Genomic DNA, 288,358 nt, shown 5'->3' with positions numbered 1-288,358 from the left:
CTGGTAGTCCATATTATGACTGATATACTGCATTTCAAAAATGAAGTAAAAGGAAAAAAACACAAAATCTTATTTTTTTTCTGTTTAATCCTTTACCAGTTCAGCTCTTTTGGAGCTGTGATTAAGAGAAACACACCTACTGGAACTTATTTTTTTGGCTTTACAGTGTTTCAGTGGAAATGTGTCAGTTCTATTTACTTTTTGTATTATATACAGTTTAAAGTGAGAAGGTGCTAAGAGTCAGAAATGCATTAAATCAATTTGAGCCACAAGAGGTTAAATCACCTAAAAGGAAAAAGGAAAGCATATGTTAGAGTGTTTGTGGTATCATCAACATATCAGACTGGTAATACTAGAAAAACAACTGTGCTACCCTGTTTATTGAAAACAATTGTTGAAAACTTAAAAAATAAACCACAGTCTCAGTTTTCACAAACATCCTGGCTTCACAGATTCGACTGCTTTGTGTCAGTTCCAGACGGGTTAAGGCTGGAGTAGTAGTGACTATGCCCTAAACTTTAGCCACTACTGGGTGGTAATGGCCCTGCTTGTTCAGGCTATTCAGTCTTTTCCAGTTGATGAAATGATGTATTCAATTTCTTACCAAATGTCACAGTGTGCACTTTCTGCACACTTTGTAATCCTTTTACATAAATTACACAATAAAACTAAATCAAAATCAAATCACAATCACAAAAAAACTTTCAGCCTCTCACTGTCAGCACATCTGTGATGACTGGCATGATCTTAAATAAATCTGTGCTCAGCCAGCCTTTACTATGTCCCCCCTAGTGTTTGGGAGGAACACTACCACTAAACCAAATCAAAATATATGGTTCCTGCGAAAACATATCATCTAAAGGTCAAAGTGTTTATAGCTGCTCTGAACTGAGTGTAAAGCCTGGTGTTATAGAGAGGGGTGAGACGTGATCATCCTTTAAATGGTGATAACAGCACACACTTTCATACCGTCTCCCCTTCAAGACATCCATGATGTTAAAATCAGGAGTTTGAGAGACAAGTTTCTCTTTCTTACCTCCACACACCTGAACAATCACTGCATGAAGCTGGACGTATTTGATATTGATAGGTTTTGGATCGTATCAGATGCAGTGACACAATCTGCAATGTGTCACAAATATCCAGCATGTTTGATAAAGAGGGAATCACTCCATACATGGTTGCAGCGCTGTGGGGATGAGGCCCTGCCAGATGTGTTTCTGACTATTTGACTTGAGTCCATCTGGGACTCTTAAACCAGTCACATCAGTAAATAAGTGCTATATCAAAGTACTCACCAAAAACACGAAGCTCAATGTGGAATATTTGTCTTGACTGAAGATCTGGAAATTCACAGGTGTATTTTCCAGTGTCAGCCACCTTCGTATCTCTGATGGTTATGGAGGCGTTGCCTGATTTCAGTTTATCTGGAAAATGTGAGATTCGTCTTATGAACTGCTGATCTTGATCTGGAATAAAGTCGTGATGAAGGCCTCCATCATACAGATACACTCTCCTCTGATCATCTTTCTCCCACTCAAACCGCTTTAATGTAATGTCCTCCTTTGTGCTGAGTGAACAGGGTAAAATGACATCACTTCCTTCTTCTACTCTGATGACTTTTGGCTCTAGAAGACATAAACACGTATTAATCAGTATGTTTACATGCAGAATAATCAGGTTAAGACAGACATATGGAAGTTTATTGTCATAGCAACGTACCAACTTTTGTTATAACAAGAAACTTTTCTTGTTTCTTATCATCTGGCACATTGTCTTCAGCAAATCATTTGTCCTGCACATATCATACTTACACTTGTTCATAGTTCACTGTGCATACCATACTCATTAATAAATTATAACACTTTACTATTTCTCAAAAATGATTATCATTAGCAGTGTCTCCCTCCACTAAAAATATATTTTTTCCGTTGGATGTTTGAGCTTCTCTGAGCAGAATAATGATGTATGTACAGAGTTTGTTTCACTTTTATCTGCTGAAGACAGAAAGTTTCTCTGAGCTAACTAAAAATCTGATTTGTGACATTACAACTAGTCTTGAAGCCAATACTGGTCCAATATTCAAGGTTTTGTTCAGCTCAGTTATCACGGCCTCCTTGACTAATTGTACGTCCACCAGGTGGCGTATTTTTACTGCAAGGTTATATCATTAAACTTCTTTCTCTTGCCAGGTGAATCTTTAACATATTCTTGTGTCCTATCATTAAAGAGCAGATATTGCATCATGATGCAGCTTTATATCAACATCATATCTACTCTACTCTAAACTACACTAGCTGGTCTAACTGGTTTGAAACATGATCTGAATGTTGTGTTGTAATATTTGTGGGAGTGTTTACAACTACAACTAAGAACCATCTCCATAATCAGGCATTTCCTCTCAGTCTTACCCTCTAACCTAGAAAGAATCATTATCATCCAGACTGGATTACTGTAACTCGCTCTACCAACACATCTCTCAAGCTTCCATTTCCTGCTTTACAACTGATCCTGAACAATGCAAGAAATAAGATCACATCATCAGTATCTGTACATCTTTACACTATCTCCCCGTTCATTACAGGATAACATTCAAAATTCTTCTAATTCTTCAACACTGCCAGACCTCTCAGATCCTCTCACTTTAGTATATTCGCAGTGCCTCGTTCATGGAAAGAAACTGGCACTTCTAATTGCAGATCAATAACATAAACCACAGTGTTTGTGGAAAGTAACATGAGTTCAAAACATTAGTGTGAACATTGAAGGAACACAATGAATTCTGACTATTTGGTGCTACTTCTGCTCATGTGGTGTTATTTTTTATTTACACCTGGTGGACATTGTGTGAATATTCTTTGTATTTATAGACGATGATGTTACGATATTACAACTAGTTTGAAACCAATCATCGTCCAGTATTCATCTGAAACAAGAGTGACATTGAAACTTGAAGCCTGAGAATAGACTCTACAGTAAAGAAGGAGACATCTTGAGTCCATTAATTAAACTTCTGAAATATAAAATACTTTAAGACTTTTTAACATCAAACAATATTTGTATTTGTATTAAACAAACTTGGAATTGATCTTTAAGGTAAATTGATCAATTAATGATGATTTATGTTGTTTTTTAGCCGCAAGGCTGAAACATCTCCACAACTATGGGGTGGTGTCTGGAAATTTCTTCAGACGCCCAGAAAGATGAAAACTTCTAAAGGGGATCAATACTTTTTATCGTGACTTATTTTTATTATTAATTGATTACTGTGCTGTCTTCATAAGGTGAAGCAGGAGGTTCATTTAACAGGTATTTCTCTGCATGTGTGACTGCTGCAGTCTTTGGTGCCACATTCACCTCAAACCTGATCGGTTGGAAGTGTTACAGAAATGCTTCCTCATATTTACAGTAAGTTTACTGAAACTGTTTCTGAATGTCTGCTGGATGTGTAAATATGCAGCTAATTATTAACATGTCTGTGATAAAGTGAACATGTGTTTTCAGCTTGTTCAACTGTCCCCAAGTGTTAAAAATGAAATAAACTATAATAACCCAAAGATCACTTGTAGATAAAACAGCTCCCACATTATGTTGAGAATGAAAACACTGATCAGGTTTATGAGACATTCTTCATCTCCACACCCAGATAAGTAAACCCACACAAACAGGTGTTTCTAACTGAAAACACAAGAGCAGGTAAGACAGAGAGAGGAAAAGAGGGAGACTAAACAAAACAAAACTTATTTAAGCTTATTTTAAAAGTCACTGAAGCTAGTAAATAAAAATAAATCATAATAAACGTGTAAACCAGCAGTGAGTAGTTCTGCTAAAGTGAAAAAACTGAAATTGTGATTAGGTGAAAGAAAATCTGAACATTTGCTGAAATAAATAATCAATAAACTGTGAGCTACATTAAGTAGGCCTACCTCTCACCTACCTGAGTCACTTATAACACCTGAACACCTGCTGCCATCACAACTTTATTTAAAACCTACTCAGAAAGCTAACAGAGAAGATTAAATGCTGATTTTTCTGTTGTTGTGTCTTAAAAATACAATAAAGAAACAGAGAACGTTATTGACAATGATTTGAATAGAGCTGCAACGATTAACTGATTAGTTGATTGTAAATTTCATCTCAGACTATTTTGATGGATCCTCATGACAGGATGGAGACAACACCCTGCAGCCGTCATGACGTCACATCTAAAGGTATTAACCCCTCTTATAACAGTATGACATCCTAAATGATGATAAACATCTAAACTCTGAGTAGGTCTATTATAAGACTGTATGCAGCTGATGACGTCATTTAAAAATACAATGAATAAAAGTCATTCAGTGTGATTATCAGTGGAAGTGATTGGTTTTCTCACCGTTTTCAGCAGTAAACGTTGTTCCAGACCAAGTCAGGAGAGAGACACACACGAGAGGAAGAAGCTCCATAGCTGTCTGCGTCACCTGGAGATCAAACATCACTTTAACATAAATCGGCACAAGAACAGCACAAATTACATGTAAAAATATTCCCTGTGATCAGAGCTTTATCTTAACACTAACATTTCATCTGTACTTGTGCAAGAAATACAACTACGGGTCCTTAAATCCAACTGGTGGCTTCTTCATTTACTGTGATCACAGAAATCTCTACTCATGATGACGTGAGAAACAAAACCTTTTCAGTGTGTTTCCTTCAGCAGAGCAGCATCATTTCCACAAATTAACTCAACACGAAAGTGATATTACAGCAAAATCATTCATTTTGGGGCCATAAGTTCATGTGTCACTGTTTAGAAATGACCTCTGAACAATAGTCTTCCAGTAAGATGTATAATAAAGAACAAAAGGCTTTCAAATCCAACCACAGACTTGCTCTTTACTGTTATTACACAAACATCTGAAGGGTGCTCATCCTGACCTGCACTTCAGCAACCGACCTTTTGACTTAGTGGTGGGTTTAGCTTCTCATGACAAGATGGAGACAATACCCCAGAAAATGCCAAGAAAAGTCCAGCCTAGAACTCAAAGGCAAGAAAGAGAGAAGAGAGAATTTAGCTGAAAGGAAGTCTAAAGACACAAGCACAGGGTTTTTGTTACAGGTATGAGGAGAAGTCATATTACCTTGCTAACTGCAGAACACCTGTGAATGCTGAGATCCTGGAACAGAAGTGAGAGCAGAGATTTAAAAAGATTGGTGGCTCCACCCCAGTCTAAACTTTAAGCAGGAAGGAGCTGCTGTTATGAACAAATATGGCAGAGAGACACTGATGAGAGACAACAGGAAACAGACAGTTCAGGTAAATATGCAGATATGAGGAGACTGTCATACTCCAGATCTAATGATTGAGCCTTGGGGAGCAGTAGCAGTGCCAATACCCGTGCCTGGGTCACAGTTTTACAGTATATCTGGGAGATAAGATAAGATGAGATGAGATGAGATGAGATGAGATAAGATAAGGTCAACTTTAATGTCCAGAGGGAAATGTGTCTTTGGTATCATACAGTTTATATCAGTCTTCAAGCAGAGGAATGTGGCATGACGCAACCATATAAACTCTAGCCCCAGTCTGCCCTGATCAAAGATGGGACTGCTTGAATCACAGAAAGAGAGAAGAAAAAGACAGGAAAATCAGCAAAGTTGAATAAACGTGCGATCATCGGACTACTGCCTGTCGAAAACCAGACAGCACATAATCTTATCAACAATGCCAGAGTGAGAGACTTTCAGTGGAAGTGAACTGAAGTGAAATGAAACGCGAAATCACTCGAATTCAAGCAGAGAGTTGAGATACTCGTTACTTTAGCGGCAGACTTTAAACAGGTGAGAAGTGCTGCTGTTTACTGTCTACTAAAGGTTGTCATGCCATGACAGGAAGTTGTGTGTGTGTGTGAGTGAGTGTAGTAGTAAACACTATTGTGTCTGGTGGGAGGGGTTTAGGACAGAGCGGAGGATGGAGAGCTGCAAGAGGAGAGCTTTATTTTGAAATTCTGTTTTTTTGTTTGTTTTTTTAACAGTTTGATTTAGCAGAGGCACACACATCCTGCACCTGGCAGGCTTGAGGTGTCTCTGTGAGGCGTGTGTGTGTGTGTGTGTGTGTGCGTGTGTGTGCGTTCTCCTGCCATCTTGTGTGCAGAGGAATATGTGTGTGTGTTTGCATGTGTAATTATCTCAATTCATCCTGCATGCCACTACTCTTCCACATTGATATAAGCTGTATTTAATGTAAAAAGAGTTAGGCATACAGATAAAATAGAAAGTATGAGCTCTCCCATGACTCCTGCTGTTTCCTCAGAGGCAATCTAGAAAGGAAACAAGATGAACTGTGTCCTCATTCCTCTGCTTCATCTGCTGTAAACAGTTTATGCATCATGAAATGTTGTGAATATGTACTTTTGTTAAAATGTTTATATTTTCATTTAGAAATTTAATATATCTGTGTTTACAGGCCTGTTGCCTTGTAAATATACATTTAAAAATGTAACGCAAGCATTTTGTTATTCATACGTTTCAGTGCTCTGTATATCTTACAGAGACATGTAGTTAGTTCTTATATTTAATGCTCTACTTTTATTTAAAGAGACTGTTTATTGATATAAATTGTAAAGAATATTTGTGTCTGTCAATAAATATTTCACATTAGAAATACATATCTACTGAAGTTTCTGAAGTGACAAACTCAAGATTTCTATAACAATATTAATGTGATAAAAGAAGGCTGAATGTATTCATGTTAGATAACCTGCTGTCTGACCCTGTAATGTTTCTGTAGTTATACACCAGGAGAACAACAACTTATTGAACACTAACATGTTTTATTAACTGAGAGATTTGTACAGAACAGTTATCGCTGTCTCCCTGACAGACTGCATATATACGCACCGCCACCAAGTGGCGTAGTTTTACTGCAAAGTTATACCAGAAAACGTCTCTCTTACCAAGTGCACTTTTGAAATATCATTGCGTCCTATCAGTAAAAAGCAGATAAATTCAACTTCAACCAATAAAAGTGTGTTTAAGAGTAAATGAAGCCTTACCTAATTTAATTAAACCACTTTTAAAAGGTGTGTTTTTATCTTCCTGTAGGATGATGACATTATTTTATCAGTCAGCTGACTCACTGCTGGGGAAAAATAGCTGAGGACATACATGAATGTGCCATCTCTACTTCTCTATATAGTTTTGGTTTTGGTTGAGGAGGAGCAATAAAACAAATATGAGAAATTGGTGTGATCATTACCATTTTTTTTGTCAAAATCAATAAATTACGAGCTATACCACCTCAGTGTTTATAACATCTAAACACCTGCTGCCATGTGTTTAAAGACTACTTAACAAGCTAACAAAGAAGATGCAAATGAAAAAAATCTATTTATGAAGCCGTATAGGCATAATCTATATATTGACAATTTAATTTGAATAGAGCTGCAACGATGAACTGAGTAGTTGATTGTAGATTTCATCTCAGACTATTTTGATGGATCCTCATGACAGGATGGAGACAACACCCTGCAGCTGTCATGACGTCACATATAAAGGTATTAACCCCTCTTATAACAGTATGACATCCTAAATGATGATAAACATCTAAACTCTGAGTAGGTCTATTATAAGACTGTATGCAGCTGATGTACAATGAATAAATGTCATTCAGTGTGATTATCAGTGGAAGTGATTGGTTTTCTCACCGTTTTCAGCAGCAAACGTTGTTCCAGACCAAGTCAGGAGAGAGACACACACGAGAGGAAGAAGCTCCATAGCTGTCTGCGTCACCTGGAGATCAAACATCACTTTAACATCTCTATATAACGAAGCTTTAGCCGCTCCTCACAGCCTCACTGCTTCATCCAACAACACTTTCGGTTCCTCGGATTCAACACCAGCAGCACATCCGGCACAGCCCTGTCACAATAAAAGCGTCAGTGGTTGGTAAACAGCGGCCCGCAGGGCAAATCTGGTCCTCCAATACTAATATTTGGCCCCTAATGAAAGCTGAAGTTTGTCCTTTTATAGACTGCATCAAATGTTTGACAGGACTCGTCATAAATGTGCAGTAGATAACAATATAAACACAAGGCTCACCTACATCCCAATAAATAAGAGCTTGTAACCTCTTCTACACTCATACAGGTACATCCCATAATGTGTCCTATCTGACCACAACACATCTGTGTCAATAACAGCACTTCAGCTTCAACCATAAATGAAGCAGGCCACTGTTTATTGTGTGTGGGTTACTGATGAGAATGATGACACCTCAGATACAACCATAAAACTGTTTTATACAAACTAAAACATGTAAAAACAGGTTTTCACCGTGTCTGTACAACATCAGCCCCCAAAAAACACAGCTGGAAACATCTGGACCATGGTTGAACTTCATTGTCCTGCTGTATATTAACTACTATGACTCATGAATTGTGCACAAGAACAGCACAAATGACATGTGAACATCCTCCCTCTGATCAGAGCTTTATCTTCACACACTTCATCACTTTTGTTTCTCTTATCAAAGTTTGAACAGACAGAAACATTCAAATCAGTCACAACATACAGTTTGACATTTTTCATGTTTTATTCAAATGATTGAATAGAAAAGAAGAGCCTGAAATGACATGAAACCCTGCAAGTGCAACATAAACAACATAAACATACATGAACTTTCAGCTCAATTCAAATATCGCAGTCAACAACAGTTTATAGTTCAGTATGAAACTGTACCTGACTGATTCTGGCTGAGCACATTAACAAATACGAAGAAATAACACATGATTATTCTAAATATAGAAAAGTCACATTTGATTGATTTTAGCTGCAAAATATTGACATTATTCAAAGCTTAACAGCAGGTTTTATTTCAGTGCAGCCTGACTCAGTGAGGATCTTTAAGAGCAGTATGATAATATTTGATAAATGGATGCATTTATATGCTGCTTTTATCCAGCGTGCTTTAAAATGTTCCTCTCATTCACTCATTAACACTCACAAACACACTGATGGCAGCCAGCTAGCATGCAGGCTGCAGGTCTGAACATCAGGAGTCATTTGGGGTTCAGTGTTTAGTTCAAGGACACTTTGACATGATGACAGGAGCAGCAGGGATCCAACCGGACCACCGCTGGCACACATTTCTACTTTCTCTTTTAAAGTGTGACTGACTACGATGGTTGTTTATTTCAGCTGAGGATCAGAGATCAAATGTAGTCCATCACAACTACAACAGTTCTCATTATTCATTGATATTTATTAATAATGTTAGAATGGTCAAGCTACAAGTCACATTATAAAGGTTTTAATCTCTTTGAGGTTCAGGCAGCTGAAACTGTTCTGTTCTCTGTTTTTTGGGTATTTCAGTGTTTTCTATTTGATATCATGTTGTGAGCTACACTGCCCCCTCCTGGTCCTTCTGCAGTAAGACAGGAAGCTTCATCTTAAAGTTAACAGGTTTATACAGTCGTCTGTTTCTATCTTTAACTCTAAAACCAGACCTCAACTTAAAAACCAGCCTTTGGATCAATGAGGACAAAATGCTCCAAAAATGTTTTCACTGTTTTGGTTTAAAACTCAAACTGATCCTCACAAAAATCAAAAGATACAAGAGCACACACACTTCAGCAGCAAAGTTCAAGGCATCTAATCAAGCGGGAAAGTCTCAAGTTGATTATGTTGATTGGTTTGTTAAACAACAGCACTCCTTCCTGCAGGAGAGAAAACACAATTATGTTAAAGATTTAAAGATGATTCATTTGGTTAATAAACACATGAACTGCATTTCATGTATTTGTGACATTTGAATTAAATATTAAGACATAATTAACTTCTCATAGCGTTCGAGTCCTCCATTTAAAATATATATGAACTGATACAATCAGAAAAACAAAATATTTATTCATAAAAGCACTCAAATCTTGTTGACTGATTTTGTACGTGTGCCAACAGAAAGCTTAAAGTCCAAGAAGATCAGAACAAATGTGACAGATATAAACAGTTCAGCGTTTTCTGCTTGTTATTAATATGTTATAAAAATCCACATTAAATGAAATTATTTTAACAAAATTATTAAAAACATTATTCAAAACTTCATTACCTCGTAGTTTCATGATTCCAAACACCAGTAGACCAATCACAACAGCACCAACAATAACACCACCAACAAATGCTCCAGTGGGGAACCCTGAAACAGATAAGAAGGTAAAGTAACAGTGAGAATCAAAGTGTCCATCATGTTCAGACATCATAACCTACACAAAGAGAACAACTAAAGGTGTGCATGCTCCTAAAATCTCCAATGATTGACAGATTCAAACAGCAGTGAGATGACTCTCAGCAGCCACAGTGATATTAGCATCCATCTTCTGAGCAGTTTCCTCCTGCTGGGCTCCACAGCTCAGAGGTTGCTTTTGGTCACAGTAGTGAGGAGGCTCATGTTGTTGTAGCATCCTGCTGTTTCTGACACGTGTTGATCCTCAGTAGGAATTGTCCTGTCACTCCACTTTAGGCTTTTTACAGCTGACTTTTGCTACACTCCTGCCGTACCTGAGATCTGCACATGTGGAAATCTGTCCACAGTCCAGGTTTTCTACATCCTGAGCCGAGGCTCACAAGTACAAGTCTGTGATGGACTCTGGATCTTTCTTAAAACAGTTGAAACAAAAAGCTGAACATTCAAACCTTCATCAAAGTGGGATTCATTGTAAGACTGTTGTATCACACTGCATTAGTTTTAGAGAGGTGGACTTCATAAAGTCACTGAGTTTATGTCACTTGCTTTTCATTGGGATGGACAGCTTAGGTCTGTGTCTGTATCTGTGTCTGTGTATCATGAGAGATACACTGATCCAATATATAGTGGATTGATATCAGCTCTGATCACTTATTAAAGTATTGATTATTGCACAGATAAACTGTCCTGTCATATGCACATTAAATATCATTTGTAGACACTTGTGTTATGAAATGGTAACAATAACATTTTATAAGCCTCCACAACTATGGAGCACTTTACCTTTGGACAAATATAAAAACATGTATATGTATATTAGTCTGAGCGTACATGAGGAAGAATGATCCCAGTCAGCTCAACACACTGAGCTTTACTCATTCAACATTTTTATCATCATATTCACAACTTACAGCACAAACATGCACATGTAGAGATCACTGACCAAAATCACAACTCACCTGCTTTGACTTCAGCTGGTTTTTGTTTTCAGATGAAACCCAAAAGAGAAAAAAGAAAACATAATGAAGTTAGAGAGTTGATGTGATATCAACATGGCAGACAGGTAAAAGTGTAAAAACTCAACTTTGTTTCTCTGTTTATTGAACACAACTGATTGGAGGAAAAATAAAGCACAGTGTCAGATTTCACAAACATCCTGTCTTAAGCTGCTGCACATTCACATTACTCCACTCTGCTACTTGAAATAACTTTACAGTAAACAGATGAAAAGCTGATGGTCACAGTCTCTGACTTCTCTATGACGAGTATTTAACGAGCTACCGGGACCTTAAAGAGAAAAAAAAGCTGTGTGGAAACAAATGGCCCACACTGTTGGTTCACACTGGCTACGTCACTAAACACTGTTGAGTAGGAGCAGAGTCTGTAAATTACATGTTACACACACACACACACACACACACACACATTCTCATGATGCTCAGATCTCATATTCAGGTTTGACTAACACTCAGATCAGATGAAACTCTGCTGTGTTAGAAAATAAATCTTATAAACAATCACACTGGAATTTATTTGAACCCTTATAAAGGTATTCTGGTCTGTGGGACCCGTTTTCAGTTTTTAGTTTAAGAAAAATGATACAAATAATAATTTTTTCAAACTAAAATTCATTGGCCTTGGCCCGGGTCTAGTGAAAGTGTGTAAAAGATCCTGGGCACCCTCATTTTCCCTTCCTCCTCTCTGGGCCTGTGAGTGTGAGTGTGAGTGAGAGAGAGAGAGAGAGAGAGAGAGAGAGAGAGAGAGAGAGAGAGAGAGAGAGAGAGAGAGACCAGGTGCACCTGTTCCCACACAAGGTTGTAAAGTTGTTGCAAAATTGGAGTACCCAACACTATCTGCACCCACATTCCCACATTTCACCCTCTGTCTTACGGGAACCAATCTTGGGGACCTGACACTATAAATAAATGTCAGCACATTTATTTTAATGTTAGAAAATGTTTAAGGAGTATGATCATTTAGTTTCAGTGTTGAATATGTAAACTTTAATAAATGTCTGCTCATTCATTAATAAAGCTAGCAGTGTGATTACTGTGCTGAGAGAAACACAAAGAGACAGCTTGTTGTTTTATTTGCTGAGAAGAATATTTACACATTAATTGTGCTGTGAGGAAGCTGCCAGACAGCACTTAGAAATATACACACAGCTGACTGGAAATCACTGCTGTATAATCCCACTATAATGTCATTTAGTGTCCTCTGTGCTGCAGTCTGCTGGTTACAACATCATACAGCACCTATCATCCAGAAACCTTTTTTAAAAAAAAACATACATCATGAAAATGTAAATTATTCTTAAGTTTTCTAACTTTAAATCTCTCTGAGTGGAGTTCTTGTTCCTTTCCTCAGGATCAGGTTGTCAACAAACATGTAAATTCAGCATCACATTTGATACCTAAGAGGTTTATTTAATCAGCTCCTGAGCAACAAAAACAGGTTTTTCAAAAAGGATGATACTGATGATTGACTAACTTTGTACTTCCATCAGGAAGGAAAGTTCACTTACTTCATGTACATCAGTGATGTGTCTGCAGAGATCAGTCTGAATCATTGTTCACATGAGCAGACTTATCTTTATGCCAGTTAACATGCACACAAAAAACAGATTAAATATGATTTCTAAAAGCCAGAATCTACTCCACTGTTAGTGATGCCTGTAACAGATGCAAATAATCCCCTTCTAATCACACTCATATGTTTGGGTCTTACCCTAAATTGACCTTATGAGAGAGTGTTTCTGAAACCATAAGCAGAGTCTACAGCCAGACCATTCCCCCAACTATCAGCCATCTTTAGCACTCCTGCTCACACTAACCTCTCTGTTGTAGTGAGGCGGGCTCTGGCTTTTACAACCTTGCTGGCCTGGGACTCGCTTGTCCACAATCACTATTGGGTCAAGGAAGTTCTTTATAATCTAAAACTTGAAAAACGTATATTTTCACTAATTGGCTTTACCAAGAAATCCCAAAGTACATGGAACCCTTTCCCCTAACCTGTCTCTGGATTTGGAAGAAGACTAAACTCTCATCTCTGCACGTCTGTCTTACAGCAGCAGCTAGCCACTCAACCAATTATGCCTTATTTTCTACTGTAAGTCAACACTGTATATGTCACTTTGTGGTAAAATCCAAATAAGAAGAGTTGGAAAAAAAGAATCTCACCATTTATAGTCACATGGGTCGTATCATTAATCTGATGGCGAATCTCCTCCTGAGTAGCAACACAGCGGTAGTCACCAGTCTTATACACAGTTATTTGGAGGGTGACGTAGAATTGGTCTCCTTGTTTTGAAACCAGAGGCTCCTCAGCTGGAAGGTTGTTTCCATCACTGTCCTGCCAGAGTAACTCAGGCTGAGGATTACCATGAGTCTTACACTGCAACAGTGCCTCCCCGTCCCTTGTTGATGTAAGGTGTTTGATATATGGCATAGGAGCTGCACCTGTGATCAAGGTATAAACAGTTTTAGCAATAAGAACATTATCATGTTATATTTAGATGTTCTTGTGTTTATCTCTTCTCTGCTTGTTTCTGTGAAATACAGTGTGAAGAGAACAACACAGAACATGTCACCACTGCAAACACTGGTGAGATTATAAGTAATAGGTTATATAGGTAAAATTGTCTTTATAAAAATGTGACTTCTTGTCATAATGTAAAATTGTATAATGTCTGCACTCATGATGTGAAATTAGACTCATATAAAATCAGAAGAATGATCCCAATCAGTTGTAATCAGTGTGTTATACCTATTTTCTAGTTAGTGAATGATTGAGGTCTGTAGGAGTCAAAGTTACAGCAGGTGTAAAATGTGGAGACCGTGACGTCATCATAATCAGGACTCACCTGGGATGTTTTCACCTGTTCTGTCTTTTAAATCACCTAAAAGGAAAAAGGAAAGCATATGTTAGAGTGTTTGTGATATCATCAACATATCAGACAGGTAATACTAGAAAAACAACTGTGCTACCCTGTTTATTGAAAACAATTGTTGAAAACTTAAAAAATAAACCACAGTCTCAGTTTTGACAAACATCTTGGCTTCACAGACACGGCTGCTTTGTGTCAGTCCCAGACGGGTTAAGGCTGGAGTACGCTGGAGTAGAAGTGACTATGCCCTAAACTTTAGCCACTACTGGCTGCTAATGGCCCTGCTTGTTCAGGCTATTCAGTCTTTTCCAGTTGATGAAATGATGTATTAAATTTCTTATCAAATGTCACAGTGTGCACTTTCTGCACACTTTGTAATCCTTTTACATAAATTACACAATAAAACAAATCAAAATCAAATCACAATCACAAAAAAACTTTTAGCCTCTCACCATCAGCACATCTGTGATGACTGGCATAATCTTAAATAAATCTGTGCTCAGCCAGCCTTTACTATGTCCCCCTAGTGTTTGGGAGGAACACTACAATTAAACCAAATCAAAATCAAATACACGGTTCCTACGAAACATATCATCTAAAAGGTCAAAGTGTTTATATCTGCTCTGAACTGAGTGTAAAGCCTGGTGTTATAGAGAGGGGCGAGACATGATCATCCTTAAATGGTGATAACAGCGCACACTTTCATACCGTCTCCCCTTCAAGACATCCATGATGTTAAAATCAGGAGTTTGAGAGAGAAGTTTCTCTTTCTTACCTCCACACACCTGAACAATCACTGCATGAAGCTGGACGTATTTAACAGGTTTTGGAAAGTGACTAAATGTATCAGACACAGTGACACAATCTGCAATGTGTCACAAATATCCAGCATGTTTGATAAAGAGGGAATCACTCCATACATGGTTGCAGCGCTGTGGGGACGAGGCCCTGCCAGATGTGTTTCTGACTATTTGACTTGAGTTCATCTGGGACTCTGAAACCAGTCACATCACTAAATTAGTGTTTTATGAACGTACTCACCAAAAACACGAAGCTCAATGTGGAATATTTGTCTTGGCTGAAGATCTGTAAATTCACAGGTGTATTCTCCTCTGTCAGACACCTTCATATTTCTGATGGTTATGGAGGCGTTGCCTGCCTTCAGTTTATCTAGAAAATGTGAGACTCGTCCTATGAACTGTGGATCTTGACCTGGAATTTCGTCGTGATGAAGGCCTCCATCATACAGATACACTCTCCTCTGATCATCTTTTCTCCACTCAAACCGCTTTAATGTAATGTCCTCCTTTGTGTTGAGTGAACAGGGTAAAATTACATCTTTTCCTTCTTCCACTCTGATGACTTTTGGCTCTGGAAGACATAAACATGTATTAATCAGGATGTTTACATGCAGAATAATCAGGTAAAGACAGACATATGGAAGTTTGTTGTCATAGCAACATATCAACTTATTTTATAACAAGAAACTTTTCTTGTTTCTTGTCATCTGGCACATTGTCTTCAACAAATCCTTTGCTCTGTCCTGCACATATCATACTTACACTGATACTGGTTTCTTTCTTATTGGGAATGGTGTGTAACTGACCAGCATGAAGTACTAAAACATTTACTTACTCTTTTATAATACATGTTATCTGCTTGTTGGCTGCCTGACAATTATTCCAAATGAAGGACGGTACATAACTTTATGTTTGGTTCAGTCACTCAATGACAATGCGTCTGCAATCGGCTCTTTCTCCTTCCATGGACTTGGTAACGTACTGGGCATAGCATAGAAAGCACATGGCTAAAGCACAAGGCTGTACAGTTAAATCAGTTTCAATGTACAAGTACTGATTTGTTCAGCTCAGTGATCGCAGCCTCCCTGACTAATTGTATGTCCACCAGGTGGCGTATTTTTACTGCGATGTTATATCATTAAACTTCTTTCTCTTACCAGGTGAATCTTTAACATGTCCTTGTGTCCTATCATTAAAGAGCAGATATTGCATCATGATGTAGTTTTATGTTTACATTATATCTGCTCTACTCTAAACTACACTAGCTGGTCTAACGGGTTTGAAACATGATCTGAATGTTGTGTTGTAGTAATATTTGTGGGAGTGTTTACAACTACAACTCAGAAGCATCTCCATAATCAGGCATTTCCTCTCAGTCTTACCCTCTAACCTAGAAAGACTCATCTATGCATTGATATCATCCAGACTGGATTACTGTAACTCGCTCTACCAACGCATCTCTCAAGCTTCCATTTCCTGCTTTACAACTGATCCTGAACACCAAGAAACAAGATCACATCATCACTATCTGTACATCTTTACACTGTCTACCGTTCATTACAGGATAACATTCAAAATTCTTCTAATTCTTCAACACTGCCAGACCTCTCAGATCCTCTCACTTTAGTATACTGGCAGTGCCTTGTTCATGAAAAGAAACTGGCACTTCTAATTGCAGATAAATGACATAAACCACAGTGGATGTGAGAAGTAACATGAGTTCAAAACATTAGTGTGAACATTGAAGGAACACAATTAATTCTGACTATTTGGTGCTACTTCTGCTCATGTGGTGTTATTTTTTATCTACACCTGGTGAATATTGTGTAAATATTCTTTGTGTTTATAGAAGATGATGTTACGATATTACAACTAGTTTGAAACCAATCATCGTCCAGTATTCATCTTAAACAAGAAACTTGAAGCCTGAGAATTGACTCTACAGTGAAGAAGGAGACATCTTGAGTCCAGTAATTAAACTTCTGAAATATATAATACTTTTAAGACTTTTTAACAGCAAACAATATTTGTATTTGTATTAAACAAACTTGTATTTGATCTTTAAGGTAAATTGATCAATTAATGATTCATGTTGTTTTTAGCCACAAGGCTGAAACATCTCCACAACTATGGGTTGGTGTCTGGAAATTTTGTAAAAACACTGCAGGTGCCCATGAATCCTTGTTATCCTTCCTCTGACATCAAATAAACAGCATATGGATAAAAATGGATAAAAGGGGATGAATACTTTTTAAGTGACAGCCTTTGGTGCCACATTCACCTCAAACCTGATCGGTTGGAAGAGTTACAGAAATGCTTCCTCATGTTTACAGTAAGATTACTGTCATTAAACTTCAAACTGTTGCTGCATGTCTGCTGGATGTGTAAATATGCAGCTGTTTATTAACATGTTTGTGATAAAGTGAAAATGTGTTTTCAGCTTGTTCAACTGTCCCCAAGTGTTAAAAATGAAATAAACTATAATAACCCAAAGATCACTTGTAGAAATAACAGCTCCTACAATTATGTTGAGAATGAAAACACTGATCAGGAGACATTCTTCATCTCCACACCCAGATAAGTAAACCCACACAAACAGGTATTTCTAACTGAAAAAACAAGAGTAGGCAAGACAGAGAGAGGAAAAGAGGGAGACTAAACACAACAAAACATATTTAAGCCTATTTTAAAAGTCATTAAATAAAAAAAAAATCATAATAAACGTGTAAACCAGCTGTGAGTAGTTCTGCTAAAGTGAAAAAACTGAAATTGTGATTAGGTGAAAGAAAATCTGGACAGTTGCTGAAATAAATAATCAATAAACTGTGAGCTACATTAAGTAGGTCTACCTCTCACCTACCTGAGTCACTTATAACACCTGTACACCTGCTGCCATCACAACTTTATTTAAAACCTACTCAGAAAGCTAACAGAGAAGATTAAATGCTGATTTTTCTGTTGTTGTGTCTTAAAAGTACAATAAAGAAACAGAGAACGTTATTGACAATGATTTGAATAGAGCTGCAACGATTATCTGATTAGTTGATTGTAAATTTCATCTCAGACTATTTTGATGGATCCTCATGACAGGATGGAGACGACACCCTGCAGCCGTCATGACGTCACATCTAAAGGTATTAAACCCTCTTATAACAGACATCCTAAATGATGATAAACATCTAAACTCTGAGTAGGTCTATTATAAGACTGTATGCAGCTGATGACGTCATTTAAACTATCCACTCATTTTTATTCTGCTTTCAGACTCCTGCATGAATTTACACATTTTAAATCAAATACAATGAATAAATGTCATTCAATGTGATTATCAGTGGAAGTGATTGGTTTTCTCACCGTTTTCAGCAGCAAACGTTGTTCCAGACCAAGTCAGGAGAGAGACACACACGAGAGGAAGAAGCTCCATAGTTGTCAGCGTCACCTGGAGATTAAACATCACTTTAACGTAAATCGGCACAAGAACAGCACAAATTACATGTAAAAATATTCCCTCTGATCAGAGCTTTATCTTCACACTAACATTTCATCTGTAGTTGTGCAAGAAATACAACTACAGGTCCTTAAATCCAACTGGTGGCTTCTTCATTTACTGTGATCACAGAAATCTCTACTCATCATGACGTGAGAAACAAAAATGTTTCAGTGTGTTTCCTTCAGCAAAGCAGCATCATTTCCACAAATTAACTCAACACGAAAGTGATATTACAGCAAAATGATTCATTTTGGGGCCATAAGTTCATGTGTCACTGTTTAGAAATGACCTCTGAACAATAGTCTTCCAGTAAGATGTATAACAAAGAACAAAAGGCTTTCAAATCCAACCACAGACTTGCTCTTTACTGTTATCACACAAACATCTGAAGGGTGCTCATCCTGACCTGCACTTCAGCAACCGACCTTTTGACTTAGTGGTGGGTTTAGCTTCTCATGACAAGATGGAGACAATACCCCAGAAAATGCCAAGAAAAGCCCAGCCTAGAACTCAAAGGCAAGAAAGAGAGAAGAGAGAATTTAACTGAAAGGAAGTCTAAAGAAACTTTAAAAAAAGACACAAGCGCAGAGTTTTTGTTATAGGTATGAGGAGTCACATTACCTTGCTAACTGCAGAACACCTGTGAATGCTGAGATCCTGCAACAGAAGTGAGAGCAGAGATTTAAAAAGATTGGTGGCTCCACCCCAGTCTAAACTTTAAGCAGGAAGGAGCTGCTGTTATGAACAAATATGGCAGAGAGACACTGATGAGAGACAACAGGAAACAGACAGTTCAGGTTAATATATGAGGAGACTGTCATACTCCAGATCTAATGAGTGAGCTTTGGGGAGCAGTAGCAGTGCTAGAAGGGGTACAATGCCTGTACCCGGGTCACAGTTTTACAGTATATCTGGGAGATAAGATAAGATGAGATGAGATGAGATAAGATAAGGTCAACTTTAATGTCCAGAGGGAAATGTGTCTTTGGTATCATACAGTTTATGTCAGTCTTCAAGCAGAGGAATGTGGCACAACGCAACCATATAAACTCTAGCCCCAGTCTGCCCTGATCAAAGATGGGACTGCTTGAATAGCAGAAAGAGAGAAAAAAATGACAGGAAAATCAGCAAAGATGAATGAACGTGCAATCATCGGACTACTGCCTGTCGAAAACCAGACAGCACATAATCTTATCAACAATGCCAGAGTGAGAGACTTTCAGTGGAAGTGAACTGAAGTGAAATGAAACGCAATATCACTCGAATTCAAGCAGAGAGTTGAGATACTCGTTACTTTAGCGGCAGACTTTAAACAGGTGAGAAGTGCTGCTGTTTACTGTCTACTAAAGGTTGTCATGCCATGACAGGAAGTTGTGTGTGTGTGTGAGTGGGTGTAGTAGTAAACACTATTGTGTCGGGTGGGAGGGGTTTAGGACAGAGCGGAGGATGGAGAGCTGCAGGAGGAGAGCTTTATTTTGAAATTCTGTTTTTTGGGGGTTTTTTTAACAGTTTGATTTAGCAGAGGCTCACACATCCTGCACCTGGCAGGCTTGAGGTGTCTCTGTGAGGCGTGCGTGTGTGTGTGTGTGTGTGTGTGTGTGTGTAAATGCTGAAGTAATGTTCCTTTTTTGAGTGTGTCAACTCCAGAGGGAGGTTTAAGCCACCTGCTAACTCCTCAATCAATGACCACTGTCACACTTTCAGCTTATATAAATATATATATATGTGTGTGTGTGTGTGTGTTTGCATGCCATCTTGGGTGCAGAGGAATATGTGTGTGTTTGCATGTATAATTATCTCAATTCATCCTGCATGCCACTACTCTTCTACATTGATATAAGCTGTATTTAATTAAAAAGAGTTAGGCATAAAGATAAAATAGAAAGTATGACTCCTGCTGTTTCCTCAGAGGCAATCTAGAAAGGAAATAAGATGAACTATGTCCTCATTCCTCTGCTTCATCTGCTGTAAACAGTTAATGCATCATGAAATGTTGTCAATATGTACTTTTGTTGTTGTAAATATACATTTAAAAATGTAACGCAAGCATTTTGTTATTCATACATTTCTGTACTTTGCTTTTATAATTAGTGTGTGTGTGTGTGTGTGTGTGTGTGTGTGTGTGTGTGGGGGGGGGTTAATTGTATGTTTTAATGTTTCTCAAATTGCATGTTTTTCTGTTTTATATAAAGCACATTGAGTTGCCATTGTGTATGAAATGCGCTATATAAATAAAACTGCCTTGCCTATTGTACACTGTAAAAGTGTGTTGTGAACCAGTTTATACTGTGAAAAAAAGGAGTATTTAAAGAGACTGTTTATTGATATAAATTGTAAAGAATATTTGTGTTTGTCAATAAATATTTCGCATTAGAAATCCATATCTACTGAAGTTTCTGAAGTGACGAACTCAAGATTTCTATAACAATATTAATGTGAAAAAAGAAGGCAGAATGTATTCATGTTAGATAACCTGCTGTCTGAACCTGTAATGTTTCTGTAGTTATACACCAGGAGAACAACAACTTATTGAACACTAACATGTTTTATTAACTGACAGGTTTATATAGAACAGTTATCGCTGTCTCCCTGACTGACTGTATATATACGTACCGCCACCAGGTGGCGTAGTTTTACTGTAAAATTAAATCAGATCTCTTAGCAGGTGCACTATTGAAGTATCATTGCGTCCTATCAGTAAAAAGCGTATACATTCAATTTCAACCAATAAAAGTGTGTTTAAGAGTAAATGAAGCCTTACCTAATTTAATTAAACCACTTTTTAAAATGTGTGTTTTTATCTTCCTGTAGGATGATGACATTATTTTATCAGTCAGCTGACTCACTGCTGGGGAAAAATAGCTGAAGACATACATCAATGTGCCATCTCCACTTCTCCATATAGTTTTGGTTTTGGTTGAGGAGGAGCAATAAAACAAATATAATAAATTGGTGTGATCATTACCATCAATAAATTAGGAGCTATACCACCTCAGTGTTTATAACATCTAAACACCTGCTGCCATTTGTTTAAATACTACTTAACAAGCTAAGAGAGAAGATGCAAATGAAAAAAATCTATTTATGAAGCCATATAGGCCTAATCTAGGCCTATATGGCTTCTCTCTTATAAGATATTGACAATGATTTGAATAGAGCTGCAAAGATTAACTGATTAGTTGATTGTAAATCTAATCTCAGACTATTTTGATGGATCCTCATGACAGGATGGAGACAACACCCTGCAGCCATCATGACGTCACATCTAAAGGTATTAAACCCTCTTATAACAGTATGACATCCTAAATGATGATAAACATCTAAACTCTGAGTAGGTCCCATTATAAGACTGTATGCAGCTGATGACGTCATTTAAACTATCCACTCATTTTTATTCTGCGTGCTTTCAGACTCCTGCATGAATTTACACATTTTAAATCAAATACAATGAATAAATGTCATTCAGTGTGATTATCAGTGGAAGTGATTGGTTTTCTCACCGTTTTCAGCAGCAAACGTTGTTCCAGACCAAGTCAGGAGAGAGACACACACGAGAGGAAGAAGCTCCATAGCTGTCTGCGTCACCTGGAGATCAAACATCACTTTAACATCTCTATATAACGAAGCTTTAGCCGCTCCTCACAGCCTCACTGCTTCATCCAAAAACACTTTCGATTCCTCGACTTAAACGCCAACAGCACACCCGGCACAGCCCTGTCACAATAAAAGCGTCAGTGATGGGTAAACAGCGGCCTGCGGGACAAATCTGGTCTAATATCATCATCATCATCATCATAAATGTGCAGTAGATAACAATATAAATACAAGGCTCACCTACATCCCAATAAAAAAAACACAGCTGGAAACATCTGGACCATGGTTGAACTTCATTGTCCTGCTGTATATTAACTATTATGACTCATGAATTGTGCACAAGAACAGCACAAATGACATGTGAACATCCTCCCTCTGATCAGAGCTTTATCTTCACACACTTCATCACTTTTGTTTCTCTTATCAAAGTTTGAACAGACAGAAACATTCAAATCAGTCACAACATACAGTTTGACATTTTTCATGTTTTATTCAAATGATTGAATAGAAAAGAAGAGCCTGAAATGACATGAAACCCTGCAAGTGCAACATAAACAACATAAACATACATGAACTTTCAGCTCAATTCAAATATCACAGTCAACAACAGTTTATAGTTCAGTATGAAACTGTACCTGACTGATTCTGGCTGAGCACACTATATAATATATAAATATAATATTGACATTATTCAAAGCTTAACAGCAGGTTTTATTTCAGTACAGTCTGACTCAGTGAGGATCTTTAAGAGCAGTATGATAATATTTGATAAATGGATGCATTTATATGCTGCTTTTATCCAGCGTGCTTTAAAATGTTCCTCTCATTCACTCATTAACACTCACAAACACACTGATGGCAGCCAGCTAGCATGCAGGCTGCAGGTCTGAACATCACGAGTCATTTGGGGTTCAGTGTTTAGTTCAAGGACACTTTGACATGATGACAGGAGCAGCAGGGATCCAACCGGACCACCGCTGGCACACATTTCTACTTTATCTTTTAAAGTGTGACTGACTACGATGGTTGTTTATTTCAGCTGAGGATCAGAGATCAAATGTAGTCCATCACAACTACAACAGTTCTCATTATTCATTGATATTTATTAATAATGTTAGAATGGTCAAGCTACAAGTCACATTATAAAGGTTTTAATCTCTTTGAGGTTCAGGCAGCTGAAACTGTTCTGTTCTCTGGTTTTTGGGTATTTCAGTGTTTTCTATTTGATATCATGTTGTGAGCTACACTGCCCCCTCCTGGTCCTGCTGCAGTAAGACAGGAAGCTTCATCTTAAAGTTAACAGGTTTATACAGTCGTCTGTTTCTATCTTTAACTCTAAAACCAGACCTCAACTTAAAAACCAGCCTTTGGATAAATGAGGACAAAATGCTCCAAAAATGTTTTCACTGTTTTGGTTTAAAACTCAAACTGATCCTCACAAACATCAAAAGATACAAGAGCACACACACTTCAGCAGCAGAGTTCAAGGCACATTGTTGAGCAGGAAAGCCTCAAGTTGATTATGTTGACTGGTTTGTTGAATCACAATATATCTGCCTGCAGGAGAGAAAACACAATTACATTAAAGAAAATCCTAATGTTGGAAACAAAAGTCCTTCAGTTAATAAACACATTAACTACATTGTGTCCTTTTAGATATGTTTGAATTACAACACGTGTAAGACATAATTATCTAATCACAGTGTGTCACTGTTTGTTTTGTGTGTTCAACTTTTAAAAAAGTTAAAACTTGCAAAATTAACTGTCTTGAAATGTAAAATTCAAGCCCTTCACTTTAAAGTATATGAACTGAGTTAATCAGAAAACATGGACAGAACTGAATGATATTCAAAATGTTGTATAAATGAACAACTACTTATTATATTTGCTATTAATTTCAAACTTATAGATTAATGTAGACTTGTGGATTGGAAGCCAAATAATCTGTTGTCTGCTCATTATGATTATATGGATAAAATATATTATTTAAACTCACCTTTCCTAAAACCCTTTTTTACAAGCACAGCTAGAACAGTAACACCAAGAACACCATCAACAAAAAGAGTTTGAGAACTGAACCAGCAACCAGTCCACTGGCAGAACCTGAAACAGATAAGAAGGTAAAGTAAGAGTCAGAATCAAAGAGTCCATCATGTTCAGACATCATAACCTACACAAAGAGAACAACTAAAGGTGTGCATGCTCCTAAAATCTCCAATGATTGACAGATTAGATTGACAGTAAAATGATCCATTTTTAGTCACAAAAGCTCACAGAAGAATCTTTTTCATTTTAGTAAACTGTGAAACAACAGATAAGGTCATGATTCCTGAACCTGAAATTGTTGAAATTGTTTCCTTCCTGTCCGGTTTATGTGTTACACGCTATAAAGCCAGCTAATATTATATTCCTAATGTGTATCACTGAATGATAAGTAAGTTATGTTAATTGTCTGTGTCACAACCATTTATTGATTTATATACATTTTACTGTATTTATAGAAGCTACAGTAAATGGCAGTTATGTCACTCGTTAGCATTATGCTAACATTTCCCATAACGGTTATGGTTTTCCGTTTTTAGTGCTACAACAAAGTTATTTTATCATCAGCAGCCACAGTGATATTCGCATCCATCTTCTGAGCAGTTTCCTCCTGCTGGGCTCCACAGCTCAGAGGTTGCTTTTGGTCACAGTAGTGAGGAGGCTCATGTTGTTGTAGCATCCTGCTGTTTCTGACACGTGTTGATCCTCAGTAGGAAGGATGTTTCAATCACTGTCCTGTCACTCCACTTTAGGCTCCAGGTTTTCTACATCCTGAGCTGAGGCTCACAAGTACAAGTCTGTGATGGACTCTGGATCTTTCTTAAAACAGTTAGTGTTAGAAAATGTTTAAGGAGTATGATCATTTAGTTTCAGTGTTGAATATGTAAACTTTAATAAATGTCTGCTCATTCATTAATAAAGCTAGCAGTGTGATTACTGTGCTGAGAGAAACACAAAGAGAGAGCTTGTTGTTTTATTTGCTGAGAAGAATATTATTTGAAGTTAGTTCTGCTTGTAATGAACCAACAGCCAGCTGCTTCACAAGCAGCGAATGAAACGTCAAGAAATCACATGATCAAACATGTTGGTCATCTACGACCCTCACTGATGAGTAATGGATGAAGATCAAGTTTAAGGTTAATTTATGGTTCTTTGACCTTTTGACCTCATGGGTGGTGTGACAGGTTAAACTATTTTTGTGTAAGTAAAAAAAAAGAAAATACTAATAAGAACCATCTCACCGTGAATATACTTGTGGGTCTCTGCATAAATCTGATGGCGAATCTCGTCCTGAGTAGCTACACAGCGGTAGAGATCGGTCTTGTTCACAGTTATTTGGAGGGTGACGTTGAATTGGTCTCCTTGTGTTGAAACCTGAGGCTCCTCAGCTTTAAGGTTGTTTCCATCACTGTCCTGCCAGAGTAACTCAGGCTGAGGATTACCATGAGCCTCACACTGCAGCCGTGCCCAGTCCTTTGTTTCTTTAAGTGATATGATGTATGGTTTTAGAGCTGAACCTGTAATAGAAGTATAAACAGTTTTTTTTACATCATAAAATTTTATTTAGAGGTTTTTGTGTTTATCTCTTCTCTGTTTGTTTATGTGGATTACAGTCCAAAACAGTCATTACATAAAATTATAAAATATATAAATGTCTGCACTCATGACGTGAAATTACACATATGCAAAACTAGAAAAATGATCCCAATCAGTTTCACACAGTGTGTTATGCAGATGTTCTAGTTAGTGAATGATTGAGGTCTGTAGGAGTCAAAATTACAGCAGGTGTAAAACGTAGAGACAGTGACGTCATCATAATCAGGACTCACCTGGGATGTTTTCACCTGTTCTGTCTTTTAAATCACCTAAAAGGAAAAAGGAAATCATAATTATGTTATAATGTTTGTGACATCATCAACATAGCAGACAGATAATACTAGAAAAAAATAACTTTGTTAATCTGTTTATTGAACTAAACAAAGAAAAATGAAACTAGAGTCTCAGTTTTCATAAACATCTTGGCTTCAGGGAAATTAACTACTGTAGGTCTTACAACGTGTCATCTAAAGGTCAAAGTGTTTATATCTGCTCTGAACTGAGTGTAAAGCCTGGTGTTATAGAGAGGGGTGAGACATGATCATCCTTTAAATGGTGATAAGACATCAAGACATCCATGATGTTAAAATCAGGAGTTTGAGAGAGAAGTTTCTCTTTCTTACCTCCACACACCTGAACAATCACTGCATGAAGCTGGACGTATTTAACAGGTTTTGGAAAGTGACTAAATGTATCAGACGCAGTGACACAATCTGCAATGTGTCACAAATATCCAGCATGTTTGATAAAGAGGGAATCACTCCATACATGGTTGCAGCGCTGTGGGGACGAGGCCCTGCCAGATGTGTTTCTGGCTACTTGACTTGAGTCCATCTGGGACTCTGAAACCAGTCACATCACTAAATTAGTGTTTTATCAAAGTACTCACCAACAATAAGCTTCATGTGGAATATTTGTTCTGGATTAAGATCTGGAAATATACAGGTGTAGACCCCACTGTCAGCCACCTTCGTGTTTCTGATCGTTATGGAGGCGTCGCCTGACTTCAGTTTATCTGGAAAATGTGAGACTCGTTTATCTTTATTTGTAATGATGATATTGGAAGGATCACGTCCATTATACTGGAACACCTGCTTCTCATCAGCTTTGCGATGATCTTTCCTCCAGTCAAAGAGCTGTGAAGAAATGTCCTGCTTGCTGCTGAGTGAACAGGGTAGAATGATAGTACCATTCTCTTTCACTCTGATGACTTTTGGCTCTGGAAAACAAAAACACATATTAATCATTATGTTTACATGCAGAATAATCAGGTTAAGACAGACATATGGAAGTTTGTTGTCATAGCAACATATCAACTTATGTTATAACAAGAAACTTTTCTTGTTTCTTGTCATCTGGCACATTGTCTTCAACAAATCCTTTGCTCTGCTCTGCACATATCATATTTACACTTGTTCATATTTCACTTTTTTACATCTATTTATGTTTTATCTGTTTTTGTCTTTTACATTTAGTTTTCTCTTATTCTTATTTTTCACGTTATTATATTATTCTAGTGTTTTATCACAACCTGAGGAGAACAACACACACATTAATAAATATGAACATTTAACTCTTTAACTTTTTTCCAAAATGATGATGATCTTCAGCAGTGACTAAGTCATCAGACTATCTCTGTCTGCACATCCAACACACTAATAAATATTACACCTGGTTGAACAAATGAGTGAGAGAAAGAAAGAGAAGCAGGAGAGAGCGCTGCAGATGGAAGAGGAAAACTCAACTAAACAAAGTCAAACTTCATTTCCCAGAATTCATCCTGATTACTAGGAGCTAAATAAAAAGACAGTAAGGACGAAGCTCTGAACTCCACTCAGACAGCGAGCACACCCAGAGTTCATCTACTATACTGCAGAAATATCACTGTCCACTAATATAAAGCATGTTTGATACAGAAGATGGAGTTTCCACAGACACAGCTGCTCCACCATGAGGACCACGCCCCCACCTGTTTCTAGCTATGACGGATCATTAGAGATACTGTAGAAAAGGCTCCATGTGAACTCTATCCCAGTAACAATGTATGGCTTCATTATAGTGGTAAACATTTCACTGCTTTTATCAGAGGACACTTTACACTAAACTGCTGTCTCATTAGAGCTCTGAGTCCTGATTGGCTGAGGCACACAGACCTGCCAGAGGTTAGTTGGACTGCAGCTTATCAGCAGGACAAAAGCAGCATTAGACCTCAGCAGAGCCTCAGTCCATCACCAGCACACTCATACTGGTTTCTGTCTGGTTGGGACTAGTGAGGAACTGACCAGCATGAAGTGCTAAAACACTAAAACCACACAGCTTGATGCTCATGTGTTTGTCTGTTGGACAAACAAACAGAATGATAGAGTTCATTCAGAAAGTTTTATCCTCATTATTGTCAGCAGACTTTGACTCGTGTACATCAACTACTCTGAGTTTTTTTTAGTTCTGAAGGTTTGTGTTTGGTTGAACATTAAACATTAAAATATGGAAATGTTTCAGATGCTGAATCAGGATGAGCTGACTGCTAAAGAGTGTATTAAAGAGTGGAGTGTGGCGCCATCTGCAGGCTCAATGTGGAGGCTCACTGACATTAAACAATATCGACAGGAGCGTCCTGACCAAGACAACAGCACCATATAACATATACTGTAGGTTAGATTATATAACACAGACCTGGATTGGTCACATTCTTTATATATGTAAAATATAATTTTGTTTTTCATATTGTATTTATGTAATTGACACATATTTCATATCTTCCATTTTTTAGGGAGTCAAATAAATGCAATGGAGTAGAAAGTACAATATTTCCCTCTGAAATGTAGTGGAGTGAAAATATAAAGTAGCATCAAATAAAAATACTCAAGTAAAGTACAAGTATCTCAAACTTGTTCTCAAGTGCATCACTTGAGTAAATGTATTTGGTTACTTTCCACCACTGTGTATTTCTGTACAGATTGTAAAGCTCTCTGAGGCATTGAGCACCAGCACTTTAATATATAACTGTTTTCTCCTTGAACAATCAAGTTTGTATTTGTCAGTAAATTATGTTGCATAAGAAATCCATATTTAATGAAGTTTCTGAAGTGATGAGCTCAAGATTTCTATAACAATATTAATGTGATAAAAGAAGGCTGAATGTTTCTGTGAAGCCCAGTATTCATGTTAGATAACTGCTTCCACTTTTCTAATATGCACTAATTAGAAACCCCTCTGGTATGAAAAAGTGTGTGAATGTGATTTTTGGGACAGAAAACCATCAGATATACAGTAGTTCACTACATGTAGCTGAACTACAGTGGACAACAGAGTATGTTGAAATACAGTTATGTGAATGAGATCATATCCTGTAAAAGTCTACAATAGTCAAAATGAAAACTCTCTATTATTGGCAAACAGGTCTATTGATGGAAATTACTAATTGGTTCTGTTAATAATGACATTAAAGCTAATTGAATATGTTTTCTGTTCCACTATCACAATCTAACAGTAGATGTCTTGGCTCCTGGGCTTTTATTGAACATTATGTGAAGGGGTTAAGAAACACTTCCTGTGTCCACTATGCGGCGCTAGAGAACACACACCAATTATATGTCATGTTGTAGTATGAATTTCATGTAAGTCAGATGATGTTTGTCATATAAGGTTGACTTCCTGTGTCCAGTAAGTAGTGCTATGAATATGAGTCAGTATTGACACATAAACATGTTCAGGGTGGAATTTAGTGCACGATAAATATTGGGGTTATAAGGACTTCCTGTTTTATGGTGAAACACCAAAATACCGCCCACCAGGTATAACAGAGGGGAAATATTTTGATTTGAAGTTTTCTCTCTTTGTTTTTAGATTTATTTAGGTTTCTTTGCCTTTATTCATATAGTAACTGGCAGAGATGCTGATAGGAAACAAGGAGAGAGAGAGGAGAATGACCTGACAGACAGTTTGGTCCCCCTAACTTTTTTTTGCATGTGGACACGATACATCTGCATACCAAATTTCGTTCTCCTACATCAATCTGGACATTTATGCCACAGATGCATTTTGCTGCCCATTTCTGGGACCCATAAAATATAAACGTTTCCACCACGTCTGACGTGTATGCAAGTTTTCGTGCATGTTTAGGCTGCCGTTGTTTTCAAAGCAAAGAACGCAGAGCTTTTTCTACAGATATGATAGAGCTCAGGCCCTGTGTAACACCTCAGTGGTACGAGCACAGCATCACGTGGGCAAGCTTTTTTGTGAACGTGCACTTCCTTTGCTGTTTGGGGGGGGGGGGGGGGGGGGTCTGTTAGATGGGAAACTGAGCTCGATGTAACACTGTCTGTGATGCACCCGCAAAGCAACAGCAAGAGTGATGTGTCCCTCCATGGATTTAGATTCTTTATAAGAATTAACTTTCCACTGAAAAAATTAAGTTTATTTTGGCAACTTATCTCACTTCAGAGAACATCAGATATGTAAGCAATGTTTTAATTCACATTGGTTGTTCATTACAACAGCACAAAGAATGACAGGAATGAAAGGTAATGCCTCCCACATCGTAGAAGAATGATATTTTTGCGGCGTACCACTTTTTGCCGCTCTTCAGTGTGTTCATGGCGTTATAACAGTATGACATCCTAAATGATGATAAACATCTAAACTCTGGGTAGGTCTATTATAAGACTGTATGCAGCTGATGACGTCATTTAAACTATCCACTCATTTTTATTCTGCGTGCTTTCAGACTCCTGCATGAATTTACACATTTGAAATCAAATACAATGAATAAATGTCATTCAGTGTGATTATCAGTGGAAGTGATTGGTTTTCTCACCGTTTTCAGCAGCAAACGTTGTTCCAGACCAAGTCAGGAGAGAGACACACACGAGAGGAAGAAGCTCCATAGCTGTCTGCGTCACCTGGAGATCAAACATCACTTTAACATCTCTACTATGACTCATGAATTCTGCACAAGAACAGCACAAATTACATGTGAAAATATTCCCTGTGATCAGAGCTTTATCTTCACACTAACATTTCATCTGTAGTTGTGCAAGAAATACAACTACATGTCCTTAAATCCAACTGATGGCTTCTTCATTTACTGTGATCACAGAAATCTCTACTCATCATGACGTGAGAAACAAAAACGTTTCAGTGTGTTTCCTTCAGCAGAGCAACATCATTTCCACAAATTAACTCAATTTGAACTCAAAACGAAAGTGATATGCCAATAAAATGATTCATTTTAGGGCCATAACCTGTGTCACGGTTTAGAAATGACCTCTAAACAATAGCCTTCTGTATCCAGAAAGATGTATAACAAAGAACCACAGACTTGTTCTTTCCTGTTATTACACAAACACCTGGATGCTGCTCATCCTGACCTGCACTTCAGCAACAGAAACAAAAGCTTTTGAGGCTGATTTCTTCAAAATAACAGGGTACCACTTTCTGATAACACACTGTTTATAAGCAGTAATTAATTAACTAGAGAATAATTTATTTATACTTTACAACCCATTACTATGCATACTGTCATTTTGGATTAGGGTTGTGAAAAATCACTCTTTTTATGCTTAATTGTTCAGGAAGACATCACCCATGTTCAACTACTGCAGAATTTAATTATTTGCATTAAATATAAATATGATTAAATATGATTAAATATGATTAAATATGACGGCAGATCGTAGAAACACTAAAACTCTATTAATGACTTATAACCATTTATAAGTGTAAATGTTTCACACTTTTGACAAGTCATCAGGTCTTAAAAATCATTAATAAATAGTCGTAGTATTCATTCACCATGTATTAATGTCTTTACAAAGAGTTCCTTATCAGAAAGTGATACCAGTGAGAAGAGAGAGGAGCAAGATTCAAAAAAACAAAACCATTTAACTTTCTCAGTTTTGTGGTTACTATATTTTAAGTTGTGGTAAGCAGTTTCTCAGAATTAGTGGTGTGTTTATCTTGTCATGACAGGATGGAGACAACACCCTGCACCCCCCCCCCCCCTCCCCCGCCCCCTTTCCAGCAGTTATGATGCCCTCTAAAATGATTAACCCCCTCCAGGTAATACATCATGGCAGCTCCTAAAAATTATTCTGGACATTGAAACACTGAGTAGATCTATGATAAGACCTCTGACATGGAGGATACTCAGACTTATTGTTTAAAGTTACTTCGTTTGAACATGATTGTCAGTTTAAGGAGAACAGAAAGAGTAGATGTCTGTGCCACATCTCAGTAAACATCTGTAGTCATGTCCAATTTAGCATTAAATTCCAATCAGTCACATCATGTGATGAAAACATCAGACTGGTTGAGAAAGTAAACAGTTAGGGGAGAAAATGAAGCGGATAAAAAGTTGTTGGAGAGTACGCAGAGACCCCCTAAAAAAAGGGAAAATGCCAGGAAAAGCCCAGCCTCGAACTAAAGGGAAAGAAAGAGAGAAGAGAGAATTTAGCTAAAAGGAAGTCTAAGAAAACTTAAACAAAAGACACAAGTGCAGGGTTTTTGTTACAGATATGAAGAAAAGTCACATTACCTTGCTAACTTCAGAAAACCTGTGAATGCTGAGATCCTGCAACAGAAATGCAGCAGAGATATAATTTGTGACGCATTTAAAAATATTGGTGGCTCCACCTCAGTCTAAACTTTAAGCAGGAAGGAACTGCTGTTGTGAACAAATATGGCAGAGAGACGCTGATGAGAGACAACAGAAAACAGACAGTTCAGGTAAATATGCGGATATGAGGAGACTGTCATACTCCAGATCTAATGAGTGAGCCTTGGGGAGCAGTAGCAGTGCTAGAAGGGGTACAATGCCTGTGCCTGGGTCACAGTTTTACCAACAGCATCTTTCTCACAGGAAGCTTCATTTGATTAGTAAACCTCTAGTTCCAGTCTGCCCTGATCAAAGGAATAACACCAAAACATCTCTTTTGGTGGGGATGAATAAACTCAGGCGTCCACAATGAGAGATTGTAAAAAGCAGGGTGTTGATGGATACTTTGGTAAATTACCAATCCATGCTAACGTCATTTTGATGAACAACAAAATATCGATTCAAACCAAGCGAACAAGCCAGAAACAATGTCCCATTCACCAGCACGGTTTAGAAGTCTGTTGCCCCCCTGGATTACAACCAATAATTTATAGTCATCTTATACAGGATGGCAGCAGGAATGGCAACCCTGCAAGCAAAGATAAGTGACTTCCTTTCTGCCTCTCAGGAAGCCGTTGAGCCGTTTATAGGTGGAGAGATGCAATGCTTTACCTCACACAGCATGAAAAGGGTGTGAGCACATTATATGAAAAGGAATAACTGTAATAAGAAATAAGTGTAATACAACTCAAATAAAACAATTCCCCCACACAAACAACAATAAAAGTTGACTTATTGATTCATCAACATCAAAGAACATTCAAAATGTTGTTACACACAGACAGTGGCTCTTCTTTGTATTAAAACACTTGACAATTGCTACATATTTAAAATTATTCCAAGTATTAACATTTATGTAATAAAACTGAGAAATAACCACTATGAACACAAAAACTGATGAGGTATAAAAGCAGAAACTGTGAAATATAAAATCTTCCAGTTTAACTTTAAATGCTGTAGTTAAAATCAGTAACAACAGCTTTAAAAAGTCTGCAGGTTTTCTTCTGTGACTTTAACATGCAAGTTTTCGTCCTCTGTAGCACCTCAGTGGTACGAGCACAGCATCACGTGGGCAAGCTTTTTTGTGAATGTGCACTTCCTTTGCTTCCTTTTTTTTTTTACAGTGTATTAAAAAGATCAGTAGAGAGGCAACAAATAAATGTGCCCAGTATTGCTATTTACTCAGTGTGACAATAATTGTCTACAGCCTATAAAAATAAAGATAATTAAAAAAGGGGAAAGAACAATGCTTAAAATAGCTACTGTGATTTGAACCAGGGCATTACTACTGAGATCATAGTTATATGTCTTAGACATTGACATTGTTTTGTTTTTGTTTGTATTTGGTGAAGAGTTGTTTACATGTTTATGCCTTAAAGAATATGATGTGGACACAGTCCTTCCACAAATGACAAAACTCCTTGAAACATATGTTGCAACCAAACTTAGTGACCACATCTCACATCTAAAGTTATCAACCCTGTCTATGTATAACAGTACAGTAGGTAGCTGTATTTATGAGATGACATTGATTTTGCTGTTTATTAATGCTTATAAACCCTTTATAAAAGGTTTCTTATCAGATAATCATATAGTGGTACTAATAACAGTATCATCTCCACAGATAAACTTAAACCCTGTGAGTCTGAAATGTGAGAACCAGTGAACACAGAGAGGAGAGGAAGCAAAAAGCAGAAGTGGGTAAGGCAGTTTCTGGGTAATTATGTGGTTTTACCTTTTCAAAAAATGAGGCAGTTGACACCAGCACATGCACCACTCACATCTTCAGCATGTTTCCATATGTTAAGTTATTAACCCTTTCTTATAACAAAAGGACATACTTAAATTATGATAAATATCTGAACTTTGAGTAAAGAGCCACATGACATCTCCTGTGTTGTGATGTTTATTAGGACACATATTTCTGTACTGATTATGTTTCATTAAGATGTTGCTATTTGCTGATGTCACTGTTACAACTGCTGATCTTATCTACTAAATCCACTAAACTTTTATGCTTAAACTGAGAAAAAAAGTTCGGCCTATTGTACTTTAATTTTTTTCATGACTGTTAAAATAAACAGAAAATGTAATGACTTAGAAACACTAAATCTTTATTACTGACTTATACCATTACCCTAAGTCATCAGATCTTAAAAGTCATTTATAAACAGTATTATTAATCAACCATTTTTTAAGCCTATTAAGCATTTACAAAGGGTTCCTTATTGGAAAATGGTATCATTAACAGAATCATTTCCTCAAAGGAATTTACAATTTGAAACTAGTGAGCTCGTGAGAACAGAGAGGAGGGGAAGCAAAAAACAGAAGTGACAACCATGGCACAAGTTTTGTGGTTACTATACTTTAAGATATATAAAAAAGTTTAAAGTAGCGGTGGCAGAACTTTCACCATCCAAAGTTATATTATCAGTAATAGTTACTTGACGCCACATCTAAAGTAATCAAGCCTCTCTAGGTATAACAGTACAGTAGGTAGCTGTATTTATGACACATATTGTGTAAAGGACCGAAAAAAAAAAATTTGGCACGCACATGCTGCCCTTTTCTGACTTTGAGCTCCTGCCTCTCTATAATCATGTGCACGTCCCTGCCTAGACACATTTGGTATATGTACAGTACTATCCCACATGACCTTTGATCTGCCCTTCTGCTTATACCAACTAATTGTATCTCCTTATTACAGTTTTTCTCTATTGCCAAAACACAAAACCCAGTACTCTAAACCAAATGACCAGTTGCCTAAACACATTTAGTAAAACTACCCCCCTTTTGCCACAACCACAAACACAATTCACCTGTAGACACTGTTCACAAAACCCATCCCCTTTTTCTCAAAACTCTAAACACATTTTGCCATGCTAAAACACATTTTGCATATAACTCTGCTCCAATATGCATTGTGAAGCTCATGTGATGCAAAATGCTACCCACAATCAGCAAAACTTGAACACAATGAACATACCTGGTGTCAGGGCCGTTTCAAGGAATTTGGGGGCCCCAAGCAAAATGGACTTGGAGGCCCCCCCACCACCACCGCCCGCCGACGCCGACGCCCCTGGACCACAGCAAAAAAACCTACGCCTCACCATCACACCCCGCCCAACCAAAGCCTACAGGAACCACAGCATGGACACACTGTTGAAGTTCAGCCACACATTGTTTACAAGTGAAAAGACACCAAAAAACAAAATGTACAAAAACTTGGCGATGCATCAAGAGTGAGAGTTCACACCAGCATTTCTCACCTCACCCTTACAAGTTGAACAGGGTGTTGTTATGCTGGCCTTTAGATTAAAATGCGGTACTGTGGCTGTCTGTGGCTCTACAAACTTGTTGCACATCTTACCATCTGTTGATAGAAAAACATCTGTGGGAATTCACAAATTGCAGGATGCCAGTGTGCAGTAATGGGTGGTGCTGGTCACACGTACAAATTGCAAATAGCTGATGAGGGCAAGTGAGTCCAACTGATGATAACCGCAGCTTGATGAAAAAAAAAAAAGTATTTTTTTTTTCAAAAGCAAAAACAGTCGAATTGAAAACACATCTCTACAAATGGATCTGAAACGAATTGTATTCAATTTATTAATCTGAATCTTCTTTTTGGCTCATGGTGGACCTCATGTATGTCTTAATCAGCTTCAAAGCTGAAAAGCTCCTCTCACCTGAGGCCACAGTCACAGGGAGAGTCAGGAGTAGCCGCAAGGCAATGCTTAAATTACTGTAAAGAGACGCCGAGTTAGTAAATGAGTTAGCCGCCGAACTAGCAACCGAGTTAGCCGCCGAATTAGCCGCCGAGCTAGCCACCGAATTAGCCTCCGAGCCAGCAGCCGAGTTAGCAGCCGAGTTAGCCGCCGAGCTAACACCTACTGAGGGGGGCCCCCTTGAGGGGGATTCCGATAACAGTGTCGCTGCACTTTCCTGCATTGACCATCACAGCATATAAAGGGACACGCACACAGTTTGTCGTTGCATTCAATTCATAACTAGTAGTTGTCTGGGGGCCCCCGGCCAGCTCGGGGCCCAAGGCAATTGCTTGGTTTGCCTGTCCTGTTGCGACGGGCCTGCCTGGTGTCAATCAGTAAACACAACGACTCATAATTGAAAACACCTATTGCAAATGATGTGACCACACCTATATAAGTCAGTGCAGTTTGCTGAAGGTTCAAAAACAACAATGGATGATCAAGACAGAAGAAGAGGAGTTCGTGTCAGAGGAGGGAGAGGAGTTCGTGTCAGAGGAGGGAGAGGAGCAGGTCAAGGAGGGAGAGGAGCAGGCCGAGGAGGGAGAGGAGCGGGCCGAGGAGTGGGCCAAAGAGAGCGAGAAGCAGTCCAAAGAGGAGCAGGCCAAGGAGGGAGAGGAGAAGGAGGGCAAGCAAGACAACGCATTTTCATTACAGATGAAATGAGAGCAACAGTCATTGACCACGTCATTGTCCACGGCATGTAATGACTCATTTTTGCATTGAGTTGTGATATTACTGCATTTTCTGCATTATGTAACTATTCCCATGAAATGCACAAATCTATAGTAAATGCCCAAAACATATTTGAGAATAAATAAGGGTTGCTCAAATGCATCCTGGCAGTTGTGAAACTGTAAAAAGAACAGTCTCACACTGTGAAAATTGTGTTTTCAATTTTTTTGGTAATGTGGTTAATGATGCTCAGTAGTGTTTACATCTTTGCAGGCCTTGAGTGGTATTTTGGTGTCAGAGTTTGCTTTTGAGCATATGAGCATCTGTTTTGGTGTGATGAGTTTGCTTTTGAGCATATGAGCATCTGTTTTGGTGTGATGAGTTTGCTTTTGAGCATATGAGCATCTGTTTTGGTGTGATGAGTTGGTTTTGAAAAGAAACTGAGGTTTAGTGTACGTAGCTTTAGAAAAGTGTTTTGTGTTTAGAGTTTTGTGAAAAGTGAGGGCAGTATCGTGAAATGTGTTTAAGCAATAGAGGAAAAACTGTAGTCTTAAAGATGCTTCCTCTGGTACTGTAGTATGCAGACATCTGAGGCTGAACAAGATGATGCAACTCTACTTTGTCTATAGTACTTTGTATATTTCAACTGTTTGTCTAAAGGGCAAAAATAACTCAGAGGTTCACTGTGGAGTGTCAGTTTTTACTGTATGAACCTTGTTTTTGGTTCCTGAGTTCATAGTGGAACCACTTCCTCATGAGGGGGGTGGCAGCCAGTCACGTGCCTCTCTCCTCTGGCTTCTACCTTATTTGTTTGTTGTTTTTTTCTTCTTCTGTTTAGTTTCATCTATCTTTTAGTTATGTAAAATAAATATATTTAAAAAGGAGTTTCTCTGTAATAGTGCTGTGTTTACCTTCTCATGACAGGACGTAGACGGAGGTCTGAAACTAATTCATTCACTAACTTAAACGTCTTCTTTGCAGTTCTCTGTGCCGAAATGTACGATTCACGTCCTGCTGCTATTATTTTCAATGTCGATGGACACTCTCTCTTAAACGGGAGTTTTTCTGGGAGACTGTCACCAAGTGCTGCTCATGGAGGAAATTAAAGAGTACAGTCTAGACCAGCTCTATGTGAAAAGTGCCTTGAGACGATTTGGCATTATGTGAATAAAGATTGACTGAGTGAATCTTAAACTTATAAAGTCCAAATAAGTGACTGGTATCTCTTATGTTCTCAAAATTAACCATTTAATACATTTTTATTTTAAAATAAGCAGTGGAAAAAAAAGAAGAAAAGTATCAAACAAAGGGGGTTGGAGATCTCAACCGAAATAAACAAAAGAAGTCACTGGTCCAGCCACGCAGTGGGCCGTAGCACCCAGCTATTCCCCCTAAACTATATAAAAAAAGATATTGTTTCCTTTCTTTACAGTTAATCATAATTAAATCAAACCAAACAGAAAACTAGACTATTGGTAATCTTCACCCTAAAATAAAATAAAAAAACTAACAAAACTCCAGTAGCTACTCAAAAACATACCGGGCAAAACAAGTGGAAGAAATAAAACAAGAAAAAGTTCCTCAGTTCAGTGTAGCGGGTAGTGGTACAGAGAGAGAAAGAGGATTCCTCTCTATCCTCCTCAAATCCTCACACAGAGGATTGCCAATTTCTTTCAGCTGCTTCTTCCTAAAAAAAGAGAAGAGACAGGTAGAGATAGAGGGAGGGCGCCAGAGAGCGAGAGAGATAAAAGAGACGAAGAAAGACCAAGAAGCAAGCAGGGCGCAACACCGCCCCCACATGGCCATAAGTAGCAGTATCATCCAGTCAGTGTGTGCTGCCGCAGCTGTGATGACAGTGAGCATCGTAAGTGGTTCAGTAAAACCTTTAATGAAACCAGCCTCAGCCTGCAGGGAGAAGCAAAGAGATTATATTAGTGATATAACATTATATGATGATGTTTCAGAGAAAATTTAGATAATCAGGTGAATATTGGGACTGATCAGTTATCAACAGTTAAGTGATGGATTCATACAAGGACCATTTCTATCTTCTACTTTAAAATCATATCAACACATTTTAAACCCTCAAAACACTTTTACTGAAACTTTTCACTTTTCACTTTCATGAATAACAAGTTAGATCTTATCTGGGAAACAGATCAGAAGAGTGTTTTAAGTTTTAGGACAGCAGAGGGAGCCACAAGGTTGAGAATCGAGACTAAAACAAACTTCTCACTCCAAAAACAACTTTTCACAGAACACAGTCACATATCAGAGGGGAAAACATTTGTCAGCACACTAATTTATTTTTTTTACATTGTGCATTTTTATGTGTTGAATGCCCGACATAAATAAGAACCAATTTTGGGAAGCAGTGTGGTTTCAGCTCCTGAACTTGGGTCCAGGGACACCCAAGGGTCCTTGAGGGGTGACCAAGAGGTTTCCAGAAAAATAACAAAATAACTACTAAATCTGACTGCTGTCTTACATACTCTGTTAAAACAGTGAGGTAACATTCAGGAAAGAGTGATTATCACTCAGAGTTCACACAAACATCACAGTGGCAATCCTCAACTGTTTTGGCCTGTTGGTCCTGGAGAGTAAAGACCCCCAACACTGCTGCAAATTCAGTGAGATGAACAGTTTCACAAAATAATGATCAAACTTTTCATTTCATAAGTGTTCACTGGAGCAGGTTAAAAGGCTGACGAGATTCAGTATTTCAATACAAATCAATGATTGTGGAGAAATGTAATAATAATTATACTATGATACTAAGGTGTTGTTACTAATGGTGTTGTGATCCTCAACATGACAGTGAAATCTCCTGGAAGGTTGATAACTTCTGTCTGAATCTGATGACTTTAACATAAAAACCTTGGTTTGATTTTACAGACTTTGCAGTTTTATATTTCTCTGAGAAACCATGTCTGATGGTGTCATGGAGATCCAGTAAAAAAACTGACTTTACAAAACACATGAAGCAAAACAGTGGAGTATAACTCTATTGTGTGAAAGCGATACGTAAATGCAGTCTGCAACAGATTTAGAAGTTTGTGTTCAAACTGAAGTCCACAGCAATGAATGATCAAATTAAACATTGTAAGTTAAACATCACCTAAACTACTTCATATGTCTTCAGCCTGTGATATTGGTCAGGATTGTAAAAAGCCAAGACTAAATGTGTTGATAGATTATAGAGCAGGTCTGGTCATGAACTGTGTTCATGTTTAGGATTGTGTCACAGGTTTGTCTACATTAGTGAAGTTTGTTAGGAGAGAACTATAACAGGTCAGAATTTCCATTATGATCTTTTGTGACTGAAGAAAAAAAATAATTATGTCTAAAACTCTTTAATTGTGTCAGTGAATATGTCAAAACTTGAATGGGCCTTTAACCTGAACTTTCAGACTTTGCTAGCTGACCTGCCAGCATATAAATGAAATCTATATGGTCAGTCAGTATATGATCTGCTCATGTGCGATGGCGTTTGTACGTGTGTGTGTTACATAACATCCTCTGGTCCTGCTCGTCAGTCGGGGACACTTGGTGCATTGTCAGCAGCTCCGTCTCCCAGAGTTTCTACCATATCTGCAGGGAGAGCAGTGGCGAAGCCAAAGAAAGCAAACTGGAGCTCCAGAGAGCTTACTACATTTATCGAGACAGAAAGACTGCTAACAGTCTGTCAGGTTCTTAACTCCTGCTTTACCTTTCCTGGCATGCAGTAAGAAATTCTCAAAACTCTATTTGTATCTTCTTGATTAGTTTTACACGTTAAATAATGAGAGAACTGACCCCTAAATCATCAATTTGTCTTGTGTGTGTGAGCTGTGATTTATGCTCTGCTGAGCGGCTGCTGCTGGCATTCATGCAAAGGTGAGAAAATGATTTGTAGCCGCTTCACAGCTAATAACTAAGTCTGGCATGTGGCTAACAAAGCCTGACAGTTTTATGTAGCAGATTTACACATGATTCAAAAATCACAAACGTTTTTTAAACTGCCAGGTACTCATGTTACTTGTTTCTATAGAAAATGGACATAGTGTGCTGCACAGCGAAAAACCATCAGCAGTGGATGTCTTATCTAAAATCTACAAACACACCTACATCAGTTATACACAGCAGATTAAATATGCTGCAGCTGATTATATTCAATGTTTAACGTCTATGAATCAACAGGCCCATATAACAACATCATTTTAATAATTCTTCTTACTACTTCTTACTAAATCTGTATTTGTGTGACTCAAACCTTTAAATTAGTTTCTCACAAAGTTTCATTTTAAAGGCAGTCCAGATGAATTTTATGAGCTTACATGTCATTTTTCTTCAGCTCCGAGGCATTTGGTTGTAATTTCCTTAATGATCCCAGAGTCCTGACGCCTGATCTCTGATGGAGAACATTATAATTAATTATACTTATTGAGTTGGAATGAACAACCTGTACATGATTTTGCTAAATTCATTATTAAACTTGCATTTAAACGGATCCTCTGTTGATCCCAAATGGGGAAATAATAGTAAAATGATAATATCATACAAACAGGTTTTTCCATTGCCCTTGTCCCTATAATTGGGTCCAAGGTAGCGGTCGTGTTCCCAGTGCGTGAAATCAGAACCCTGCATATGTTATCGGTTCTGGCTCCAATTGGAAAAGATGGCAGCAACCGTAAACTGCAACTCTGGGCTTCAAACCGGCTCCAATGAAACCAACGGGTGATGTCACACTTCTGTATATAGCCTACAGCAGGCATGTCCAAACTCTTCCATAAGGGGCCATGTGCCTGCAGGTTTTTGTTCCAACCAATCAGGAGCACATGATTTGACCAATCAGCTGTCTAAAGACTGAGATCAAGTGATTAAATGAGTCAAGCCATGTGCTCCTGCTTGGTTGGAATGAAAACCTGCAGCCACATGAAACCTTTATGGATAGCTTTGACATCCCTGACCTACAGCCTATCTATGGGCTTATCTTTTAAAGGGTCAATTAAGCCAAATTACGAAGTCTTATTTTCCTCTTTTATCTACTGAGGTTTAACAAAATCTGTCTCTGGGGTTTCTGCTCCCTCCTTAGTATAACAAGGGACTTTACTGTCAATTAGCATTAATAAAGGACTTCATGCCTCATGCAATAAGCATCCATACGAGCGGATTCATTCTCAAGAGACGCATATAAGAAAATGTGTGGTGTTCATCAGTTTTCTTGCACTTTAGATCTGTCGTACGAGTCATGAACAGTCATATCTCCACATCAGTAGTTAACAACTTTATTGGGCTGTTTCTGTAGCTCTCTGTCCAGCATCATGTTGGGATGCAGCTGGCAGTCAAACATAATCTACTGGCTGTTATATTCTCTCCTCTAATATCTCTGTGACTGTCACATGATGCCTCTTTGCTTTAGAAAGACATTTTTTGCTCTGTTGACATATCATTGGCAGCTGGATTCACATTTTCTTTTTTAATTGTTTTAGCTCCTCTGATACGACTATTTGGTTCATAACAGCAGGACTTGAAAACAGTGTGAAATTGTTGTTTTTTAAATATTTTTGTGAATTGAAACTTTCCCATAACGGGAGCAGAACAGGTTTCCATGAATAGACACAATAGATGAAACTTGTGAAAATGTTCTTGCATGAGGCCCAAAGTGTCCTTTACAGAGGCCGTTTTCACTTAATTGTTAAATCTTTCTCACATAAAACGATCCAAATGAAAACAGCCCAAACTTTCCACAAAAACCAGTTGTTTAATTGCTGAAGTTGTTGAATCATGTTTGATTTCATATCGACAAATCTATTTTTATTAGTTGCTTGTGTTTTCTCTTGGGAGTCTTCATCTAAACTCTTGTCTTGACTGGTCTGAATCGATTCTTGACTCAGTGGTATCCAGACTTTAACCTTCAATCACTTCAATCCAAATCTTACCTTGAAGGACAGAACACTGTGTGCTGAGAGTCAGTCAGCTGTATCAGTGTTGACATGATCAGTTCCAAGACACAAACAGCACAAAAATGATCCATGTCTGCACGGTTTCGTAGAGGAGGAAATTAGAAGAGAAAGAACAGGTGCTGTTTTATCATCTGCAGCTGAGCAGAGAGACTCTCGAACATTTGCACGCTCATGTGCACACACGCTCAATCTGTTGGCCCTTTAGCTCGGTCACAGAAATTTATTTGGCCCTTTAGTTCGGTCAGATCGAGCAGCATCAGGCGGTCATGTGAGCTAAGTCTCCCACAGAGAGCCAGCGAGTGTGTGAGCGTGAGAGAAAGTGTGTGAGTGTGAGCGTGTGTCATGGGAAAGGACAGAGTTTAAGGTTTATTCAGGAGCAGGTTCACCACACAGCATCTCACATCACTTCCACATTAACTCATCCGTGTTTTCTTTCTGTTGTTTTTGAGCAGCTCACCTTCTGCCTGTGTCGTATCTTTGATTTCAATCTGTGTTCGTCTGTTATATCTGTTATGTACTAATGTATTTCACGGTGTAACCTACAAGATAAAGCAATGAGCAGGTGATCAAACATCTGCTTATTTAATCAGCGTTCATGCAAAGTCAACCTTTACAGAATACAATAGATGGAAAATATCTGTTCTCTGTCTTCATTTTGCTTATTTAAAAATGTTCTGGTCTTAAAACATGATTGCCCGTGGTAATTCACGCTAAATTAACCAATCAACAACTTTTAAAACAAACTGTCCCATAAAATCCCTGCTTTTCTTTCCATAACAGCAACTTTAGTCAACACTTAAGACTGTCAGATATTGATGAATTCAAAAGCAGGTACGTCACATTAGAGACGTAATTATATATGATGATACTGCAGATCAGAAAAAATCAGATGACAGGACAACATAATCTGGTATTTTCTTCCTTCTTTTCATTTAAAGATGTTTTTGTGGAGTTTATTGTTATCTGCATTGATGGTTTCAGGATCGGATGTCATATGTTGTCCTGTGACGCAAATTTGTGATTTTTTAATGTGAGGCATTATGAATAAAACTGACTTGACTTGATTAAACATTTAATCACTCTATACATGAGAATTAGATTCAAATCTTTTCTGTCAAATTTGACAATATACATACAGATCATAGTGTCATTTCCTCTGATTGGCTTCAGAACCAAAATCACACCTGAATCCTTATTTCATACCTAAATAACTGATTGACTTTAATTTAAAAAAAAGGAACTTGTGCATATTTACACAGGATTTAATCACAATTTAAACATCAACAGATTAGAGCTGCAACAATTAGTCAATTAGTTAATTGGTCAGAAAAGTTCCCAGCTACAGCTTCCCAATGTGGATATTTAGTTTTCATTCTTGTCTGTAATAAACTGATCGTTTCACTGTTGATTAGAAAAAACAAAACATTTTGAAGAGAACTTGAGATGAACATTTTAAACAATGATCGTTTGCAATGGTAAAATAATCGTTAGTTGCAGTCCTACACCATATTTCATGAAAACAAAGGTTCAGTAGTAAGGATACAGTATTGCTCTAAATTAGTCGATGAAACAAAATATTGAAGAGTGAACTGATGTCTGAACTCAAACTGGAGTACAAGGAAGTATTTCTGACACTTAAAACCAATATCTACATGTATTTTGCTCTATTGATTTTTCTCATCTCACATATCTCATACCACTGGGGACTTTTAAGTGTCTGCAATCATTGAATAAGTCAAGCCCCCCTCAGGTAGGTTAAATATTTGCAACTGAATACAGCAGGCCTTTGCCTGGCGGCCACCACCACACAGACCTCCTCAAACTCTGTCAGAGCCAGGACAACACTTACCTGCACTCAGTTTTATTTACCCAGTACTTCAACAGCCTCCAGCATTTAATCACTGGTGCAATCTAACACCAGTCAGAATGTGAAAAGTCCTCTTATATAACAACATCAGTCACCGAGCTCACGAGTCATGATACTGGATACTGGAGGACTTTCTTTGGATTGAAGCTGATGTTATCTGTATACAATGATTGGTTTTAACTACTTTAATAAGCACTAAGTGACGATTGTTTGGCTCAACCCATGTGCTGTCTTCTAGCCAAATTCACTCATCATTAAATATGACCACAGTAGTTCAATTTGTCAATTCTTGTCAAAAATGATGACAGAAAGTTAAGAAATCCTCCTAAACAGTCAGGGAAGCTCTGAATGATCACTATTAAATGAGGATATACATATAAAAATAGACTTTCTTTAACTGTTAAGTAATTTAAACCTGCACAAACTATGTACATATAAACATAACTTTGACATATCATCTCCTTAAATGGTGAACTAGTTATTAAACAGCTACTTATTTCCACATCCAGCAACATTATCATTAGGAGTCGTGTTTCTGACCACTTGCTGAATGGAAGTCAAATATTCACTCAGCTCTTTACCATCTCCTGGGAAAGAGATCTACTTTTTTAGTAATTGAATGCTCCATTAAGTTCACCGGCTAGTTTCTACGATTCTCTGCTTAGTGAACGGAAAACAGCAAAGAGCAGAGTGTGAAGCGGTCTCAGACACCTTCCTGATGGAGGCCAGATAGCCCAAAATATGTGGTGAATAAAGCGTGGAGTACTGAAGAAGAGCTGTGTGATGTGTTTCCATGTTTATCAGATGAAGCAGCTAGTTGTTAACATTGTCTGTCTGCTGTTTGGTGCTGAGTAGGAAGTGTGCAGTGAGTTAATTTGAGCTTTGGTAAGACTTGAAGACCGAAACTATGAGCTTAGAGGAGGAACTGCAGACTCTTTTTTGTCACTTTGAGCAACCCCCCTTCACATTATTCACATTATCTGATCAATTGTTGATAAATAAAAATATAAGTTTATGAAGCTTCAATGAAAAAAAACCCTTAAAATTCTAATTTATTGCAGGTTTATGTAGTTATGGTCAGTGAGGAACCCCCTTTGTGTTATTTAAAGATCAGCTCAGTGTGTTGGCAGATCAACATAATGATCTTGTCTTAGTTTCACATTATTTACAAAACAGCTGATAACAACATACAAGAAATATAAGAAGTAAAGCAACCAGCAGTGGATGGATATATTGTATAATGCTGGTCTGTGCTGAGTTCATGGCTCCGCAGTAATAAACTGGTATGAGGTCGTACCCTCCACACAGGCACCTCCTGGCAGTCCTCTCTCACTCCTCCGAGCCCTCAGCCCTCCCACTCTGCTCAGTATCGCTCACCTCTCCTCCACAGTCGAGCCAACTCTGCCTTTAACTCCTCCCCTCCTGTTCAGCACCGCCTCCAACCCAACAGTCAGGCTCCCGTCAGTCCATCTCCTCCTTCTTCATCATGATCAAACCCACATAAGCTCACCTGTGGTAATTAACACAATTAAGCTTATGCATGCTCACTGCTCATTAGACTGAAACTATGAATGATTTAACTGGAAAGCACTCAGTGATGGAGAAAGTTTGTTAAGAAAAAGCAGAAAAAATTAAGCCTGTATTACTCCAATAAATCAATTTGGTACCTTCATTTTTAAGGATGGTATTTCCACCGAGCTGGAGCTGGTGCTGGTTCGGAGCCAGAGCCTGACTAAGCACCGGTTCTTTGCTTTTCCACCTACTGGGGACAGGGCTAACGCTTATTAGTTGGCTAGCGGGGCTAACGTTTATTAGCTGGCTAGCGGGGCTAATGTTTATTAGCAGACTAGCGGGGCATTTACAGAGGGTTAAAGATTTGTTGATGAAAAGTACTATTTTTATCATTTTTTTGCCAGAGCTGTCGTCGTCTTCTTCGTCTGAGCATCAGGAGGTTGCTCACTGACTGCAGGGTTGGTGGTTTGGTCCCCGGTTCTTCCTGTCCATGTGTCAAAGTGTCCTTAAGCAAGACACTGAACCCCAATACTGTAAAGATTGTAAAGTGTTTTGTCTGTTAAGGTTGAACATTGTGCAGTCCATTTATCATTTAACATTTATCATGTGGTCAGTAAAATAAAGACTGTTTGTGTCTTGATGAAGCACTGTGCCTTAACTCTTTCCCCATCTTGTGATTGCCTGCTTGTGCTTTGAGAGTATCTGCCTAGTGTCACGTTGTTGTCGGACCAAGTTGAGTTGAGTTGAATATTTTGTCTTGCATGTATTTAGTTAACTAACACAGCAGCATTGTGTTGGTTACATAAGAAGTAGCGTGTTTGACTGTTGAAGTCCGTGAAGTATCTATGACTGTACATGTGACTCTGTGTGTGTGTGTGTGTGTGCGCATACTGTCCTATCACTAAACTTCCTGGGCAGTATTCCTGCAAGTAAATGCTTCCTGGCAGGAAATAGATTCACTTTCAGAGTCAACACACACACACACACACACACACACACACACACACACACACACACACACACACACACACACACACACACACAGTTAAAGCAGTATTGTGGCACTTTTTTGATCTTTGAGAATCATTTAAACTCAAGTGTCACAAAAAGTTAAAACATAACTCATCCCAACTGTACTTATTGTTTTTAGAGTTAGATTACCCCAATTAATGTATGACGTAGCAGAAGTGGAACAAATATCCATGTTTCAGTTCTCATATATTGTATTTGTGACAGTTTGACACGTTTATGTTGCGTGTTAAACAGGCTTAAACATTTAATTGACCTTCTAAGGGATAAATATTGTGTACATGATAAACTGCTAATAGTGAAATGTACACCAAGACATATATGCTCATACACATGTAATTAATACTGTCAATGACATCATGAGCCAACATCAAATATAACTTTTTATTTTATGAAGTTAAAATAACCTTTTGGTTCACGAGCAATACTCAGATGTGCACGTTTACTGAGCCAAAAAAAAAGAAGCAGAAATTCATAGATCAATCTTGGTATTAGATTATTCAAATAAAAATTATGATTAATCTGTAAATGTATTCTTGTGACCAGCCCTACTGCTCACCCAGCAAACCAACCAACCAACCAACCAGCCAAGTCTCTTCAGCTTCCTTCTGTCTCTAACGTCACCAGCGAACATCATCATCTGCCTGATTTTCACTTCTTGTTTTAGCCTCCGCTCTTATACCAAGTTCAGTTAACGTGGGGAAAACCACAACAGTCAGCCTCCTCAGTATCTGCTGCTGGCTCTGTACAGTACATGCAGGCTTCTTCCTCACATAGGCCACTCTTCTCACTTGCTATTGTGACTTTCTGCAGAACCCTAACCTTCGTGGACGACGGATAGAAATCTGTCAATAAAACAGATCAGTGGGACAAACAGATATTTTAACTTGATTGTATTCTTTACAATCTTACACAAGTACTATCTATTTATTCAATCAATCTGTTATGGATCCAATCAGTTTTGGAACAGACTGAAATAGTTTGACAAAATCCTTTGACCTGAACACTGTTTGCTATCAGATCACACTGGATCGTTACTTTCCAGCTGCCAAACCGGACACACACAGTTCTTCGGTGTGTGTGTGTGTGTGTGTGTGTCCATGTTTAAATAAGTTAGTAGATTAATGCTCATACATACATCTGTCTTCTGTGAATCCACTTGTGGTTGTGTGTGGTTGTATCTGTTAACATGTATTTACAGTATGTGTGTTTGTGTTTTTCTTTTGTGTGTGTGTGTGTGTGTGTGTGTGTGTGTGTGTGCGCGTGTGTGTGTTTGTGTGTCCGTCCTCCCAGGGGTCCTATGGCATCCAGTTCACAGGTTAGCAGGAGGATGTGAAGGTCAGTAAGCTCTGCTGCAGGTCAAGAGTCATTAAAACACAGACACACACAATGACACACAATGACACTGACACACACACACACACACACACACACACACACACACACACACACACACACACACACACACACACACACACACACACACACACACACACACACACACACACACACACACACACACACACACACACACACACACACTTGATTTTTTTCCTTGTGGGGTCTGTCAATTTTTGCCCAGTTGTGGGGCCCACCCTTTCCAGGAAACTTATGTCTCCACACCAGTTTTTTAGTCACTGGTGTGTATGTGTGTGTGTGTGTGTGTGTGTCATTTAAACATTAAAACACACACATCCAATAAATAACCTCAAACACCTTAACTTTAAACAAGTCTTCACCCTGAAATGAATTATCTACATTAAGGGAAGTAGCTTTTTGTCCCTAAAAGGCCTCACAACATGAGGAATACCTGGTGCACACACACACACACACACACACACACACACACACACACACACACACACACACACACACACACACACACACACACACACACACACACACAAACACACACACACACAGAGAGAGAGTTTCATATCATACTGTCAATATCTTAAAATGACAATGAATGATGACTTTTATTCTATTTGAAAACAGAATTTGATCTAACATGAGATACGATCTGCTATTATTTCCCTTTCTGACACACACAGTATGACCACAATGTGGCGACTCATCATGTTTTACAGATGTTGCAACCACTCAAATAGTGTCAAGTAGCGCTTAGGTTCATATTAATATAATAAAAACCAACTCCTCTGAAACATCTGTGCACCAGATGACACGCCTGCTGAGAGGAAACGCTAAACTGGAAGTTTTCAACAACAACAACAACAGTCATTGCAGTAAAAACATTAGACTGTGACTGTGACTGTGACGTTAGACTGCTGAATCAGTAATCAATATAAGATTTAAATCAATGCAAGGGTTATTGTGGGTGTTTAACCCTCCTGTTGCCCTCGAGGAAAGGAAGGAAAGGAGGGAGGAAGGATGGAAGGAAGGAAGGGAGGAAGAAAGAAGGACAGGAGAATGGGAAGGGAGGAAAGGAAGGAGGGAGGGAGGAAGGAAAGAAAGGAAGGCAGGAAGAAGGAAGGAAAGGAGGGAGGAAGGAAGGATGGAAGGGAGGAAGGAAAGGAGGGAGGAAGGAAGGGAGGAAGAAGGAAGGATGGAAGGGAGGAAGAAGGAAGGAAAGGAGGGAAGAAGGAAGGACGGAAGGGAGGAAGAAGGAAGGAAAGGAGGAAAGAAAGAAGGAAAGGAGGCAGGAAGGAAGGATGGAAGGAAGGAAGGTAGGAGGGAGGGAGGAAAGAAGGAAGGAGGGAGGGAGGGAGGGAGAAAGAAGGGAGGAAAGACAGAAAGAATAGTCAAAACAGACGGGTCAATTTGACCCGGGAGGACGACACGAAGGTTAAAATAAGAACAATTAAATTTAAAAGGTGTTTTTTAGACAATGGATGTTCCAACATTCTGCACACAAACTCAAGACTAATTTCCTTGTGGATGTTGTAACTCTAACATACCGTAACGTTTCCTTCAAACCTTTATAGCTGACCTAAAAACCCCATTACGCAACATTACAGCTCCTCCGCATCCTATCATTAACTGGCCTGTTGACCAAGTTGTATGCTTGGGTAACACACCTCGGCGGTATTTCCTCATACAGGTGATTTTCAGAATGTAGGCTGTTTCAGACTTGTTTGAGTATTTGATGATGATGGACGATATTCGCTGTGAGCTCGTAAAACACTTTTCACACGACGGTACGAGGTGTTTCATGTCTGCAGAGGCTCGTAAATTCTTTCTGCTCACAATCTTGCTCTACATATGACCCTGGACTGTCTGGGTATCTGGGGTAACTTCCTCTGATGTACATGGTTATTACCCCAACACATAAACACACAGACGACATACTGTATGTACACACACACACACACACACACACACACTACAATGTGTTGGATTACCCGGCTAACATCAGATGACACACACACACATTAGATGTTATCTTGCAGCTATTAGACAAACACACACAGACCACCGCAACTAAATGATTAGAAAGTCTTTGAAAAACAAATAAAGCCTTTATGTAACAAAGACACAAAGACAACACACACACACACCCACACACACACACACACACACACACACACAGTGCTTCTCCGTGTGGTGGTGAACAGGAGGAATGTACATCTGTATTTGTTCTTGTCAGGACTGGACTGAAGGCTTGTTTGTATGCTGGATGCACATTGACCCAGATGAACAGAAACTGTCTGGAGGAGAGCTGACATGATACATGACCTGGTTACTGTTGCTGCAGCCACAAACACATTTTTACAATCTTTTACAGTTGCTAACAAACACTTCTCACTACTGAGTTCACTTTTACAAACCTCTTCACACAGTCAGAACAACAGCATTAAATGTGGACTAAACTGTGGAATCGCTGTTCATCGACCAAATCTTTCAAATTTCAACACCAAAACTATGAAATTAGAGTCCATTTTGCGCATTTCTGCAGGTACACCCATTTAAAACGGTTGAATTCACCAAACATTAGACTGTTGCAAATTGAAGACATCACTTAATTGATGAATAGATGAATCACTAATGACAATAATCATTATTTGCAGCCTTACCAAACATAATTCAAATAACTATAAAGTAAACTGCAGTTTGATACATTCTTATAAACTTACATTAAGAAAAGGAAAAATAAAAATGTACAACTTAAGTTTGATTATCTACACAGGTTAATTTCATTGCAGGCAACCACACCAAACAATGAACAGTACACAGTTTGTTAGCTTTAGAGTTAGTTTAGTTTAGTTAAGGTTTAGTTAGTTTGTCTTGTATTGAGTTGTAGTTGTAGTATTAGTCTGTGTCCATTTTGTTATCCTAACCCTAACGGCTGATTTATGCTTCTATGTAACCTCCACTCCATAACTACGCCACCGTGCACCTTTCAAAGTTCTGCGTCTCTCCATCGCGTCATGTTTTGTCGCGGTGCAATTCACCGCCACAGCGCTAGGGGGATGTGCTCCTTTCCTGAATGGTTATCGGTGTCTCTAGTCCGTCACGTCCAGGCCTAATGTCTGTGATACTTTTTGATATGTTTGCCATCTGGCAGTCCTTGTAATGGGGCAATGACGGATTGTACAAGTGCTCATACTTCCTGACGCTCTTCGACTTGGGTTTGTGTCCGTTGTGTTTGTGTCTACCAAGATAAAAATGGCGGGACAGAGGCAGGCGACCAGAATTAATTTCATGATACTGGAAATACGTTGCTAACAAGCAAACTAATCACAGCCCTTGCGGTATGCGTTGCGTCGATGTGTAGTTACATTTTTGGGGAGGTGCACGTCAGGGGACGGCGTAGGGGCAGAGAGCTCTGCGCAGGTACGCCATCAGTTTGACGTCGACCCAACATAGAAATATAAATCAGCCTTAACCCTTGTGTGTCATTTGGTTTATATATGTGTTCCCTTATGTCATGTAGGGTCAGTTCTTTTCGGTTGAGTTTGTTATATTATTGTTGTTATCTTTTACTCTATTTTCTAATTTACATCCCTATCTCCTTGTTGCCTCACTGCTTGGTCCCCAACAAAGACCAAACACAGAATGATCAGTTACTCAGGTAAATATGGATGTGATGAATACTGAAATCCTGCCCATACCTGCAGGGCTGGATTAGGTAGGACCAGGTGCACGTAAGTTGTGATGTTGATGAGAACTTGTGGCCAAATGCAGAAGATGAGGATGACCAGCACTCATTGGATTCCTCCTCTGTGGCTCCTCCTGAGGTTTTTTGAGGAAAGGGTCCTTATTGGAATCAAGGTCTTCATGATAGATGATGCTGCATTGCTGTACAGATTGTAAAGCTCCCTGAGGAAATGTGTGATTTGTGATATTGAAGCTATTTGATTAACAAACTGAAATAGTGCAGCATCAACAGTATGTGTGTTATACTGGACCATTGTGGTGAAGAAGGAGCTGAGCCTGGAGGCGAAGCTCTCAGTTAATTAGTCAGTCCAACCTTAACCTAAGGTCATGACTTTTGGGTAATGACCGAAAGAATGAAAACAAGCATCTAAAATGAGTTTCCTCTGTTTGTTGTCTGGGCTCAGCTTTAGAGATATGGTGAGGAGCTCAGGGTAAAGCTGCTGATCCTTCACATCAAAAGGAGTCAGTTCAGGTGGTTTGGGTATCTGGTTAGGACGCTTCAGGTCAGACCCAGAATGCTCTAGAGGGAATACTCATATGTTCTGGCCTGGGAACAATTTGGGATCCTTCAGGAGGAGCTGGAGGATGCCTGAGTTATCTCACCACCACAACCTGGTCCTGGATAAGCAGCAGTTAATGAATGGATGGGTGGATGTACAGATAACAATTTACTTGGCACTATTGTATTTCTGCAGCTATACAAAACATGTTTCATATTGGACAACTGGAAAACCATTTAGTTTTGGAAAATTAAGCATATTGAAGAATTTCATCAACATACACTCTAAGATATCAAAATCCAAGATTTGCCAGAATTGTTTAAGATACTTCAACGACAGTAGAGATACGCAGTTGTTAGTCTTTTTTTTTTTAAAGGTTATTTTTTTATGAGTTTGTTTTTCAGGTCATTTATTATTAGTGACACTTTTCTTGTTTGAGGTCACATGATGTCCCTGATGGTACTTGAGTAAATCCTGAGATGTGTTTTGGTTACATTTGTGTATTTGACTCTGAAATTAACAGTTGTGCTAAATATAGAGTTGGAAAGCACTTCCAAAACATTTAGCCTTCATTCAAACCGTTTTATCTTCATGGCACACGTGTGTAAGCAAAGACGGACAAACTTCCACTACTGTAGCAGCTTAAGTTCAATTATGCAGAAATTTGTGAGATACCAAAGGAGTCACAGCTTTCACCTGTCCTCACTGCAACATTTTATCACAGAAACATTTCATGGAAAAAGCAGGTTGGTTGAATAGTTCTTCCACTCACTGCTTTCCCATCATCATCCCTGACTCCAACTTTATTTCTCAGCATGACTACTGCTACCACTTGGGTATAATCTCTATTAACCATCATTAGCATTCCTCCCATATTTCCCATGCTCCATTAGCTTGACAATTAGCATTCTGCTCATATTTCTCCAATTGCTCTGACAGGAGGATTCCTCGCTGACAGCTCCTGTCGCCACCGGCAGCCGAACAGCTGTGAGCAATAGGAGCTGTTGTCCAGTGATGAGCTCTGTCCTTTTCTCTGAGGACACACACACAAGCTGATAGTGTCTCACTGTTGGACCGATCTACAGCTGGACAAAGAGTGTCTGTCTTCACTTTTCCTTTATCTAACCTTGTCCTTTCTAATGAACATAATGTATCTTCTTAGACTTATTCTTATTAACCTTTTTTTCTCCTCTTGTCATTTCTCTCTTTCTGATATTCTCCTTTTATTCCACCAACATACAGCGTCTTTATCATCTTTGCGAACCTCTCTTATCAAAATAATTTTCTTACTCTAGACTAAACCTCTGTCCTCCTTTTTTATTTCTTCTCATTTCTGTCGACTTCTTTTCTTATCCTCTGTGTCCTCTACTTTTTTGCCTCTCTGCATTTTCTCATGTTTTCTCTCTTTCTTGGCCGCGCTGCCTGTCCATCACAGTGATGTTGAGGTGATGATTTACAGGAAGAGGATTGTGGTGAAGCAGAGCAGGGTTGGACAGTAGGCTCCTTTATCCCACTGTAATACACAAAGAGAAGCCAGAGAGACAGGGGCCCCTCGACCACACTGTGAAGGATATGAGTGCTGAAACTGCAGGGAGAAGGTGGAGGGCCCCTGTATAATACTGCTGCTGTATGTACACACACACACACACACACACACACGTCTTCACATGTGTTTTCTTTTTGAGGATTTAAAACTTTACCCTTTCTCCCCTGACTTTACACCCCAAAATGAAACAGAAGTGTAACCTTTTCTTGTACATTAAACACAAAATTAACCTTAATTTAACCCTGATGTTATTCATCTTAAACCTAATCTGAACCTTAATCCACATCCTGTAACCTGGCAACCTCAGGTGATTAAATTGTGAATACATGTTAAAGAAACCAAGCAAACACACAGAAGAAAATGCCTTAAAAATATAATTAAACCCTCACAGTCATAGGGCTTGTTGTTTCAGATACTTGATGAAACATTGCAAATACAACCCAGGAGGTCCATATTGAGTTACAGATCTGTGAGTTTGAAGGCAGGAAAAAAGGGAATAAAAAGAGGTATGGCATGCAACAAAGGTCTTTAACAAGAAACAAGAGTCTAACCAGGGATGTTGCAATTCTGCGGCGAGCACTGAGTGAAATACTGAAATATATCGTTGGTTCCTGAACCCAGAACAACACTCACAGGTTTTCTTATCTCTTATCAGCAGGACGACTATTTATGGCGAGATGGTTGAAGTCTGGTTAGGTTGAAGTAAAGATGGTGGTATGGATTAAAATGACTACTTCCTTAAGGTTAGAAGACTTGTTGTCATGGTTACAATAATAAACACATGGTTAAAGTTTGGGGATGATCGTTGTTAATGTGTGTTAGCAAACAGTAGATGAAGAGTGAACTCCTGTGTTGTGAAGTCTGATGGTTTTCTGACCCATCCATCCACGCTGACTCACTTTATTGCTCTATAATATCATCAACGGTTTTCCTCCTTTGTTCCTGTCATAACTCTAAAAAACAATGGCAATCATTTTATCTCCCATTATCACAAACGTGATTGCCGATTACGATATTTGATTGCATGATGCAGACCAGATGACGGCAAATTACATTGCAGCCAAAGTAAAACGATTGACCGTGCACTTTGTCACTGGAGCCCTCTGCTCTGTTGCAGACCAAGAGAGAGAGAGTGAAGAGGTTGTGACTGCTACAGACGAGCTGATTAGTCCATTTGTCCCATCAATCAACAACAGCACTTCAGTAAGGAAACCTTTTGAAGCCCTAAAAGCATTTTCTCCAAAAACTAACAAAAAGTCTGTAAAACTGCTAACAGTACATCCAAAAACAACACACCACTTTCTACTGAAAATGTTCAAACAGTGAAGAATGAAACAATACAAAATGATGTAATCTCAGTCAAAGCAGTCAGAGACACTGAGCATGAGTAGACCATAGACTGTATATAAGAAATGGACGCAACATCCGTGACGTCACCCATTGGTTTTTGGACTGCTGCTCGGAAGCCAATAGTATCGAATCTGGACAGCGCCATCTTGAAAATTTCAGGTGCATGCTGGGAAAAATAAAAACACGGATTCTACTTATATGGGCCATGGACGGAAATATGGGTGGGACCAACGGCGGAGCGGGGAGGCTGCGATTGGTTGCGATGGCTGGATCTCGAGGACATTGGTCAATCAACCTGTCAATCACAATGTAGCCACGTAGCTTGCTTTATCGTCACATATAAAATCAGGCAGGTCAAAATGTCCCAAATGAACATCATACTGCATTGAAGAAGGCTTTAAACTAGCGATTGAGACCATAAACACATTTTGAAAACGTTTACTGAGGTTAGAAATCAAGTGAGAAATTGGTGAATTCTCCATTGACTTGTATAGAGACGGTCGCCCCCTGGTGGCCTTTTGATAGAATGCAGCTTAGTTACTTCCGCATTGGCTTCTTTTCAGAGGACTGGAACTCCCCGCCTGGTGTAGACAGCTGTATGGTTTTGAGTGTAGTTTGTCCAGGAACTGTCACTGGAATGAATAGGTGCCTTCGAGTCTAGTATCCAATCTACAATTTACACTCATTTAATCTGCACTCAGAGGAGAAATGGCTGTTCTAAGTCAATTACCAACCTTCTTGTCTAATGTAAAGGACTTTAGAGAGACCTGAACTCTTAAGTGCTGCTGCTACAAATGATAAAAGTATCATATTTCATTGAAGGGCAATTGTAATAGATCATGAACCCAAATGTCAAATGTGAGGATTTTAATCTCTCCATCAGCATCACACTGAAGTCTGAAAATTGAAAAATTGAAAAGATGTCTATTTAAATATCTTGTAGCAGTCAGAGCAGCTGTCTCTCATCTTATTATTTGGTAAAAACCAACACTAAACCTTTGACAGCTTGTGATGACAGACTGTCGTTTCATGATGAAGAAAGGATTCATTCAACGTGAAGCCAAACAGCAGAAATGACCTTACACAGAAAGTTTAAAGTCATTGGACTCTTTTCTTTATGTAACAGAGTGCAGGAGGTTAAGGGTTTGAATGAAGAATGAAGGTGTGTTCCTATAGATGAGAGTTTAAGAATGGGCCCTTTCATATAGCTCCTCATTCATCAGGAGGAAAGGAGGGATGGAGGGATGGAGGGAAACGTGGCGGGCGTCGGTGTTTTGGGCACGTGAATCTCTCAGTTTGAAGTTTCTCCCACATGATAGAGATTAGGAGCCCGGAGATCGCATGGTCTTGTGTTTCTGCCCGTCTCCTTCCTTCTCGCTCACACATGTTTGTCTTGCTAATGATGAGGAAGAGGAGAAAGAGGAAGGGAGAAGGAGCGCAGGAAAGAGAGACACATGCCGTTCTGTTCTCCTCAGAATATCAGACACGTGAGGTATGAAGGGAAGGTGAAGGTCTCCCTGCGCTGCCTCACGCCCGCCTGCAGTCTGGGCGGACGGTTGGCTCGATGAAGCTACTGTATATGTTTCGCAACATTTACTGCTTTTAGTCTGGGCCCAGAGCCAAAAGCACTCCTGAATTTTGTTTTGTTGCCTTTTTTTTTTGCTTGTTTGAGTCCCAACTTACAAAGAACCCTTGCAGATACTCTTACAATTATTAAAAGTCAACGAGGTATATTGAGGTTTTATCGTCCTCATATCACATGTTGTATTAACAGGTGCTGAGATTGTTGGCAGAACTTCATGTATCTTGGGTACATCAGAAAGCTGTCAGGTAGGTAGGTAGATAGATAGATGGATAGGTGGATAGATAGATAGATAGTCTATCAGCTCTATCTATCTATAGATAGTTGATAGAGTGAGTTGATAGACAGATAGATAGACAGATGGATAGATAGATAGATAGATAGATAGATATATAGATAGAGGTTTGTTTTACAGAAGTTACTTCAGTTCTGTTTTAATCTCGTCTCAAACTGGGATTATGTTTCAGGTTTTCAGGCATTGCTCAGAGATGTTCTCGTGGCTGTTTCTTTTATACTCGAAAGCACGAAGTTTAAATTTGTTTTTCGACTCCATTTTGGACCTGCCTCGGCTCACAGGTTCAGTGTTTTGATGTGATAGTTGGTGGTGAGTTGTTAAACTTGGACGTAAAGCTCTGTGGTGGTTCTTCACTCTCTCTAGTTAAAGTTTCACGCACAAGCACATACATTACTTTTTTTGCATTTTCTACGTACGTTGTTCTCTCTACATTTTTGGTTTTATTTCTCTATGTTTGCTGTTTTTTGTGAAGCACATTGTAACTTTGGTTTTGAAAGACGCTGGATCAGTAAAGTTTATTAATATTATTCTTATTACTACTGCTACTACTGCTGCTACTACTACTACTTTGAAATACAGAAGTTCTTTAGGCTTCATATAGTCGCACACACACACAAACACATACAGACAGACACACACACACAGAGTTGTGTTGCTGAGTTCATGTCAGGTCATCAGATTAATGTCTGCCTGCTGTTCTCCCGGACAGGTGGACTGAGCTCACAGTTTGCTCCGATTAAAAATGGCAGAGAAAACTTGATGCAGACACTGTCATGTTGGCAAGTAGCCTGTAGTAATCTGTAGTCTGTAATGATGCACCTTCATGAACCCAAACTGAGACGTAATCTACAGTACGTGTCCCAAGAAGCCAAGAAAAATATCAGAGCAGATGACTTTTTTTTTTCTCCCTTTAATCGCAGCGACACTGAACAGCTGATCTAATCGAACGAAGACAGAACTTCCTCAGAAAATGTCTGCGCTGATTAGAGGCAGCGATGTTAAGAATGGGAAGTATGTAAGAGATGAAAAGAGAATAAAAATTTGGGTTTACTTTACTACAGCCGTGCGGCCGTGTGGGAGGTCCCGTCATGCTTGTGTGATTATCTCCTGCTTCACTTGGTTGGAACAAAAGAGCTTTTTGGTTGTACGACAGACTTAATTACTTGTAAGTTAAATTACAAAGATCAAACGTACAGTAGAGACAAGGCGAGGTGGGTGATAACGGCTTTGTTGGTTTGTTGAGCTTCACTGCTGCCAGACACTTTAATTAATTGGATTAGCATAATAAGAACGAGAGCTTTAAAGGACAAAGGCACCAAATGTGAGGCAGACTCAGATGTATTGGATGTGATCTAAAGGATTTATTTTATCACTGTGTTCTGCAGCCAACTTTTTTTTTATCAAATATGTAACGTCCACAGTAGGAGATGATTAAAAAACTAAACAGAAAACACAATAAAATGAAGCTACTTAATCAGATTTTTCCATTTCTTATGAGTACAAAGCAAAGCTGCAGCAGTGATTAACTGTTAGATGCAAAGTCTGTACAGGAGGTTCTGATCAAAGCAGGTCTGACCGCTACCTCAGACAGATTTATGATGTTGGACCATATTCATTAAATGACCTGGAGCATTAACTTTCTGAACTTATGGTGAACTATTGAAATACATTTTGTGTTAATTTGAGATCTTTCAGTTAATCTGCTTAATGTCTAAACTGTAAATTCGTTTTTTGTGCATGTTACTGATTAAAACTATTGACTGCTTACACAACATTTGGTTTTTATCATTTTTTAAACAAACCTCTAAGCCGTTAATGGGTAACATTAAATAATCATTTCCAAAATTTACTCCACCACTTTAGCAATGTTTTTAAGAGCGCGTCCTCACATGAAAAACAACAGTAAAGGTCTAAAATTCAAGCGAACCCCCCCCCACACCTATAGTCTCATTAACCCCATCTAGTGGCTGAAGTAATTATTCCTCACAAGCTCAGACCTATAGTACATTACCCACAAGGCAACTGGACTGGAATCACCTGGAACTGCTAGCTCAGGGGTGTCAGACATGCAGCCCGTGGGCCAGAACCGGCCAGCCAAGAGGTCCAATCCGGCCCAGTTTTCTTCTTCCTCTTTTCCTTCCTTCCATCCTTCCTTCCTACTTTTCTTCCTTCCTTCATCCCTTCCTTCCTTGCTTCCTTCCATCTGTCCTTCTTCCCTTCCTTCCTTCCATCTTTCATTCCTTCCTTCCGATCTTCCCTTCCTTCCTTCCATCTGTCCTTCTTCCCTTCATTCCTTCCTTCCGATCTTCCCTCCCTTCCTTCCTGTATTCTCCTCCTTCTCTTCCTTCCTTGCCTCCTTCTTTTTAATGATCCGGCCCACATGAGATCAAATTGGGCTGGTTGTGGCCCTTGAATGAAAATGAGTTTGACACCTCTGTGCTAGCTGGTACCGGTCTGGTAACTTCACTTCTTACTAACTCCACAACCACAGAATATTTCATTGTTAAACTTGTTTAGTCTACTCCCAATCGACGCTGACAAATCAATTAGATATTGAATAATTTTCCTGAACTAAACTCAGCTGAACTCATTAAAGAATGTATTGAGACTTTGACATCACTCACTATAAGTCTGATGGTAAAGTAATTGAAAACATCCTCTGGGAGAAGCTAAACCCACTTGAATTATTACAGTTACAGATGAGTAACAATGTGCCATTCACACACACACACACACACACACACACACACACACACACACACACACACAGGGATCACACTCAGGTTACATTCGTCTTCCATCTTTTCACAGAATATTGAGTTTAAAGCTGCTTCTCAAAGGATTCGATGGGAAGCAGAAAGTGTTTCACTGCTGCTTTCTCTCACAACAAGCTGCCCTCGGCTCGCGTGTCCATTCTTCAGAAAAAATATCCTCCTGCTTACTGCGTTCACTCCGTCTATCACGCTACAGCTCTCTGTAGTTCACTGTTTCTTATTTGAGGCATGCACAGTTCCTTCTCCACTCCCGGCTGTTTGATTCCCTCTCACAGTGACACTGAACACGGACATTAAGTCACTCTGGGAGCCAAATGTCAGATCAAGTGTAACTCAGTTATGCTGCATTTTAACATAATTTGTTATTAATGGCAAGTTGTATAATAATGTATAAACTTCACATATGTCTGTAGGAAAAGTCTGTTTTTGCTTGCCTGGTTTAATGAAAGTTAAATGATGGAGTGCAGCTGCTGGTGGGGAGTCAGTTTAGAGAGGCAGATATTTTACACAACAGGAGTCTGTAATCCAACTCTGCTGCGTGAAAGTGACGAACCACAACTTCACCCTAAACGTGATAGATGAGAAGGCTGCTGTAGCTAAAATAAGTCACATTTGATGCTTAGGCATGACGAAATAATTTATCCTACATGAAGAATTAAAGAACAGTCACTATTTTTGCTTTCCAGCTGTGGTGTTATTGTAGTTTTTTTCGTGATTCATACAATTTCTAAAAAATGCTGCAGTGCAAACAAACCTACGAATAGAGAATTGCACACTCAAGGAAACCTGTATCCAAAAATTCACAATCACATATGGAATCATAAGAATATGACACTCTGAAAGAAAAACACCGACCACCTTGAACTGCATTATTCTACAGTGTTGTTCACATCAAACTCACAATGACACCTTTTCTCAAGCTCAAACATTTGGAGGAATTATGGCTTTGTGGTGGACATGATCCATAATTTACTATGCACAACGTCTTTATAATTATCTTGTTGGCAATGATATCGGTTATAACAGTGATTTCTTGCTTGAAACGTCCATGTGGCATTTAAAAAAAGTTAATTTGGAGCGCTGTCCTAGTCTTTCTTTTTCATTGATCACTTTCGGGATCCAGCACCCAGTTTTTGTGTTGCGTTTGTGAGTTGAGCACATTGTATCTTATTACTCATGTTATATCGGACAGAATGGACGTTTCTGGTCCAATAAACATAAACAACAATAAGAGGACAAAGAGGGAAAATGTTGATCCAGAGAAACGTCTGTGACTCGAGAGTTAAGTTAAGATTACAGGTCACTGACAGGACCAGCAGAGGTCCAACACTAAAATCTGTTTCTCGCTGTGACCTCCAGCTGATAATCAGACTCCAAACATTCACCTGAAAGCTGCGGCACACAGCGAGCTAACTCTGCATGAAGAGGTGAAAATTGGCTCTGGTGAACTCCTGATGGATGGTCTCTAACAGCGAGTCTTCCTCCTGGTCTCCCCGCATCCCTCCTTCTCTCTTGCCTCTTCCTCCGGCTGCTGCTCCTCCTCCTCGGACAGGCGGAGGCGGCAGGAGCTCAGGGGTGTAGGTGAAAGTGAAGGGCGTGCGATAGATCAGGCCGTCCAATCGGATGAGAGACAGAGGGACGGTGATGATGCGTCGCATGTTGCGCCAACCGTCACTGAAGATGGTGACGTCAGGAACGACGCAGAGCAGAGATTTGGGAGCTCTGAGAAGAAAAACAAGGAGATGGAAGTAAGGAGGAGTCTGTGCTGCTGAGACTGCCTGAAAATAAATCCTTCATCAGATGGATTAAGTGACGTTTGTTGAGTCTTATCTGATATTCTACTTCAACAAACCTGCTGGATGCAACTGACAGTACCTCAAAAATAATAAGCCAGAAAAACCTGAGTGGCCTCTGAGAAAGCGAAAATAGATCTAATTACATTTTAAATCAAGTAAATAAAGCAGCTAAATCAACAGCTTCTCACCTACAGACCTACAGAGGATTATCACCTGACTAACAGCTCTACGGAGCATTGTAGCATCTTTCAGCTCATAGTTTTGGTTTTACAGCGCAAAGTTTTTGTTCCCTCTCATCATTTTTGTCAGGATCAAATCCAGATGCAGCAGTTTTTACCAAAGAACTGTCCCAGCCCCAAACAACCGTTATATGCAATTGGAACATTTATTTCCTAGGCTGTGCGCAACACACACTTGCAGGGAAATGACACCTATTTTTTTTTTTTATTATTTATTTATTTTTTTAAACTTACTTGCTGGTGAAAACTGACATTAAACATTAACAATACAGAGAAACAATTAGTGAAGACCAAAACTATGGGAATACCACATCATTCATGGAGGTGAACTTAAAAGCAGTATTTGTACTCATTAGTTTCGTAAGTTTGCGTGAATCAGTTTGTAACTGTAATCTTAATTTTTCAGCTGCAGAAGTTGAAAAAACCCAACTAAGTTTACAGGTACAAAATCCTGTTTTCAAGCACACCATGATGAATTATACGATAGCCCAAAGGCATTACAAATATTTGACATTTGGACACATCTGCTGGATGCGTAATAAGCAACTTTATAAGGCCATAAGGTGTCATGTTGTGTTTACAGCTGCCCACAAATAACTCATTAAATATTAATTAATGCAGGTTTAGAAATGATAAACCGCACAAATCTTACGATTTAAAAATGTTTTAGTAATAGGGTGACTAAATTTTATCTATCTACCTACCTACCTACCTACCTACCTACCTACCTATCTATCTACTTATCTACCTACCTACCTACTTATCTACCTATCTACCTATCTATCTATATATATATTTTTGCTGCTTCTGTGAGTCTTTGCAGGAGGAGCAACGAAAGCAACAATAGTGGAATTACAGAAAAACAAACTATGAAAGTAGATAATCATAAGCGTGATTACATGACAGACTAAACACAAATCTGAGGTGGAAATGAAATACTAGCGAGCAGCTGACGTTTTGAATGCCCTTTTATAGAGTTTTTTGTGAAGGTATTTCATTTAAGCCCATACTGCACTTCTGGCTGCATGGCAGGGGCAGATCAGGTTTCTAATTGGCTGCAGCTTCTCATACAAACAGCACATTGTGGATGACTGTGTTATACAAACACGGCTTTCCTCCTCGCCGCCGAGCTGCTGGTGATGGGAGGAATATTTGCAGAAGCTCGTGGCGAGCCGCTCTAGGCCCTAACTTACGATGCCTCAGCACTTTAGGTGTGGGATCTGAGGTGGTTTCTGACGTCAGAGAGGTTGTTTTGATTTGGGATGCGTCATATGAGATTCTGTGGGGGGACGACTGAATGTCAAGTTTCTGCAGTGGCCTTCTGTAACTTACAGATTCCCCCATGAGAGTTAGAGAGAGGATTGTTCCCTGTGAGCCGGGCTGAGCTGCTCCCTACTAATGTGTGAATACAACATAAGCTCCTTTATATGTCTCAGGTTCAGTCTTGGCTCAGTCCCTAAAAGCAGATGAATACAAGTAAAGAGGAAAGTTGAATAAACAGGGTGTCATTAATATCAAGGGTATTTTTTACACAGACTTGAATGGTAAACCCATCATATTTTAATAGGTAATGTCCATGTCTAATGAGGAGAATTTTTTTCAAACAAATCCAGAATAAAATGAAAAAACATGAAGGAGGACTAAAGACGTGTCGATTTAAGGGAAGAAATATGCTTATTTGTTTTCTTGCTAAGAGTTTAGCTTGATGAACAAGACAGCAAACAAAAAAAAGAAAGCAAGTGTTACTTCTGACTGAGATGCTGGTTTGAACCACTGCTAACTACACACTGCTGCTCACTGACATTGGAGTTAAAGCTGCTGTCAATCAAACAGACACCAACACGACCCTCCAGTCAGCTTAGATGAAAAAGAACATTAATCATATTTCTTCCTTTTAATAAACTAAATATGTCGACTTTATTTTTGACTGCACAAAGAGTGAATGTGATTTCAGTTGGACTTTTATTTTTTAAAATTTAATGACCGGCTGCTTTTGGATTTTTCTATATTTAGATGCCTCTCTATTCAGTAGTGCCCTGAATCCAAGACAAGTTTCCCCACATCAATATATCATATCTTGCATTTTACTTATGGCATATAAAAGAAGTATATGGCATTTTGGGAAATATTCTTATTATATTACGTCCTGGAGTCTTTGCTTTTTGACGGACACATCAGCACATCAGTAACCACAAAATAATGATTTGTCATTTTTACATTTTGTGTGTGTGTTGTATAAATAAACACATGAAATACGAGGCGTTTATTAAGAGATTTAGAAGTGCTGACAGGCAGATTTTGTTCCACTGGACAGAGCCAGGAGAGCGGTTTAGTCCTGTTTCCAGTCTTCATGCTTTGCTGAGTTAGCTTGCTGCTGCCAGTAGTTTCATTTTAATGTACAGAAATGAGAGTCTGCTAGAAAGCGTATTTCCCAAAAACTTTTCTGCTTTGTGTTTTTAAAGGTTTGTGGTGGAGATTTAAATATCAAACTTCCTTCAATAGATCAGAGACATCTCAACTGAAAATGAGATGTCTTTTTTCAGCATGGCACCTCTCACCAGATATAACTGTAACTGTGAGTCTGCTGTATTTTATAGAAATTCCTCAACAAACAGCGAAATAACTGTTTTCAAAATCTGGGTCAGATGAAACATAATTTGGGTTAAACTTCTTTGGTTACACAATATTTTGAGCATGAGTGCCACTTACATATTTTAAAAGGAAATTCCATAAAAAATATTCATCTTAGAGCAAACTTTTATGAGCAGCCAGTTTTACTTGACTTGAGCAGTCTCACTTAAACATGACTAACACTTCAATTTGCCCCTTGTGCTGCTCAGCTCCACACCTGGTGCCTCTACTGTGAAGCAGCATGAGAACAAATGACATGAAACAGTCATAAATAAAAAACAGGGCCTCCCAGAGTGATTGTTAAACCTAAAAACATACGTTTCTCATCTGATGAACTTATATAACTATAAAACACCACTGTGTCTAACTTGACGTTTGGTTTTTGAATGTACAGAAATTGTAATAAAGTTCAAGCTCTTTAAAACTGATCCACTGTCAGACACCAACTTTAAAGACACTTTGAACTACACATGTTTGTAGTTAGTGTATGTTTTAGGCTCAAACTGCTTTCCTTTTGTCAGGTACGGAGCAAGATGTGCACCGCTTATTTAACGGTCTTACATTCAGTATTTTTCCCTCGTGGCCCCGGCTCTCAGCTACTAAAAGCAACCAGGCAACAGACCTGAGGGCCAATAAAAGTAAAATAACTACTGTTGGTACGTGTGTCCACAGGAACTATTGTACTGGAAGCTTGTTTGTAGACCTATGTTCATGTTTCTTCCATCTTTACGGTTTCTGGGTCGTGTTTTCTAACAAATAATTGCTAAGAAGAAAAAGATGAGGACAGTGTATCTGTTCCAAATCATTCAAATCAGGGTCTGTTTGATGTTTGCTTTTATCTCTTGCTGGCAGGCGGTGAGTTCTGGTCCTCTGAAATGAGGCCAACCAGGAAGTCACTTAGAGCTGCATTCTATCAAAAGGCCACCAGGGGGCGACCGTCTCTATACAAGTCAAGGGAGAATTCACCAACTTCTCACTTGATTTCTAACCTCAGTAAACGTTTTCAAAATGTGTTTATGGTCTCAATCACTAGTTTAAAGCCTTCTTCAATGCAGTATGATGTTCATTTGGGACATTTTGGCCTCCCTGATTTTATATGTGACGATAAAGCAGGGTATGCATTAGGGGACGTGGCTACGTCCTGATTGACAGGTTGATTGACTAATGTCCTTCAGATCCAGCCCTCGCAACCATAGCAACCTCCCTGCTCTGCGCATGGCTCCACCTCATGCCCATATAAGTAGAATCTGTGTTTTTATTTTTCCCAGCATGCACCTGAAATTTTCAAGATGGCGCTGCCTAGATTCGAAACTGTTGGCTTCCGAGCAGCAGTCCACAATCCAATGGGTGACGTCACGGATGGTACATCCATTTCTTTTATACAGTCTATGGTTGATGGCTGTACCTCATCTCATATCTGCTAATATACCCTCTCTCATCTTTTCTAGAGTCTCCTCTCCTCACCCCTTAACCTCTTTCCTTACCTCCTCTCTGCTCCTCATCCTTTCTTTTCCTCTTCTCCTTTCCCTTTCACTCCCTACATTGTACCTGTCCACAACTTTCCTGTCTGTCCTCACACACACCATCTTTCTGTCTCTTCTCAACTCACTTGAACATGGTCTCAGTCTCACTGTTCCCAAACCAGACTTTGAGATGAGGGCTGAAGTTTTCTCCTTGGATCTCCAGCATGGCAACGTGTCCTCCACCATTCACCTGCAGAAACACACATGCACAAGTTTCCTTTTAAACAAACATTAGTACTGCGTCTTCATCAAATTCAAAGGCTGTTTGCACTATTAAAGTCTGCAAATCAGTCAGTGGGCTCCAGTGTTTTCTGGCCCTGACCTGAAAGGCACCTGATTCAGCTGAATATTGCTGGGAGATGCACAGTGAACCCATTTCTACAAGTTTTCTTTCATCTTTATTGTTGCCTGTTTGCTACAGAAAGACTGTCCAGATCACAGACAGATTTATGGATTACCAATATCAAGAAAGTTTCAAGTCTTGCTGAGTTGACTTTCGTTCTGTAGTAATGAATCTGAAAGATGGAAATGTGTGGTATATTTTGAAAAATGGTCAACAATGATGTTAAAGGCCTAATTCTGAGTTGTTTTGGCCTCTAATTTTGAAATATGTTCACATAATTTCGTTCTAAATCTATATTTGTCAGTGATATCTTCTGGTTTGGCTTTGACAACAGTGATATAAAGTGCAGATGTAGTTCAGTGGCTTAAAAAAACAAACCAAACTGTGATCTTTGTATTTTGTTTTCTTGGCCATGTGTGTATGGACCAGGTATTCCTTGTGTTGTGGAGGCTCACGTTCCTGATGAAAGGGTGAGGGTTCCTGAAGGAGGTGTGACGTTAACGTAAGTCTAAGGTTATGTTAATGTTTGGATTAGGCAAGTAGTGGTTATGGTTAAGATTACTGTTGTGTGTTTTTCCATTGTGTGAAGCACGTTGGATCAACTATGTTGTGTTTAAAGTGCTATGCAAATAAAGTTGAACTTTAGAAAGTCAGTGTAATGTCCTCTCAAGTAATGGAAACACAGCTGTATATTTGCATGTGTGTGTGTGTGTGTGTGTGTGTGTAGTACCTGTCCTCTAGTCTAACCCACCTCTAATCCAGTGATAACAGGAAAAGGACTAACTGGTGTCTGGATGCTGGCCAGACTGTGATTATATGTAAATTCCACTACTTCCACGCCGATGATGGTCCAACAGGATCCATCATTCAGCACCACTCTGCCCGGGTCTCTGGGATTGGCCGTGGCCTGCAGGGAAGGAAAGGATGGAGGAGAAGTTGGAGGGAAGAACACAGGGAAGAGTGACGGCTGATTAGAGTTAACAGGCAGGATTGGATGGAGGCATTAATACAGAGAGGAGATGACAGATCGAGAAGGAGAGAAGAAGAAAAGACAGTAAAGGACAAACAGAAGGATGAGGGAGCGAGAGAAAGAGACTCACATGGTGCTGTATGATGATGTCATTGGATAAACACAGGAAGGCGTGAGGATTGTCTCTGAACTGGAAGGCACATTTGTGGAGCTGAGAAACTGGCTCGTCCACGTCTAAGATGGCGTGCTGCTTGTTGACCTTACGGATCACCTGGTGACACCAAAAACAAAAGAAAAAGCATTATCAATAAACTTCATCAGAAATGTTTTCATAACTCCAAACATAGTCTCTTATCTCTAACTTGGCTTATTCTTAGTATATAAAGGAGTGGCTTTACATAGCACTGACATGTATTTCAGTGATTTCTTAATATAAATCTGCTCTGATCAATAATTTATAATAACTATTTATGCTTAATGTGAGAGGTGAGGCTCGTAGTGATGAACCTACAGAGGATTATCAGTGAGTCTGCAGCTCTCCTTGCCTTTATGGAGCTTTACAGTGAGTTTATTATGTTATTACATTTTTTGAGGCATTTTTCACCTTTATTGGACACCAGGAAGCTTTAAGCACCTGTATAACTTTATTTGTGCCTTACAAGAGAAAAATAATTTGTCTCTGGACATGAGGACATTTTTTAAAGGCTGACAGCTTGATCTCATGAGAATAATTTATATTATGAATTATACATAATTGGGTATTATTGTATACTGAGTAGTTTCTCATAAGTGTTAAATGAGAGCTGAGCTGAGTTTGACTGACAGATTCAGTCACATTGCTTAATGCTTACTCAAATCCCTCTTTAGGGAAATAAAATTAAATAATAAACGCTTAGAAAACAAAGAAAGAATGACTTAATTGAGTGTTATCTTGTGGATCTCTGTGTTAACAAGGCTAAACACATTATACCAAGAGGTTTGTTTCAGTATTAACTGTAATCACAAAGGGTCCCAAAAACAACAAAGTTAATTTACCTTACAAATGTAAAGTGGAAAGCGAGGGAGCTTTAAACTGAACATAACGTCTGTGTCCCCCTTATTCACTCATTCACTACTCCCTATAGACACTAAATAGTTTCCCCAACAGTGAGCAAATCAAGATTTCAGATGCTAACTAATTGTTGCCATTAAAGGTCATCACTGTCAGAGTCACATGACAGTAGTTTTCACATCTTTACAAGGTGGAGCATTGCATTGTGGAATACTGAGGGCACTATATAGATAATATATTTACACACTCAGCATTCGGAACCTCAAATAAAATGGCAGAGGTAAAATGTAAAATGCACTACAAGGTAAATAGGAAGTGATTTCGGCTGACAAAGCTACCTGACAGTAAAATAAGATTTGGACACATCATGTCCATCAACCAGGTGGTCTGTGCATTGCTGGACGAGCACAATGAATTACTTCTGGTGTCTCCAGTCCTTGAGCCCCAAACCAAGCTGTTACCACACCCGAACACACCCTTAAATGCACCACACACACAGAATATTAAAACACCTAATTTCCTTATATTTAAGTCTTTTCCCAGATGCTGATGAAGGAGCTTTTTTGGTCTGTACATCCACCTTCACCTCTTCAATCCCTGAACGTCGACCACAATCAAACAACAGGACCAGGCTGCTCATCACGCAAACGAGTCAGCAGGAAAGATTTCTCTGTCTTCAAACAAACCACGCAGCAAAAGGCCTCAACTACAAAAACATATAGAGGTGTAGTGTGAATATATACCGTAACCATCCACCACCAGGCCAGCAGCTGAGGTTGTTATGACAGCAGTTTAGGAGGTACGACGAAAGGGTCTGCTCAGCGAATTGAGAGCAATTCTGCTAAGAGGTTTGGAAGACGGGCGAAACAATAACAGCGTTTTTGGGATTAGTAGGTTATGTAATACCTGCACAGACACACATCTGTAGGATGGGATCAGAGAAGTGATTATACCTTCAGTTTGTGGTTGAAAAACGGAATAATCAGTCAAGGCAGCTGCTCTCCAGTGTGAGCACCTTTTCTTCTACTTTTCTCGGGTTAGTCAGTCACACAGGAAGTTTTTTGGAAGATTTTTCTGTGTTGTATTTCTCAGACAAAAAAGCTTTTTACTCTTTAAAACATGACTCAAACCAAATGCTGATCCTATATTTCACTTTATAACAGCGGTGGAGGCGGCCTGTTTGTTCTGTTTCTCTTCAGCAGGGAGTTTACTTACAGTCACTGTGCTTTTCAAAATTGTCATTGGTATTGTTTTAATTTCCTGAACTGAGCAAAGACAGAAACTCAACTGATATGGAGACAGTCCGCCAGCTCAGGGTCATTTTATCTCAGTGTTCATCAAATCCTTCTTTTTATCTGATTTTGTTTTATGAAGAACGGTTCAGCCGAAGCAATATAGAGGCGGAGTTGATTACAGCTGCAATCAATTCATATTTTCCACAGCTCTTTCATGAGAGGCTTCAGGGATAAATATCTTTGAAACACTCAGAGAGCGCTTCATGAAGTTTATTTGAAGTCATTATGAAAGGCACAACCAAGACTGTTTGAAGCTTGTAGCTGCAGAGAAAGTATTCACATGTAATGTTTACAGCATGCAAACATTCATGTCATCAAGATGGTGATATGATTACAGAGTTGGGCATTTAAGGATTAAAGCACTGTTCATTGACAATACAACAACATATTCATTAAGTTTTGGGTTATTCTTCCTTCCAAGTCTCAATGCTGATGGAGGCTGTGTGGTTCAGGTCCTCTTTGTTTGGCAGCACCTGGAAGTTCCTCAGTTCCCTCCCAACCATATTGTTATAAATGTTTACAATCTATAATTTTGTTATTCTGTATTTCCATGGTGTAATTTTACTTTCTTGGTCTATTCTGTACACACAATGTGTATTTCCCAACTATTTGTCCTCAGAGAGGGATCAGTCCTCTGTTGCTGTTCCTGAGTGAATTCCTGAATTTTTTTATGGGGCTTTCTCCTAATTGTAATTGAAGCTAAACGGATAAAACTTCTAGGGCCTGATTTACTAAGATCCCAAATAGTGGGTACTAAATTGTGTGTGCAGTGCAATATATTGTGCTTTTTGTTTGCGTGCGTTTTGCAGGTGATCTACTAAGAATAACTGTAAATGAAAACAGGAGCAACAGGAGCAGTATTTAAATGAGGGTTTTGTGTCTTAATGGAGAGTTTGGACGAGCAGAAAGTTGCAAGATCAAAATCAAATGTGATCAGGTTCTAGTGGAAGAGGTTAACTAATATATTGAGTTATAACTTAAACTAATATTACCAGAAAATCCCACATATGGGAGATTATTAGTGACAAAGTCAATGCTATTAGTAAAACCAAAAATATTCCACTCCAAAAATATGAACACAGGTGGAAAAACTCCGTCCTGTGTGTATTCTGTCATTGTGCATCCGTAAATGAAGCTGACTTGACTTGAGAGGAACACAATGCTCAACAGATACATGCTTCCTTAACAGTGTGTACATAGGCAGTACTGTTAACACCTCCAGCAGTCTTTTCGTTGGTGATATAAGATCACTGGTGTGGTGGTTTTGACCTGCACTCCTCAGAGACCAAACAGTGTGACTGGTGCTATGATGTAACATTGTGAGTTTGAGTGGCACTCATCTTTTTCTGCCCGTCACTGCACATGCACTCATCACTTTCATTTCAAGCTTCAGAGTTAAAAGGAAATTCAAGCTTAAAGGTAGGCCTCGGAGTTTTAATTGGAAACAGTCATTGTTTTGTTTAATATTGCCCTGCAGAACACATATCCACAAGGCTTAACAAAAATATCACAATTATATCCTAGTAAAACATTTTTGGAAGTTTTCAAATCTGATTTTTTGCATCTTCTTGAGGTCTTCATTTTTTCTCTTTTAGTGGCGACACTGTTATCTCCAGGAGAAGACATACTAATGTGCTTCCTGTCTGCTCTGTGCTTTGGGGGATGACCCACTCATGATAATATTGTTTCACTATCCTCACTACCTACAGGTTACAGAGACACTTTGAAGGGTAGACTTCTACTAAACCCCGTTCATTTGTGTGTTTTGGTTGTGCCATACATTTCAGTATGGCAATGAGACTAATATTCATCCAGTCTTAATCACTGTAGCAGGGACGGTAATATTTACAGCCACATCTGGATTCAAAACAGTTTCTGAAGCTACAGCACAAGTTTGTCACAAAGTCTGAAAAACACATTGTATAAGCCAAGTCCAACAGGAAGCAATGGAAGATTTACTGAGCTCAGTGGATTCACGTGAGGCAATGGGGAAAGAACATTCTGTGAAAATGTAATGTACAGTAAACTTTTACCTTTTATGGATTTATAAGACCCACATGACAGTTTAGCATTGATCGACCTAACGCAATAGTTTATCCTATTTAGATAATCTGTTTCGACTTATACGGTCTAGTCCCGTGGTGAGTTGACAGTTAATTGAAAATCTGTTTAGTAGATCTGCTACATGCTGGACTGAAATGCCTTTTTTTATTTCAGTATAAGCCATTTGACTATAATCAAGACATCATTCATTTTCATCATAAAATGTTATTGGACAGATTTAGGTGTTTGGCATCATGTTCCAGCTCTACAGCAGTCATTGGGAGAGATCACCTTCCTGTATAACACTAAATCACACAAAATATATTTGTCTCAAACCTTTATTGTGTGTCTGTGTGTATGTTTGTTCTCACTGACCATTCAATTGATTAACATCAGGTGTGTTACGACTCTAAGTTGTCACATTATGTCACATTAACCCCTCTTGTGTGTGTGTGTGTGTGTGTGTGTGTGTGTGTGTGTGTTACCATGGGTGGTAGAGCTACTCCAGACTCGGTACACACTAGCTGGACCACACAGCCGTAACAGATGAACCCTTCGATCAGCACAAAGTCGCCTTGATCAGCACACTGGTCTTCCACTACACACACACACACGCAGACACACACACACACACACACACACACACAACTACACGTGAATACTCATAAAAATGACTGTAAAGCTCCATTCAGACAGGAACTAAAAGAGGAGTGGGATGATTTTAACATTACCCGCTCTGGTCAGTGATTTTAAAAAGGTTATATATCACCCCCTCCTCAGTAATAATCACAATAAAACAATTTAGTGTTTTAAATCCCGTCTGGAACAAAGAGTAAAATTACTAAGGAGCATAGTGAATATTTCATACTCCACCTCCCACTGTAACGCTAATCCAGTCCGAATGGAGCTTTAGTAAAAACTTTTTTCCTACTTTGGCTTACTTTCTTCCAGTTGAATAAAGACAAATAGAAAGTGTGTGTGTGTGTGTGTGTGTGTGTGTGTGTGTGTGTGTGTGTGTGTAGTGGTAGCTGTGGTGGTCGGGAGGCAGTAGAGAGGAGAGAGTGCAGATGGATGAATGACCGAGGTTTAGGTTTTGCAGGTGGGAGGTCCGTGCACACCGGGCACTGTGTTAGATAAATAACCTCACAGATCTTTAGACACGTTTTCCAGACGTGTGTGAAGGGAAACGCCGGTGATGAACTCTCGCACAGTGACTGTATTTATGCAGGGTGGCCAAAGAGGGTGAGAGAAGATGTCTTATGACTGGAAGGCAGAGGGTTTGATGCCAGTGACGGCCGCTGATCATCCCTGTATATTGTGTCTCTGACAAAGACATTGAAGTCCTGCACCAGGAGGATGTTAAAACCGATGTCTTGATAATTGTGGTTTTTCAAATGTAAAGATGTCAGATGGAGGCAGAAATGATCAACTATCATATTTATAGTTGTAGCATGGACTGCCTCCAAGTGATCAAAGCAGAGGAAACACCCAAACCTGTCTGAATTCGTCTTCGCTTCATCCATCCATTCATTTTTTCAACCTTGTTTCATGGTTGCACGGAGTTGGAGTCTATCCCAGTATGCATTGCAGGAGAGGTGGAGCAGGATCTGGACAGTTTGCCAGTTTATCACAAGGTTTATAATGTGTGACTGTAATAACATCTGCTGGTGAATTTGCCTGTAAGCGTATTAACCTTCTGCTTAATAAACAGGACATTTACTGCTGTATATTAATTTATGATTGCTTTTCATAATCATAATTATTTATAAAAGTTCAACTATTTCAAATAAAGTCAAATAATAAATAATTAAAGATTTGTAAAGGTTACCTGGATTGTATAACCACTTGTGATGTTCTGTTTATGTTGAAAGAAAAGTAAAATCATGCCCACAATATGACCTTTACAGTATATAAAGCACCTATGATGAAGAAGCTGTGAAGATACAGTTAACACACAAACACTGACACACACACACACACGCACGCACACACAGAAATACACACACACACACACACACACACTTACCCAAGGTGATGGTGAAGGCTGTCCACTGTCTGGCGCTGGCTACGAAGGCTCCTCTGTCCACTGAGAGGTAACGAGTGCTGACCGTCTGTGAGCGTAAACGATTGAACAAAGCTACTCTGGAGCACGATGAGATACACACTGAAAACACACACAGATGGAAACAGAGAGTTTGATCAGTGACTGTATTTTATTGACAGGCTACAAAGCAAACAAACTGCTGCAGCTATAAGTCATGAACAGAGAGCATGTCGCTAACAGAATGACCAAATCTGCATCTAACTGGTCTGAATGCTTTCAGTAAACAGAACTCATGAAAATCTAAATGAACCACCGCATACTGAGCTGACTTCACTGTGACTTTATTAGGAGGAAAAAACATCTTTCAACTGTAGCTTCTTTAGATTTGCTCAGCAGAATTGCACCAGCATCCCCAGGTGTGATAAATACACATAAATATCATTTACTTAATTATTATTTACTATGTGATGGTTTTGAAGGGTGTAGCTTGTATAATAGGTTATTGTTGTTGTGTCCTTTGTATAATGCTCACACTAACTGGGATGATTATTTACAATTTCTTTCTCAGAGGAGAAAACCGAACAAGTGATTTAAAGAGGAAGAGGAAATGATAAAAAGGAATCTGGGTTCGATCATGTAAAGCATGTTGGCCCCTGATCTGCTATCTCTGCTGTCAGCTTAGAGTGATGTCTGCTTTTAGTTTGTGTGTTTGTGTGTGATGAATGAATCAGACTGACCCCGACTCGACAGTACATAGAGTCATGACTCATAACCACCAGCAGTCTATCACTCAGCCAATAAAAATAAATTATTGATATCAAATGAGACTTTTTTTTGCTACAATAACAAATAGTTTCAAAATGCAAAATATATGTGGTTAATATATCTGGATTTAAAAGAGGATAAACATGGAAGGATACATAAATACTCACGGTCGGCATTTTTCATGGACTGTCTCTTCTGGGACGGTTTAGAGATGACTTTGATCATCCGACTCTGGAACGAACCCACTTCCTGTCTGTTGCCCAAGGAGAGCTGCAGCAACAAGCGGAAATGCTTCCTCTTGTCCTGGTCGGAGATGTACAGGGATTTGGCACAAGCAAACATCTGCTGCAGAGAGACAGAGAGAGACGGTGTGAGTGAAAGAGAGCAGGATGTGTGTGGAAAGTTTCTTCTGAGCTGAAACTGAAATGAAACCACTGAGTTGAAATAAAGCTTGTTCGTAATATTTAATCCATATTCAAATACACTAAAGAGTCAGAAGATGGAGACTTTTCACTGCTCTCCTGTTTGAACCTAAAGAAAGAGATTTGTCAAGTCATTTGTGATTCTAATAAAAAACAACTCAAATGAAAGTTTTGAATCATGAGCATACTGTTAGTTTTTTTCTACCTTTGTCAGTATTTGAAACATGTCTATGCTGGCAGGTACACACTCTATACGTAATGCAGATGTTCCTTACATTGTCCCTCTGCGAGTAAATAAGCAAGAGGTCAGTGGACACACAGAGTGTTTACAGCAGGGTAGTTCTTCTGTCAGACGTGACTGTTTGTTGAGCCAACAGTCGTCTGTTTTAAAGCAGGTGATTGTCTCATCTAAACACACACAGCCGTCTGTCGCTCAGACACAACAGCTTTCAGGTCTGAGTTTAGCAGCAGTTCAGGATCTCATCACTCACTCATCTACAGCTGGTGCTTCGACTTTCAGGCCACCAGCCAACATTAAAAAAGCTCCTACTCAAAGTCACATCATCAATAAAGCTCTGGTTGCAAACATGAATCCAGAAAATATGACTTCAGCATCTGGATGGTAGACCATCATATGAGTACAAAGAAAACTGTTATTATAAAGCTGAGCTGTCAGTGTTTTTGAAGTTGAATTATGTGTTTGGAGTCACTCACATGCTGCATCCCTAAATCACAGAGTCATGCACACATGTCAGCTGGTGATCACACTGCAGAAATCGACAGGGAAGATGCACTTGTAGACTACAGCCCCCACCCTGTTAGACTCTGAATATTTTGATTGGGCAGAGTGCCTAAAACTTTGTTGGATGATATGAAGTGACATTGAAGAGCATGAGTGGGCGTTTAGATCGAACACTCAGATTTTGTGATTGCCTCTGATGCTGTGCCTGGTTTTGTTTTGCTGCTGTTCTCAGGTCTCTCTTCTTAAATAGATCGTATTCTGAAGTGGGATTACCAGATTAAATAAAGGTTACATAAAACCGGTCATGCCGTTTCAGGTTCTGGCGAGACAAAGTCAGCTCATGGCTCACCCTCATAGGATCATACGACACCTCAAACATCAGTGTTTACAACAACAGCTTCCAGATGTGCTGATCAAAAATAATATAATAATATAAAGGACTCACATTAAACTCACACTAAATCCACAGCAACGAAAAAAAAAGAAAAACACAATAATGATAACAGCAACAACTGAACTTCAAAGTCTCTTTTTCAATCAACCATTTCAGTCGCTGTGAGTCAGCAGTTTGTGATTTTATGAGAAAGGGCTCTACTGCCCTGGTAAGTCACCACAGCAGTTATTTTAAAAAAATCTTTTGTTCGATTGTGAGGAAAACAGCAGAAATACACAGTGTAAAACTTACTGGATGAGGTTGTCTTGGATTCTGACAAAAGTTGATCCAGAATTAACTTCCACCTTGCATTTTTTACCTGAGCATACGTCGTTGGCTTCGCCGCTAAACCAACAAGCTCATTAAAATAAGAGACCTGAGTTTTATCAGGTTAATGTCAATCTCAATGTGGCCTCAAATGGGATCTCAACCTAGTGGACCAAATGATGTTTGTAATGTGTAAAATATCATTCCTTTGACCTTGTGTCACTTTTTGTTTTAGTAGCCATCTGCTGACTGACACGGACTGGAAGTAATTCATTTTAACGGACAGTGACTGATGAATACATTTAAAAAAACAACTGCATACTCTCTCTTCTGGCTTACAGTGTTTGCTGCTGCCTGTAGAGGAATTTAGGGAATAATTTAGCTGGGACAAAGGCCAGTTTAAACCTCCAGAATTAATTTCTCTGTCATTAAAGAAACCTGACTGCAGGGTGGGAACCATGTCGACAAAAACAGTTCAGTAAAACACAGCAGACAGGTATGTACATGGCATTAGATCAGATAACTTACTCTGGAGTTTGGCTGTTCATCGAAGACAAGTTTGAATGTGTCTGCCTGAGACTGACTGGAGCTGTCCAGACACATGTAACCACACACTCGATAGACAGAGTCTCCGTAGCCAGCCGCTGCATAGAAGCGAGAGGAAGACACAAGAGAAAGGGAAAAGGAAGAAAAAATAACAATGGAGGGATTAAAGGGAAAAGGAAAAGGGAAGAACAGACAGGGGGAAAAAATCATTGGACGAAGAACAGAGAAAGAGGATGGTAGATCAGATTCAAACTAAGATTCAAAGCACTGAATTCAGTACTTTCCTTTAATATTGACTACATTATTGTTTGTTCACCTTTCAGATTGTCCTGCATGTTTCTCCATCCATAACCGCTGATGTAAACACATGGTGGAGGGCAGAAGAACCTGCAGGCAGAGTAACAGCAGAAATTTAAAGATGTGAAATATTTATATACTCTAAGACAGCACTAAGATTTGGCACAAACACACTAAAATGACTGTTGGAAATCCCCAAAAGGCCAACTGATTATTTAAATACACCAGCTGATCACTAATACCTCCTGTATTCTGAGTTTATTCAGCTAACTGTCTTAAAAGAGAAGTACCATCAAACCTTTTCTCGTTGCCGTAGGACTTCTGAGCGACCTTGGCATGCAGGATGAAGACACTCTGGTCGGCGTGGGCTTCTCTTCCCGGTTCTTTCGTTGTTCCCAGTAACTGAAACCCCTGGTCCAGTCTCCTAATCAGACAAGAATGCTGTTAGTCATAGAAAACCAGAAAATATATTTAAGTGTGACTGGTTCATGGAGGTATTAACAGAGGTAGACACAATCAGGCAGAGCCAAAGAACAGCTGTTGGACTGCAAAATATACCCACCTTGTTTATATATCTAAATATTAAAGCCATGTGACACTGTAGGTAGGACCCCTCAAGCTGCACACAAACATATTATTCTTCATATTATAACTTTTAAAACATCATTATTTCTTATTTGTAGAACTTAGAGCCCAATTAGATTTAGATTTTTTAATGTGTTATATTGTACTGTGTATGTAGGAATCACTCATTGTGCAAGTCAACCAGACAAAAAAAAAAACTTTTGCTGCAAAATATCCAGTACTTCTACACATCCATGGTTTGTCTCTGCTGACCGACTTCTACTAAACTTAGCCAGCAACTATATCAACAAAAAAAAATCAACAAACTATCCGAATAAAAATAAAATAAACGTATGAAACAAAGTATACGGACCCATTAATTACAACAAACGGTATTAAAAATATGAATTGGAGATAGATGAACCCAAAGATTGCAACAAATTCAATAGGTATATATATATATATATATATATATAGGCTCATTAACTATTAAAATCACGCATTATGTGCTAAATACAACATATCTTACTGTATTAGTCGCTTTATCCTGCACTGTATTGGCTGTATGTGAACGTTTACTGTTGCTATGGTGACAGTTGGCGCTAGCATGCTGGCTAGTTTCGCTCAATCGTTGGACGAACAATAACCCACAAAAACACTTTAAATCGACAAATGTGAACTAAATTAACAACAGCTACCAACAGTCATAACCCTTACAACCTTAACTAATGTACCATCACAGTATAAATAGCCTAAATCAGAAAAATATCGACTTTAATCCCTGAGGAGCTAGTAACAGTGACTTTGCTTGTCTTCAGTAGCTTTACTCTGTGTAACTGCCAACTCACCTGGTTTGGATCAATGTAGAAAAGCAACGATCACAGTATTATATCAAAATCACAGACTCCCAAAATAATGATATATTTTCGAAATAATACAATTTAAAATCAACAAACTATCAGAATAAAAATAAAATAATCGTATGTAATAAACGCATTATGTGCTAAATACAACATATCTTACCGTATTAGTCGCTTTATCCTGCACTGTATTAGCTATCTGTGAACGTTTTTTTTGTTGCTATGGTGACAGTTGGCGCTAGCATGCTGGCTAGTTTAGCTCAACGAACAATAACCCACAAAAACACTTTAATTCGACAAATGTGAACTAAATTAACAACAACTACCACAGTCATAACCCTTACAACCTTAACTAATGTGCTATCACAGTATAAATAGTCTAAATCAGAATATTGGCTTTAATCCCTCAGGAGGGGAGCGTACCTATGTTCCCCGGGTCCTATGTTCCCCGATCGCGGCTAACTCGGTTGCTAGGTCGGCGGCTAACTCCGCTGTTAGCTCGGCGGCTAATTCGGCTGCTAGCTCGGCGGCTAATCTGCTAACTCGGCTGCTAACTCAGCTAACTGGCTAACTGTAGACGGGATCATCCCTATGTTCCTCGGTCACATACAAAGCGGGGAACATAGGGACGATCCCCCTGAGGAGCTAGTAGCCTATAGCCTACAGTTATCTTACATTACACTTCCCACAAACAATGAAACCAAACACAATACAAACATAAAAACAAATTAACTTTTGAAGGTACACTACTGATAAACTGTGGCATTCACTCACCTGAAAGTAGTTTTACTAATTTAATTACATTTTTTTTTACAATTAAATAGTACTAAAAACACTGTGAGGAGTATATGGAGGATCATGGTTTGGGTAAAAATTATCCATTAAAGCTAGAACACTGTCATTATCAGGTTTAGAAAAGCAACCACTTGTGGTCATGATAGAAAAAAAAACAACTCTTCCCCTTGCTGATTTGTCACTCAGTAATGATGTCAACTGATTTCCTTCGTCATCATTACTATGGCCACTAGAGGGCTCTGTCACTTTGATGTAGAAATAAATTAATCAATATACAACCCCCTTTTTTTATTGTTTTCTGCATTTCCATGTTTTATGTTTTAAATCTGTGTGCTTTTGTTTGATACTTTTCCTGGTGAACATGTGGAAAAGTGTGTTATATCTAAAATATTTTTATGACAGAATAAAACCAAACCAAAGGTAAACATACTACTTGCTGAAATTACTAATTCTGTCTCCAACTACCAACTACCAGACTGTCATCTGCAAAAAGGAAAAAAGTGGTAGAAGTCATCGGTGATGGGTATAGCTTCCTTACTTTCCCTCATCGTGACCCAAATCACCTCAGACTAAACACAATTACCATCTCCAGACACTCCATCCATCTTCATAATGGACTTAGCAGCAATGAGACATAAATAAAGACGAGCCAAAGATAGTTTCCGATGTGCCAGTAGATGCATGTACATGGAGGGAAGTGATACCACTGCATTACTGACGCATTAAATAAACAGAAGAGTTATTTTTATATCTCGACAGATTTCTTTTTCTTGAACTCCTGGTCTGACACACCACAGATATGCACACACGGATGTACTTTAGACATTAATATGCTCCTTTTAGTTAAAGTAAATAAAAAATGACGTTACTCCATTACAGTAGTTCATCTCACATATTCTATATTACAAATTCATTTTCAACAGTTCTGCCTGAGGTTTATTCCCATTAAAGGAGAGTTTTTCCTTGCTGCTGTCGCCAAGTGCTGTTCATGGGGAAAGGTTGGGTCTTAAATGAAAGAGAATGGTCTAGACCTGCTCTGTGGGAAAAGTGCCTTGAGATGACTTTTATTGTGATTTGGTGATATATAAATAAAGATTGATTGATTTAACCCTGGAGGTACAAGTCCATTGTGCTTGATTTGAAATGCAACAGTGACAATGTTGGGAATGAGAAAACGTCTCTATCCCAAAACACAGCGGAAAGAACCACAAAACTGAACCAGTTAAAGTCATAATATCAAGGCTAATTTTCAAAATTGAAACATATTGAAGAACTCAAACTGCAGCAGACTCATTAATGAACACTTACACCAGTGTCTCCACCTGACAATGAAGGTCCCAGGTGTATTAAATGGACCTCTAAGACTTGTTTTAGAATACTCATGAACTCAAACTACAAAATAAAAAAGCTGTTTCACGTATTTGTTTAATTTATCCTACCAAATTATTATTTTTCGTAGCTTAAACACAGAAGGTAGAAAAAACCACCTGACCCCAACCCTAATTTAAACCTCATGTAAGGACATTTAAATTTTGCTTCCGTTTTTTTTTTCCGTTCTTTCTCCTTTCCTTTTTATTTGCAAAATGTGTTAGTCATTTTATTCATTCACATTGATTAGATTTCATTATTCGCTTACTTCATTCAAATTTACAACAAAAAGCCTATTCAGAGTCTTGTCCCCTGTCATTAAGTTTTGGCATTTTGACAACAGTAAAGTGAACAGCAGACAGCGACGCTTTCGACAGAACAAAGCGCAGAGTAATTGGGACTAAAGACCCCTGCAGCAGCTGTAGTGACATATAATCACTAATAATATCTGCTTTAACTGCTGCTGGTTCTGTCACTGAATGTATGTGGATGTTTAATTTTGTTAAAACATTAAATAAAACATTCAATTTGATGCTATTAATGTGAAGCACTTTGTTACTTGTTTTGAAAAGTGCCATTTAAACAAATCTACTTACTTATACTGTACATATGTGTGATACAGCTTTCATGCATTTGTGCATTAGCTATCAGAGAAGTAGCAGGAGATGGACCTAAATGCAGGAAAAAGCAGGCTGTATGAACTGATACAAGCATGCAGGCACAGCAAAGCCGAAGAAACATCCAACAAAGACTGAGCGGAAAACCAGGGCTGAAATACAAACTGGACTAATGAGGGAATAGGGAACAGGTGATTGGACAGGGGAACAGGCAAAGAGTTGATTGGTTGGGGAAGACACAGCAGTGCAGGGCTAATGAGAATTGATGCAGGACAGGTGTGGAGGGAAAAAAAGGGCCGGGGATACAGGGGAAAAACATGGAAAACCGAAAACTGAAACCACAATAAACACTCCTCTTCCCAATTAACTGACACACACAGAACCATAGCAGAACACACGTGAAACATAACCTAAATATAAACACTTTAACCTCTCCCATCTGCAACAAACAAAACCAAAAACTCCAAAACACAAAAAGTCCAGAAATCACAGTATTTAGCAATTCAATTGAAATAAAAAATGATGACGATCCCTATTTTTTTCTCCAGATTTCTTATAAAGTCACTCCTGTAGAGACCGAGGACAAACCGGCAGAAAAATGTCCTTGCATGATTAGGAAACAAAATCTTAAATAGCAGCTATAACCTGACAATATCACCCATAATATCTACACATGTATACATCTACTGACTTGATCACTGTACACGTTTTTCCTGGAATGTGGGAGAGCTCAGTTATGACTCCTTCAGTTTAAGTAATTTAATATTGTTCATTTCTTATGTTGGTGATTAGAGCCTCAACGAAACTCATTGTGTGTGATTAGATGTCAAACGTTCAACTGAACAGCAGGTAAGTAACCGAAAGAACAGAAACATTAACGGGCTGAGCGGCCCCGTGTAGCTCTGCTAACAATAGCAGCTGTCACATTAGCTGTGTTTTCTCTCTGCAGTAACAATGTAATGAGGAGCGGGACACAGTTACTACCCCCGGGGCCCTGACTGTGGAATGCTACTCATAATGAAGACTGTTGACACGAGAGGAGGAGAGGACGAGTAGAAAGGGAAGGAATGAAAAGATGAATTCTGCAGCTGGTGTCAAAAAAATGCTTGTAATAAGTGTTTTACAAAACATTGGAAACAGTGTAATGAGTGCATTAAACAAGGATTAAGACAGGAATAAACATGTCAATTTGTTTTTTTTCATAGTACAATAATTCTCAGTTTGCGATAGCCTTTATAATGACTACATGAAGCAAACATCTTCAAAGCAATTCAAAACATTTTCTATGTAGAAATTGTATTTGAATTTACATGTTGAATAAAGAAGGAGAAGGAGGGTCACTCTAAGGAGACAGGAGCTAAAACGGCCGGTTTAAGGCAGAGGCTAAACTGAGGGGCTGTATAAAAGACCAGTATGAGATAAATAAAGAGTTTTTATCATAGACTGTATAAAAGAAACTAGCGATTGAGACCATAAACACATTTTGAAAATGTTTACTGAGGTTAGAAATCAAGTGAGAAGTTGGTGAATTCTCCATTGACTTGTATAGAGACGGAAGTCCTTTTGACACCAAAACGGTCGCCCCCTGGTGGCCTTTTGATAGAATGCAGTTCTAAGTTACTTCCGTAATGGCCTCGTTTCAGAGGACCGGAGCTCCCCGCCTGGTTTTTAACTGGAAATCACGCAGAGATATTCCAGTCGAGCCTCATAATATAAATATACACCAAGTCTTTTCCACCCTGCCAAGAAATAGTTTGGAGCATAACCCCAGTAAAGCCACAACTTGTTTTTACACTTTTTGTACCGATCAAACAAACAAACAATAACCTTTTCATTATTCAGTTTTAGAGCCTCTGGTAGGCGCATTTTGTTACCTTTTGATAGGGCTAAGCTAGCTGCTTCCCTGTCTCCAAAAGCAAAACAAAACCTATTTCATAAAAGTTAGTGTATATTTAGCTTCTGTACTGTGATGTATTTCCAAGTAAAACTGAATATTTGAGTGATGTACAATTACAAAAGGATTTAAATCAAATCCTTCTTATTTGATGGGACTGTTAAAAAGCGGGCACGGCTTACAGAGTTTAGCATGATACAGAGCTGCAGAGAGAAATTGGGCTCCACACACATATCCCTCACCTGTTAGATCAGGGGTTGAATGATTTAGTCCGTAGAAACTTTGTTCTGGAAATGAAAACCAAACATACATCTCTTATTATCTCTCTCCATGTGTTGCAGCTACTACAACCACAAACGGTGAAGTGCGGATTTATATGACCGGTACAGCTAGCTACTCGCCCAAAGTCACATCTGATTGATGACCTTTTATAAACGCCTCTAAATGCAGGATGAGTCATTGATGAGTTTGAGTGACATGGAGAGAAGAGCAGGGCACCTCTTTAAAGCAGCAGGGTGCCGGCTTTAACAAGACCAAATCCAGGAACAACAGTCGCACTGCTGATAGAAACATGCAGGAAGGGCTAAGTGGGTCAAAACTAAACAAAAAGGGCTCATGTTCTTCTCTGCTCATAAAACCCCAACAAACCCCACAAAAAAAACAACAGTTTTTTCAGGGTGTTGGTTAGCAGATTCAAGCTCACTAGGATTTAACTGCTGTTCTTTTGTGCGTGCATGAGACTTCTTTCTACAGTTTTGTTTAACAAGCCTGATACAATATTTATGTTGGCCTGACATAACAGTCAAACGTTTGTAGAAATGTTTATGAAGTATTTCAATTATTTCCTTCTACTCTTCCTCTTCCTTCTACAGTTCCTTTACATTCTGATTAGAACCGCCAAATATATTATTAGCCAAATACAACATCAACGATCTGTTCCTTTTATACAAAATATACACTTTCATGAAACAGAAACTTGTTAGCAGGAGATGTTGTGACATTTTATTGATTATTTCAAAAATGAAGCCAGTGATTTAAAGAATTTCTCATGTTTGGAGCCAAACCAAGTATTGTATGTGTATCCAAAGCCTGATATATCTTATTCCTCTGTTCCATAAACCATTGTTGTTGTCCAAAAACTATTAAAAACATGTCAATTAGCCACACCGCTGCACTGGGTGACATGTTCCTTCATTACAAAGAGTTGGTTCGTTTAGAAATGGCTCCGAATATCACTGTTCTCCAGAAATCCATGTTTTCCATGGTTATAACCAAAAGTGTTGAAAAAAATATTATATAATATTATAATATTCTGACCTCATGGTGACACAATACAATCATTTTCATTTTAGTACTGGCTATTTCATTGCCATTTCCAGCATCTCTCGGTGTGCATGCACCACTCAACTCTTGTGTGTGTGAATCCATCTAATAGTTTGCAAGACTTTTCATTCTGAACCAGAAATGTCAGTCTCATAGTGGGACTGAAGCAAAGGTCACAAAAGTCAATAAGAGTCATCCTCTGCAAAACAAAAATGTCTCTACAAAATGTTGTACCAATCTATCAAACACATCTTGAGATATTCCACAGAATAAACTAAACGTTTGACCTGGTGGTGGTGCTTGAGGAAAAGTCAAAGAATCCCCAAAGTCCTTAAGTTTTATACTGAACGTCTTTTCCAAATTTCATGGTAATCCACTAAATAATTGTTGTGATATTTCAGTGTAGACCAAAGTGGTCTACACCTGCACCACAATACACTGAACTGCAAACTAAATACTTTAAACACAAAAACCTCCAACAGTTACTTAGTCCCACAGACATCAGATATTCATTTCTCACATTCAAACTGAGTTTAAATAGCAATACAACAAAGGTCACTGTGCTGATGTTGGTTTTACTGGTAAATTATTTTAAGTCTTGGTGTGTTTTGTCTTGCAGAGCAACAAGTAAAGGTACACAACTCAGGATGGTTTTCATTTGAATGCATCTTGAGGAGCTTAATGTTTATCTGTTAATTCAAAAAACAATCAGCAAACCTGCAAGTTATCAATATTTCTATGCAAAACTCAAGTAAATAGCCTTTTTTAAAAGTCACCCCAGACTTTACTTTATCCCTGTGTCAACACAATGACACATGTACTCAGGGGTGGGCAGCGTGCTCCTTTTAAGGAAGGAAAGTATGCTTGGTGAGTTGGTATACTGAATGTTTTGTTCATATTCGAGGGAGATCCCACTGACCCAGTACACTCTCTACTCAGTTCACAGTTCAGGGTTCACACTTGACTGGCTGTGTGTGTGTGTGTGTGTGTGTGTGTGTGTGTGTGTGTGTGTGTGTGGTCAGTCACTAGGGTGCCAGCAGTAGTCTAAATTAGACCTTCCCTTCTTCAAAGGTCAAAGGTCATTGTGTCAGCAGCTCAGACCCTCTGGTATTTCACACTGGGAACACAGAGTGGACTGAAGAAAAAAATGGAGGAGGGGTGGAGAGGAATGCACTTTCACCTCCGAAAAAGTACATTTCCCAGTCCAGAAGCTGTTCAGGTAAAAGTGGTTGAAAGTTGTAATGACTGCAATCATCATTAGGTGTGTTTGTGAACACGACTCAACAGGTGTAAGTGTTGTAAAAATGGACGGGAGAAAAGCTGTTTAGACAAAGTGCTCTGTGACCCTGCTGGTGTCAAAATACAACCTGTCCTCAGCAGAAAAACAGCAGCAACTCTTACACCACAAACACTGTTTCATTCCTGCGTCCTACCAAAGCCCTTTTCAGACATGGAATATGTAGCATTGCTGGCTTCATCTGGCTGCTGTGATGGTGGCATGGGTTGGGGTCTACACACCACAGAGTGTTTCCAGGTGTTCTGGAGTATTGCTGCATTAATTGTATTGTATGAAGCCTTTTGTGTCTTCAGAGGGAGCTGTGTGAAATCATGGATGTGTTAAAGCAGGGGTGTCAAACATAGGGCCACTGTGTATGTGTAGAAATCTAGGTCCCTTTACAGAGCTTCACTAGCCTGTTTTGCCACGTAACACAACTTCTTGACTTTGTGCTGAACTTCTTTGAGAAATGTATAATATCGCACAAGATCTAGCAAGAATCACGGACAAATCCATCTTGTCAGGCTTCAAGTTATGCACTTCCTATGAGGATTCTCGCATCACATTGTGATTTCACAAATCCAGCTGTCTCACAAGGTAAGAGGGTGATAGATAGATGATTCATCCAATCACCTACCAAGTATTTTTTGAAAGTACCTGCCCTTTTCCAAACAGTTTCCAAAGACGACTTCTCAGATGGTTCAATGTAACATACCATCTGGTGTGTAAGGTTACTTTCCCAGAGCCTAGAAGAGCTGTTATAAAGTCCATGACATCATCCTAATGTAAAGTTTACAGGCCGAGTGGGAACTTGTGGGCGGGGCCAGTGGGACACTACTGTGCATATTGAGAGGGTCACACAACATGGAGGCATACCCAGAAGCTAGAAAATGTTGGTACCACTTTCTGTGACGCTCATGTCTATAATGCATCATAACCATACTTATAATGCAATATAATCTGCTTATAGTACTGTACAATTAGAGTTATAAGCACTCATATATATTCATAGCGCTTTAATGACTTATAAGTTCAAGTATCACATATTTCATAATTACTGGTCACTCATAGTGTATTATAATTGTTGTATAGTCATAATACATTACATGATTTCATAACGGGGATACTTTCATAATGGAGATTTCATAAAGGATTTACTTTTTTATCAAGGTTTACATAAAATTAAACTTTACACCTACAGGTAAAGTAGAAACTGTTTCAGTTATTTTCTGTCATTTGAACCAATTAAGTTTTTAGAGCACATTTTAGGGAAACATCACATTAGTGAGATATAAATGTCCATCATTCAGTTATCATCAGACATTTTTTTTTAAATTGGAGTACTCAACATAACATTTTGTGTTGTTCTTGCATAGTTATAAGGATATTTTATTGCCACTTTCTTTGATGCTCATGTCTATAATGAATTATAAAGCTACATACCAGGCACCACTTTTGAGTCTGGTACCCAGGTCCTACTGTATAATACATGCTCACACTAGTCTCCAGCAGAGATGAGCAACAGGCTAAAGAGATCTGGCAGCCTCACTTCTTCATAACACCACATCATCACTTGAGGCAGTTTATCAGGTTTCACACAGCTCCCTCTGGAGTCACAAAAGGCTTTATACTACTTTTTCTTCACATATGCAGAAATACTCACCAACACCTGGAAATACACGCTGATGTGTGGAGTTTATTTTTAATCAAATCATTAGTAACACTAACAGATGTCGTCCTGCTGGTTCTTGGACTTGCTGTTTATTACAAAAATAAACATACATTTCCTCGATTTAATAAATATACAACATGTAACACAACACCTTTGAATATCAGAGTGTTGGGTTATTACAAAACTATCTGTACTGTCTTTGTGTCTGATCATCATTTCAAGCATCTGATCTGCTGTATGAATTATAAAGGACAGATTTTGAAAACACATTAATTAACGTTAATTATCTTATCTATGGTGACTTTTCTTTATCATATAATCAAAGAACATTGAAGAAAAATTGATGAAGCAACAGTATCCCCCATGAGAAAGTGGTTTTGCTCTCAACATCTGATGTCTGACCCTCTTGTTAATATAAGATATGTGTCTTCTGTTTTTTGGCAGCAACAACATTATTATATGTATTAATATGATGAGATAATGGTGAATGCACTGTATCAGTCATCATGAATGAATAAGTTAAGAGCACCACTAAAGGAAATCCAAATCTGGGGCCGAAAACAAACACAAACCAACAGTTGTGTGGATGGCGGAGTATCAGGCCAGATGAAGTGTACAAAACTTATTAACAGCATTTAAAATCATATGCGTTTGTGTTTGTGAATAGTGAATGGTGACGCAGCGGCACCCAAGGTCAGTCTGACTCCCTAAACCCACAGATGGGTAACTGTGTGTCTTTGTTTGTAGGATAAAGAACCAATCAGCAAATCCTATATTTTGTAGATGCATTGAGTACGACCATTTATGGGCATAGAGTATTGATGGTACTTTCTGTGAAGGCTTAAAGACGATCCACAGAGGACAGAATTCCTCAGATGGGTCTTTGATTTAATTGACTTTGATTCTCCTTGGCCAAATTTAAATTAAGCATTTTCAGCATAAGACTCCAGGACACTTTCTCCACTGATGAGTTCACCACTGACAAAGTTCTCCCTAACAGTGTTCGTAGTTTACATTTAGGTTGGATTACTTAATATAGGTCTGAAGAGCAAAGGAGCATCACTTAGTAGGTATCGCTGGGAGAAGTAAAATATAAATTAAATATGTTATTTAACAATATTCAAGACCTTTACTGTTTTAAATCTAGTCAATTAAACTGAAAACAGTTGACTGTTTTCAGATCAGAGATGATGCTCTGACTCGCGCGCCATGCTGCGCTCCGTGCGCACGGTCCCGCCTCATCTCTCCAAACGTCTCCAAACTGCCTGAAGAAATTCGGTTTCTATTCTCACTCCCCGTTGTTCGGATTTCAAAGGCAGGGGGGTGGGGTCTCTGCCTTCCCAAATACTTCCCCTCCTGGTATTTTAATACCTACACACCATCCCTCCACCACCTCATTCCACTAGCCAGTAAAACTGAGGACAGGTCACGGAGCGATCCCACTGCCCTGAACGCATTTTCACGTCCAAGCGCTCATTCCTCATAGCACAAGAAGAAAATAAATTGGGGATAAACTACAGCAACCCGTGACCTCACCTCTCCTTACCAGGGACACTGTGTGTGTGTGTGTGTGTGTTACGGCACGTTTTGTTGCGGAGGTCTAGGACCCAGCTGCTTTGCCCGTCTCACCTGTCCCATCCGCCGGTCCTCGGTGCGTCGTGTCCGACCAGCAGCTTCCCCAGGTGAGTGAGCGAGCTGACCGGCTCAGGGGACACAGGAGGGGGGTATAACAGAGCGGGGTCTGTCTGGGGGTATCCTGGCTGCTGCATGGATGTGTCTGAGAACGAGATTGAATGGTTTTTAAAAAAGAGCATTAATAGAAATTGATTATTAACATAAATAAACTGAACTTGAGAACTAAGCACCTTTAATTATCTTTATTAGAAGGCAAGGAGAAACAGAAGGCTGTTGGTTAATGTGCAGTCTGCATTAAAGCTGAAAGTTGGTGGAAAGTGCCAATCATTATCTTACTCATCATTATATTCTGCTTATAGGAATGTCAAAAACCCTCTGTTTGTCTTATATGATAACAAACTGAATATGTTTGGATTCTGGAGGATAAACAAAAAGTGTCATTGGGCTCTGGGAATGTGACATTTTATAGATAAAACAATGAATTAAATATTTGAGGAAATAATCTGCGTTATTGGTGCTGAAAAAATCTTTAGATGCAGACTTACATTCCAACATAAGCTTCTTACATACATATAGGCTAAGGTCTCAAAAAGTTCTTTTTTCAGATGTTGGAGAGTTTTCAGTGTGGTATTAATTATTAATAATTGTTAAAGAGCTTCACATGAACTGATACGGATATGCTTTGGAGAATTTATTTATCTTTTTTTCTCTGAACTACACTAACTGTCTTCACGGAACACTATTTTCACTATTAATCCTCTTTAATTAAGCATCAGGTTGGAAAAATGAAAAATTAGAGGAGTTGTTGGCAACTGAGAGGAGTGAGCGAGTGAGTGAGTGGAGAGGAAGGTTCTGGGTTCACACTGGTTGCCTGGAGGTGATGCTCCGTGCAGGCGCTCAAACACCAACATGCAGGCAGAAAGACAGAGCAGTGAGCAACTGCCTGAGCAGACAGACAGGCAGATATACAGGCAGACAGACAGACAGACAGATATACAGAGAGACAGACAGATATACAGGCAGATATACAGAGAGACAGGCAGACATATATATGGACAGACAGACATAGATATACAGACAGACAGATAGACAGATATACAGTTACACAGGCATATGGACAGTCAGACTGTTAGGAATACAGCCAGTCATGCAGTCAAACAGTGAAACAGTAAGTCACTCAGACAGTTTGTCAGTGAGACAGGCAGGTAGACAGTCAGTTAGTGAAACAGTCAGGTAAATGGTCAATCAGTGAGACAGGCAGTAAAACAGTTGCAGTCAGTGAGCCTGCTAACAGTAGCAGAGTCAACATCTGGTTTCAATTTAAAGCGACTAACAAGAAGTGCTGTGTCTTCATCTCAGTGTGACTCCAGCTGTCACTCAAAACCCAAAAACCACCTACGGTACCAACCACACACCCTCTGCCTGCCTCGCTCTCTCTTTCCTGCCTGTCTCTCTCCAGCCTGTCTGTCTCTCTGCTCTCTCTCTCTCACTGCTCTCCTGTTTCTCTCTCTATATGTTGCCACAGTGTGAACATATGGTCTCCATCTCAGTCTCTCTAAACTCGAAACTACAGAATTTATATGTTTTCATCTCAGTGTGAATCCGGCTGTCAGTCAAACTTACAGAGAAAGTACATCATACACATAACCTACACTTCTACCTTCCTCTCTTTTCAGTTTTCCACTCTGTCACCTGTTGCTTTAATCTCACTGGTTTCCCTCCAACTTGATCAGAAGCTCATCTTCCATCTCACATGGTCACACAAAATTACAAATCAAGAGGAGAATATAAAGTTTCTTTCATACGTGCGCTTGACTCCTTAAAACAAAGTCTATGTGGCAGGGGTGCCAGATTCTTTTCAGAGGTGCCGGAGCCAAAACGTGTGTTAGTGTGTGTGTGTGTGTGTGTGTGTGTGTGTGTGTGTGGCAGCAGCAGTGTACTCTCTCATGCGTTGTTTGATGAACGGCTTGTCACTTTTGGCTCCAATCCGGCACTAATTCTGATAACGACTTTCCATCACTGAGACTATGCAGGAGTCTTTGAGGATCCGCATGATGTACATTTTATAAGCCTTGCGTAGACTCTCTGTGGACATCTGTGAACTTCTAATTTTTTGTAGCCACTATGCTACAATCTATTGCGGATTTGTGGAACGTTCCTCCAAGTGGACTCCAGAGAGTCGTATAAACAGAAGCACCACGTGTCTGTACTGTCCATAGCTGTCCGTGTAAGTGTTCGCCTGAGAGTTGACGAGCTCTAAAACTAAAACATAATTGATTGAATTCGCTGCTAGTTAGCAAACTACATAATTTATTTATTTTACTCACTAGGGACTATGGATGCAAATTAGCAGTTTTGCTATAATCTGGCATATTTACAGAGATGTCTAATATCGATGTTCATCAATGTGCACTGTCCCTATCCAAAAATAAAGTGTTATTATTATTATTATCATGAAGATTACCTAATGTTACGAAGCTACGAAGTATTAGCTCATCTCAACATACACAAGTACAAACAACAATGTTACCAATAAAAACAAAGTTATAAAAGGTTATAAAAGTTATACATTTTAATATTCCTCCCGTATTTAGTTTGGCATTTTATTTTACATAATGTCTTAAATGACAAAAAAATATTTTTACTGTAAGTGTTGCAATATGGGCCCAATGGCTCCTACTTCTGGCACTCTAATGTCAGTCCTAATGTTAGCCTATTGTCAGCAAGTAATGACTACTTTGCTGCAAGAAGTATAAAACATACAACAACAGATAATATCTACAGTATGTACTATGATTGTCTATTGTGGGAAAAGCTCTCAAGCTCCAAATCTGCATTCACCCCCCAAAAACACCAGATGTGTAAAGAGTACAGTAATATCCTGTTACCTGAATGAAATTGTACTTAAATAAAAGTATTTGTGTGAAAAATGACTCAGGTAAAAGTAAAAAGTTGTTCACTGAAAAAGTAATCAAAGTAAAAGTTACTTAGTTATTCGCTAAAGTTACTTTACATCTGCATCGCATGCTATGAACTGATAAAGGAGGAGAGGTGTGTTAAATCTCATATCCTGGTATACATAATTTCATATCCAGAGAACGATACCTATCCCAATATAGGAGATTTTAATAATAAATACCCCCCACCCCCACACCCTCCCTTACATACTAAAACACTTTGTGAAGTGGATCCTAAATTAAGTCGTCCTGCCTGACAAACTGAGATGGAGAAACTCTCTAACAGAACATCAGCACCAGGGTCAAATATCTGTCAGCTGTCATCGGTTCTCAACCTTGGGGTCATGACCCTGGCAGGAGGTCACGGGATGGTTATCAGGGGTCACGAGCGGAAAGACTGACAGAATGTGAAAAGAGTAAGTAAGATATATTTACATGTAGAGCGCTGTGTGTGAAATCCCTACAGTTAAGTCTGTTTTTATATTGAAGCATACATTTAAGCTTTGCTTCATAGATGTGGACGATCGTCTCCAGGTGGTGAGCAGGTGATTCTACCTATACATCTGTTTCCTGTGGATCTTTTGTCCCTGAAAATATGCATATTTTGTTAATATTAGTGAGTGTTGGTGGATGTTGCTCCATGTTACAGCTCTCACAAACATGCACATGCATTTTAAACACACATGTTGTCTTTTCTTTTCATGGATATTTTGTTTGTTTTTGGACTAAAGCAGCTCACCAACACTTTAAACTCAGGTGACCTCATTGCACATTTACGTCAGGACACTAAAGTAGAACATCTTCAACATGTTTATCCATCAAGTTTACCATTTTCCCCCCGAATGGAAAAACAGAATAATGTACCCACAATAACTGTAATGTTAAAGTGATATTTTAGAGGGTGTAATTATATTTGTACTGTTTCACTCTGGCACATTTTATATCGATAAATGCCATAAACATCATCCTTGGCTCACCTTTCCTGCCATCCTCCACAACGTCCATCTCCTCCATGACAGGCGTGGCCTCAGCTGCTCTTAGGATGCGTTGTTCCTCAGGTTCATACTCACTCTGCTTTCACAACTGTTATTAAGATAACTGCAGAAATACAAACAATGCCTTCAGTGTTCAGCTCAAAGTCTAAATCTGAATCGGTGGAGAAAAAAAACATTCAGGCTTTTTATACAGATGTTGACTTTACGTCAGATTGGCTTCACGCTGCAGTTTGATGGTCTGATGAAATCAGCCGACGCTCTGCTGTTGGCTCGACTACCTGTGTAAACCAACAGCTGTCTATTACCTGCCTGCAACCATTTCAACTGATTTCTGTTGATTTGTATGGTTGTGTTTCCCATGGTAACTATATTAACTCATTTTTGTTTGTTGATTTTATAAGTTTGTATTTTCAATGTGATGTAATCTCAGCATCATTGTAAATAAGGGTTGCCATCAATGATTTTGCCAATAATATTAAATAAAGGTTGAAGTTAAATTCAATGGAAAAAACAACATGAAAACCTGTCAATCACTATCAGCAAAATATGAAAAAAAACTCTTAAATCCACTTTACACTTGCATTGTCAAAATCAATACCCCAAAACAGCAATTAATAATCAGTGATATTGTTCTGAGCAGCTAACCTGAAACCGAGCTGTCGTTCTGTAGCTTCTTGACAAAATCCTTCTGTTGTTTCTTCTCATTCTAGTTTAGACTGAAGCTTCATGGTGCTGCAGGTTCAGTTTTTATCCATCCAGATGATCCATAAGCTGTAATGATGCAGAATTACCTCACAGACAGTCTCACCATCCTCACTTAGCTCAGCAGTAAAGGTTAGCGCTTTTAAAACCATCAGTCCATTAACTTTTCCTGAGAGCACAAAGCTTCCACTGCGCCTCATACAGTCGATCTACAGTAAGAGGCACTTCGATGGAAAATATATTGAAGTGTGTCTCTTTGTGTGTCTGCACGTGTACATGTTTGCACTCCATCCCGGATCTGTTATCTGGCCGCTGGACTTGGTGTGTGTGAGTGTGTGTGAACAGAGAGATAATCACCTGTTGCTGGACTGCAGGTTTCTCACACACACCTTCCTCTTCTGCAAACACTGCAGATACATGCTGCTTGTTTAAAGAAACATTTCTGTAACATTTTGCTATCCGATCTGGACTAGAATGATGTTATTTTTCTTTTAGGTGCTCTTTCCAAATTATTACAGATTATTTAATGATACACAGCGAAGTTACACTCTGAATAAACAGTATCCCGCCTTCATTGTGTTAGCTGCTGGATGTCTGCTAGAGAAAGACGTTGTTGAAACAAGATAACTCCACAAAGACGCCCCTCTGACATGGTTATCAGTGTATTAGTTAATGTATATTGGGTCCTTACATTTCTTTTAACTCCCTGTTTGTAGGATCTTATCTGACCTGCAGGCAGAATGAGCTGAAAACACACAGAGTGCACCAGTGTTCACCAGGATTGGCTATAATTTATCTGCACTTATACCATCATCATAATGATTATAAATATGTTATGATCACACAATTCTACACAAAGGGGCTTTAAATTAATAGTTTCTCACATTCTTGCAGAGAGTTAGATGATAAAGATATTAGGTTTAGGTTTAAAGATAAAGTCTAACTCCCAGCATCTCTTAAACTACAACATTAACAAGCTATGTCTCATTAGTTTGATCTGTACAAACCTCATGTGGTTTTATTGAGCGCAACGAACAAGACTATTTATTTTTGTACAGATTAAAGACACATGATTTAGTTAGTGAGCTTTAGAAGTGCTGATAGGTGGATAACTGTCCTCCATGTTTCCATGCTAAGGAAAACTCACTGGCTTCCAGCTTCATACTGAACAGATTGATATAATCTAAAAACATTTTCCAACCTATAATTTGCTTGCACAAAAACAGCACACAAAAAACCTTCAATCACCAAAAAGGATCATTAAAAGGAAGAAAGTTCCTGAAGAACGTCCAATCTTAACATACTTTTTGCTTGTCTAGTAACTATTGATTTCACTCGTTAACATACCAGCATTCAGAAACACACCTGCAGTCTTGTAATCAATCAGATGGAGGTCGGCTCATGTTCCACCACAAACGACCCAAATGAATTTTACCATCCAGAGTCATGTTCGACAGCTCTAATCAGTTGAAAACAACCTCAATCCCAACAATCTTCTCATCTAATGCAGAGTACGAAATCAAATGAGCATATTTTCCATAATGATGAACCATTAATACTAGACCATTTATACAAGGTGCCTCACATAGGAAGACATAGAAATTAAATGCAAAACAACAAGCAACAAGAAACAAAATCACTCAGAGTCCAAGTACAAAGTTATAAAAGAAATAATCACAGGCTGTAGCTTGAGGGCAGGAAAAGCCTGTCTGTACAAATGTGTTTTAAGAACAGACTGAAATGTTGACTGAGGCGATGCTCATAAGTTCCTCTGTTAAGGTGTTTCAGAGTCAGTTATAAACTGTTCATATTAGTTAGTCTCTACACCAATTCACATTCTTAAATTCTCCATCAGTCATTAATACATGTTTGATCAATCTTTAATGAAGCTGTCAGAGAGTTAATAGTGTATTCTGTTTATTCATGGGAAAAACTACATTCACACTCACTATTTTAAGATCTAGGAGAATTATGAAGAATACAACATGTTTGAAAGACACAAAAATGTGTATCAGCTGCACAAAAATTCAAAACAATATGCATTTTATTTCCATTTCTGTATACTGTGAGTCACATTAGGACAAGTTCAGCTAAAAGAAATGTGTGTAGGTTTTTTTTACAACTCTCATTTGTAAATATAATAAAGTATGTTAGGGTTAAGTCTTCGCCAGAGGAACCCAGATGGTGACTTGGTTCATAAGGGTTAAGCACTTCTATTCCTTTAATCTCAATATTAAAAACATTAAATAAGATTTTAATAAAAGGCTTGTAATAAAAGTAGTGGAGGAAGTAACCACCTAATAATCACCTAACCTGTGTTAATCTTGCAGGCTGTTGTGTCCTGCTGTGTTTCTGTGCGTATAGTCAGTGACCGAGGCTGCTAAGAACATTACAATCTAATGAAAACAAACAGCGGGACTCAACAACACGCCTGCGTTTGCCATCAGAGACACAAAACTGAAAAAAAACAAACTTACAGTCATGGTGACCGTTGGAGAAATAAACCCTACATCTCTCATTATTTACTGCAAACTGTGACCCAGAGTGGATGATTACTCAGAAATGATGTGAGAACTTTGTTTTGTTTGAGCCGATGTGAGATGCCAGAGGAACAGTTTGAAGTCACATCAATCAAACTCAATCGACCAGCGCTGGAAGGACTTTGGAAAGTTATGAAAAGGATTGATCCAAAAAACTAGCTGAAAAATAATCTGTTTCTTGTTTGAAATATGTCATGTCTCTACCTTTGCCTCAAACCACACGATGGCCGACCTGGATCAGACTTCAAAATGTATTATTCTTGTGTTTAATCAGATTTGTTGAATTGCATATTAAATTTTGCATAAATACGACTGTATCCAGGCAAAAGCAGCAAACACAGGAAAAACATTGCATTTTCAACTCAGTCTTTAGTAGAAATAAAGTTCACAGAAGAGGTTTTTATTTACATTGATTATTTATTCAAGAGAAACAAGAGAAACCTGTCCTGGTTTTTATTACATTCAAATAATGGACTCATAACTTGCTGCTATTTAAGAGAGTTGGCGAGGCGACACCATCATTTTATTTCAGTAAATATGACAATTATTAGTATTACAACAATATATTATAATTGTTAATCATTTGAATACATTTTCAAACATTCCCAAAATTCAAGCTTCTTAGATATGATTATTTATACCTTTGTCATAGCTGATAATAAAAATGATGATTTTGAACTGATGGTTGCATAAATTGTCATTTTTGGCATTTAAATGTATTTTCTTTTTTTTTTAAACAAAATAATCAAACAGTTAATTCAAACTAATAAATAATCAAATAATAGTTAGTTACAGTCATATTCTCCTCTAACAGACCTTTAAACTGATAAATAAGATGAATAAATTAAATAAATTGTTAAAATTCCTGTAAAGAACAATCTGTTCTGCAGAAGTCACAGAGTGATGTTGGGGTCAGTTCAGAGTAACTTCTGTCCACAATCAGCTGGAGTTCAAGTGGCCATCAGGGCGGTGCACAGGAAGTCTGGAAAATGCATTAGCATATCTTGCTCCCTAGGGGGCAGCACTAACAGGAACTCCAGACCTGATATGCACTTGTTAGGATTTGGCTTCAAGTTGCTGCTTCTTAAGTAAATGCAACCTGAACCGTAATCAGTGCAAATGAATGATAGAAAAAACCTCAGGAAGACTTCTCCCTGCTTTTTTCTTTTATGATCTTTGGGGCTTTTTTATTTAGGTTCATTTAACTTAACACTTCTAGAGAGACCACCTTTAAAACAGTGAAGCCCAAAGTGTTAAACGAGGTCTCAGGGTGAGGCAAACGACAGATGTTTTTAAAGATGTCCTGGAACTGAAACCAGGATTTTATGTTATCTTTCAGACAGTCTGGGTAGAGTTATATATTTTTTAATTTCTAGACTGTCTCCAGCTTTATACAGCTGTGGCCACATGGTAGCTGGAAATTTATGATAAGGATGATATTATTGTTTGAAGCTCTGCTGCAGCAAAAATCAGACTGAAGGAAATCCAACGGTTTATTTTCACTGCCTGGACATGAAAAGACTTTTCAAGAAACAGCCACTGTTTCATTTGTCGTTGTAATCTCACATTCATGCCAACATCAGCAACTGCTGCTGCTCTTTGACTCCTTCAACTCCTTCTTAACAAGTAGCTCTGTCAGCTGTGCGGCTGGTTAACGCTCCAGTATGTGACATAAAACTGCATTTAATCACTTTTCTTTTGTAGTTTTCAGTTGAAAGCACATTTCTCTCAGATTAGACATATGTAATAAGCTCATTAAGTTAACTACTCTTACACAATTTAATGAAGTCCCATGAATAAAATACTTGTTCAAGATTATTTACCGTGAATAAACTGTTGAGAGTAGGTAACGTCTTAATTTGTTGAAAGTGTTAATTGAAGGAAATAAGATCTCCATTTCTATATTTAACAACTAAGTAACAAAACACACAGTGTCAACAGGCTTGCAGTAGCAGCCTTCAGCACCGTCCAGTCAATGAAATGTTTAACGAGAAAATATTATTTCTGAGCTGAATGATTCTCTGTGTGGATAATTATAGAACATATGTTGGTCTGTGACCAGCGCTGTGGGGGAGCAGCAGCGTGTGTGTGTGTGTGTGAACGCTAAATAGCAGCAGCAGGATTGTAGTAGATTGTTGTTTGGTGAACGGACGGTGAAGGAGACAGGAAAGGGGTGCTGGAGGTGGAGGTGGAGGGGGTTTACTGGTATTTGGGTAGAGAAAGGCTTTCTAAGGCCTCTTTGTCCTCTACACACACACACACACACACACACACACACACACACACACACACACACACACACACACACACACACACACACACACACTTACTTTTGGGGTATTGACATAGATTTACACCCATTTCCTGAAGACTTAACCATTGACCCAAAATCAGTATTTTACCAGTAGGGGTCACCGCTTTTGTCCCCAATTACACAAACTGTCCCCAATGAACATTGAGTTTGGTGTGTGTCCATGAAAGTGATTTCAGTTGCACACACACACACACACGCACACACACACACGTGAACACACACCTTATTGTGAAACAGCCTCAGGCTTCAGGTTTGGCTCATAAGACTTGGACAGAGAACAAACTTTGAAATCAGTTATTGAAAAGCCTCAGTGTGTGTTGAGCTTCGGTGTCATTTTAATTCCCATCAGTACTTTTTGGGTACCAACCAGAGAGTGTCCAACATTTGGGTTGGAAAGCATTTTATCAAATTTGAATCCATTGTTGAATCTTTTTAGTTTTACATTTCAACATCTGCAAGTAACTAAATGCTAAAAAATACAACTCAAAGATATCTAATCACTGTTTGTTAGCTGAGAAGCTGAAACTCAACAGTTTTAATTAACGTTCACAACCTGAAATTGAGCTGAGCAGCATCATATCAGACGCATTCACTCAACAGCTGTAGTCATTTCTTCAAGAGCTGAAGTCTCCAAATCTTGAAACTCCCGATTCACAATGATGAAGCTGATTAAATTCAAATGTTGATCTGATATGAATCAAAGTTTAAATGGAACATTTTTAAAGTGAAACTACAAAAACACACTGGCAGTCGTACAGTTACAGAGTGATGCATCTTTTCACTCGCAAACAATCTTTGTCTGAATACAGCAGCTGCAGAGTCACATCAACCAGACTACAGGATACAGAATCAGTTAGCAACAGCTGAGCCAATCTGAAAATGAGAAGCAGCTACGCTACCTACAGTATACAGTGTGTTTTATTGCTCCTCTAATAAAAACAGAGTGAGAACAGATAAAAGGTTTGATAAGAGATACGTGTGTGTGTGTTAAAGTTTAACCAATTTCAACCATCCGACCAGGAACCAGGTCATTCCTTTGTCTACTTATTTTTTTAATAAAATGAATTTAAATCATAATTATGTTTATTTTAGACTGTATTTTGTTTGATTAAAGTTGTTGTTCAGTTGTTTTGTGTTCAGCACCAACACTCAGGTATCATTAGGCATCAGGATATCACATTTTTAATTGATACTCAGCCTGAATCAACCTGGTTTGGGACAGAACATTAGCATATTGATGTGGGTTTGGTTTATGCCATTTTAAAGATATTTCACTAATGTTTAGTGCAGCAATTACATTTTTTTAATGGGATCATTTTCATACCAAAATAGTTCAAATAGTCAGTGTTTTTATTTATTTTATGGCACATTGCTCATTCAGGAACTTCAATTTTCCTGCCAATGGGTTAGGGTTGTTTTTTTTGTGTGTGCATTTTTCCATTCTCTCTCTCTCTATCTATCCCCCCTTCATTCATCTTTCACTCTTCCTCCCACGTCTTCCCTTCTCTCATCCCACTCTCTCTACCATCAGACATTAGACATGTTTTGGCAGGAGAGAGTGTGTGTGGGCTTTTTGTTAATTTATCCTCGTGAGTATTTAGTTTTAGACTTGCAGAATGTGAACCTGGATGTAAAGTGTTTTTTATTCTCTACTGCAAAGAGCTAATTTTTGTGTTGACGTGTGGATTACTGCACATTACTAGCTATTGTCAAACTCTCAGACACATTAACAATCTGTGTGGAGTTAGATTTTTCTTTTATGTTTTCCCTGTTCTAAAAATGGAAATAAAAATGTTAATCTCGCCATGATCATGAGGTATGTTAAAGGATTTGGGGTTAAGGTTTATGTTAGAGATAAGAAAGAAGGTAATGAGACTGTTTCCACTGTATCATTAAATATTATAATTCCTGGATTATATAAAACTAATCACTTGTTCTTTGGCCCAGTAATTTTCCCTTTTCAAAGATTTCCTACTACAACAAACTGCACCAAGAAATAGTCCTTCCTAGGTCAATGACAAAAACATGTATACACACACACTGCAGGACAAGTTCAACATATAAAAATGATACTTAAGGTGTCTCTGATTTGATAGTAAGGAATGACAGATCCAAAGTTTTCAGGTCAAATGGGAACAGTTATCTTTTATTTCAAGTCTTTCAAGTCTGGTAAGTAAGAGTAAGAGCTTCCCTTAGCAAAAAGTAATTTATTCAAGTGTACTACAAGTATACTTATTTTATACTAAAGGCAGTATACTTGAAGTTTACTATATTTTATATACTTAAGAATAGTATAGTTAAGTATACTTGGCTTATACTGAAACGTATAAATAAAAGTCTAATTACATTAGTAGTACATTAATACTAAGACTTCCACTTCTACTTTAATACTAAAGCTTATACTTGTACTTTAGTATATTTTTTACTTCTTTCTGCCACAAAGTACTAATACTTAGTATATCTTGATCCAAGTACAGAATAAGGTCAAGTCATTGACTTGTGCTTACATTTCATTTAGCAGAATAAAAATGTTTTTCACTGCACACATTAGCTTTGAGGTATTACCCCTGTTATAAACTTCATGTATGTTCAACATCATATAGTATAGAACTAGTACAATGGCACTATATACTGTAGAAGAGTGTACTTGTGGTACTTCAATAAACTTAAATGTGGACTAGAAGTATATACCTAGCACTCTAGTAGTATATAGATGAGTGTACTTTTGTAAACTTAAAATGACCTTATAAAGTATACTTTTATAAACTTAAAAATGTTCCAATTTAGTCTGAAGAAGCATTGAATTAGTATACTTTCTAGTACATCACATTAATCATCACATTAAATGTATGTATGAATGTATTTCAGTGTTATTTGGTACCTTGGACTACAGTTTGGCGTGTGGACAATGCATTCTGCAAAGGTCAAAGCGTAGAAGGCTTTACAGCAGTCTACTCTCGATCATCTAAAGCATTAAGAATGTGCTCCAAATGTTTGTTTGACCCTCCGGTCACTGGAGAGGTGCTCCCGAACATATGTGATTGAGCGTGCAAGAGATGAGAGAAGGCGGACAGGGAGCAAGACAACGAGACAAACAGAGATGTAAACAGAGAAAAAGAACCTCTGTGCTCTTCTACATCTGTTGACTCATCAGTCAGATGTCAGACAGTGATGATGACCACAGACCCTGGCTGCCAGTCAGGCAGTGATAAGCCCCTGGCCCCTCTCTGTGGATAGAGAGGTGGCTTTCATGCTGCCTGTTTGAATTGACCGTGTGCCCTTAACATAAACACTTCCCAGGCATTATCATTATCCGCCTGCTGCTGCTGCTGGTAGACCTGATAGCCTGCAGGGACACTGACTGACACACAGGCAGATTAGTGACTGTACATGTGTGTTTGTGCACAGCCTTCTATTAGCAGGAATTGCGGTGCACTTCATCCAGGTGTTTTCAGCCGAGTGTTTTACGATGGGGCAGAACTGGAATGTCCCACTGCAACACACGCCCGCCATCGTCATTATTACCACTTCACAAACTCACACATGGCAGGAATTTACTGCAGTTTTGTTCTAATTGCTCCGAACAGATTTGTGCCGTCATGTGGTTAGCGGGGTTTGTAGATTGCGTTTAGAATATAAAAGGTAATTATGTATTCCTCATGTTTTACTGGCCACATCAGGTAGATTCTTTTCTTACATGTATGAACACTGAGTTTGGAAAGCCCCGTTGGTAATACCCTAAATGACTCAAGGGACATAAGGTTGATTTTCATAAAATTCTGAGCTACTTTTCTTTAGTCCTCCCAACAAGTCCTTTAAACTAAACATTAAAAAAATTGGGTTAAAATACTTCTGGAGAAAGACAAATGTTGTCACTAGGAAACAGGGGGCAAAATGACCTCATGTTGGTCAAATCCAATGTTTTGTTGACCCATCTATTCACCCTCATCTCCTCTCTCTAGTGACTTTGTAGTTTTACAACAATCCTTCACTGTTTCCTCCTTTGCTCCTGACAGATGGGTCATAACTGCAATGACCCACTGGAGGGTTTTGTTACCCGAACTTAAACTTAATTTGTGTTATTTGGGGGCATGTGACTGATGGCTGATGCTCCAGTTTACTGCTTCTGACTTAATATTCACAGAATCATTTTGGAGTCCAACTTCAAAACGTCAGTCAGCAAAGTTTAGTCCTTCCAAATTCAGCTGAACAAGAAATCCTGCTACAAGTACAGATAGACAGCTATGGTGAGGACCTAGCTTGTCTCCAATCACAGAAACCACTTCCAACACACAGTCACTTACTCTGTTTATCCCCACAACTGTGCAGTATTTCTGGACTCATTCATGTAGGAGAATGACTGCGGCAAAGCCATCAACTGGAATCTAAAGACAACCATTGGTGCACAAATGGTCACAGGAGTGGTTCTGAGAACAGTGTTGATTGAAACTGAGGGCAATCTTAACTCAAAGCCACTAAGCTATGCATCTTCAGACAGATGTTGGTCACCCCTAACCTTTTCATCATGGGACAACATGATGCATCACTCCCTCTAGTGTCTTACCCTGAATCTGAGCTCCTCAATCAATGACGTTGGCATCACGCACATATACTGTCTTATTATTTCTGGAAACACTTGACCAAATCCTACCTACCATCACTCCAAACACAACACAAATGGCAAAGGGACAAACCAGATCTGCAGTTAAACTCTACTATGATGATTATTGCCTATAGGAAAAGTGACCTGCCTCTTACAAAGCAATGATGGCATCAGGACTGTTGGAGTTGTAGTCAAAGAGAAGCCCCTTCTCAGACCAGTAGCCTTGGCCTACATGAAGACCCCCTTTAATTATGGTTTTGTCTTTATTGTATTTCTCACTAGAAATCGGGAGCAGCTGTAGTATAGATTTACTATTTTCCTTTATTCGTTCCACTTCCTTTTTTCTCCTTTCTTCCTCATTTAAAGGCTGTTTTGTTGACCCTCTGTCATTCCTAATTGTCTTGATTAAGTTCACCTGGTTCACTCAAGCCTTATTTAAAGACTACACTGCCTCTCTTTCACCTTCACATGAGGTGGCAGACCTGGTAGGAGGTTTTATCTTCTTTAGTTTACATCTTAACCAATATAGATTTAGTTTAATTGAAAATATAATTCACTCTCTTTAGGCATAGATAATTTAATTTGTGTAAATTTAATCAGTCAGACTTGGAAACACATCTGTTCATTTTTCCCTTTTCATTTATTGCTGCACTAATACAGTTTTATAGCCTTCCTTTCCACGCATCCTGACCAATTCCCATGACTTCCCTTTTATGAACCTCCTACTTTACAACCACCTAACCCTTTAATGGTTAACCACAACAACTTGCAAATAGTTAAAGGAAATTATACAAAAAAGATCAGCAGTAGACGATGGCTATATAAATGGGATTTGATCTGCACATAATAAGTAAAGTAATAAGAAAAATCTTTTTGGTTTCAGTTCCCATTCTAGCTTCTGATGACCACATGGCATCCTCATCCATAGTGGAGTTATTTTATCACCGCCCCTCTAAATTCTTTCCCTCAAAGCATTTGTCCATTTGTTTTACCTCAGAAGTCTTTAATACTATCATACCACTATCCATGTTTCTAAAATCCATTTCAACCAACCCCAACTATGAGGTTAAATCTCATAGTTGGCAGAAATTTATTTAATGTGGTTATGACTTGCATTACATTGCAATATATTTATTCAAATGCTGTTGAAACAACTTGTATGCAACCTAGAGATCTAAAAAATGTCACTAAATTTCTGTACAAATCAGTGCTTACCACAGTGCAGCTCTCTAAAGTCAGTCAGAGATCAGAATCAGCTTTAACAGAAGCACTAAAGTGATCCTGGGCCAGTGTCTTACTGAAGAACACATCAGCAGGAGTTAAGATAAACTCAGGTTCTCTGGTTTATGCCGTCATGCTGGCTCAGTGCTCAAACACTCATGTTACCACAAATAACCATCTACATTGCTCTCTGCTTCCCTTCTACCTCACCCTCCGCCTCTCTCCTTCACAGTGTGATCCAGTGCCAGCAGAGACCAGCTGTGTGCGACCCATCTGCTAGATCAGTATCATCAAGATGAAGATGAGACAGTTCAGTGCACTCTGTGCCTTCATTCTGCTGAGCATGGCCATCCTTGCCACCTCCAGGCCAACAGGTCAGTCTACTGATACTGTGAGAAGTTTGGAATGAGTGGCCGCTATTGTTACCTTCCTTAAAAATTGAAGTTGAAGTCGAGCAATGGCATTCAAGTTGGGAATGCTATTTTGCAAGGTGACGGACCACTGAATTGGACTTTTTACAAAAATGGTAAAAATTTGCTATTATATGCATTTTGTTATTGGAATACAAAATACTAGAAAGCTAAATATGGACAAAACAAGTTAAAAGGCAGCTTTCTTGAGTGTTTGTGTTAGAAACTGTTGGACATATCAGACCAACACATTAAGTGTAGTTTACTTTACACATGCAGCTAAAGTTGACTTGATTTATAAGTGCAGACAATGACGTGGACATATTTATAAGATGTTATAACCTCTCCATTGCTCATGTCTGTTTGAGTCCAGCCTTTGTGAATAAATGTTGGATGTAATTATAAAGCTGCTCCACAAACACAGACTCACATCATACCTCAATCATTACCGCTGTGCTTTTGTACGGAGATGATTTTACAACAAGTAAGCGCGTTCACAGTGATGCCGAAAAAATTAAAGACAAAAACAGGCGGCTGAAGTCATGGAGAAGTGAGCGCAGGTGGTAAATAATGTGAAAGTTATACCAGTGTGTGAGGAAAACCTGACTTGTCTGCTGTTGCTTTATTCCAGAAAAATGTAAAACTGAAAACCACACATACCTACGAGGACACACTGATTTTAAATCCACAACAGAAAAATGAATTAACTCCCCCATCTATGTTGTTGTATGTTAAGGAAGACATGCTTTGTTCACAAGTGGTTATTTATAGTATCCTCACAGCAATGTCATGCCCAAGGAGGACCCAAAAAGACCAAAATAAACTTATTTATGTAGCACTACAATGTCAACAAAGCGCTTCACAAGATAAGAACATAAGATTTAAACGATAAATCAACATAGAACTCAAACATTGCTTTCTGTTTCCTCTGCTGTGCTATTTTGGAAAGTGACAAATGAAATGAAATGCATAAAAATTTAAAAGCTAGATTTAAAAATATATGCATTTCAAGATATACTTTCATTTAATAAAGTAATTAATAGTGGTAGGAAATAGTGCATATGTTTGGGACAACTGTCAGTGGCATATTATTACACACAATGCTCCAATAAGTATTTCTGGCAGAAGTGATTGAGTCCAAATAAACTACCATGTGTGTTAATGGTAATGAAGGAACATGAGGATTTTGATGAGCTTTGTTGTTGGTTTCCATAATTTCAAGGGAAATATACAGTTTAATATCACCACCACAAGTAGTTAGTAGTCTATATGCTGGTATTATCACTTTAAAATGATGAACCAATAATGAAGTGTTATGTTATGCCGTATTTGGCAATCAGAAACATTGATTTAATATCAATAAGAAAAGTTTGTTGTAGAGAAACATTTACGTTTGACCTCTGACCTCTATCAGAAACCCATAAGAAATCACAGGTTTTATTTCTCCTCAACTACTCTGTGACTTTACTGTTATTCACCCATCTGATGTCGATTGTTCTGCTGTTATCTACCAGCTCCTGAGCAGAAGTGTAAGTCCGGTCCAGTGGATCTGGTCTTCCTCATTGACGGCTCCCGCAGCGTTAGGCCACATGAGTTTGAAACCATGAGGAAGTTTATGATCGACATCCTTAACACTCTGGATATTGGACTCAACGCCACCAGAGTCGGAGTGGTCCAGTACTCCAGCCAGGTACGACAGGCACAGAGCAGCCGCATCTTCATCCATATTTTCTTTATTCTTCAACATTGTGTTTTTTAACACTAATCTTCTGTACATCCTCATCATTCATTCATCATTTTGTCCCTCTTGTTGTAAACATTGTACTGTTTAACTATTTAGTTTGAAGTATAAGCTATTAAACCTCTCAGACTTAAACCACCAATAATGACATACAGCTAAATATTTAACTATTATACTTTTACTCTAAATAGTTAGTTATCTTAAGTGTTTTACTCTTTGAACAATGTCTGTTTAATCAGCGGCAGTACTTAAAGTTTTTCTTAGTTGAAAGTAAACATTATTCCCATTGCTTACTTTAATAAAGATGATGAAAGAAAGGATCCAAGTGGAAGAACAAATTTCACCTGCAAACAAAAGACTGAGCAAAACAATTCCCAAACAAGGAAACTGTTTTCTACTTGTAACATCATGGTCACAAGCTGCAATCTTCACTGGACAGTCACTTTAGGAAACTGTCTGCAATGAATAAATACAGGCAAATCACTGACTCTTCATTGGTAGAATTTTAAAATCATGTCATTTTCCTTTGCTTGCAATATTTCCCAGCTCCCTTTTAAAAGAGCACATATTGGTAATTGTGCTGCTGTAAAATCCATCTTTTTTCACTGCTATAATCACAAATAAACCCTGAAATCCTGGTGGGACTGACTGTGCTTAGATGAATACAATAAGTGAATGAAATACTGTCTCTAAGTCTCACTACTTCTCTCTTCAGGTCCGCAGTGAATTCTCTCTGAAGGCCCACAGTAAGCTGGACTCCACGGTGAAAGCAATCAATCGGATCATTCCCCTCTCTCAGGGTACCATGACCGGGCTCGCCATCAAATATGTGATGAATAATGCCTTCACCCCCGAGGAGGGAGACAGGCCAAAGGTGCAGCAGGACATACTGCATGTCTCTCAGTCTCTGGAAAAATCTTGTTTAGACCAACTCAGGCATTTGATTTCTTGTTTTAGGTCTGACAAGGTTTCTGGTTTTGATGTTTAGTTAATAAATTTCTCAGACTTGTTTGTAGTGAACACATTATTAAATTTCTTTCATTAAATTAGTGAAATACAGATCTAATAAAACATTGAATAGAATAGATGCTGATCTGACATCATCATCAGCACAGCTTAAATACCACTATCATGTAAATACACCAAAGTTTTTGTTATGGAAAACTTGATTTTTGAAGCAGGCATGTGTCATTGATATAAAATAGAAACAGTTCATATCATTTAAACCCATAATGACTTTTTTTACCACTTGGGGGCAGCAGTGAGAACAACACTGATATCACCATGTGATCAATTTATTGCCAAACAGTTGAGGAAATATCTGGCTCTTTAGCCACTAAATAATCTACTATGTTGACCAGTTAGTCTACAGCTAACTATGTCTGCTGTCTGGTGCTGAGCAGGTAGTGTACAGTGGCATTTTAGAGCTTTTTCTCTGCTGCCTGCTGTTGTAGCCCAAAATTACACTCATAACTTTGGCAGTTGAGTGTATGTGTGTCTTCCTCTGAATTTATGCTCACCTTACCACCTTCTTGCTCTCCCTCAGGTCCCAAACGTGGCTGTGATCGTGACAGATGGACGTCCTCAGGACCGTGTGGCAGAAGTGGCAGCTGAGGCCAGAGAGAAGGGCATTGAGATCTACGCAGTCGGAGTTGCCAGAGCCGATATGACATCACTGAGGGCCATGGCATCCCCACCCTTCGAAGATCACGTCTTCCTGGTGGAGTCCTTTGATCTCATTCACCAGTTTGGACTGCAGTTCCAGGACAAGCTCTGTGGTAAAAAATAATATATTGAAATCCAGATAATAGTAACACTTGTTGGGATTTTACAATGACTTGGTTTGGATATAGTATAAATTACAGTTGTAGTGCATTTTAGTTTTCTGCGAGTATACAGTATAACACAATGAAAAACTGGAAAAATTAAATAATGTTACTGGCATGTGAAAACTGAAACTGACTTTTCCAAGAGGAGTCATTCTTTATGGATTTGACAGTCATATTCTTTATAAAATCCCCATCTGAAACTAGTAAAGACATTTTATGCCACTAATAGATTATTTTTTATTTGAAGCTACCTCAACATAAGAGAAGTCAAAACTTTCAGCCAAGTCTCTGGATTTTAAATTTTATGCTACTGGGACGACATGAGATTCTATATGTAATTAAAAACACTACAAATGTCTAGCTGGAATAAAAAAAATTAAAAAAACACCATGCCCATCTAACCCCACAGAACCTAATACTTTTCCATAACAGCCTTCTCAAATCCCTTAAGTGCAAGATATTTCCTAATGCTGCTATTCTAGACTTGACTGCAGCCGTAAAAAATGTTTTTCTTTTAAAATTTGGCTTTCCTCAGTGGGAGATGGAAAAGAAGAGTAAAGGCAGGTGAACAGATGTGTATGTAAATGTGTATGAATAAGAAGGAATGAATGAAGTGACCTATCAAAACAGGCGACAATAAGAGGTGGTGGTGCAGATTTAGAAAACTGCTAATTCCTCTCTTCAAACAACTGGTTTCACTGCTCCAACCAAGACAGTCAGAAGCTGGTGAGATTACTTCTACTGGTTGGTTGATGTGATGCATGAAAAAGAAGCAGGTCCAGGAGTGAAAGCTTAAACCTTCACATGTTATAACATCCACAGAAATGAATGAGAAAAAAGTTAAGTTAGTAGTCTTGACGAGATGTTTTTTCTTGTTTTCCCTCACACCATAGTGACTGCTGCAGTTATTTTTTCCAGCTGTAAAATGTAGTTTTGAGAATGTTGAAGATCCCTCCAGAGATGTTTATTAAAAAAAGTTCAATTACCTGGATAGAAAATCTTAAAATTACACCTAACCTAATTAACAACTCTGCAACTGATACTATTTAAAGAAAAATGGCATCCAAGAGTGAACATTCTTCAATTTATTTTACCTGTTATTAATTTCCACAGCTCAGAAATTAGGGATATTAAAATTAAAATTTGTATTCTTAAACATTGATGAATGAAGAAAAAACTGGGCTCCAGCAGGGAGCTCAAGCCCTCCAGAAAGTAGTGCAGTTGGTTAAATCTGTCACAATAGCACAGTTCAGCCACTAGATGGAGACAAAAACACATGCAAAAACCGCGTGTTCGCATTGAGGCTGTCGAGGCAGGCTGTGTGCAATCCATCCTCCATGCCATGTAAATAAATGGAAACGGGCTTGAATCGACTCAAAATGATCCAGAGACATTGGTGTAGCTGTTACTAGGAATATTAAGCGACCAGACACAACTTTTAACCACAAAAACAGCGGAGGTATGATATAATTTGTAGTTGTAAATTCACAATGAGAAGTCATGGTATCATGACTATATTCGTGTTTGTTTAACTGCCCGGAGACGTTTTTAATCTATAGGGGGCGCTGTTTCCCCCACCGGCAGGGGCTCTGGGGCTTAAGAGGTTGGTTGCCGGGTTAATTTCTCTGTTGTTACTCGTATTTTGTATTTTAAATATGTAACGCAGTTACATGTAATACGTTATTCCCCAACCTTGGACTTGTCGAGTACCTAGACTCGGTGTCACTGTGAAAAAGGTCGACACCTTTTGTAGTTTTGATGAAAGCTGTTTACTTACCGCTCGCCTTCTCCTCTTCTCCGCTCCACTGAAACAACTCTGCTTCATTTTTCTCAACTCAAAACCTCTCAAAACCGCGCCAACAAGCTTTGTTTTGGTACCGTCTTCCTGAATCAAGCCTGCACATGCGCAGTAACATGGAGTAGTCCATTGCATGAGAAAGGAGGGGGGGGGGGGGGGCAGTCAAAGAAACCTTTATTAACCAGTTTTTATGAGACGTTTGGGGCCCCCTGGAAATCTGAGATTAAAAGTGAGCACAAGTAATAATGAGCATCACAACAACAGTATTGTCTGTAATATGAATTTATTTAAGACTAATAATGGACATGATTATGATCCTGTACCTAGTTATACTGGAGCTGATGGTATGGATGCTGATGTTGATCTCATATGGGTGCAGGTATGGATCTGTGCCTGGAATCGGACCACGGCTGTGAGCATATCTGTGAGAGCTCCCCTGGCTCCTACCAGTGCCTGTGCCTGCCTGGATACACTTTGAATGACGATGGGAAAACATGCGCAGGTAACAAAAACTTGTGCAATCAAAATGATACAAATTGCACTAGTGGAATGATGATCCATGATGGCAAACATATTGACAAGTGTATGATTCTTCCAGAATTGTAGTGCCATGTGTTTTAAACCATATAAAACAACCAACAACATGCAACAGATCTTAATAGATATCAATTTGGTTATTAAGCATGAGGGAACATTGAGCAGAGGTAGATTGTCTTTAGTGGTACTAGTTGCAACCCTGTCTCCTAGACATAACATTTATATACTAATCTGCAACAGCAAAAACGTTTTCGGAGGAAACTTAACGCTGACTGGATTCAATCTTCTATTAACACTTCAAAAAATGAAATGTTCACTAATAGCACCTGGTTTTTGTTTTTTTTGCCAAAATAGCCAGTCTTGCAGTACAATATCATTTTAACTAACATTAACCAAGGTGTTTTTGTTTCCTAAATCCAACAACACACAGAATCCAGGATGATAAATATAATAAACGTTGTGTTTCATTCACTCAAAGACATTGACCTTGAATATATTTTAGCCAGTGATCATGTTTTAAGGAGAGAGGGTTGCCAGTTGAGATAGTAGATAAATCTCAGCAGATGTATGATGTTTAAAAACGGATCAAGGGTTTAAGAAGTTTGGATGCAACAAATGAGATTCATTGATCCAGAGTTAATGATAATGGTAGTAGTGACTCATATCTCATCTTGTGTATGTTTGTGTCTTTCAGCCATCGATCTGTGCGCTGAGGGGAAGCACGACTGTCAACAAATCTGTGTCGCCTCCCCTGGTGCTTTCACCTGCGACTGCAACAAAGGATACAAACTGAATGACGACAAGAAGACCTGCACAAGTCAGTCTCACATGCACACAAACACATTTAAACACTTCTTTTTCTGTAACTGTAACAGAATAGTTACCTTTTTTGTATCTTAATTATGTAACGCCATTACATGTACTCAGTTACTTCCCAAGGCTGACTACAAAACACATACATACATCACATAATCATGCACAAAGCCAAGACACATCCAACAGTCACTGCTGATAGCTCATGGCTTCACATTAAGAAGAATTCATGTCATGTTCATTCATGCTGAAATGGATTCTGACCTCCACAAGCTGCTGATTTCTTTGCTGCTTCATGAGTGTTTGCATCATGTTCCTCCTGCAGACATTTATCACAAGGACTGTTTTTTGTGTGTTTTTTTTAAATCAAGAAAGATCATACTGTAGTTGTAGTTTTGGTCTAGGAAACATTTTGAAAGGTGTCATGCTATTTTGACAGCATGTAGTACCTTTTCAAACCCTTTAGTAAGTACTTCAGTGGGGATCTTTTCTTGTTTAATTTATAATTTATTGTTTGACAAGAGGAACATTAAATGCAGTCCTACACATTTTGCTGCTCTTCGCACTGCTGCTTATGGCCTCGCTGCTTTCCTCCCCTCAGTGATCGACTACTGTTCGTTTGGGAACCACAGTTGTGATCATGAGTGTGTGAGTGTGCTCAACGGCTATCACTGCCGCTGTAATGAGGGCTACAGGCTGCTGGACGATGGCAAGATCTGCCAGGGTAAGTAATGCATACATTGTAAGTAACACACAAACATACAAACATATCAACCTGTCTGCTGGTATGATGAGAATCACACTGTAACCCTAACACACATGCATGGTTTGGGTCGGACCATTTAACCTTCTCCAATTGGAATATGGTTTAACCAGTTAATGAGATTATTTGGAATAAGAATCAATCTGCTAAATGATTAATTTATTTGGTCGCTGCTCGTCTGCACTCTTACCTCTCACAACATGGCAGCAACACTCCACTGAACATTTTCACAGATGTGTCATAAACCTTTTAAAACTTTATGATTCAGCTGTTATAACTTCAGGATCAAATAACACATTCCCTGTATCCATGTGGAAACACAGCTTATCGGATCACTGACTCTGAATTTGGAATACATTTAAACTAATTTCATCTCCGAAATGATGCCAAACTGCGGAGGATGCGTTATTTAAGTGATAAAGTTGCACTTGCCCTTTTCCCTGTCCAAGTTTAGGAATAATCACATGATGGCAATAATAAGTCAAATGCTCCAGCAAATATTTTAACTATAATACTACTCAAGTTGTAAAAATGAGCAGGTAAACGGCATGCAAAGGAGAAAAATCACAAGCAACCATGTTTTTAGGTGTGTATATATGTAGATGCAAGCGGCCAACATGTTTATACATGACAGTTTTCATACATGCAGCCAGGCACAGATGTCTCATAGCTACACAGCAACACCTGCAGTACAGGATCTCGTGGACGGAAAACTGAAATGAAGACAATTTACAACCTGTGGATACAACCTAGCAATGAACTGCTATTCCCTTGAAGCCCTACAAATCTTCAAAGTACAGCTAACACACCGTGTAATTGTGTTGTCCATTTAACCCAAATACCACAACAGTGTTACAAAATAGTCTGTTGCTTCAGCTGTTTTTGACTTTTTGAAAACACCTGGTTTACGAGTTAGTTATTCATATATATATGAGCTCATTAATGGTCGTGTAGTTCCATATTTGTGAGTCATATTGATAAAAAGTCTTTTATCAAAAGACAAAAGATATTTGTTGTATTTATGATCAGCCCTATTCCTCAGATACTTTAGAGTTAATTGAGTCTACTACAGAAGCCCCGAAAACAAAGTGAGAATTTTTTTTCTTCCTGAGATCCAATTTCGAGCCAACAACAGGTGAAAAAAGGTTTTGTCGGGATAATCTAGGTTCTCTAATTTTGGTGGGAAAATTTTCCTGCCAAAACTTTTTTTCATCTATTTTCACAGATTGGGTCACACACAGATGAGAGAAAAGGTGAGCTTATAGGACTTGATGTTTCGATCCCTATGCACTTTTTTGAGATCTTAAGTGGGAGAGGGGCTAATAACTTCATCGGGGTCATCAGGTGGGCACCCTCCTTCATTGACCCATGACACCTCCAGAGGGCTCAACAGAGACACCCAGTGTCCCAGGTGCTCTCCCCTCCTCTTTCACCCCTCTTGCCAGTCATTTTAGCCTCTTGTGTTTATATGCTTCAACCGCAGACTCCCACAGCACACTTAACTCCATAATGTATAGGGACTTCTGCGAGGTTGAACATAGGATCATGTACGGTTAGGATCGAAGATTAAATTGGTTGGCCTTTGGCCTAGGTCGACCTGCATTTTCCAGTCCCAGGCAGCATCCAGGAGGGCCGACCACATCCTTGCAGATGGTTTCCCAAGAAGTTGTCAAATTTCACAAAGGGGATGGTGTTTGGCAAACCGGACGTCAGTGGAGGGGAGGGCATTGGCGTTGGATATCCTTCATTCCAAGGTAATCGCCAGTAGTTGCAGGACCCTGTTGTGCCTCCAGGTGTAGAAGCATTGGGAGAGTCTGATTTTGCAGCTGGTAAGGACAATTTGGAAGAGGTGAGATGATGGATCTTCTCCAACCCATTGGTGTAGGTTCTTGGGTGTCGGAAGACCATCATAGGTGGTTCTGATGAAGCTGATTTCGAATTTCCTTCCATCTCCCACAGATCTCTCCAGGTGAGTTTGTGATAATCCAGGTATTCCCAGCTAGTCCACTGGCCCTGTTTGGACTGTGAGAATGCCTAAGCACATCTCTTTGCCTCCTTTTGCTGCCGGCTCTCAGCCACATCCAGCTTTCCTCTTTCAATGACTTGCTCCAAGACCAAGAACACCTCTTCCCTGCCGAACCTGACCCACAATGTCTCCATGCCTGACAGCCAATATTGTCTGTTGTACAGCATCAGACGGGGTCCACTTCCTCCCAGTTGCCAGCCTGGGAACAGTTGCTCTTATAGGAGCATCTTGTGAGTCAGTCAGGGTCATCTCTTTTATGAGCCTCGAGACAGGCACTTCTAGAGCACCATGTCCATACAGGCAAATATTGCTTAGGCAACGTGGGAGTCCAAGCCACTTCTTGATGTATGAGCTGATTGCTTTAGTTAGTTTGCACATCTCAACCTTGGTGATGGACACTTTGTAGACTGTTTGTAGATTGCCACATCAGACGGGGGAGCAATCCAAACTGCAGGCACCACAGTTTCAACTTTCCAGCGAAGCCTCTTCTCTTAGTTGATTGCTCTGGTCCTAGTCTCTGAGACTGATGATGTACCAGCACCCTAAACTCTTGACAACGCCATTGGAATGGGTGTTTCACTGATATGCAATCTCTTGTCCACGAGTTTTCCTCAGACAATGGCTATGATGAAGCTTATCCAGCATGGTACATGCAATGGTCGAGTAAAGTAAGGGTGGTCATGTCATCGATATAGGTGCGAATGGGAGGTAGAAGCTGTCCAGACTGCTCTCCTGTCTCCTCCTACAACCCATTTGGATGCTCGAATGATTACTTCTATAGCCATGGTTAAGCCTAGTGGGAAGATGGGGCACCCTGCCATTATTCCCATTTCCAAAGGTTGCCTGGTTGTTGTGTATTCTGTTGTTGTAATACAGAGTTGCATTTCCAGATTTCCAGAAATTAAAAATTAAAAAAATAACTCTCACTTGCCTTTCAGGGCTTCTGTAGTCTGCTGTTGCCAAAAACAAATATTTGGCATTTACTAAATTTTATTTCTCCCATGATAAGACACTTACACAAAAATGTACACAAAAACAACTAAATCTTTTGGCTCAAATATTGATTTTCATTATTTTTTCCAGAGCAGTTAAGTGGCAATGTCTTAAACACACACACAAATCTTGATTCAGTTTGCATGTGTGTGTTATTTAGCCATTGATCTGTGCGCTGAGGGGAAACATGACTGTGAGCATATCTGTCTCAGCGAGCCGGGCATCTTCACCTGCGACTGCAAGGAAGGGTACAGACTCAATGAAGACAAGAAGACCTGCAAACGTTAGTCAGGCCCTCACACAAATACACACCCACAAACACATATTTATTGTATGCAAGCAAGAAAAAAGTCTGAACACCTCAAACCCCAATGCAAGTACATTTATTAGGATATCACCAGCGTGTCTTTTCAAGCTCAATGCTCTTCTTCAGACACTATTTTACACTAAAATTAAATGTTTGTGTTATTTAGCCATTGACCTGTGCGCTGAGGGGAAGCACGACTGTGAGCATATCTGTCTCAGCGAGCCGGGCGTCTTCACCTGCGACTGCAACGAAGGATACAGACTCAATGAAGACAAGAAGACCTGCAAACGTTAGTCAGGCCCTCAAACAAATACACACCCAGAAGCACACATTTACAGTCCTGACATATTTATCTCACAGGATCAGTGGTATTTGTCCTTCCATGTTTAGTGGGAAAGGAAGTGGCAGTCTGTAGGTTGCTGAAATTAATGGATTGATATATTTGATTATTTCGAAAAGAACTGGTTATTGGTCAGAGTAAATGAACAGTTTAAAGGCATCACTTTGGACTCATGGACAACTTTATGTTTTCATAATATGAACAGATGAATCATCAGAAAAACATGAACTGCAACCTTTCAAAATAATGCTGAAGAGAAATTTTCTCCTTGTGTGGAAAAAGTGAGCTTCTGACTTGATTGCGTTCATGCAAGCAGACATACAACCACAAACACTAAAATTAATTGTTTGTGTTATTTAGCCATTGACCTGTGTGCTGAGGGGAAACACGACTGTGAGCATATCTGTCTCAGCGAGCCGGGCGTCTTCACCTGCGACTGCAACAAAGGATACAGACTCAATGAAGACGAGAAGACCTGCAAACGTTAGTCGGGCCCTCACACAAATACACACCCAGAAACACACATTTACAGTCTTGACACATTTATCCAAGAGGGTCAGTGTTCTTCCATGTGTAGTGGAAAAGAAGTGGTACTCTGTATAGTGCTGGATTTGATTGATTGATTTGATAAGAGCTGGTAATTATTCACGGTAAATGAGCAGTTTAATGGCATCACTTTGGACTAAGGGACAACATTATGTAATCAAAATATGAGCAGATGAATCATAAATAATTAACTGCAACCCCAAACTGCAACCTTTCAAACTAATGCTTAGGAGAAATCTTCTCGTGTGGAAAATGTGAGCTTCTGACTTGCTTGCGCTTATGCATGCAGACATAGAGAACCACAAACACACAACAAATGAGGAAAACCCTTAAAATGACAAACTATTTTACACAAAAATTACCTGTGTGTTATTTAGCCATTGACCTGTGCGCTGAGGGGAAACACGACTGTGAGCACATCTGTCTCAGCGAGCCGGGCGTCTTCACCTGCGACTGCAACAAAGGATACAGACTCAATGAAGACGAGAAGACCTGCAAACGTTAGTCAGGCCCTCACACAAATACACACCCAGAAGTACACATTTACAGTCTTGACAGGGTCAGTGTTCTCTGTCCTTCCATGTTAAGAGGAAAATAAGTGGTACTCTCTATAGTACTGGATTTGATTTGATCATTTTGATAAGAATTGGTAATTATTCACAGTAAATTGGCAGTTTTAAAGGCATCACTTTGGACTAAAGGACAACATTATGTAATCAACAGATGAATCATAAAAATCATAATTAACTGAAATCCCAAACTGCAACCTTTCAAACTTACGCCTAAGAGAAATTTTCTCCTTGTGTGGAAAATGTGAGCTTCTGACTTGATTGCTCTCATGCAAGCAGACATAGAACCACAAACCCTAAAATGAATTGTTTGTGTTATTTAGCCATTGACCTGTGCGCTGAGGGGAAACACGACTGTGAGCATATCTGTCTCAGCGAGCCGGGCGTCTTCACCTGCGACTGCAACAAAGGATACAGACTCAATGAAGACGAGAAGACCTGCAAACGTTAGTCAGGCCCTCACACAAATACACACCCAGAAACACACGTTTACAGGCCTGACACATTTATCCCGTTTCCACTGCAAGAACTTCAGGGTAATTTTACAGGGCTGTGACCGTTGGCGCGTGTCTCCATAGCAGGAACCGCCCCCAAAGGACAATCTCCTGGAACTTTGACGGGGGCTAAGTGAGTCTCTGCCTCGGGGTTTGTACTTTGAGCATCCACGAAAAACTCTTGGGTGGGGCTTGAGGTTTACTCGGTGCTGATTGGATATACTCAAAGTGGGATATGCTGTAGAAGCACCTACACTGCAGGAAAAAAGTTAATGGCGTCCACCGCAATGTGCACCAACACACAAACTTGAACAGGGCAACCAGCTCAGCTCCTTCCATGTGTACCTCCTCATTGTCGTGTTCTTTGTAATGCTTTCGCCGCGTCACCTCAGTGATGTCATGATCAGAGTCCAGTGGGTCCTATCTGGCATCTACTCTGCTATGGAGACACAGAAGCTGAGAGGACAGAGTGAGTGGACGTTCCTGTAAAGGTCCCGCCTCCTAAATTTTACCAGGAACTTCTTTAGTGGAAACGAGGCTATTAATCACAGAGGGTCAGTGGTCTCTGTCTTTCCATGTGAAGTGAAAAAGAAGTGGTACTCTGTATAGTGCTCAAATGGATTAATTAATTTGATCATTTTGATTAGTATTAGTAATTGGTCAGGCTAAATGAGCAGTTTAAAGGCATCACTTTGGACTCAGGGACAACATTATGTAATCAACAGATGAATCATAAAAGTCATAATTAATTGCAATCCCAAACTGCAACCTTTCAAACTTACGCCTAAGAGAAATTTTCTCCTTGTGTGGAAAATGTGAGCTTCTGACTTGATTGCGCTCATGCAAGCAGACATAGAACCATAAACCCTAAAATTAAATGTTTGTGTTATTTAGCCATTGACCTGTGCGCTGAGGGGAAACACGACTGTGAGCATATCTGTCTCAGCGAGCCGGGCGTCTTCACCTGCGACTGCAACAAAGGATACAGACTCAATGAAGACGAGAAGACCTGCAAACGTTAGTCAGGCCTTCACACAAATACACACCCAGAAACACACATTTACAGTTCTGACACATTTATCCCAGACGGTCAGTGGTCTCTGTCCTTCCATGTTAAGTGGAAAAGAGGTGGTTCTTTGCATAGTGCTGAAATTAATGGATTGGTTTATTTGATGACTATTTTGATAATAATTGGTAAATGAGCAGTTTAAAGTCATCACTTTGGACTCAGTAACAACAATGTTATCAAAATATTAACAGATGAATCATAAAAAACATTAACTGCAACCCCAAACTGCAACTTTTCAAACTAATGCTGAAGAGAAAATGTATCCTATTGTGGAAAATGTGAGCTTCTAAATTGCTTGCACTCATACATGCAGACATATATTACCACAAATGGAGGGTAACTCTTTAAAATGACAAACTATTTTACACTAAAATGACTTGTGTGTTATTTAGCTATTGATCTGTGTGCTGAGGGGAAACACGACTGTGAGCATATCTGTCTCAGCGAGCCGGGCGTCTTCACCTGCGACTGCAACAAAGGATACACACTCAATGAAGACAAGAGGACCTGCAAACGTTAGTCAGGCCTTCACACAAATACACACCCAGAAGCACACATTTACAGTCCTGACGCATTAATCCCACAGGGTTAGAGGCCTTTGTCCTTCCATGTTAAGTGGAAAAGAAGTGGTACTCTGTGTGGTGCTGAAATTAAATGGATTAATTTATTTGATGACCATTTTGATAAGAATTAGTAATTGGTCAGGCTAAATAAGCAGTTTAAAGGCATCACTTTGGACTCAGGGACATAAGGTGATCAAAATATGAACAGATGGCTCATAAAAACATATTTACCTGCAACCCCTAACTGCAACCTTTCAAACTAGTGCTTGACAGATTTTTTCTCCTTGTGTGGAGAATGTGAGCTGCTGACTTTACTTGCTTGCGCTCATGCATGCAGACATACACAACCACAAACATACCACGACAACCCTTGAAGTGAAATAGTATTTTGCAATGTGAAATGACTTATTTGTGTTCTGTTTAGCCATTGATCTGTGCGCCGAGGGAAAACACGACTGTGAACAAATCTGTATCAGCGCTCCTGGTGTCTACACCTGTGACTGCAACAAAGGATTCAAACTCAACAAGGACAAGAAGACCTGCACAAGTCAGTGAATTAAACACACGCAAAATAATTCTCATCATCTGTACTCTCTCTACTGTATCTCTATTTCAGGTGGTGTTTTGACTCTGAGTCTTTGTGGGTTTTTCAAAAAATTCCCATTCATTTCCAATGGTGAATTCTCCCGGTCTTTTGGGAATAACCTTGGGAAAAATTGGAATTTCAACACCAAAAATCATAGTACCTCTTTCCTGATCGAGCCACACGTTTTCATGTATATATTGTAGGGGTTTTCTCAAAGCTGTGGGACTAGTTACGCACCGAAATTTGGCGGAAGAAGAAGAAGTATGGAGAAGATTAAGCCTCGGGGCATACTAAGCCCCCAAAAGTACAACAGCACTTGTATAAATATACCTAGTTAATCCCCACCTCTGGTTTGCTTGTATCTTTGTCTGCGTGGGTGTAATTTATATGTAATGTGTAAATAAACTGTTTCTGCAGACATGGACCTGTGTAACACAGTGGAGCATGGCTGTGAGCACCAGTGTGTCAGCACTCCAGGATCTTACTACTGTGTCTGTCCTGAGGGACAACTGCTGCAGGACGACGGCAAGAGCTGCGGCAGTAAGTCAACTCGGTTATTGTCTGTACAACATAAACACTTGACCTGCCCAAAAAGACACTGAGGTACAAACTCAAAACCATTCAGAGAGCAGGTTTAATCCAGACCTCATAAAAGTGCGTCTCCTCAGTTACAATCATGAAAAACACAACTTCATCAACAAAGTAAATTTGCAGAAACTCATGATTCTGCTGCAGTAAGAGCTGCAGGTGGATTAAGATCCTGTGGGTCCTTGGGGACCTGACAGCAGAAGATGCAGGATAAAGGTGCAAGACTGGAGCAGGAGGTCACTATCGATACTGCACTTGTATCAGTATAAAACGAGAAGAGACAGATAACGATCTGGCAGTCAAAACCAGAAATTAGAGACATGAGCCCAGGTCTCTGGTCTGAGGGCTGAGTGTTACCTGTGCCTGATATACAGTACATTATGAATCAGGTGTCAGGACATTTTATTGACACCATGTATCAATTATGGTAAAATCAAATGAACCAAACAAACAGTAGCTAAGATGAGATCAGAGAAAAAGAAAACAGTGGGTTATTTCTCAAGAAATGAACTTCAGATGTATAAGAGAATAAAGTAAGTCCCTCGCTGATGTTAAAAGCAGCTCAGTTATGTCCGGGAGAAACTGGCTGGACAAAGATGATGATCTTTTAAATTTTCTCATCCTCTGGGGAGGCTGAGAGAACCTGCCAGTAACCTTCACACAGTGCAGTCACTCATTTATCATCCTTTCAAGATTTATTCTAACAGAGCTCTGCTCCAACTGATGCAGACAACTGCAGGACATCCTTTGCTTCTATGACAACGCACATGGTAACCAGAAAAGCAAAATATCTAACCTTTTTCCCAGTTTTACTACAGTGGGTCTGAATATTGATGTCACCAGCCTGCTGATTTCATTGAAGGGTTATTGGACAATCATTTTTATACAGGGATGATGGCAATATTTGAGACTTTAAGAACAACATATGCACCATGATTATTTAACATACTTTTTTTATGACAATCTTTAAATTTGGTGGTTGATTTCTAAATGGACTGCATCTCAAATATACGTATCTTTAAAGTCTATTGTTACCAGCTGTCTTACTCTCCGATATATATTTATATCTCTAAGCTATGAAGTTGATGTATTCACAACTTCACAACAGAAAAAATATGTAATACCTAAGTTCTAAAGAGCAAACGTCAGCTGACTATGTTCTCAGTATATTTCCTCTTTCTCATTTGTCAGCCTGCAAGTCTGCCAACATTGACCTGGTGCTTCTGATCGACGGCTCCAAGAGTGTCCGCCCACAAAACTTTGAGCTTGTCAAAAAGTTTGTGAACCAAGTGGGTCATGTTTTCATATTAACAACTGCACAGTTTAAATATCACTGTTTCATACGTCAAATAACAACAAAAAGCTAAATATACAGTAATGTTACGATGCTAAATTTAAAATGATTCATCTACAATGACTGACTTCTACAGAGCTGTTAGTCTTACAGATTCATTTTCAAGATATTATAGTCTATTGCAAGAATACATTTTTATTTCAAACCAAAACATGTAATTAGTTATTTTATAACTCATTTTCCTGTTTTGTTGAGTGCAAAAGCAATATTTGATTCATTTTCATTTTTTATGGTTTGTGTGATATTTACAGAGCTGTCCAATTAAACATGTTTGACTGGCTTGTTTAGGAGCATAACAAGAAGACAGCTTCAATAGATTAGTAATTTATTAAATACATCAAACATCTGGTTAATGTTTAAACCAATGCCAAACTAAATACAATCAAACAAAACAAAACCAAACTGAGTGCCTGAAAAGCAGCAGCCTTCGAGGAGGGGGAGAGACAGCCATCTTGGAATAATCAAGTAATGTTAAATGTCAAATAATAAAAACCCCAAGCAGGTGACACTAATTACTTAATGGTCTGGGAGAATCTGGAAAAAGGAAAACTGAGGCAGGAGAGATGGAAGCAGGAACAGATTCTGTCATAAGGCCCAGGGCCGTCAAACTGTGTCCAAGTGGGAATCTCCTTTTTGTAAATCACTAAAAACTATATAAATTAATAAAAATGGGTGCACATTAGTAGAGTACCTTTTGTCTTGTTGTCCCTCACCTCCACCTGTGCTCCAGGTTGTGGACTCTCTGGATGTGTCCCCTCATGGTACCAGAGTTGGTCTGGTCCAATACTCTAGCCGGGTCAGGACAGAGTTCCCTCTCAACATGTACCACACTGCAGATGAGATCAAGGCTGCAGTCATGAAGGTAAAGTTTTCACACCAAGCACTTACTGTATGAATTATCCTCGGTTTAGAGTTTCTGAGATAAGGAGCGATGGAGCTGATTACAATTAAGTTTTTGCTAAAACTGACACTTGACTGTTGTGACTGGATGAGCTAGCAGTACAGGTCTGATGATACTTACTGCTTGAACTGTTGTTACTGTCCATGTCTAGGTTGACTACATGGAGAAAGGTACCATGACAGGCCTGGCCATAAAACACATGCTGGAGAACAGCTTCTCAGAGACAGAGGGAGCTCGTCCTGCCAGCCGCAACATCCCCCGAATCGGCCTGGTCTTCACAGATGGACGCTCCCAAGATGACATCACAGAGTACGCCAAGAAGGCCAAAGAAGCCGGTGAGTCACTATAGTGAGACTCAACTAGTACAACAGTCAAACCACAACCTGATTGTTTGTTTGTTTTTTAATCTTCGTGATGGTGGAGTAATAATCTGATTCCAGTCAGATTATTGACATTAAATGTCTTTGTCTGTGCAGGTATCACCATGTATGCTGTGGGTGTTGGAAAAGCTGTGGAGGACGAGCTTCGTGTGATTGCATCAGAGCCAGTGGAGAAACATTTCTATTACACCACCGACTTCACTGCCATCAGCAACATTGCTGAGAACCTTAAACTCAACATCTGCCCAGGTACAATATTATATCATTCAAAACTCAACACGTAAAAATAATCTATAATTTTTGTGTGACAGCATAATAAAAAGATGAAGTATATGGTAGTACTTAACATTTCAAAGGGCTGTAAATCTCTTTGACTGCCCATGGGTATACTTTTGTGCAAATTCTGTTCCACTACATGTGTGCAAAAATGTATTTAGATCTGAAGCTAATATGAAGCTTCCATCCAAATGAGTCAAATTAAGTCTTCTGTGTTTCAACGTTACAGTCTTTTTAGTGCCAAAGTCTCTTTTTGGTACTATACTTTCACCACAGCTCAACAGGGAAACATTAAGAGGGAATTTAATGCTAAAAAGATTGTAAATGTGTCAGATATCCACTTGATATGACTGACTCAGACTGCTGAAGCCTCATATAAGCTTCAAGTTTACTTTTAATTGCATTTTTGGACTAATAGCCCCCATCACTCACATCTTTTAGTAGTCAGTATGAACAGGAGGAATGATTGCAGAGAGGAAAACCTCTTTACTGTTCATATGGACAACTGACTATTGTTTTAAACACACTTGAACAACTGAAACTATCGGACTTCAAAAATCTATGTGTATACACTGAAGCATCATAACCATAGTCAAACAAATGTCAAAATAAATGTATGATCAAAAGATTTTGTTCCCCCAAATCAAAGGCCGAATCTCTGAAGTGGCATTTGTCCCACTGCCTAGATGGAAAAGCTGCTACAATGATTTCTTGTTGTATGGCTCCATCTAGTGACGGAAATACAGTATGACAGTTGAAAAAGCACTAACATGTCCAGAGGCAACAGTAAAACACCAGTGTACATGTAAACTCCAAATTCACAATGATGTTACTTTACTAATGCATTAACATTTTGAAGTGTTTAGACAAAAAAAAGTATAAAGTTTCAGAAAATATAAATAGTGTTAAATTCAGAGTTTGTGTAAATGTATTTTACTCTTTCCCTGTCGTCCTCTCTTATCTCTGTATCCCTGTAGAGGAAAGTCAGGGGGAGATTGAGGTGAAGGACCCCTGTGCCTGTGAGAGCCTGGTGGAGTTCCAGCAGGCCACCATGAACAGCCTGGAGCAGCTCACACAGAAACATATCCTTAAAAAAGATACCTTCAAGTTTTCCAAACTTTTTGACTTGTGACCCCTTGTATTGTGATAATGTCTACTTGTGATGGGTCATCACCAGTTGCATTTCTGTCAGTTATGACCAGTTCAACAGAGGAGTGATTTTTATTGTATAAATTGATATGTTTAAAAAGCCCTAGAAACACCTAAAATACTTCATATTTATATATTATATATTACAAATTAGAGAATGAACCAAAAACATTTTTTCCATATTTCTTAGCCACAGTGACAGGCCGGAACAACAGGAATAGGTACCCCACCCACCAAATTTGGGATATTTCTCTATAGATTCCTGCCAAATTACATGTAGTCATTGTTTCCAATGGTGATATTTTTTAAAAAGTGATTAATTCAGTTTTAAGGCCAAGATAATGTACTTCGCAGATGTGGAACTATGACTGCAGTTACATCTGTGTTTTCACTGAACTGGACTTTGAGTCTGTTGACCCAGAACCTCTGGAAAACCCAAACCCATCTGTCCCGCCACATAAAAAAAACAATCAGTGGAAATATCAGGTGATATCTCTATGATGTTTAATCCATGACATCTCAAAAGACCAAAACCTACAATGAATTGATCCACTAACAAGTATTGTGTGTATCCAAAGTGTTTGTTGTGCTGCTGCCAGAAATAATCACCAGAGCACCAAATGTAGGTTCATCCACTGCTTAAAATAGTCCTTTACAAATGCACCTTTCACTCCTGCTTGAGTATCTTTTATTACAAAAACAAACTACTGTGCCCAGCTGTTATAGCTAAAAATTAAATTAAGCTATGTATTTGACTATTTTTTAAAGACTCGTGTCTTTAGTAGGAGCAACTGGGCTAGAGACCTAAGAAGTATGAAAGACCAACAATGTTTTTTTAATGGCATGTGCATAGGAAAAGCACAGAAAAATATTAACTTTTTTCTTTTATCAATGATTATTAGATTATTGGAAAACATCTTTTCAAAACCAATACAGAATATGGTCTAGATGAAAAGTGCATTGAGATAACTTCTGTTGTGATTAAGCATTATATAAATACAATTGAAATTGATTTGACCCCCCCCAAAAAATATAGATGTCTAAATTGTGAGCTGAAAAAGGTTTGACATGTTTCGAAAGCCTGATGGATGTACATGCTGGTATGTATGTGCATATTCACAGTAAGCACCTACATGTCTGTATTATTCCTTAATCACCTGACCACTGTCTGGGATGGCGGCTCGTCTGGAACAGCTGGAGAACCAGCTTCTCTCCAGGAAGTAATCTGGGTCATCACAAGGAGTGAACAGGACGTCACACAGGAAGAATAACAGAATGAAGAAGAGGAGGGCACATTCTGGGAAGATCTTCAAGAGGCAAAATCAAAAACTCTACCACACAATGGACAAACCAAAGTGTCTTTTCACGAAGCCTTTGTAGCCTTCAGTAGGTCTGTTGCTCTTCACTCTCATAGAGAATTATCTGACAGCTTGTGACATAAAATTATACTTCTGTTAAAGTTGTAAATTACATCATTAGTAAACTTTTTGTCTTAAAAACAGCAACACCACATCCACTTTCCCTCCTATCAGCGTGCCAAGCCCAATGATGAATAACAATAAAAATGCTTTTGTAAAACAGAACTTCGTGGACAGTACATACAGTATTTTTGCATACCTGCAGTAGGTGTACATGTGTTAATGAACAGGATTGAAGATACGTTCAAGGTATTTTATAACATTTGCTATTGACCTCCATGTACAATAACGTGTTATAGCACTTCATCTGTGCAGTCAAACGCACAAAGGATTGTAGGCATGATGACTATATTTGTAAACTAGATGTAATCAGTGTACTGTAGATAGTAGATACAAGCACAAAACATTATTCAGTGGAAATATGAGTTTTCATCACGCATAGGTACACATCATTCGTCTGTTTCTCTTAGTGCCCTATTTATACTTGATTTGTTTTGTACGGTTTGTTAAATATGATGTATTTATAGTAGGGTTTTTGTTTTTTTTACCAACAGTAGTATAGCAAATAAACACAGCTGGAGAGGAGACAACAGGAGTAAGAAAAATGAAGTTATTACCACTCCCGATATTAAAATAGTTTGGGTTATTTTTGGTACAGTCAGTACTTTATCGCCCATAGAAGTGAGTTTTAATCACAGGCCGAAGTGTCTTTACAGTGGTGAGAGGAAAGTGGTTTAGATTATTTTAAAAGGGAAGTTAAGAAGTTTAAAGTGTCACTATTCACTGAAGCTGTGGTCTGTTGTTGTTGTTAGAGAAAAATGTGATGACATTAGGGGAAATAGTAGACGGTATGTTACAATGAGAGAAAAAAAAGAATCTCGTAAATACAATTTGTTCTTCACTCTGCACTTTCTACATTTTGTATTACAGTGACCTTAACGTGAACACATGAAGTGCATCATTGGCATTTATTCATGACCATCCCAGCTTAACCTTTAACACTTAGTCAACAAGTGTTTAGAAGAGGAAAAATAACAGAAAATGATTATCTGGCATTTTAATATTCAATTAAACTAATTAAAATGGTCCTTTTAAAATCTGTCAGTTATATAATCATCCCTCAGAAACTTTACAGGACACAGTATGAATAAATGAATATGACCAGCTCAACTACAGTGTGGTTGATTGTCTCACTGTTGTAGTTTTGTATAAATAAAAGACCATCAAAAATGTATTCCCCCTTATATTTGGATGCCTGTATGTTTTTGTATATTTTCTAATACTTGTACCTTTTTGTATTTTTCTGATGAATCCCTGTATTACAGCACAGAAGGCAATAAAATAGTGAACTTATCACTTCTGAGTGTGGTGTTTAGGGAAGTTTCATTTTTATTCCATATTTTTTAAGGCCTTTTATCACTTGTAGTTAGACATGAACATGTTTGATTAGTTCATAAAAGGAAGCAGCTGAGCTTCTCCTTCACTGAACTTAAGTTGGATGTTCTGTTTTAAAAAAGGCCATAAATTGTGAGCAGCAGTAAAAGCAAAATAATAAGCTCAAGAGGTTTTATGATTGGCTGTTTGACATGGAAGTGGAAGGAAGTGATTAGTTTTTGGTGGGAATGCAGGAATATTCTGTACTGTGTGACAAAAAATTGTTTTGCTCTTTAATTAATAATTTGTGCTCTCAAAGTAATACTTACATTTGTTTTACTGCAAAAAAAAAATCTGTTATGTAGACCAGAGGTTCTCAACCAGGGGTCCTTGAGAGGCTTTCAGGGGATCCCCAGAAAAATGGGAAATATTTTAATGTCACTATTATTTACCTGAATAAAACCCCAATAAGACAATGTAAATTGTTGTTTTTTGATGGTTTCACAATTTACCAGTCTACAGTTTAGACAGTTATGGAAGACGGTAACTTATCAGATGTGGATCCCCGAGACTACAGGTTATCAAATACTAGTAACTGATGTGTATACATTTGGGGGTCTTTTACGCAAAAAATGTTGAGAACCACTGCCATATAGTACATGTAAGGGATCTCAGAGATAACAGTGCTGTGCTTACAAGACAAAACCTGAAGTATATCCACATCTCTCAGTGCAATATCAAAGCTAAACCTCATTAAATCAAACCATCCATAGTGAGGATGTACAGAGGATCTGAGAATGGCGTGAGAGTGAAAGCACAAATTAATTATTTTCTTCTCCATGAACCCTCCCAAGCTCCATACAACAGTCAGAAGAGATAGGAACATTTTTGTATACTTCACTATTTTCTTGGATACAAGTATTTTTTCATGTATTTGATGATGGAAATAAGAGGAGCTGAGACATAAGAAATAATGTCCAACAGAAGGTCTCTGTTTGGCCTCCAATAAAGGATGTTGCAGTTCATGGTCGACGTCTTAATCTGTCAGCCACATACAGTGTGGTTGCTTATACATTGTGAGATATTTGTATAATTACCATCTTACGCTATATTCCATCAACACTATAAACTTAATATATAAAATCTCTTTAAAAAACACATAAAACAAGAGGACAAAACATAGTGACAAGTGACAAGCTCTACTTTAGAGAGATGTTTTCAATCTTTCATAAACTTGGTGCACAAGGGGTTAAAAAGTTACTGGATGAACTCAAAACATTTTCACTTCACTTTTCTTCACAACTCAAGTTGCATTGAAAGGGCAACAAGAACCCTGATGACTAAAGTTTGTTCTCAGTGGGCCAGCAGTCAGAACGTTTTGTTTTTGAGAGCATGCAGGTTGGTGAAAGCTAATTCCTGGAGGATTTCAATTTGCTTCGTTTAAAGAGCAGCTCCGTGGGGAACACCTACCGCTTCCAATCCAAGAGCATCATTACTGACTATGACCTTAAACACATTTTCTCAATAGACTGTGATGCAAGACATGTTTGTTCTTCAAAAAACTAATATGTCAAGGTATAACAAGAGTTGCACTTAAGTTGATGAAATTGTTTAACAACTAATGTGCAGTTCATTTTATGGTTGGACTAATCTGTCAAATCTAATCAACTTTCTTTGTCAATGTCTCTGTAAAGATTCAGTGTTCAGTTGTTTTCATTCAATCACAGCGGGCCGTGACTCAGTTTTTAGCGTCACCACAAACTCTAACTTGATGATTTCTACACAAAGAGGTTTATAGATTTTAAATTTGGGAAAAAGAAAGTGCCACTTTCTGTAATATTCACGACCCTGATTTGACGGTATCAAAATCAGAATTGGGAATGAAAAGGTTGAATTAACGCAACTTGAATAAGCGTCTCAATAAACTGTTTAGTGTGAACTTCAACTAGATACAAAATAGTGAAATGTTCATGTTGATAAATTATATTTTATATATTATATATTATAATAAATGGTTTTTTTTGTCCAAAACCCAAAGATATTCAGTTTAGTTTTGTAGATTGTAGCTTCTCTGTTATTTTTACTTGATGATATTACTAAAACAATAAATTTTCTATTGATTGATTAATTAAATAATCAATTTATTGTGACCGCCCTAATTGATATATAGGTTCACATAATGGGAATTGTAAGTTTGAGCTACTTTATAAAAGATGAAAGCGGAGAATTAAAGTTTTTTTATTGTTGCTTTGAGAGTATGAAGTGATGCAACAACTTCATCAGCAAGCAAACTTTAGATTGTTCTAAAGGAAAGTTTAGTTTAATGGTTTAGAAAGTAAAAGTTCATTAAAGAGCAAACAAGTGAGAGAGACAACACCATGGGAACGAAGCCATCCTCTTTGAGGATTACCAGTTGTTATGTTCAAAGAGCAAGTCCATAGAGATTTTTATTTTTGTTTCAGAAATGCTCGTTAAGGTCAGTGAACTGAATCACCTGTTCTCTGTTGAGTATGCTGCAACTTGTTTTTAATTTACTAAAAGATTGCCATTTAGGTGTTAAATGTCACGGCCAATAGTAGAATACTAATAACAGATTCTCTTAATGGCAATCATGAGAAACTCTCTCAGAAGACATATCTAATAAATCCCATTGATGCTGTGTGTATGTCTGTCTGTCTGTGTGTGAGTGTGTGTGTGTGTGTGTGTGTGTGTGTGTGTGTGTGTGTGTGTGTGTGTGTGTGTGTGTGTGTGTGTACTGATGCTACATAACAACCTACCCTGGTGTGTGTGTGTGACCTTTAATGTGAAGGCCTAATGAAGGTTAATGACATGGTTGCTCGTTCTGTGTCCTGCAGCATGACTCACTTCCTGAATACACTGAGGACTATTGAAAATGTCAGAAGGTCCCTGAAGCCCTTTCTGTGGAAAGTTCAACAAAGATTTGCTTAAAGTAAGTTTACCCCAGTAAATGCAAGACATTAGGAAGAGAAGAAACCACTTCTAATAGAAAAGGCCCAGAGGAACTGAGTGATGTCAAAATCAAAGTCAAAGTATTGACAATATTGATAGATCTAAGTTCAGAGGCATAATCTTCTTTTTCCTCTAGTATTACAAGGCCCAGTCATTGTAATTTGGGGTGATACTAAATTGCACATTTTAACCTGTTTAACATTCTCATAAGTAAATAAGTCACAAAATCACAAACAAATAAGAACCTAATGCAAAACTAAAATTTAGATTTTTGGGTGCGATCTCATGTGTGTTGCTCTTTTTGTACAAGAGGCCGACTAATGCCGGATTATTGAGGCCAATCCCGATGTCAGCATTTAAAAAACATTTATAAGATACGCACAGAATAAAAACATAAAAGTTATGAAAAAGGGGTATTTGTGATGCCATCATTTGTGATGCCGACATTTCTAGTTACATTCCCTAAAAATCTTATGATTATAGAATACAGACTAAGATAAATATTTAACATTTTACAGTTGAAAAATAAACTTGCCGGTGTTGTCTAGCTGACAACAAAAATAGATTTTAAATAATCTCAAACATGTTTGGCATTTCTGTACTGCAATGTGTTTTTACTTACTGCCCAACACAGAATCAATGCCAATATGTTACATCTGTAATAAGATAATGTCAGGACCAAATAAAGTCAAATGATCATCACAGAAAAACTAAAGGTAGAGGTTTTCTTTTCCCAGACAAAGTTTAGTGGAGGTTTACAGTTTAATATCTGGTTTAGGTCACATCAGCCTCAACATGACTATCAGTGAGTAACCATCAGTCAGAACACTTAAAGTCTGTGTAAAGTCAATTCATTGATTTACTTCTAAACATATTATACATGTTGGAAAATGGTTACATGTGAAAAGGCTGATAACTATGCAGTACTGAATTGTGGAGATAGAGCCTTAAACTGTTTCTCAGCCTCTCATTTTTCCTGATTTTCTGAGCCTGCAAAAAAGGGCTACCCTGTGACGTTGTAGCGACCGAGAGTCCACTCTCCTCAGTGGTTAACCTGCCTAGTGGCCAGTTATTGTTACTACATCTAACACTACTACCAATACAGTCTACAGTTAGCCGAGTTAGCCACCAAGCTAGCAGGTGAGCTAGCGTCAGAAAGCTCTCAGACGTAGCGTCCATGTTTCTGGTAGAGGTGGTGACTTTGATTGACAGGTGACACTTGGTAGGGGGCGGGGCTTCAGCATTTGGGAACAGAGAAAGACGCTGATTTTACACAATTTTGAAGCCTAATTTCATATATTTGATGATTTTTTTAATCATTCAAATTTGGCAGGGTGGTTAACAACACACTTTTCTGTGGTATGTCAAACTCATTTTAACATGACCTGGTCTACAGCCATGCTAGCGGCAGACTGCAGTGGTCTGAGCTAAAAGCTACAGTAATGTCAGAATACTAACATGCTGAGGTTCAGCTTATATAATATTTACAAAAAGTCAGAGAATTACCAAAGAAATTACAGTTCATTCTGTAGGAGACACAGTCTGCACAATCTTCCATGGCCATCCATCCAATAGTTGGTGAATCATTTCAATAAAAAAACTAAAATTTTCCATGGTGCTAAAGGAAAGGTTACCAGTCAGTAGAATTCAGCCACTGGGGGCCATGACAGTCTGCACAGAAATGCATGCAATAGGTGTTATATTTATGTTGTCACATTATATCTCTGTCTTCACCGAAGGTGTTCAAGTACAGTGTTGAGCAAAGGATTAACCATGTTCTGGAAGTGCTCAGAGCACAGTACACACTCACTTTAGTTAAAGCACATTGAGTTGCCATTGTGTATGAAATGCGCTATATAAATAAAAGTGCCTTGCCTTGCCTTTAGTTACATAAGGAAAATAAACTTGAAACCAGAAAAAGATGCCTCAGTTTGCACGGCACTGAAAACATCAGTTTAACTCCAGTTTAACATTTCTGCCAGATGCACAAGATGGATGACTGACGATGTGGCCAAAAAATGTGTAGATGCAAGGTACATACACACACTATATGTATACATGCAAAATCTAAAAATGCATATGCACACGCCCAAATCCATGAATGACTGCCAAGCAAACCACATATAAAGGTATTCTGTCACAGCTGATACATACACTGTCTATAACCATGCTGGATCCAGGTTGGTTGGTTGCATGTTGTCAGTGTCACAATACAGAATATGTATGATATGTATACACAGGCCTGTTTTTGGTGCACTTTTCACATGTGTATTTTCTCTGTAAACGTTTAATCTGATTCTTTTTCTGTTGCAGGACTTTTTTAACTTTGATATCTCACAAAACATGATTTGGATGAACCCATAAGAAGATATAAGTGTGGTCATCAACAAGCTTATTAAGGACCTTAGTTGATATAATTCTATTTGAAAGACTGATCATCTAATTAAATTATTCAGGTTTTTGCAAGAGATAGATAATATATGCTGTCTTTTTTATTCTTAAATCAAGCTTTTTTGGTGTTACATGTTAACCACTTGACTTTAAATGTGTTCACTTCCATTTCATTTAACAATTTGTTTATTGTTTTACCTTTCAAGTTGATGTGCTGATCCTGAGGTGAGCACTTCTTTTTAATGTTGGCCGTAAAAGACATGAATGTTCACAACTAACACCAACAATGTCCAACAGTGCCCATAGTTGCTTCAGATGATCATTTGTAAATAAATAAATACATAACTTATGTACTTTTTGAAGAATAATATATTTTTTAAATACATACCAACTGAAAATCCATAGATAGTGTATGTCTCAGACTTCAATGTAAATTAAGCTCTAATTGAATGTACAACTGTGAGTTTCCATTGTTTAAGCCTATAATATTTTTTTAAAAATGTATAATTCTTCATTATTTAATTGAAGGCATCCACCTAAAACAGTGGATTGTCTCATACTGTGGTCAACATTAGTCCTTGTTCTCTACAATTACTGCTGATATTTTACTACCATGTTTTCTCTTTTGTTAGACCTTTTAAGAGATGAACGTGTCATCTCCTAATGTGACTGTGGTTATAGAGTATCGAGACTCCTTTACCAAAGCAGTGACCAAGAATGTTATTGTTGTGGTTCTCGGGATCTCCATCAACTACATCAATGCAAACCTCATTCAAACGTTCAGCAAAAACCAGGTATGGCATTTCTTTATTGACATGAAACAGCTTGTTTAAAAATCTGTGGTGTAATTTTAGGTCAAATTGGTCTAGGTCATGGGATGAATTTAAACAAAATGTTAAGATAGGCCTACCGTATATGGAATGTTAAAGCAAGGCAGGTCAGCAACATAGATGTAACTCAATTGACTAAATACATTTTTAGTGTTATATAGTCACCAGCATTGCAATGATTGATTAACTACTTTTCCTACTTTTTTTTACTGTCACCAAGTAGGATTAACAGCAATTATGCATCTGTGTTGAAGTTCAACAGAGACAGCCAAGGCCTTTCAATATTTAGATTACAATTGCTATCCTGGATCCATGTAATTGGTAGATAACCTTAATGATAAATTGGCTGGGCCAATATATCAGCTGGTATTAGCTTATAAGGTGGACTGTCCACCAGAAGGCACTGAAGAAATGTTTAAATGTCTCCACATATCTATTTAAAATCTCAAATGTCAACAGTGGTGTCTGCCTCAAAAATATAGTGTTGCTCAGGCTATAGTTATGGTTGTGCAGTATTGTTACTTGTGTACTATGGTATATATCATTAATAAGATAAGAACAATATATAACGTAATATTTTTTGGAAATATATTGATGCAAAAATCCTCCCACAGTTGAGCAGCGGTGAGCAGAGCTGTAGGCAGCCACTGTGCAGCCCCCAGGGACCAACTCCAATTTTACAGGAAAATTAACCTAACATACATGTTTTTGACAGTGGGAGGAAACCTATGCAAGCACGTGGAGAACATGCTAACTGCACACAGAACGGCCCCAGCTGTGTATCAAACCCAAGAACTTCTTGCTCTGAGGCAACAGTGCTAAGCACCAAGCCATCATGCTGCAGCTTTAAAATCTCAATGATTGACAATGATTTGACAGCAGAATGTAAGAAATGGCAAAACAATTATGTTAATGAAACCATCATGCCAATACTTGCTAATAAGAACATGAGCAGAAGTGATTTAAAAGTGTTGCTATTTGTTTATAATACTGTTGTACAGTAATTAATCTGTGATGATTGATTACTGCAGAACGAACATTTACTTCCCTCCCCTGTGCTTTTCTGCCCACCCATCAGATCTTTTACTTGAATCCTCGGTATATCCTGTTTTTTCACATGGTCGTCAACGACATGATCCAAGTGACGCTGACTGTCATCCTGTTCATCGTCAGCTACACCCTCTACAAAATCAATGTCTCAATCTGCGCTGCCTTCATCCTGATTGCTCTTTTCACCACTGAAAACACTCCTCTGAACCTGGCCTGCATGGCAGTGGAGTGTTACATCGCCATCTGCCTCCCCCTTCACCATGTGCAGATCTGTACCGTCAAGAGAACTTTAATGCTGATTGGTTTAATCTGGATGACCAGCATGTTGTCTGTTCTTCCTGATCTCTTCATCACCTTAGCCACAGAGCCGCTGGACTTCTTTGATTCCCGAGTGTTCTGCCTCAGGGAAACTGCCTTTCGAAATCCCCACATTATCAAGAAGAGGGATATTACCTATGTAGTGTATCTGGTTATTGTGTGGTTTGTTATCTTTTACACTTACTTCAACATCCTGTTCACTGCAAAAACAGCTAGCAACAACGCAAAAAAAGCTAGAAATACTATACTCCTCCATGGTTTTCAGGTGCTGCTGTGTATGGCAACATACGCAGATCCCCTTTTAAAAAATGCTCTAATCCAATGGTTTCCAAAGAACTTTTCAGACTCCCTGTTTGCTTGTTATATTATAATTCAGATTCTGCCACGATCCATTAGTCCAATTATCTATGGCATACGAGACACAACTTTCAGGAAGTACCTGAAAAGGAATCTGTTGTGTAAAGTCAGCTCACAATAAGCATTAATCTGCCAATTATAATGAGAAGAGCTTTCAAAAACATTGAAAAGCTTTAAATGGAGACAGGTCCTAAAACTTATGCTTTTGATTTACTTGCGTTTCCTCTGTTGAGTTAACTAGAGGCCTTTCTCAACATGGAGTACACCAAGTTTGGACTTGTATACTCAAGAGTTTAAATTTGGCAAGCTCAACTCACAGGTACAAAATTGAGAATGGGAGTAAAACCACTGAGACCATTTGCAATTGCCGTTTTTGGCATCATCCCTCATTCAGTCAGCTCTGGAGATTACACTTAAACACAACTGTACTTTTCTGTACTGTGACATAATCATCTCAATTCAAAGATCCACTTAAGCACTTTTTAGGATGAAAAAAAGAACCCATAGTGTCGTCGTCATCTTCTACCGCTTATCCAGGGTCGGGTCGCGGGGGAAGCAGCCTAAGCAGGGAAGCCCAGACTTCCCTCTCCCCAGCCACTTCGTCCAGCTCTTCCCGGGGGGATCCCGAGGCGTTCCCAGGCCAGCCGAGAGACATAGTCTCTCCAGCGTGTCCTGGGTCTTCCTCAAGGTCTCCTACCGGTGGGATGGGCCCTGAACACCTCACCAGGGAGGAGTCCGGGAGGCATCCTGACTAGATGCCCGAGCCACCTCATCTGGCTCCTCTCAACGCGGAGGAGCAGCGGGTCTACTCCGCGCTCCCTCCGGATAACTGAGCTTCTCACCCTATCTCTAAGGGAGAGCCCAGCCACCCTACGGAGGAAACTCATTTCGGCCGCTTGTACCCACGATCTTGTTCTTACGGTCACTACCCAAAGCTCATGACCATAGGTAAGGGTAGGAACGACGATCGACTGGTAAATCGAGAGCTTCGCCAGTCGGGCTCAGCTCCTTCTTCACTTCATCGGTGCAGAGTCCGCATTACTGCAGACGCCGCACAGATCCGCCTGTCGATCTCCTGCTCCATCCTTCCCTCACTCGTGAACAAGCCCCCGAGGTACTTGAACTCCTTCACTTGGGGCAGGATCTCATCCCTGACCCGGAAAGCGCATTCCATCCTTTTGTCAATGTCAATGTCAATGCTTTCAATCACCAACACACTTTACCACAGAGATGTAAAAGTACTTCATTTGCAAATATTATTATTGTGTGTTGAAATAAAAATAAAAATTGTTGACTAAACCGATGTCTATGAATAAATTAATTCAAGTTTTTATATTGGCCTTTTTAATTCAAATATAAAACTTTGACCTCCATGTTTGTGCACGTTTTTGTTACCTTATGGGGACCGTTACTGGTATACACACTGACTTTGTTGGGACCTGTAGTCCTCATGGTCCTACAAAGTCTGGTCATAATGTGAATGAATGTCATTTATGAGGTCCTGGTTAAGGTTATGGGTAAACTGAGGTTGGGTTAAAGTTAGGGTCAGCATGAATTGGTTATGGTTAGAATTTGGGTTAGGCTATATAAAATGAATGGAGTCAAGGCAATGTCCTAACAAGGATAGCTGTGCAAACCTGTATGGACACACACACACACACACACACACACACACACACACACACACACACACACACACACACACACACACATATCTACTACTAACAAGTATGCAACACAAAAACATGCAAAAGCACCCCTATGAATCCCAGGTTGTACCAAACACATATAAAGTCAGATATTTCCTGGAGCCATGTAGTTCGTGTCCTGCTGCTCTAAACGCAGGTAAGTACAACTTACTGGACAATACACAATAGTTTATAATTGTGTTCTGATTCCATTTAGATTGTGTCACTGGGATGAAACTGTTCACTGAAATATGAAGGAGATTTGTTTCAAACTGAAAAATGAATAATTTGAAAGATATGACATAGGTTAATTCAATAAAAGTGACTGATACCAAAAACGGTGTTTAAAGAGCTACTGTGTAATTCATTTTTTATATATCTTGAAAGAATTTTGGAAAGGATACATACTGAAGATTATCCAATAAGGTCACCTTTTGTTGTTCCTTCATTATCAAACATCAATTGTTTCATTTTGAATACATTTATGTTTAAATAACAAGACGAATATTGATTTAACTTGTGAAGTCTATGCTCTGATCTTCTGGTTAAGTTCTTCTTTATCAGGTTGATGACTGGCTTAATGCAGGATTATCCCCACAAATGTTTTTTATTTTATTTTATTGTTATAATTATTTTCTTATTATAATTTATTTTTTATTTTTTACTATGTTTTTGATTTACTTTTCAGCTGGTCCTAAATATTCAGACATGTTGATTTTTTCTGTTTCATTAGTATTCAAATATAATATAATTGTCATTTTAAAAGTAAGCAATACTAATGTAAAAATTGTGCTAATTTATTACAATGCATATTGATATTGTGATATAGTGGGTTTGTATATATATCTAAACAGTGTCAGATGTGTAGTTTTCTCTGCCTTCTTTTGGTAAAAGTCTTTCTGATGTTTGGAAAGTTGCCTTATATTTACGCTATGGTTATTTCTTGCAGTATATACTGTATTTTCTGTAAATATTTAAATGTGACTGAATAATATCCACGTTCTTTCTTTTATTAGACTTCTACTTTCAAGAGATGAATGTGTCAGCTGCCAATGTGACAGTTGTTTTACAGTATCGAGACTCCTTCACTAAAGCTGTGACCAAGAATGTGATCGTTGTGGTTCTCGGGATCTCCATCAACTTCATTAGTGCCAGCCTCATTCACACCTTCCGTAAACACCAGGTCTGTTATTACTTAACATAACATAATATGAATGAATGAATGAACTTTCAACTTTGTCATCCAGCATGATAACATGACTTCTTGTTGGACTGAGTTGGGGAATTTGATGTTTTTGTTCTTGCCTCTTGCATCAATCTCATCCATGCTTGTGTCATTTTTGTAGCCATATTTTGACTATTTTTCATGGATGTAGCCAGGCCATTAACGGGTGACTGGAAGATGAGGTCTCCGTTCTTAATCCAACCTACAAAGTTCTGAATGGTTGATTGATTCATGATTCAGCAAAAACACCCATTAATGGGCTCAGATACCAGGCTAGGAGTTTAGCTGGAGGAGAAAAGTTTGCTGCACCATTAATAAGTGGTTGACAAGTGAAAATGACAGAAGGCAGATACTGAGAGGTCACCCATTTAACTTTAACTGTGTTCTGTACTTTCTTTCCACCATCCAGATATTCTACCTGAATCCCCGGTATATCCTTTTTATTCACCTGGTGGTCAACGACATTATTATGGTGACCATGACCATCACCCTGTTTGTCGTCAGCTACACCCTCTACCAAATAAATGTCTCTGTATGTTGCGTCATAATGCTGATTGTTATTTTCACCACTGAAAACACTCCTCTGAACCTGGCCTGCATGGCAGTGGAGTGCTACATCGCCATCTGTCTCCCCCTTCACCACATGCAGATCTGTACTGTCAAAAGAACTTTAATGCTGATTGGTTTAATCTGGATGACCAGCATTGTCTCAGGTATTACTGATCTCTTCATCACCTTAGCCACAGAGCCGCTGGACTTCTTTCATTCCCGAGTGTTTTGCCGCAGGGAAGTTGTCTTCCCACATCCTCTAATTATTGAGAAGAGAGATATCACATATTCACTGTTTTTAGTTATAGTCTGGATTACCATATTTTACACTTACTTCAAAATCTTGTTTACTGCAAAGACAGCCAGCAAAGATGCAAAGAAAGCCAGGAACACCATCATCCTCCATGGGTTTCAGTTACTTCTGTGTATGTCTTCATATGCAACCCCTCCATTGAAAGATGCTCTGCTGCGATGGTTTCCTAAGAATATTGCGGACTCCCTCTTTGCTATCTACATTACAGTTCAGATTCTGCCACGATCCATTAGTCCAATCATCTATGGCCTTCGAGACAATACTTTCAGGAAGTACCTGAAAAATGAACTTTTGTGTAAAATCAGCAAACCATAAGCAATCATTCTTAATGTATAATTGTATCTTTAAAGAAAGATAAACCTTTAATCATTGACAGGATTCAGTGCACCCCTCAGTCCATACAAGTTTTCCTTTTCACATCTTTTTCTACAGAATCTTGAATTCATGCAATGTAAAGTTCAGCAAGATACACAGCTGTTATGTAAATCATCCATTCATCCATCGATGCATCCATTCATCCACATGTATGGAAATGGGTCATGGTGGCATCAGAATAAACACCCTTCACCCCAGCAATTTTTGTCCATGTCCTCCTGGGGGTTCCCAAAGTGTGTCTATGCTAGTAGAGATATGTAACCTTTTCAGCATGTTCTGGGTCTGCCCCAGGGTCTTCTACCAGTTGGACATGCCTCCAGAGAGAAACATCAAGGAGACATCTTAACCATGTGCCCAAACCATCTCAGCTGGCTCCTTTAGATGTGAAGTGGCAGCAGCTCTATACCAAGCTACCCCTGAATGTCTGAGTTCCTAATTTAACAACTGGTAAATTGAGAGGTTTAATTTCTAGCTCAGCTCTTTCTTAATCACAACGGTCCGATACAATGCAAACATTACTGCTGATTCTGCACTGATCCACCTATCAACCTTATACTTCATGTTAACTTCACTTGTGAATAAGACCCTGAGATACTTCAAGTCCTTCACTTGGGCAACTCATTCCCACTCTGTAAAAGGAAAGAAGCAATCCTGAAGTCCCCAAAATGATAAAAGCTATGTAAAAAAACCCTGATGTAATCCAGATATTGAATTTTGACCAGTGTCAGAAAAATTCAAACAATACTCAACCCTTTCATTCTACAACACACTCATATCGAGATATGAAAGTACTTCATTTTTCAAATGTTATTGTTGTGTGTTGAAATACAATTTTAATTGTTGACTTAACTGGTATTTATGAATGAATTCATTCAAATTTGTATATTGCCCTTTACAATTTAATTAAAAAACTTTACCCCCCATGTTTGTGCACATTTTTGTTACCTTATGGAGACCATTTCTGGTATCTTGTTGGGACCTGTCGTCCTACAAAGCCTGGCCATAATGTGTCAAAACTTCATTTCTGAGGTTGTGGTTAACGTCCATGTAAAGTAAGAATAAATGTGTTCTGAGTTTAACATACCACAGAAAAGTGTGTTGTTAACCACCCTGCCAAATTTGAATGATTAAAAAAATCGCCAAATATATGAATTTAGGCTTCAAAGTTGGGTAAAAATCATAGACTGTATAAAAGAAATGGACGTAACATTCGTGACGTCACCCATTGGTTTGTTGACTGCTGCTCGGAAGCCAATAGTATAGAATCTAGGCAGCGCCATCTTGAAAATTTCAGGTGCATGCTGGGAAAAAAAGAACATGGATTCTACTTATATGGGCATGAGGCGGAGTCATGGACGGACGTATGGGCGGGACCAACGGCGGAGCAGGGAGGCTGCGATTGGTTGCGAGGGCTGGATCTCAAGGACATTGGTCAATCAACCTGTCAATCAGGACGTAGCCACGCCCTAATGCATACCCTGCTTTATCGTCAAATATAAAATCAGGGAGGCCAAAATGTCACAAATGAACATCATACTGCATTGAAGAAGGCTTTAAACTAGCGATTGAGACCATTAACACATTTTGAAAACGTTTACTGAGGTTAGAAATCAAGTGAGAAATTGGTGAATTCTCCATTGACTTGTATAGAGACGGTCGCCCCTTAGTGGCCTTTTGATAGAATGCAGCTCTAAGTTACTTCCGCATTGGCTTCTTTTCAGAGGATCGGAACTCCCCGCCTGGTAAAAATCAGCCTCTTTCTCTGCTGCCAAACACTGTGGGTGTGGCCTTAGAGTTCGCTGAAACCCCGCCCCCTACCAAGTGTCACCTGTCAATCAAAGTCACCACCTCTACCCGAAACACAGATGCGAAGTCTGAGAGCTTTCAGCTGCTAACTCAGCTGCTAGCTCGGCGGCTAACTTGGTGGCTAACTGTTATTCGGAAACTGTGTAGATAGACGGCAAAGATGAATCAAGTCAGAAGTTCTGTCTTAATACATGTTTTAATTACGAGCTCGGTTCACGTCTACATGCCTGAGACACTGACAAAGATTCACTCCAGAACACAGGGGTCTTATACTGTCACAGAGAGGGTCAAATATCTTCAGTATGCAGTTTGAGCAGAATGTGATATCCTTTGTGAGGCACCTTAAGTTATTTTGGACTATATCAATCATTCTTTGACATGTTTATTCAGACTTTATGGTGCCCTGCTGAGTGGGGTATGTTAAGAGAAAATACATACTAACAATTCCCCCTTTTTCTATTTGATTTCTTTTTCTTTTCTTTTCTTCTTTTATATTTTTTCTTTTCTTTATATATTTTATTATTTTTCTTTTCTTTATATATTTTACTTTATTTATTTATTTTTATGCTCACAATGCAAACAATTGAATCTACTTAATATTACCACTTCAAACTTTGTATCATAGATATATTCAATAAATATGCGGCTTGAGGCTATATCTAATCCCTTATATTGAAAAAAATTATTCTATCACAAATAATAGATCTTCGGCACAGTTTCTTCAGGACACGTCCGGTTCTCCCCCTTCTCCTCTTCTAATAGTGGCAAGCTTATCCTTCCTGCTGGGCTTCGGGGACGAGGGAACTATTGTTACTCAACCCCCCGTTCACCCAGTCTTTGCACCACCGCCGTCGAGAAGGTTGGGATCCATTCCGCGCGTGTTCCACAATATGCCGGTCCTTAAGGTGGTTCGTCCCTTAATAGTCATTGTCGTTGGAGTCCTCAGAAGAATCGGATGAGATAGAAGTGGATTCACTTTTGTCGTCTGGTGGAACGTAGATGGTCACGTTCCTAACCGGATTCTGTATCACAGTCATATTTGTAACAGAATGAAGAGATTTCATGATTAGTGCTCGAAAAATAGAAAAGCAACATCCCATCAGTACGGTTACAATGAGAATAATCCCAATGATAGGTGCAAATATGCTCAAAATCCATGCAGTGGTAGGGTGTCCTCCAAAGAATCTGAAAATGTTATCCCACGATTGTTGATTCAAATAGCCTCCTGTGGCTCGTGCATCTTTATTGGTTCGTACAATTCCTTCTTGGATTCCCTAAGATTTAGGACAATTGCGAGTGACACCCATGCTATGTTGTATAATACCCGTTATGGCATTGACACATACTTGGGGTGATGTCATTTGTGTGGCTTTGAGCACCATCGGTTGAAAATCTACATAAGCGTCTTGATCTAAGTGGACGAAAAAATTTGGAATAAGATTTTTCCATACTGCATTACAAAATTCAACAGTTGGTCTTTCAGTTACAACACTTAGTACTATAATTCGAGTAGTAATCACTTCATTTGTTACTGACTGATATTCAACTTTTACATCTACAGTGTATGATTCTATTGTAACATAGGTAACATTGTGAATGTAGTAGGATCGAGTTGCGTTAGGAGTTAATGGATAATACAAACACTGCATTTCCAATTCAGTTATTGGAACATGTTGTAGCATGCCTACTTCTAAGTATGGTTTAGGCTTAGCAATTCTTGCTGGGATTGCTCTTCTCATGCGTTTATAAGGATCATTATTCAACAATTCCTCCTTACGTGTCATTGTGTTATTTTCCGGTTTTATCTTCCAATTATCTTTACTCGTGTTGTTATTTTCACATGCAACAATGGTATCCGTGTTAGCATCACAAGCAATGAGTATGTAAGGGATAGTTACGCAACAGGCAAGTATACAACAAGCAATTATAAGATTTATGTATAGATATGCTTGAGGTAAGTTGTATTTTACACTCGCATCATGCATCTTATTAATTTTGCGTGTTTGTTGAACTTCTGTTAGTTCGCCACTTATGTTGATGCCAAGCTCGGAAGGGGTGCAGCCTTGATTCTGGTTGCATGGATCCATTGCGGTTGGCCTTTGACTTTAACCGCTGTCCGCGTTACCAACAGAACTTGTGTTGGTGGGCCGTAACGTGGTTCTCCTTCTATAGGTTTCAGACTGCGGACCAGGACGTAATCTCCTGGTTGGAAAGTATGTGTGGGTGTGTCAGCTGAGGAGGGAAGAGAATCTATCACCTGCTGAGAATATTTAGAAACAAAAGAGAATAATGTTTAACATAGTTTTGTTGCAATTCTTGTAATTGTGTTAGGTCTTCTGCTGGTCTCGCATTCATCTGAACACCTAAAGGAAAAGGACGGGCCATTAGTACTTCATGTGGTGACAAACCAGTAGTTTTGTTAGGCATTGCTCTAATGGACAAAAGTGTAAGAGGTAAAGCTTCAATCCAATTCATTTGTCTTGATTGATGAATCTTTATCAATTTGTCCTTTATGGTTCTATTTGTTCGTTCCACCTGTCCTGAACTTTGTGGATGGTATGGGATATGGAAGGTCCATTTGATTCCCAATGCTAGTGCTAATTGTTTAGTTACACGTGATGTAAAGGGTGTGCCATTATCTGAATCAATGCCTGCAGGTATCCCGTATCGTGGAATAATATGTTCCATTAAGCACTTAACTACTGTCTGTGCATTTTCTTTTCTAGTAGGAAATGCTTCTGGCCATTTTGAAAATCTATCCACTATTACCAAGAGATACGGATAACCTCTACATTTTGGCATATGTGTAAAATCAATTTGCAATGATTGGAAAGGTCCTTCTGGTTTAGGCAGGTGGTCATGTTTTGGTCGATTTACATGTGGATTACATCGGGCACAGATCAAGCATCTTTGAATAAATCTTCTAACATGTTCTTCCAGTCCTATTGTAAAAAACAATTTAGAGATGTAGTCTGTTACTGCCTTGTAATTAACATGCGTTACACCATGTACATAGGAAATAAGAGAATCATATGCTAGTTTGGGTAAAACTATACGATTATCTCTAAATTTCCATAGATTGTCAATGTCTTGGTGACATCCTTTTTTCTTCCACAATCTTACTTCAGCATCTAGGGCTTGTTTCTGAAAGGTAATCAGATCGTTAATGGTAAAAGGTGGATCCGAAATCTGTGCAGCAATCACAACAGTATTTAGCCAAGGAGGGAAGGGAGCATTTATAGCTGCATCCTTAGCATATTTATCAGCCAAATTATTACCTTTTGCTACATCTGAATCTGCTTTTGAATGTCCTGCGCATTTTACTATAGCAATTTGGGCTGGTAACATCAAGGCTGACAATAATTCTTTGACTAACTCGGCATGTTGAATTGGTTTTCCTGCAGTTGTGACAAAACCACGATTTTCCCATATTTTGCTAAAATCATGTGCCACTGAAAAAGCATATTTTGAGTCCGTATAAATAGTGACAGCTTTATTTTCTGCGATTAAACATGCTCTTGTCAAGGCTATTAGTTCTGCAGCTTGTGCTGATGATACTGGTAACCTGTATGCCTCTACACATTGATCGTTATCATTTACAATAGCATAACCTGATAAGGTGGTCTTATCGTCGGGGCGCATAGAGGATCCATCACAATATAAGATAAAGTCACAATTTTCTAAGGGCGTTTGTTGCAAATCGGCTCTTATGCTTGAAGTAGAATTAATTAATTCCATACAGTCATGAGTATAATCCTCATTTTCTTGGTCTTTACCATGCAGCAATGTTTTTTAATGTATAGCTGGATTTGTATGGGTAGTTGTGGATAAAGTGAGGTTTTGGGTTCCTGTTAAAATATGTTCGTAATTACTACGCCGTTGACTAGTCATATGTTGGGTGGTTATATTGAGAAGAATGATGTTAACCGCATGTGTTGTATGAAGCGTTAATGGATGTCCTAAAACTATGGTTTGTGATTTTTCTACCATTATAGCAGCTGCAGCGACAGCTCTCAAACATGGGACCATTCCTTGAACAATTAAAGGTAAAGTTTTCGAGTAATATGCCACCGGTCCTAACCTGTCACCATGCGTCTGAGCCAAAACAGCAGAGGCAACAAGTCCATTTTCTGCGATATACAGATGAAACGGCAGTTTGTAGTCAGGCAAGCCCAGAGCTGGAGCGGTACAGAGGAGGTATTTGATGTGACGGAAGGCTTGCTTCATTTCATCAGACCACTGAACATTGTCCGAAGAGCCTTTGATTGTTGCCTTCCGCAAGATGGAGTCATACGTTGCATATTCTGCAAGCCAGGCTCGACAATAATTTACAAGACCCAGAAAGGATAAAAGTTCTGTTTTTATCTGAGGTCTTTTAATGTCCTGGATGGCTTTCACTCTTTCCGGTGAGAGGTACCGGCATCCGTTTCTTAGTACTTATCCCAAGTAGTTGACATCTGGTTGACAGAATTGGAGCTTAGCAAGGGATGCTCTATGTCCGCCCATAGCAAGGTGTGTGAGGAGAGCAAGAGAGTCTTGAACACAATCAGACTCTGTCGGTGAGGCCACTAGGATGTCGTCAACATACTGTAATAGCGTAGACGGGCCGGGTAAGGTTAATTGAGCCAGGTGCATATTAACTGCAGCAGAATACACAGCGGCAGAATCAACAAAGCCCATTGGTAATCTGCGCCAAACATATTGTTCATTTTTGTAGGTAAAGGCAAACAAATCCTGTGTATTTTCATGTACTGGAATTGAGAAATATGCCGAACAAAGGTCCACTACTGTATAATATTTTGAGTTTGCCGGCAGTGCTGCTAGAATGGAATTCGTATCAGGTACAATTGGAGCTATAGGATATACTGCTTCATTAACCTTTCTTAAGTCTTGTGTAAATCGATATTTATTTGTTCCAGGCTTTAAGATTGGATTTATAGGAGTGTTATTTTGTGATTGTCTTTTAACAATTACACCTTGTTGTAATAAACTCTCAATGACTGGTTTAATTCCCTCTTCTTTTTCCTTTGACAATGGATATTGTTTTACGTATACCGGATACTTATTAGGATTAACTTTGGCTTGATAAGGCGCCACATTCAATAAACCCACATGATTGGCATGTAGTGCCCATAAGTCTGCGGGAACTGAAGCTAATATTGAAGGTGGTTTTAATGAAATCTCAGTGACATCTTTGATGTGAAGATGTGGTTTACTACTATTTTGTAAAATCTTAATAAAAAAATGTGATGGTTCAACTCCATACGACCAGATGATGTAGTTTTTGTTTTGATCCTCATTATCTGGGGTTTTATTAAGGTGAACTTTACACGATTCCTTTAAAAGATCAATATCAGTAAAATCTGTGCGTACAGCACACACAAAGAGTTCAACATTTTCAGAAGTATTTTTCCATAATAGCAAGAGTCCATGTGGTGATACGTAAATGCATTGTGGGATTTCTTGCATTTCACTTTGTTCAACTTTTTTATCTGAAAATGGTGGATCAACTGGTTTCATGTTTAAAATTTTGGCAGCAACAGCGGCTTGACATAAGGCCAGTTTCTTAAGTCCTTCCATTGTAAATAGTTTGGATAAAAAGTCAACATTTGTCAAAGTGGAGGCAGCCTTATAAGATATTTCTAACTTATGAGAAAATAGTTGGTACATTTTATTTGCAGGAATAAGAACTTCAATGCCATTGGGTGAGCATGAAATGGTTGCATTTAATTTGCTTAACAAATCCCGTCCCATTAAGGACATGGGAGTTGTTGCACTCACCACAAATGAATGTTGCAGTTTTATTTCATCTAGATCTACTTGTAATGGCTTAGATAAAAATTCAGTTTGTGGGACACCACTGATACCAACAGACTGGACGGATTCTTTACTCAAAGGACATTTTAAATCCTTTTGTCTCAGACAAGAAATAGTTGCTCCTGTGTCCACTAAGAATGGAATTCTTTTTCTTGATATTTGTAAACTTAATTGTGGTATTTCTGATGGTTTATTAGAAATATGAAATTGCGGAGCATTGATTATGAGTTTAAAGTTACCATCCGTGTCCCCCTGTCGGTTGTCCTATTTATTCCATAATAAATGTACTGGTCTATTTTCAGAGGATACCTGATGTTGTTGATGATTACTTGATGTAACCTGTTGTTGTGGCTGAAAGTTGGTGTTAACCTGCGGGGAAAACGAAGCTCTATGCTGGACAGGAGTATAGGGTTGTGTTTGAGATTCTCCCGTCACTTGATATTCATCCTGTCTCTTAATTCTACAATCTCTGGCCCAATGACCTGTTTTCAAACAATAATGACATGTGTTGGTGTCTGTCATGGGTCTGCGATTTCTTCTTCCCCTGTTAAAACCTCTGCCTCTTTGAAAAGAGTAGTTAAAACCTATTTTGGGTGTGGAGGGCCCCATTTGACCTGGGCCTCCATATATCGGATTTCCCCCCCTTCCTCTCGGTGGAATCTGTTGGAAAAGCACAGTGTTATTTTCATCGGATTCTGAAAGCATTTGTGATCCCTGTATCTTAGGTTTTACAGTTGTAAATAATCCCACAGCATCTAATTCTCTTATTTTCTTTAACAACTCACTCGGGCTAAGTGAATAAATGTCTGGTGTGGATAATTTCAGAGTGTAGGCAGCAGTCTGATCTAATCCGTTCAAGAACATTGATATGAAAAATGGATCTTCTTTTTCTTTCATTTCCAATTTAGCTTGCTCCTTCCAACATCTCTGAAATCTGGATGCATATTCATACATAGGTTCATTTGGTTTACGTTTACAGTTTAGAACTTGAGATACATCTCTATCATGTGCTGCATTTTTCTTTAAAAATGCAGTCAGTTCTAATAAATGCTCTTCTCGATGTTGTCTCTTTAACCATGGATATTTGTTTTCCAGTTGCGTTTCTCCATCTATTGGTCCGTCATAGTCAAAGCCTAGGGTCAAACATTCGGTCATTAATGTTTCAATTTTGATATTAGGCATTAAGGGGGTTAGAATATAACGTACATCTTTACCGGACAATGAACTATGCATCAAAGCAGTTCTCCACCAGTTTATAAACCCGTGTGGATTATTCAATGGTGAAGGAGCATCTTGTGTAATACGTGATATTTCAACAAGAGTTAATGGTTTGTCTAGTACTCTATCATCAAAAGTCACCAATGGTGTTATCACTTTCACTTCATCTTCCTTTGAATAGTCACTTTGATCCTTTTGTGTCTGTTTGCTCTTAAAGTAGTTAATCATTTCATATACCAGTTTTGCATCTTTTTCAGATATTCTTGAGATTATAGCTTGTATGTGTTTATTATCTATTGGTTTACTAAAATCCAATTTTAAGTCTGTTTCTTCTTGATAACGTTTTATTACTGAATGAAAGCAATCAAGCAAGTCTTTGGACACATCATTCAATCCAATATCATGTCCCTTTTTTATCACAGTCATTATTCTTCTGAATTCTTTTGCCATGCATTCCTTGACATATTTTATTTGTTCATCAAAAAGTTGGTATTTATCTGATGCATACTTTCTTTTCATAGATTCAAAAGCTCTCTAGCAATTGTTTAGCCATTCATCAATGCACTGTGTTTGCCAAGTCTTGATTTGCGTAGTAAGGTTATTGACAACAGGAAAGATGATTGTGGGAATAACTTTAGTACTGTCTTTACTAGATTTTGTCTTTGTATGTGATGTGCCTGACCAGGCAAATATCAGGTCATAATCATCATCTGATTCATATGCAGGAGGTTGCATGAAGTTTTGAAGATTTGGATATATCGGGACGGTATGATTGACAACAGGGTGTGTTGGATCAGATTTCTCTGAGTCTTGAGTCATAAAGGTCAATGTCTTGGGTTTCCGTTTCTTAGCTTTCTGAATATTTTCAGGCCATTGTTTACTCATCAATTCCCAAGCTTTGAATACATCAACCATGTAATCCTTATCCCACTTTGGACTCGGGACTGCCGTGTTGTCAAGTAAATGCCCCCTTATTATATCCAACTTGGATTTATCAAAACTACCATCTCTAGGGTATCGATCATCTGTCCATTCAGAGATATCTGTTAGAAATGGTTCAACATAATAAAATCCTAGTTTGGTTTGCATCCACTCTCTAGGTGTCATTTGCTCAAGTGTCTTGATAGGAATATTTTTCAAATGCGGATTTGTCTTTAGCAATTTTTTCATAGCCTTTCGCTCTTTTTTTGGTAAGTCATTCTCTGACCTATTTTTTTTATATATGTAGATTCACATTGTGAGGTTTTACTGCATTTCTTCCCCATTGTTAAATGTTATATACTTACAACATAAATACACATGCATCCATGTATTAAGCAAGAATTATTTATAGAATTGTGCCGTTTAATTTTTTTTTTTTTTTTTTTTTTTTTTATGGATTGTATTTTATTCTGCTGTGTTTCAAATGCTGCTCGATCGATCGAGACTTACACTTGCCTTTGTTTATATAATCAATAATAGTTATTCTATTAATTACCACTAGACAACCATTCTATCTTTCTCACAACATGTCAACACCTGTCACCAAAAATCGGGGCCGTCTGAGCGGTCAGTCCGTTTTTGAGAGACAGTGTCTATTTCACAAATAACACAAAACAATTGACTAACCCCTGCTTATCGAGGATCGGTGCCGTCTGAGCGATCGGTCCTTCCAAGAATAGCAGTGTTCACGCCTCACCCTCAATAGTGAGCGTTTTTAAAGTCCCTTTGTCTCCAAAGTACTTTTTCAAGACACAACATACACTAGACAACACCTGCTTACCTGGGTTCTTCCCAGCGTAACAGTGTTTTACGCCTCACTCTCAATGGTGAGCGTTTTAAGTCCCTTTGCCTGCAAAGTACTTTTCAATACAACATATATAACACCTGCTTACCTGGGTTCTTCCCAGCGTAACAGTGTTTTACGCCTCACTCTCAATAGTGAGCGTTTTAAGTCCCTTTGCCTGCAAAGTACTTTTTCAGACATATATAGCGCGTTCTTCCAACCGCTTTTTTATCATTGTCCCGCCCGTAGCGTACAATTAGGCCTTTTCATTATTTCAGACATATATTTCAGACATATATTACTTACAACATAACCAACTACATCAATCACTTCAGTACACCAACTACTACTGTCTGCCTACCAAGTGAGCATGCTCATATAGTGTGTGGCAACTTTTAAAACACAGCAGTTACAGAATGCCAAATTATTTGAACTTTAAATCAAGTTCATCAATCCATATAGAGGTCAATTGTAAAATCATACACAGTTCACCCTTTCCAGGTTCTTTCTTGTGCACCATAAGAGTAAGCAGAAAATCTATGCATCAAGATGTATAGTTAATTTGCTTACCTTGGCACATATCCTGTTCGTGACGCCATTGTTATTCGGAAACTGTGTAGATAGACGGCAAAGATGAATCAAGTCAGAAGTTCTGTCTTAATACATGTTTTAATTACGAGCTCGGTTCACGTCTACATGCCTGAGACACTGACAAAGATTCACTCCAGAACACAGGGGTCTTATACTGTCACAGAGAGGGTCAAATATCTTCAGTATGCAGTTTGAGCAGAATGTGATATCCTTTGTGAGGCACCTTAAGTTATTTTGGACTATATCAATCATTCTTTGACATGTTTATTCAGACTTTATGGTGCCCTGCTGAGTGGGGTATGTTAAGAGAAAATACATACTAACACTAACTCAGCTAACTGGCTAACTGTAGACTGTAGTAGTAGTAGTGTGTGCTGAATGTATTTATACCTCTACAGCAGCAGGGGCAGGTTTATGCTAATCACCACTAAATCCTGAACACAGAAATCTTGAAACACAGTTTGTGAAGCCTAGCTCCACAATTCAAATTTAAATGGCCGAAATGCTTTTTACACCGTTTTTAGAAATACATTTATGACCTATTTAATGTGTTTAGAAGAAAATGTCTGAATTCAATTTACACAGTCTTTAAGTTTAGGGGTAAGGTGTGAATTGAGGATAGCTTAAGGTTAGGGCTAGGCATGAATTGGTTATGGTTAGGGTTTGGGTTTGGCTGTACAAAATGAATGGAGTTAATGCAATGTCCTAACAAGAATAGCTGTGCAAACCTGTATGGACACACACACACACACACACACACACACACACACACACACACACACACACACACCTAATACCAACACTAAAACTAAACATGCAAATGCACCCCTATGAATCCCAGGTTGTACCAAACACATATAAAGTCAGATATTTCCTGGAGGCATGTAGTTCGTGTCCTGCTGCTCTAAACGCAGGTAAGTACAACTTACTGGACAATACACAATAGTTTATAATTGTGTTCTGATTCCATTTAGATTTTGACACTGGGGTGAAACTGTTCACTGAAATATGAAGGAGATTTGTTTCAAACTGAAAAATGAATAATTTGAAAGATATGACATAAGTTAATTCAATAAAAGTGACCGATACCAAAAAAGGTGTTTAAAGAGCTACTGTGTAATTCATTTTTTTATATATCTTGAAAGATTTTTGGAAAGGATACATACTGAAGATTATCCAATAAGGTCACCTTTTGTTGTTCCTTCATTATCAAACATCAATTGTTTCATTTTGAATACATTTATGTTTAAATCACAAGACGAATATTGATTTAACTTGTGAAGTCTATGCTCTGATCTTCTGGTTAAGTTCTTCTTTATCAGGTGGATGACTGGCTTTATGCAGGATTATCCCCACAAATGTTTACGTTTTTTATTGTTATAATTATTTTCTTATTATAATTTATTTTTTATTCTTACTATGTTTTTGATTTACTTTTCAGCTGGTCTTAAATATTCAGACATGTTGATTTTTTTCTATTTCATTAGTATTTAAATATAATATAATTGTCATTTTAAAAGTAAGCAATACTAATGTAAAAATTGTGCTAATTTATTACAATGCATATTGATATTGTGATATAGTGGGTTTGTATATATATCTAAACAGTGTCAGATGTGTAGTTTTCTCTGCCTTCTTTTGGTAAAAGTCTTTCTGATGTTTGGAAAGTTGCCTTATATTTACGCTATGGTTATTTCTTGCAGTATATACTGTATTTTCTGTAAATATTTAAATGTGACTGAATAATATCCATGTTTTCTTTCTTTTATTAAACTTCTACTTTCAAGAGATGAATGTGTCAGCTGCCAATGTGACAGTTGTTTTACAGTATCGAGACTCCTTCACTAAAGCTGTAACCAAGAATGTGATTGTTGTGGTTATCGGGATCTCCATCAACTTCATTAATGCCAGCCTCATTCACACCTTCCGTAAACACCAGGTCTGTTATTACTTAACATAACATAAATATGAATGAATGAATGAATGAATGAACTTTCAACTTTGTCATTCAGCATGATAACATGACTTCTTGTTGGGCTGAGTTGGGGAATTTGATGTTTTTGTCCTTGCCTCTTGCATCAATCTCATCCATGCTTGTGTCATTTTTGTGGCCATATTTCAACTATTTTTCATGGATGTAGCCAGGCCATTAACAGGTGACTGGAAGATGAGGTCTCTGTTCTTAATCCAACCTACAAAATTCTGAATGGTTGATTGATTAGTGATCTAGCAAAAACACTCATTAATGGGCTCAGATACCAGGCTAGGAGTTTAGCTGGAGGAGAAAAGTTTGCTGCACCATTAATAAGTGGTTGACAAGTGAAAGTGAAAATGACAGAAGGCAGATACTGAGAGGTCACCCATTTAACTTTAACTGTGTTCTGTACTTTCTTTCCACCATCCAGATATTCTACCTGAATCCCCGGTATATCCTTTTTATTCACCTGGTGGTCAACGACATTATTATGGTGACCGTGACCATCACCCTGTTTGTCGTCAGCTACACCCTCTACCAAATAAATGTCTCTGTATGTTGCGTCATAATGCTGATTGTTATTTTCACCACTGAAAACACTCCTCTGAACCTGGCCTGCATGGCGGTGGAATGCTACATCGCCATCTGTCTCCCCCTTCACCACATGCAGATCTGTACTGTCAAAAGAACTTTAATGCTGATTGGTTTAATCTGGATGACCAGCATTGTCTCAGGTATTACTGATCTCTTCATCACCTTAGCCACAGAGCCGCTGGACTTCTTTCATTCCCGAGTGTTTTGCCGCAGGGGAGTTGTCTTCCCACATCCTCTAATTATTGAGAAGAGGGATATCACATATTCACTGTTTTTAGTTATAGTCTGGATTACCATATTTTACACTTACTTCAAGATCCTGTTTACTGCAAAGACAGCCAGCAAAGATGCAAAGAAAGCCAGGAACACTATCATCCTCCATGGGTTTCAGTTACTTCTGTGTATGTCTACATATGCAACTCCTCCATTGAAAGATGCTCTGCTGCGATGGTTTCCTAAGAATTATGCAGACTCCCTCTTTGCTATCTACATTACAGTTCAGATTCTGCCACGATCCATTAGTCCAATCATCTATGGCTTACGAGACAATACTTTCAGGAAGTACCTGAAAAATGAACTTTTGTGTAAAATCAGTAAACCATAAGCAACCATTATTAGACTACAATTGCATCTTTAAAGAAAGATAAACCTTTAATCATTGACAGGATTCAGTGCACCCCTCAGTCCATACAACTTTTCCTTTTCGCATCTTTCCAACAGAGTCTTGAATTCATGCAATGTAAAGTTCAGCAAGATACACAGCTGTTATGTAAATCATCCGTTCATCCATTGATGCATCCATTCATCCACATATATGGAAATGGGTTGTGGTGTCATCAGTATAAACATCCTTCACCCCAGCAATTTTTCCATGTCCTCCCGGGGGTTACCAGAGTGTTTCTATGCTAGTAGAGATATGTAACCTTTTCAGCATGTTCTGGGTCTGCTCCAGGGTCTTCTACCAGTTGGACATGCCTCCAGAGAGACACATCAAGGAGACATCTTAACCATGTGCCCAAACCATCTCAGCTGGCTCCTTTAGATGTGAAGTAGCAGCAGCTCCACACCAAGCTACGCCTGAATGTCTGAGTTCCTAATTTAACAACTGATAAATTGAGAGGTTTAATTTCTAGCTCAGCTCTTTCTTAATTACAACAGTCCGATACAATGCAAACATTTCTGCTGATTCTGCAATGATCCACCTATAAACCTTATACTTCATGTTAACTTCACTTGTGAATAAGACCCTGAGATACTTCAAGTCCTTCACTTGGGCAACTCATTCCCACTCTGTAAAAGGAAAGAAGAAATCCTGAAGTCCCCAAAATCATAAAAGCTATGTAAAAAAAAAACCCTAACCTAATCCAGATATTGAATTTTGACCAGTGTCAGAAAAATTCAAACAATACTCAACCCTTTCATTCTACAACACATTCAAATCGAGATATGAAAGTACTTAATTTTTCAAATGTTATTGTTGTGTGTTGAAATACAATTTTAATTGTTGACTAAACTGGTATTTATGAATGAGTTATGAATGAATTCATTCAAATTTGTATATTGCCCTTTACAATTCAATTAAAAAACTTTGCCCATCATGTTTGTGCACATTTTTGTTACCTTATGGAGACCATTTCTGGTATCTTGTTGGGACCTGTCGTCCTACAAAGCCTGGCCATAATGTCTCAAAACTTCATTTCTGAGGTTGTGGTTAAAGTCCATGTAAAGTAAGAATAAATATGTGTTCTGAGTTTGACATACCACAAAAAAAGTGTGTTGTTAACCACCCTGCCAAATTTGAATGATTAAAAAAATCGCCAAATATATGAATTTAGGCTTCAAAGTTGGGTAAAAATCATAGACTGTATAAAAGAAATGGACGTAACATCCGTGACGTCAGAAGCCAATAGTATAGAATCTAGGCAGCGCCATCTTGAAAATTTCAGGTGCATGCTGGGAAAAAAAGAACATGGATTCTACTTATATGGGCATGAGGCGGAGTCATGGACGGACGTATGGGCGGGACCAACGGCGGAGCAGGGAGGCTGCGATTGGTTGCGAGGGCTGGATCTCAAGGACATTGGTCAATCAACCTGTCAATCAGGACGTAGCCACGCCCTAATGCATACCCTGCTTTATCGTCAAATATAAAATCAGGGAGGCCAAAATGTCACAAATGAACATCATACTGCATTGAAGAAGGCTTTAAACTAGCGATTGAGACCATAAACACATTTTGAAAACGTTTACTGAGGTTAGAAATCAAGTGAGAAATTGGTGAATTCTCCATTGACTTGTATAGAGACGGTCGCCCCCTGGTGGCCTTTTGATAGAATGCAGCTCTAAGTTACTTCCGCATTGGCTTCTTTTCAGAGGATCGGAACTCCCCGCCTGGTAAAAATCAGCCTCTTTCTCTGCTGCCAAACACTGTGGGTGTGGCCTTAGAGTTCGCTGAAACCCCGCCCCCTACCAAGTGTCACCTGTCAATCAAAGTCACCACCTCTACCCGAAACACAGATGCGAAGTCTGAGAGCTTTCAGCTGCTAACTCAGCTGCTAGCTCGGCGGCTAACTTGGTGGCTAACTCAGCTAACTGGCTAACTGTAGACTGTAGTAGTAGTAGTGTGTGCTGAATGTATTTATACCTCTACAGCAGCAGGGGCAGGTTTATGCTAATCACCACTAAATCCTGAACACAGAAATCTTGAAACACAGTTTGTGAAGCCTAGCTCCACAATTCAAATCTAAATGGTCGAAATGCTTTTTACACCTTTTTTTTAAATACATTCATGACCTATTTAATGTGTTTAGAAGAAAATGTCTGAATTCACTTTACACAGTCTTTAAGTTTAGGGGTAAGGTGTGAATTGAGGATAGCTTAAGGTTAGGGCTAGGCATGAACTGGTTATGGTTAGGATTTGGGTTTGGCTGTACAAAATGAATGGAGTTAATGCAATGTCCTAACAAGAATAACTGTGCATACCTTTGTGGCCACACACACACACACACACACACACACACAATACCAACACTAAAACTAAACATGCAAATGCACCCCTATGAATCCCAGGTTGTACCAAACACATATAAAGTCAGATATTTCCTGGAGCCATGTAGTTCGTGTCCTGCTGCTCTAAACGCAGGTAAGTACAACTTACTGGACAATACACAATAGTTTATAATTGTGTTCTGATTCCATTTAGATTTTGACACTGGGGTGAAACTGTTCACTGAAATATGAAGGAGATTTGTTTCAAACTGAAAAATGAATAATTTGAAAGATATGACATAGGTTAATTCAATTAAAGTGACAGATACCAAAAACGGTGTTTAAAGAGCTACTGTGTAATTCATTTTTTATATATCTTGAAAGATTTTTGGAAAGGATACATACTGAAGATTATCCAATAAGGTCACCTTTTGTTGTTCCTTCATTATCAAACATCAATTGTTTCATTTTGAATACATTTATGTTTAAATAACAAGACGAATATTGATTTAACTTGTGAAGTCTATGCTCTGATCTTCTGGTTAAGTTCTTCTTTATCAGGTTGCTGACTGGGTTTATGCAGGATTATCCCCACAAATGTTTACGTTTATTATAATTATTTTCTTATTATAATTTTTTTTATTATGTTTTTAATTTACTTTTCAGCTGGTCCTAAATATTCAGCCATGTTGATTTTTTTCTGTTTCATTAGTATTTAAATATAATATAATTGTCATTTTAAAAGTAAGCAATACTAATGTAAAAATTGTGCTAATTTATTACAATGCATATTGATATTGTGATATAGTTGGTTTGTATATATATCTAAACAGTGTCAGATGTGTAGTTTTCTCTACCTTCTTTTGGTAAAAGTCTTTCTGATGTTTGGAAAGTTGCCTTGTATTTACGCTATGGTTATTTCTTACAGTATATACTGTATTTTCTGTAAATATTTAAATGTAACTGAATAATATCCATGTTCTCTTTCTTTTATTAAACTTCTACTTTCAAGAGATGAATGTGTCAGCTGCCAATGTGACAGTTGTTTTACAGTATCGAGACACCTTCACTAAAGCTGTGACCAAGAATGTGATCGTTGTGTTTCTCGGGATCTCCATCAACTTCATTAATGCCAGCCTCATTCACACCTTCCGTAAACACCAGGTCTGTTATTACTTAACATAACATAATATGAATGAATGAATGAACTTTGTCATCCAGCATGATAACATGACTTCTTGTTGGGCTGAGTTGGGGAATTTGATGTTTTTGTTCTTGCCTCTTGCATCAATCTCATCTATGCTTGTGTCATTGTTGTGGCCATATTTCAACTATTTTTCATGGATGTAGCCAGGCCATTAACAGGTGACTGGAAGATGAGGTCTCCGTTCTTAATCCAAACTACAAAGTTCTGAATGGTTGATTGATTCATGATTCAGCAAAAACACCCATTAATGGGCTCAGATACCAGGCTAGGAGTTTAGCTGGAGGAGAAAAGTTTGCTGCACCATTAATAAGTGGTTGATAAGTGAAAGTGAAAATGACAGAAGGCAGATACTGAGAGGTCACCCATTTAACTTTAACTGTGTTCTGTACTTTCTTTCCACCATCCAGATATTCTACCTGAATCCCCGGTATATCCTTTTTATTCACCTGGTGGTCAACGACATTATTATGGTGACCATGACCATCACCCTGTTTGTCATCAGCTACACCATCTACAAATTAAATGTCTCCATCTGCTGCATCTTCATCCTGATTGCTCTTTTCACCACTGAAAACACTCCTCTGAACCTGGCCTGCATGGCGGTGGAATGCTACATCGCCATCTGCCTCCCCCTTCGCCACGTGCAGATCTGTACTGTGAAGAGAACTTTAATGCTGATTGGTTTAATCTGGATGACCAGCATCTTTTCTGTTCTTCCTGATCTCTTCATCACCTTAGCCACAGAGCCGCTGGACTTCTTTCATTCCCGAGTGTTTTGCCGCAGGGAACTTGTCTTCCCACAACCTCTAATTATTGAGAAGAGAGATATCACATATTCACTGTTTTTAGTTATAGTCTGGTTAACCATATTTTACACTTACTTCAAGATCTTGTTTACTGCAAAGACAGCCAGCAAAGACGCAAAGAAAGCCAGGAACACTATCATGCTCCATGGGTTTCAGCTACTTCTGTGTATGTCTTCATATGCAACCCCTCCGTTGAAAGATGCTCTGCTGAGATGGTTTCCTAAGAATATTGCAGACTCCCTCTTTGCTATCTACATTACAGTTCAGATTCTGCCACGATCCATTAGTCCAATCATCTATGGCTTTCGAGACAATACTTTCAGGAAGTACCTGAAAAATGAACTGCTGTGTAAAATCAGCAAAGCATAAGCAATCATTCTTAATCTATAATTGTATCTTTAAAGAAAGATAATCCTTTAATCATTGACAGGATTCAGTGCACCCCTCAGTCCATACAACTTTTCCTTTTCACATCTTTTTCTACAGAATCTTGAATTCATGCAATGTAAAGTTCAGCAAGATACACAGCTGTTATGTAAATCATCCGTTCATCCATTCATCCACATGTATGGAAATGGGCCGTGGTGGCATCAGAATAAACATCCTTCACCCCAGCAATTTTCTCCATGTCCTCCCGGGGGTTCTCAAAGTTTTCCCAGGCTAGATGAGATACTGTATGTAACCCTTTCAGCATGTTCTGGGTCTGCTCCAGGGTCTTCTACCAGTTGGACATGCCTCCAGAGAGAGACATCAAGGAGACATCTTAACCAGGTGCCCAAATGTCTGAGTTCCTAATTTAACAACTGGTAAATTGAGAGGTTTAATTTCTAGCTCAGCTCTTTCTTAATCACAACGGTCCGATACAATGCAAACATTACTGCTGATTCTGCACTGATCCACCTATCAACCTTATACTTCATGTTAACTTCACTTGTGAATAAGACCCTGAGATACTTCAAGTCCTTCACTTGGGCAACTCATTCCCACTCTGTAAAAGGAAAGAAGCAATCCTGAAGTCCCCAAAATGATAAAAGCTATGTAAAAAAAAAACCCTAACCTAATCCAGATATTGAATTTTGACCAGTGTCAGAAAAATTCAAACAATACTCAACCCTTTCATTCTACAACACACTCATATCGAGATATGAAAGTACTTAATTTTTCAAATGTTATTGTTGTGTGTTGAAATACAATTTTAATTGTTGACTAAACTGGTATTCATGAATGAATTCATTCAAATTTGTATATTGCCCTTTACAATTTAATTAAAAAACTTTGCCCCCCATGTTTGTGCACATTTTTGTTACCTTATAGAGACCATTTCTGGTATCTTGTTGGGACCTGTCGTCCTACAAAGCCTGGCCATAATGTGTCAAAACTTCATTTCTGAGGTCGTGGTTAAAGTCCATGTATAGTAAGAATAAATATGTATTCTGAGTTTGACATACCACAGAAAAGTGTGTTGGTCACCACCCTGCCAAATTTGAATGATTAAAAAAAAATCGCCAAATATATGAAATTAGGCTTAAAAGTTGCGTAAAAATCAGCCTCTTTCTCTGCTGCCAAACGCTGAAGCCCCGCCCCCTACCAAGTGTCACCTGTCAATCAAAGTCACCACCTCTACCCGAAACACAGATGCGAAGTCTGAGAGCTTTCAGCTGCTAACTCAGCTGCTAGCTAGGCAGCTAACTCGGTGGCTAACTCAGCTAACTGGCTAACTGTAGACTGTAGTAGTAGTAGTGTGCGCTGAATGTATTTATACCTCTACAGCAGCAGCGGCGGGTTTATGCTAATCACCACTAAATCCTGAACACAGAAATCTTGAAACACAGTTTGTGAAGCCTAGCTCCACAATTCAAATCTAAATGGTTGAAATGCTTTTTACACCTTTTTTAGAAATACATTCATGACCTATTTAATGTGTTTAGAAGAAAATGTCTGAATTCACTTTACACAGTCTTTAAGTTTAGGGGTAAGGTGTGAATTGAGGATAGCTTAAGGTTAGGGCTAGGCATGAACTGGTTATGGTTAGGATTTGGGTTTGGCTGTACAAAATGAATGGAGTTAATGCAATGTCCTAACAAGAATAACTGTGCATACCTTTGTGGCCACACACACACACACACACACACACACACACAATACCAACACTAAAACTAAACATGCAAATGCACCCCTATGAATCCCAGGTTGTACCAAACACATATAAAGTCAGATATTTCCTGGAGGCATGTAGTTCGTGTCCTGCTGCTCTAAACGCAGGTAAGTACAACTTACTGGACAATACACAATAGTTTATAATTGTGTTCTGATTCCATTTAGATTGTGTCACTGGGGTGAAACTGTTCACTGAAATATGAAGGAGATTTGTTTCAAACTGAAAATTGAATAATTTGAAAGATATGACATAGGTTAATTCAATAAAAGTGACCGATACCAAAAAAGGTGTTTAAAGAGCTACTGTGTAATTCATTTTTTATATATCTTGAAAGATTTTTGGAAAGGATACATACTGAAGATTATCCAATGAGGTCACCTTTTGTTGTTCCTTCATTATCAAACATCAATTGTCTCATTTTGAATACATTTATGTTTAAATAACAAGACGAATATTGATTTAACTTGTGAAGTCTATGCTCTGATCTTCTGGTTAAGTTCTTCTTTATCAGGTAGATGACTGGCTTTATGCAGGATTATCCCCACAAATGTTTACGTTTATTATAGTTATTTTCTTATTATAATTTTTTTTATTATGTTTTTAATTTACTTTTCAGCTGGTCCTAAATATTCAGACATGTTGATTTTTTTCTGTTTCATTAGTATTTAAATATAATATAATTGTCATTTTAAAAGTAAGCAATACTAATGTAAACATTGTGCTAATTTATTACAATGCATATTGATATTGTGATATAGTTGGTTTGTATATATATCTAAACAGTGTCAGATGTGTAGTTTTCTCTACCTTCTTTTGGTAAAAGTCTTTCTGATGTTTGGAAAGTTTACGCTATGGTTATTTCTTACAGTATATACTGTATTTTCTGTAAATATATAAATGTGACTGAATAATATCCACGTTCTCTTTCTTTTATTAAACTTCTACTTTCAAGAGATGAATGTGTCAGCTGCCAATGTGACAGTTGTTTTACAGTATCGAGACTCCTTCACCAAAGCTGTGACCAAGAATGTGATTGTTGTGGTTCTCGGGATCTCCATCAACTTCATTAATGCCAGCCTCATTCGTACCTTCCGCAAACACCAGGTCTGTTATTACTTTAATGACATGTCACCACTAATAATGAATTTACTGAATCTTTCTCTTTTCTGTCACCAACTGCTTTACAAAGGGTGTTTCCTAAATCTGGAGATTGGGTTAGCTTTGAGTTTTGAGTTTTGGGTTTTGTTCATTCTAAAATCCTACTGTGAACATAAATGAATGAATGAATGAACCTTCAACTTTGTCATCCAGCATGATAACATGACTTCTTGTTGGGCTGAGTTGCGGAATTTGATGTTTTTGTTCTTGCCTCTTGCATCAATCTCATCTATGCTTGTGTCATTTTTGTAGCCATATTTCGACTATTTTTCATGGATGTAGCCAGGCCATTAACAGGTGACTGGAAGATGAGGTCTCCGTTCTTAATCCAACCTACAAAATTCTGAATGGTTGATTGATTAGTGATCTAGCAAAAACACTCATTAATGGGCACAGATACCAGGCTAGGAGTTTAGCTGGAGGAGAAAAGTTTGCTGCACCATTAATAAATAGCTGACAAGTAAAAATTAACTTTAACTGTGTTCTGTACTTTCTTTCCACCATCCAGATATTCTACCTGAATCCCCGGTATATCCTTTTTATTCACCTGGTGGTCAACGACATTATTATGGTGACCATGACCATCACCCTGTTTGTCGTCAGCTACACCCTCTACCAAATAAATGTCTCTGTATGTTGCGTCATAATGCTGATTGTTATTTTCACCACTGAAAACACTCCTCTGAACCTGGCCTGGATGGCGGTGGAGTGCTATATCGCCATCTGCCTCCCCCTTCATCACATGCAGATCTGTACTGTCAAAAGAACTTTAATGCTGATTAGTTTAATCTGGATGACCAGCATTGTCTCAGGTATTACTGATCTCTTCATCAGCTTAGCCACAGAGCCACTGGACTTCTTTCATTCCCGAGTGTTTTGCCGCAGGGAAGTTGTCTTCCCACATCCTGTAACTATACAGAAGAGAAATATCACATTTTCAATGTTTTTAGTTATAGTCTGGATTACCATATTTTACACTTACTTCAAAATCTTGTTTACTGCAAAGACAGCCAGCAAAGACGCAAAGAAAGCCAGGAACACTATCATGCTCCATGGGTTTCAGCTACTTCTATGTATGTCTTCTTATGCAACCCCTCAGTTGAAAGTAGTTCTGCTGCGATGGTTTCCTAAGAATATTGCGGACTCCCTCTTTGCTATCTACATTACAGTACAGATTCTGCCACGATCCATTAGTCCAATCATCTATGGCATACGAGACAATACTTTCAGGAAGTACCTGAAAAATGACTTCTTGTGTAGGGTCAGCAAACCATAAGCAACCATTATTAGACTATAATTGTATATTTAAAGAAAGATAATCCTTTAATCATTGACAGGATTCAGTGCACCCCTCAGTCCATACAACTTTTCCTTTTCACATCTTTCCAACACAGTTTTGAATTCATGCAATGTAAAGTTCAGCAAGATACACAGCTGTTATGTAAATCATCCATTCATCCATCGATGCATCCATTCATCCACGCATATGGAAATGGGTTGTGGTGGCATCGGAATAAACATCCTTCACCCCAGCAATTTTCTCCATGTCCTCCTGGGGGTTCTCAAGGTTTTCCCGGGCTAGTTGAGATACTGTATGTAACCCTTTCAGCATGTTCTGGGTCTACTCTAGGGTCTTCTACCAGTTGGACATGCCTCCAGAGAGAGACATCAAGGAGACATCTTAACCAGGTGCCCAAACCATCTCAGCTGGCTCCTTTTGAGGTGAAGTAGCAGCAGCTCTATACCAAGCTACGACTGGATGTCTGAGTTCTTAATTTAACAACTGCTAAATTGAGAGGTTTACTTTCTAGCTCAGCTCTTTCTTAATCACAACGGTCCGATACAATGCAAATATTACTGCTGATTCTGCACTGATCCACCTATCAACCTTATACTTCATGTTAACCTCACTCATGAATAAGACCCTGAGATACTGAAAGTCTTTCACTTTGGACAGCAACTCACTCCCACTCTGTAAAAGGAAAGAAGCAATCCTGAGGTCCCTAAAATGGTCAAAGCTATGCAAAAAAACCCAAACAAACCCTTATGCAATCCAGATATTGAATTTACTCAACCCTTTCATTCTACAACACACTCATATCGAGATATGAAAGTACTTAATTTTTTTAATGTTATTGTTGTGCGTTGAAATACAATTTTAATTGTTGACTAAACTGGTATTTATGAATGAGTTATGAATGAGCTGCCAAAGTTTTTATGTTGCCCTTTACAATTCAATTAAAAAACTTTTTCCCCCATGTTTGTGCACATTTGTGTTACCTTATGGAGACCATTTCTGGTATCTTGTTGGGACCTTTAGGCCTACACAGCCTGGCCATAATGAGGCAAAACTTCATTTCTGAGGTCGTGGTTAAGGTTAGAGGTAAAGTGTGAATTGAAATTAGGTTGAGGTAAGGGTTAGGCATGAACTGGTTATGGTTATGGTTATGGTTTGGGTTAGGCTGTACAGAATGAATGGAGTTAATGCAATGTCCTAACAAAAATAGCTGTGCATACCCCTGTGGCCACACGCACACACACACACACACACACACACACATCTACTACTAACATGTATGAAACACAAAAACATGCAAATGCACACCTCTGAATTCCAGGTTGTACCAAACACACAACATATAAAGTCAGATATTTCCTGGAGCCATGTAGTTGGTTTCCTGCTGATCCAAACAAAGGTAAGTACCACTTATTGAACAAGATGTGATAACTTTAATTGTAAACTCCATTATAATTTGTCACTGGGGTGAAACTGAAAATAAGATATGTATTCCAAACTGAAAATAAATGATTTTGAAAGGTCTGAAACAGGTTAATTCAACAAGATTGAATGATACAAAAAAGATGTTTAAAGAGTTACTGTGCAATTAATTTTCACTTATCTTGACAGTTTTATAAATGTCTGTAAAGGATGGAGACTGTGAAACTACACTGTAGATTATCTAATGAGGTCACCCATTGTTTTTCCTTTATGATCAAACTTTAATTATTTAATTTTAAATCCATTCAGGTTTAATAACAAGAGTAATATATTGACTTTTACTTGTTATGTTGATACTGTGAGCTTCTGGTAGAGGTGTGTTCTTTATCGTATCTTTGATTGGTTTTATGCAGGATTATCCCTAAAATATTAAAGATTTTTATTATTATATTTTCAGATTACAATGTATTTTTATTATTCTTGTGTGTTTTTGATTTACTTTACAGCTGGTCTTAAAAATGTTGATTTTTTCTGTTTCACAATATTCAAATGTACAAAAATTATCATTTTAAAAGTAAGGAAAGTAATTTCAATGTAAAGTTTGTGCTAATTTAGTACAATGCATATTGATATTGTGATATAGTGGAATTGTCCTCTCAGTCTCTCTTTCACAAATGCACCATTCTGGTAAATTTTACTTTTCTTTGAATTTGACAATATATTTAAAAAAGTATCAGATGTGTAGAGTTTCTCTACTTTTTCTCGGTCAAAGTCTTTCTGATGTTTGGAAAATTATCCATAAATGAGTGTTGTAAAAAGGGTGGGGGTCCTTTTAAAATCACTGTTGCCTTATATTTACACTGATAAGGTGATTTTTTGCAGTATATACTGTATTTTCTGTAAACATTTAAATGTAACTAAAAATATCCATGTTTTCTTTCTTTTATTAGACTTCTACTTTCAAGAGATGAATGTGTCAGCTGCCAATGTGACAGTTGTTTTACAGTATCGAGACTCCTTCACTAAAGCTGTGACCAAGAATGTGATTGTTGTGGTTCTCGGGATCTCCATCAACTTCATTAATGCCAACCTCATTCACACCTTCCGTAAACACCAGGTCTGTTATTACTTACATGACATGTCACCACTAATAATGAATTTACTGAAGAAATCATCAGACGATTATGGAATCCTCTTTTCTGTCACCCACAAGTTTACAAAGAGGGTTTCCTAAATCTGGATATTGGGTTAGCTTTGAGTTTAGAATTCTGGGTTTTGTTTGGGTTCAGTTCATTCTAAAATCCTATTGTGAACATAAATGAATGAATGAACTTTCAACTTTTTCATTCGGCATGACAACATGACTTCTTGTTGGGGAGCTGGGGAATTTGATGTTTTAGTTCTTGTTCTTTTTGTTCAGTAGCAAGTGACATACCCATTCTGCAGATGTCATTTCCCATGGAAAATAAATTGGGGAAGTGACTGTTATGAGGAGTTTGCCAGTCAAGTGACTGTGCAGCTGCATCAATCTCATCCATGCATGTGACATTTTTGTGGCCATATTTGCAGTTTTTCATGAACGTAGCCAGGCCAGGAAGACCAGGTCTCCATTCTTAATCCCACCTACAAAGTTCTGATTGTCCAGAACACCAGATCTGTATTTGCACAAAGCAGAGAAGTGGATGGTGACTCAGAGGCCTGGTACCTGGCTACAAGCTTAGCTGGAGTGAAAAAAGGTCACTGCACCATTGATAAGTATTAACATGAAAAACTAATTGAAATGAAAGTATATACTGGGAAGATAGCTAAGTAGCTGACAAGTGACAATGACAGCTGGCAGATACTGAGAGGTCCCCCATTTAAACTTTTCAACATATCAAATCCCTTTTTTAAGAACAAAGCTGTATCCTCAGACTCCTAGAATTCACAAAAATCTCTGTCCTATTCTTTCTCATCATTCCAGATATTCTACATGAATCCCCGGTATATCCTTTTCATTCACCTGGTGGTCAATGACATGATCGTACTGACCCTGACCATCACCCTGTTTCTCATCAGTTACATCCTCTTCAAATTGAATGTCTCCATCTGCTGTGTCATCGTACTGCTTGTTATTTTCACCACTGAAAACACTCCTCTGAACCTGGCCTGCATGGCGGTGGAGTGTTACATTGCCATCTGCCTCCCCCTTCACCACATGCAGATCTGTACTGTCAAAAGAACATCAATGTTGATTGGTTTAATCTGGATGACCAGCATGTTGTCTGGTCTTCCTGATCTCTTCATCACATTAGCCACAGAGCCACTGGACTTCTTTCATTCCCGAGTGTTCTGCCTCAGGGAAAATGTCTTCCCACATCCTGTCAATATTAAGAAGAGGGATATCACATATTCAATGTTTTTAGTTATAGTCTGGATTACCATATTTTACACTTACTTCAAGATCCTGTTTACTGCAAAGACAGCCAGCAAAGATGCAAAGAAAGCCAGGAACACTATCATGCTCCATGGGTTACAGCTACTTCTGTGTATGTCTTCTTATGCAACCCCTCCGTTGAAAGAAGCTTTGCTGCGATGGTTTCCTAAGAATTATGCTGACTCCCTCTTTGCTATCTACATTACAGTACAGATTCTGCCACGATCCATTAGTCCAATCATCTATGGCTTTCGAGACAATACTTTCAGGAAGTACCTGAAAAATGACTTGTTGTGTAGGGTCAGAAAACCATAAGCAACCATTATTAGACTATAATTGTATATTTAAAGAAAGATAATCCTTTAATCATTGACAGGATTCAGTGCACCCCTCAGTCCATACAACTTTTCCTTTTCACATCTTTCCATCAGACTCTTGAATTCATTTGTAACACACAATGTAAAGTTCAGCCAGACCACTGTTATGTAAATCCATCCATCAGCTTAATCAGAAATGGGTCATCGTGGCATCAGACTAAGAAAAGACACCAAAACATCCTTCGCCCCAGCAATTTTCTCCATGTCCACCTGGGGGTTCCCAAGGTGTTCCTAGGCTAGTAGAGATATGTAACCCTTTCAGCGTGTCCTGGGTCTGCTCCAGGGTCTTCTACCAGTTGGACATGCCTCCAGAGAGAGACATCCAGGAGACATCTTGACCAGGTGCCCAAACCATCTCAGCTGGCTCCTTTTGATGTGAAGTAGCAGCAGCTCCACACCATCTATCCCTGGATGTCTAAGCCCCTAATTTACCAACTGTTAAATTTAGAGGTTTAATTTCACAACAGTCCGATACAATGCCAACATTACTGCTGATGCCGTACCGATCCACCTATCAACCTTACACTTAATCTTAACCTCACTTGCGAATAAGACCCTGAGATACTGAAAGTCCTTCACTGTGGTCAGTAACTCACTCCAACTCTCTGCAAAAACCTGAGAAGCAATCCTGAGGTCCCCAAAATGATCAAAGCTATGCAAAAAAAAACAAACCCTGATGAAATCCAGATATTGAATTTTCACCCGTGTCAGAAAAATTCAAACAATACTCAACCTTTTCAATTTACAACATACTCTATCACAGAGTACATTAAGTACAAAGTACTTAATTTGTAAATGTTCTCATTGTGTGTTCAAATAAAATCTAAATTGTTAACTAAATTGGTAGTTATGAATGAATTAATTCAAGTTTTTAATTCAATTCAATTAAAAAACTTTGTCCCCCATGTTTGTGCACATTTTTATTACCTTGCAGGGACCATTTCTGATATAAGCACTGACCTTGTTGGGACCTGTAGTCTTCATGGGGACCAAAGCCTGGTCATAATGTGTCAAAACTTAATTTCTGAGGTTGTGGTTAAGGTTCGGGGTATAGTGAATTGAGGTTAAGTTAAGGTTAGGGTTAGGCCTGAATTGGTTAGGGTTAGGGGTAGGGCTAGGATTCTGGTTAGGCTGTACAAAATCAATGGAGTCAGTGCAATGTCCTAACAAGAATATCTCTGAAAACCTCTGTGGCCACACACATACACACACACACACACACACACACACACACCCCAACATGTCTTGAATCACAGGTTGTACCAAACACACAACATATAAAGTCAGATATTTCCTGGAGCCATGTAGTTGGTGTCCTGTTCGTCCAAACAAAGGTAAGTACCACTTATTGGACAATATGTGATAACTTTTAATTGTGTTCTGACTCCATTTATATTTTGTCACTGGGGTGAAACTCTTCACTGAAATAAAAGATGTGTTCCAAACTGAAAAATTAACGATTTGAAAGATATAAACAGGTCAATTAAACGAAGATAACTATTGACAAAAATGGATGGTGTTTAAAGACCTACTGTGTAAATCATTTTTCACAGATCTCAATAGATTTATAAAGTGATACAGGCTGTGAAACTACACAGACTGTAAAAACTGAACTGAAGATTATCCAGTGAGGTTACCCTTTGTTGTTTCTTAAATATCATACATTAATTGTTAAATTATGAATACATTCAGATTTAATAATGAGTTATGTGTTGATTTTATATGTGAAGTTGATGCTCTGATGTTCTGTTTAAATTAGTTCTTTAATGTATTTGAGTGGCTTTATGCAGGATTATCCCTAAAACATTTAAGTTTTGTATTATTAGCATTTCCTGTTATAATTTATTCAGATTATTGTTGTATGTTTTTGATTTACTGTACAGCTAGCACTAAAGATTCAAACATGTTGATTATGTTCTTTTTTATTAGCATTCAAATGCACTGTCTGGGTGAATTTTACTTTTCTGTAAATTTGTCAATATATTCAAAAAGTATCAGATGTGTAGTTTCTCTCTACCTTATTTTGGCCAAAGTGTTTCTTATATGTGGAAAGTTATCCATGAATGGATGTTGTAAAAGGAAGGTCCTTTTTATATCGCTGTTTTCTCATATTTAGGCTTATATGGTTATTTCTTACAGTACTTACTGTATTTGCTGTAAATATTTAAATGTAACTAAATAATATCCAATTTCTTTTCTTTTATTAGACTTCTACTTTCAAGAGATGAATGTGTCAGCTGCCAACGTGACAGTTGTTTTACAGTATCGAGACTCCTTAACTAAAGCTGTGACCAAGAATGTGATCGTGGTGGTTATCGGGATCTCCATCAACTTCATTAATGCCAACCTCATTCACACCTTCCGCAAACACCAGGTCTGTTATTACTTTAATGACTTGTCACCACTAATAATGAATTTACTGAAGAAATCATCAGACGATTGTGGAACTGCTCTTTTTTCCGTCACCCATTGTTTTACAAAGGGGGTTTCCTAAATCTGGAGATTGGATTAGCATTGACTTTAGAGTTTGGGTTTTTTTTGGGGTTTAGTTCATTCTAAAATCCTAGTCATTCCCTGTTGAAAATCAGCTGGTGAAGTGATTGTCATGAGAAGTCAACTTAACACGTTTCATAACAACTAAAAACATTTCAAGAGTTTTAGAGTTTTTCCAAACAAGTAACTGCACACCTGCATTAATCTCATCCATTTTTGACTATTTTTCATGGATGTAGTCAGGACAGTAATAGGTGATAGGAATGTGACGTCTCCTTTCTTAATCCCACCTTTAGAAGTTCTGATTGGTTGATTTGTTTATTGATACAGCAAAACAACCATCAGTGGGCACAACATCAGATCTGTAGAAGTCACTACACAAAGCAGAGATGTGGGTGGCAACTCAGAGGCCTGGTACCAGGCTAGGAGCTTAGCTGGAGGAGAAAAGTTTGCGGCACCATTAATAAGTGGTTGACAAGTGAAAATGACAGAGGGCAGATACTGAGAGGTCCCCTATTTAACTTTTGAGCACATTGCATCCCCCTTTTCAATCTCAAAGCTCTGTCCGTCATAAATGTTTTCAAAGCTTTTCTCCTGTCTTCTGTACTTTCTTTCTCAACATTCAGATATTCTACATGAATCCCCGGTATATCCTTTTCATTCACCTGGTGGTCAACGACATGATCGTAGTGACAATGACCGTGACCCTGTTTATCATCAGCTACACCGTCTACAAATTTAATGTCTCCGTCTGCTGCGTCATTGTCCTGCTTATTATTTTCACCACTGAAAACACTCCTCTGAACCTGGCCTGCATGGCGGTGGAATGCTACATCGCCATCTGTCTCCCCCTTCATCATATGCAGATCTGTACTGTCAAAAGAACATCAATGCTGATTGGTTTAATCTGGATGACTTGCATCTTCTTTGGTCTTCCTGATCTCTTCATCACATTAGCCACAGAGCCACTGGACTTCTTTCATTCCAGAGTGTTCTGCCTCAGGGAAAATGTCTTCCCACATCCTCTCGCTGTTAAGAGGAGGGATATCACATTTTCACTGTTTCTAGTTATAGTCTGGTTTACCATATTTTACACTTACTTCAAGATCCTGTTTACTGCAAAGACAGCCAGCAAAGATGCAAAGAAAGCCAGGAACACTATCATGCTCCATGGGTTTCAGATACTTCTGTGTATGTCTTCATATGTAACCCCTCCGTTGAAAGAAGCTCTGCTGCGATGGTTTCCTAAGAATTATGCTGACTCCCTCTTTGCTATCTACATCATAGTTCAGATTCTGCCACGTTCCATTAGTCCAATCATCTATGGCTTTCGAGACAATACTTTCAGGAAGTACCTGAAAAATGACTTGTTGTGTAGGGTCAGAAAACCATAAGTAACCATTATTAGACTATAATTGTATCTTTAAAGAAAGATAAACCTTTAATCATTGACGGGATTCAGTGCACCCCTCAGTCCATACAACTTTTCCTTTTCACATCTTTCCATCAGACTCTTGAATTCATTTGTAACACACAATGTAAAGTTCAGCCAGACGCATAGCTGTCATGTAAATCCATCCATCGACTTATCCAGAAATGGGTCATGGTGGCATCAGACTAAGAAAGGACACCAAAACATCCATCACCCCAGCAATTTTCTCCATGTCCCCCTGGGGATTCCCAAGGTGTTCCTAGGCTAGTAGAGATATATAACCCTTTCAGCGTGTTCTGGGTCTGCTCCAGGGTCTTCTACCAGTTGGACATGCCTCCAGAGAGAGACAGCCAGGAGACATCTTGACCAGGTGCCCAAACCATCTCAGCTGGCTCATTTTGATGTGAAGTAGCAGCAGCTCCACACCACCTATCCCTGGATGTCTAAGCCCCTAATTTACCAACTGTTAAATTTAGAGGTTTACTTTCTGGCTCAGCATTCTTCATCACAACAGTCCGATACAATGCCAACATTACTGCTGATGCTGTACAGATCCACCTATCAACCTTACACTTAATCTTAACCTCACTTGTGAATAAGTTCCTGAGGTACTGAAAGTCCTTCACTGTGGGCAGCAACTCACTCCAACTCTCTGCAAAAAGCAGAGAAGCAATCCTGAGGTCCCCAAAATGATCAAAGCTATTTAGAAAAAAACAACCTAATGCAATTCAGATATTGAATTTTCACCAGTGTCAGAAAAATTCAAACAATACTCAACCCTTTCATTCTACAACAACACACTATCACAGAGATATGAAAGTACTTAATTTGTAAATGTTCTCATTGTGTGTTCAAATAAAATCTATATTGTTAACCACAATGGTAGTTATGAATGAATTATTTCAAGTTTTTAATTCAATTCAATTAAAAAACTTTGTCCCCCATGTTTGTGCACATTTTTATTACCTTATGGGGACCATTTCTGATATAAGCACTGACCTTGTTGGGACCTGTAGTCTTCATGGGGATCAAAACCTGGTCATAATGTGTCAAAACTTAATTTCTGAGGTCGTGGTTAAGGTTAGGGTTAGGCCTAAATTGGTTAGGCTGTACAAAATCAAGGGAGTCAGTGCAATGTCCTAACAAGAATAGCTGTGAAAACGTCTGTGACCACACACATACACACACACACACACACACACACACACATACACACACACACACCAACATGTCTTGAATCCCAGGTTGTACCAAACACACAACATATAAAGTCAGATATTTCCTGGAGCCATGTAGTTGGTGTTCTGCTGGTCCAAACAAAGGTAAGTGGTAAGAGATGTGTTCCGAACTGAAAAATGAACAATTTGCAAGATATAAACAGGTCAATTCAACGAAGATAACTATTGACAAAAATGGATGGTGTTTAAAGACGTACTGCGTAAATCATTTTTAACAGATCTCAATAGATTTATAAAGTTTTGGAAATGATACAGGCTGTGAAACTACACAGACTGTAAAAACTAAACTGAAGATTATCAAGTGAGGTTATCCTTTGTTGTTTCTTAAATATCATACATTAATTGTTAAATTGTAAATACATTCAGATTTAATAATGAGTTATGTGTTGATTTTACATGTGAAGTTGATGCTCTGATGTTGTGTTTAAATTAGTTATTTAATGTATTTGATTGGCTTTATGCAGGATTATCCCTAAAACATTTAAGTTTTGTATTATTAGCATTTCCTGTTATAATTTGCTCTGATTATTGTTATATGTTTTTGATTTACTGTACAGCTAGCACTAAAGATTCAAACATGTTGATTATGTTCTTTTTTATTAGCATTCAAATGCACTGTCTGGGTGAATTTTACTTTTCTGTAAATTCGGCAATATATTCAAAAAGTATCAGATGTGTAGTTTCTCTCTACCTTATTTTGGCCAAAGTGTTTCTTATATGTGGAAAGTTATCCATGAATGGATGTTGTAAAAGGAGGGTCCTTTTAAAATCACTGTTGTCTCATATTTAGGCTTATATGGTTATTTCTTACAGTACTTACTGTATTTGCTGTAAATATTTAAATGTAACTAAATTAAATCCAATTTCCTTTCCTTCATTAGACTTCTACTTTCAAGAGATGAATGTGTCAGCTGCCAATGTGTCAGTTGTTTTACAGTATCGAGACTCCTTCACTAAAGCTGTGACCAAGAATGTGATTGCTGTGGTTATCGGGATCTCCATCAACTTCATTAATGCCAGCCTCATTCACACCTTCCGTAAACACCAGGTCTGTTATTACTTTAATGACATGTCACCACTAATAATGAATTTACTGAAGAAATCATCAGACGATTGTGGGACTGTGCTCTTTTCCGTCACCCATTATTTTACAAAGGGGGTTTCCTAAATCTGGAGATTGGATTAGCATTGATTTTAGAGTTTGGGTTTTTTTTGGGTTTAGTTCATTCTAAAATCCTAGTCATTCCCTGTTGAAAATCAGCTGGTGAAGCGATTGTCATGAGAAGTCAACTTAACACGTTTCATAACAACTGAAAACATTTCAAGAGTTTTAGAGTTTTTCCAAACAAGTAACTGCACACCTGCATTAATCTCATCCATTTTTGATTATTTTTCATGGATGTAGTCAGGACAGTAATAGGTGATAGGAATGTGACGTCTCCTTTCTTAATCCCACCTTTATACAGTACATTCTGATTGGTTGATTGTTTATTGATACAGCAAAACAACCATCAGTGGGCACAACACCAGATCTGTATAATTCACTACACAAAGCAGAGATGTGGATGGCAACTCAGAGGCCTGGTACCAGGCTAGGAGCTTAGCTGGAGGAGAAATGTTTGTGGCACCATTAATAAGTGGTTGACAAGTGAAAATGACAGCAGGTAGATACTGAGAGGTCCCCTATTTAACTTTTGAGCACATTGCATCCCTTTTTCAATCTCAAAGCTCTGTCCGTCATAAATGTTTTCAACACTTTTCTCCTGTCTTCTGTACTTTCTTTCCCACCATCCAGATATTCTACATGAATCCCCGGTATATCCTTTTCATTCACCTGGTGGTCAACGACATGATCGTAGTGACAATGACCGTCACCCTGTTTATCATCAGCTACACCATCTACAAATTTAGTGTCTCCGTCTGCTGTGTCATTGTCCTGCTTCTGATTTTCACCACTGAAAACACTCCTCTGAACCTGGCCTGTATGGCGGTGGAATGCTACATCGCCATCTGCCTCCCTCTTCGCCACATGCAGATCTGTACTGTAAAGAGAACTTTAATGCTGATTGGTTTAATCTGGATGACTTGCATCTTCTCTGGTCTTCCTGATCTCTTCATCACATTAGCCACAGAGCCGTTGGACTTCTTTCATTCCCGAGTGTTTTGTGTCAGGGAAACTGTCTTCCCACATCCTCTCGCTGTTAAGAGGAGGGATATCACATATTCACTGTTTCTAGTTATAGTCTGGATTACCATATTTTACACTTACTTCAAGATCCTGTTTACTGCAAAGACAGCCAGCAAAGATGCAAAGAAAGCCAGGAAAACTATCATGCTCCATGGGTTTCAGATACTTCTGTGTATGTCTTCATATGCAACCCCTCCGTTGAAAGAAGCTTTGCTGCGATGGTTTCCTAAGAATTATGCAGACTCTCTCTATGCTATCTACATCATAGTTCAGATTCTGCCACGATCCATTAGTCCAATCATCTATGGCTTTCGAGACAATACTTTCAGGAAGTACCTGAAAAATGACTTCTTGTGTATGGTCAGAAAACCATAAGCAGCCATTCTCAGACTATAATTGAATCTTTCAAAAAAGGAAAACCTGTAATCATCGACAGGATTTCGTCAGTGCACCCCTCAGTCCATACATCTTTTCCTGTTCACATCTTTATATCAGGCTCCTGAGATCATTTGTAACACACAATGTAAATTTCAGTCAGACGCATAGCTGTTATGTAACTCCATCCATCGGCTTAATCCGAAATGGGTCATGGTGGCATCAGACTAAGAAAGGAAACCAAAACATCCTTCGCCCCAGCAATTTTCTCCATGTCCTCCTGGGGGTTCCCAAGGTGTTCCTAAGCTAGAAGAGATATGTAACCCTTTCAGCGTGTTCTGGGTCTGCTCCAGGGTCTTCTACCAGTTGGACATGCCTCCAGAGACATCCAGGAGACATCTTGACCAGGTGCCCAAACCACCTCAGCTGGCTCCTTTTGATGTGAAGTAGCAGCAGCTCCACACCATCTATCCCTGGATGTCTGAGTTCCTAATTTAATGACTGGTAAATTAAGAGGTTTAATTTCACAACAGTCTGATACAATGCCAACATTACTGCTGATTCTGCACCGATCCACCTATCAACCATATACTTCATCTTAACTTCACTTGTGAATAAAACCCTGAGATACATTAAGTCCTTCACTCTGGGCAGCAACTCACTCCAACTCTCTGCAAAAAGCTGAGAAGCAATCCTGAGGTCCCCAAAATGATCAAAGCTATTTAAAAGAAAAAACCCTGACGCAATCCAGATATTGAATTTTCACCAGTGTCAGAAAAATTCAAACAATACTCAACCCTTTCAATTTACAACACACACTATCACAGAGATATGAAATGTTGTTGTTGTGTGTTGAAATAAAATTCAAATTGTGAACTAAATTGATATTTACGAATGAATTAATTAATTCATATTGCCCTTTAAAATTCAATTATAAAACTTTGTCCCCTATGTTTGTGCACATTTCTATTACCTTGTGGGGACCATTTCTGATACAAACACTGACCTTGTTGGGACCTGTAATCCTCATGGGGACCAAAGCCTGGTCATAATGTCTCAAAACTTAATTTCTGAGATTGTGGTTAAGGTTAGAGGTAAGGTGTGAATTGATGTTAGGTTAAGGTTAGGGTTAGGCCTGAATTGGTTAGGGGTAGGGCTAGAATTCTGGTTAGGCTGTACAAAATCAATGGAGTCAGTGCAATGTCCTAACAAGAATAGCTGTGAAAGCCTCTGTGGCCACACACACACACACACGTCGAAAACATGCAAATGCACAGTCTTAAATCCCAGGCTGTACCAAACACACAACATATAAAGTCAGATATTTCCTGGAGCCATGTAGTTGGTGTCCTGTTCGTCCAAAAAAAGGTAAGTACCACTTATTGGACAATACGTGATAACTTTTAATTGTGTTCTGACTCCATTTATATTTTGTCACTGGGGTGAAACTCTTCACTGAAATAAAAGATTTGTTCCAAACTGAAAAATTAACGATTTGAAAGATAAGAAACAAGTTCATCCAACAAAAATAACTATTGACAAAAATGGATGGTGTTTAAAGACCTAATGTGTCAATCATTTTTCACAGATCTCAATAGATTTATAAAGTTTGGGAAATGATACAGGCTGTGGAACTACACAGACTGTAAAAACTAAACTGAAGATTATCAAATGAGGTTACCCATTGTTGTTTCTTAATTATCAAACTTTAATTGTTAAATTATAAATACATTCAGATTTAATAGTGAGTTATGTGTTGATTTTACATGTTAAGTTGATGTTCTGATGTTCTGGTTGAAATTAGTTCTTTATTGTATTTGAGTGGCTTTATGCAGGATTATCCCTAAAACATTTAAATTTTGTATTATTAAAATGTCCTATTATAATTCATTCTGATTATTCTTATATGATTTTTTACATTTTTTTATGAACGTGTCATGCAACAGAAGTGCCCAGCCTAAATGGGCTTACAAGACACCAAAACAAAAGAAGAAAGGAACAAATAATAACAAATGAAAACCAGATAACAGACATTACAGCAATTAAACATATAGACCGTCCTGACACTTTTTCCATGCTTCAGATACATATTTAGCCAACTTAAAGACATCAGAGTTAAACAGCCAGTTCATTCTGTCATCATCAGAGCACCAGAAAATTTCTGGGTTTTTAACATTTGAGTAAATATTGGAGTTCTCAGTTCATCATACAAGGGACAGTATAAAAGAAAATGTTCACATAATTCACATAACTTTTCATCTTCCAGAACGTTTTTAAATCTACCAACTTCAAGGTTCAAGGGAAGGATTCCTGTTCTCAGCTGTGCCACCTTTGATTTCTTGTTTATATGTCTTTGATTTACTGTACAGCTAGCACTAAAAATTCAAACGTGTTGATTATGTTCTTTTTTATGAGCACTCAAAAGCATACACTATGGTTATTTCTTGCAGTACTTACTGTAAATATTTAAATGTAACTAAATAATACCCATATTTTTTTCCTTCATTAGACTTCTACTTTCAAGAGATGAATGTGTCAGCTGCCAATGTGTCAGTTGTTTTACAGTATCGAGACTCCTTCACTAAAGCTGTGACCAAGAATGTGATTGTTGTGGTTATCGGGATCTCCATCAACTTCATTAATGCCAACCTCATTCACACCTTCCGTAAACACCAGGTCTGTTATTACTTTGATGACATGTCACCACTAATAATGCATTTACAGAAGATATCGGTTAGGAATCAAAATTTACATCATTAGGAGGATCTATAGAAACCAAAAACATAAACATAGAAAAATATGAATGTAGCATTGATGCCTTCACCCATTAAACTTCTGCTTGTCAAGACTAGACAGCATGTGTATGTGTATGTTACATTTAAATAACACCAACATTAGATTTTAGTGATGATTTTCAATAAACACATAAGATAAGGACGAGGCACAGTATGGCCAAAGTCATCACTGAGCAGAATTAAACTGTAATTTAACAAAGTACATACAACACAGATTGTTAGAAATTGTTAGAAATTACTTGATTTAAAAGCAGGTTTGTGGAGGGCAGGAGAGTTTTCACAACACCTGCTTTCCAGAATAGATTAGATAGGTGTAAATGGGGCAAAATTTACCATTAACATCAAATTGATATTTAATTTCAGTTATTTATTATAAATATAGTAACATATAATCATTTTTATTTAATGTAACACATAAAATATTGTCTTTTTGTTAAACTTTTCCTCCATTTGCATACTTTGGTTCCCACCATCCAGATATTCTACATGAATCCCCGCTATATCCTTTTTATTCACCTGGTGGTCAACGACATGATCCAAATGACGCTAACCATCATCCTGTTTGTTGTCAGCTACACCATCTACAAATTAAATGTCTCCATCTGCTGCATCTTCATCCTGATTGCTCTTTTCACCACTGAAAACACTCCTCTGAACCTGGCCTGCATGGCGGTGGAGTGCTACATCGCTATCTGTCACCCCCTTCGCCACGTGCAGATCTGTACTGTGAAGAGAACTTTAATGCTGATTGGTTTAATCTGGATGACCAGCATGTTGTCTGTTCTTCCTGATCTCTTCATCACCTTAGCCACAGAACCACTGGACTTCTTTCATTCCAGAGTGTTCTGTCTTAGACAAACTGCCTTCCCAAATCCTCTTATTGTTAAGAAGAGGGATATCACATATTCGCTGTTTCTAGTTATAGTCTGGATTACCATATTTTACACTTACTTCAAGATCCTGTTTACTGCAAAGACAGCCAACAAAGATGCAAAGAAAGCCAGGAACACTATCATGCTCCATGGGTTTCAGCTGCTTCTGTGTATGTCTTCATATGCAACCCCTCAGTTGAAAGAAGCTTTGCTGAGATGGTTTCCTAAGAATTATGCAGACTCCCTCTTTGCTATCTACATTACAGTTCAGATTCTGCCACGATCCATTAGTCCAATCATCTATGGCTTTCGAGACAATACTTTCAGGAAGTACCTGAAAAAATATCTGTTATGTAAGGTCAGCTAATGGTAAGCAACCATTCTTAGACTATAACTGAATAGTCCTAAACCTTTAGTCATCAACAGGATTTCCTGAGTGCACACCTCAGTTGGTTCAACTTTGTCTATTAACTTATTTTCATTAGGTTCTTAAATGTATTTGTAACACAATATAAAGTGAGTTGTCCATGCAGCAAGGATTCGGGTTAGGTGTCTTTGCAAGGGTGAAGCCGGTCCACTGTTCAATGACAAGGATGAAATCCCCATTGTTTGTCGTCAAACTCAGGTTCGACAGTCAGTCCGAGCATTCTCCCCAGAACCCTGGCATAAGCTTTTCCTGAGTGGTGAGAACCCATGGTCCCTTTTTTTAGATGGTGGGAACCACTACCCTGGTCTGCCATTACACACGCATTGTCCCCAATCTTCATGTGTCACTGAAGAGGCATGCTTACCATGATAGCTGAATAATGTCTAGAACCTTCAGCATCTCAGGGCAAATCTCATCCACATATTGTCTCCTTGTACATTGTCTCCTCTCTACATGGGATATGAGTGAGGCTTCTCCTGAGTTGTCCATCACTGTGTCCTCCAAAGAGGACATGTTGGTTGTGTAAATCCAAACTCATAAATGGATGTATTCATGGGACATGCAGATCGAAGCTGTCAAGTTATTCAGTGTTCAAATAATATAGTTGTACAAGACTTAAAATATAATTTTTTTTTAACACAAAAACCCAAATTGGTCTTTGTATTATGGCAAGTGTATAGTTTTATACCAATGACTGTAACTGAAATATCCAAATGTATTGCACTTTAATTGACATTGCTTTAATCATAAAGATCTTACTTGTAAAACAAAGTGTGTGACAATTTGAGTTTTGCTGATGCGCTCATATGAAACACATTCAGAGAAACATTCAAGTTGACTAACGAGTTGATTAGTTGTAATTTTACCATTTATGTTCAACTGATGTTACAAAAATTATGTCCTGTGTTTGAACTTCATTCATTCATTTTCCAAACTGCTTATCCTCTCTAGAGGGATACGGCAGGGCTGGAGCCAATCCCAGCTGTAATAAGGCGAGAAGGTACACCCTGGACAGGTCGCCAGTCCCTCGCAGTGTTTGAACTTCACTTTCAGATAATTAAAATTTATTTTTTTGTACCTTTGTCATCCATGAATGTAGTGCATACATTTGTTTTATGTCTGGTGTAGTGTCTTTTAATTTATGACGGTGGTCTGTATGACTCCAATCTGATGGTAGAAAAGGGGAGTGAGATTTCTCTGTTTTCTCTTCTGACATCCAAAGGAGACACCAGTATCTGTGTAATATTACTTTTATGTAGTTCTGTCACTATGGGTTGCTCCGTGGAATGTTAATGAGAGAGACCATGTCAGTTTCCATATCAAACATCTCCTCTCCACATATATCAGGCTGAGGTAAAAGGATCACTGTAGGGCAGTTCCTCTCGACAATGCATACTGTGGAGACATCCTCTTCATCTGTGTCCCGGACACTAAAAAGCAGATGGAACGAAATCGTGTGAGAACAGATTCAGCAGTGGACAATAGTGGACACAGCAGGTAGCACTATATACTTAGGGCAAACCATTCACAACATATTATAATAAAATAAAAGAGTTCTTACTCTATAGTAAATTTAAAATAAATAAATAATGATGATAGAAAATAAATAAATACAATTAAGAATAGCACATTTTTCACTGTAACTGTAGCTATATATTTGTGTGTAAAAAATAATACAATTAACTATATAAAATGTATCCTAATATAGCTAAATAATACATTATTATTAGACTTATGTGAACCATTATAACTCATTTTTAAGTAACCAAACATTAGGCCTACAGTTTACAGTCGAGCTAACTAGCAGGCAATGACTGAAAATTGGTCGTCTACCAAGATAAAAAAAAAATATATATATAATTACGCTGTGCACATACAAATAAAGCTAAGTATAAGCATCATAAAGGGCCTCTGATATATGATCATTCAAAAGAGGTAGCTATTTACCCCTGGACATACTTTCATAGCTGGTGAAGTCGAGCTTAAAAACTAGCTGGCAATCAGTTGTCTGGCAAGATAAAAATATACATAACAACGCTGTGTGCATACAAATAATGATCAGTGTATGGATAAAATATATACACAGCTGACAATTCAAAAGTGGTAGCTATTAAATCAACTTACCTCAGAAGTTACTCGACGGCCAGCAATGCAAATGAATGATGTGCAACGCCATAGACGTGAATTTTGGAACTATTCAAGGCTGCGTACCCCGGAAGTAGAGCGTACAACGGAGTCCTATAGGAGTGTCGCAACTCTTCTATCTCTATGGCGCTGGATCGGCGTATCGTTACACCCCTAGTTACGGGTAGGAAACAGTGTCATCTTTTAAAAAAAAAAGTTTTTCTTCAGACTTGCCCATGGAGGTGGAGGTGGGGAGGAAAAAATACTGTGAGAATCATCGACCCTGCTTTTAATTTTGAAGATCGAAACTGAATGCATGTTTTTCGATTTAGAATCAAAATCATGACACGCCTCCAAAACTAATTACAAAATGTCATGAAGTCAACTTTAGTTGTGCTAGTGTAACAACCAGAAGTAGTTTTTCTTTAAAATTATATAGCCTCTCTATAACATACGAGAAGACTCAACTAATAACTTTGGACCAGCGTGTCAAAAGTCTAAATTCGCTCAGGAGAAATGGGCATCGAACAACAAAACTGGACACAAGACAAACTGTTGTGATTAAAAAGGTAAGTAAAACTATTTCTTTCTTTCATTAATCAGTTCTTTTTCTTTCTCTTTTTTATATTCTCTCAAAATAACAACATTTACCAAATATAACAATAACACTACAACATGTATACAATAGAAATAAATAAATACAAAAATAAATTAACTTTTCCCTTTTCTTTAGATATAATCCTGAATTCGCCTGTCAGGTGAGTATCTAATTATTGTTAATTATTCATTTAATTTAGTATTAATTTAGTTTTATATTAAGTGCTAAATTTATTTCAGTATGATTAAAATGTCTTTGTTTGGCTAGAATTAAACTTTTTGTTCCTATTTTGGTCTCTACCCCATAGGTGGTTCGTTCAACCCTATTCTTCCCTTTCTAACTAAATATAAACATTTCTATTGGTTCAGGGGTTGGCTCGCCACTTCAGACCTACTGTACTGTTCACTACCGGAACCAGCCGAGCTGAAGAATCTCTGGTGCATGATGATGATGATTACGAGGATGAAGGGGATGACTAGGACGAAGAGGATGACGAGGATGAAGAGGATGGAGGGAATGAAGAGGATGATGAAGGCAAGGAGGATAATGAGGAGGATGAGGACGAGGAGGATGAGGCCTTGTAACCACAAAGCTGAAAAATAATAATAATAATCACTACACAGATCAAATACTCTTTTTTTTCACTGTTCTATATTTACAAATTATCATTTGATTGAAATTTTATTAAACTAAACAAAATTAAACTTGCAATCTTCCTTATCATGTTTGCTCTTCTCTCTTTTTTTCCTTTTCAATCATTACAACATTAAAAATCAATAACACAATTACAAACAGGTTATATAAATTTAACTTAAGATATATACAATATGATAATTATAGTACAACTAATACAACTTTAACATTGACTTATCTACAAATTGATTTCTATATACACACAACTCAAAATAGCTACTAATCAGGTAATTATCCACAATTGCTAACGTTAGCGTTGTTAGCACCAAGGGCTATAAACGGCTACCAATGCTAGCGGTTGCTAATGGTCGCTAACGCTAGTACTATTAGCACCCATGGCTATTAACATCCACCAACGGTTGTCAGCATAACCGTTGCTAACGCTAGCGCTAACGTTTTACTTTTTTTCTTCCCTATACTAAACTGTTTTGTCAGTGAATATTGCCATATTTACAACAAATTGGTTTCAATCAAAACTCACCGGGATGTTACTACAGCAAACAGAGCAGCAGTAGTGTGACTGCTCCAGGTTTAGCTGTCTTTGATCAATCACTCTGGGTTCTGCTCAACTGTCTGTGTATCTGGGTCAGCTGCTGCTTTGACAGCAGGGTGACAGGCTGAGTCTGTGTGCTGGTACAACGGTTATTTACAACGGTTATCTAAAAAATCATTCCCACATAAATTCACTTTTCTCTAATCAATTTTCTAAGTTATCCAATTTATTTTATTCCACTGTTTTGGTAACTGGGGGTTAGGCTACACAAGTTTGCACATTTAAGTTTGTGCAGGCAAATTAGATTTGTCTGCACTGCTGACATCTAAGAAACAGCTATTTTCAAAGCAGCTATAGTGAGTTTGGTATGTCATTTGATAGACCTGAGGGTGGTGGTATCACTCTGATGATACGCACACACTCACAAACAGACTCACATGCACACATGCATACTTACATAAAACCTAACACGCAAACACACATCCCTGAATACCGAGATGTCTGAACACACAGTCATTTTCTGGAGCCACTTTGTTGACATGCTTGTCTATCTGCATTAGCTGAGGTAGGTTCTACTTACTGTACATTTTACACTATTTACATATCACATGAAGTATTAGAAGTGATGTGAAATGTGAAGTGAATGAAATGTTTTCATAATCTAATTCATGTTCCTATATCTATCTTGCTCTTACTATTAATGTAAATCAAATAGTCACATAGGTCTATTTGCTGTGCATAAAATACAAAAGCAACTATTTCTAGAACACTGGGCTCTGTTGGATGACACAAAATTAACTTTACAACTGAAATGTAAATTTGTTAAGCGGTTGAGATGCAGTTTAAATAACCTTGGCTGATAAAATGACTGTAAACAGATCAACTAACTAAATGAGGATCTTCTTTTCAACAATTGACTTTTTGTGGTCATGCTGTTTTGTTTTACATCACCACACTTTTATTACATGACTGTAAGTGTTTTAATTTAAAGTCCAGTGAGTAAAATATTGATTTTTATATTTTAGGTTGATGACCTGTTTGTCTGCTTCAGGTGAGTTCTTCCTTTTCTCATGTTGTCAAATTTGGGACAAACATTAATATTGTAAAATTGTCATGCAAAAGGGATTTCTTCACATTTATCATTATTCAAAGTATTACATTCATTGATGTTACTACTAAACTACTATTATGAAATTATTCTTATTCATTGTCAGTATGTTGTCTCACCATGCAAGTTCAAACATTGCTTAGTCTGACGAGTTAGATACAAACCACAGATTTACACCTCACCCAAGCAGGTCTAAATTGTTAGAAAGATGGGTAACCAAATGAAATTTTCTTTCATTACATTGTATAATGAATAATGTGTAGAATTTTTGTAAATGCGAACATTTTTAGGATCCACTGTATGTCTTAGACTCTATAGGTCTGCACTGCTCCTGACAATCGTGAGTTAGTTAGTTATATGAAATGAAATATTTGTCAGACATAAAATCTTCCACAACAGAGTTCCCTGTTAAGGAACTCTTTGGCATTTTATAGACCAAACAACTAATCTTATGTGAGAAAATAATCATCAGATTAATTGATGATGAAAATAATTGCTAGTTGTAGACCAACATTTTACTGAAAAATGTAGTACTTAGATAATTATATAATGAGTAATAAAACATGTAGACTGACTGACTTCAGTCTTTTCTCTGCAGGGAGACCAGTAAAGCTGCCTGTTTCTATGGTTAATGGTAGTGTACCTGAACATCACAGTTTTTAAGTTAATTTTGATATTGAGTTCAATTCTGCTTTACATAACGCTCTACACTACAGTTGTTATCTGACAGTATGTTCTTAAACTGAATAAATCAACAGAGCACTTGTCTTTATACATAATGGAACAATTGCTCTTAACTTGACTTCATGTATATTGTTTTGAAAAATAAAAAATCAGTTAATCATAGAAAACAAATATTTCACCACTCTATTCCAAGAGATAACAAAAACCCAAAATGCTAAATGCATAATTTGCTTTAATCTAAATATGATGATTCACATGAATGTGTCTTATTTGTGGGTACATTAGTGACACACATTTAATTCTCTCTGTGACTTAAGAAAGTTGTTTAAAAAACAATGCTTACAGGAAAGTAAAATCTACATTTTCAATCAGTCAATTAATCAGTTTGTCTATGAAAATATAAAAAGTGTCAAATGTTGTAGATATTCAATGTACTGTCTTATATGACTTTCAAAAAACAGTCATTTTCCACATTTAAGAAACTGGAGCTATCAAATGTTTGACATAAAATCTATAATCTATAAATTGACAAATTGTTGCAGCTCTTGAAAAATGTAATACCATTTTGAAAAACTTCATCTTGAAGAGGGCTGATGACTCTTTGAGATGTTAAATGGAATTAGAAATAGCAGAAGGTTAGATGACTGCATTTTTTGGTATTCATTTTAAAAGGTGATTTTACTTAGATGATTTAATAGATATAGGTGTATTTAGGTATATTTGTAGTTGTAAGATTGTGACCTGTGTGGCATTGTATTTGGGCTGACAAGCTAAAATTGTTGAACTATATAACTATTTTAGATACTATATTTACTAATATCTGAATAACATGATGTTTTCTTTTTTGTAAGAGTTAACTTCAGCTGTCAACAGATGAACATGTCAGCTGCCAATGTGACAGTTGTTTTACAGTATCGAGACTCCTTCACTAAAGCTGTGACCAAGAATGTGATCGTTGTGGTTATCGGGATCTCCATCAACTTCATTAATGCCAACCTCATTCACACCTTCCGTAAACACCAGGTCTGTTATTACTTTAATGACATGTCACCACTAATAATGAATTTACAGAAGAAATCTGGTAGAAATCAAAATTTACATCATAAGGAGATCTATAGAAACCAAAAACCTAAACATAGAAAAATATGAATGGAGCATTAATGCCCATTAAACTTCCGCTTGTCAAGACTAGACAGCATGGAGAAAAGTCAAATTACTGCTATATCAACCCATCCTTAAGGAATGTATGTGTATGTTACATTTAAATAACACCAACATTAGATTTTAGTGATGATTTGGCCAAAGTCGTCACTGAGCACATACAACACAGATTGTTAGAAATGTTAGGACTTGATTTAAAAGCAGGTTTGTGTAAGAGAGGAAGAGGAGAAGCAAGATGATGGATGTGATCCACATAGGGGAATATGTCATGTGAGACTTCCAGTCAGAGGACGGACATTCGAGACCATCGCTAATTGCTTAGCACACTTAAGCAATCTTACATTATCAGGCCGAAGAGGTTCCTAAAGGCTTCAGTCAGGCTTTATGGCTGCATGCAGGCCTTCCTTTGTCTCATGGGGCATTTGAGGCCTAACAGAAACAGTGTGTCTAACAGCTGCTTCAGGCTCGGCAGGAGGGCAGGAGAGTTTTCACAACACCTGCTTTCCAGAATAGATTAGATAGGTGTAAATGGGGCAAAATTTACCATTAACATCAATTTGATATTTCATTTCAGTTATTTATTATAAATATAATATATAATAATTATTACTTAATGTAACATACATAAAAATATTGTCTTTTGTTAAATCTTTCCTCCATTTGCATACTTTGGTTCCCACCATCCAGATATTCAACATGAATCCCCGCTATATCCTTTTTATTCACCTGGTGGTCAACGACATGATCCAAATGACGCTAACCATCATCCTGTTTGTTGTCAGCTACACCATCTACAAATTAAATGTCTCCATCTGCTGCATCTTCATCCTGATTGCTCTTTTCACTACTGAAAACACTCCTCTGAACCTGGCCTGCATGGCGGTGGAGTGCTACATCGCCATCTGCCTCCCCCTTCGCCACGTGCAGATCTGTACTGTCAAAAGAACTTTAATGCTGATTGGTTTAATCTGGATGACCAGCATGTTGTCTGTTCTTCCTGATCTCTTCATCACCTTAGCCACAGAGCCGCTGGACTTCTTTCATTCCAGAGTGTTCTGTCTTAGACAAACTGCCTTCCCACATCCTCTTATTGTTCAGAAGAGGGATATCACATATTCACTGTTTTTAGTTATAGTCTGGATTACCATATTTTACACTTACTTCAAGATCCTGTTTACTGCAAAGACAGCCAACAAAGACGCAAAGAAAGCCAGGAACACTATCATGCTCCATGGGTTTCAGCTGCTGCTGTGTATGACCACATATGTAGCCCCGCAATTATTAAAGGTCTTGCAGCAATGGTTCCCTAAGAATTCTGCAGACTTCCTCTTTACTTATTATATTACAGTACAGGTCCTGCCACGATCCATTAGTCCAATCATCTATGGCATACGAGACAATACTTTCAGGAAGTACCTAAAAAAATATCTGTTGTGTAAGGTCAGCAAACCATAAACAACCATTCTCAGACTATATTGGAGTCTTTGAAAAATAAAATAAAAAGTCAACTCCAGGATTTCCGGAGTGCACTCCTAAGTCCCTGCACACACACAGTTGTACGTAACTATATGTCAAGTTACTCAGTCTTAGCAAGACACTGTTGCAAAGACACTGGAGTTCGTTCAAGGTTCCAACCCTCTCCTGGTCTTAAATATTGTGTGGATATTTTGACCCTATTTTCAGCAAAAAATTATTGTAACTACAAGTTTGATTCAAATTGTAATAACAACTTAAACTAATCATGTTTGTGTTACTTTATGAAAATATAGCGAAGTTATGGTTTGCATCTCCTGTAGGAGTTCGTGTACTGCATTGTGTGTCTAGAGGTCATCGTACAGGATGTAATGTGTGGAAGAAATTATGTATTTTGATATAAATAAAAAGATAATTACAAAATAAAAGAAAATATAGCAAAGAAACCGTCTAGTTTTTACATGCTTGAATAACTTACTGTCACTATTACTCATACGTATTTTATCATAATTGACATACGGTTGTCTTAATGCATGAAGATCTCCCATATGAAAGGAAGTTTTGCTGCTACACCAATAAGACAAAATCAGTTCCACACAGTAGAGAAACATTAAAGTTACCTAGGGTGGCATATTTTCAGCTGATAATACAAACATTCTTGTCCTGTGTTGCCACTTAATTTTCATTAGATTAAAATTACCTGTAAAAGTACTTTTGGTATTCATGAATGAGTTGGATAAACTGATTGTGTTGTATCTGCCAGTGTCACAGCCATAACTGTTAAATACTCTATAAAATGTAATGTTTTATGTTGGTTTGTTTTTATAGAACTTGAAATGCCATAAAGCGGTGCTTGAAGTTTACGCACTGTAAAACATTGCAAGTTGGTTGTACTTTGAAATGAAAAATTCACCTGCTGCCTTGAAAATGCAAGTTACCTCAACTTTAAGATTAACCTTGTTTCAAGCATAGACTGTATAAAAGAAATGGACATAACATCCGTGACGTCACCCATTGGTTTGTGGACTGCTGCTCGGAAGCCAATAGTTTCGAACCTTGGCAGCGCCATCTTGAAAATTTCAGGTGCATGCTGGGAAAAATAAAAACACGGATTCTACTATATTCTACTAATATGGGCATGAGGCAGGACCATGGGTGGAGCCATGGGCGGAGCGGGGAGGTTGCGATAGGTTGCAAGGGCTGGATCTCGAGGACATTGGTCAATCAACCTGTCAATCAGGACGTAGCCACGCCCTAATGCATACCCTGCTTTAGCGTCAAATATAAAATCAGGGAGGCCAACATTTCACAAATGAATATCATACTGCATTGAAGAAGGCTTTAAACTAGCGATTGAGACCATAAACACATTTTGAAAAAGTTTACTGAGGTTAGAAATCAAGTGGGAAGTTAGTGAATTCTCCATTGACTTGTATAGAGACGGTCGCCCCCTGGTGGCCTTTTGATAGAATGCAGCTCTAAGTTACTTCCGCGTTGGCCTCATTTCACAGGACCAGAACTCCCCGCTTGGTTTCAAGTCAGAAATAAGTTTATAAAGAAATGAAACATGTATCAGTTTAAACATAAAGTCTTGAAATGAACAACAGTGTTGCACATTTATACATCTCAAACATGCCTTAACACCAATACAGACCCCACATATGTTGTGTGCTAGGAAAGGAAGGACAGATGGGCAGATGTTATACAGTGAGTCAAAATCTCAGTACTGTATGAACAAAAACAATTTTGTACATCGTAAATACCAAAAATGCTAACTGGGAATGAGAGCTTTATAAAATCTTCCTTGTCTAAAAGACTTATGTTTGTTTCATTATATTTTAACATACCTTTAACAATTATACCTGACTTGCCCTGTGGCATCATAGTGATGAGAGGAGTCTTCTCTTAATAATGCCGTATTATTCCTCCAGCTGACATTTCCAATTCATGAACTGGATAGTCTTGTTGACTCTTGTGAATAAAAAGGTTTGCAATTACACATCAATCTGTTTGTGGGTGAAAAAAGTTCTCATAGAATCCTAAACCTAAAGTTATATCTACAGCCTTCTTTTTGTCACCTGTATGCTCTAATTTTACCCTATAAAAGTATTACATCATACACACACACACACACACACACAAACACACAACCACTCCCACTGTGTGACTCAGGTTGAAAGTGTGTGTGTGTTATATGAACCTGCTATAAAAATAATCTCTTGCTATAACAAAATCTGATTCATCTCAAGATCAGAATCCATTATCTGAGGTCAGTATGGGATTGTTTACACTTAACTGTCATATTAAAGATGTGAGAATGTTTGTTTATTAAATGACATTCACTGTATTATGTTGTTGTATGTTGTGTGTCTTCTGCTTTTGAAACAAGATAATCGGCTGCTGACATGAATGTCACATCTGGGAACAAAACTCTGACACCCCCTGTGAATTACCGGGACAGCTTTGTCATAGCTGTTGGCAAGAATGTGATCGTCGTTGTCCTCGGCATGACCATCAACTACATCAATGCCACCATGATCCACACATTCAACAGGCATCATGTGTGTAAACTAGTTTTATTTTTAATACAAAAGCAGTACAAAAGTTACCAATGTATTTTCTTTCAATACACTACTTAATTAGTCAACAGCTTTTAGTTGCAGCTTTAGTTGGTTTAAAGTGTCTAAATCTTATTGTGTTGAAAGTATTTTTATTTTTTATTTGTATCTTGCTTTAAATTCTCTCATTTTTGCTGCCTACTGCTGCTCATGTGTTTACTCTGGAATAACAAATACAATTGGTTGATTTCACATTTTAAATCAAAGATATTAAACATCAATTTAGAGGACAGGCAGCGAGAACAAAAGAGCATTTATTACACCTAAAGCTGCAGTATTATGTTGATTAATCGATTGTTGGTTGGACTTTTGACTTTTGGGAAATTATAGACAAAATAGCTATGCAAGGAATCCATAATGAAATGTATTATTTGACACATTGAGAAAGTTGTCTTAACATACTTCTGAACTGTTTGTACGTGTAATATTCTACAATCTAATCCCCCAATTCTGCTGTTCAATTCAGATCTTCAAGTTGAACCCTCGCTACATCCTTTTCATCCACCTGGTGTTTAACGACCTGCTCCAGCTGACAACCAGTATCACCCTCTTTGTCTTCACCTACACCTTCCACACAATCTATGTCCCCCTCTGTTGCCTCCTCATCTTACCAGCGGTCTTCACCACACAAAACACGCCCCTGAATCTCGCTTTCATGGCTGCAGAGTGCTACATTGCTGTCTGCTTTCCTCTGCGCTACAACTACATATGTACAGTCAAAAGAACATACACTGTAATTGGCATAATCTGGACAATGAGTTCACTTTCTATTCTGCCAGATATCTTCATCCTCTTGGTCTCTGAACCTCAGGATTTCTTATATGCCAGAGTGTTCTGCAGAAGGGATAATGTGTTTCGGAGCGCCTACAGCTTAAAGAAGAGGGATGCATCCCATATATTGTTTCTGGTAGTGGTTTGGATAACTCTGTTCTACACTTACTTCAGAATTTTGTTTGTGGCCAAAGCTGCTAATACAGATGCTAATAAGGCAAGAAACACAATCCTCCTTCATGGCTTTCAAGTGTTGTTGTGCATGATAACCTACGTGCAACCTATGATTGTTACATTTCTCTCATACTTGTTCCCAGGAGGGATGGCATCCATACTTTTTGCTATATTTGTTATAAACCAAATCCTTCCTCGCTTCATCAGTCCTATTGTCTATGGCTTAAGAGACAGTACTTTCAGAAAGTACTTAAAACACTATCTGCTGTGTGCAGTAAATGAAAGCAACCATGTCAAGAAAAAACTGAAGGCACTCTGTTGATACTGACATCTGACTGTCAGACTTTTGTTTTACGCAGCTTGGTAAATCTGAAGAACCTTAACCAGTTGTGAAATAAGGATACATTACACAAACAGTGAAAAAGTCCACTGATTATCAGCTCGAGAATTGGAGAGACAGCACTGAGATCAGTAATAAAAGGTAATAAGTGAGATTGAGCTGGCACAAGCCTCGTGAGACCTTTACAGATCATTACATATCAGATTATGGTCTAACTGGGTAGGGTGTTATTGTTCAGTGAGTGACAACCTGTCATGTTTAATATAGTAATCAAAGGTGCAGTATAATAAAACATGATTGTTACTGTGTTGTGACTGCAAACCATCATAGATATTTTAAGTATGTGTTTAAAATGAATTATGACATTTACTTGTCTTCTGTATATATTTAGTAAATGTTTTGGCCTGTGCAATCATCCAGATGTCAGATGTTACTGCATTGTAACTTACACAGAATAAAATTCAGAACCAATCTGGACCAATATGACAATCTGATTAATTTACTTTTTTCCACTAGTTCAACAGTTGTTACAGTAAACACCTTTACCTCTACTTCCATTAAATTAGTTTTGAATAATAACAACTGGACATTTAAAGAAGATTAGAAAAAGTATTTGTCATGTTTTCTTTTAGGAAAATAATATAATCCTGACATAACTTATAAAATTATGTTCTCATTAAGATAATACTGATAAAGTAATGTTGGATTAAAGAGGTATGGCTGTTAGTGTTGCAGTCTATGGTATTGATCATTAAAGTGAAAACTTAAAAAAAATATATATAAGTTCACTGTGCCTCATTTCAGAACCAGGGGCTATCCATTGTTTGGATTTCTTGTTAGTGTTGCCAAACACAGATATGCTGCAGAACAAATGAACACCTGAACACTAACTGTGTCCTCGGTATTCATTTTTTCTCCAAACAACAGTATCGATTCTTAGATTTAAAAAAAAATTTTCCACTTTTCATGCTAAATCTATTATTATTTGTTTTGACTGACTGTAAGCATACTGTGTTTTAATTACCAAAAGACAACTGATGTCTCCTAACTCCTCAATCAATCAATCAAACAATCTTTATTTGTATAGCACCAAATCACAACAAAGTTATCTCAAGGCACTTTACACATAGAGCAGGTTCTAACCCGAACTCTTCAGGTTTTAACTTTAAAGAGACCCAACATTCCCACATGAGCAACAGTGGCAAGAAAAAACTCCCTTTAACAGGAAGAACCCTCAGAACCAGACTCAGAATGGGAGAACATCTGCCTCGACTGGTTGGGGTAGAGAGGAGAGAGAGGAAGGATAGAGGAGAGAAAGGAAGGATAGAGGAGAGAAGCACAATGAAAATCAACAATGAAGCTAGAAGGTCCGGGACTGGAATCCGTCATCCAGACGTCTGCAGGCCCAGATTACCTGTGAGACCAGAAAGCACAGACAACTCCGGGGAAGAAGTTTAGGTTATTGAATGCATTAATAGAACATGAATGTTAATGGATATAGATGGATGGATAGAGAGAGAGAGAGGGAGGGAGGAGGAGAGAGGAGCTCAGTGCATCATGGGAGTCCCAGGGCAATCTAAGCCTATGGCAGCATAAGCTAAGAGCTCTAAGAGCCCTAACTATAAGCTTTATCAAAAAGGAAAGTTTTAAGCCTACTCTTAAATATAGGGAGGATGTCTGCCCCCTGGACCAAATCTGGAAGATGGTTCCAAAGGAGAGGAGCCTGATAACTGAAGGCTCTGCCTCCTGTTCTACTTTTAGAGATACTAGGAACCACAAGTAGACCTGCATGCTGGGAGCGCAGTGTTCTAGTAGGTACATAAGGAACTATCAGTTCTTTAAGATATGATGGAGCCTGACCATTGAGAGCTTTGAAGGTGAGGAGGAGGATTTTAAATTCTATTCTGAATTTTATGGGAAGCCAATGCAGTGAAGCCAAGATGGGAGTAATATGATCTCTCTTTCTAGTTTTTGTCAGAACACGAGCAGCTGCATTCTGGACCAGCTGGAGAGTCTTTAGAGACTTGTTAGGACAGCCTGATAATAACGAATTACAGTAGTCCAGCCTAAAAGTAACAAATGCATGGACTAGTTTTTCAGCATCATTTTGAGACAGGATATGTCTAATTCTTGCAATATTGATGAAAGAAGGCAGTCCTTGAAATATGTTTTATGTGGCAATTAAAGGACAGATCCTGATCAAATATAACTTACAGAGGTGCTGGAGGCCAGAGTAATGCCATCCAGAGTAGTTACGTCATTTGATAATGAATTTCTAAGGTGTTTAGGGCCAAGCACAATAACTTCAGCGCCTCCTGCACAGCTGATTATACGAATGACATCATTGCTGACATTCTTCTCGGGATCATGCATTATAAAGCCATCAAATTGACCTCACATTGATTTCAAAGTGGAGACTGAAGGTGTCTGAGGTGAGAATGTCTTTGATGCCATCATTGTATTAATGTTGTGTTCTGTTATTTTGTGGTTTAAAGTATTGTGAAGCTTTTCAACCGTATTTGTGTTTTTTAAACAATAATCACTTTTGGAACTCCTTAAGTGAACATATTATATCTCTAAAGAAATTCAGCAATTAGATGAAGTTTTAAACAGCAGAAAGGAGAGAAACATGTAAACTGTTCATGGTCATTCAACTTTGTGTGGTAGAGTTTCTTTCACACCTATTCACTCCATTTTATTTGGAATTTGATGAGAGGATTTTATATTATGTTTGGATACATTTACAGATGAAAACTTAGACTCTAAAAACTACATTGATTTTTGAAGCAGACATTTGCAGTGCTAACCTAAACATCACATTAAAATACCCTTTAAATATTCCTCTGTTACAGTCTTCTCAAATCCTCAAATCAGCTCCATGAATTCCCCGTCATACAGCTATAATGTGTCCAGTAGCCTAACTTATAAAGATGCTTCAAGCGCAGCGGTGGTCAAAAATGTGATTGTTGTGGCTCTTGGTCTTACCATCAACTATATCAATGGTACTCTGATTCACACCTTCAGAAAACACCAGGTCAGAATATGTTATTATTATTTTTGTTATTACTGTCATAATTATACATTATAATTATTTGAAATGAAAGAGAAATGAGATCTTTTAACTGACTGACTCTTTTTTTTCTCTCCTTCAGATACTTTATGTGAATCCTCGTTACATCTTATTCATCCACCTGGTGTTGAATGATATAATCCAGCTCACTACAACAATCAGTCTGTTTATCTTTGGTTATGCCTTCTACAGATTTAATGCTTCCTTCTGTTGCCTCATTATAACACTTGCTGTTTTCACCACCCTCAACACTCCATTAAATTTAGCAGTCATGGCAGTGGAGTGCTACATTGCTATTTGTTTACCACTGCGACATGCTGAGCTCTGTACCATCAAAAGGACATATATTCTGATTGGTTGGATCTGGGCCATGAGTGCAGCCTCAACACTGCCGGATGTGTTCATTATTCTTGCAACAGAGCCTTCAGAGTTTTTCTATTCTATCATTTTCTGTGAGAGAGATAACTTATTCCATCACCCTATAAGTATAAATAAGAGGGATGTGTCATACATGATTTACCTAATTGGTGTTTGGCTCACTCTTTTCTACACTTATTTCAAGATTTTCTTTGCTGCTAAAGCAGCTAAAGAAGCTAAATCATCTGGTGGTGATGCAAAGAAGGCCAGGAATACAATCTTGCTGCATGGCTTTCAGCTGATCTTGTGTATGCTAACCTATGTAGCTCCTCCGTTGAAAAAGGCTCTGTTTTACTGGTTCCCTAAATATTATGCACACGCACTCTTTGCTTCCTACATCATAATTCAGATGCTCCCCAGGTTTGTCAGTCCTATTGTGTACGGGCTACGAGACAAGACTTTTAGACAGCACTTGAAAAAGTATCTGCTGTGTTCAGTGTGAGCAAGCATCAGACCTCGGACTGCAGAGAAATGCTACATAACATAAACTAGATATTAAACAAAGCATTTATAGTTGTGAATGCCACTAAGAAAAAATAATGTACTTATAGTGACTTTAATTGTGAAAGTACACTAAAACATAAATGTACAACATTGTAGATTCCTGAACTTAGACAAATTAAATGTGTTGTCCTCCAACTGAGCAACACATGCATGGCAGTTTGCAAATTGACAGCCTTGTCCATGGTGAAATGCCTCCAAATTACTTATATCAACAGTGTGTCATTGTTTTGTTCAACCGATGTAAGTTGGCCGAGTTTAAAGGGTTAAAAAATGTGGATACCTGACATAAACATGCACAGTGTAAAGAACTAAAACTGGACAGGAATTTGACATGGCATAAAAACATGAAGAAGAAAAACATTGGGACTAAAATGTGTGTGTTTTTTAATTTTATTATATCATACATACTGATCAAATGCCGATTTTACTGTACTATACTTGTTACTGTGTCAGTACAATACTCAAAGTGGTCACTAGATCAGTTCAGTTCAGTTGCTTTTATTGTCCCCTAAGGGAAACTTGACTTGACAAGTCAAAAACATAACATAATCACATGTAAAAAAAACAAGACAGACAAATCAAAGACAACAATCAAGTCTGGCTGAATTAAAACCACTAAAAATAGAATTTAAGACTGTGAATCAGTATTGTCCAAATTTAGCAGGGTTATTGCTCTTGGGACAAAAGGAGTTTCTGGTCCTGCTAAAAATTTGTAAAGTGGAACTCTAAATCTCCAGCCCGAGGGGAGAGTCTCAAAGTTGCAGTGGAGGGGGTGGCTTACACAGACTAGTATAGACCTAGCTTTATTAGCTAGGTACAGGGAGACCTAGAAGGGTGTGATTGGGAGGAGCCGCCCCCCCCCCGATCTAAACCCGAGTGGTGTTTTGCTATTGGACTTCTGTGCTCGTCACGGATTGTCCATAATGAACACCATGTTCAAGCATAAGGGTGTCCATATGTGCACTTGGCACCAGGACACCCTAGGCCGCAGTTCGATGATTGACTTTGTAGTCGTGTCGTCGGACTTGCAGCTGCATGTCTTGGACACTCGGGCGAAAAGAGGGACAGAGCTGTCAACAGATCACCACCTGGTGGTGAGTTGGCTCCGATGGTGGGGAGGATGCCGGTCAGACCTAGCAGACCGAAACGTATTGTGAGGGTCTGCTGAGAACGTCTGGCAGAGTCTCCTGTCAGAGAGAGTTTCAACTCCCACCTCTGGGAGAGCTTTGACCATGTACCGGGGGAGGTGGGGGACATTGAGTCCGAGTGAGCCATGTTCCGTGCCTCCATTGTTAAGGCGGCCGACCGGAGCTGTGGCCACAAGGTGGTCGGTGCCTGCTGTGGTGGCAATCCCCGAACCCGCTGGTGGACACCGGTGGTGAGGGATGCCGTCAAGCTGAAGAAGGAGTCCAATAGGACCTTATTGACCTGTGGGACTCCGGAGGCAGCAGGCAGGTACTGGCAGGCCAAGAGGAATGCAGCTGTGGGAACAGTTTGGTGAGGCCATGGAGAACAACTTCCGGACAGCTTTGAAGAGATTCTGGACCACCATCTGGCGTTTCAGGAGGGGGAAGCAGTGCATCGGACGGTGCGCTGCTCACCTCGACTCAGGACGTTGTAAATTGGTGGAAGGAATACTTCAAAGACCTCCTCAATCCCACTGACACGCCTTCCGTTAAGGAAGCAGGGCCTGGGGACTCGGGTGTGGGCTCTCCTATCTCTGGGGCTGAGGTCACTGAGGTGGTCAAAAAGCTCCCGGGGGTGGATGAGATCCGCCCCGAGTTCCTTAAGGCCCTGGATGTTGTGGGGTTGTGGTCCCTCTTTTTAAGAAGGGGGATGGAAGGGTGTGTTCCAACTATAGGGGATCACACTCCTCAGCCTCCCTGGTAAGGTCTATGCAGAGGTACTGGAGAGGAGGGTCCGTCGGATAGTCAAACCTCGGATTAAGGAGGAGCAGTGTGGTTTTCGTCCAGGCCATGGAAATGTGGACCAGCTCTACACCCTCTGCAGGATCCTTGAGGGTGCATGGGAGTTTGCCCAACCAGTCCACATGTGTTTTGTGGACCTGGAGAAGGCATTCGACCGTGTCCCTCTGGGAATCCTGTTGGGGGTTCTCCAGGAGTACGGGGTATTGGACCCCCTGATACGGGCCTTCCATTCCCTGTATGACTGGTGTCAGAGCTTGGTCCGCATTGCCGGTAATAAGTCAGACTTGTTTCCAGTGAGGGTTGGACTCCACCAGGGCTGCCCTTTGTCAACAATCCTGTTCATAACTTTTATGGACAGGATTTCTAGGCGCAACCAGGGTGTTCCTGTTTGGTGACTTCAGGATTGGGTCACTGCTTTTTGCAGATGATGTGGTCCTGTTGGCTTCATCAGACCGTGACCTCCAACTCTGACTGGATTGGTTCGCCACTGAGTGTGAAGTGGATGAGAATCAGCACCTCCAAATCCGAGTCCATGGTCCTCAGCAGGAAAAAGGTGGAGTGCACTTTTCGGGTCGGGGATGAGATCCTGCCCCAAGTGGAAGAGTTCAAGTACCTCAGGGTGTTGTTTACGAGTGAGGGAAGGATGGAGCAGGAGATCGACAGGCGGATTGGTGCGGCAACTGCAGTAATGCAGCCTCTGCACAGATCTGTTGTGGTGAAGAGGGAGCTGAGCCGAAAGGCAAAGCTCTTGATTTGCCAGTCGATCTTCGTTCCTACCCTCACCTCTGGTCATGAGCTTTGGGTAGTGACCAAGAGAGCGAGATTGCGTGTACAAGCGGTCGAAATTAGCTTCCTCTATAGGGTGGCTGGGCTCTCCCTTAGAGATAGGGTGAGAAGCTCAGTCATCCGGAGGGAGCTCGGAGTAGACCCCCTGCTCCTCCGCGTCGAGAGGAGCCAGATGAGGTGGCTCGGGCATAGAGTCAGGATGCCTACCGGACATTCAGGGCACGTCCCTTTGGTAGGAGACCATGGGGAAGACCCAAGACACGCTGGAGAGACTATGTCTCTTGGCTGGCCTGGGAACGCCTCGGGATCCCCCGGGAAGAGGTGGACGAAGTGGCTGGGGAGAGGGAAGTCTGGGCTTCCCTGCTTAGACTGCTGCCCCCGCGACCCGACCCCTGGATAAGCGGCAAGCAGATGAATGGATGGATGGATGGATGGAAATACTGTCAGATTTACATAAATCAATAAACAGGTTATAGTCAAACAAACAATCAGTGAAACATCAATTGACATAACTTATCATTTAAGGACACACATTAGGGTTTCATAGCGTGTAACACAATAACCGGACAGGTAGGAAACCATGGCAACAACAAACTTAGGTTCCGCCTTCAGTCTTCCTAACAACATCATATGTGATAACATTATGTTTGACTGTATTTGCTGTAACATTATAGTTACAGTATCAGGTTTAGCATATTGATAATGGAGGCGTCCAGGAGGCATCCTAACTAGATGCCTGAGCCACCTCATCTGGCTCTTCTCAATGTGGAGGAGCAGCAGGTCTACTCCGAGCTCCTCCCAGATGACCGAGCTTCTCGCCCTATCTCTAAGGGAGAGCCCAGCCACCCTACGGAGGAAGTTCATTTCGGCCGCTTATACCCAAGATTTTGTTCTTTCAGTTACTACCCAAAGCTCATGACCATAGGTGAGGGTAGGAACGAAGATCGACTGGTAAATCGATAGCTTTGCCTTTCTGCTCAGCTCCCTCTTCACCACAACGGATCTGTGCAGAGTCCGCATTACTGCAGATGCCGCACCAATCCGCCTGTCGATCTCCCGCTCCATTCTTCCCTCACTCGTGAACAAGACCCGGAGGTACTTGAACTCCTCCACTTGGGGCAGGATCTCATTCCCGACCCGGAGAGTCCACCCGCCTCAAGGCCCTGGCTGCGTCTAGAAATCCCGTCCATAAAGATTATGAACAGGATCGGTGACAAAGGGCAGCCCTGGCAGAGTCCAAACCCCACCGGAAATGAGTCCAACTTACTACTCCAATTTAGGGCACTTTCACACCAACAGTAGTTTGTGCACACTAAACAGTCCATTCCGACCAAAAGCTCTTAGTTCAGTTCGTTTTATGTTGCTGTGAAAGCATCAATCGCACTCGGGTGCACAGTAAGTCAAGCGGACTGAGACCTCCAAAAAGAGGTGGTCTCTCGGTCCGCTTGACTCCGCACCAATTGCCGACCTACCAGAAGATGAGGGAACGTCAATCGGACCAACTGCAGCCTGTATGCTACATAGTCACAATTTTAATGCTTGGTGCAGACCAAATAATCGAACTAGTGGTGTGAAAATGCCCTTAGGCAGTTGGGGAATAGAGGGTACTTTTGTTAGTCCTTTATTCCAGCACTAGTGCCAGTTGCCAAGTATTGTCACAATAATTAAATAGGTTTAATGTTACTTAATAATGATATCTTCTCTGTTGGCACAGTTTAGCTAAACCATTGGGTGTCTAAATCTATTGACATGTGCAAATACTGAAGTTTTCTTCATCATATTAGTTTTTACTGATTGAAAGCATACTGTGTTTTAATTACCAAAAGACATTTAATGTCTCCTAACTCCTTCATAGCTGAATATCTAAGTGACATCATTACTGACATTTGCTTAGGACTCATGCATCATCCTACTTAATATAAAGCTATCAAACTGACTCAACACTGACTTCAAAGTGGAGACTGAAGTGTCTGAGGTGAGAACGTCTTTGATACTACCATTGTATTAGTGCTATATTCTGTGATAATGTGGTTTACAATATAGTAATTATTTTGAATTGTTTTTATTCATTATAATCACTTTTGTAACTCTTTAATTGAGCATATCTCTAAAGCAGTTCAACAACTAGATGGTGTTTTAGGCAGAGGAAAAGTGTTTGTTTCAAAGGAGAAAGGTATTAATTTGCTGTACTTCCAAATGATCATTTAACATTGTGTGATCAACTTTCTTTTATATCTGTTCACTCCAGAATGTATTGATATTATTTTTAACTTAATGAGAACAAAACAAAGCATATAATACCCATACAAGTGTTATGATCATATTTTGAACCTGATTACAAGAAAAGTCTGGATTTAAAGAAGCAAATCAGATTTTTTATGTTCATTTCTATGCACAAGAATATGTTGCTTGTAAGTGCATAAAAAGTGACTCTGCAAAGCATTTAAGACCCATGCAAGTGTTATAGTTATTGATGGATATATTTAAAGATGAAAGCTTTTACTATAAAAAGTCAGAATAGGTTGATTTGTTGTAGATGTACTTTATTCTCTGTGCATAATTGTTAAACAAGGTATTCTGCAACCGTAAAAAAACAAAAGATATATGAATACTTTTGGCAAGGAGACATGTGCAGTGTTTACCTAAATATCACATTAAAATATATTAAAATATTCCTCTGTAACAGTCTTGCAGGATCCTCAAATCAGCTCCATGAATTCCTCGTCATACAGCTATAATGTGTCCAGTGGTCTAAATTATAAAGATGCTTCAAGTGCAGCTGTGGTCAAAAATGTGATTGTTGTGGCTCTTGGTCTTACCATCAACTATATCAATAGTACTCTGATTCACACCTTCAGAAAACACCAGGTCAGAATATGTTATTGTTATTTTTGTTATTACTGTCATAATTATACATTAGAATTATTTGAAATGAAAGAGAAATGAGATCTTTTAAGTGACTGACTTTTTTTTTTCCTTCAGATACTTTATGTGAATCCTCGTTACATCTTATTCATCCACCTGGTGTTGAATGATATAATCCAGCTCACTACAACAATCAGCCTGTTTGTCCTTAGTTATGCCTTCTACAGATTTAATGCTTCTCTCTGTTGCCTCATTATTACACTTGCTGTTTTCACCACCCTCAACACCCCATTAAATTTAGCAGTCATGGCAGTGGAGTGCTACATTGCTATTTGTTTACCACTGCGACATGCTGAGCTCTGTACCATCAAAAGGACATATATTCTGATTGGTTGGATCTGGGCCATGAGTGCAGCCTCAACACTGCCGGATGTGTTCATTATTCTTGCAACAGAGCCTTCAGAGTTTTTTTATTCAATCATTTTCTGTGAGAGAGATAACTTATTCCATCACCCTATAAGTTTAAACAAGAGGGATGTGTCATACATACTTTTCCTTGTTGGTGTTTGGCTCACTCTTTTCTACACTTATTTCAAGATTTTCTTTGCTGCTAAAGCAGCTAAAGAAGCTAAAGAAGCTAAATCATCTGAGGGAGGTGCAAAGAAGGCCAGGAATACAATCTTGCTGCATGGCTTTCAGCTGATCTTGTGTATGCTAACCTATGTAGCTCCTCCGTTGAAAAAGGCTCTGTTGTACTGGTTCCCTAAATATTATGTACACGCACGCTTTGCTTCCTACATCATAATTCAGATGCTCCCCAGGTTTGTCAGTCCTATTGTGTACGGGCTACGAGACAAGACTTTTAGACAGCACTTGAAAAAGTATCTGCTGTGTTCAGTGTGAGCAAGCATCAGACCTTGGACTGCAGAGAAATGCTACATAACATAAACTAGATATTAAACAAAGCATTTATAGTTGTGAATGCCACTAAGAAAAAATAATGTGTTAATAGTGATTTTAATTGTGAAAGTACACTAAAACATTTATTGTACAACATTGTAGATTCCTGAAGTTAGACAAATTAAATCTGAGCAAGACATGCATGGCAGTTTGTCCATGGTGAAATGCCTCCAAATTACTTATATCAACAGTGTGTCATCGTTTTGTTCAACCGATGTAAGTTGGCCGAGTTTAAAGGGTTAAAAAATGTGGATACCTGACATAAACATGCACAGAGTGTAAACTGTACAGGAATAAAAAGATGAAGAAAAAAACCATTGCGACTATTGTCACTACTACTAAAAATAGACATCCCTATATGTTTTTAATTTTATCATGTCATACAAACTGATCAAATGTCAATTTTATTGTACTATTCTTGTTACTGTGTCAGTACAATACTCAAAGTGGCCACTAGATGGCACATGTTTTCAATATTCTCATTGTGTTACAGCAACAACATACAGGAGATTAATGTGAGATAGTGGCAGACACTGAATCCATAGTGGCACCTTCAGAGGTGAAAGTGCCAGTCAGGTAACTGATGTGTTAAAGTTGACAGATGTTGCGGCTTTACGGCCTCATACAGAATTTAAACAGATTTGACCGATTTCTGACTCTGTTAGCTATATCTTGCTGTGCAGGCAGATTGATGAAGGGCTGTCTGAGAATTTCACAGGGGCAGAATTAAGAACATACTGTTCTAAAGATAATCAAGCCAGGTACATTTAGACATGCTGATGACCAAAGATGGGTTGACTACAGCTGACCTCATGCGTTTATGCAAGTTATTTCAACAGTGTAGTAATACAAAATAACAGGACAGAGAAAGCCCAGTTCAACAGTTCAATCTGGGTGTTATATTCGACAGTGATCTCAACTTCAATAAACAGGTAAATTCCGTTGTCAGGTCCAGCTTTGTCCAACTCAAACCATCTCCAACATCAGATATTTCCTCACACCCTCCGACCTTCAAAGAGTAATTCATGCATTAATATATCCAGACTGGATTATTGTAACTCACGTTACCATAGCATCCCTCAATCTACCATTTCCCACCTACAACTTGTCCAGAACACTGCAGCCCAGTTACTAACAAGATCCAAAGAACAAGACCACATCACCCCCATCCTGACATCCTTACACTGGCTCCTGGTTGACTTCAGGATATCATTCAAAATTCTACTAATTGTTAACAAATCCCTCCATGGTCTCACCCAAACACACATTTCAGAACTTTTCACCCCTTACAACATCAACAGACCCCTCAGATCCTCCCACCTCAGCATGTTGACAATGCCCCGCTCATGGAAAAAAAATGTGGGAACAGGGCCTTTTCTGTAGTGGCCCCTCGGCTGTGGAACAGCCTACCAGAGGCCGTTAGACAGGCTGAGTCTGTTCACATTTTTAAAAACCATTCAAAGACTCACTTTTATTCTCTGGCTTTTAATTGTGTTTAATGTGTTTTATTTGTTATCTGAATTCTTAGGGTTTTTTAAACTTGTGTTTAAATTTAGTTCTATTTTAATTTTGATTCTTTCATGCTTATATATGCAATATATATTGTCTGTCTTTGTGAAGCACAGTGCATAGTGTTTTTGCTTTTAAAGTGCTATATAAATAAAATAAACTTGAATCTTAAAACTTGAAACAGTTCATGAACTGCTTAATGGGCTAAAACAGAGTAGTCTTTGCTGAGGTAGCTCAGTTTCAGTACTTCTCATTATCAACACAAGTGTAACTGACTATTTTATCTTAGAGATCATGACAGAGGCATTTAGTGAAGAGATTGAGACACAGTCTTCATATTCTTCCCTTTGTGTCAGAAAAAAGGACTACAATCTGCAGTTATGTGTCCTAATCAATTGAGTTTATGAACTTAAGGAGTTGAGGAAGAGGGTACTTTTGTTAGTCCTTTTTTCCAGCACTAGTGCCAGTTGACAAGTAATGTCACAATATTTAAATAAGTTTAATATTACTTAATAATGATATCTTCTCTGTTGGCACAGTTTAGCTAAACCATTGTGTGTCTAAATCTATTGAAATGTGCAAATACTGAAGTTTTCTTCATCATATTAGTTTTTACTGATTGAAAGCATACTGTGTTTTAATTATCAAAAGAATTTAATGTCTCCTAACTCCTTCATAGCTGAATATCTAAGTGGCATCATTACTGACATTTTTTTATGACTCATACGTCATCCTTTTTAATATAAAGCTATCAATCTGACTCAACACTAACTTCAAAGTGGAGACTGAAGTGTCTGAGGTGAGGATGTTTTTGAGACCATTGTATTAGTGCTATATTCTGTTATTATGTGGTTTACGTTATAGTAATTATGAACAGTTTTTATTCATTATAATCACTTTTGTAACTCTTTAATTGAGCATATCTCTAAAGCAGTTCAACAACTAGATGGTGTTTTAGGCAGAGGAAAAGTGTTTGTTTCAAAGGAGAAAGGTATTAATTTGCAATTTAACATAGTTATATCTGTTCACTCCAGAATGTATTGATATTATTTTTAACTTAATGAGAAGAAAACAAAGCATATAATACCCATACAAGTGTTATGATCATATTTTGAACCTGAATACAAGAAAAGTCTGGATTTAAAGAAGCAAATCAGATTTTTTATGTTCATTTCTATGCACAAGAATATGTTGCTTGTAAGTGCATAAAAAGCTGTTGACTCTGCAAAGCATTTAAGACCCATGCAAGTGTTATAGTTATTGATGGATATATTTAAAGATGAAAGCTTTTACTATAAAAAGTCAGAATAGGTTGATTTGTTGTAGATTTACTTTATTCTCTGTGCATAATTGTTAAAAAAGGTATTCTGCAACCGTAAAAAAACAAAAGATATATGAATACTTTTGGCAAGGAGACACGTGCAGTGTTTACCTAAATATCACATTAAAATACTTTTAAATATTCCTCTGTAACAGACTTGCAGGATCCTCAAATCAGCTCCATGAATTCCTCATCTTACAGCTATAATGTGTCCAGTGGTCTAAGTTATAAAGATGCTTCAAGTGCAGCTGTGGTCAAAAATGTGATTGTTGTGGCTCTTGGTCTTACCATCAACTTTATCAATGGTACTCTGATTCACACCTTCAGAAAACACCAGGTCAGAATATGTTATTGTTATTTTTGTTATTACTGTCATAATTATACATTATAATTATTTGAAATGAAAGAGAGATTAGCTCTTTTAACTGACTGACTCTTTTTCTCTCCTTCAGATACTTTATGTGAATCCTCGTTACATCTTATTCATCCACCTGGTGTTGAATGATATAATCCAGCTCACTACAACAATCAGTCTGTTTGTCCTTAGTTATGCCTTCTACAGATTTAATGCTTCTCTCTGTTGCCTCATTATTACATTTGCTGTTTTCACCACCCTCAACACCCCATTAAATTTAGCAGTCATGGCAGTGGAGTGCTACATTGCTATTTGTTTACCACTGCGACATGCTGAGCTCTGTACAATCAAAAGGACATATATTCTGATTGGTTGGATCTGGGCCATGAGTGCAGCCTCAACACTGCCGGATGTGTTCATTATTCTTGCAACAGAGCCTTCAGAGTTTTTCTATTCTATCATTTTCTGTGAGAGAGATAACTTATTTCATCACCCTATAAGTTTAAATAAGAGGGATGTGTCATACATACTTTTCCTTGTTGGTGTTTGGCTCACTCTTTTCTACACTTATTTCAATATTTTCTTTGCTGCTAAAGCAGCTAAAGAAGCTAAATCATCTGGTGGGGATGCAAAGAAGGCCAGGAATACAATCTTGCTGCATGGCTTTCAGCTGATCTTGTGTATGCTAACCTATGTAGCTCCTCCATTGAACAAGGCTCTGTTGTACTGGTTTCCTAAATATTATGTACACGCACGCTTTGTTTGGTACATCATAATTCAGGTGCTCCCCAGGTTTGTCAGTCCTATTGTGTACGGGCTACGAGACAAGACTTTTAGACAGCACTTGAAAAAGTATCTGCTGTGTTCAGTGTGAGCAAGCATCAGACCTTGGACTGTAGAGAAATGCTACATAACATAAACTAGATAAACTAGATTCATAGTTGTGAATGCCACACACAATTGCACAGAGTGTAAAGAACTAAAACTGTACAGGAATTTGCAGATGATAGGAACCTAAAATGCCTTTGATGCAAGTGCTGCAGAATAAATTATGCAGTCAAGCTGAACACAAGTTAGGGTTAGTTTTCTGTCTCTTTATTTCTACATACAGGTGGGTTAACATTTCCCCAAATCATATACATGTACCCCAGTGCGAGGGATAAGTGTGAATCTTTGGTGATAACATATAATGTTTGGAGTAGAGTGGTTTTGCAGTAATATCTTTAAATAAAGATGTTTAGCTATCATAAATAATGCATATGTTTCACAGTCCATCACTCTTTACCTGTATGTGTGTTTGTTACTTCCTTAAGAAGACATGTAAACAGTGTTGGAAATTAATGTTTTCTTCCATCAGCCAAGTGGCTAGTTGCTTCTAAATTTCATCAGCTACTCATATGTTTTAACAACCACCATTTTGTTATTACACTTTTGTGTCTAACTGTGTAACATGTTGAATACAAAAAGAACTAATTTAAAAACATAACATATAATAAAAGTATTATTAGTATTATTATTTCCTTTGTTAAGGAAGCAGAATAAATCCTGCAGTCAAGCCGAATACAAGTTTCAGTTTTGTGTCTCTTTTTTGAACATACAGCAACAGGGTTTATGAATAAAACCCTCCCTGACATCCAACAGGCAGGGGGAGCAACAATTTGGGGGGGCTTGTCTGGGATTAGTGCATTTTGCTGATAGAAGCTTATCCTCTATAAATAACCTGACATCAAGTTCCTGGACCAACACAGAACACTACAAACTCCTGAGGTGAAGAGATATCTGCTCCACAATAACTGTGATGGGAATTCACAGGCAGCTCCATAAGTTCTGACAAAACAGAAGTGCTCTACAAGCTGACAACCTCTATCAATGATGAAGAAGAGGATCACCTTCCAGATCATTGTAAATGAGTTGGTAAGTCAAGAGGACCAAGGCATGACCCACCTGTTTTTTTCCAACAATCTCATCATGTAACTGCAACAACATACAGGAGATCAATGTGAGTTAGTGGCAGACACTGAATCAATAGTGGAACTTTCAGAGGTGAAAATCAAGGCGCAGATCACCAGTTGTAGCCAGTCAGGTAACTGATGTGTTAAAGTTGACACATGTTGCGGCTTTACGACCTCATACAGAATTTAAAATACAGATTTGACCGATTTCTGACTCAGATTCTGATATTAGCTATAGCTTGCTGTGTAGGCAGATTGATGAAGGGCTCTCTGAAAATTTCACAGGGGTAGAATTAAGAACATACTGTTCTAAAGATAATCAAGCCAGGTACATTTAGACATGCTGATGACCAAAGATGGGTTGACTACAGCTGACCTCATGCGTTTCCTCACAGTTTCAACAGTGTAGAAATACAAAATAACAGGGCAGAGAAAGCCCAGTTCAACAGTTCAATCTGGGTGTTATATTCGACAGTGATCTCAACTTCAATAAACAGGTAAATTCCGTTGTCAGGTCCAGCTTTGTCCAACTCAGAACCATCTCCAAAATTAGGTATTTCCTCACACCCTCCAACCTCGAAAGAGTAATTCATGCATTAATATATCCAGACTGGATTATTGTAACTCACTTTACCATAGCATCCCTCAATCTACCATTTCCTGACTACAACTTGTCCAGAACACTGCAGCTCAGTTACTAACAAGATCCAAAAACCCCCATCCTGACATCCTTACACTGGCTCTTGGTTCACTTCAGGATATTGTTCAAAATTCTACTAATTGTTAACAAATCCGTCTATGGTCTCAAGCCCACACCATCCATCTATCCGTTTTCTGCCGCTTATCCGGGGCCTAAGCAGGGAAGCCCAGACATCCCTCTCCCCAGCCACTTCATCCAGCTCTTCCCGGGGGATCTCGAGGCGTTCCCAGGCCAGTCGAGTAGAAATGGTCTCTCCAGCGTGTCCTGGGTCTTCCCCGTAGTCTCCTACCGGTGGGACGTGCCATGGACACCTCACCAGGGAGGCGTCCAGGAGGCATCCTGACTCGATGCCTGAGCCACCTCATCTGGCTCTTCTCAACTCGGAGGAGCAGCGGGTCTACTCCGAGCTCCCTCCGGATAACTGAGCTTCTCACCCTATCTCTAAGGGAGAGCCCAGCCGCCCTACGGAGGAAGCTCATTTCAGCCGCTTGTACTCACAATCTTGTTCTTTCGGTCACTACCCAAAGCTCATGACCATAGGTGAGGGTAGGAACCAAGATCGACTGGTAAATCGAGAGCTTCGCCTTTTGGCTCAGCTCCCTCTTCACCACGACGCACCTGTGCAGAATCCGCATTACTGCAGACACCGCACCGATCCGCCTGTCGATCTCCCGCTCCATCCTTCCCTCACTCGTGAACAAGACCCCGAGGGTCTTGAACTACTCCACTGGGGGCAGGATCTCATCCCCGACTCCCCGACTGGAGAGTGAACTCCACCCTTTTCCGGCTGAGGACTATGGACTCAGATTTGGAGTTGCTGATTCTCATCCCGGCGAACCAATCCAGTGAGAGTTGGATGTCAGGGTCTAATGAAGCCAGCAGGACCACATCATCTGCAAAAAGCAGTGACCCCCTTAATGCCCTGGCTGCACCTAGAAATCCTGTCCATCAGGATTATGAACAGGATCGGTGACAAAGGGCAGCCCTTGCGGAGTCCAACCCCCACTGGAAATGAATCCGACTTACTACCAGCAATGCGGACCAAGCTCTGACACCGGTGGTACAGGGAACGGATGGCCTGTATCAGGGAGTCCGATACCCCGTACTTCTGGAGAACCCCCCACAGGACTCTCCGAGGGACACGGTCGAATGCCTTCTCCAAGTCCACAAAACATATGTGGACTGGTTGGGCAAACTCCCATGCACCCTCAAGGATTCTGCAGAGGGTGTAGAGCTGGTTCACAGTTCACCCCCACACATATTTCGGAACTTTTCAGTCTTTACAACATCAACAGACCCCTCAGATCCTCCCACCTCAGCATGTTGACAATGCCCCGCTCATGGAAAAAAAATGTGGGAACAGGGCCTTTTCTGTAGCGGCCCCTCGGCTGTGGAACAGCCTACCAGAGGCCGTTAGACAGGCTGAGTCTGTTGACATTTTTAAAAACCATTCAAAGACTCACTTTTATTCTCTGGCTTTTAATTGTGTTTAATGTGTTTTATTTGTTATCTGAATTCTTAGGGTTTTTTAAACTTGTGTTTAAATTTAGTTCTATTTTAATTTTGATTCTTTCATGCTTATATATGCAATATATATTGCCTGTCTTTGTGAAGCACAGTGCATAGTTTTTTTGCTTTTAAAGTGCTATATAAATAAAATAAACTTGAATCTTAAAACTTGAAACAAGAATGAACTACTTAATGGGCTAAAACATAGTAGTCTTTGCTGAGGTAGCTCAGTTTCAGTACTTCTCATTATCAACACAAGTGTAACTGACTATTTTATCTTAGAGATAATGATAAAGGCATTTAATGAAGAGATTGAGACACAGTCTTCATATTCTTCCCTTTGTGTCAGAAAAAAGGACTACAATCTGCAGTTATGTGTCCTAATCAATTGAGTTTATGAACTTAGGGAGTTGAGGAAGAGAGGGTACTTTTGTTAGTCCTTTTTTCCAGCACTAGTGCCAGTTGACAAGTAATGTCACAATATTTAAATAAGTTTAATATTACTTAATTATGATATCTTCTCTGTTGGCACAGTTTAGCTAAACCATTGGGTGTCTAAATCTATTGAAATGTGCAAATACTGAAGTTTTCTTCATCATATTAGTTTTTACTGATTGAAAGCATACTGTGTTTTAATTATCAAAAGAATTTAATGTCTCCTAACTCCTTCATAGCTGAATATCTAAGTGGCATCATTACTGACATTTTTTTATGACTCATACGTCATCCTTTTTAATATAAAGCTATCAATCTGACTCAACACTAACTTCAAAGTGGAGACTGAAGTGTCTGAGGTGAGGATGTCTTTGAGACCATTGTATTAGTGCTATATTCTGTTATTATGTGGTTTACGTTATAGTAAATATGAACAGTTTTTATTCATTAAATCACTTTTGTAACTCTTTAATTGAGCATATCTCTAAAGCAGTTCAACAACTAGATGGTGTTTTAGGCAGAGGAAAAGTGTTTGTTTCAAAGGAGAAAGGTATTAATTTGCAGTAGTTCCAAATGATCATTTAACATTGTGTGATCGAGTTTCTTTTATATCTGTTCACTCCAGAATGTATTGATATTATTTTTAACTTCATGAGAAGAAAACAAAGCATATAATACCCATACAAGTGTTATGATCATATTTTGAACCTGATTACAAGAAAAGTCTGGATTTAAAGAAGCAAATCAGATTTTGTTATGTTCATTTCTATGCACAAGAATATGTTGCTTGTAAGTGCATAAAAAGCTGTTGACTCTGCAAAGCATTTAAGACCCATGCAAGTGTTATAGTTATTGATGGATATGTTTAAAGATGAAAGCTTTTACTATAAAAAGTCAGAATAGGTTGATTTGTTGTAGATTTACTTTATTCTCTGTGCATAATTGTTAAACAAGGTATTCTGCAACTGTAAAAAAACAAAAGATATATGAATACTTTTGGCAAGGAGACATGTGCAGTGTTTACCTAAATATCACATTAAAATACCTTTAAATATTCCTCTGTAACAGTCTTGCAGGATCCTCAAATCAACTCCATGAATTCCTCATCTTACAGCTATAATGTGTCCAGTGGTCTAAGTTATCGAGACTCTACCAGCACAGCTGTCGTCAAAAATGTGATTGTTCTGGCTCTTGGATTTACCATCAACTATATCAATAGTACTCTGATTCACACCTTCAGAAAACACCAGGTCAGAATATATTGTCATTTTTGTTATTAATGGAAGAAAGAAATGGAAGACAGACTAACTGTCTTTTAACTAACTGATTTGACTTTTTTTCTCTCCTTCAGATATTTTATGTGAATCCTCGTTACATCTTATTCATCCACCTGGTGTTGAATGATATAATCCAGCTCACCACAACAATCAGTCTATTTGTCTTTAGTTACATCTTCTACAAAATTAATACTTCTATCTGTTGCCTCATTATTACACTTGCTGTTTTCACCACCCTCAACACCCCATTAAATTTAGCAGTCATGGCAGTGGAGTGCTACATTGCTATTTGTTTACCACTGCGACATGCTGAGCTCTGTACAATCAAAAGGACATATATTCTGATTGGTTGGATCTGGGCCATGAGTGCAGCCTCAACACTGCCGGATGTGTTTATTATTCTTGCAACAGAACGTTTAAAGTTATTCTATTCTACAATTTTCTGTGAGCGGGAGAATTTTTTCCGTCACCCCATAAGTTTGAAAAAGAGGGATGCGTCCTACATAATTTACCTGGTTGGTGTTTGGCTCACTCTCTTCTACACTTATTTCAAGATTTTCTTTACTGCTAAAGCAGCTAAAGAAGCTAAATCATCTGATGGGGATGCAAAGAAGGCCAGGAATACAATACTGCTGCATGGCTTTCAGCTGATCTTGTGTATGCTAACCTTTGTCGCCCATGTGTTTAAAAAGACTCTGTTTTACTGGTTCCCTAAATATTATGCACATGCGCTCTTTGCTTGTTACATCATAATTCAGATGCTCCCCAGGTTTGTCAGTCCTGTTGTGTACGGTCTACGAGACAAGACTTTTAGACAGCACTTGAAAAAGTACCTGATGTGTTCAATGTGGGCAAGCATCAGACCACGGACTCCAGAGAAAAATCACATTACATAAACTAGATATTAAACAAACCATTTACAGCTTTGAATGCCACTGAAGACAAATAGTTTATTCATAATGAGTATACAACATAACACAAGCTTGACAAATGCATTTAGCACCACAAGAATTGCAATCTGCAAAACCACGGCTCTGTCCATGCTGACATACTTCCATATTACTAAATTACTACTAAGTTATTTTAACAATTTAAACATTCACTTCAGACTGCAGCCTGGTGCATTAGCTACCACCTCTGATACAAAATACATACTTATACCTGATCCTGCCAAACTGGCATTATTTATGTTTATGTGATGTATTGATGTTGTAAGTCTAGCCTCTATTTATTCTGTGATGACTTATCATATGTTAGGTAAAATTCTATTTAATATATTCTTAGACATAAATGAACAGAAGAAAAAAGAAGAGAAGGACAACAAAAAACAGGAATATATCGACGATGTGTGAAGACTAGTTAAACTATTTTGTTCGGCTGATGTAAGTGTGCTGAGTCTTTTTAAAGGCTTAATAAATGTGCGTACCAAACATAAATATGCATATTGTGTGAAGGGTTCAAAACAGAATTAAAAATGGTATAAAAACACCATTAAAATTATCATTAGGATTATAGTGCTTTTCATTGCTAAAATCATATGTTTATTTATATTTATTATTTTATGGTGTCTTAAATATTTTTTAATAATTATTTACCAATTGTCTGTTTAATTTTCGTGCAATACTCAAACAGGTCATTAGATGGCACATAGAGTTACATACACAGTAGAATAGAAATGCTAAAGGAGTTTGTTTTGGTTAGTTAACCAATGTGAGGATAAGCATCTTGAAATGCTAATGCATATATTTCACAGTATACACTGTTAACCTGTGTAATGACAGCGCATGATGTACTGTATCATACTCCTTGAAAACCATGTCCACGGAAGGGGAAATCTATCAGCGAAATAACATGTAACCAAGGGCTGAAGCACTAACACAATGCCTGTAGCCAGGTAAAAACATTAGATTTCAGAATGTCAAATAATTATTTTGGCCCGCTGTCTACCAGAAAGGAAAAGGTACTACTTAACTTTTTCTTTTACAACCCATCATTTTGTAATCACACTTTGGTGTATAACTAACTTTTGTGTAACGTTTGTCTTGCTTTGAATAAAATTAACTGATACACATTTTCCCAACTTTACTTGTCTGATGAAAATCACCTCCTTGTGGCATTTGGAGACACAGACACAGACTATAATGTCACACACACTAAAACACAATTATGAACTGCAGCATAGACTAGATGCCAGCTGGTAATGTTACAGCATGTTGGCCACCATGGCTAGTACGTTGAGCAAATTCACCAGCCTCTTCACATATTTACCATCATTTGGCTGAATTTGCATCCCTGAATGTAAATAATATAACTTATGAATTTATGACAATAGAGTATGATTAATATATAGTAATTGATATATAGTAAGTATTTCCTATGTTGTATAGAATAAGCCCTGTAGTCAAGCCGAACACTAGCTACAGTTCTCTGCCTCTTTCTTTCAACATACAGCTGCAGGGTTTATCACAACCTTCCCTGACACCAACCAGGAGGGACAACAATTTGGGGTGCTTTTCCAGGATTACCATCTTTGCTAGTAGTAGCTAATCATCCATAAATAAACCTGACATCGTGTTCCTGTATGCACATGCCACACCACTGACCCCAGAAGTGAAGAGATATCTGCTCTACAAGAAAAGCAAAGGGGAATCCAGATGTAGCTCCATCAGCTGATCAATTCCACCAAGACTAAGCCTGCGGAAGACACAATGGGGTCACTGGAGAGGGACCACCATTGACCAAACAATATCAACAGTCTCCTCTCACAGTAACCAGCAATGACTCCAGCCAACAGCCGGACACCATAAAAACACTAAGTAAGAAAAGGATATAGTGTTCAAAAGTGCTATAGTCCATACTCAAGTTCTTAAACAAGGAGGTGAAAGAGTACAGAATCTCCAAGACAGAGGTTGCTTCTCTCGGCAGCCATCTGCCAGTCACTTTATAGCCTGTCAGATGGTCTGGCCTTGGACTCTGATCCCTTAGTAGTTTGTTGGCTGACATGGCTACAAACCCCTGCAGCCAACCTCTACAGAGAGCCCCTGTGATCTTGGGCTATATCATGTTGGTTTGATTGTTTTCTTGCCGATGACTTCTTTGGTACTTTTCCTGCTGGTACAAAGCCCATGGTGTTTTAGAATTCAGGGGTTTGGGGAGAAAGGGCACTGTTGTTAGTCCTTTTTTCAGCACTAGTGCCAATCGGACTACTGTTGCAATATTTCGTTAAGTTTAATATTACTTTATTGCGATACCTGCTCTTTTAGCATAGTTTAGCTAGTGGCGAAGATTAGCCCAAGTGTACAGGGCTTAGTGTTCACAGTGACCTAGCATTAGCTTCAGTATGATGTTTGCAGGTGTGGTTCCAGAGCATGAAAGGCAAAACCTAACACTCCTTATCTGGAATGTCCTGGCTCCAAACGGAAATGATGGTGCCACCGCCAGTACGCTGCAACTCTCAGCTTCAACCAGCTCTAATGACACCAATGGGTGACGTCACACCTCACTACGTTGAGATACACTCTATGGTTCGAACACAGCAGTACCATCTTTTGTCTGCTGTGCTGGTTTAGTTTTTTTGCTAAATTTATACAACTGACTCATCTTTTTAAATCTGAAAGATATCAGGCTGATCTACAGTGTTGGGCCTCAACCATGCAGTCAGACATAGACAGGCCTACTTGTAAACTCAGCCTGACCTCGAGGCTGCCTTTTGTCTTCCAACCCCTGAAACAAAGGAAAAAGTAGCAAGAGGAGGCTCAAATGGACTCTGACTTCCTGCTCCCAGATCCAACAATTGTCAATACAGTAGGTGGAGATGACTGAGTGCGCAGATTTTCAGTTTGTTTTATAATTTTTTTTCAGACATGCATAATTATGGCAACCTTGCAGGTGATGCAATTATTTTGTTATTCTACAGCTATTTTTATGGAAGTTACATATCGGTAAAAATCTACTGAAATGTACAAATACTATTTAATCATATTTGTTTTGATTGACTGACTGTAAGCATACTGTGTTTCAATTATCAAGACATGTGATGTCTCTGAACTCCTGCGCAGATGAATATCTAAATGACATCATGAATGACATTTTCTAGGATCATCACATTTAATATAAAGTCATCAATTCACTTCACACCAAAGTGGACTCTGAAGTGTCTGAGGTGAGAATGTCTTTGATGCTTTCATTGTATTAGTGCTATGTTCTGTTATTATGTGGTTTACAGTATAGTAATGATTTTGAACTGTATGTGTTTTATTGATGAACTTTGATGCTATCATTGTATTAGTGCAATATTGTGGTTGTGATTCCTATGTATGTATGTATGTATGTATGTATGTATGTATGTATGTGTTTTTTTAAATATGAATCAACAGTCACTTTTCTAACTCTTTAATTGAACATATCGTATCTCTAAAGCAATTCGAAATTGTTCATTTGAAAGGAGACAAAATTATAATTCAATGATCATTCAACATTGTGTGGTCAAGTTTTATATCTATTCACTCAGACATTTGTTGATGTTATTTTGAACTTAATGAGGATTTAGTTGACAAAGCTTTTAAGACCATGCAAGTGTTATGAACTCATTTTGAAGTTAATGAGAAGAATGTTCAGTATTTAAGAAGCAAATCAGATTTGTTTAAGGTTCATTTCCAATGTTGCCACAATTACCTTGAAAAACTAATCTGATTAATGAATATTGATTACTCCTTTGGGAAGTAACTTACTTTACTGATTGATTTTAAAAGTAACTTAGTTAGATTACAAGTTACTTTATTAGTTACTCCATCTCCAGGTAAGAAGAAAAAGATGTGTAAGGCAGCTCGGCATTGATAGTAGTGGGGATCTTGTTTATTATGGCACGAAACGAGGGCGAGTCAACTGTGTTTAAGGGCAGCATTTCTTCTACAACATACTGCCCGACCAACTTCTTTAACTCTCCCCCACTTACCGGTTTTGTACCGAAGTTCAGCTTTTGTTGTTTGGGTGGTGGGAGACCTCCTGCATTAGTCACAGTTCTCTCCTTCGCATCACCTGGTGGGACTTTCTCCATGAGTTTGACTGTCCAAATGTTTCTTCAAATTTGACGTTGTGTTTTTGAAGCTAGATAATACTTTGTTCTCCAGCACAGAGCGTACAGCGAACCTTTATACTGTTATCATTAACGGACAGAAACTCTAAATAATGACTGTATTTCCAAGTTGAAAACGTGCTTCTCTCTCCCCTCCTTCATTGTTATTTACGTTTGTGTCACACAAGTGAGTTGACCTCATGCTGAGAACGTGACGTCACTCTCCAAGCCGCAAGAAGAAATCAAATAATATCTGTTTACTAAGGAAAATGACAAAAAATAGTAACGCACAGTGACTTGGATTTAAGAAACTTTAACCTGACTACTGGCTAAGGAACGCGTTACCGGCATCACTGTTCATTTCCATGTACATAAGTAATGCATAAAGTATGCTATTAACTTTGAAAAAGACCCATACAAATGTTACAGTTATGTTTGTGGTTGCATACATTGAAAGATGAAAGCTTTCACTATAAAGAGTCTGGATACGATCATTTCTTGTACATTTACTTTATTCTCTTTACTTGTTAAACAGCGTATTCTGCTGCTGTGAGAAAAATACAGATATATTAATATTTTTGGCAAAAAGGAGTAATTTACAGTGCTGACACATTAAAACACCTTTAAATATTCCTCTGCAACAGTCTTGCAGGATCCGCAAATCAGCTCCATGAATTCCTCATCTTACAGCTATAATGTGTCCAGTGGTGTAAGTTATCGAGATGCTTCAAGCACAGCTGTGGTCAAAAATGTGATTGTTGTGGCTCTTGGTCTTACCATCAACTATATCAATGGTACTCTGATTCACACCTTCAGAAAACACCAGGTCAGAATATACTATTATTTTTGTTGTTACTATCATAATCTTGCGCTATAGTTCTTAGTAGAAAAAAAATGGATGAACAGATGACAGATTCAATATTTTAACTGACTGACTCTTTTTTTCTCTCCTTCAGATACTTTATGTGAATCCTCGTTACATCTTATTCATCCACCTGGTGTTGAATGATATAATCCAGCTCACTACAACAATCAGCCTGTTTGTCCTTAGTTATGTCTTCTACAGATTTAATGCTTCCCTCTGTTGCCTCATTATTACACTTGCTATTTTCACCACCCTCAACACTCCATTAAATTTAGCAGTCATGGCAGTGGAGTGCTACATTGCTATTTGTTTACCACTGCGACATGCTGAGCTCTGTACAATCAAAAGGACATATATTCTGATTGGTTGGATCTGGGCCATGAGTGCAGCCTCAACACTGCCGGATGTGTTCATTATTCTTGCAACAGAGCCTTTACGGTTATTCTATTCCAAAATTTTCTGTGAGAGAGACAACTTATTCCATCACCCTATAAGTATAAATAAGAGGGATGTGTCGTACATACTTTTCCTGGTTGGTGTTTGGCTCACTCTCTTCTACACTTATTTCAAGATTTTCTTTGCTGCTAAAGCAGCTAAAGAAGCTAAATCATCTGATGGGGATGCAAAGAAGGCCAGGAATACAATCTTGCTGCATGGCTTTCAGCTGATCTTGTGTATGCTAACCTTTGTAGCCCATGTGTTGAAAAAGGCCCTATTGCACTGGTTCCCTAAATATTATGCACATGCACTCTTTGCTTGTTACATCATAATTCAGATGCTCCCCAGGTTTATCAGTCCTATTGTGTACGGGCTACGAGACAAGACTTTTAGACATCACTTGAAAAAGTATCTGCTGTGTTCACTGTGGGCAAGCATCAGACCACGGACTCCAGAGAAAATTCACATAACATAAACTAGATATTAAACAAACCATTCACAGTTTTGTATGCCACTGAGGACAAATAATATACTTTAATGTGAATGTGCACTAGAAAACATTAAGTATGCACATTGTAGATTCCTCAAGTTAAACTAATTTGGATTGTGAATTTAGCACCACACGAATTGCAGTCTGCAAAACCACGGCTCTGTCCATGTTGACATACTTCCATATTACTAAATTACTGTTATTTTAACAATTTAAACATGCACTTCAAACTGCTGCATGTAGTCTCGTGCATTAGCTACCACCTCTGATACAAAATACATACTTATACCTGATCCTGCCAAACTGGCATTATTTATGTTTATGTGATCTATTCATATAATTATCTAACCTAATGATCTAATCTAACCTCTAGTTATTCTATTATAAGTGTTATGAATCGTTGGTGATAACATACCACTTAGAGTAAAGTGGTTTTGCAGTAATATTTTGAAATAGCGGTGTTTAGCAATACAATGTCATGCTAGCATATAGTGAACCTGTTGCTAATGGATAAGGTAACGTACATGGTACAACAGAAAGGTTAAAAGGGGTTTGTTTTAGTTTGTTAACTGATGAGAAGATAAGCCACTTGAAGTGCTAATGCATATATTCCATAGTCTGATAAACTGTTTACATGTATAATGACAGAGCGCAATGCATCAGATGAAAACCATGTCCACTGCAAGGGGAAAATAATCTGCGCCATAATATGCAACCAAGGGCTGAAACACTAACACAATGCTTGTGGCCAGGTAAAAACATTAGATTTCATTATGTCAAAATAATTATTTTGGCCCCCTGTCTACCAGAAAGGAAAAGGTACTTTACAGCATAAGTTGAAACCTGTTACTTTTTATACATGCTAAGATGCAATACATGCATGCAAGGACTGACATAATGTCTACGGTTGAGACGGCACAACTTTATAGCAAACTCCACAACATAACAGGCTGGAATGATACTTTTCACAGCTAATATGGTGACAACCGTTTGTAAACATAGTCAAGGAAATTAGACATGGGATCTTTTTACAGTTAGCATTTCAGCTGTATACATGTTAGCTATACAACTTTTGTCTTGCTTTGAATAAAAAAGAACTAATAAACATTTTCCCATAAAGAGTATTAATTTAACATCTATTCATTTAAAGACCGCCAAACTAGCAGCAGAGTTAGCCGCCGAGCTAGCAGCTGAGTTAGCAGCAGAAAGCTCTCAGACATAGCGTCCATGTTTCTAGAAGAGGTGATGACTTTGACACGTGACATTTGGTAGGGGACGGGGTTTCGGCAAACTCGGCGAGCGAAAGGGGTTGCTTTTTACACAACTTTGAAGCCTAATTTCATATATTTGGCGATTTTTTTAATCATTCAGATTTGGCAGGCTGGTTAATCGATGCATTGGAAAGTTTGTAAATACACCAGGAGTTTATTGAAATAAACACTTACCTGATGGCTTTTACTCTGCAGCTACTGCTAAAGCTGTAAACATCGTTGAAATATCGCGCGACCATACACAGATCTTTAGATGTGCTGTGCGGGTGTCTCGCGAGACCACACAGTATTTCACACATAAAACTAAATTATGAACAGCAGCAGACTAGATGTCAGTTGGTAACGTTACAGCACATTGGCCATTGTGGCAAGAATGTTGAGCAAATTCACCAGCCACTTCACAAATCTACTGACGTTCGGCTGAAGTTTTAGCCCTAGAAAGAAATATTTCCTACGTTGAGGAAGTAAAACAAATCCTGCAGTCAAGCTGAACACAAGCTACAGTTTTCTGCCTCTTTTTTTCTACATACAGTTACAGGGTTTATGAACACACCCCTCCCTGACACCCACCAGACCAGGAGGGACAACAATTACATACCCCACTTCAGACAAGTTCTCAGCTGTAAGACAGAACATGGCATTAAACTCAGACCAACCAAGTGCGAGTTGTGTAAAAGACAGGTTTGTTGTCTTAGCCAACTGGTGACGACCCGAACCTGACCCAACCCACGAACTGTCAACTGTGTTTACTAAACACTGGTTGGCCCAGTGAGCTGTGGCCAGAACCGCCAGGGATCTCTGAAGACTGCATTGTAGTAATCCAGGTTTGAGGAAATAAAGGCAATGGCGATGATGGGGTTATAACGGGGCAGAGTTTAGAGATGTTTTTGAGATGGTAAAAAGAGGTTTTGCATAGACGTCTTATCTGGTTCTCAAACATCAACAAACTTAACACCCACATTACTATAGAGGCACCCACATTATTAAAGGCTTCACTGGGGTCACCAGGTGGGCACCCTTCCTCATTAGTGGTTCTTCGATTGGCTCATGACACCTACAGAGGGCTCATTGGTGACATTTTGCATCCCTATACAACTCCCTCCACTATTACCCCTTCTGCTTGCTGATGGCTATCTTGCTACTCAGTTCTTCTCACTTATTGCCAGTTTCTACTTCTGTTGGCAGCCTCTGCCAATCACTTTATAACCTTTAAGATGGACTGTCCTTGGATTTCAATCCATTTTAGTAGCTTGGTGGTTGACATCACTGGTGGTTGACCCATGCAGCCAACATCCACAGGGAACACCTGTGTTTTCAGGCTGGTTGACATGATTATTTTCTTGTCGATGACTTCTTGCCCATGGTGTGTGAGAATTCAGGGGTTGGGGGAGAGATGGCACTGTTGTTAGTCCTCCTTTTTTACAGCACTAGTGTTGGTCGGATTATTGTCGCAATACTTCATTTGTTACTTCATTATGATCTTTACTCTGTCAGCACAGTTTAGTTAAGTTTTAGATTATATTAGAAAGTTATCAGATGATTGATTACAGTGGGTGCAGATGAGTTTTCAGTTCAGATTTTCTTTTTTTTTTTTCCTTTCTTATTTTTGAGACGTGCATTATTGTGACAATCTTGCAGGTGAGATTTATTCTGTTATTCTACAGCTATTTTACATCACACACATCTTTAAGTCAATGTAAATGTACAAATACTATAGTTTTCTTCATCATGTTTGTTTTGACTGACTGTCATCATACTGTGTTTTAATTACCAAAAGACATCTGATGTCTCCTAGCTCCTGCACAGCTGAATATACACTATATTGCCGAAAGTATTCACTCACCCATCCAAATAATTGAAATCAAGTGTTCCAATCACTTCCATGGCCACAGGTGTATTAAATCAAGCACCAAGGCATGCAGATTGTTTCTACAAACATTTGTGAAGGAATGGGTCGCTCTCAGGAGCTCACTGAATTCCAGCATGGTACTGTGATAGGATGCCACCTGTGCAACAATGTCACAGTCTGTTCTGCTCTTCTCCTGCTGCTGGTAAATTTCCATTCACCACACCCCTGCTCTACTCTTGCTAATCAGTCACACCCACCTCATCAATTGACTCTGTTCACCTGGGCATTCAGCTGCAGCTCATCAGTAATCACCTGGACTCTCAGCTGAACCCCGTCTGTAATCAAGCCTGTATATATACTCCTGTTGTCCACTCACTCTTGCTTCAAGCCAGACCTTCCAGCACTAATTCATGTACTCATTCACTCGTCATGTCTTCCCCAGTAAACACACCAGCCTTCTGTCCCCTGACCTTGAGTATTGCCTGTTCCTGTTTGCCTGTAGCTGTGTGGTGTCCTCCGCATTCGATCCTGTCAGGAGAGCCCAGAACTTCCAGCTTGGTCAACTTCATGTCCGTGAGCGCTTACCTGCTGCCAACTCTGTCATCAGTGACCCTGAGCCCTGCTTGTTGCCCTACACATTCTGTCTATACCTGTTCAGTCACTTTGTGGACTATAAAATAAAGATTTAAAAGATTTAAAACTGCTGACTGGTGTTCTGTTCTGCAATTGGGTCCTACCACTTCTACCCGTTACAAACAAGTCCTGTCGTTAAATTTCCTCACTCTTAAATATTCCACAGTCAACTGTCAGTGGCATAACAAAGTGGAAGCGATTGGGAACGACAGCAGCTAGGCCATGTAAAATGACGGTGCAGGGTCAGTGGACGCTGAGGTGCATAGTGCACAGGGGTCTCCAACTTTCTGCAGAGTCAATTACTACAGACCTCCAAACTTCATGTGGCCTTCAGATTAGCTCAAGAACAGTGTGTAGAGAGCTTCATGCAATGGGTTTCCATGTCTGAGCAGCTGCATCCAAGTCACACATCACCAAGTGCAATGCAAAGCGTTGGATGCAGTGGTGTAAAGCCCGCCGCCACTGGACTCTACCATCTGGCGATCTGATGGAGTCTGGGTTTGGTGGTTGCCAGGGGAATGGTACTTGTCTGATTGCATTCTGCCAAGTGTAAAATTTGGAGGGGGATTATGATGTGGGGTTGTTTTTTCAGGAGCTGGGCTTGGCCCCTTAGTTACAGTGAAAGGAACTCATACCAAGAGATTTTGGACAATTTCATGCTCCCAACTTTATGGGAACAGTTTGGGGATGGCCTCTTCCTGTTCCAACATGACTGCGCACAAGTACACAAAGCAAGGCCCATAAAGACATGGATGAGAAAGTTTGGTGTGGATTAACTTAAGTGGCCTGCACAGACTCCTGACCTCAACCTGATAGAACACCTTTGGGATGAATTAGAGCGGAGACTGTGAGCCAGGTCTTCTCGTCCAACATCAGCGTGTAACCTCACAAATGCGCTTCTGGAAGAATGGTCAAAAATTCCCATAAACACACTTCTAAACCTTGTGGAAAGCCTTCCCAGAAGAGTTGAAGCTGTTATAGCTACAAAGGGTGGATCAACGTCATATTAAACCCTATGGATTAAGAATGGGATGTCACTTAAATTCATATGGGAGTCAAGGAGGGTGAGCCAATACTTTTGGCAATATAGTGTACAAATGACATCATCTCGGATATTTTCTTGGACTCGCACATCATCCAACTTAATATAAAGCCATCTAATTCACTTGACACTGAAGTTAGGACTGAAGTGTCAGAGGTGAGAATGTCTTTGCTGCTTTCATTGTATTAGTGCTATGTTCTGTTATGTGGTTTACATTATTTCGAGCTTGATGTGTTTTATTAATTAACTTTGATGCTCTCATTGTATTCGTGCAATATTGTGGTTGTGATTCTTATGTATGTAACTATGTGTTTTGTAAATAATCACTTATGTAACTCTCTTTAATTGAGCACATCATATCTCTAATACAGATGAACATGTAGATAGTGTTTTAGGCAGTGGAAAAGTGTTCCTTTGAAAGGAGAAGAAAGTATAAAGGTTCTGTAATTCTAAATGATCTTTCAACATTGTGTGGTAGAGTTTCTTTTATATCTATTCACTCCAGCATTTGTTTTACAAGGCATTTAAGTGCTATAACTGATTTTAGTTGGATACAATTGAAGATAAAAATTCTCACTATAAAATGTCATGATAGAAAGGTTTGTTGTAGATTTACTGCTGTATTCTGCTACTGTGAGAAAAAAATAGACAGTATATGAATATTTTTGTCATGAAGCAGACATTTGCAGTGCTAACTTAAACATCACATTAAAATATATTTAAATATTCCTCTGCAACAGTCTTGCAGGATCCTCAAATCAGCTCCATGAATTCCTCGTCTTACAGCTATAATGTGTCCAGTGGTCTAAATTATCGAGATGCTTCAAGCACAGCTGTCGTCAAAAATGTGATTGTTCTGGCTCTTGGTCTTACCATCAACTATATCAATGGTACTCTGATTCACACCTTCAGAAAACACCAGGTCAGGATATGTTATTGTTATTTTTGTTATTACTATTATAATTATGTTATAATTTTTAGTAGAAGAAAAATTGATGAAATGGAAGAGAGATTAGATCTTTTAACTGACTGACTCTTTTTTTCTCTCCTTCAGATACTTTATGTGAACCCTCGTTACATTTTATTCATCCACCTGGTGTTGAATGATATAATCCAGCTCACTACAACAATCAGCCTCTTTATCATTAGTTATGTCTTCTACACAATTAATGCTTCCCTCTGTTGCCTCATTATTACACTTGCTGTTTTCACCACCCTCAACACCCCATTAAATTTAGCAGTCATGGCAGTGGAGTGCTACATTGCTATTTGTTTACCACTGCGACATGCTGAGCTCTGTACAATCAAAAGGACATATATTCTGATTGGTTGGATCTGGGCCATGAGTGCAGCCTCAACACTGCCGGATGTGTTCATTATTCTTGCAACAGAGCCTTTACGGTTATTCTATTCCAAAATTTTCTGTGAGAGAGATAACTTATTCCATCACCCTATAAGTATAAATAAGAGGGATGTGTCGTACATACTTTTCCTGGTTGGTGTTTGGCTCACTCTCTTCTACACTTATTTCAAGATTTTCTTTGCTGCTAAAGCAGCTAAAGAAGCTAAATCATCTGATGGAGGTGCAAAGAAGGCCAGGAATACAATACTGCTGCATGGCTTTCAGCTAATCTTGTGTATGCTAACTTATATAGCCCATGTGTTGATAAAGGCGTTGTTGTACTGGTTCCCTAAATATTATGTACATATAATCTTTGCTTGCTATATCTTCATTCAGGTGCTCCCCAGGTTTATCAGTCCTATTGTGTACGGGCTTCGAGACAAGACTTTTAGACATCACTTGAAAAAATACCTCCTGTGTTCAGTGATCTGCAATGGACTGCAGAAAAGTACTACATAACATGAACTAGATATTAAACAAAGCCTGTACGAGTGGGAATGCCACTGAAGACAAATAATGTTTTTATGATGATATTTTAGTGTGAAAGTACACTAGAAAACATTGAGTGTACAAGTTTGACACATTCAGCATGTGTTCTCCTGAGCAACATGAGCATGGCAGTCTGCAATTTCACAGCCTCATCCATGATGAAGTCATTTCAATTTTCCAAAATATTATTTTAACAATTTAGACTGCAGCCTGTAGTGTGTTGTGCATACGCTACCAACTCTGATATAAAATGTGTAGCCTACTTATACCCGATCTTCCCAAACTGGCATTATATATGTTTATGTGATCTTTTCACAGCCTCCAGCTATTCTATGATGATCCCTGATCTCAGAGGCATCTGATTCAGCTGCATATTACTGTTAAAAGAACCCCTTTTCACTCAGATACTGCAGATACTGCAGTACCACACAGTTACTCATATCTCAAGCTGCCACCCTGGCCTCCCATAAAGATACAGATAATACATTGAAAGAAATACGGGCATAGTGTCTAAATGCATGACTTATACCTCACTCTTACTTTAGTGGCCTATGGATTAAAGTCAATCACAATGTGACATACAAAATAGTCAACAAAATATGTCAGTTATAAACTTCTACAGGTGGAAATGTTATACCAACTGCATAGCAAAAGCTGTATAAAGTGAATCCTAATATGTCAGATCTATGCTGGCATGGCTGTGGAGAGAAACCATCTTTAAAAGTGACATTTTGTTTACCTATTTGCATTATTTATCACATTTAAGAAAACAGCAAAACAAAGTGGCTGATGTGAAAATTGGTGGAACAAGCCTAAAAAGATGTTTGTTGACATTTAGTCGGTAACTACTTTGATAAATTTGACCAACCTCCTGCTTTATTTTCACCTTCTCGGAGGTCAGGTGGAAAAGCTGATGGTGATGATTGTGTTTCTTTGAGAAGTTTTACTTTAAAAACTCCAGAGACTCAGCCCTGGAGACACACAAACAGTATGTGCACAACATAGTTTAATCGGACTCATGTAAGATACTCAGATACTGTACTGTATATAAAGTCATGCATGTCAGACTCTGATCTTTTGTCTCCATCCATAGGAGACTGCATTTAGCACTGTTTATGTTTATTTATTTGTATTTGTGAGTGATCGCTTTGAAAGAGATAAACTCAAAGGCATAAATGAACAAAAGAAAAAAGAAAAGAAGGATAAACAACAATCTTGTTCAACAAATGTAAGTCTTTTTTTTATTTGAAATTAAAAACTGTGGAATGAACTAATCATGATGTATGACTATGTCTAATACATCTTTAATGTGCAAATTGTTCAACTGTAATGTGACTTACATGTACTGTTTGATAGTGATGTTTAAGAAACAAATGCTCATTCTACTGTATATCTGTTTGGTTTGAAATTGTAAATCAAATCCTAATTAATCAGTTAGTGTCTGATGTTTTTTGTAATTATGACTGAACAATATAACAATCTTAAAATCTGTTTGGAGTTACTACGAGTATTAGGGCCATACTAATAGGGGAAAAATAACTAAATAAATACAATTTTGGAAATTACGAGAATAAAGTCTTGCAGTCGACTGCTACCAGACAGCTCCTCTTCCACAAAAGAAGCAATGCCGTTAGGTTCTTATTTCAATGTCCTGATACTGATAATGATTTGATGCTGATGTGCCAAAAGATTGAGTATTTCCTTATTTGTGATACTGATACCAAAGTATAACTTCACAAGATTCAACATTCCTCATTTTAACGCAGAGGGAAGAGTTGTCATAAAATTACAACTTTATTCTCGTAGACCTAATATTATGACTTTATTTTCGTAATTTCCAAAAGAAAACAAACTTTTTTTTTTCTCTTAGTCTGGCACTAATACTCGTAAGTCGTAAATTACAATACCATATTTATAAAGTATATTTTAGTGAGACTTTCTACTACATTTATTAAATTCTTGTGACAGCTTTGGAAGACCTTGCCTATTGCCACATGAATTTCTCGTCTGCAAACTCTTATGTGAGAGCTCGTGACAGTTTCAGTGTGGCTGTGAGCAAAAACGTGATTGTCGGAGTACTATGTATCATCATCAACTACATCAACGGCACCCTGATCCACACCTTCAACAAACATCAGGTCTAAAGCTTTTACTCTGAATGTGTATTTAGCTGCAGAGGAGAAGGCAAAAAAGGAATGAGCAGAGAAAGAAATATGGCACTGCTTAAAGAGTTTTTCAAGTCTGTCTGAAAACAATACTTACATGTCCATATATACACTGAGAGACTTATTCATCACTGCAGTCATTTTTTCTCTTTATAAACTAAACCTGACGAAATCTCTCTCTACATTGAGTTTGAAGCAACATTTTCCACACTTACTCTGCAAAATAGGCTACTATGAAGCTTCAGCAGTTTGAGCACATTTATTCAAGTACTTTACGTCAGTACAGTTTTGATATACTTGCTCTTCACATTATTTCACAGCATATGTACTTGGTAGTATTTACTCCACTACATTTATCTAACAGCTACAGTTATTTTCATATCAATATTTTAAAAGTAAATGGGAAATGGAATGCTCTAGTCCTCTAGTCTTCTAGTTTTCTAGGCATCTACACTACAAGCCACATTCATCCATTCACACACACACACACCCGCACACATATGACAGCAAACTACCATGCAGGGCACTGACACACTCATAAGGAGTAATTTGGGGTCCCAAGGACACTTTGACATGTAGACTGGAAGAGCTGGAATTTGAACGGCCAATTTTCCAATTCATGGATCAACCGCTCTACTACAGCCGCCCATGTGTAAAACATGCATTGGTATAGATTACACTAAACTCTTAAAATGAGCTCCACCACTACTACAACATTAAAATGCTGTTGTATATCCGTGTTGCAGTATTAAAAAGTAATTCAGTAACAGGAGTAACAGGTTAAGTAAAGTGAAATTACTTTTAATTGTAATGCAGCATTTTTATATTGTGTCAAGTAATAAGTCTCAGTATTTCTTTCAAAGCTGCATATGGACACATGAAAACTGTTTTAATATGGACTTCAAAAATGTGAACCTTTTCCTTAACATCATGTTTATTCAAAAGTATGTGCTGTTTCAACACATACTAAAAGCATTTAGAATGACATCTGACAGCGATGTTATACAACAACTAAATAATCAAAGACACCAAACACCAGTGTCTAATGTTTTTTAGTGCCATACTTCTTTTCCTCTCATGATTTTTCATCTTGTTTTTATTCCTGGTCATTTACTGAAAAACTACAGAGAAGACTGAGAAAGTGTCCCATTTCCATAAAAATATATATATGAATGAGATATTTGCTTGTACAATAAGATTAGATATGAATGTCCACTCTGACCAATCATCATTATAGACACATGCAATCTAAGTTTCTACTAAATGTAATAACAGCCTGGATAATAATGTCACTTTCTGCTCTGTTCTCTGCAGATATTCCATGTGAACCCACGATACATCCTCTTCATTCACCTTGTGGTCAATGATATGATGCAACTGACCTCCTCGGTGATGCTGTTATTGCTTAGTTATGTTTTCTACAAAATCAGCGTCCGCCTCTGTTGCTTCCTGCTCCTGTTTACTATCATCGCTACTCAAAACACACCAATGAATTTAGCTGCAATGGCGGTGGAGTGTTATATTGCCATTTGTTTACCACTGCACCACGCAACGTTATGCACAGTCAGAAGAACATATATTCTGATCGGTATAATATGGTTTGTGAGTTTGATGTCCTACGTACCGGACATTTTTTTACTGCTGAGCACAGAATCTGCAGAATTCTTAGATTCCAAAATAGTCTGCATCAGAAACAATGCATTTTTAAGTCCTTTACTCCAGCAGAAGAACAACATCTATAACATAATATTACTGGTTATAGTTTGGAGCAGCCTTGTTTACACTTACTTAAGAATACTTTTTGCTGCTAAATCAGCTGATGCAGATGTAAAGAAGGCCAGGAACACCATCCTACTTCATGGGTTTCAGCTACTGTTAAGTATGCTCACATATGTAGCCCAGGCATTAAGACAAGCTCTCTACGTCTGGTTCCCTAGAAATATTACTGATGCAATTTTTGTTTGTTATGTTTTCATCCAGGTTCTTCCCAGGTTAATCAGTCCTATTGTGTACGGGATAAGAGACAGGACATTCAGGAGGTACCTACAGAGGTACCTGCTATGTGGAATGAGAGCAAGCATCAATCCACAGCCAACCATTAAAGAGCTTCAGTAAGACTACAGTGCTGTACAGTATGTTGCTCTGTTGTTACATGACAATATGTTACACTGTGGCTGTGCTAGATGTGAGCACAGATATCCAGGTGTCAATAAGGCAATAAATAAAAAGGCACAAACCACTGACTTTGACATTGGGATAGTGAGGTGATCTAGTTTGAGTTATCAAACTGATGCTTAAGTGTCAAGTACTCCATAGCGCCAGTCTGGTTACTAAAATAGAATAGTTTCAGTTCACTGATTTTCCACCTGAATCCTGTCAATCTAATATGGGTGAGGCTGCAACTAAGAAATCAGTTCTTATTATTTACTTTACTATTTTTGTCATTAATTATTTTAAGAGTTGACTATATATCACCATTATTCAGTCATCATCAAATTACTTATTTTGTCTGAGAAACAGTCCAAAATCCAAATATATAAAATGTACTGACAAAGTAAATGTAACGACAAAGAAAAATATACAATTAACACATTGGAGAAGTTGTAACCAGATAATGTAACTTTAGCTCTGTCTGAAGAAGACTGCTGGCCTATTTGCAACAGACAGAGCTAAGCACCGAAGAGTTCCTCCTCTTTCTATCTATAACTAATTTATTTCCGACTTTCTGAAGTAAATAAAAAAAACTAATGAAATCACATAATTAAATAAACCAAAAAGTTGTATTTTTCCAATAAATTACATGTCAGATGTTTGAATCCTTGAGGTGTGTCTGTGATTTCTTTCACATTCATTTTATAAAGCCGAGTCTAAAATCCAGAATTACTCTGTAATTACGGTAATGATGCCAAGACTTTCCTTTTTATTTCAAACAATACCAATCATACTGTACCAAAGTATTTTTTTCCATGATTCCAAAATTATACATATTCATATTGAGAAGCCAATATCCATAATCTTGTGTTTTGGGTCAGTGATAGATTAAGTTATATTTGAGCTGCTGTGTTTTCATGTATGTTGATATTTGAAACTATTTGAAACTATTTGAGCCTGGAAACAGCAGCAATGCACACTTATCTGTGATCTGAGTTTCAACACTGGGTTCATAAAAATAGAGCCCTAAATATCTGCAGTGTGACAGAATCTAAATGTGATGGTTCACTGGTTCCTTTGATATCAACAGTCACAATGAATTAATGTTATTTAATGTTTGTGAGTTAGGTGACTTAATTTCATTTAAATTCATTACTGTTATATTGAAAAAGAGCTTTCCTGACAACTTCAGTTTTTAAGTCAAAGAACCAGATTTATAAAGAATAATGCACATTCTGTGTAAGCAGTGTCACATCAACACACACACAAAATTTGACCTATGTCACTTACCCTAACCCTGAGAATAACCACTATATAAATAAAATGTACTATCATTATTTTTTTTATTATCCCTAACCTTAACCACTGATGCAAAAAGTGGCATTTCAGATAGACTTTTGACCCCACTAGCACAAGCTGTCCTCAGTCAACTGGTGTGAAGTCTGATTTATGTCCCCGAAAGTGGTTTAAGTCAGTCTTACACACACACACACACACACACACACACACACACACACACACACACACACCTGTGACGGTGGATCCCGTGACATTCCCATTTAACCACTATAAATGTAGTAATTTCAAAGGCATCTAACTTATTGTATGCATGGTTGCCATACCAAGGTGCGTATCTGTTCTCTCTGTCCTATTCTTGTGTTGTGTCATTGTTTATATTGATATATTGTAAAAATGTAATATAATATATCATTTTTGTACTGTAGTATATAGTATAGCATATATTCTTAAGTATTATTATTTATAGACCATATTTCTTAAGACACAGATGTTCTAAAATGAAAAATGAACTTGACTGAAATCAATTGAAAATTTAGACTTGTTATCTATCATAAATAATCTAATATAGATTCTGACTTGTTTTGTTTGTTTATTTGTTTGTTTGTTTTACAATTTTTTAAGATAATTGATAACAAAAGCTCGTCATTTCATTTAGATCCTTTGGTGTCAGGGTCGTGGTATTGTGCATACTGGGATGTTTTTTGGGACAATTGATACAACAGAGCCAACGTTAATGTTATTCCACTTGTGCTTCTCTGTCAGGTCAAAATGCTTAACTTGAAAACAAAAAGTCAATTTCATAGATTTGTGTAATGTTTCAACGACTCAATGGTTTTTCACTTAGGCCTTTTTTAGAGCAGATGTTTTGACTTGAAGAGAAGACAAAGGTGTTACTAACAACATCAACGACAGCTCTGCTCTATTGTGTGTCCCATGTCCCAGTTACTCATTAACTATACAGGACCTGAAACTGAAGCAGCTAAATGGAAGTCAGCCATCATTTATATGTTTATTCATGCCTTTGCTTTTCATGCTGTGATGTCTTCTTTTTGCTGAAAAGGCCTGTTGCAGTTTTTTTTTTTTTTTTTTGTATTTCTGTTTACTTGAGTTTAGATTTTAGTTCATGCTTGTAGTGGACAAAAAAATATAAAAAATACTTAACTCTAACCCATGGATCACATCACTAATTACTACATTGATTTATAATGGATGTTCATGTAAATTTCATGTATTGTAGATGTTTGTTTCATTTAATGTACAATAATCTGCAAATGTACCAACATCAAATAACTGAAACTGTGAATTGCTATTAAATGCTGAGTGCAAATTATATTTATTCAAATTGTATGTGCATTTTTAGCCCAAGTGGATCCAGATCAGTGTTTTGTAATTAATATTGCAAAGCTTTGTTACTTTAAGAGCTGCTTCTCTCAAGTTTCTTCTAATCAATAATATCCTATTCTAATCCTATTCTAACCTAATCTACAGTTATCTCTACCGAAAAAAGGTTTGGAGGACTCATGAACTTTTCAAATCCTGGCAGGAATTTCACAACGAATGTCTATCGGGACACTTTAAACACGGCTATAATCAAGAATGTGATCACTGTGGTTCTCTGCATCTCCATCAACTATATCAACAGCACCCTGGTTCACACGTTCAGAAAGCATGAGGTCTGAAATTTGTCAGTTGTAAAAATCCAATTTTCATGTTTGCATAAGAGTAACAAGCATATTAATTCTCAACATATTAGTGGTATTCAACACGTAATTGTATAATCACTAAATCTGTGACACTGTTTCTACTCTTTTCTCTTATTTCCTAATCAATTCTGTTGTTTCTTACAGATTTTCAATGTAAACCCTCGCTACATCCTGTACATTCATCTGGTAATCAATGACATAATGCTGCTGACAATGTTTACCCTCGTTCAAGTCCTGAGTTACATCGTGTTCACTCTCAACGTCTCCTTGTGTATAGTTTTACTAACAATTGCTATATTTGCAAATTTGAACAACCCTCTGACACTGGCTGTCATGGCAATAGAGTGTTACATTGCCATATGCTTCCCTCTCCACCACACCCAAATCTGTACTGTCAAGAAAACATATGTTGTGATCGGCCTCATATGGGCCATGAGTGCTCTATCAATCCTGCCCGATTTATTTGTCACTTTCGCAGAAGAATCCCTGGATTTCTTTAATTCCAGAGTTTTCTGCCTTAGGGAAAATGTTTTCAGAAACCCTAATCTCACAGAGAAGAGAGATATATCCTACATAGTGTATTTGGTCATTGTTTGGCTCTCTCTTTTCTATACATACTTCAGGATCCTTTTCACTGCACAGTCAGCTTCTGGAGATGCCAAGAAAGCAAGAAACACTGTCCTCCTCCATGGCTTCCAACTACTATTGTGTATGCTCACCTATGTTTACCATCTCATCACAAATGGTCTGACATACTTGTTCCCCAGAGGGGTACTGGCCATTCGCTTCACTATTGCAATATTTGTTCAGGTGCTGCCACGTCTCATCAGTCCGGTTGTTTATGGGCTACGAGACAAAACTTTCAGGCAGTACCTGAAAAGATATCTGTTCTGTTCAACAAATGATCAGACTCATCCACAGAAAACTCTAAAAAGGCCATTATAATGTTCTTTTTTGCTCCTGTCATGTAAAAAGTCTTATCTGTTGCTGTCTTAAAAAATAAAGAAGGAATAAGCTGTACGATGGGCTACCTATTACCCAGTAAGTCTCATTTTTCTTGCAGTTCACACTTTACAGTTGGCCTCAAAAAGCACATTTTCTCATGTTATGATGAGCCCTGCACTGATCCACTTGGAATAGTGAGGGGTGGGTGAGGTGGGGGCGGGGGCATTGGTGTAGCAACGTCAACAGGTTTATTCAGTGGGATGAGTGTAAAGGACATAATGCACAGCAGTGTCTTGGTCTTGGTTTACACCTTGTCCATTATTAAGGTTTTATCTCTTGGACATGAAAGGCTCCTTTTCAAGGTCCTTGCTGAGCAATTTGGGACTTGTGAAAAGGACTGAGGGTATAAGGTGTCTTTTGTATGATCTGTGACCCTAGGCTACGGTTTCACCCAGTTTATGTTCATGTTAACTAGGATGGGTTGGGCCCTTACTGCTCTGCTTAAGTGACTGGTATTATAAAGTAATAGGAGGGCTGCACTGATTAACCTACAGTCAGTCAGCTCAGTGAGGCATTCTGACCATATTGTGTCATGATGAACATTCATCAGGCCTGTGTTAGACAAAACACAGGTTTTAATATATTTTAATCCTAGTTCAATAAGCATAAGTGGAGTCTTCTACCTATAGACCCTGCTGTTCCCACAGGTCAACTTAAATGGTTTTGGGATGGGAGCTGCAGCGAGACACTGCTTTTTACACTGTGAGACACATATAATCAGTTGGTGTGTCCTGATATGTACAGTGAGAATTTGCATGCAATTGGAGAGAATTACCCATAGAGTCCTGTAGGGCACCACCTGTGTTTATAGAACAAAAGGCAACAATATAATTTAGTTTTAGTGACTCATATAACACACACTTCCCTCTATGAACTAACTCTATTAGCTACTACAACCACTAGCGGTTTCATATGATGTGTGTGGTTAGTTAGTTGCCCAAAGTCAGTGTTTGTGTAATATTTTTGTTTATGTTCCTGAGGAATAGAAAAGACCGGGATTTAGATGTAAAATTATTATATGTGACATTAATTGGCGTACAACTAGACATGATTTTACTTTGCGATTTTTGCAATTTCCAGACCTCATACTTCCTCCAAAAGGATTTAAACCAACCAACTTCAAATTTTACTTTTATGACGTGTGCTTAACTGGATGAACAAATACAGTTTAAATTTGGTCTGAAAAGCCTTAAGAAGGTGTTGATGCAGTATTGTGAAAATGGTGATTGAACACCTTTGCCATGGGGCAAAAGGAATTTCGATATTTTGCCATGAACAAAGTGCATTTATATTGTCTGATCTTTTCCAAATGTCAAAGGCTTAATAAGAGTCTTGGTCTGAAGGCATATAAAGGTCCATATTTAGTCATAGTCACAGTGACACACAATGGCAACAGCAAATCATACAGGTCATTCTGTTATTACCTAAACTTCAGCTAAGACCTTGATGATGATACATACTGTATTGTCATCACACCATACAATGCTCTGTAAGGCCGCGTTCACACTGCAAGCCAAAATCTGATTTTTAGCCCATCTAGATTGGAACCAGATGGCTCTTATGAAGTCTGAACAGTCATGAATCACATGAGATCCGATTTTTGCAAACCAGATTGAAACCACCTTTGGGAGGAAGTTTCAAATGTGTCTGAGTCTGAACAGCTCCAAACACTTTTATCGGATTTGACTGTCCGTGACGTCTCTCTACGTCTCTACGCTACATCACTCTATGCGACACCAGACCCGCGCTTATTCCAGTTGTTGTTGCTAGGTGATATATCACTGGAGGCAACGGAGGACGTCGAAAACATCAGTCCATGGACAGAGGATCATACCAAATTCTTAATCTTTGGGGAGATGGCTCCATTCAAGAGAAGCTCGAGGGTTTGTTGTTGCTGTTGCAATTATATGACATCACACAATACGCGCTAGGTGGCGCCTCCGCTATGACAACGTTACCACGGCAACCTGTCAGATTGGTCATTAATGTGGCCCAGTCTGAACAGAGCCAAATCCAATTTGGACACTTGCTAAAAACAGTGTGGACAGTCAGGCCTAAAAATCAGATTTGAGAAGGAATCAGATTTAAATCAGATTTGAATCAGATTTGCCTGCAGTGTGAACGCTGCCTAAATATGGGTGAGGATTTTAAATTGGATTCTAAACGTATCCGGTAGCCAGTGGAAATATTTAAGTATGGGAATAATGTGGGACCGTCTATTTGACCTGGTGAGTAGTCTTGCAGCAGCATTCTGAACTGACTGTAGATGATCGAGAGATGATATGAAGGCATGTAAAAGCATTTCTAATTCAGTATTTGTTACTGCAGATCTCAATTTACTCATATTTCTTAAATGAAAGAAACAAGATCTGGTTAGCTGCTTGACATGGTTGTCAAATATTACCCCAAAGTTGCAGAGTGTTGGTGTGAGAGAGGCCCTATGCTGCTATCTACGTGCCGCAATGCCAGGGTGAGGTGTGAGGGCCCGATCAACACTGCTTGCAGCTTTAATTATTGTTGTTTTTATCTTATATTGTTGTTGGGTATTATATTCCTTTATTTGCCTCATTGCTGCCGTGTAAAATGTTCATAACTTTGTTTTTAAAAATGGTGTATAAATAAACTTTATTATTATTATTGTTGTTGTTGTTGTTATTGTTGGAAAAAGCAAATTGGCATATTATTCCAAAATATGAAATTATTCCTTTAAGAAACACGTGCCAATGTGCATATACACACAGAAAAATACAGGCCAACATAATCCCAGATGATTTCCTACAACCTTTATAAACTCTTTGCATCAATGTCCACACTAGACTGGTTGTATGACATCCTTCTGGGTAGGTACAGTCTCTTCATGCTTACATGTTGGACTAATACTGCACTACTGTGCACTGAATATGTTTGTGTGTATAGTGTAGACAAAATGGGGAAGGTTTAAGTGTTGTTGTAGTTTTCTTTTTCTTTTTTTTAATTTTTCAGTAATGATCCAGTTGGTAATCTACAGTGATGGTGGCTCCTGCAGAGGATTACTTCAGCCAGTTCAGGACCATCTGCTCTGAGATAACTGATCAAGTTTCAAGTTAAACAGTTTTTGACTTGAAATATTAGACTTAGAAAAGGATGAGTTATTGTATGGATCATTATATATTATGGCACATTTGTCAGATTTTATTTTTTAACCTTCATCTTCACCTTCACCTAGACTTCATCATAAATTATTTAATTTTTATTTTGCTTTTCTTACATCAGACAGAGAGGAACCCGTCATTTCAGACATGAATTTATCATCTGTCAATGACACTTCAACTGTAGTTGGGAATCAGCGGAACAACTTCACCATAGCTGTGACCAACAATTTGATTGTCACAGCCCTCTGCATCTCTATCAACTACTTCAATGGTACCCTGGTCCACACATTCAGAAAGCACCAGGTCTGAAATTTGTCATTGTTTTTATGTATGTGCAAGTGATTGATAGAAATAAGGACTCAACAAAAGAGGATTTAAACAAGCAAATACCTCTCTGCCTTTCTCTTCAAATCCTCTTTCCTACTCTGCTTTGAGGCAAACCAGTGTCAAATGTCCACAGCTCTAACTAATCTGGTCTTCAAAAAAGGCAGGATATCAACAAGGCAGAGGTTAATGACACTCCACATTTAAATATATTGAATATTAGCACGTTATAAAAGAAAGAATAATTTTAAATATAATGTTTGCCCTGCTTGAAATGTTCATGTTCTCTTTTTTATGCCTCAGTCAGCCATCTCCTGGAGGGAAAAAAAGTTCTTAATTCTGTGATTTTTTGTTGTTGCTTATCATACAAAGATGGACTGATTTCACAATGTGCTGTCATATGAGTTTAAAAAAAAAATCCTACTTCTCAATCGCAAGATAGCTTTCATTTATTGACAGTTTATATGTTTTAATATGCAATAATCATTAGTGTGTTAATCAAATATTTTCAAGTTACAAAGTTTATTATTGTGTCAAGTGTGGGGGTCAACTAAAGCTGACTGCATAATCTGCTTTTAGTGTCGTGTTATGAAATGTTTCCATTTTCAGACACAAAAGCAACAAATGACTCATAATGCTAAATCTAATTTTTCCTACTTTTGACCACCTTGTCTTTACTAATTGTATTTTTCAGATCTTCTATTCGAACCCTCGTTATATTCTGTTCATCCACCTGGTGATAAATGACATGATGCAGCTGGCCCTGTCAACTCTTCTCCACATCATCAGCTATGCCCTGTACACAATAAAGGTGCCCTTCTGCATCATCCTGCTGACCATTACCATCCTCACCACCCTCAACACCCCAATAAATTTGGCTGGCATGGCAATAGAGTGCTACATCGCCATCTGCATTCCCCTCCGGCATGGACAGATCTGTACTGTCAAGAAAACCTGTGTCTTCATTGGTTTGATCTGGGTTGTGAGTTCAATGTCAATCCTACCTGATATCTTCATCCTTCTGGCCACAGAACCTCTGCAGTTCTTTCACTCCAAAGTGTTATGTGCCAGAGATTTTGTGTTCAGAAGCAACTACAGCCTGAAGAAGAGGGACACATCACACATTGTCTGTCTTGTCCTGGTTTGGCTCACACTGTTATACACTTACTTCAGGATTCTGTTCGCTGCCAAGGAAGCAACTGCGGGCATAAAAAAAGCCAGAAACACTATTCTCCTCCACGGCTTTCAGCTGCTGTTGTGTATGCTCACTTACGTGAGACCCATGTTTGAACAAGGTCTGCTCTACTTATTGCCTAAACATGTCCGGGCCATACGTTTTGCCTGCTATGTCATTGTCCAGATCCTGCCACGGTTTGTTAGTCCCATTGTCTACGGACTACGAGACCAAACCTTCAGGAGATATATGAGACGATACATGCTTTGTAAAGTGAGCACGAGAAGCCACCCAGAAAAAATTGCCGTGTCAAGCATGAGACTTACTGCAAAACTGCAGTGAAAGGTTTTTGGCTTCCAAACACATTCAAGCAAACAATATATTATGTAAAATCTGCAGAGTAAATTAATCTGTGTAACATGATAAATTGTGTTACGTTATTGTGGTTTTGTTTTCATTTTTTGTTTCTGTTTCAATAGCAATTGTATTTTAAATAGTATGAGCACTACAAATACATTGTTATACCAGTGGTTCACAAGTGGTGGGTGCTGAGTGGTTTGTTTGAATATTGTGAAAATACCACTTCCTGCATCCTAGTTAAAAGGATTAGAAGAAATTTGCTCTACTGCAGGGTGAACAACCATCTTAGTTTTACTGACACTGAACACAAAAAAGAAGAACGAGTTGTATGTTTTATGAAGTAGGCTACTGATCTGCCTTAATAATAGCTTATTTGCTCTTTATCATTTTCAACACTACAGCTGTTGTTTCCTTGTTCTTTGTATCAGGCCTGTTTATGTTACAGGTTGTAGCACCAATGGACAGTGTGTATAGCTGAAATAGAAAAAAACAAAGGATGACACAGGAGACGTGGCTTGTCCTTGCTAAATCCTCAGTTATTTTTATTCAAGTCACGTCATTCACTGTACTGTTAATGCTGTCCATTTTAATTTTAATTACTGTATGTGTATTGTCTCTTTTAGGCATATGTCAGTGTTCATAAACTATCACACCAAGATAAACACATTTTGTCACAATATCACCTTCATGTCATTTCTTCTTTTAATCTTTTTTTAAACTAGCTTGTTTGTTTGTTTTTTTACATATAAATGTGTAGGCTACATTTTAGCTTTTTAACAAACGTATTTGCTAATTAATTTGGACATTTTTACTTAATTACTTTTCACATTTAAACATATGCATTTTCAATATTTCAGCCATTTCTTGTTATATAGTTTCTAATCCACTTCTACACCAATATAAACCTTTAACCTCTTAACGTACGCTGTTCCGTCTACGGGACGAACCGGAAGTTAGGAGGTAGCCACACGTTCTTCTGAATGTTTTAAACACCAACCCTTAAACATATATATTCATGCCGTACATCGTTGGAAAGCTTAGATTGTTCTGATTCATTCAAGACCACTCACGACTTATATGGTTGCTCACAGCCGTAATAGTATTAGCTATTAGCTCGGCTAGCCACTCAGCTAAGTGAGAAAAGCTATAATGCTACATACCTTCAAAGTCTTCCCTTTATCCACAACGATCATCTTATGACTCAGGACTTTCTGTACAGCTCGCCAAGTATCCATTCTTGTGAAATATGAAATCCGTTTCCATAAAACCGGACTACGTTCCTCAATATGTCCATGTATTTAGTCCAACACGTAACGTAATAACACAAATAACAAACCATATACGGTCCGTTTACGTCATTTCCTGACCTGCACGTCCATCTCAGAGTACATGTGACTAGATGTTTACAACCGTGAGCCTCTTCTGCTTCTGACGACACCACACACAAGCCAATCGGTGTTTAGGATTAGGCAGTACATGTCTCCAAAGCCAATGAGGACATGTGACCGACGACAACGACGACATGGGTTTGATTGACAGCTGTTCCAGCCTATGGAAATATTCGGTGAAATGAAGTTGATAACCTTTTAGCCAATAGTCAGAGGTTTCCAACGGTGTATGACACTAAGCTATCAGTTTGGCTGTCCATAAACAAACTCCAAGCGTAACCGGCGTGCGCCCTGTGCGTAAAAGAGTTGAACCATATATCATTACGCACTCTGCATTTTGGTACACGGTTGGTTCTTCTTCGACTTGACATATGACTTATACCAAAATAAACAGTGATAGATAGATAGATAGATAGATAGATATGGCCAAACAAAAAAATATATGATTATATATAATAATATAATATTTAATAACAATAATAATAATAATATGGTGTCAACTTTCATTAGAGACCAATATTTTGATTGTAGGCAAAGGTGTTGTGAAGTTATAGGTGTTTGATTGCGGTTATACAGCATTGGTAACCATGGTAACCAAGTGTCCATTTGGAGTCTCCAAAAAGGACCTGAGGAAAACGCATGGACATACCTGTTGCCAGGTATACCAGCCACAGGTCTTGGCATGAAGCCAAGACCTGTGGCTGTGGCCTCATTGTGTCTATATCCCGCTGAGAGGTCCCTGACCCCTAACCCTGCCCCCCCCCCCAACCCCTAACCCTGAGAGGTCCCTGAATGTCTGTACACATGTCATTGTAAAGGCAAACCTATGGGCAAGTAAACAACCCCATCATTGTAACCTCTGCCACTCTTTGTCAGTGAGTCACAGAATCACACAGACACTTTTACAAGAATCCTGAGAGTGTTTCCTTTCCAATGATACCAGACACATCTCTGAGTCTCTAACTATGTGGGATCTGTGCTGCCCACAACTTGGGCAAGTTGTTTAGGCTAACAACATAAAAAATAGGGGCGTATGTTAAGTGGTTAAAAAGTTTCAGATGTTGTACCTGGTCCACTTTTATCTGGGGATCATCTGGTTTTACATTGTTTTTTTACACTGTATTGTGCATTTTCTACCACTAGGTGGCACAAAAATGTATGCACAAATGAGGACAATGAGTCAAAGTTCAGCATAATGACGTATAATTAAACATCAGGCCCAGCAAACCCAAAATGTAATGTCCCCATATGAGGACGCAGGGTCACAGGAGGTTAAAGACATTTGACGTGCAGGTAAAAAATTAGTAGTTTTATTTTTTATAGATGTTATCGCCTTCCCAAATTTAGCTGGTTTTGAATATGAGCAGTAAACTAATTCTAGATAATAATTAGACTTGGCTTTCCTTACAGAGTCTCTGCATTTATTTTATTTATTTATTTATTTATTGTATATTATAAGTTGCCCAAATGCAAGCCAATAGGAAGGATCCTCTGAGCGTCTCATAACATAGTTGAACAGAGCTGAAAGTTCAGGGAAAATAACAAGAACACTTCATAAAGTGTAAATAAGATTTCAAAAGTCACATCACAGGATGACAAATGATGCTTTGCTCTTGCTGTCATCATCATCATCATCGTCGTCTTCATCATGTTTTTTCCTTTCTCTTGTGAACACTGAGGAAGATGATGATGATGAAGCTGAGTTCTGGGATGTTAATAAAGACTCTTCAGTGGAGCTGTCTGCCGTCTTGGTCTCACCTGGACTCAGGTAGGTGCAGCAGGAAGGTGATGGTAAAGTAGCTGCTGGTTGACTCTTTGAGAAATATAGCGAGGTGAGTTCCCTTGTACATCGATAGTTCATCTGTCCATTTATTTACATTTCAAAACTTTAATTTAAAATTTAATTCAAATTGTAATATATGTTTTTAAAAATGCCTTTTTTGTTGAAAGTTGCTTTTATATTTGGAGGAATTAACATATAATGTGATCTTTTGTCTGACAGTGATTTAAGAAAAGTCTACAGCCTGTGTTTGTCCCACGTCACACTGTTTTCTTCTATTCTTCTTTTCAGGTAAAGCTCAGTTTCTACATGCACTGCCAAGTTTACACATTTTTCTCACACTTTCATTGTTTAATTTATTTTATGTGTTTTGAACTGAAAATATAATAAAATAGTACATTTCAGCAGCTGACTGAGCTTTGCAAAAGTTACAATTTTTACTGCCTTTATGCACCAGCATTTGTTAAGTAAACCTGGTTCATGTTTTAACTTTATGTGTGGGAGAAAAAAAAGGCTGGAGGTGAAAAGGGAATAATGGCAGAGAAGGAAATGTATTTCTGCATTATGAAAGTTAACCATTTCTGACCAAACAAGGTGAACTACAGAGCTTGTGCAGGTCTGTTCAGAAATGTCAATAATAAAATAAAATATAAGAATAACATCTGAGATTTACAGCGACGAGGCAGCAGAACTGAATAACTTATCATCTGTGTGTGAAATCATTGATATATAAAACATAGCAGACCAAGACATGAAGTGTTCATTTTGTCTTCTTAACCCGTTAAAGCCTGAACCATCAAATAATTGCCAGAAAATTCTAATTTTGTTTATTGTACCTTCTGATTAATGAAATAACTCTTTTTTCATTTTTGGAGCATATTTGATACATCTGGAAGTTTTTTAAATAGTTTTTTTTTTAAACAAACAAAAACATATGAATACAATGTTGTTTAAAGCCCTTATAGGTCCTCCATAAAGCTCATATCACCACCTACTAAACTTTTTATGTATGATGATGATAATTAATGCATGATGACAGATGTACAGATAAATTACCTTCTACCCCTGCTGTATCACATGTGATAAACACATTTTCAACAGGAATTAATATAATAAAATAAACCACAAAATATTTAATGATTCAACACTGCATTGGTTAATCTGTTTCTGTATCTGATCTTATGTATCAAATATGATTCACTTGGATTTATAGGGTTATATTTAATGTACATGTATCATGAAAGTGGAGTTTCAATACACTAACCAAACAAATGTTACAAATATGTATTTTTATTGATTGTAAATTGATTTATTACACAGATTGAGGATAATTACTTTATATATTAGTAAATGTGTATGTTCTGTGTTGTCTTGTGTCTCTGTCTCACTCTCTCTCTCTCAGGTGGAATATGAGTTCATTAGTGGATCCTGAAGGCAACATGACTTTTCCTTCTCAGGTCTGCTCCGATATGGTCCAGCTACCATTTATTCTGTAATGAATGAAAACGTATATCTCTTGTTGTCTTGCTTGTATTGTTGTAATGCAGTCTCTAATAATAATAATAATGATCTCAGTGTAATCTTTGATATTACAATCATCCGCAGTTTACTGTAGGTTTCCTGTTTAGTGAATACACCACATGCAGATTAACCCTTTAGACTAACACAGCAGTATTTTTAGACAAAGCTAATTTGTCACCATTATTTCATTAATTCTGCCCACATCTCCATTTAAAGGGTAATTTTGATTTGTTAAACTATGACACAAACTTTATGGCTGCAACACTGATCACATGTCTAATCACAGCACCACATAAATTATTGCCTGGTCTGGTATCTCTTATCCAAATATTCATTTAGTGTCCTGGTTCAGTTTATTGTATGTAGAGCTGAAAGTTGATCTATTTAGTTGTTGAAATAATAATAATTAAATATATTTTTTGTATAGTTTAGTTTATTACCATCTCCATTATCTATTACAAATTGTAATAACTACTCTTCCTGGAGTCCACTCATACCAAATTTTACAATTAACATTTTATACAACACTTTATACCAACGTTACATTGCAGTTAGAGGCAGTGGGGTCAGCTGATGGAAACAGAGATTGAATGATGGTAAATGATGAAAACTTGTATGTGAATTGAAATCATTTCCTTCTCTTTGGCTCCCTCTGTTGTTGGATCAGTTCCTGCTCGTCAGAGACACCTTCACCACAGCATTCGTGAAGAACCTGATTCTAGTTCTGGTCTGGCTCCTCCTCAGTTACATCAACGGCACCTTGGTTGCCACCTTCTTTAGACATCAGGTACACAAATACAGACACACACACACACACACACATACATACACACACACACACATACAGTCATAAAACAACTGTAAAAATCTGCTGCTTCTCTTTTTTATATATCATTGTGAATTCATTATCTTTGAGTTTTGGACTGTTGTTAAGATATAACCACGAGCTCTGGTGAAATGTGAAGGTATTTTTTTTCTATTATCAGACATTTAAACTATAACATTTGTCTTTTAATCAACAATTAGTCAGTAATGAAGAAGTACCCTCATTTTTAGCCCTATTACACATACAGGAATAGATGTATAAGGGATAAGTTTGCACCAAACTCATTCAATACTTAGACACATTGCCTCCATTACTTTAAAGTCTCAAATATGGAATATTAATAATATTAATAATATGAACTGCACTTTTATAGAGCTGCAACAAATAGTTTAGTTTCAATTAGTCAGTAGAAAATGAATCAGCTGCTGTTTTGATAATAGATGATTAATAATAGATTCTTGCTGTTCTGAGAGGAGAAAACAATAAGCTCAATATAATAAATAAAGGAACATGAACACTGTTGGTGACCTCTGTGTTTTTTCTCTCACTTTCTCTATTAAAAGTACGTCTTACTGTCTCACACAGTCAATCAGACACTAATTTGACATTTTTTAATGTAATAGTAAACTGAATATTTCCTGGACTGTTTAAACTTCAAAACTCTGAGGATTATATATTTGCCTTCTTATTAAAACTAAATGTTCACCAACAACTATTATATTATATATATATATATTGTATTATAATCAATACTTCATTTTCATCTCTTTCTATCCCTTTCCCGAACCTCTAACCAACCTTATCATACACTCTTTTATCTCTTCTCTCTCTTTGTCTTCCTCCAGACCTTTTACGAAGACCCTCGCTACATCCTCTTCATCCACATGGTGATCAACGATGCCATCCAGCTGACTGTCACCATCACGCTCTTTGTCCTCAGCTACATCTTCTACAAGATAAATGTCTCATTCTGCTGCTTCTTTATCCTGGTGGCTGTCTTCACCACCAGAAACACTCCGGTCAACTTAGCCAGCATGGCCATAGAGCGCTATATTGCCATTTGTGAACCTTTACGACACTCCCAGATCTGCACAGTGAGGAGGACTTATGGTGTCATCGGGTTGATTTGGTTTATATGTGTGGCTCCAGATATTACAGATCTATTTGTCACACTGGCGACTGAGTCTCTGAGCTTCTTTCATCAGTCTGTGTTCTGTTTACGCCAGAATGTGTTCAAAGACCCGATCCTGGCTTATAAAAGACTAGCTTTTGACATCATCTATTTCTCCTGTGTGTTTCTGACTCTGGTCTTCACCTACCTGAGGATCCTGTTTGCAGCCAGGGCCCTCTCCACAGAGAAGTTGTCGGCTCAGAAAGCAAGGAACACCATCCTGCTTCATGGGGCCCAGCTGGCCATGTGCATGCTCTCCTACATCTCCCCTAGTATGGAGATTGTTCTACATCTGATCTTCCCCGGCCGGATCCTAGAAATCAGATATGCCAACTACCTGATCGTCTACATTCTGCCCCGGTTCCTGAGTCCAATCATCTACGGCGTCCGAGACAAAAAGTTCAGGAAGTACCTGAAGATGTACTTCCAGAGCAGCAGGTGCAGAGGCACGCAAAGAGTGGCTGCAGAGTACAACGGCAGCATGTAACAGATCGTATAGCCAGAGGGTTTGAATAAAGGTGTTGATTTTCAGTGTTTAGTTATTGTAAAAAATATGTTTATTTAACAAAATGTATTCATAGAGTCACAATAAAGCAACTAATAATGACAGGATGGTTCATGTCAGTAAGAAATGCTTTCGTGCCCTAAAAAATAAGATTGTGGAAATTGGTTTCAAGGATTTTATAGATAAAATATATGATTGTACAAATGCAACAATAAAAAAACATATTTTTTCTAAAGAGATAATAAATGGTAGAAATTAAACCATGATTTCAGTTGTAATCATTGAAACAAATAATTTTTGACCACACTCCTGATTGGACAACAGAAAAGACCAAGATCTGTTATTATGGATCCCACTGATTTTCTTTACTCTTCTTAAAACCAGTTTCAACAGAAATTACAACTGTCTGATTTTGTAGATGTCATTGGGAAATTAATCATAACAATAAAATCCTGAATGCATCGAACCACTGACGGCTTGCTGGTCTTATATCAAATAATTCTCTAACAAACATTAATGAACATGTTTTTCTACATGTCCGCGGCTCAGGGATCACAAGTCTCCTCAGTAATCCATAACATAACCTGTGACATCATGACCTTTACTCTATCGCTATGACAACCTGATCAAAGCACACAGACACTAGCATCCATACAAATCCTTATATATGAGATAAGAGGCTGCTGGAGAAGGTCGCTGACTCTGTCAGTGACTCAACAGGTGAGATCTGTCATCAATCATCTGATCTCTGAATATAATAATATCACTGTTGCCTCTACTTTCTGTTTCAATAGGATACAGCTCATATTCATGTTACTTTTACATTACATTCAAAGTTTGAAAAAGTTTAATGTTGTACACGTCTATGCAATCCTTCTGACTGTATTGTATGTTGAATATGTGAATATGAAGTGAAACTACATAATTATTTCCATGTGATGTCATACAGTACAATGAAAATGTCTAATTTTTATAACACTACAGGGTGAATTTCTATGAGCTGCTGAATGATGTAAGTCTATATGTGTATATGATGTATTATATGATGTATATGATGATGTATTTATACTTTAAAACTGTAGTCATAATGTAGTCTTACTAATATTTTATATTCTAATGAGTCCCACATGTTGTCATCACACATTATATTACAATTAAACCCAAACTACAATGTTTTCAATTGTAGTTAAATAGCTATTTATAATTCATGAATGGGTGAATTCCTCTGATCTCACTGTGGATTTGGATGAACATTGTAAATTATGAATTACAGACAGTGGGTAAATGTAATATCTCTCTGTGTGTGTATACTGTAGCTCATTATAACTTAACCATTGTGTGTCTGACAAAGATTACTCAATTTAAATCAATCAATTAATTTTTATCTATACAGCAACAAAAGTTATCTTAAGGCCTTTCACATAGAGCTGCTCTAGACCATACTCTATCATTTTCATTCAGTTCAATTTCAGTAATTCCATGTACTCATTTACATTCCTTATACTGCACATCTTTGAGTCTTTTGATGAGGATATTAGTTGTTATCACATAAAACATTCTTGTGATTAATCCATGTGTTTTAAAAAAAAAAGTGCTCTAGTGTTTCATAATTATCTGATATTGTTCATATTAAATTGTCCCTATGATCCAAAAATCAGATTTCAGAAATTGTAAAGCATCTTTTTTTTCTGTGTCCCTTCAGATTGTGTGGAGGAGATGTCAGCGATGTTCAACTCCTCCTCCTCCTCCTCCTCCTCCGACCCTCTGGTCCTGCTGATGAGTAATACCAGCTCTACGCTACCAGGGGGCGCTCAGTTTATACCTAAAGACAGCTTCTCCAATGCTCTCACCAAGAACATAGTGGCCATGCTGGTCTGGCTCACCCTCAGTATCATTAACAGCAGCATGGTGCACACCTTCCTACGACACAGGTACACACGGCCATCATGAGACTATGACCTACAAAAAAACGTGTTTTCATAGTATGTTTAAGCATCAATGTTTTATACAACTTAACTCCAATTAAAGATGTAAAATCAGCACCTGCAGATAAATTTATTGATTTCTCTAAATGTACAAATTATGCCATCAATGTCTCTATTACTGTATAACTTTACCTAAATAAGCAGTCTACTTTCTTCAGGGTAACTATCCTGTTATCTAGAGCTGAAACAATTAATATCATCTAAATTATTACCTGAAGTAGAAATTCATTTTTCAGGCAGTTACACCTCCACCAGTGTGAGGATTTACTGCCTGACTTGCAGTTTGTTATCTCACCTGATAAACTGACTGAACAGATATTTGATGACATCACTGTGGACTTTAGAAGATTTGGGTTTTTTACACCAAACAACAATAATCTGTATGAAAGTAATCATGATAAGATAAGATAAGATAAGATAAGATATTTCTGTATTAGTCCAACAGTGGGGAAATGTTCAGTGTCTCCAGCAGCAAGTATAGATATAATAGAATAGAACAACAAATGATAAGTACACAAGCAATATAAATCAATAGTAATAGAAATATAGTTAAAAATAATAAAAGCACACGGTCGCCCATAAAGGTGGAATACATTTTTTTTTACTTCTTCTCATGAAATGATTGTGACATTGTGATTTATTCTTGATAGATAAAGTGTATATATTCTCAAAATTGTATTGATCAATCTCATTATACCTGGTCGAAGGTGATTACTGATGTGTATGGATAGAAAATAAAAAGAGGAATGTGTCTGAAAACAACATTATTCCAACTTTATGGGCAACTGTGTAATATTGGTGTTGAATGATAATATACTTGAGTTGGATATTATTATTACTGCACAGATTTTAAAGTGGAAAAAATGTGCCCAGTTGAATAATAATAGTATAGTTTAATAGTATACCAGAAATGCTGATATTGCACTGTATACATTAAAAGTGCAGTTACCCCCCTACTATAATCATACTATTGTGACTTTTCATCCAGCTCTGATTTATTTTCTAGCCTCTTCTACGAGAACCCTCGATACATCATGTTCATCTGCATGGTGATCAACGACGCTCTGCAGCTGACCCTAGTAACGGCTCTGTACGTGGTCAGCTACATCTTCAGGAAGATCCACGCATCGGTCTGCTGCATCCTGGTGAGTGAGCTTAGATTGTATTAAAATAAATCCTTGTTAAAACTATAATGATGCTAAATAACCCTTCTATTTAACTTCTACAAGCAGATATAAACTGTAAAAAAGGTTAACACAGCACTATAATGTAATAATAATACATTTTATTTCTATACCACCTTTCAAAACTGAAGTCACAAGGTGCTTCACACAAGCAATACTAACAGAATAACACAAAACACAATAAGATAATCAAGTATGAAGTACACTGTCACCCATAAAGTTGGAATGATTGTGACAATGTGATCTATTCTTGATAGATAAAGTGTAAATATTCTCAAAATTGTATTGATCAGTCTCATTGCAACTGGTTGAAGGTGATTACTGATGTGTATAAATAGAAAATTAAAAAAGGAATGTGTCTGAAAACAAAATGATTCCAACTTTATGGGCGACCGAGTAGATGAAACATTAAATAATAAATAAAACAACAAGGAGCAGCGATTATATGATATTATAAAAATGCCTGCCTGTTCAAGTGTGTTTTTAAAAGCTTTTTTAAATGAAATGTAGTAAATAAATACATGTAAAATAGATGTAGTTGTAAGACAGAGTTACTGTCAACAACTGTAACTCCTCATAGCTGGATTCTGGTATATAAACATAATGAATGAGAATATAATAAAACACAGTTGCAACAATATAAAAATGTATTTTAAGGAGAAGAGAAGTCATAATTGTTGAGAAATGCTGAAATAAACACTTAAAAATGTTGTAATATCTACTTATAACTACATTATTGTGTATTATAAGCATTTATTTAACCCTCCTTTTGTCCTCAGGTCAAGGATGGAAGGAAGGAAAGGAGTAAGGAGAGAGGGAGGGAGGAAAGGAGGAAAGAAGGAAGGAACTAAGGAAAGGCGTAAGGACGAAAAGAGGCAGGAATTTAGGAGAGAAGGAAGGGAGGAAGGAAAGGAGGAAGGAAGGAAGGAAAGAAAGGAGTAAGGAGGGAGGGAGGAAGGAAAGGAGGAAGGAAAGGAGGACGGAAGGAAGCAAGGAAGGATGGAAGGAGCAGGGAGCAAAGAAAGAGCGAAGAAGGAAGGAAAGAAGGAACAGTCAAAACAGACGGGGTCAATTTGACGACAGGAAGGTTAAACTTTATATTCAGCTAATAAATGCTAAATAAGGGAATTTAAAGTAAAATGTTATCACTTTTTATCTTTTCCACTCACACCAAGCAACTTTTCCTCCTTCAGATCATGACGGCGGTCCTCACCACCCGCTCCACCCCTCTCATCCTGGCCGGCATGGCGGTGGAGCGCTACATCGCCATCTGCTTCCCCCTTCACTACAGCCAGATCTGCACCGTCCCTCGCACTCTCCTCCTCATCTACATCATCCTCATCCTCACCTCCACCCCGCCCATCACCGACCTCCTTATCACCATCGTCAAGGAGCCACCAAGTTTCTTCCACACCTCCATTTTCTGTGACCACTCGCTCCTCTTTCGGGACCGGTCCATCTACTACAAGAACTGTGTGTTTGATGGGGTTTACCTCTCCTTCGTGGCTCTGACGCTGCTCTACACCTACTGCAAGATCATGCTGACGGCACGAGCGGCCTCCATGGGCCTGGCCTCGGTGAAGAGAGCCAGGAACACTGTGCTGCTTCATGGGGTGCAGGTAAGTGTTTCAGAAACCAAACCCAACAGAAACTTTATCATGCAGGGAATGTTTTACTTCACGTAGGACAGAAACCTCAATATTATTATCTTTGAGTCTTGGACTATAAATGAAACAAGTAAAGGAAGAAGGAAGGAAATTGTGATAAGCATTTTCATCATTTCCTGATGTTTTATTTAAAAAGTAAAGTTCAGTTCAGTTCAGATCAGAGCTTTATTGTCCCTCGAGGGGAAATTTGGTTTGCAGTAACAAAAAACAACTAACACAAAAACCATAAATAGATAAATAAACAGTGACATACAACACAACCAAACTTGATAAGAACAATCTCAATCCGAATAAAAATAAGAAATGTTGTTTTTAGGGGTTGTACAGGTTAACTGTATTGATTGCACGTGGGACAAAAGAAAATTTGAACCTATTTGTTCATGCTCGAGGTAGCCTAAATCTCCGTCCAGATGGCAGGGGAATGAATTCCTCCAAAAGTGATCAGTGCTAGACAAGATTGACCGTGCTAACATAATTAATGGATGAATCTATGACAAAAATAGTTGCAACCTTACTATAGAGATATATATCGATCTTATTCTTAGCATAAAGCTTGCCACACTAAAAAACAGTTTTTTTTATCTTTGTTCTTTGTTTTGTTTTGTATGTCAAATTTCTGGATAGATCCAACAGGTGTTTTTGAACTTGTAAGGACAACACTAATCTAGCCAGTCACGACTCCTGTAATATAAATATTGCAAACTTATCTTTGCTGTTCTTGTTTATGGTATTCATATTCATTCGACCCCCAATTGAGCCTATCTACTGTAGGTTTGTAGTATAACCTTTCCAGTGTTAATAAAAAGTATCACTAATTTGCAAGTTTTACCAGTTAAAAGATATGAGCAACCTGAGAGTCATGAAGTATATACTGTAATGTTTGTTTGATTGTCCTTTCTTGTTTCTTGTGCTTCTGTTTCAGCTGCTGCTGTGCATGCTTGCCTTTGTGGTTCCCTCCCTTCAGGCCGCTCTCATCTCCCTTTTCCCCCGCCTCAGTCTGGAGATTCGTTACATCTTCTTCCTGGTCGTCTACATCATCCCCCGTTTCATGAGCCCTGTGATCTACGGTTTTAGAGACGAGCAGTTCAGAAAGTACTGGCTTCGGTACTTGACTTGTTGGAGCCGCAGCGTCGTCAGGGTCAGGCCGGTGGTGCTGAAAGTGAACCTGCAGGTGAAATAAGAACATTAGGAAACCACAAGACAAGAGCAAGTGACTGTCATTGTGCTGCTCATGAGCTCAATGAAGAATGACCAGCGTTGCTCACAGTTTTTATCTGTGGCATTCATTTGACTTGAATTCTCCTTTACAGTCCGCATGGTGAGGCAACAAGTGCTGGAGACATGAATCAAATGTATGTTGCTGAGTACAGAAAGACAGCGTGTGACAAACTTCTCTGCTGATATATAAATATGCTCAATAAGATCCAAAGATCAAGATAAATGGATGGATGGATGGATGGATGGATGAAATGTTTAATCTATGTATGTAAAATACTATTCAAATATGTTTATAAAGCACTTTAAATAAAGCAATCTAAGACCTGAGATGTTTTAGTCTTGCTGTTCCATATTAGGACATTATACACTCCACCCATAGGCAGTACACAGGATGCATTGCAGGCAAACGTGTATTATGTCTTGGTTGGGTCCTGTCTGTGGCTTTATATACAACTAGTCCACCAAGAGAATCAGGTGAAACGTATTTAAAGCCAGAAACCATCTTATAGAGACATTCTCAAAATGAATTTGATGTTAAATTGCAGTTAAAAAAATATACATTATTGTGCAAAAGTTTAAGGCACTTGAGATGTTTAGATTCTTCTCCTGTCTGATCAGAGAGTCCTGGTCTCAACATCATGGAGTCAGTCTGGGATTTACATGAAGAGACAGAAGCAGCTGAGACGACCCAAAGAAGCAGGCACAAAAACCGACCCGCCAAGTACCTGAAACACACTGTGTGAAGGTGTACCAAAGACGAAAGTAAATCAAGGATGAAAAGTTGCAAAAAGCTGCTTTCAGACCTTCTAAACGAGCCATTACAGTCACAAATTACACTCGACTCACTGAGTGACTGAGGCTTCACAGGGTTTTTATTCCAGAAGCCTCATATGACCAGAAACAGGCCTTCTTTGGCATGACAGTAGTCACAGCTAACTGGTCCATGGTTCCTCTTATTAATACATTTCCTTTTAGATCTCTCCTGCTTTGAAAATCAATCTAACTACAAATACCCCTTTTCCACCAAGCTGGAACCAGTGCTGGTTCGGAGCTAGTGCTAGAGCCAGTGCTCAGTTGCTGCTAATCCGTTAGCCCCGCTAGCCGGCTAATAAATGTTAGCCCCGCCCCCAGTCCCCTGACGTAATCGGTTCTTGCTTTAGACCAGCAAAGAGTTGGTGCTCGCTCTGGCTCCCGTTCTGAGGCTCGGGGCTGGAGCTTTGGCGGTGGTAAAGCAAAGAACCGGTGCTTAGTCAGACTTCGAACCAGCACCAGCTCCAGCTCGGTAGAAAAGGGTAAAGAGACTGTAGCCGATTTCTCATAACTAACCTTTAACTCACCTTTTTCTTTTATTTGTTGTTAAGACTACATTCTTGACTACAATGAGCCTGGTATCTCATATTTATTTATATATTGGGTCATACTAATGAAATTAAGAATATTTTTTACAACCAATAAATCAAAATGAAGTGTAGACAACATAATAAACTCTTAGTCCTTCCACCTAACTGCTCACCCCACCTCTCCATGATAATGTCGTCTCTCTGCAGTATCAGCAGGGAAGTCTATATAACAGCATTCATCTTCCTCTTCCTCTCACTTCCTACAGACAGTGTGATGTTGAAATAAGTTTGGTATAGGTTTTAAACTCTGATTACAAAGTTAGCGAGGGTGTATAAGTATCCTGAATTTTAAATGGAAAGAAGTATGTTTACATTTATGATTGGCTGTCTTTATAAATGTATTGTACTTTTATTTCAAACTAATATTATCAATTAATATACTTTTGATTCTATTTAACACTGACAATAGTGATATTTTACTTCTGTTCTTGATAAATCGATAAGTTCAGGAAATATTTGAACATATCTTACTACTATTACTTACTTTATTCATCTTTCTTATAAATTACAACTTTCATTTTATTTTAAGCGCAGGCTCCTTCACACTTATATGAATGTGTTCTTTGAAATTTTAGCTCTTATATATTGTATTTCCACTCTTTGAATTGAGTGAAATGAGATCCAAGTTTTTGTGAAACATTTGCAGCACATCGAGCAAAGAAGTAGACCTTACTGTGTTTGAGTTATTTGTTGAGTTATTTAAATTAGATTATTGACTGAGAATGCATTTAATTAACTGTGGACTAACTTTTCTGTTTAATTTGTTTTTCCAGCCCTGCTGAACTGAGTTTTGGTTTCCCGTCACTGAAGCGGGACGAGGAGTGATATGAACTCAACCAGACGTCAGGACAGTTTCAACAGTGCTTTCACTAAGAACTTCATCACCTTTGCTTTTGGCCTTATCATCAACTCCATCAATGGAGCCTTCGTCTACACCTACTTTAAGAGCCAGGTCCTTCAGCAAGACCCCAGGTGATACAGGGCCATGTGTGTCCTCTGCAGATGCTTACAGTAAAACTCAGTGAAATGGTCCACAGTTTAGTGTTGTATATTTTGTCACATGTTGAAAATGTGATTTTTTAAAATATAATGAAATCCTTATTGAGTCTCCTCTTTCCTTTTTTCTGTTCTCATCTTGCATATTTTTCTGCTGCTGTCTTTTCTCAACTTTTCTCTCTTTAACTTCTCTCCTCCTCCTCTTTCTGTCCTGCTCTACTTCCTGCAGGTATGTGCTCTACATCCATCTAGTGATCAATGATATGATTATGCTCACCCTTGCTGTGGTGCTGCAAATCCTGACCTACACCGCACCCCCGAAATTCATTACCTGCTGCATCATGATGCTCATCTTAATCACTGTCAACAAGTATGTACAGTAGGTGTGCGTTTGTGTTAACACAGTTATTCTGCATGTGTGCTTTTTTCAGGTTTACACTTTTCTTGGCATCACCACAGCACACAATATACATGTGATTGTATGTGTGTCTCAAACCTAAATCTTCATTTGACTAAGTATAGCAGACTTTTAAAATGTGATCTACCTAAAGTAAGCAGTAATATGTATACTGTGCATAAGCCAGTCAACTCACATTATAGTTATTATACAGAATATGTACAAAGCTAATATCTACAGTCTGTCATTCTCTGCCACAAATGCCAACTTGGCCCTATTTTTAGACTTGAATTTAAGTAAATATGATAGATGAATCAGTAATGTCTTACAGTGAGTGAGTTGAGATACAAATTCAACAATGCATAACAGGCAGCAGCAGTCTAAGATGATTAATCACATAGTGTCATATAACACAGGTCACATAATAACTTCAAATTCACAGATGTTGAAAACCCTCACAGTACTTCAATGCTCCTGTAAACAGTAACTCTGGATTAAAGAAGCTAAACAACTGATTATCATGAGGGTTTTTATTCGTCCTGATCCAGGAACAACCCTCTGAACCTCGCTGGTATGGCAGTGGAGCGTTACATCGCTGTTTGCCGACCTCTTCATCACGTGCACATCTGTACTGTGCAGCGAGCCTATGCTCTGATCGCATTGATCTGGGGCGTCTCCATCATCCCTGCCCTCACTGACATCTTCATCATCCTCGCCACAAAGCCCCTCTCTGTCTTCTCAAGCAATGTCATCTGTTACAGCCTCAGTGTGTACAACACACCGTACCATAAGACACAAAGTATGGTCGTCCAGGTGAAATACTGATTATCATTACATTGATTTTCTCACTTTATATTCCACTGAGCAGTGTGGTTTTTTTATTCTTTAGCTAAATTTCAATTACTTTTTTGCATCAGTTGTCAAACAAATCTAGATGTTTGTGTCTTCTTGTCTTCTCCTCAGATCCTTCTGTTTTCTTTCGTCTTCCTGACTGTGATCATCACCTATCTGAAGGTCCTCTTAGCTGCTCGGGCAGCTTCAGGCTCCAATAAGGCCTCAGCCAGAAACGCCCGTAACACCATCCTGCTGCATGGAGTCCAGCTCGTCATCTGCATGTTGTCATTCATATCTCCCTTCCTCAATCTTATTTTAGTCACCATGTGGCCCCAGGATCGCACCAAGATCCTCTTCAGCATCTTCCTGCTTACCAATATGCTTCCTCGTCTGCTCAGTCCGCTCATCTACGGCATCAGAGACAAGACGTTCTGCAGCCACATCAGGATGCACCTCTGCTGTAAATGCGCAACTCTGCAGGAAAGAGGCCGAAAGTGATAGAGGGACACCAGAAAAGGTCTCGGCAGGTGTTTGACTAAATGGCTTTTCAAGGACCATACATGTGATTTTTCATGTTTTAGCCCATTATGTACAAATATCACTGACCACACTGATGAGGCACATATAAATACAAAAACAATTACAAAAATGCATGTACAATTTAAACAAACCTTTATTTTAATGAGTTAATCACACATTTTCAGATGTCAGTGTGAAAATAAGCTACTGCAGGCCACAGCCTCGAACTCTGCAGTAAAGGCTAAAACACTGAGTCGTGTGTTGGTTTCTTTAAAAATATATAATATATACTAATGCTTTTACAGACTTTATAATGTCTAGTCTATAATGTCAGTAATGTCTTTTTGTATGATGGCGCACGTTTTATGCCTTTGCAAATGACCTCAATATCACAGCCACAGAGACTCTTCACCATTATTACTAAATATAAGACCACAACACTGAAAAACATAAGTCAATCAATTGAACCATCAACATCAACCTCCTCTGAAAAAACAACAAATGCCAGAAGATTACAAATGAAGATAAACTCATTTTTAACTCTACTGTGTTAATTATGAAAGAGGAAAGGTCAACACATATCCACGTTCAGGTGTAAGTCCTGATTCTGGCCACTAGATGGCTCCATCGCCACAGACATGCAGTGATCGGTGGAATATGTGAAATATTAATTTGTGATAAACAATACATTTCTGAATGAATGAGACTCATGAGACTTGTTTGAAATCTTGTTCGGGGGGTTCAGAACACGGAAATGTTAAAACCTCGATCAAATAAACTAATTTTGATGTTTGTGCAAATGCAAAAAAAAACTCCCATTTATTTATATTATTACATCAAGAGGACACTTACATCCTGTTTCCTTTCGACATTGTGGTCTTTGTCATTCCTCTTCTTAATGAGACAGAAAAAAGGAAAGCCAGCTGCAGTTAGTGGAAAACTTAAAGCCTTTGCTGGCAATGCAGCAACTCCCTCTGGATATTAGAGGCATATTACAGTAATTAAAAAACACAAAGGTCACCAGTTCATTAAATGACGGATGAGATTTCACTAAATTTCATTAAGCACCACACATTTTAGAGCCCCGGTTGTGAGACAGCAGTGATACTGATGCCACAGGACAGGCCATTTAGAAATTATTAGGCTACTGACTCCAGCCAAAGTCCCTTAGGCGGTATAAAAAATAAAGACTTTGAAAATAAATTCATCTTTAAACTCTAAATGAACCACTGGGTGTCGCAAACACATCATAAAAGCAACTCTTAATGAGCGTCTTAAAGGTGTTTCTCAATCGGAGAAACGATCCTGTTCCGGAATGTGACGGAAAAGGCCGAAGACTGTCCGACAAAGCAGAGAGAGAGACTCAGGTTCAGATGGAGGAAACCTGTGTGCTCACAGCTGATCCTGGTTTCTCTCCTCTACAGATGATCGTCACAGGCAGAAGGAAGGTTGTCCTGGATGTTGATTCGGGTGTAAAAGCTCACTGTCTTTTCTCTGGATCTGTCGTTTCCTGGATGTCAGAGTTTAGTCCTTTTTTTTCGTGAAAGTGTAAAACTTCTGAACGCATCATGGGGTGAATCTGAAATCTGGGGATGATCTGATCCGGTGATGAAAGAGTATCGTGATAAAACTCCCAGGAGGTAAGTCTCAGTTAATATAGTGCTTGTTTAAATTGTAACATTGAAGCTTGTAGTGCTTCTGCAGAGATTCCAGCTGCGACCAATTCATTAAGTTAAAGCTGACAGTTTGTTAACGGTGGATTGTCTTGTCTTAATTATATTGATTGCACTGCACTGACGTGTCTCAGTGTATGTATGTGTGTTAGTGGTTGTTGTTATTGAAGGTGCATTTTTCCACTGCTGTGATTTGAAGCCGCAGCGCTTCCTTGTGCTGAATTATAGATCAACTTTATTTCTGTATGTGCAGCATGGCAGCTCCCCCGAGAGCTCAGCATGGGTCCTTCATGTAATTATAGACTCAGAGTGTCACATTGTCCCTCTGTGGTTTACTATCTGTTTTCCTTTTGTTTGATGCTTGTACACAAGTCTAAAAAATAACACCACTCATTTTGACAGGAGTGATGCCATGAAACGCATCATTTAATGACATCATCCTTTACATTAATGAGAGTGACACTGTGGAGCAGATTATGTTGAGCAACTAAACTAATTGATATATTTTAAGAGACTTTAAAATTTCACTTTGGTTATCAAAAGCAAAACATCAAGTATGCACATTTCAAAGACATTCAGAGCCAAAAATCAAGACAGTGCAGAGGTAAGACTGAGTGGAGATCAAATCAAAAGCCTCAAGAGATGACAAACATTTTTGAGAAGAGTCCAGGTCAGTTTTAAACCCATAAATAGCTGTTAAACAGTCTGACAGTCATAAAACACTCAGAAAAGTGTCTTTAAGGTGGCCTGTGGAGATGTCATTTCAAACAAACACAGTTTTAAGCATGTAGGTTCATTATTGACCTGTGGGAATATATCTAACAAAATATCTATACGCTAAAAACATCCACTTACTAACTTTTTGAATGAATGAAGACAATGAGATGCAGTTAAAAGCACAAAAGCCTTTTAGAAAGCACTTTGTGTCCTCAGGCCCAACAAACACTATAAACACATTCATAGCATAACATAATATTTAAAGAGATCACTCATAAATGATTTCTTAATGTGAAATGTTTATCTTCTCTGCGTCTTTAGTGCTTTTATGTTGGCTTGCATGCACATTTGCAATAACGCCTCCAGTTATATTTTACACGTTCTTAATGTGAATATTGCACCATGAGGAGACCTGATCACCATATTTCCCTACAGCATCACTCTGTCTTCACCTGTCAGCAAAAACAGTGCACAGACCTTCCTCCAGGAGCTCCACACTAAATCCTTATCATCTAAATAATCAGTGCAGAGGACTTTGACTCTATAGAAGTTAAAGGTTTCAAATAATAATGACAGAGAGTCCACTTTAAAATGGACACAAGAGTTATAAGAAAACTATCCGTATCAGAAAAAATCAGTGTCGACTGAACTTTGGTTTATTCTTAAATCTTTTCTATTGGCTACAACCGAGCGCCTTTAGGTTTATTTGGTTTATTTGTTTCCAAAAAATTAGCTTACAACATTATTTTATTTATTTGGAGTTTATTTCTGTCCACCTGGTGATTGTAAGTCTAATATTCACTCTCTTTTAGCTCTGTTTTTACTCTCTTTAGCTGCTTAATGCTCCACTATATTCACCAGCTAATCTGCAGCTGTGTCTGTTTGCTGTGTTGAAATGTGCCACTAAAAATCCTACAATCAAAAAGAAAGCCCCTCAGTTAATTGGCGAACTATGTTTCAGCATCATATATAAACTGTATGATATCTGGTTATCTTAGTGTCTTTTTCCCTGAATGACAGACTGTCTCTAACTGACTCATGAAGCAGGTCTGGGCTTTGTGGTCATCAAGAATTTCATTGAAACCTAACAGAAAATGACAAGTATAAGAAAACTGCTGAATACAGCAAATTGTTTTAAATCACTCATATGTGACATTTAGGAAAAAATCTGTTTATCGGAGTTGTTCTTGCGTGAAGCTCTGAGAGTAAAAAGACTATAAAGCTCTGAGGAGATGAAGAGAAGTTAAGACTTTGATGATACTTTTCTGTGAGTTCATCAGCACAAGTGACACTTTAATATAAAAATAGTTATCTGTGCCTATATTAATCTAAAAGTAATGATTATATCTGCTATAAAGCCACAGAATTACACACAGATTCAGTGACAGTCTGAGAGAGGGAGGGAGCTCAGGCCATAATATCCTTTGTATGGATCTCAAAGATGCTCAAAGAAGTCGAAAAACCTTAAAAACACACTAGAGAGCCAAACTGTTGCAATTCATTTGACATATTCCTTCATTACAGTAAACACAGGCAGTGCAGTTTCAATGATTACCTTCTTGGTGCTAAAACTGGAGTTTATTCAAGCTACATGAGAGCTGAAACAGAAAAGTGATGCTGTAATCACAACTTGTGCTCTGTGGGATCATTTTATAAATTAGCTTAATATTAAAGTGTTATGGCTATCATCCCTAAAGTTCATTTTCCACATTTGTTCCAGTTCAGCAGTCCTCTCCAAGATTAGTCAAAGCTGAATATCACATTTCAAATGAGGATATACTGAACTGCATGACCATGATGATGTGAAATGCTGCTTCATTGTGACTCTGTTTATTTGGAAAGTTCATTACAGACAAGTTCACACTCTGACCTCAAATTCAACTCTTGAGGTTTTGGAGAAGCCTGTAAGAAGTACTGAGATCTTTTACTGAAGTGAAAGTATCAGTTACAAGTTAAAGTTCATCTGCAAAATGAACTCACAGTACCAAAAGTAGAAGAAGCTGTTACTGTATAATCAGTTAACAGCATTAATTGTATGTTTTTGCAGGTTGAGGCAGAGCTGATTTTAACTAGTTTATATATTAATTGGGTAATTTAATCTATAACATCACATTGTATTTTAGAAAATGATGATCAGGGTTTATACATAAAATTAGAGCTACAAGGATTTGTCGAATAATCAATTAACAGTACATTAATTGTCAACTATTCTGATAATCAATTAATCAATTTGAGTCACTTTTTACATTTCTTTGTACCACCTTCTTAAATGTGAATATTTTCTGTTTTTTTTAGTCCTCTATGACAGTAAGCTGATGCTCTTTGTATTGTGGATAAAAGATTTGAAACAAAAAAGATTTGAGAAACATTTTAATTGATAACTAAACTAATTATTAGCTGCAGCCCTACATAAAATGTTGGTCTTAAAATTAGCTATAGTAATAAGTATAACTCCTAATAAATGTAGTGGAATACATGTGTTGGAGTAGAAGAATAAAGTTGCATAAAACAGAAATATTTCAGTGTAACGTATCTCAGAGTTGTCCTTAAACATAGCGCTTCAGTAGATAAACTCCCAACCGCTGGCATTTACACATGATAACAGGCTTCCAATGAACACACCCACCTCCCCACCTCCCCACCACCCAACCCATTCACACATGCTGCTGACAGACGAAGACACATTTCCACAGTTTACTGTACATGTGTCCATAAATCACTGAGGAGAGAAAGAAAAACCTGATTAAAGACCAGCAGGGAGAGAGTGAAAGATTCAGAGCCGGATGAAGTCAGACTGCTCAGGATAAAACACCATTAAGTCCACATTAGGTTAGCACCTGTCTGTGATTCCTCGGGCCATTTCCTACACCGTGCAATAGGAGAACATACATTACATTATAGCTACACTTTACCTGAAGCAAGGGCACTTACTGCTGCCTCCAAATGGACGGATACCCTCAGTCCTGTTAGTGTGAGCGCTGCATGAAGCACAGCTGGAGACGTTGAGATGATGAGCAATAAAAAAAAAACAAAATATGAAAAGAAAACTGTCTTCACTTGTTGCTAAGCAATATCAAACCAACATTTGCCAACTAAATAGGACTTAATCACGTTTTCTGGCAGTAACATTAGCATTGTGTTGTATTGTGCTGTGTATATTTAAGGCATCAGTGGGATCTGTTAGAGCCTTTGGGCAGAAAAGTGACGAAAACTTCAAATCTTTCTTAAAGTTATGGAGGACAATAATACAGTTTCTATTCATCAGTGTGAGTTAGTCATATCAAGTGATATCTGACACATTTACAGTCTTTTTAGCGTCATACTCCCTCTTAGTGTTTCCTGTTTCTCTGTGGTGGAAGTATAGTAACAAAAAGACTTTTCTACTAAAAACACTGTAACGTTGAAACATAGAAGATGAAGATTTGACTCATTTGGACGTTGAAGCTTCATATTAGCTTCACATCAACTTTTAAATCCATGTGTCCACAGAAGGAGGACTGTGGATTTAGTCCTCCATCACTTCCACTGTAAACATTATGAAGGATCTAATGGTCAGTATGAACAGGAGGAATCATTACACACAGATAAATTGCTTAAATGTTCATTTAGACTCCTGACTGATGTTTTAAGACACTTATAAAATTTGCGAACCCGTTCTTTAACTAATATACAAAAATCTTTCTTTTATGTGAACTTTTTTATTTATTCATCTGTTTTTTTGTTTGTTTTTTATCGTGAAAGTGTCTTCACTATGTAGGTGTTTGTACTGGGAGTTCAGTAGATGTTCATGTGTGGGAGCTACTTTCTGTTTTGGCTGCATGTGCGTTTGCTTTTTTACTTCATCACATGGACACAAGTTGCTTGTTGCAAGTTGCAATCGTGATTAATGTGATTTAAATGTTGTGTCAGCAGAATAATCAGTTTACTCGTGTTGTTAAAAGCTTTGTTATGATATAACAAACATATTCACATAACAATTATACCCAGCCTGCAAGTATCTAAAATCCAGTAAAAGCCTTTTGACTCTCAGCTAATCCATATTAAGAGCTGTACTTAACATTTAAGTGTATACCAAGTGAGCGTCTTGCCATCAGGTCTTAGTAGAGTGCATTTAGTGGATCAGATGAAATTAGAGAGTTTATATCACAACAAAGGAGCTCAAACATTTTTTGGACAGATACTGAAATTGAGTCTCTACCCTGGCCGAAAGTCATAGAGGGTTTTGGTGATTTGCTGATTCAGCTCAGGAAGAAGAAAAGAGAGGAGGGATAGAAATAGAGAGCGAGACCTGGATCACATCCAGGCTGCGAGTCAGAAAGTATGATCCAGCAAAACTGCATGTTCAGTGTCAAGATGTTCACAAATAAAATCATAGATCTGCTGTTATTCACAATACACTCACAGTACTTTGGGACGTCCACTGGTTCCTATTGAAGACGTAAATCTAAAAAAAAAACAGCTCACAAATATAAAGTTCATTGTTGGTTTTTGTGTTTTCATGAGATTTGTTGACTTTAGAGCTGCAACGATTAGTCGGTCAACAGAAAATGAATCACAAACTAATTAATCAATCATTTGTGGGATCATTTCTCGTTTCAGCCTCTTAAATGTGAGTATTTGCTGCTTTTGTTGTTGTCACATGTTGCAATAAATTAAAAACTTTTTGGACTGTTGTTCAGTTTGAGCCCCAATAAATACGATGACTGTGATCACTTTTCCTTTGATGGTGTCAAAGGGTCTTTCCTGTTTTTGTTATTAAGTTTCTTCTTTTTCCTTTCCGTCATTGTTTTGCCTTGTTTTGTTTTCTATTTGTTCTTCTGTGTTTTTTGGGACCCTGCCTTTTCTATTAAAATCTATAAAAAACATTAAATAAAAACATGAAATAAACCAATAACCATTAAATGAAATGCGTTTTGGCTCTCCGGTGTTTCGTTAGTTAACCATGGTGAAGGAGAGTCTGCCCAGCTGGGTCCACCCGGACTCAGACGAGGGTCTGGTCCACGTGAACGTCGGAGGCCTGAAGAGGAGTCTCTGTTCCAGCACACTGAAGAAATTCCCAGATACCAGATTGGGAAAACTTCTGGCATGTGACTCAGAAGAAGATATACTTCAGGTTGGTTATAGGTGGAGGGAGATGAAGGGACTGACTGATCCTGTGTTCAGTCATTTGCTCGTATTTTCAGCCTCTCCTCTTTCTCCTCTTTGCAGGTGTGTGATGACTACGACGTGCAGGAGAAGGAGTTTTACTTTGACAGGAATCCCGGCTTGTTTCCTTATGTCCTTCACTTCTACCAGACGGGCAAACTTCACGTCATGGAGGAGCTGTGCGTCTTCTCCTTCAGGTCTTTGCTCTCTCTGTCAATCAAACACAGCATTTCTGAGATTTCCCCAAATACATTAAAAAAAACATGTCAACCTTAGTTTTGACTAAATATGATTTCAGTTTCAATTTCTGTCACTCAGTCAGGAGATCGAATACTGGGGCATCAACGAGTTCTTCCTGGACAGTTGCTGTAGTTACCGTTACCACGGCCGCAAGCTGGAGAGCAGCCGACATCGGAGCTGGGACGACGAGAGCGAAGTCAGCAGCATAGACACCTCTGTGGACGAGATATCTGACCTAAACAGGTGAAAGACTGTGAAGCTCTTTGATGAGACCCGCTCACATCCCTCCGTCTCTGTTAACTCATCGTCTTCCTCCGTCCTCTCAGAGACATGCTGCATTTCCAGGAGGTGCGTTACGGAAACATCAGGAAGTGTTTGTGGCTGACTCTGGAGAACCCAGGATACTCCATCCCCAGCAAGCTCTTCAGTCTCCTCTCCATCATAGTGGTGCTCACATCCATCTCCACCATGTGTATCAACAGCATGCCGGAGTATCAGGTCGGTACAGAGAGCCAAACAAAGAACTTTCCCTCAAATGAGTTATAATCTGGAATGTTTATGTAGTTTATGTAAGTAGCTGATGAGTTTTGAGTGACCATCAGAGAGTCCTGTCATTATAGAAACCATTATAATAAAGCAGCCAATTCAGAGGAAAATGTATCCAATCAAATACAGGAAGAGTTCAGAGAAGGAGAATGCAATCATCTATTGTACCTCTGATTGTCCAAAATTACAACACATCCAGTGGTGCCAGACCACAATGAGCTAAATTAAGTTTTGTGAGGTTACAAACATTATTATGCTTGTATGAGGGAATTAAAAAATGGGTGCAATACCAAGTAAACAACAAATTATAAGGAGTGTGTCATTTCTAGGGCTGGGTATCGTTTAAAAAATGACAATACCAGTACCAATCCAATTATCCTTAAAGTGATCCTGATACCAACTAAGCACTTCATTAGATTCCCATTGCACATTTAGGTCTCTGTCTTTTATCCGGTGTAACAGGCTTGTAGTGTAGACACACTTTAGAGCATTTAGGTGGCATCTTGGCGGCTGAACTCAAATTCACCACAACTTCACAACCACAGACGCGTTGATTGGCTGTGAGCATGTCCATAGTCATATTTTCTAACTCTGGGTGCAAAAAGGATCGATTGCAGGTATCGTTTGACAAGAGACATTTCCATACTACTATCGTTTCAATTTATTTTGGTCGATACCTTTTAAAGGTATCGAGTACCTATGTCCAGCCCTAGTTATTTCCCTGTTTGTTAAGTTTCTCAAGTTTGATTGTAAACATCTTTAGATTTAACCCTTATTTTTGTGTATTTTAACTGACTTCCTAATTGGCTGAATCCATTATTGATTCATTTTTTAAAGAGAAAAAAAGAACAAGTGAAAAATGGTTGGTTATGATTTTCTACATTTTTCTTATTGTCAACTAATCTTACAGTATGTGCAGAGCCCAAAGCCTGATACATCTCATTCCTCTGTAAAATAAACCTTGTCCAAAAACTGTGAAAAACACATCAGTGAGCCACACCACTGCTTTTATATACCAGGTTTTGGATACACACACAATACTCTTCTGCACATGAGATTTGTTGACAATAAGACACATACAGTATAGACAAACAGCAGCAAGATATTGTGATAAAAGGAAAAGGGTTGAAAAACTAAATGTAAAATTTAAAACACTTGTAAATGTCCATGATGATCAGTAATCTCTTTCTCGACTTTCCTTTCAGTCGTTTGACTCTGAGGGGAAGCTGATTGAGGACCCGACCATGCAGGCTCTGGAGGTGTTCTGCACCTGCTGGTTCACCTTCGAGGTGATAAGATAAAACTAAGTGGAACAATCAGTGGTGTGTATCTGTGTATTGGTGAATTTACAAAAATTAAAACACTTTTTTTGGTTTCATCTCTTCGAGGTGGTGATGCGGCTGCTGCTCGCACCAAACAAGAGGAAGTTTTTTCACCATCCTCTGAACATCATCGACATGGTGTCTGTGGTTCCCATCTACATCACGCTGCTCTTTGACCTGACGTTGGGATCAGAGTCTGAACTGGGAAACCTGGGACGACTCATACAGGTTGGGAAATGTAATTGATCTTAATCTGTCTGTTTTCATCATTGTTTCTTGTATGATGGACTTAATTGGTTATCACTGATCTCTAGGAGGTTTTAACTGCCCCTTCATACTTCAACAGTTTCTGGTTTTATCAGCATACTCACTCCAAACAGTCAAGCTCCATCAGACTGAAATAATTGACCAGGCTCAGATCCATTACTTCTTTTCATGACTTCAAGGTTTCATTGCTTGTTTACCTCAAATGGAAATGTTCTTTTTTCCCCCTGTGTTTACTTTCATGTTTCATTAGTACATTTCCCCCCCTCTGTCTTTTCGTCTTTATTTTACCCCTTTTTCTTTGTGGGTAGACTCAGTATTTCTTAGAGTTTTCTTTGGCAGTTGCTAACTTCTTGTTGGTCTTGTTCAGATGATTGCTCGTTGGTTGTTTTGTATTGTTTATTGAATTATTTTCATCATCATTTGCATTGCTTGTTTGTTGAATTGTCTGTCTATTTTTTATTGTGCTGGATTACAAATAAATTGAATCAGTTTGGTGTCTGGGTCCAGACCTTTGAATACGCCTGCTCCACTGAGTCGACACAAGTTGACAATTCTGTCTGATATCTATACACGTTGTTCTTTGTTGGCTTGAAGAAGCAAAGCAAATGGGTGGCATGGTGGAAATGTTGCTTTTTTCAGTCAAAAGTTTTTAAGAGCTAAAATTACGCATTTTAAGGGTTTCATGAAAAAGGTGAGATGACATACACTGTCTCACCTCATGTCTTTCTCTCTCAGGTGTTCAGGTTAATGAGGATCTTCAGGGTTTTGAAGTTGGCGCGACACTCGACAGGACTGCGTTCGCTGGGAGCGACGCTACGGGTGAGTCAGGACTGTGTCTGCATCGTCACACAACATTTGACTGTCTGACTTGGAGCAGACATACAGTGACATTAATCAGCCTTAGAAAAAGGAAAATAAAAAGATAATTCAATAGATTTTTATGTTGTTTGTGACATTTTAGTCTGCTGACCTTTCTGTAGACACATCAGATAAAGGTTGCTGGGCAGCGCACAGACGTAGATATGTCACACACATGTAAGAGAAACTTCTGGATTTTGAACCTGGACCCCAAGTGACTTCAGGGAGCAACCATTTTTGAAGTTTGTCCAGTATGGAGCGAGTGCATTGCAGCCAGCAGCCACGATATGGGCTGCAGCGTAATCCTTTGGGGCAACAGCACCCTGTCAATGTATGTCCAATAATAGTGCTTGTTTTTGACACTGACACAATAACAAACAGACCAGATCAAGCAAAAGGTAGATAAAAGTTTTATTTCCCTGTATGGTCCTTTCTGTGATGTTGTCAGACACTTATAATAACAGTCTGAACCTTTCAGTGGCAAAAACAAGCACTTTAAAAAGTATGACAAATATAGCTTGTGCAGATATATCATATAAACTGGTGATCAAGTCTTTGAAATATTGATTTGATTAACTTATTTGAGATGTAGACTTTGAATGACTTGAACTCATTGTGTGTCTGAGAGTCAAAGCCTGAGCTGTCTGGTCAGGACGGGAGTCATTATGACTGACAAGAAAAGGATTGACAGCTCTCACTTTCACTGAGACATGTGAATGTGTCTGCACATGGGAAATGTGTTTGATTTCTCCTAAACTATCAAACTAAACCACCCACAGGACAGAAACATGGTCTGCATGTTTATAACATCTATGCAGGATTTTCCTAAAAACAACTTACAGAGAATATCTATAATCACTAATGACCCAGTAGAAACGTCTGATGGTGTATGTATCTGCAGAGACTTTGCCCTCTGCCTCTACTTTCTTATTTTCTTATTATTTTACTGTGTGTCGCTCTGGGCGTTAATTAATGGTCAGTAGGTGTGTAGCCTCCAACCAATCACAGCAGGCAGGGTGTGAGGTCAGGACTTACAGCGTAGTGACCAGGTTATGAAGGAGATGAAGCACCAAATCCTGCAATGCTGCACCTTCCTGCAGGGTTGTGTGGAGGTGTCTGTGGGTTTATTTGTGCTTTAGAATGTAACCGCCATGAAACAATCAGAATATAATGTTTTATTTACTTGATTTATGACTTTGTTCTTGCTAACCCCATTCACTATCTTCATTCATTCTCTACCTTGCACAACCACCACTTCTCTCTCTCTCTCTAACTCTCTTTGAGACGGGGAGCAGTGACCAATGTTTCTCACTACTGTCTCTCAACCTCTGCCCAGGCTTCCCTGAGTGGCCACAGTGGACGTTTTCTGGCTTCAAAATTGAGAAAATAGAGCTTATGAAATTCAAGATGAGATGTTTAGTTTGATCACATGATGGTAATGTGAGCAGTGATTAGGGACTTCTCTCCACAAGGATCCATTCTTGATGAAAATACAGCAGGAATCTTGTCCTAAATCAGCTCAGTCAGATGTGTTGTGGACATTTCGTTGTACAGTGTATCAATCACAGCAGAGAATGACATACAATCAGTTACCACAATTTACAACCGTACTGTTCCGCCTGGGTTGTATTACATGTGCCTCCCTCGACATGAGATGTGTAGTACAACAGGCCATGTTACAGTCTCATCTATCATAACATAAGCTGGTCCTTTACAGCAGAGGATTTTATATGTATTCAAAATCATTATGCATCTTACATAATGTTCAAGGTAAATGCATAAATCACTGTCTTCAATAATTGTTTAAAATGTCTGAGGTTTACCAGATTTGGATGCATTACATTTACATTTAGATTGCAGTAGTATTTTATGAAATGTTCCAGACCCGTGATTGGCATCAGGAGCAAAACACTGAGAGCTTTTTTAATGTCTTTCCTGCATATCAACTAATGTAAAAACCCCTGAATGCATTAGTGCTACTTGCAAGTTTAACATCCACAAACAGACACTGGCTTTGAATCAATGCAAATTAGCATTAAAATCAAGTCAAGTCAAATTTATTTATAAAGCACAGTTGAGCACAGTTGAACAGTTGAGCAAATTGCTTTACAATCAAATTGCAAAAGCCATACAACAACACAATAAAAACACAAAAGCCAGTTTAACAGACAACAAGACAAAGAAAGGCAAGTCTCATTGAGTAAAAGTCAAGGAATAAACATGTGCTTCAAGATGGGACATTAAATCAGGCAGTGTGGAGGTCAGCCAAACACACACAGGTGAATCATCCCAGATTTTAGTGGCTACAACCACAAAGGACGACCAGAAATAACTGATCAGAGGACTGGAGTGACCGTGATGGGGCATGTGATTGTAAAAGGTCAGAGAGACAGATTAGTTTACACATTTAATGATAATCTTAAAAATGTATCCTAAAACAACTTAAATCCAAAATCTTAGATACAACTTAAATTTTAAATCACAATAACTCTGAATGCACAAACACAATATTGCAGATAAAGTTTTGCAATCTGAACATTAAATCAGAGCTAATGTTCATGCTGCTTTTCTATTTACTGTCATGGTACATTTTGAAATACAGTACCACAGTTCACATATGAACAGAGAAAGATTGAGTTCATTGCTTTTTCTGTTTGAACTCCAAATCGCTGAGGAATTTCAGGAATATGCAAGTCTGCATTTAATTTTTTAGCGGAGATTCAACTGACAAGGACGATTTGTTTTGTTCCTCTCGGATTTCTTCAGGCTGGATTACAGAACAATGTAGTCAAAATATCATCATGTCCTCCCTTTTCTTATGCTCTCTTCTCTTCTTGTGTTACTTGAAACAAAGTGATTTCCAACCTTTTTTTTCTCTCCAGTAAACACGAACAAGAAAATGAGTTTTGTGACAGAAACCATCAGTGAACGTCATTAGATTAAAGGACAGGTTCACCATTTTTTAACTGTGTCCTAAAACAGCAGTCAGGAGCCTGAATGAACACTGAATCATTGTTTTCTTGCTGTAATTATCCCCCTGTTTATCTCCCAAAGTTACAGGTTTTTTAGGTTAAAACTTCTTGTTGAGCTACGGTGGAGGGATGATAACAAATAATATAATTAAAAAATAAAAAGCCTCTAACTTTGGGAAATTTAACTCTTTAATTTCTTAAGCCTCATATTACCTTTTCATGGTCATCTGACAATGGTTTGCAGATATATTTGAACATTTGTGAATCTATCCTTTCAAGGCCTTTTTAAAGAAACTTCATGCTTGCCTGGACAATAGATTTTTCCCTGAGTAAGTTTAATTCCTGCGGTGTCTCAGTGGCTGTTTGATTTTCAGTTTATTCATTTATTTTTCTGAATATATTTTTGTTGCCACTACACTGACGTAGGAACATGTTTCATAAAGTTGTCCTCCATGTTGTTTCTGCAGCACAGTTACCGTGAGGTCGGCATACTGCTGCTCTACCTGGCTGTCGGAGTGTCCGTCTTCTCTGGTATCGCTTACACTGCTGAATACGAAAAGGTGAAGTCTGAATGTTGTTCTGCCTCATGTAGACTCGACTTGCTAGACTTGTTATGTTAAATTATTTATCTTTAACTGTTTTTTTTTCTTTTTCATCATGTAAAAAAAAAATGTCCTCAGCCAGGAAGGTTTTGTTATGGCAAGAGTTTGACTGCCAGATATTTGGTTAAATGAAGCAAGAAATAATTCATCAGACATCAGTCAGGTCAGATTCAGTTTCAGATTTGAGATTGATTTCAGATGAATAAGTCGGAAAATAACAATAACACAGACAGATATGGAGCACACTGCCATCAAATAATTATTATGAAATATTGTTTTTTGACTATATTTGAGATACACATGAAGGTAAACCTCTCTCTGTCTATGTCTCCATGCAGGACGTGGGTCTGGACACCATCCCGGCCTGCTGGTGGTGGGGGACAGTGAGCATGACCACGGTGGGTTACGGGGACGTGGTGCCTGTCACGGTGGGCGGTAAGCTGGCGGCCAGCGGCTGCATCCTGGGCGGCACCCTGGTGGTTGCGCTGCCCATCACCATCATCTTCAACAAGTTCTCCCACTTCTACCGCCGGCAGAAAGCGCTAGAGGCCTCCGTGAGGAACAACAACCGCAAGAAGATGAGGATGAGCTGTGAGAACATGCCGGAGGAAGACGAGGAGGAAGAGGACGAGGGATCGGACGTGGACAGCAGATGTCTGGACGATGACGATATTGATGACATTGATGAGGATGATATAGATTATGAGGATGAAGGAGGTGTGATTAATTACAGTTACGTGGAGCATCCGTCTTTCACGTACATAGTGAGGAAGAAGGAGCTGCATCAGCTTTGAAGATGAGCTTCACCTCACATTCTCCCTGCAAATCTGATGTTTTTAATGATCTCATGCTCATATCTGATCATGAATGTGACTTCCATCCAACCCAAGGCCACACAGATGTAGTATGAACTGTCAAATCCTCTGTAACTCCATGACGATCACTGTCATCAGAACTCTGCATTGATTTGACTGAACAAACGTGGAGGACAAAAACTCAACAAAGGCAGCAGCTTCTTGAGAACTTTAGAAGCTTCTAATAAATTCAAGCTGGAGAAGAAATTGGACTTGAAATAAATAGTTGTTGGATTAAAACTTTGGGGCTTCCATAACAGACTGTTCTGACATGATGTAGTGCTTCTCATTCATTTGTGCATGTGGGCTGTTTCAGGGTGGAGGTTTGTTTTTACTTATATTGTTTCTGTTAAAACTTTATTTGAAGAGTAACAGAAAAACAACAACAAATCTGACTAAAAAAAGTGATCAAATTGAACTTAAACGCCTGCATTAAAAAATAATGAAGTGGACTAAAGTGAAATAGCATGCACGCAAATGAAATAAACTGAATAAAAACCATAATGAAAAACTGTGAAAAGTTCTTTAAGATCAGCTACACAAAATCCTTTCCAAAGTCTGAGACTGTGGGCTTCCCCTCAGACAAAAGCAGGGAAAAAGGCGCCTCTCCACCCTACTTAGTTTACTTGCTTAGTTTCACTCAATTCCTGGATGCCTATGGGACCATAATGTTATTTGATCCCACAGACACTCAATAATTGAACCAAGATAGCCTGATATTGTTGTTTGACATAACTTCAGACTACACCAAACACATAGAAAGAGTCCTCCAGAAGGCATTTAGTTGTATCTAACTCTGGGAAAGGGGGGAAAACTGTAAAATTCGCCAAAAACTACTCTGAACTATCTCTTTAAAACTGTTATGACTTAGAAAGTCCTTCTCATACATTAACATCCAACAGGACTTTGTACGCAATGTAGACAACAGAAACACTGGATTGTAATGAATACAGGGAGGGCCCTGTAGCCAAGTGGTTACAGTTAGGGATGTCCGATATTATCGGCCGATTTAGCTACTTAAAAATGTAATATCGGGTTTTTATAACCGATGGTTGTTCTGTAGGCTTCAGCATTTCCGAGTCTGCATGAACGCAGCATGGGACGTTTACCGGCGCGCGCTGGATGATGTAAACAACAACAACAACAACAACAACAACAACAACAACAACAACGCTACACGCGCGGGTCGCTAACCGTGGCTAACAAGTTCATAGCGTCCATCGCTGGGTCCAATTGCTATGGAAACACAACCATCCTCCAGAAATGGGGCTTATGTCTGTGGTTTGGAGCTATTTCCAAGTGTGTCCTACGGATAGTAAATTACAGGTGCCTATTGCAGGTGATGTCTTTTCCCCCTCATTAAATCAACCAACTGAACCTGACCCCACCTGCAAATGCCAACTTTTTTCAGCAGCTGTGTTTCGTAAACACAGGTAGACTCAGTGAGCTGTGGCTGGGGCGCAACAGGCTGGTTGTTGTGAAATGTGTTTATTACCACGTTTGGACCACCAACAGAGAATGCAAAGAGGTAAGCTATCTTCTGCTTTCTTTTTGGAGTTTGTTTTCTGCTCTTCTGTTGAGGAAATAATGTTTTAGCTGCTTGTGCTCGGGAGTGTGTGGCTGGTCATTGTAGGGGTGTTTTATTGTGAAATATATTGTGGATGGAGATAGCTAACGGTAGCTGTCTCATTAGCTGGGTGTTTTTAGTCAGATAGCATCATTGTTTGTTATGCTGGAAGTTGACGTTGTGCATTAGCGCGCCAAAACGGTCTGAAAAGTGAAGCCAATGCCGAAGTGCCTTAAACCTGCATTCCTTCGTATGGCCCGCAGGGGGCGACTCCACCGGTTGGAAACAGAGGTCAGATTGTGTGGTGGTCTATTAGAAGATGACTCTATTCTCATTTGATTTATTACCTCACTTTCCTAATGATGTCTCAATTGGTAGTTTCAAGTCTTCTTTAATACATAATGATATTTATTTAGTCAATTATGGTCCCATTTAGAGTTAAATAGACAATACATCAAGGTATGCTTTAGGACGTAGTTACCTTGTGATTGACAGTTCAGTACCACAGTGACAACGATGATAACGTAAAGTAACCATGATGTAACCCTCAGGCAGAGAATGGGCATAGCTGCTGCTATTTCAGTGTGTTTTCAGTAGGGCTGGCCAATATATCGATATTATATCAATATCCTGATATGAGACTAGATATCGTGATATAGCATAGGTGTTTTTCCTGGTGTTCTAGTTGTTCTATTCTTAGCTTTTTACCCACTTTAACATTATTCTGCCCTCCCTAGGTTAACTGACTGGCTAGTTTGGCATATTGTAATATTGTGACGTAGCATAAGAGTTGTCTTTTCCTGGTTTTAAAGGTAATTTACTGAACTTACCAGATTTTTCTAGCTGGTCTAGTATTTGCCTTTTACCCACTTTGTCATTATATCCACATTACTGATGATTATTTATCAAAAATCTCATTGTGTAAATATTTTGTGAAAGCACCAACAGTCATCTACAATATTGTAGCGATATCGATGTCGAGGTATTCGGTCAAAAATATTGTTATATTTGATGTTATCTATATCGCCCAGCCCTAGTTTTCAGAACATGAAGGAGAGACAAATATTAATCGGCTATTTTTGTAATCAATCATTTTAGTCACTTTTTACAATCAAAAACACCAAACAGGATTTGAGGATTTATTTCTCACAACAAACTGAATATATTTGGTTGGTTGGATAAAACGAGACATTTCATTCGGCTGTGTGAAATTATAATAAGCATGTCTGTCACTCTTTTTGATAAAGCTTTTTCATTTCTATTATTTTTATGAAGGGTAAAACTTGTACATTTAATCTAAATATCCACAGTATTTGAGATTTACCCTCTGAGTGTGTCAGTATAAAGGATGCTCTGATGGCGTTTTGCCACAGAGTTCATTTACAGGATGACTTTGTGAAACGTCCGCTGTGTTTGCTGTATAATGGATCACAGCTGTCAAACTGCCATTTAATATCACAGATGAGGCTCAACAGAGGAAATAGTGAACTGTAGGCTGCTGCACTGACTGTTTGGTTTAAACATCAACAGATAATACTTTTGTTTCTTTTACTTTCCTGCATTTATCTTCTTTTTTATGTTCTTAATCCCTCCACTTCATCCTCTGACAGGTTAATCTTAATAAGGCCAGATCCTTTCACAGAGTTGTCATGAACAAAACAAACAGTAAAACATTTAATAAGCAAAAGACAAAAAGCAGAAAAGTGACTGGTGTGTGGCTGTGTGAGTTTAATATAACTTCAGGTCAGCAGCAGCAGGACAAGAATACCAGAGAAATGGGGAGGAGGAGGATTTAAAAACAGTTGTTAAAGAGAAATAATTAAAACAAAACCAAAGCCGCCAGTTTGAGTAAGTGAGTCGATGAACTGACTCCTTAAATATGGGCTTCTGTGTCTTTGAGCACGCTCAGTCCAAACATCCCCTCATGTGAACCCTTTGCTCTGAAAGAAGAGACTTTCTGAGCTCCTCGACAAGATGGATGACTTTACGATCGCTGTGCAGCTCAGCTTGTGTTTCAGGTAATGGATTCTCATGTAGGACGAGTCGACCTGCAGGTTTCCTTCCTAACTGGCAGCATTACAGAGGAAGCAGAGAAGATGATGCTCGCTGTAACAGTCAGAGCTGGCACTGTGTGTGTTTATTATACTTTCAAAAGCCTTCATCAGTATTTGGCTTGTTACCATGATGAGTGTTTGGGGACTTCAGTAAACCTTAAAATATGTTGTGGTTTAATCTCCAGAGACACTTTGCATGAATGCATTTGGGATTTGTTTTCATGCGGTAATTATTTCTCTTCTTTATGTGTTTAATTTTAAATTCTGCTGGATGTGACTCGACGTGAGGACATAACCGGCCCATGATGATATCAGGAAACTAAGCAGCTGTTTAGAGCCTCCTGTTCTAATCATTTGTATCACAGAAAACTTTATTTATTGAGTTGTCTTTTCAATTTCATAAGAAGGACATTAGTCTGTATTAACACATTACATTTTTCAGGTGTATTAAACCAGCAGTCAGGTTTCTCTCTCTGTAATCATTCCTCCTGTTTATACTGACTATTACAAGATTTCCTTCAAATGTGCTTTCAATGTAAAGTGATGGAGGACTAAATCCACAGTGAGTCCACACAGTCATTATAAACTCTCTGATCAGCTTCTATTGAGCTTCATCAGTGTGAGTTACTATAGTTATTATAGTTACTATGGTAACAGTGTGAGTTAGTCATATCAAGTGATATCTGACACATTTACAGTCTGTTTAGCATCAGATTCCCTCTTAGTGTTTCCTGTTTCTCTGTGGTGGAAGTATAGTAACAAAAAGACTTTGCTACTAAAAACACTGCGTTGAAACATAGAAGATGAAGATTTGACTCATTTGGACATTGAAGCTTCATATTAGTTTCACATCAACTTCTAAATCCATGTTTGCACAGAAGGAGGACTGTGGATTTAGTCCTCCATCACTTCCACTGTAAACATTATGAAGGATCTAATGCTTATTTAGACTCCTGACTGAGTCCTTTAAACATTAGTTGATTACACTTTTCACTTTTACAATTTTCACAAAGCAGTTAAAGCTGTCAGTGTGTGATGTGTTTGTGGCTCGTACTGATGACTTTTCACCCTTTTTATCATTGAAGCAGTTTTATTGTGATATTCAGTCAGCTGACTTCTGTTTCTGTTCATTCAGTCTCTTGTTCTGGTTCACTGTTGTAGGAAAGTGACATTAAAGGCTCGGTGTATTGATCCACAAACATTTTAATACTCTGATGAGATATTTTGGACTTTTTTTAGTGGGACAGAAAATAAGTTTACTACCGCATTAAATACCTTCATTCATCCTGCTTTTTGCCTCAGCTGACATTTCTGCTCAGAAGATTACATGCAGATAAAAAGCTTTGAGGTAGTTTGAGCTTTTTTACTGAATCATGTCTGTAAAGTCTTTATTAGAGCATAAATACAGAGCAGCTGCCAAATGATGTAATAATAGTTTTACAAAACACAAACTTTATTTTTAGTTTTATTTAAGTTGAGAGAAATTGCACAGTGAAGAGAGAGGTCAGATTCATGATCGGCTTATTAAAAATTCATTTCTGCTGTATTGGCCGACAGAACTTAAGACGTGGAGATGTAAGAAAAGAAAAGAAAAGAAAAGAAAAGAGGACGAACTGTTCCTGGGAAGTGTCAGTGTTGATGATGGATGTGATGAGGAGAGTCGCTCCATCCTCAAGTTAAAAAGAATCACTGAAGACAAACAGAAAGACGTATAAAAGAAAACAGACTCCGACTCCTCCATCATCCAACAACTGTAGAAATAAAGAATGAAATGACCATGATATATAATAATCACATGAAGTGAGCTTTGTCATTTTCAGGGTTATATTTCACATTTTTGAGACCGTTGAGTTGGAGAGAAGCTGTTTTTTGTGATTAACACTTAAAGGTTAGATAAGGTTTGCATTGCTATATTTTTGAAATTGAAATTTTATATTTGTCTGGGACTATTTTCAATAGCGGATGAATCCACATTTGGCTTTTTAGTAAAATCGAGAACTTTCTGATGTTCACTGGTTCCTACTGAAGACGTAAATCTGAACATATGAAGTTATAATGGCTGTTTGTTGTAGTTTTCAATAACTGTTATTATATTAAACACTTGAGACGCCATCATCTTCACATTTAACCCAATTATGAGTTTGGATTAGATACTTAAAGACTTTCTTTATACTTGGTTTTAAATTCAGATAACGTTGAGCATGTTTCAAGGTTTACAGTAAAACTTGATAAACTCATTAAACAGGGAAATAACACCTTGTGAAAAACACCTGACAGTTTGTTTAGCGCACTTTTTATTGAACATACAGGCATAATAATGTTTGTAGCTTCCCAGAAGCAGCTCAGATTTATTTGTCTCATTATGTTCTGGCTCGACTGGATGTGCTTCTGTTTGTTCATAGTGATGAAGGAGCGTGTGCAGCTGTGTGGCTCATTGACAAGTTTTAATCGTTTTTGAGCAAGAACTTTTTTTATTGGCTGTATGGAGAATATTACCAGACTTTAATTTGAAGTTCAATTGCTTTTGTAAGTGCGTCGTCAGACATTTGATTTCTACCAAATCTTCATTTCCTGCTAATGATGGATCTTATTGGTTAGGAGAGTTGCTTAAAGACACTTTTGACTTCTAAGATGTGTTTCCCAAATCAGCATTTAGGGACAAAAATATTAAGATAAAGCTTAAAGGACAAGTTCACAAATTTTCATGTGTGTCTTAAAACAACAGTCAGGAGTCTAAATGAGCATTAAGTGTGTTTATGTGTGTAATGATTCCTCCTGTTCATATTGACCATTAGATCCTTCATAATGTTTACAGTGGAAGTGATGGAGGACTAAATCCACAGTCCTCCTTCTGTGGAAACATGGATTTAAAAGTTGATGTGAAGCTAATATGAAGCTTCAGCGTCTAAATGAGTCAAATCTTCATCTTCTATGTTTCAACGTTACAGTGTTTTTAGTAGCAAAGTCTTTTTGTTACTATACTTCCACCACAGAGAAACAGGAAACATTAAGGGCCCATTTATGCTCAACGGACGTACGAAAATGTATCCATCCGTTTCAAACGATGTTACCGTCACTGCTCACATACTTCCATGCGTCCTTTACATTGGCATGGATGTTAACCAATACATCCACCAGGGGGCAGCACAGAGTCAAACGTTTATGACAACAACAAACTCAAAAACAAACATGGCGACTGTGGAGGAGATATTGATAATGTTCCTCATGCATAAAAGACAAAAGCGATATGTTTAAAGTTTCTAACCAACTCCCAAAACCTTTCCTCAAAAAGTTCCTCCATTGTTATTTCTTCTTCGTGTCTCACTAGAGCTACGTATCGAGTAGTAACAGCAACACTGCCCCCCCATGGGCCGTTTCAAGGAATTTGGGGGCCCCAAGCAAAATGAACTTGGAGGCCCCCCCACCACCACCGCCCACCGACACAGACACCCCCTGGACCACAGCAAAAAAAACCTACGCCCCGCCCGCCCAAAGCCTACAGGAACCACAGCATAGACACACTGTTGAAGTTCAACCACACATTATATCAATAAAATATTTCTTAATAGTGCAAATACTGCTTACAAATGTTGCATATAGGCTACTGCACACATAGTATGTTTACTTATTTTATTTGAACATTTGCAATCAACATATAAACAAACTGCAAATTCGGTATTAAATATAAAATCCAACATAGATAAAAGTACACACACACATATAAGATTAACCGTTAACAAATATGCAAAATATCTACATCTGCTGTTTGCGAGCCTTGGCTTCAGCAAAGGCAACCACAATGTCCTCCATGTCCAAAGACCTGCGAACATCACACTCAATTGACATAATGGCCAGTCCTGTGAGCCTCTCTTGGCTCATGGTGGACCTCATGTCTTTATCAGCTTCAAAGTAGGGCTGGGGCCACGCGTCGACGTAATCGATTACGCTGACGCAAAAAATACGTCGACGCAAAAACTGTGCGTCGATGCGTCGTTTGAAAACAAAAAACGAGTAGCGGTAGAGGCAGCAGCAACGCAAGTGAGTCAGTTGACTCTGATCAATGTAAAAAACGAACTCGTAATTCTGTACCTGGCTGCCACATCAATGCTAACATTCCTCCACTCCAGGGTTCGAATTATAAATTTGACCCTAAGGGGGTCCCTATTTAAAAAAAAAAAAAAAAAAAAAAAATGTGCATACGCTTCAGGCTGTGTAGTGGGGGTACGTGATTCATGACGTCACCAATTTGCTTGCCATCCCTCAACATCATCAACATTCCCTCAACATCCTCTGCACATTCACGCAGGCTCGTAGCCGGAGATAATATCACACACACACACACACACACACACACACACACAATGTACGGTGAGGTTTGTCACTAGTGAGGCACTGACTTTTTCAACATTTTCAAACACATCCACAAAAATATTTACCAAAGAGGGCTACCAATAAGTTTCATATGTCATACCAGCTTGGTTCATATTTTAAATCACATCTTTGGCCCAGGCAGAACGAAAAATAAATGGCGTTCCAGTACCCTACCTCCATACACAGAGTATACCATACACAGAACAAACAACAGAGCATTATGACATTATAAAGCATATAGCACCACGGCGGATGCCAGACAAACAGGACTGAACCATGGCTGGTGCCCCAGACAAAACATACATGAACCACGGTGCTAGACAGAACAGGCCACAGAGCACCACGGCGGATGCCAGACAAACTGGACTGCACCACGGCGGGTGCCAGACAAACTGGACTGCACCACGGCTGGTGCCCCAGACAAACTGGACTGCACCACGGCTGGTGCCCCAGACAAAACATACATCATGTATGGAAGCGAGATCGATAAAAGATAGAGAAGTCTTCTTCGGAGTCCGAACTTGACATTCGCAAGCTCCAAACTTCCGTTTCAGTGCGCACATAGTGGTGTGGTGGTGAAGTACAGCCATATGCGTTGCGGTATAATAAACACGTTCAATACAAAGTTGTGAATGCATGGTGATCGGAATATGAAACGAGTTTTATTTATTTGGCGATATTTATATTTAAATGGTGATATATTTAGGGCTATTATGCTCATTAAGGTAATATGATATGACGCATTGAAGACCTTCACAGAAAATCAAGTTTGCCTCTTTCATAGGAGCCTTAGGGAAAGGGAGCTCAGCTCCCCTTGGCTCCCACGTAATTCGAACCCTGCTCCACTCCAATGCATGACTACATCATGTCTTGGATTAAACACACACACTACACACACATAGACACACATTACACACCGTATTCTAGAGTGAAAAGGCAGAGTGTATGTTCCTATGAATGAAGAGCAGTTTATCCTCTTAATGCACGCTGTTCCTCTTACGGGACGGGACGGATGTTAGTAGGTAGCGACACGTTCTTCTGAATGTTTTAAACACCAACCCTTAAAACATATATATTCATGCCGTGCATTGTTAGAAAGCTTAGATTGTCCTGATTCATTCAAGACCACTCACACATTGTATGGTTGCTCACAGCCGTAATAGTATTAGCGATTAGCTCGGCTAGCCACTCAGCTAAAGTAAGAACAGCTATAATGCTACATACCTTCAAAGTCTTCCCTTTATCCACAACGATCATCTTATGACTCAGGACTTTCTGTACAGCTCGCCAAATATCCATTCTTGTGAAATATGAAATCCGTTTCCATAAAACTGGAATATTTTCCTCAATATGTCAACATGTATTCAGTCCAACACGTAACGTAATAACACAAATAACAAACCATACACGGTCCGTTTATGTCATTTCCTGACCTGCGCGTCCATCTCAGAGTACACGTGACTAGATGTTTACAACCGTGAGCCTCTTCTGCTTCTGACGACACCACACACAAGCCAATCAGTGCTCAGGCAGTACATGCCTCCAAAGCATAGACTGTATATAAGAAAGCCAATGAGGACATGTGACCGACGGCAACGACAACTAGGCTTTGATTGACAGCTGTTCCAGCCTATGGACATATTCGGTGAAATGAAGTTGATAACCTTTTAGCCAATAGTCTGAGGTTTCCATCGGTGTATGACGTCGTTTAGGCTAAAAACATAAAAAATAGGGGCGTGTATTAAGAGGTTATATTTTGTTGGTTTAAAAAGAACACTGCTGCTGTTTATATTTCAACTACGAACTAGGAACATAGGTCCCGGGGAACATAGGTACAGTGTGGGGGGGGCCCCTTGAGGGGGATTCCGATAACAGTGTTGCTGCACTTTCCTGCATTGACCATCACAGCATTAAAGGGACGCGCACACAGTTTGTCGTTGCATTCAATTCAAAACCAGTCATTGTCTGGGGGCCCCCAGCCAGCTCGGGGCCCCAGGCAATTGCTTGGTTTGCCTGTCCTGTTGCGACGGGCCTGCCCATGGTTTCCGGTGGTACTGCTCCGATTGGTCCATATCCGTAAGCTTTATGGAAACGTGCAGAAATACGGACGAAATGAACGCAGAGCACGGAGAAAAAGCTCCGTCTGTATCCGTATTAATCGTTGAGCATAAATGGGCCTTATGAGGGCTCTTAATGCTAAAAAGACTGAAAATGTGTCAGATATCACTTGATATGACTAACTCAGACTGATGAAGCTCAATAGAAGCTGATCATCTACTTATAAATGACTGTGGACACATTGTGGATTTTGTCCTCCATCACTTCACATTGAAAGCTCATTAGAAGCAGATCTTTTAATAGTCAGTATAAACAGGTGGAATGATTACAGAGAGGAAAACCTGCCTGCTGCTTTAAGACACACTAGAAAAACAGTGAACTATTCCTTTAAATGTGCAGTAAACTCTCTCCAGTCTCTATAATTCATGTTCCTGGGTGGAAGCCAGTTTAAGAAAAGAAACTTTGATTTATTTATCGGCTGCTGGAGGCAGACGTTCAATAAATCATCCTCTGTGCTAATAAATCATTCTCCATGTATGAAAGTAAAAAAACAGACCGACATGTTTAATTTAGATTTATTAACGTCTTTATTAGACAAGCAAACAAAAAAACAAAAATACACAAAGCAACCATCAGTGATCTCATGACTCTCACTGCATACTTTAAGGCAAACATTTGTACTTCAGAAACTTTGTGTTAGCGGACGACAAGTCAGGCGTCAAACAGGAAGTGTGCAAAAACACGAGGAGGAGCTCAGAACAGATGAGTCGACATCAGATCAGAGAGTTTGTTTCACACATTAAAAATCAGGACAGTGAGAAATATATTAGGCTCAGCAGGACTGAAGCAGCGAGCCGAAACTCTCTAATCTGTCGAGTTGAAAACAAAAAGCCAGTTTGAGCTCTAATGAGCTGAGGAGTCGTGCTTTTTTCTCCACTTTTCTTTCCTCTGTTCATTTATTTGAACATTTATTCACATGTCACAGTTTAAAGAAGTCAATGATGTTCTGTGTGTTTTAATACCTGAATTCATGCTCTGAACACGGAGCTAATAAACTGATCATTTGATATAAAAGCAAACTTTGACAAGAAAAAAAAAAAATTTGAGCTCCTGAAGACGTAATAACTGAATAAATTAAACACTGGAGCAGCTTGGACAGAGGTAACATTTAAAATGATGAATCCAAACACTCTGTATATGTTTCAGTAGGTTTCACACATTACAAGCGATTCACATCTAATGACGCTTCGTTTCATCTCAACACAGTTAAACAGAGTCCAGATCAGAGCTGCAACTATTAGTCAATTAGTTGCTAACTATTAAAAATTAATCTCCAACTAGTTTGATAATTGATTAATTGGCTGGAGTCAGTTTTTGTAATTAAAATGTGTCTAGATTCTCTGATTCCAGCTTCTTAAAAGTGAATATTTTCTACTTTTATTTCGTCGTTTGTGATAATAAACTGAATATTTTCAGGTTTTGAGACACTGATCAATGTTTTTCACAATTTTCTGTCATTTTATAGACACAAAAAAACTAATTTATTGATCTATTAATTGATAATCCAAAGATTTACTGATAATGAAAATAATAGTCTTTAGTTGCAGCTCTAGTCCAGAAAAGCAGAATGACTTTTAAGAAATTAACTTTTAGTTTTTTTGAAGTCGCTGCTAATTAAAACGTTGAAGGAAACAGTGACGACAACTTTTCCCTTCGTGCTGTTCGCCTGCTGCAGAGCTTTTATTAAAAGGCGTAAAAACAAACAGCTACAGTTTGTTGTTTCGGCCTCATTAGTCACCAGTTTATATATAAAAATGTTCAAAGTTTTAGACAATCACAGAAAACTTTTTAAACAGTGGTTTTATGTTCAAACTGATTCCAAAAATAAGTCAGAAAAGTTTTAAATTCTGACTCTAAACTTATTTTCCAGTGATTACGACTGAGTTTCTGATGCAGCACCAAAACACACATAACACTAACAGTTTCATTATTTCCCTTTTAAGTGACATCACTCGACCAAAATGTCTTAAAATAAAATAAAAAATACAAAAACAGCAAGTTAATGAGGCAGAAATGAAAATAAAATCCCTTTTTTTCTCTTTGCATGTAACACGTTTAACTGAAAATGACACACTGAGGTCATAATGAGTCATAATCACAAAGAAACAAGAGTTAATACAGCATTTAGTCAAAATCATCATCACATCTGGATCCAGCTTAAAGGTTTTTATCTCCCTCAAACCCCCCAAAAAAACTCCATCTGACACCTGCTCGGTATTATTGTAAAGTTAATAACTTAATGAGAAGAGATTTAAACCCTTTAAACTCAGCAGGTTGATCACAATATACAAACACAACCCTCGGAGGTGCAGATATATACAGACGTGACTCTGTGTGTGTTTTATCTACAGTCACTTCTCATCGTCACTTCTGTCATTATTTTTGTTTTTACACCCCTGAGGAGTTTTTTTTATGACCTGAGAAGAAAAAACTGTAACTGCTCAAACATACGTAGAAAAATAGAAACCGTCTCCTCGTGTCTTTTTGAGCTGGATGTTTTTTGTTTTAGTTTTTTTTTTTTTATTCTCTCATAATTTCATCCGGTGCTCAGAGGAATGTTTGCAGAAGTGAAGCAGACCTGGGTCGACGCCAGCTTCAGTCCGCTCACAGTGCAATGCATCGTGGGTGCGGCTTCTTGGCACCTTTTTTAATTTTTTTTTTTTTTTTGGAGGGGGGCACTCGAGTCCTCTGTGCCAGATCAGACTAATGAATCCAGGAAATAAAAGCTTTGTTGAATCTGCTCCATAAATTTGTCGACCCAGGCCGCCCGCTTTCTTTCTTTCTTTCTTTTTTTTCTTTTTTTTTTGTGCTTACGTAGGAAGAAAAATAGATGCTAGTCACTGAAGTAAAAGAAGAGAAGAAGAAGAGCAGAGTGGTGAAACAAAGGTCAAACTGTTAGCATCTGATTCCCTTTTTTAAAAAAACTAACATTTTGTGCAGTTTTTAACATTTTTAACTATTAAAAAATTGTGAAACATGAACTCCAGTTTGAGATGAAGGCGTGTGTGTCGAGTCAACCTTTTTAAATAAAGACCAAAATGTGACTGTTTAAGACCCGAAGAGGAAAAATAAAGAACATTAGACAAATCTAAAAAATAACATATAAATTTTGGTTAGAAATATTAATTTTGTGCTTCCTTATTCTGTCAATCATCTTGTGACTCAATGACCATCTGTTAATTCTGAGTATTTATCTGTAACTCGAGTCAGATAACAAGTTAAATCCAAACATCCAGGCCTTAAATGAGAGCTGAATAAACGAGGAGTTCTTGGAGGGAAAACTGTCTCACTATGAGTCGTTTAAATAATGATATCGTACTCTACATCGAGGAATCCTCATTCATTAAAATTTTAGAGCCACTTTCCTTTTTAGCTGCTTTATCATTCTAGTAACTTCTGGTTGAGAGAGACAAACATGGAGCTCAATATAATAAAACAAGCTTCTTATGTAAAGCTGAATTATAAGAAGAGATTTAAACATATTCAGCACTGGACGTAAAAACAGAAAACTTTCTAAACGTAACATGGACCAAATTAAAATGACTGAATATAAAATGTATTCATTATGTTTAAAGTTCACAGTGAGGAACAGTGGAGGGTTGAAGAGGTTCAATCCTTTTTATCGTCACTTCTTTGAGTCAGAAATACAAATTCAATACTGATAGCTAATAATTGATTTGTTCACCTTTTCATCATTTAAAGGTTTTGAATGTGACCTGATCATCATGTAGCTTCAGGTCGACCAACATCTGACGACGTGAACTGAACAAACTAATCATTTGTATTTTCAACTTTTTTGTTTTTGTGGATTTTCTAAACTTTTCATGAAGAGGAAACGAATAGACACGCTCATCAGGACCAGAGTAGGACGAAATCAATGATAGGAAACAATTAAACAAACTATCTGATGAGTACCTGATGAGTCAAACAGTTATGATGATTTTGTACCACATGATCAAGCAAAAAAAACTAACTCAAGGGTCTTTAAACAATCAAAACTTGAAATAACAGAAAGAAACATGAACATCCAGATCAGCTGTGGATGATTAAAAAAAAAAAAAAAAAGTTCAAGTGTCATTTGTGAAACTGGAGAAACAAAAACTTTAAGACTCCAGATTATCTCGAAGGCAGGAAGGAGGGCAAATGGGTCTCAAATGAAACCTGACACAGGAAGTGTCAATAATCCCCGTCAAACAGAGAGGAGCTCCTCGGACGTAACCAACGCAGCAGTTTGATATCCAGAGTGAAGATCAGAGTTTTCTAAATCACAACGTTTCACAAACTGCTGCAGAGAAGAATAAAGAGGTGAAACTTGATCCGGTTGATTCTGCGAGGAGCTCGGCAGATTTCTCCTCAGAAGTTCTGCTGCCGTCGTTTTTTGGCCTCGATGGCGTCCAGGATGGGCTGCCTCTTGGTCTGATAGCGCTGACGGATCTGCTCGATCTCCTGCTCCATCTGAGGGTCCAGAGAGGCCAAACGCAGCCGCAGCTCCTCCACCGTCCACGTGCTCACCTACACCAAGACACAACAAACTGTCAGATATCGGTCTCAAACTAACACACACACACACACACACACACACACACTTATAGTCTGATAATCTTTTTACTATCGAATAAAACTGAAGCTGCAATGAGGATACTTTACTCTGACAAGGAATAAAAAGCCTGAAGAGCAACAGAGATGTACCTTAAACCAAAAGTAAAACTCTCTGCACTGGTTGTTTCTCATTTTAATAACATTTCTTGATTAAAACATTAATTGTTTCATGACTGATAAACTTTTAAGATGTGTGTCCACTTCCATCAGATCCTGGTGGCCAATAACCAGACCAAGAGGATTGAGATCATTAACTTCAGTAAAGTATCAACACAACAAAAAGTCCTGCATGAAAACCTTCCTACAGTAAAAGTACTGCAGTAGCTAGTTAGCTAGTTTAGTCCAGTGGTTCCCAACCTAGGGGTGGGACCCCTCCAAAGGGTCAGCAGATAAATGTGAGGGCTGGTGAGATGATTAATGGGAGAGGAAAGAAGAAAAAACAAAGTTCTGATTCACAAATGTGTTTTCAGTTTTTGGACTTTTTCTCTAATCTTTGATTTTGGCTGAAATATTGGATCATTTGAACATTTATTGAAATGAAAGCATGTGAGAAGTTTAGAGGGAAGAATCAGTATTTGGTGGAGCTGTTAACAACTCATAGACATCTGAAATGTGAGCCGACTACACACTACTGACTGGTTTCATCTTTAACAATGTGTTGTATTTTAAAAGCTTGTTATATTATCCATTGAGTCAAATCTTCACCTGAAAAGTAACTAAAGCTGTCAGTGAAAGCTCAACTTTGAAAATTAAAATGATCCAAAGGGTTTTAAAACTTTCACTCTGCTGTCAGCTACATAAACTCTTCTGCACTCTGAATTAATCACAATCATATTTTATTCCTTTGATTCTGCAACTGGATTCATGCAAAATGCAAAATTCCCAAATATCCTGCAGTATTTAAAATCATCATTTGAATCTAAATCTGCCAAAAACATCCAAATGCATCTTTAAAGTGTTTCTCCTCTCAGACCTTCATATGAAACTATGACTCTTCCTTCTAAAGACTTCAGGCTCAGAGATCAATAGGCAGCAAGTCCATTATCTACACTTAAAAAAATCTTTACTACAACCTAAAAATAATCACATGACCGCGGTTACCAAGCTGTCCGATGAGTGTATCTATTTTAGTAGCTTTCATCTATTGACATTTATTCAATCCTCCTCTGTCTCTGTTGTAGGCTTCAGTTAGGGACCTGAAGCCGGCGCTCGCTGCTCCCCGGGGGGTTTCCCTCCTCTCAGCTTTTACCAGCAGCACTCCTCTCTCCAGCTATTTATTACCCACGATCAATGGAGCTAAAATAACACCGGCGTCCTGGTCCACTAGACGGATCAACGTGATCGGAGAGGGGAAGATCCTGAACCTGGACTAGACCGAGGTCGAGGTGAAACAGACACTGAGGAGACGGAGAAGCGGAAACACACGGAAATCTGCAGGTTTTTAATAATGTGACCTTTAGACCTGCAAGATCTACACCTGTCATAATAACGTAATTATCGTCGTCATCATGTCTATATATGGACTTATCATATGATACATGGACATGACCTTTGACCTCAGTATAGCCACACTTCACATTAGCAGCTAAGAAGCTATTCATGTTACATTGTAGAAGAATTAAAGGTAAAGAACTCTGTCTCCAACCATAATGGTAGTCTATGTTACATTATACTTCTTATATTATTATATCAGTGGTATAAAGATCTTCAAGGGACAATAATATCGTTTATCGCGACAATATCTCGTCCAATTAAAGTAGTGACAGGTCTAGCCAGATAAAACCAGATTTCGGTGTGATCAGCCTCTTCAGTTGTTGCTGATTTTTGTCCAACATTGGTTTAAAAACAGCCAACAAGAGGTAAGAAATAATTTATTCAGTTTACTCTCAATGATCAATTAAGCTCAATATTCAAATGGTTCATAACAACTTGTGCAGAATAATCTACCTCTCCATCATTGATCTGTAAATTCAATCTGTTTCTCCCCACATACAGATACTTTTAGCAGCTTTTCAATGAAGCAGCAGCCTTTTTGGAACATAATGGACCAATGGATGAACAGTGAAGAGGCGGATTAAGATGCAGGAGTGGTGTGTTGAGCTGCAACTAACAATTATTATTAGTTATTAACATGTTAATTTCTTGATTCATTGATTAGTTGTCTCATCCATTTATGTCAGAAAATGGTGAAATATTGATAGCTGTCCTCAAATATCTTGTTTTGTCCCGGCCAACAGTCAAAACTAATTTAAATCATTAAAAAATGACGATACCACCAATCCAAGTCCCTTAAAGTGATACTAATACTAGCTGAGTACTTCATTAGATTCCCATTAACACATGTAGGTCTCTGTCTTTTATCTGGTCTAACTGTGTGTAGTGTAGACACACTTTAGAGTGTTGAGGAGGCATCTTGGCTGCTGAACTGATAAGCGCGCTAACTCAAATTCACCACGACTTCACCACCACAGACGGGTCGTAGCTGCTGTGGCAGTTGACCAATCACATGATGCATTAAAGAGAAGAATGCTTGCATTAATTGGCTGTGAGCAAGTCCATATAAATAAAATCTAGCTCTGGGTGCAAAAATGATTGATTGCAGGTATCGTTTGACGGGAGACGTTTTGATACTACTTGGTATCGTTAAAAGGTAACAAGTACCGATACCTAGACCTAGTAGTATGGAGCATTTTGCAGTACAGGTCTGTAATTGTATCAGCGTGTATGAAATCAGCTTTTGAATGTTTAATTCATGTTTTATTTAAAGATATTAGATCAACTTTGGGTTCATGTCCATTTAACCAAAACTCCAACCAGCTCAGCCTCTTAAAATACGAATAAATCAATCTGAAACCCAGCAGTCTACTGGGAGCTATGGAGGCTAAAACCACCGTCAGGAAAACACACAAACACACTCAGATATTAAGCTCATTCAACTATGACAGAGTTTGTAAATAATGATTGGCTGTTAAAAGGTTTAAGATTGAACCTTCGATGAGGATCAGTCAGGTAAGAGTTCGTGTCTCCTTGAGGCGTCTTCAGAGGAGACGTGAGGAGAGAAGAGATGGAAGACGGGGGAGA

At 38.4% G+C, this 288,358-nt stretch overlaps 28 protein-coding genes across 28 annotated transcripts in view; 25 read left to right on the top strand and 3 right to left on the bottom strand.

Moving 5' to 3' along the window:
- Window positions 1-10,587: 10,587 nt before the first annotated feature.
- On the bottom strand, window positions 10,588-32,239 carry LOC128355817 (programmed cell death 1 ligand 1-like). Its single transcript, XM_053316180.1, has 6 exons — window positions 32,164-32,239; window positions 30,445-30,529; window positions 26,518-26,847; window positions 25,862-25,897; window positions 25,274-25,549; window positions 10,588-10,627 (listed from the first exon to the last, which is right to left on the bottom strand). The coding sequence occupies exons 2-6, from the start codon at window positions 30,512-30,514 to the stop codon at window positions 10,596-10,598; spliced, it is 744 nt and encodes a 247-aa protein (XP_053172155.1). The 5' UTR covers window positions 30,515-30,529; window positions 32,164-32,239; the 3' UTR covers window positions 10,588-10,595.
- Window positions 32,240-61,652: 29,413 nt separating this feature from the next.
- rbpjl (recombination signal binding protein for immunoglobulin kappa J region-like) lies at window positions 61,653-93,625 on the bottom strand. Its single transcript, XM_053315901.1, has 12 exons — window positions 93,589-93,625; window positions 89,649-89,796; window positions 77,949-78,074; window positions 77,670-77,740; window positions 77,336-77,451; window positions 75,111-75,288; window positions 74,161-74,298; window positions 72,620-72,732; window positions 67,876-68,016; window positions 67,527-67,682; window positions 66,519-66,622; window positions 61,653-61,965 (listed from the first exon to the last, which is right to left on the bottom strand). Exons 1-12 carry the CDS (start codon window positions 93,623-93,625, stop codon window positions 61,653-61,655), a joined length of 1,641 nt encoding a protein of 546 aa, XP_053171876.1.
- A 13,359-nt stretch (window positions 93,626-106,984) lies between these two features.
- Window positions 106,985-126,242, top strand: matn4 (matrilin 4). Its single transcript, XM_053315460.1, has 11 exons — window positions 106,985-107,086; window positions 107,853-108,011; window positions 108,684-108,915; window positions 112,716-112,838; window positions 120,788-120,910; window positions 122,150-122,247; window positions 123,043-123,174; window positions 123,365-123,548; window positions 123,690-123,842; window positions 124,847-124,951; window positions 126,184-126,242. Exons 1-11 carry the CDS (start codon window positions 107,000-107,002, stop codon window positions 126,240-126,242), a joined length of 1,455 nt encoding a protein of 484 aa, XP_053171435.1. The 5' UTR covers window positions 106,985-106,999.
- Window positions 126,243-133,815: 7,573 nt separating this feature from the next.
- Window positions 133,816-135,847, top strand: LOC128355402 (odorant receptor 131-2-like). The gene is made up of 2 exons (XM_053315641.1): window positions 133,816-133,965; window positions 135,080-135,847. The coding sequence occupies exons 1-2, from the start codon at window positions 133,816-133,818 to the stop codon at window positions 135,845-135,847; spliced, it is 918 nt and encodes a 305-aa protein (XP_053171616.1).
- A 2,600-nt stretch (window positions 135,848-138,447) lies between these two features.
- LOC128355916 (odorant receptor 131-2-like) lies at window positions 138,448-139,816 on the top strand. Its single transcript, XM_053316303.1, has 2 exons — window positions 138,448-138,597; window positions 139,049-139,816. Exons 1-2 carry the CDS (start codon window positions 138,448-138,450, stop codon window positions 139,814-139,816), a joined length of 918 nt encoding a protein of 305 aa, XP_053172278.1.
- Window positions 139,817-152,862: 13,046 nt separating this feature from the next.
- Window positions 152,863-154,246, top strand: LOC128355913 (odorant receptor 131-2-like). The gene is made up of 2 exons (XM_053316300.1): window positions 152,863-153,012; window positions 153,479-154,246. Exons 1-2 carry the CDS (start codon window positions 152,863-152,865, stop codon window positions 154,244-154,246), a joined length of 918 nt encoding a protein of 305 aa, XP_053172275.1.
- A 3,398-nt stretch (window positions 154,247-157,644) lies between these two features.
- LOC128355401 (odorant receptor 131-2-like) lies at window positions 157,645-159,012 on the top strand. Its single transcript, XM_053315639.1, has 2 exons — window positions 157,645-157,794; window positions 158,245-159,012. The coding sequence occupies exons 1-2, from the start codon at window positions 157,645-157,647 to the stop codon at window positions 159,010-159,012; spliced, it is 918 nt and encodes a 305-aa protein (XP_053171614.1).
- Window positions 159,013-161,755: 2,743 nt separating this feature from the next.
- On the top strand, window positions 161,756-163,235 carry LOC128355915 (odorant receptor 131-2-like). Its single transcript, XM_053316302.1, has 2 exons — window positions 161,756-161,905; window positions 162,468-163,235. Exons 1-2 carry the CDS (start codon window positions 161,756-161,758, stop codon window positions 163,233-163,235), a joined length of 918 nt encoding a protein of 305 aa, XP_053172277.1.
- A 2,410-nt stretch (window positions 163,236-165,645) lies between these two features.
- On the top strand, window positions 165,646-167,409 carry LOC128355912 (odorant receptor 131-2-like). Its single transcript, XM_053316298.1, has 2 exons — window positions 165,646-165,795; window positions 166,642-167,409. The coding sequence occupies exons 1-2, from the start codon at window positions 165,646-165,648 to the stop codon at window positions 167,407-167,409; spliced, it is 918 nt and encodes a 305-aa protein (XP_053172273.1).
- Window positions 167,410-169,695: 2,286 nt separating this feature from the next.
- Window positions 169,696-171,358, top strand: LOC128355885 (odorant receptor 131-2-like). The gene is made up of 2 exons (XM_053316265.1): window positions 169,696-169,845; window positions 170,591-171,358. The coding sequence occupies exons 1-2, from the start codon at window positions 169,696-169,698 to the stop codon at window positions 171,356-171,358; spliced, it is 918 nt and encodes a 305-aa protein (XP_053172240.1).
- A 2,174-nt stretch (window positions 171,359-173,532) lies between these two features.
- Window positions 173,533-175,647, top strand: LOC128355400 (odorant receptor 131-2-like). Its single transcript, XM_053315638.1, has 3 exons — window positions 173,533-173,682; window positions 174,430-175,177; window positions 175,493-175,647. Exons 1-3 carry the CDS (start codon window positions 173,533-173,535, stop codon window positions 175,645-175,647), a joined length of 1,053 nt encoding a protein of 350 aa, XP_053171613.1.
- A 2,076-nt stretch (window positions 175,648-177,723) lies between these two features.
- On the top strand, window positions 177,724-179,231 carry LOC128355889 (odorant receptor 131-2-like). Its single transcript, XM_053316271.1, has 2 exons — window positions 177,724-177,873; window positions 178,470-179,231. The coding sequence occupies exons 1-2, from the start codon at window positions 177,724-177,726 to the stop codon at window positions 179,229-179,231; spliced, it is 912 nt and encodes a 303-aa protein (XP_053172246.1).
- Window positions 179,232-185,864: 6,633 nt separating this feature from the next.
- LOC128355792 (odorant receptor 131-2-like) lies at window positions 185,865-187,607 on the top strand. Its single transcript, XM_053316145.1, has 2 exons — window positions 185,865-186,014; window positions 186,840-187,607. The coding sequence occupies exons 1-2, from the start codon at window positions 185,865-185,867 to the stop codon at window positions 187,605-187,607; spliced, it is 918 nt and encodes a 305-aa protein (XP_053172120.1).
- Window positions 187,608-190,030: 2,423 nt separating this feature from the next.
- On the top strand, window positions 190,031-191,510 carry LOC128355399 (odorant receptor 131-2-like). Its single transcript, XM_053315637.1, has 2 exons — window positions 190,031-190,186; window positions 190,710-191,510. The coding sequence occupies exons 1-2, from the start codon at window positions 190,031-190,033 to the stop codon at window positions 191,508-191,510; spliced, it is 957 nt and encodes a 318-aa protein (XP_053171612.1).
- A 2,896-nt stretch (window positions 191,511-194,406) lies between these two features.
- Window positions 194,407-195,457, top strand: LOC128355397 (odorant receptor 131-2-like). Its single transcript, XM_053315636.1, has 2 exons — window positions 194,407-194,562; window positions 194,681-195,457. Exons 1-2 carry the CDS (start codon window positions 194,407-194,409, stop codon window positions 195,455-195,457), a joined length of 933 nt encoding a protein of 310 aa, XP_053171611.1.
- Window positions 195,458-196,994: 1,537 nt separating this feature from the next.
- Window positions 196,995-202,001, top strand: LOC128355396 (odorant receptor 131-2-like). The gene is made up of 6 exons (XM_053315635.1): window positions 196,995-197,107; window positions 197,398-197,503; window positions 197,594-197,704; window positions 197,899-198,018; window positions 200,928-201,101; window positions 201,216-202,001. The coding sequence occupies exons 1-6, from the start codon at window positions 196,995-196,997 to the stop codon at window positions 201,999-202,001; spliced, it is 1,410 nt and encodes a 469-aa protein (XP_053171610.1).
- A 3,068-nt stretch (window positions 202,002-205,069) lies between these two features.
- LOC128355395 (odorant receptor 131-2-like) lies at window positions 205,070-206,117 on the top strand. Its single transcript, XM_053315634.1, has 2 exons — window positions 205,070-205,225; window positions 205,341-206,117. The coding sequence occupies exons 1-2, from the start codon at window positions 205,070-205,072 to the stop codon at window positions 206,115-206,117; spliced, it is 933 nt and encodes a 310-aa protein (XP_053171609.1).
- A 998-nt stretch (window positions 206,118-207,115) lies between these two features.
- LOC128355393 (odorant receptor 131-2-like) lies at window positions 207,116-212,012 on the top strand. The gene is made up of 4 exons (XM_053315633.1): window positions 207,116-207,157; window positions 208,598-208,740; window positions 210,954-211,089; window positions 211,191-212,012. The coding sequence occupies exons 1-4, from the start codon at window positions 207,116-207,118 to the stop codon at window positions 212,010-212,012; spliced, it is 1,143 nt and encodes a 380-aa protein (XP_053171608.1).
- Window positions 212,013-214,538: 2,526 nt separating this feature from the next.
- LOC128355392 (odorant receptor 131-2-like) lies at window positions 214,539-217,968 on the top strand. The gene is made up of 3 exons (XM_053315632.1): window positions 214,539-214,640; window positions 216,843-217,016; window positions 217,147-217,968. The coding sequence occupies exons 1-3, from the start codon at window positions 214,539-214,541 to the stop codon at window positions 217,966-217,968; spliced, it is 1,098 nt and encodes a 365-aa protein (XP_053171607.1).
- Window positions 217,969-221,203: 3,235 nt separating this feature from the next.
- LOC128355391 (odorant receptor 131-2-like) lies at window positions 221,204-224,639 on the top strand. The gene is made up of 6 exons (XM_053315631.1): window positions 221,204-221,240; window positions 221,606-221,676; window positions 221,903-221,978; window positions 222,129-222,257; window positions 223,519-223,700; window positions 223,833-224,639. The coding sequence occupies exons 1-6, from the start codon at window positions 221,204-221,206 to the stop codon at window positions 224,637-224,639; spliced, it is 1,302 nt and encodes a 433-aa protein (XP_053171606.1).
- A 2,024-nt stretch (window positions 224,640-226,663) lies between these two features.
- LOC128355390 (odorant receptor 131-2-like) lies at window positions 226,664-228,949 on the top strand. Its single transcript, XM_053315630.1, has 2 exons — window positions 226,664-226,807; window positions 228,149-228,949. The coding sequence occupies exons 1-2, from the start codon at window positions 226,664-226,666 to the stop codon at window positions 228,947-228,949; spliced, it is 945 nt and encodes a 314-aa protein (XP_053171605.1).
- Window positions 228,950-231,804: 2,855 nt separating this feature from the next.
- On the top strand, window positions 231,805-232,932 carry LOC128355389 (odorant receptor 131-2-like). Its single transcript, XM_053315628.1, has 2 exons — window positions 231,805-231,957; window positions 232,132-232,932. Exons 1-2 carry the CDS (start codon window positions 231,805-231,807, stop codon window positions 232,930-232,932), a joined length of 954 nt encoding a protein of 317 aa, XP_053171603.1.
- Window positions 232,933-236,270: 3,338 nt separating this feature from the next.
- LOC128355388 (odorant receptor 131-2-like) lies at window positions 236,271-237,963 on the top strand. The gene is made up of 2 exons (XM_053315627.1): window positions 236,271-236,426; window positions 237,142-237,963. The coding sequence occupies exons 1-2, from the start codon at window positions 236,271-236,273 to the stop codon at window positions 237,961-237,963; spliced, it is 978 nt and encodes a 325-aa protein (XP_053171602.1).
- A 5,383-nt stretch (window positions 237,964-243,346) lies between these two features.
- LOC128355387 (odorant receptor 131-2-like) lies at window positions 243,347-245,154 on the top strand. The gene is made up of 2 exons (XM_053315626.1): window positions 243,347-243,457; window positions 244,342-245,154. Exon 2 carries the CDS (start codon window positions 244,381-244,383, stop codon window positions 245,152-245,154), a length of 774 nt encoding a protein of 257 aa, XP_053171601.1. The 5' UTR covers window positions 243,347-243,457; window positions 244,342-244,380.
- A 1,794-nt stretch (window positions 245,155-246,948) lies between these two features.
- LOC128355385 (odorant receptor 131-2-like) lies at window positions 246,949-253,451 on the top strand. Its single transcript, XM_053315625.1, has 6 exons — window positions 246,949-247,103; window positions 248,164-248,302; window positions 249,535-249,960; window positions 250,931-251,179; window positions 251,319-251,326; window positions 253,400-253,451. The coding sequence occupies exons 1-6, from the start codon at window positions 246,949-246,951 to the stop codon at window positions 253,449-253,451; spliced, it is 1,029 nt and encodes a 342-aa protein (XP_053171600.1).
- Window position 253,452: 1 nt separating this feature from the next.
- On the top strand, window positions 253,453-255,351 carry LOC128355384 (odorant receptor 131-2-like). Its single transcript, XM_053315624.1, has 4 exons — window positions 253,453-253,598; window positions 253,852-253,992; window positions 254,568-254,832; window positions 254,983-255,351. Exons 1-4 carry the CDS (start codon window positions 253,453-253,455, stop codon window positions 255,349-255,351), a joined length of 921 nt encoding a protein of 306 aa, XP_053171599.1.
- Window positions 255,352-262,704: 7,353 nt separating this feature from the next.
- si:dkey-43k4.5 (potassium voltage-gated channel subfamily S member 2) lies at window positions 262,705-270,508 on the top strand. The gene is made up of 9 exons (XM_053316203.1): window positions 262,705-262,875; window positions 262,971-263,104; window positions 263,226-263,390; window positions 263,474-263,645; window positions 264,899-264,982; window positions 265,082-265,243; window positions 266,018-266,101; window positions 269,580-269,672; window positions 270,053-270,508. Exons 1-9 carry the CDS (start codon window positions 262,705-262,707, stop codon window positions 270,506-270,508), a joined length of 1,521 nt encoding a protein of 506 aa, XP_053172178.1.
- A 14,445-nt stretch (window positions 270,509-284,953) lies between these two features.
- LOC128356223 (serine/threonine-protein kinase 4-like) overlaps window positions 284,954-288,358 on the bottom strand; it is a 43,568-nt gene continuing 40,163 nt past the window's right edge. The window contains exon 11 of the mRNA XM_053316705.1: window positions 284,954-285,190. Within this exon, the coding sequence (XP_053172680.1) occupies window positions 285,032-285,190 (159 nt within the window). The 3' untranslated portion in view covers window positions 284,954-285,031. The remainder of the gene's footprint in view (window positions 285,191-288,358) is intronic.

The sequence above is a fragment of the Scomber japonicus genome, chromosome 3 (assembly GCF_027409825.1).
Source record: "Scomber japonicus isolate fScoJap1 chromosome 3, fScoJap1.pri, whole genome shotgun sequence".
Taxonomy (NCBI): domain Eukaryota; kingdom Metazoa; phylum Chordata; class Actinopteri; order Scombriformes; family Scombridae; genus Scomber; species Scomber japonicus.
The sequence above is the reverse complement of the archived record's forward strand: the minus strand, read 5'-3'. Positions and strand labels throughout refer to the sequence as shown.

What these genes read in the sequence shown, in the direction of transcription:
- LOC128355388 (XM_053315627.1), top strand. Translation starts at nt 236,271, where the DNA reads ATGAATTTATCATCTGTCAATGACACTTCAACTGTAGTTGGGAATCAG. An exon ending in ACACATTCAGAAAGCACCAG is followed by an intron (nt 236,427 to 237,141) that starts GTCTGAAATTTG and finishes TGTATTTTTCAG; the next exon opens with ATCTTCTATTCGAACCCTCG.
- LOC128355916 (XM_053316303.1), top strand. Translation starts at nt 138,448, where the DNA reads ATGAATGTGTCAGCTGCCAATGTGACAGTTGTTTTACAGTATCGAGAC. An exon ending in ACACCTTCCGTAAACACCAG is followed by an intron (nt 138,598 to 139,048) that starts GTCTGTTATTAC and finishes TCCACCATCCAG; the next exon opens with ATATTCTACCTGAATCCCCG.
- LOC128355390 (XM_053315630.1), top strand. Translation starts at nt 226,664, where the DNA reads ATGAATTTCTCGTCTGCAAACTCTTATGTGAGAGCTCGTGACAGTTTC. An exon ending in ACACCTTCAACAAACATCAG is followed by an intron (nt 226,808 to 228,148) that starts GTCTAAAGCTTT and finishes TGTTCTCTGCAG; the next exon opens with ATATTCCATGTGAACCCACG.
- LOC128355384 (XM_053315624.1), top strand. Translation starts at nt 253,453, where the DNA reads ATGAACTCAACCAGACGTCAGGACAGTTTCAACAGTGCTTTCACTAAG. An exon ending in ATCTTAATCACTGTCAACAA is followed by an intron (nt 253,993 to 254,567) that starts GTATGTACAGTA and finishes GTCCTGATCCAG; the next exon opens with GAACAACCCTCTGAACCTCG. An exon ending in CACAAAGTATGGTCGTCCAG is followed by an intron (nt 254,833 to 254,982) that starts GTGAAATACTGA and finishes TCTTCTCCTCAG; the next exon opens with ATCCTTCTGTTTTCTTTCGT.
- LOC128355912 (XM_053316298.1), top strand. Translation starts at nt 165,646, where the DNA reads ATGAATGTGTCAGCTGCCAATGTGACAGTTGTTTTACAGTATCGAGAC. An exon ending in ACACCTTCCGTAAACACCAG is followed by an intron (nt 165,796 to 166,641) that starts GTCTGTTATTAC and finishes TCATCATTCCAG; the next exon opens with ATATTCTACATGAATCCCCG.
- si:dkey-43k4.5 (XM_053316203.1), top strand. Translation starts at nt 262,705, where the DNA reads ATGGTGAAGGAGAGTCTGCCCAGCTGGGTCCACCCGGACTCAGACGAG. An exon ending in ACCTGGGACGACTCATACAG is followed by an intron (nt 265,244 to 266,017) that starts GTTGGGAAATGT and finishes TTTCTCTCTCAG; the next exon opens with GTGTTCAGGTTAATGAGGAT. An exon ending in CGCTGGGAGCGACGCTACGG is followed by an intron (nt 266,102 to 269,579) that starts GTGAGTCAGGAC and finishes TTGTTTCTGCAG; the next exon opens with CACAGTTACCGTGAGGTCGG.
- LOC128355385 (XM_053315625.1), top strand. Translation starts at nt 246,949, where the DNA reads ATGAGTAATACCAGCTCTACGCTACCAGGGGGCGCTCAGTTTATACCT. An exon ending in CATCGGTCTGCTGCATCCTG is followed by an intron (nt 248,303 to 249,534) that starts GTGAGTGAGCTT and finishes TTCCTCCTTCAG; the next exon opens with ATCATGACGGCGGTCCTCAC. An exon ending in TGCTGCTTCATGGGGTGCAG is followed by an intron (nt 249,961 to 250,930) that starts GTAAGTGTTTCA and finishes CTTCTGTTTCAG; the next exon opens with CTGCTGCTGTGCATGCTTGC.
- LOC128355399 (XM_053315637.1), top strand. Translation starts at nt 190,031, where the DNA reads ATGAATGTCACATCTGGGAACAAAACTCTGACACCCCCTGTGAATTAC. An exon ending in ACACATTCAACAGGCATCAT is followed by an intron (nt 190,187 to 190,709) that starts GTGTGTAAACTA and finishes TGTTCAATTCAG; the next exon opens with ATCTTCAAGTTGAACCCTCG.
- LOC128355400 (XM_053315638.1), top strand. Translation starts at nt 173,533, where the DNA reads ATGAATGTGTCAGCTGCCAATGTGTCAGTTGTTTTACAGTATCGAGAC. An exon ending in ACACCTTCCGTAAACACCAG is followed by an intron (nt 173,683 to 174,429) that starts GTCTGTTATTAC and finishes CCCACCATCCAG; the next exon opens with ATATTCTACATGAATCCCCG. An exon ending in CCTGAAAAATGACTTCTTGT is followed by an intron (nt 175,178 to 175,492) that starts GTATGGTCAGAA and finishes GGGGTTCCCAAG; the next exon opens with GTGTTCCTAAGCTAGAAGAG.
- LOC128355397 (XM_053315636.1), top strand. Translation starts at nt 194,407, where the DNA reads ATGAATTCCCCGTCATACAGCTATAATGTGTCCAGTAGCCTAACTTAT. An exon ending in ACACCTTCAGAAAACACCAG is followed by an intron (nt 194,563 to 194,680) that starts GTCAGAATATGT and finishes TCTCTCCTTCAG; the next exon opens with ATACTTTATGTGAATCCTCG.
- LOC128355889 (XM_053316271.1), top strand. Translation starts at nt 177,724, where the DNA reads ATGAATGTGTCAGCTGCCAATGTGTCAGTTGTTTTACAGTATCGAGAC. An exon ending in ACACCTTCCGTAAACACCAG is followed by an intron (nt 177,874 to 178,469) that starts GTCTGTTATTAC and finishes CCCACCATCCAG; the next exon opens with ATATTCTACATGAATCCCCG.
- LOC128355913 (XM_053316300.1), top strand. Translation starts at nt 152,863, where the DNA reads ATGAATGTGTCAGCTGCCAATGTGACAGTTGTTTTACAGTATCGAGAC. An exon ending in ACACCTTCCGTAAACACCAG is followed by an intron (nt 153,013 to 153,478) that starts GTCTGTTATTAC and finishes TCCACCATCCAG; the next exon opens with ATATTCTACCTGAATCCCCG.
- rbpjl (XM_053315901.1), bottom strand. Translation starts at nt 93,625, where the DNA reads ATGGAGGAGATGGACGTTGTGGAGGATGGCAGGAAAG. An exon ending in AGGACCGGCGGATGGGACAG is followed by an intron (nt 78,075 to 89,648) that starts GTGAGACGGGCA and finishes TTGTCTGATTAG; the next exon opens with GAGACTGGACCAGGGGTTTC. An exon ending in CATGCAGGACAATCTGAAAG is followed by an intron (nt 77,452 to 77,669) that starts GTGAACAAACAA and finishes GCTTCTATGCAG; the next exon opens with CGGCTGGCTACGGAGACTCT.
- LOC128355389 (XM_053315628.1), top strand. Translation starts at nt 231,805, where the DNA reads ATGAACTTTTCAAATCCTGGCAGGAATTTCACAACGAATGTCTATCGG. An exon ending in ACACGTTCAGAAAGCATGAG is followed by an intron (nt 231,958 to 232,131) that starts GTCTGAAATTTG and finishes TGTTTCTTACAG; the next exon opens with ATTTTCAATGTAAACCCTCG.
- LOC128355393 (XM_053315633.1), top strand. Translation starts at nt 207,116, where the DNA reads ATGAAGAAGAGGATCACCTTCCAGATCATTGTAAATGAGTTG. An exon ending in CATCCCGGCGAACCAATCCA is followed by an intron (nt 208,741 to 210,953) that starts GTGAGAGTTGGA and finishes CTCATCTTACAG; the next exon opens with CTATAATGTGTCCAGTGGTC. An exon ending in ACACCTTCAGAAAACACCAG is followed by an intron (nt 211,090 to 211,190) that starts GTCAGAATATAT and finishes TCTCTCCTTCAG; the next exon opens with ATATTTTATGTGAATCCTCG.
- LOC128355395 (XM_053315634.1), top strand. Translation starts at nt 205,070, where the DNA reads ATGAATTCCTCATCTTACAGCTATAATGTGTCCAGTGGTCTAAGTTAT. An exon ending in ACACCTTCAGAAAACACCAG is followed by an intron (nt 205,226 to 205,340) that starts GTCAGAATATGT and finishes TCTCTCCTTCAG; the next exon opens with ATACTTTATGTGAATCCTCG.
- LOC128355392 (XM_053315632.1), top strand. Translation starts at nt 214,539, where the DNA reads ATGATGGTGCCACCGCCAGTACGCTGCAACTCTCAGCTTCAACCAGCT. An exon ending in ACGTTGAGATACACTCTATG is followed by an intron (nt 214,641 to 216,842) that starts GTTCGAACACAG and finishes ACAGTCTTGCAG; the next exon opens with GATCCGCAAATCAGCTCCAT. An exon ending in ACACCTTCAGAAAACACCAG is followed by an intron (nt 217,017 to 217,146) that starts GTCAGAATATAC and finishes TCTCTCCTTCAG; the next exon opens with ATACTTTATGTGAATCCTCG.
- LOC128355817 (XM_053316180.1), bottom strand. Translation starts at nt 30,514, where the DNA reads ATGGAGCTTCTTCCTCTCGTGTGTGTCTCTCTCCTGACTTGGTCTGGA. An exon ending in AACAGGTGAAAACATCCCAG is followed by an intron (nt 25,550 to 25,861) that starts GTGAGTCCTGAT and finishes CTTCTATTACAG; the next exon opens with GTTCAGCTCTAAAACCATAC. An exon ending in GACCCACAAGTATATTCACG is followed by an intron (nt 10,628 to 25,273) that starts GTGAGATGGTTC and finishes GTTTTAAGAAAG; the next exon opens with ATCCAGAGTCCATCACAGAC.
- LOC128355391 (XM_053315631.1), top strand. Translation starts at nt 221,204, where the DNA reads ATGGGTCGCTCTCAGGAGCTCACTGAATTCCAGCATG. An exon ending in GCTTGGTCAACTTCATGTCC is followed by an intron (nt 221,677 to 221,902) that starts GTGAGCGCTTAC and finishes AATATTCCACAG; the next exon opens with TCAACTGTCAGTGGCATAAC. An exon ending in TGGTGGTTGCCAGGGGAATG is followed by an intron (nt 222,258 to 223,518) that starts GTACTTGTCTGA and finishes CCTCTGCAACAG; the next exon opens with TCTTGCAGGATCCTCAAATC.
- LOC128355792 (XM_053316145.1), top strand. Translation starts at nt 185,865, where the DNA reads ATGAACATGTCAGCTGCCAATGTGACAGTTGTTTTACAGTATCGAGAC. An exon ending in ACACCTTCCGTAAACACCAG is followed by an intron (nt 186,015 to 186,839) that starts GTCTGTTATTAC and finishes CCCACCATCCAG; the next exon opens with ATATTCAACATGAATCCCCG.
- LOC128355401 (XM_053315639.1), top strand. Translation starts at nt 157,645, where the DNA reads ATGAATGTGTCAGCTGCCAATGTGACAGTTGTTTTACAGTATCGAGAC. An exon ending in ACACCTTCCGTAAACACCAG is followed by an intron (nt 157,795 to 158,244) that starts GTCTGTTATTAC and finishes TCCACCATCCAG; the next exon opens with ATATTCTACCTGAATCCCCG.
- matn4 (XM_053315460.1), top strand. Translation starts at nt 107,000, where the DNA reads ATGAGGAAGTTTATGATCGACATCCTTAACACTCTGGATATTGGACTC. An exon ending in AGGAGGGAGACAGGCCAAAG is followed by an intron (nt 108,012 to 108,683) that starts GTGCAGCAGGAC and finishes GCTCTCCCTCAG; the next exon opens with GTCCCAAACGTGGCTGTGAT. An exon ending in TCAAGGCTGCAGTCATGAAG is followed by an intron (nt 123,175 to 123,364) that starts GTAAAGTTTTCA and finishes GTCCATGTCTAG; the next exon opens with GTTGACTACATGGAGAAAGG.
- LOC128355387 (XM_053315626.1), top strand. Translation starts at nt 244,381, where the DNA reads ATGGTGATCAACGATGCCATCCAGCTGACTGTCACCATCACGCTCTTT.
- LOC128355885 (XM_053316265.1), top strand. Translation starts at nt 169,696, where the DNA reads ATGAATGTGTCAGCTGCCAACGTGACAGTTGTTTTACAGTATCGAGAC. An exon ending in ACACCTTCCGCAAACACCAG is followed by an intron (nt 169,846 to 170,590) that starts GTCTGTTATTAC and finishes CTCAACATTCAG; the next exon opens with ATATTCTACATGAATCCCCG.
- LOC128355396 (XM_053315635.1), top strand. Translation starts at nt 196,995, where the DNA reads ATGCAGCTGTGGGAACAGTTTGGTGAGGCCATGGAGAACAACTTCCGG. An exon ending in TTCGTCCAGGCCATGGAAAT is followed by an intron (nt 197,504 to 197,593) that starts GTGGACCAGCTC and finishes GACCTGGAGAAG; the next exon opens with GCATTCGACCGTGTCCCTCT. An exon ending in ATGACTGGTGTCAGAGCTTG is followed by an intron (nt 197,705 to 197,898) that starts GTCCGCATTGCC and finishes TGGCTTCATCAG; the next exon opens with ACCGTGACCTCCAACTCTGA.
- LOC128355915 (XM_053316302.1), top strand. Translation starts at nt 161,756, where the DNA reads ATGAATGTGTCAGCTGCCAATGTGACAGTTGTTTTACAGTATCGAGAC. An exon ending in GTACCTTCCGCAAACACCAG is followed by an intron (nt 161,906 to 162,467) that starts GTCTGTTATTAC and finishes TCCACCATCCAG; the next exon opens with ATATTCTACCTGAATCCCCG.
- LOC128355402 (XM_053315641.1), top strand. Translation starts at nt 133,816, where the DNA reads ATGAACGTGTCATCTCCTAATGTGACTGTGGTTATAGAGTATCGAGAC. An exon ending in AAACGTTCAGCAAAAACCAG is followed by an intron (nt 133,966 to 135,079) that starts GTATGGCATTTC and finishes CCCACCCATCAG; the next exon opens with ATCTTTTACTTGAATCCTCG.